The 288358-nt window shown below is 43.0% G+C and overlaps 1 protein-coding gene across 1 annotated transcript; it reads right to left on the bottom strand.

Moving 5' to 3' along the window:
• Positions 1–64796: 64796 nt before the first annotated feature.
• ZNF462 (zinc finger protein 462) lies at positions 64797–216851 on the bottom strand. The gene is made up of 13 exons (XM_052644931.1): positions 216702–216851; positions 158884–159133; positions 152104–157715; positions 151179–151343; positions 149312–149415; positions 145587–145705; positions 140381–140572; positions 105635–105902; positions 103620–103756; positions 93082–93305; positions 71005–71137; positions 66654–66777; positions 64797–65314 (listed from the first exon to the last, which is right to left on the bottom strand). The coding sequence occupies exons 2-13, from the start codon at positions 159104–159106 to the stop codon at positions 65107–65109; spliced, it is 7509 nt and encodes a 2502-aa protein (XP_052500891.1). The 5' UTR covers positions 159107–159133; positions 216702–216851; the 3' UTR covers positions 64797–65106.
• Positions 216852–288358: the final 71507 nt, after the last annotated feature.

The following is a 288358-nucleotide window of genomic DNA, read 5'->3' as shown; positions in this document are numbered from 1 at the left end:
CACCTTCCCATGAGGGTTTACAACAAATATCCTCAAGGGGCCCAAGTCACTTTTGCTTAGGCAATAATTTCATCAGTCAAATGAGGGAATTGGGTCACATTCTGGGACAAGCAGTGTAAAACTTTTCTCAGTTGCACCAGACTACTTATTATGCCTTTCCACAATAGAGACTTTCTCACCAGAATCATTGCTTTTAGTTCTGATCAACCTATGTGTGTATACATATGCATACATAGACACATATATAAGTATGTATATAATACAAAATAGGAGATCAGTCCTGGGTGTTCTTTGGAAGGAATGGTGCTAAAGCTGAAACTCCAGTACTTTGGCCACCTCACGTGAAGAGTTGACTCATTGGAAAAGACTCTGATGCTGGGAGGGATTGGGGGCAGGAGGAAAAGGGGATGACAGAGGATGAGATGGCTAGATGGCATCACCGACTCGATGGACATGAGTGTGAGTGAACTCCGGGAGTTGATGATGGACAGGGAGGCCTGGCGTGCTGCGATTCATGGGTTCGCAAAGAGTCGGACATAACTGAGCGACTGAACTGAACTGAACTGAATACAAAATAAAATTAAAACTTTGGTTTAGAACAACTCAATTATTATCCATTCATGATAAATTCCATATTTAAAAGAGCCATCGAGGGGAAGGGAAAGGAGGGTTAGTGTTTAATGGGCACAAAATTATAGTTTTGCAGAACAAGAGTTCTGAAGGTGGATGGTGGTGATGGTTACACAGCAGTGTGAATGTACTAATGCACTGACCCGTACACTAAGCATATGGTTCAGAGAGTAAATTTTATGTTATATATGTTTTACCGCAATTAAAAATAATTGTTTAAAATCATAGCTCAACTATTTTTTTTAAAGGAATCATTGTTTCTTCTTCGGGGGTTTTGGGGTTACAGTTGTCTCTGCTGGAGAGAGGAGGGAAAGAAGTTTAATCTTCTCCACAGTGTGTGGACGATGATGTTATGTGATTTTCTAGTAAGCTGTACACAGAGGGCTTTGGATGCTGTTGTGGGTTGAAGACTGTCCTCCCCCTGCCCCAAAAGAGATATTCAAGTCCTAACCCCTAGTACCTGTGAACGTGAACTTATTTGGAAATAGGGTCACTGCAGATGTAATCAAGTTAAGATGATTAGTTTTAATCCAATATGACCGGTGTCCTTATAAAAAAGAAGAGACACTGAGACAGGAGGTATGTAGGGAGCATGCCCTGTGAAGAGGGAGGGGTGCAGCCATGCATCTACAAGACGAGGAATGCTAAGGATGGCTGGCAGCCACCAAAAACCAGGCGGGGCAAGGAAGGATCCCCTACAGCCTTCACACAGAGCATGTAAACAGCTTGATTTTGGACTTTCAGCCTTCTGAACTATAAAAGAGTACATTACTATTTTTTAAAGCCACCTAGCTTGGTTAACAAAGTAATGTCTCTGCTTTTGAATATGCTGTCTAGGTTGGTCATAACTTTCCTTCCAAGGAGTAAGTGTCTTTTAATTTCTTGGCTGCAATCACCATGCACAGTGATTTTGGAGCCCAGAAAAATAAAGTCAGCCACTGTTTCCACTGTTTCCCCATCTATTTGCCATGAAGTGATGGGACCAGATGCCATGATCTTTGTTTTCTGAATGTTGAGCTTTAAGCCAACATTTTTACTCTCCTCTTTCACTTTCATCAAGAGGCTCTTTAGTTCTTCACTTTCTGCCATAAGGGCGGTGTCATCTGCATATCTGAGGTTATTGCTATTTCTCCTGGCAATCTTGATTCCAGCTTGTGCTTCATCCAGCCTAGTGTTTCTCATGATGTACTCTGCATAGAAGTTAAATAAGCAGGGTGACAATATGCACCTTGATGTACATCTTTCGCAATTTGGAGTCAGTCTGTTGGTCCATGTCCAGTTCTAACTGTTGCTTCCTGACCTGCATATAGGTTTCTCAAGAGGCAGGTCAGGTCGTCTGGCATGCCCATCTCTTGAAGAATTTTCCAGTTTATTGTGATCCACACAGTCAAAGCCTTTGGCATAGTCAATAAAGCAGAAATAGATGGTTTTCTGGAACTCTCTTGCTTTTTTGATGATCCATTGGATGTTGGCAATTTGATCTCTGGTTCCTCTGCCTTTTTTAAAACCAGCTTGAACATCTAGAAGTTCACGGTTCATGTATTGCTGAAGCCTGGCTTAGAGAATTTTAAGCATCACTTTACTAGCATGTGAGATGAGTGCAATCATGTGGTAGTTTGAGCATTCTCTGGCATTGCCTTTCTTTGGGATTGGAATGAAAACTGACTTTTCCTGTGGCCACTCTGGTGCCCACTGCTGAGTTTTCCAAATTTGCTGGCATATTGAGTGCAGCACTTTCACAGCATCATCTTTCAGTATTTGAAATAGCTCCACTGGAATTCCATCACCTCCACTAGCCTTGTTCATAATGATGCTTTCTAAGGCCCACTTGACAACAGCCACAGGAAACTAATACAGGTGCCAAGAAGGAGATTCCCCTTCCCCTTTCCTGGCTACCAAATGAATTTGCTAAGGAGGATGGGCTGATGAAGCCAGTCTTTACTGAGTGTTCCTGGGATGCACTGGTCTCATTAAGGGGTGGGGAAGAGAGGGAGGGATCTTACCACTCTGACTCACAGTCCTTCTTTAATAGATGACAGGAGACAGAATTAAGGGCTAGGTGATTGGACACCATCACCAAATCAATGGACATGAACTTGGGCAATTTGGGAGATAGTGAGAGACAGGGAGGCCTGGCATGCTGCAGTCCATGGGATCGCAAAGAGTCAGATACGACTTAGGAACTGAACGACAACAAACCCATAGACCGTACAACACCGAGAGTGAGCCCTAATGTAAACTATGCATTCTGGGTAATAATGATTCATCAGTGTAGATTCATCAGATCTGCCATTCTGGTGGGGATGTTGATAGTGGGGGCAGCCATGATGTTGGGGGCAGGAGGTAAATGAGAAATCTCTGCACCTTCTGTTCAGTTTAGTTATGAACCTAAAACTGCTCTAAAAAATAAACTCTCTCTCTGCAAGAGCAGCCTGTACCTTTACCCTGCTTGATTTTCTTTCATACCTTTCACCACTGAATGAATGGCTATTTTTATTCTTATCGTTACCATTATCTGGTTTATTTATCTCCCCTCCCTGTTATTAGGATTTAGGGGAGAGAGTTCGTCTTCTTTACTTTTCCAGCACTTTGAAAGTGTCTGGTGTTTAGTTCATGCTCCCTAAATATTTGTTGACCAAACAATATGAAGGTGATAAATATGCAGGATCCCAAATGAATGATCTTTGGTAGAATTCAGTAATGTGATTACGCATATGACCACAGCCAGATCACTTCACATTTCTGGTACTCATTTTCTATGTGTCCAAGATAGTTGTTTTTTTTTTGTTTGTTGTTAAGTCACTAAGTCATGTAAGTCACTAAGTCATGTCCGACTCTTGGCGACCACATGGATTATGGCCTGCCAAACTTCTCTGTCCATGGGATTTTCCAGGCAAGAATACTGGAGTGGTTGCCACTTCCTTCTTCAGGACATCTTCCTGATCCAGGGATCAAACCCACGTCTCGTGCATTGGCAGGAGGATTCTTTACCATTGAGCCACTAGGGAAGTCCAAGATAGCGCTCTTTCTAAGTCAGCAATGAACAACCCTCAGCCTGAAGAATGCACGTGGCTTACCTCGTTACACACAGAATCTAATTTATGTGTTAATTTATGATAAATAATATCATCTTTGATCTAATTTAAGCATGAAGTTAAAATCTAGGAAGCTGTTTCCTTGCTGCAGTTTCTCCAATATGCAAAAAATTAACATTTTAGTGACTGAAAAGCAGTGCCAAATTTTTCATTAGCATTTTTCTATTTAATAAGTAGATAAAATTATTAGAATACACATTTCTCCATATAAAAAGATAAAGCTTTTTTTCATTTTGACTTACAGAAAATTTACATGTACTTTTTTTCCCCTCAAGTGGCCCAGATGCAAAAATAAAAGGTTGCTGATACTGGGTAGATGATCTCTTTTTTAGAGAGAAATGACTAAGGTTCATCAAAGTCAACTTGTAGGTGGTATGTACACAGTTAATCTCAATGTGTCTATAGTAATTCTTTCTATAGCTAGAAATCAGGGCCTCATTCATAAGTTAATCTCCCAAATATTTGTGCCTACTACATGTTGTTAACTTTCAGTTCAGTTCAATTCAGCTCAGTCGCTCAGTTGTGTCCGACTCTTTGCAACCCCATGAATTGCAGCACGCCAGGCCTCCCTGTCCATCATCAACTCCCAGAGTTTACCCAAACTCATGTCCATCGAGTCGGTAATGCCATCCAGCCATCTCATCCTCTGTTGTCCCCTTCTCCTCCTGCTCCCAATCCCTCCCAGCATCACGGTCTTTTCCAGTGAGTCAACTGCTCACATGAGGTGGCCAAAGTATTGGAGTTTCAGCTTCAGCATCAGTTCTTCCAGTGAACACCCAGGACTGATCTCCTTTAGGATGGACTTTAAAGCAATGCAAAACATTAGTAAATAATTTTTTTTTTCAAAAGGGAAAATGGTAAAATGAATCACCAGCTTCTCTGACATTCACTGATTATTATTTAGGGTGATAGGAAGAGGGATAATGGAGGCAGTTGGCAGGGACATGCTTCTTTGTTCTAATTCCTTTTTCGAAGACTCTCTCTTGCTCTGTGAACTTAATGGATTCTGAACTTCATGTGTAATTAAATCTCCAAAGAATTGGAGACAATTTTCTAGTTGCCACTTTAGAAAATATAATTGATTTAACCACACATTTCCAATTGCTCTCCCTGCTTCCACACTTTTCCTCTTCCAACTCATAATAAACACAACCACCACGATATTCTACGCAGAGCTGAGCTCTGATTGTGTTGCTCTCCTGCTCAGAAACCTATGATGTCTCCCCAGTACCTGGAAAATCCAACCTGAAGATTCAGCACAGTGTTTAATGACTCCGGTTAGCACAGAATAAATGGCCTCTGCAGACTTTAACAGATCCTAGATTTTCCTCCCCATCTTTCCTGGGCTGAATGGATCTCTCTCTACCCACCCCATGCCCCAGAAATTCACTGCAGTGCCCCTCTTTTCTGGACCTATCATCACACAGGGGTATTTTCTATGTCTCAGATTGATGTTGCATCATTCTCCCTTTTAATAGATTTTTGAGTGAATAGCAAATTTGTATCTTATTGCTCTTTTGAGCTATAAACTTCCTAAGTCTCATTCATCCAACTCCAAAAATATATTCTTTCCACAACTCCAAACTGCTTCTTTCCTTTGAAGGAACAGCCAAACCACTTGATGATAATGCGTCTGTCTTCTTGAAATGGGAGGCATTCAATTGGTGCTGTTACAGCTTTTTAACACTGTTCGTTGTTCTTCAGTCACCAAGTCATGTCCTGCTCTTTGCAACCCCATGGACTGCAACACGCCAGGCTTACCTGTCCTTCATTATCTACTGGAGTTTGCTCAAACTCATGTCCATTGAGTCGATGATGCCATCCAACTATCTCACCCTCTGTCGTCCCCTTCTCCTTCCGCCTTCAATCTTTCCCAGCATTAGGGTCCTTTCCAAGGAGTTGGCTCTTCGCATCAGGTGGCCAAAGTATTGGAGCTTCAGCTTCAGCATCAGTCCTTCCAATGAATATTCACTGTTGCTTTCCTTTAGGATGGACTGGTTTAATCTCCTTGCTGTTCAAGGGACTCTCAATAGTCTTCTCCAGCCCCACAATTCAGAAGCATTGATTCTTCGGTGCTCAGCCTTCTTTATGGTCCAACACAAATTTACAATTTTATTTATATTTTACTTCTAACACTTTCACTGTGAAATAGATCTTTCTCTTGAGTTGCATAGGGAGGAATTTGGTGTCAGTTCTCTGTCATTCACCTCTGGAAAGCAGCACATCATTCACAATTTTTCACTCATTTGTAAGCCTGTGGATTTGGGGGCTGGTGTCACTACATGTATTGAGAATATAACCAGGACACCAGGTCTTCCTTGTTCTCTGCCATGCACCCCCCGTGGGATTAATTTGTACAGTAGCATTTGTGAGTGATGTGGACTGGAGATTGTGTAAGGAACAGAGAGGGATTGCACCCCACATTAAACAACCTTGGGCTTGGAATCCCAAGTTCACATATCTCCCTGTTCCTCAGTTCCTTGTCAATTGCCCAACCACAAGGAGTCCTACTTTTCTATCCTGCTGTACCAATGGGCTGGTCACCGTCCTTTCCCTTTCCCCATAGGTCAGCGCTGCACCACATGCTATTTCCAAACGACACCCTGGAGCTCAGTGAAAGAACAGGCTGGCCAGTTCACAGACCCACCAGCTTACAAGGCAAGTCGGGAACCCCCTTCTACACTTGAGCATGACTCCTGTTCTCTTACTCTTGAATACGTAGTGGTCACCACACATTCCCATGAAGTATGGAAATGCTCTATGGAGGAGAATTTCTGTTTTTCACTCATCATTGGGGTGATATGTAACTAAAGAAGATGATGCACCTCATATGTTCTGGATGAAAACACAGTGTTATGTAATGGGGAGTAGGAAGAAGCACCCCCAAAGTCACTGGTTGTGCTTTGGTGTACTCTTCTCTGCTCAAGGTTGACTGTTTGATTAAGACCTTCTGGCTCATTCAGCAGTAGCTAACACAAGGAAACACTTCAAGGACTGGTTTTCTGATATTAAATATAACTTTTGAAACCCAAATAGTTCTTCTTATTAAGCCTGAGATCAAAGGAGAACTTCATTAGCTTTAGGACTAGAACTGTAAATAGAAAAGGTGCTCACAAACAAACACGTTATCCTTCCTGACAGATTCGCTTACATATCATGGACCTCTTCATGATGATGGGAAAATATAATCCATTTGAGGAAAAATATTAGCATACCGCCATTAAGGGGATTTGCCCGATGTAAATGTAACATGCCTCTGTATACATTTATATATGAGAAAACTTATCTTATAACAATTTCATTTCCTCTCTCCACCTCTTTCATTATGAATCATTTTGAAGCCCTTTGCTTCGATGTTTTTTCTAAGATTTTTCTCACCACCAGACATTCAAAATTTTTTCTTGAAGGACCCCTTAGAATAAACTAATACTGCTATATTAAGACTCTTAAATCCTTTAATAATTCTTTGGATAATTCCTAAATTACTCTAAGAACTGTATCCTTGGAAATAAATCCTAAGAACAAAATGAATATGGTTTTGTTGGAAGGACCAGCGCAAGAAAATAGGCATCTTAAAATGCACTAGAAAAGTGGCAAGAGCTTTTTAGACAGTCATTAGCTATCCTCATGGAGGAATAGATTAAAATGTCTAAAAGAAATAGAAATGTTAAATGCTCTAATTTCACATCGAGTATGTAATTTCTTTTTTGTTTTGTTTTATATCCAACCAGTTGGAACCTACAAAATAATACAGCACAGATTTCTTTTTGTTGGTCCTATAATACTTCCCCTGGAACAATTGTGCGTGTGATTCTGGGACTGTCACAGCCAAACTGATGTCTTCCCTTGGGACCGCGAGGAACAATTGACCTTCCCCGTGGGGTGGCTCTAAAAGCTGAGTCTAAAAGCCTGGTGGATGAATGGCAGGGGCTCTCTGGAGTGTGCCTCCCACCCCCTTTGTGGGTGAGGCAGAGAGGCTGCCCACTTACACCAAAATACTTTCTCCTGAATGGTCAACTGCTAATTGTGTGCGACTGCTGTGGAGCCCTGTAAAACCGAAGATGAGAAACCACGATAATTTTTTTTTTAATTGGCGGAAAACATGCTCTTACTTTTTTTAAAATCCCCTAAGGGCCCTATTTTTGTTTATTTTTGGATTGTCCTAGTCTGTTTTAGTCCTCTTTAGGCTTTCATGTCATTAAATGAATGGGGCATGGACATTTTGTTTGCAAACCAAGTAACACATTCTATATTTTTATGTTCTGAATCCTACATGGTATAACTTCAGACCCATCACACATGTGGAAAATAAATATTCCGTTAATTCCATTGTTCCCTAAATATCCATTTTCTTTTCTCCCTCTGAGCTTCTTTCCCACCTCTTCCCTTTGTTTCTCTTCCTCATGGGTTTCAAAACTTCTGGAAAAGTGAACCAATTGAGCGTACTGTCTGGGGGGAAGTGGAGGCCTTAGAGACAGTGACTGAAATGCCTATTTGGCTACCATGTGATTTTTGGAAATTACTTAACCTCTCTGAAACTCACTTACTTATTTATAAAACGGGACTAGAAAAGCTCTAGGGTATCTAGGAACGTTAGATGAGAGAATGTGAAATATAGTTCTAGCAGGGGCTGTATCCAGAAGAAGGGGCGTAAGAGTCAGTAGCCTGGGGTCAATTCTCCAGGTGGGCCACTTACTATGTGCAAATTCCTTCAGTTCTTTGTGATTCACTTTTATTATATATAAATTAAAAACGAAAACAGTATGGGCTTGTCTCATTGCTGGCAGGCTTAAATGACTTCATCCCCCTTTCAAAGTGCTTAGACAGTATCTGCCATGTGGTCAATCCTTGACCAGTATTTGCCATTATTTTAAGCCAGCAGAACTTCCTGCTCTCTGCCTACACTCTTGTTAATATTGTTTCCAAGGTGAGTCCACCCCTCTGCCTTGAGCTCAAGGGCACTTGAGTGAACCTGTTCAACTGCAAAACTTAGCTTCTTTCCCACACCAAGAAGCTCTGGGAGTTAAGAGCGTGTGGTGGTATAGCTGGAAGATACCCTCAAGGATTGACTAGATTTTTGTGATGCAAGGTCTAGGATCATAGACTGGATGTTGATGGCTCTCATTCAATGGAAAGGCAAAGTTACAAAGCTCAGTGATGACCCCACTCACACAATGGACTCTTCTGCCCTGGCCAGTCGCTGGGTTGTGATCAATGTTCTAGTCTAGCAGAGCTCTTGCTTGTGACTCTCATTCAGGTTATGATCCCAAGCTAAGGCACCAAGAGCCCCCAGAAGGGGAACTAGTACCCTGCAGAGCTAAGGGTTACACAGAAAGCACAGAAGAGCTGACCCCTGGAGGACCACTCCCGAACCCTTGCATGTGTTCAAAGTACATGCAACGAGTGGCAAGTCTGTGAAATAGATTGTCCAGAGAGCTGGTTAGGAGAGCCGCCTACCCCCAGATAGCCCAACACAACTGAGTCTGCCAAGCAGAAGAAGTCTGCCACTTAGCTCATTTAGGGCACAGGAAGGGCCCATGCACAATCTCCACTTTGAAGTTTAATTGGACTTCTGCTAGGTTCAGACCTTCTCACAGTAAGTTCGTTTCAGAATTTCCCCTTCATTTGGCAAGTTCTGGTGGAGAAGCCACAAATAATGATCTCTCTCCTATAACCTAGGTGACTTTGGATGGTAAACTAAGCTTGGCACAGTGGGCAAAGAGATTGTCAACACTGATGTATTTCCTGCGTGTTGGCTTCTTGCTGCCATGGCCAGTAAATGTGCAAGCTGGAGTTTCTTGGCTCATCTTGGAACAGGTGGACCAACCTAGTCCTCACTTCAAACTGTCGTACAAGTGACACTCTACACATATTCCGCAAACTTGTGTATGATTGCTTATTTGAACTCTTATTGCTTATTGAAGAGTTCTGATCTGTGAATTGGGTACCTGGTCTCTCATATATGAAGTCCTTTGATAGAGTTGTAGACTTCCCTCTTTATTTTAAAAAAAATGTATTTGCTTTTAGAGGATAATTGCTTTATAATATTGTGTTGGTTTCTGCCACACATCAACATGAATCAGCCATAGGTATACATATGTCCCCTTCTTCTTGAACCTCCCTCCCACCTCCAGTTTCATCCCACCCCTCTAGGTTGTTACAGAGCCCTAGTTTGAGTCCCCTGAGTCATACAGCAAATTCCCATTGGGAATCTATTTTATGCATGATGGTGTGTATGCTTCCTTTCATCCCACCTTCTCCTTCCTGCCCCTCCCACTCCTCTTCATCTTTGCCCTAATGCAACATAACTCCAGGCCCTCAAAGCTGACCTCTCTGTATACAATAAGGACTTGGTAGAATTTTGTGAAGGAATACTGGAGTTGGTAGCCTATCCCTTCTCCAGTGGATCTTCCTGACCCAGGAATCAGACCGGGGTCTCCTGCATTGCAGGAGGATTCTTCACCAACTGAGCTATCAGGGAAGCCCTAATATTTTGCAAAGGCAGGTTATAATATATGGTCTAATAGGCAGAATTCAAATGCTAGGCCTTCACCAGCTCTCAGAAGGTTTGAGAGGTTGGTGGTGGTGCTGGTGGGAGTGTCTGGGTTACTGTTATTCCTGGAGCTTTCTTCTATCAGGTAGTGTCCTGGTCTTAACCGGATAATCTCAAAGTAGGTCAATAAGTGGTTTAGCAATTCAGAAATAATCCTTTACAAATGTCCTATAATACCTCTAACTCCTGGAGCCTTGTGATTCTGAGGACTACCCAAATAAACATGTCCTGTCAGCCAAGGTCCCTTCCTTAAAGATGAACAGAAGGATTCTTCCTATAGCAGAAAGTAAATGAATCCTCTACAGGTCACAAAGTAGCCAAGGGTTACTAGCTAGATAATTAGCTATAGTCACAGTGTCTTACACAGATTCCCTTTTATTCAGTCTCAATCACATTCTCCACCCCAGGATAGTCATTTTAAAGTTTGCTATTAGGATGTTAAAATATGAGGGCCTGGACTGTAAGATCCTTAGGGACTCAGCAACTTGTGATTTTTCAACTAAAATATTAGGCCACCAGAATACTGAACATGTTATTCTGAGGGAATTAGAAGTACTTCTCATGACGGCTTTCCTAAGATAATTTTAAAACTTTTGGAGTTGTCCAGTCTCAAGTTATTTGATCCATATGAGGCTTAATTCTAAATAGAACTCATAAAATCAAAAGCTGTAAATAGGTGACCTTGGGGAAGTCTGACCTATGGCCTCCATTAGTAACATCATCTGCAGAGGATTTTTGCAGAACCTAAGGAAGCCACTTTACCTGAATAAAATGTAGCGGCATGGGAGGAGCAGAGTTGTTGTACTGGAAGACTCCGCACTTAAATGACTAATTTGGTTTCATTGTAGCCTAGAGCTAACAATTTGGATCTCACACCAGCACTAAAACACATTTCCTCTCCAAGGAAATTGAGTAAGAATGTAGAACCAGAAAGACAATGGGGAAGTATACTTACCAGGAACCTCAGCTGGTCACTACAGTCAGGTTCAAGATTGCTTTCTGGGAGGGAAATGTATAGAGAAAAGTTAATATAGGCAGTAACAGTGGGTGTGGTTGCTCTAGAGGCCTGTGTTAAGATAGTGAATCACTCTGAAGGTGGCCTCCTGGGTCAAAATAGACATTCAAAAGCAAAACTCATTTAATTTGTGTATAAATTTGTAATGCCCAGTAATTGTCATTGTCTGGTTTAGCTACTAAGATCTCCCCATGGAATGCCTTCTGACTCAGTTGCCTATCTTATCCACAGACATTACAATCTTAATTTGGGCCAGTCCCTGAAGATGATGCCAACATCTTGCTTTCATTGTTGGAGAGTGATTCTTTGTTTTGATGTCTGTAGAGTGTGCTGGAACACAGACCCTGCCAAGGTTACTTCCTCTTTCAGCCTGGCTTGGCTTGTCTCTTGAGTGATTTAAGACCTGTTTTGGAACTAAGTGTGGGAGTTGGACCAATGTGGAAGTCAAGGTCAGATAAATAACCACTGTCATGAAGAAACCCAGGCAGAAATGGGTCTGCAGATCCACAGGGAATGTTCTTGGTGGGCCCTGTCCTGTTGGTTCTAAATGAGCTGATTCATTTGTCTTGGAAGGGAGGAGAAAAGTTGTCCCTGGGAATGTCCCACCTAACTCAAGGCCCCTAATTCATGCAGGAAAATATGAGATAGTAGTCTTGAGGGTGGGGGGAGGGGAAACATCTCTTTCCAGGAATTCCTCACTTGAGAAAAGAGATGGTGTTCGAGATTCATCTGAGAAGAATCTTGCATGTCAAAGTCAGAAGATGGTGACTGGCTAGGTGGGTTTGCCCGGTTGAACAGAGTCCCCTCCACTGCAGCCAATTAACCTTTATAAGACACAGATTAGATCATCTCACTCCCTTGCCTAAAACCCTTTGATGGTTCACCTTTGATTACAGAATCAAGTCCGAAATCCTCCACCTGAATATCAGGCAATCTGCCTGCCTCATCAGCCTTTCACCCACGGTGGTCCTCACCCACTTAGCTTTTGTGGCAGCGGCTGACAACTACAATCCATGAGCTAGATCTGCCACTCACAGATGAGACCACAGGCTTAGAATGGTTTTTGTATTTCTAAACAGGTGTTTATTAAAAGAGTAAAGATTAAAAGTTCTAACACACTATCTTCAGTTTTGCCTCTTGGCCTGCAAAGCCTAAAATATTTACTATCTGATCCTTTTCAGGATGTCCCCTCTTTACATTGTCACAATACTTTCTGCCATTCAGAACCCCCCAGTGCACCATTGTTGCACTCCATCATGCCGTTACGCAACCTATTTCTGCTACCTGAAATTGCCTCTCTCAATTACTAGATGGCCTCCATGTGCCAGGTGCTTGGAATTCAGAGCAAATAGACTCCTCCCTTCTAGAAGCTTACAGACTAGTGAGAAAGACATGCAGCTGGAGCACTGAGTACGGAACGGTAAGGGCTCACAGCATGTAGTGGGGATATGTCCGTCAGAGCAGCACATCAGGGAGGGCTTCCTGGAGGAGATGGGTGTCTGAGCTAAGTTTTAAAGAAAGAGTAGACGTTTGCAAGGGAAAGAAGAGGATTCCACTAATGCCTGCTTTTCCAGGCACGTGAAATGCCATAGAAGTGTCAAGATACTTCTAAAGCCATAGAAGTATCAAGACCTTCATATCAGGAAAAAGCTGTGTGAAGTCACAGGAGGATTTTTAACAGGGAAAAGCAGAGGCATATTTGCCCGATATAAAGATGGCACAGGCAGAAAGGGCAGGGAACAGATGGGGGCAGAGAGCCAGCCAGGAGGTGGTTTTACACATCTGCTTAATAAGTCGTGATATAAAAACCAAGGCAGAGCGGGACTAGGGGAGAGGTGAGGAAGCCTAGTGACTCCCCAGGGACAGGTGGGTTGCTGGAGGTGGGATGAAGGAGGAAAGTCTGGCCTTGGCCCCCTCTTCTACATGCCCAGCTCCAGGCACTAAGTGGATGATGGAGCCACTCCCCTACCCCCAGCTAGGGAAGATCAGGTGAGGGTGTGCAGGGAGAATGAGGGGCTCTTGTTCAAATGTGAACACATTTGCCTCCTCCAGGAAGCCCTCAGGCTGAGCTGGGGGTTCTCGTTCATACCCTAATGGCGTTGTTTAGTTGTATCAGAACATTTAGAGAGCGACACTGAACTGATCTATACTTTCCTGTTTTTTTTTTTAAGTAGGGTGAGCTCATTGGAGAAGGAAATGGCAATCCACTCCAGTGTTCTTGCCTGGAGAATCCCAGGGATGGGGGAGCCTGGTAGGCTGCCATCTATGGGGTCGCACAGAGTCGGATATGACTCAAGCAACTTAGCAGCAACAGCAGCAGCAGCAGCAGCAGCAGGGTGAGCTCGCTGAAAGTTGATATAGTGTCCAATCTTTGTATCACCAGGGCCTAGCCCAGTGTCCAGATGCTCAGTAAATGATCACTGAGCTGAACTGAATCGAGGTGGGACCCTTGCCCCCAGGGTGGCGTGGTTGACGCAGCACCCTTTTTGTCCTCAAGCCGACTTGGATTGGAATACTTCTGCTTTCTGGCTTGGTGAGTTTTGCTGTCACGTTATCTACCTATCACATCTGATACTTTTCCTGCCTGTGCTTTAGGGCCACGGTGAGAATAAAATGGAGGCAAAGGCAGCAGGTATAGACAGTGGAAAAAGATGGGTGTTGGAAGTGAGGAGCCCAGGGTTCCCGTTCTAGCTCTGCCATGACTGCACTTTACTGCCTGGAGTAAATTATTCCTCCTTTCTTGGCCTCAGCTCCTCCATTTATGAAATGAGGTTGAGGGACTTCCCTGGCAGTCCGGGGGTTAAAATGCCGTGCTTCCACTGCGGGGGCAGGGCGGGGGGGGGGGGGGGGTGGTGGGAGGATGGGGTGGGAGGTGGGAGGGTGGGATTGGGGGAGGGGTGCTATCTTCGTCTCCCTAGGTAGCTCCTCCCCAAGGACAGCCTCCATCCAATCACTGTTCAGTGTGGGATGCAAAGGCCCAGCCCTGCCAGCTCAGCCTTGGACCTCTCTGAAGAGTCACCTCAGCTTCAGAGCTCCCCTGGGACCCACAGGAACTGCATCCCAGGTCATATTCCCTGTGGTCTTCTACCCAATCCTGCTTCCTTCACTTCCTTCCCAAGAAAACAGAGCACACAAGCTGCCTTATCTGAATGTTGCCTGGAGAACTTGACTTTTGACTTCTTATCCCCTGGCTTCTTGTCCTCCAAGGACTTTAGTCAGGCATGGCATGACAACTCCATTGAGGGCTCGATGCAAGGGCTTGGCTCCTCCATGGTTCTTACTCAATAATTATTACAGACATGCAGGGTGGAACTGATTCCTCTAAACGCAGCATCCACTGTGTGTCCTACCACACTTCAAAACAGCAGACAAGATTTTTTTTTTTCCGCAGGGAAGCTATTCTAATGCCCAAAGTCAGAGAAAGTTGTAGGTCAGAGAAGGACTAGGTTAGTAATCACTGAAAATGATACCATGGGAAAAAATAAAAAAGACTCTTAAAAGACTAAGTCATAACTCATAAAGGTTCGTTGTTGTTGTTCAGTTGCTCAGTGGTGTCCAACTCTTTGCAACCCCAGGACTGCAGCATGCCAGGCTTTCCTGTCCTTCTCAGAGTTTGCTCAAACTCATGTCCATTGAGTCGGTGATGTCATCTGACCATCTCATCCTCTGTCATCCCCTTCTCCTGGTGACCTCAGTCTTTCCCAGCATCAGGGTCATTTTCAATGACTCAGCTCTTCGACTCAGGTAGCCAAAGTATTACAGCTTCAGCTTCAGCATCAGTCCTTCCAATGGATATTCAGGGTTGATTTGCTTTAGGATTGACTGGTTTGATCTCCTTGCTGTCCAAGGGACTCTCAAGAGTCTTCAGCACCACAGTTTGAAAACATCAATTCTTTCACGCTCAGCCTTCTTCATGGTCCAACTCTAATTCCTCTTTAAATCAACACCCAAAAGAAGGGGGCATAAGCCTCATTTTTCACAGGTCTTGCACAAACTGTCTGAGGTTCACAATTTGGTCATCCTTCAGCCAGAAGTTTTATTTCTATTCTTGAGATCTGCAGTGAAGGGGCTGAGACTTCCTTCTGCGGTCCACGTTCAGTGTACCCCAAAGAGGCAGAGAAATACGACAAAAAGGAAAAAGATAAATGATTAGTTATAACTCTTTGAATAGCTAGATAAATATTGACTAAGAGTGCCTGTGAAAAAGAAGCATTCAGATCTGCCTGGAAAAATTAGCTTTCCTCCTCGCCTCCCTCCCGCTACTGTTGAGCAGCTCTGCTGTGAGAATCTGGCTCCGTTATTTCTCTCAGTGGGAGCTGCCATTTGAATGACTCAGCACAGCACTTTTTCAGCAGGAGACTCTGCCTCAGGTGGCTGATCAGGCCTGGGAGAATGGAGGTCTCATTTAAATGAAGTCAGAAATTTCCCAACTTGTTTTAAAGTGAAATAGATTTGTAAAAATAACAATAATCATTATTTGACAGTGCTGTTACAGCTCCCAGATCGAAATTTAACCTTTAAAGTGGAATCCATCCTTTTCTTTTCCCAATGAAATGAATTTTCTTCTTCTCTGTCAGGCATTTCCAACCTGAGCTGAGAGACTCGCCAGCTCAGATAAGCCTAATGTGAGTGAAACAACAGTGGGATCATTTGTTCCGTTGAGTTTGGGTATTTCTTAAATAGTCATTATTGCTCACGTATTAGCCATTTATGTCCAATTTTATAAACATTTTAAAAATGTATTTATTTTTTTTGGCTGGGCCAGGTCTACTTATGGTGTGTGGGATCTACTTCCCTGACCAGGGATCCAGCCCGGGCCTCCTGCATTGGGAGCTCCAAGTCTTAACCCTGGACCACCAGGGAAGTCCCCATACGTCCATTTTAAAAGGTAATTTTATCTTCTTCCTACTCCATGCCTTAAAAAATGTATATGTGACACAAATCTCTTCCTTTGCCTGAGATGGTTGATATTTTTCTGTGTAATTTACATCATTTGCCCCTATGGGGTTCATTCCATTTTTTAATAAATGTGGGTATGATTTACATACTGTGAAATGCACTGATCATAACAGGGGGTTCTCTTCCCCCCTCCCCAAGGCCACGGTCCCTCTGATCAGCTGCCCTCTCCCGTTTTCTCAAAGCCCCACCCAGGTCAGCCCTGGCCCCTCTGCCCTGGGCATCTCTAGAAGACTCCTTTCCACCCTCCAGGCTTCCCTGCTGTGCGCCCTCCGCCACTTCACCTGAGCTGGGATCGGGTCGCACCAACCCTCTGTGCCCGTCAGGGCCCTCTCACACCCTCCTCCTCAGGCCCAGCCGTGGGGGTTGGCCCCTCCTCCCTCCCACTCACCTGTCCAGAAAATCATCTTTCTCTCTTTCCTTCTGCATCTCCTCCTTCCTCAAGGCAATCCTGCTTCTCTTTTCCTACCCCTGGTGATGGTACTTAACCAGCCTCCATGCCACTTCCCCTCACTCACAGAGGATTTTTGTATCTCGTTCACAGACCTCTTCTCCTCCCACATGTCTGTTGTCTTCCTCAAAGACTTAGAAATAGGCCAAAAGGAGCTAAGTAAATTCCTGGCTTTATCTCGAAGCTCGTCCTGCTGTCTGTGTGGTGGGCCTTCCCGACGGCCATTTCTGCCCAGAGCTGTCACCGCTGCCCTGGGCCTCTGCGGCCTCAGCCCCGTGTCCAGCTCACCAGCTCGTACGGATCCTGCCGGCAGCATTTCCAGAGCCAGAGCATCAGTCTCCCTCACCAGGTGGTTCCTCCCCTCTGCCTCTCGCAGAACCTTCCACGATCTGGACCTTGAAGACCCATGTCATGGCAACTGGCGAGCTGCTCAGCAAAGCTAGTGACTCCCATGCCTGCTGCTGAAGCACTGCATCCCTGCCTTCCTCACTTTTACCTGGGACCTCAGGACCAGATTCTCATCAGGGATTTCCTTCAGGGCCTGGCCCACAACAGTCTCTCACACTTGATCCCTCATGTTCTTCCCCGCTTTGCAGACTGGATGCTGAACCCCAGGGTGAGACTGAAAGGCGCCTGATGAAGATGGCAGAGCCTGTCGCCTTGAATTCCTGGAGGGAACACAAGCTGCTTTATCTTAGCTGGGGCAGCTGTAACACAGATACCGTAGACCTGTGAATTACACAACAGAAATTCACTACTCATGGTTCTGGGAAATCCAAGATGAAGGTGCTGGCCAGCTCAGTTCCTGGTGAGGGCCTTCTTCTTGGTTGGCAGACTGATGCCTCCATTGCTGTGTCCTCAAGTGATGAAGAGAGAGACCATCTCTTTTCTAATGAGCCCATGTTGGTCACTTCAGTCATGTCCAACTCTTTGTGACCCCGTGGATTGCATGTAGCCCACCAGGCTCCTCTGTCCGTGGCATTCTCCAGGCAACAGTACTGGAGAGGGTCGCCATGCCCTCCTGCAGGGGATCTTCCCCACCCAGGGATCAAACCCATATATCTTATGTCTCCTGCAGTGCAGGTGAGTTCTTTACCACTTCTTTTCTAAAGGCACTGATATGATTCTCGAGGGCTCCACCCTCATGACCTAACTGCCTCCCCAAAGTCCACCTCCCAATACATCACACTGGAGATTAGAGCTTCAGCATGTGAATCTAGGGGAGGGGGACACAAACATTGGGTCCATAGCCCTCTCTCCACACCCCCTGCCCCACTCCCCATGACTGAAGAAAAACATACACATTGATCACAAATTTTTTAAATCAACTTTTTTTCAAAGTTGAGCCTCTGAAATTTTGGAGTTCTTCTGTTACAGCAGTTAACTTCATCCTAACTAATATATAGGAGAAGGAATTCTAAAATGGATTATGTTCAAATAGTCATCAGGGACATAAAAGTGGGTCACTGGGAAGGGGTGCAGGCTTTGAGGGAGGGGATAAGGAGAATTAAAGTTCCCTCTTCTTTATGGATGCTTTCCTTTACTGTTTCACCGTTTTGGATGCTCTCCAGAATGCTTCATTCATGGGACCGGAGCTTCTCCTGTGTCTGTGTGTATTGATGGCTAGGAATAAGAAAGTGATCCAGGAAGAGGAGGTGCTGAGCAGGGTGAGAGGGGTGAATAATGCACTTACCTCTCACATTTGTAGCCCAGTCCTCACCGCCCGCCCCCCCCCCCCCCCCCCGCCCCCACCACCATCCTGTTGGTGCTGTGCTTAGTTGCTCAGTCATGTCCGACTCTTTGCGACCCCATGGACTGTAGCCCACCAGGCTCCATGGGGATTCTCCAGGCAAGAATACTGGAGTAAGTTGCCATGCCCTCCTCCAGGGGATCTTCCCAACCTAGGGACTGAACCCAGGGCTCCCACATTGTGGGAAGATTCTTTACTGTCTGTGCCATGAGGGAAGCCCAAGAATACTGGAATGGGTGGCCTATCCCTTCTCCAAGGGATCTTCCTGACCCAGAAATCGAACCAGGATCTCACTGCACTGCAGACAGATTCTTTACCAGCTGAGCTACCAGGGAAGCCCATCCTGTTGCTAGCAAAGGATGGATATTCTTTCTGTGGTGTGCGCCCATGAGGGGCCTATAAGCAGATACTCAGGAATTTGGAACTCTGGATCCTGATCCTCTTTGCCTCTGTCACAACTGGCAGTCTGAGTTAGGTTGGAAAATTGGGCAGTAGCTCAGTGAGAGAGAGAGGTTCAGGACCAAGGCTGTGTGCAGGGTCCAGAACCCACGTGGCTGGTGTGTTGTGGGTCATGGTGGGAACAGTGGGTTCTTCCCTGGTGCCGTGGAAGCCTGAGTGTCTGGATCTTACTCCCCTAACCGGCATTTCTTTGTTCCTGCTGTAATGGACGGTTCTGGCTGTGATGCTGATAAGGAAACTACTTAAGGAGCAAGTCTTTCCCCTCCATTCCTCAGTCTACCGTCTCTACTTAGAAACATTATCTCCCCGGATCTCCCAGTCCCCGAGCAGGAGCAGCAGCATATCACCCCTGGGAGACCAAAGTGCTTTATGGATATTATCTCATTAAATCCCCCAACCTTTCCCCTCGGAGTCCAGACACACCCTTCACCCCCCACCCCCGACTCAGCATCTCTGCTCCATTCAAACCAGATTGTGAATAATAAATGCTGTGATTTATTGAGAGTCATTTGAAAAGAACTGTAAACGGACCCTCAACCTCTGAGGTCCATCTGAAAGACACCATCTTAACGTGTGTATAGGAGAGATAATGGCTCTTCTGACACCCACTTACCTGGGGCGCCAGTGATTTATGGTTACTGGGCAGGGTTTCCCAGTTGCCCTGTACTCCCATTGGACAGAGAAGTTCTAGGATCCTTGTTCTTTCCCTGAATGTTGGCATTTCATACCTTTATTCTCCCAGCGCTGTCCCACCCACATGCCAGGCATCTAGACATATGTGCTGCTCTGTAAGTGTACAAGTTTTCTCTGGGTTTTCAAAGCTTTGAATAAACTGTTCCTCTGTCAGAATGCACTCCTCTTAGACTGGCTACACTGTGATCTCCTGCTCATCCCCAAGAACCGGCTCCATTCTCATCTCTTCCATCAGAACTTTTTTGACGTCTAAAGAATGAATTGGTTTTTTCCTCTGATCTTTGACAATCTCAAACAGAATTGCTACCATTTGTGCCAGGCTCTAGCTATGTGCTGTTCATATATGTTATCATTTAATTCACACAACCTCTCTATGAGGTTGGTGATGTTATTATAGCTAATTTCACTGATAAGGGAAAAAGAGGCCTGAGAAGATTAATAACACTCTTGATATTTGTATGGTAATTAAGAGGTGGAACCAGAATTCAGTGCTGGTGCCGGGTCAGACTCCAAAGCTCAGGATCTGTTTCTCCACAAGCTGCCTCCATTTTTTTTTTTAAATCACTTGTTGGTCTCTCCATAGGCTTAAGCATCTTAAGCATCTTATACCTATTTCCTAGTACATAGCACAGTATCTGATATTGAAGAGGTGCTTGAGAAATGCTTGTAGAATGAATGACTTAAAGAAAGAATGACTATATAGCTTTGCTGCTTCAGAGAAATTTGTTGTGTTTTCATTTGGAAAAAATATTGCCAGATTTCCCTTCTGGTGACAATGTTGGGAAGAAGGATCACTGTGAGGAGAAGAGGGTTATATCTCCAATTAGGCAAATCCAAGGGTCAGTAAAATTAGGCTGTAAAATAAAATCTCAGGAAAGGTTTGTTTGTTTGTTGCTGCATTAGGTCTCAGTTGCAGCACTTGGGATCTTTGTTGCATCATACGGGACCTTTTATTGTGGAACACAAACTCGCTAGTTGTGATGCCCAGGCTCCAAAGCACATGGGCTTCCCCAGCCAGGGATCAAACCTACATCCCCTGCACTGCAAGGTGGATTCTTAACCACTAGCCCACCAGGGAAGTCCCTCAGGGAAGCCTTTGAAGAGTTCATCTTTCCATTGGGCTTCCCCATAGAGTGATTGGAATAGATAATCTCAGTTCATTCACTTATTTACTCACTCATTCAACACAGTGATAGAGCATGCCCTATGTGGCAGGCATTGGACTTAGCTCCGGGGCCACACCATTCAGCACAAACAGTCATGATTGTTAGAGTGAACTTCTATGGTTTGCCCAGCTACCATCTCTTCTGCTAACAGAATCAGTCTTTTCTCTTGGGAGAAACCTCTTTCTGAAGCTCAGATTTTGTGTTTTAGGTTTAATTTTCACTTGTTGGCTCCAAGTGTGGGCACGTGCTCAGTCATTGCATCACACCCTCTCTGGCCATGGTGATTGGTTTAGGGATGGGACTGTGACCCACTTTGGGCTAATGAGAGTCAGCAGTGGGACTCCAGAACTATTAGAAAAGTGGTACTTTCTTTTTGCTGGGGCTCCTGACAGTGAGATCAATACAAAGGAAGACAGAGCTGAGATTCTGAGAGAGCAAGAGAGAGTAGGCTGATGGTACAATTTCATACCTTAGATACAAGCACATCTAAAGAAAGGAGAAACCATGAACTGCCCATTTGGGTGAGCCAGTGTATTCCCCCTGTTTGCTTAAGCCCTCTTAAGGTGGGTTTCTTTCACTTGCCATAGAGTAGGTCTTAAATGATAACAACATCAGCTTTTGGAAGTGGGGCTTTATAAGTGACATCCTAAAAACTAGAACTGGCTGAATCACAGTGGCATGCAGAGCACCAAGAATTCCTCTGTTCTTGGCTGGGAAGTTGGAAATCCCAGTAATGTCTCACATAGCAGCTGGGTTGAACTGTCACATGTACTATCTTGAGACTTGAACTGTGTTTTAGAGATAGAAAAAGGAAATATATTGGAGAGGATTGGCTGCTTCGTAAGGCCTTAAGTAACATCCTGTAAGGATGAAGCAAGCTAAGTGGGAAGGAGGCAGAGCCCACCCTGTCTCGGTCAGCTGTCCAGGCCGACAGAGAGGAGTGTGGTGGTTTGGCAAAGCTGAACTCTCTATTCCAAGCTAAGCTTAGCTGAAGTGAGGTGAGGGAAGCTCAAGACAGAGAGAGAAAAGATTGGAACCTAGAGGTAGAATGATATTCACACACTTTACAACATCTTCTTTCTTTCACAGCCTAGAAAGTTATCCTCTGGGATGCAGCCAGGAAGGAAGAGGAATTTTAGCCTTGCCCCTCCCCACACCCATCCCAGTGTACCATCAGGAAGATGGATAGAATTGGAAGGCCTGCTGCTAAGGGACTGGAGCCTTTAGACAGTGGTCTAGATTCAAGAACCCATAATTCCGACTTTGGATTTGACTGGCTGCAAATCAACCAAGAGCTTATTAAGGTTTTAGAAAATTGTAATGCCTGAAAAACACAAAGCCTGACAAATGACTATCTGCAACAAAGCGATTGAGGGCATGTCCAGCCCTATGAACTCTAGGAAGAAATGAACAGCCCTGAGGAGGGCAGACCACCCAGTGGGCCTCTTAGCAATGGCTGCAGGGTCAACAGACAAGTCTGTTTGGGGAGAACCAGGGGAGGCCAGGCTGGTCAGCCTCCATCACAGGGCGGAAGTGTCCCGGTTATCTCTGCCCACTGTCCTGTTATCCCCATCCATACATGTGTTAGTGTTAATGCTCCACCTCGTGATCAGAAGATACTGCTCCCCACTCTCTGTTTTTCTAAGAGGGAGCTCTTCATTGCAACTCTCTTGTTCTTTCTTCACGACCATGTATGATGTGTTGGGGTGGGGGTGGGGATTTAACATGTCATTTAGCCTTGAGTTTCTAGACAAAGGAAACAACTTATAATGGTATCACCGAGGGCAGCAGTGGGCTTCCCTCGTGGCTCAGCTGGTAAAGAATCTGCCTGCAATGCAGGAGACCCCAGGTTCGATTCCTGGGTCAGGAAGATCCCCTGGAGAAGGGATAGGCTACCCATTCCAGTTTTCATGGGCTTCCCTGGTGGCTCAGACAGTAAAGAATCTTCCTGCAGTGTGGGAGACCTGGGTTTGATCCCTAGGTTGGGAAGATCCCCTACAGGAGGGCGTGACAACCCACTCCAGGATTCTTGCCTGGAAAATCCCCATGGACAGAGGAGCCTGGTGGGCTGCAGTCCATGGGGTCACACAAGAATTGGACACGACTGAGCGACTAAGCATGGCATAGCACAGGGCGTCAGTCCCCAGCCTTCTTTAGAGCCAGAGACCAGCTTCATGAAAGACAGGTTTTCCAGGAGGGTGGGTGGGGGTGGAGGAGTGGAGAGTAGGTCAGGCAGTAATTCACATGGTGTGGGGGGTTGTTCAGACAGTGATGCTTAGTGATGAGGGGCTCCACCAGGAGGCTGGAGACCCCAGACCCAGAGGGCTCACGAAAGCCCCAGTGGCTGAACCCCACCTCCCAGAGTGTCTGACTCTGGGTCTGGGTCTCATTCTGGGTCTGAGTTGGTCTGGAGTTCCAAGGTGATGTGGATGCTGTCATTGTTTTGTCTTGTTTTGTTTTTAATTCCTTGGGTAATTCTAGTTTGCTAGAATTTCTCAGGGACTTCCCTGGTGGCTCAGATGGTAAAGCATCTGTCTACAGTGTGGGAGACCTGGGTTCGATCCCTGGGTCGGGAAGATTCCCTGGAGGAGGAAACAGCAACCCACTCCAGTACTCTGAGTTTGAGACCCTCTAACCTACAAGCATTTATTGAACACTTAGTATATGCCAGTCCCTGAACTAGGTCCATCTTCACGTCAATTCATATGTATATGTGTATACATCTATCTGCATGTATACACGAACAAGACAAAGTCCCTGCCCCTGAGACAATCATCACCTAATAGAGGGAAAATCATATAAATTGATAAATTTCCTACAGGATAATGTCCTACAGGGAAATTATTCACTTTGTGGTACAGCAGAAACCAACACAGCATTATAAAGCCATTATCCTCCAATTAAAAATAAATTTAAACAAATTTTAAAAATAAATCAGAAACATAATAGCAGAAAGAAAGAGAGAAAAAGAAAGAAAGAGTGTTCAGTGTGCCAAGCCTTGGTGGCAATGTTGGTCAAACTCTCAGTGCCTAGTGAAAGTGGCTACTCATAAAGAGTGTGTTAAGTCACTTCGGTTGTGTCCGCCTCTTTGCAACCCCATGGACTGCAGTCTGTCAGGCTCCTCTGTCCGTGGGATTCTCCAGGTAAGAACACTGGAGTGGGTTGCCATTTCCTCCTCCAGGGGATCTTTCCCGTCCAGGGGTAGAACCCGCGTCTCTTAGGTCGCCTGCATTGGCAGGTGGGTTCTTTACCACTAGCACCACCTGGGAAGCTATGAGGCGCAAACAGAAGGCTCCTGCAGAAGATGGAGAACCAGTGGCTGAGGTTCCAGGGGGCTCCACACACACTTTCAGGGTCCCTTGTCTTAGAGGGAGAGCTCTACCTCCAAGTGTGTAAGCACCCACAGACACACCTGGGCTGAGGGCAGCTGGCTCAGGGTTCCCCAGGAACAAACAACCAGTGTCCCCACCCCAGCTCAGAGGCTCCCTGCTCAGCCTGTGGGCCCGCCTGCCAGGGGAGGCTGGCGGAGGCCACCCTGGGCTTGCAGCCGGGGAGCCAACGTGCCGACACACAGCTGCTGACTTTCTCCCCCTCCCCTCCCGTTAAGCTGGGAACATTTTGCACTTTTCTTCTCCAACTCTTTCAAGGCAAGTCATTTTCCTCCTCTGGAAGGTTGCCCATTGTTCATTTGACATTAAAGATAGGTCTTCACTGTTTTCTCTTAAGGCACCAATTGGTGAAGTTTAGCCGTATTATGCGGACTTGTCAGAAGGATACAACATTATACAAAGGAATGATGTGAAACAAAAATTGCTCTCTCCAACCTTCCCAGCCTATGCCGCATACAGATTTCAAAGCATTTTCTGCCCTATGTGTGCTTGGCATAGCCTGGGATCTGAGCGGTGTTGGGGGTGGGGGGCGGTAATTGAATGGAGGGGTGGGGTTTGTGGTTCTTCCGGCTGCCAGGGAGGCTCGTGCTGCTGGGAATCGCTCAGTGGACTAGGGGTGGGGGGTGAGGGCGGGTGCTGAAGAGGATGGAATGGGGCAGGTAGAAAGGAAAACAAATGAGGAAAACCTCTCTCCCCTCATTTTCGTTAGGAATATGGTGACTTCAGGCCTCCAGAATTGTGGGATGGCTGGTTAGTTTCAAAGAGTTGTGAAATCAAAGTGTTAGTTGTGTCTGACTCTGCAACCCCATGGACCGTAGCCCACCAGGCTCCTCTCTCCATGGAATTCTCCAGGCAGAAATACTGGAGTGGGTTGCCATTTCCTCCTCCAGGGGATCTTTCCGACCCAGGGGTTAAACATGGATCTCCTGCATTACAGGGAGATTCTTTACTTGTAATGAGCCCTGGTGGTCTTCCAGTTCCCGTGGTGAATTCAGAGTTCATTTCCTGCAACTTTTGCTCAGAGTCACATGGTCCCTGTTGCCACTGGAATGTAGTCCCATTATAATTCTGGGTAGAAGCTTGAGTCACTCTGCCTCCTGGATTCACAGTTTCCTCATTCATTGCTTCATTCGTGAATTAGCTGTGAGCTCTATTCCCCACTGATGAAACATTTGACCCTTCACATTCCCATGCCTCAGTTTCCTTACCTGTAAAATGGGAATATGAATAAGTTACTACCTAGGGTTGTTGTATGGGTTAAATGATGTAATGTGCATACCTAGCATGGTGCCTGGCTGTCTAAGTCCTCAGTAAATGTTTGGTGTGTGTTATTACTTTTACCATATCAGTCCACAGACACTGATTAAGGACCACGGGCAGTGTTCTGGGCCCTGGAGAGTGGAAGTTGGAGGAGATGAGATGCTGCTTGTATTCTGGTAGGAGAGGAAACCAGGCAGTAATGGTCCAGGACTGGTGGTCAGTGCTGGGAAAGAGGTGGGCACGAACTGCCATGGCAGGGGCGGGGGGCACCCACCTGAAGCCAGTTGGGCGGACAGGGCTTCTGGGGGAAGTGCCTCTCAAGGGAGACTTAAAGGATAAATGTAGAGGGGATAGTCTCCCTGCCAGAGGGAAGAGCAGTGCAAAGACATGAAAACACTCAGAAGGTTTCCCAGAACTGAGTGCAGACCTAAGTGCCTGGAGCATAGATAGGGCTGCTGGGTGGGCAGCTGCAGGAGAGGAGGCTGGAAAGTGAAGTCTGGCCCTTCAAGAAGTGCTCTGGGAGGGAGATAAAAGGCTGGGATTTGGTGCTGAAGGTCAGAGGGAAATACTTAATGGGTTTTTAGTAGGGAAGTGGGACGGCCTGATTGAATGGCTCTGGGCGGAGGGTGAGTTGGGTGGATGAGAACCTGGTCAGGAAGACACCGCAGTAACGTTAACAGAGCCCTGAAGGGAGGAGAACTGGGACGTGGCCAAGCAGAGGGAGAGCTGGGTGCTTCTTGGAGATTTAGAAGCTAGAATCTCTACAGCTTGGAAAGATCAGGACCCAGGAGGAGTTGGGGAATGTAGCCCCACTCTACATACCACCAGGTTCATGCCTTCAGTGACCCATGAATGATCCCTTCCAGAGATGAAGATGCTGCGTCCTGTTATGGACCTGCTGCCATATTTGAGGTGGCACAGTCAGGTGGACGTGATCAAGAGGCATTTGGGGACTTCCCTGGCTCTGATGGTAAAGAACCTGCCTGCCAGTGCAGGAGACAGACATGGGTTCGATCCCTGGGCGGGGAAGGTACTCTGGAGGAAGGCATGGCAACCCACTCCAGTATTCTTGCCTGGAGAATCCTGCGGACAGAAGAGCCTGGCGGGCTACAGTCCGCAGGGTTGCAAAGAGTCAGACGTGACTGAAGCAACTTAGCACACATGCGCTGGTGACACAGTGGATAAGAATCCACCTGCCAGCACAGGGGCCATGGGTTTGATCCCTGGTCTGGGAAAATTCCACGTGCCTCGGAGCGACTAAGCCTGTGTGCCCCAACTATTAAACCCCTGAGCCTCGCAACAAAAGAAGCCACCGCAATGAGAAGCCGTGTGCACTGCAACTAGTGAAAGCCTGCGTGCAACAACAAAGAGCCAGCACAGCCATAAGTAAATAAACACAGCAGTGTGTACACGTCAACAATTTTTTTAATAAATTAAAAAAAAATTTTTTTTAAAGAGACATTTGGGCCTCCCCTCTCCCCGGTCACCACTCCTGTCCATACATGCTGTCCTGCTGGGCACTGAAGTGGTAGGATGGGCCCCTTTGGGATGAGAATCACGGATGAGAAACTGTCAGAGTGAGCAGTATTCACCTGGCGCTTTGCCGTTTACAGCGCACTTTCCCTGGGGTTGGAGCATTTGATTCTGCTAACTGCACAGGGCAGGAGGCCCGGCGGAGATGAGCATCCCCACTTCACAGATGGGCAAACAGCGGCACTGAGAGACCTACCCGTGCCTCTGTGGCAGGGTCTGGATTCCGGTCTAAGAACGTCTGGCTCCAAAGCCAGTGCTCTTCCCACTGGCCCAGGAGTGGCTTGACACATGGTAGCCTGGACTGAGATACGGAGACCTGGTTCCTTTTCACAACGTGGCCTCAGCTTTGCTCTGTGGTCTGAGACAAGTCACTTACCTTGCTCTGGGCTTGAGTCAGTGATTCTGACAAATACAGAGCTTGGAGTGAAGAGCCAAGGCAATCCCTTCCACGTGGACCAGCTGGGTCTTAGGGCTGAAGGCGCTCTGAGCCCACAGTTGTGCCAGGGTGAACCTTGGAAGGGTTAGTTACGGCCCTGGACCCTAGCCTCCACCCAGCACCCTAGGGAAAGATATACGATCAGAGAGCCCTTTAGTGCGCCCTGGGAAGCCAAGAGGAACCGCCTGTGGAGAGTGTGATTAAAATCCGCAGACATCGCTGCTCACCAGCAGGGCAGCACCATCCTCTCGGCTCAGCCACTACTCAGACACTACTCCCTGGGCCCTCTTTGCGCTTCCCGGGCTCTTCGGTGAGGTTTTAGGCTGAATAGATCACCCTTGTTCCACCGTTTTGCCGCAGGTCCCCAGGTATGGTACCAAAGTGGGAACGAAGTACCATTTGTGGAATGAATTGAAAACAGAATTACTGATCTCCCCTGGCTTTTATGCCCACCAGACTCCACTGAGCAGGGTCTTCACTCCCCAGAGGGACCCATTCTTTTCCTCCTGGGCATCATTTTTCCCTTGGGAGACTGACTTTGGATTCTGCAGTTTACAGTCACAGAAAATCCAAGAGAATTTTTTTATTTTTTATTTTTTTTTTAAGAGAAGAATAAAAGCCCTCTCCCAGAGGTCACCTATGTCAGGCTCTTCTCTGGGTGGATAGACAGAGCAGGGGCTCCGCCTGGCTTCCTCTGCACTTGTGGGAAGCGTGTCTGACTTTCTGGGAGCCTGGGTGGTCTTCCCAGCTCTGCCAAGCAGAAGGAAGACTGGACTTTCCCCAGGATCCATACCTGGGGCCAGAGACCACTTCTTTTCATTTCTTTTCATTCCTTCACCCTCTCAGTGTAACGCGCAGTTTAAACAGAGGAGTCTAAGGAACACAGTCTCTCCAGTGGCCACATGGATGACTCTGGAATTAGGCCGCTGCTATCAGTTTTATTTGGCGATCCCAGTTGGACCTCCAAATTACACCTGTAATTTGGTGCACTCCACGTATTGCAGAGTCTGTCAGAGAGATCCTATAATTATTTTTTAAGTGACAAAGTTTTAAGGAATAGCTAAATAAATGGAGCTAAATTAGACCACTATCTCTGTACAATGGAACGAGGCAGGAGTCAGAGATGCGGTCAGTCACTGGGAGAAGGAGAATTTTGTCACTATCCAAGAGGTGGCAGCAAAAATTACCGCAATTAACTTAACAAGAAGCCCGTCCTCCTCTGCCAGCCTGCCCAGGAGCCCTGGCACTCACCTTGCCCCTCCTCTGCCAGGATTCTGTGCCTCCCTTACCGAGCTGTCCCGGGCTCCATCTGCTGCTCCCGTCTGGGGCTGATGCCCAGGCCCCAGCCACGTCTTGCCTCCTCCCCAAGAGCCTCCAGCTTGGCATTCCAGAAGGAACAGGGTCAGGAGTTCACGCCTCAAAGAAATCTCACCACAGATCAGTGCCTCACGGGAGGCCAGAGGGAAAAGCAAGGGCCTGTTTTCATCCTGTGCAAACTCCATGAGAAACGAGATTTTTCCACAAACCCTAAAATGGAAGATCTCAGGAGAAACTGGATACATATCTTCTCTATTTGTCCAAGTTTTTTTTTTTTTTGGCTCTGCCACGGGTCATATGGGACCTTAATTCCCTGAACAAGGATCAAACTGTGCCCCCTGCATTGGAGGCACAGGGTCTTAACCACTGGGCCACCGAGGAAGTCCCTAGGCTTTTATTTTTGACTCTCCTCTGTGCTAGATGTTCATGGATGACTGAATGAAAGAACATGGATAGATAGGTGCAATAGGTGCATGAATAGATTGATAAAATACTTATTTAGCTCTTACTAGGATACATATGGGAGAAGGCAAAGACAGCCCACTCCAGTACTCTTGCCTGGAAAATTCCATGGATGGAGGAGCCTAGTAGGCTGCCGTCCACGGGGTCACTAAGGGTCGGATACGACTGAGTGACTTCACTTTCACTTTTCACTTTTCACTTTCATGCACTGGAGAAGGAAATGGCAACCCACTCCAGTGTTCTTGCCTGGAGAATCCCAGGGACGGCGGAGCCTGGTGGGCTGCCGTCTATGGGGTCGCACAGAGTCGGACACAATTGAAGCGACTTAGCAGCAGCAGCAGCAGTAATCATATCCTTCTAGGTTCTGGGCTTCCATTTGTGAACAGAACAGAAGGGCCTGCCTGCTTGTAGCTCACATTCTAATGGAGGTAAGGTAATAAACAGGATAAGTGGGGAAGGTGTGTGGTTGGATGGAGGGTAGTGAGTGCTAAGGAGAAAGACAAACCAGGATGAAGGAGGAAAGGAGTGATGAGGCTGTGACAGCTTTGTAGCTGTGACAGCCAGGGATGTGCTCACTGACAAAGCCTCGTTTGGGAAGCGACCTGAGGAAGAAGCCCTGTTGCTCTATGGAGGACGAACGTTCCAGGCCGAGGGAATACGGGTTAAAAGACCCGTGGGAAATGTCAAGAAGGCTGTTGGAGACATGGAATGACAATTATGGGACAGGAGGTATTGGAGAAGTGAAATATCTCAAGCAAATATTTACTACTGAAGTTGCAGTTGTTTAGGCCAGGGATCAGCAAACGAGGTGTTATTGTGAAGCCTGTGAGCTGGGAATGGTTTTTACATTTTTAAGTGGTTGGAAAGAAAAATCAGGAGGAGAACATTTTGTGACACGTTGAAAACTATATGAAATTCAGATTCTGGAGTCCATAAATCAAGTTGTATCTATTCATGTACGTACTGTCTGTGGCTGCTTGCTTTTGCATACAGTGGCAGGGCTAAATAGTTATGACAGAGAAGGTATGGCCCAGGGAGTTCAAAATATTGTCTATCAGTCCCTATACAGAAACATTCACCAAGTGGTGGTCTAGGCAGTATGGGAGAGTGGTTAAATCCTAGCTGCGGGGTTAGCAGCCCCAGTTCCAGGCTTGAGGTCACCTATAGTTTTGGGCACTTGGAAACTGTTTTTTTTTTTTTTTTTTCATTCCTAAAATGGGGACAAAAGTACCACCCTCTTGGTATAGTGTGAAAATTAAATGAACTAAAGAATATGAAGTCTATAGCAAGTGCTAGATATTCATAGCCATTATAATGATTACATAGTAAAACGTGCAGGTAGGGTAGGGGTGGGGCCCTCATGATGGGATTAGCTCCCTTATGAGAAGAGACCCCAGAGAGCTTGCTTTCTCCTCACCGTGTTTGGATACAGCAAAAAGGCAAGAAGCCAGGGAGAGCGTACTCACCAGAGCCTGACCATGCAGGCACCTTGATCTTTGACTTCCCGGAATTAACCCTGCACTGCTCAGGCCTCCCAGTCTCTTGCATTATTTTATGGCAGCCCAAGCAGGCTAAGACAAGAGAGGAGCAGCTGTCTGTACCTGGGGAGCTGGAGATATGGCCGTTGACCATACGACTTCTCAAGGGGGAATCAGATTTCCAGGAAAGGAAGACTGTCTTGGCAGAGGACTATAATATGAAAAGCATTGGTGGTCTTGAACAAGATGGGATGTTTGGGGAGCAAGGAAAATTCCTGGTACTGAGCACAGTGGTGGATGTGGGCGAAGAGTGTAGGATTTCGGGAGAGCTGAGGCTGCAGAAGCACAATTGTGAGGGGCCTTACATCCCATCCTCAGGGTGACAGGATTTGTAAAGTTGCGCCATTTGGCTTTTGAAGTGTTCCTCTCTCCACCCCTCAAGGGGTGAAAGGGGAAAGAGTGAACAGCCAGCTAACAGAAACGCCTTCTTGTTCTTTCGTGTCCCAGCTCAGTGGATAGTTCCTCAGCTCCTTCTCTGGGGTTGGGGTTGCTGTGCAGTCGCTAGCCATGTCTGTCTCTCTGTTGTTGGCAGCCGGATAATCATGGGGTTAATCAGCGGTGAACAAGAAAGACAACAGCTCCTGGCATCAGGGAGTAAGGAGGGTTCTGAAGAATAAGGAATTTTGTTTGAAAAAGAAGAGGAAGGAATACAAAGTGCTAAGAAAAAGGTATAAACAGGTGTAACACGGTCAGTTAAGAATTTTCCCCTGAGGACACTGGGAAGTTTTGTTTATTTATTTTGGACCGAGCAGGCTGCTTGGGCTTTTTCTCTGGCTGTGGCGAGCAGAGGCTGCTCTCTAGTCGCAGGCTGAGGGCTTCTCACTGCAGTGGCGTCTCTTGTTGCAGAGCTCAGGCTCTGGGGCCTGAAGGCTTCAGCAGTTTTGGCTCCCAGGCTCTAGAGCACAGGTCCAAACAGTTGTGGCACACGGGCTTCGATGCTCCTGGGCATGTGGGATCTTCTGGGACCAGCAATCGTTCCCGTGTCTCCTGCATTGGCAGGTGGATTCTTTGCCACTGAGCCACCAGGGAAGCCTCCTGGAAAGTTTTTGAAGGGTTTTCAATATGGCGCTGATGGTATCAGGCTTGAGTTTTTAATAGATGGCTCTGCTCCTGTGGGCTGGAGGGAGCTCAAATAGAAGAGGCTATTGCTATATCCATGGAAGAAATAATGGAAGTTTAGACCAAGAAGTGACCATGGAAATGAGGGAGCACCCACTGACAAAAAAAAAAAAAAGGAGCAGAAGGAGGAATTGATCGAGCTTGGTGATTGGGTGTAAGCATGAGGGAATTGGAGGCCACGTGGACGATGACCAGAGGCTCTGTGGCTGCCTGGATGGTGGTGTCTACTGAGATTGGGAGAGGAGAGGACAGGTCTGGGGTGTGGATGCAGTGGGGATTGGAAATTTGGTATCAGGGACGTTGGTTGGAGATGCTCATGGAGAAATCCAAGCAAAGGTGACAGCTACCTTGAGGTGTTTGGCTATCTCGTTCCGAAGTTCCCGAGACACATAGGGCTGGAGCTATAAATCAGGGAGTCATTAACAAATGGATTCTGGTACTTCCCTGGTGGGCTAGTGGATAAGACTCCACACTTCCAGTGCAGGGGACATGGGTTCCATCCCTGGCCAGGGAAGTAAGGTCCCAGATGACATGTGGTACTGTCAAAAAAAGGATGGTAATTTTGGCCCTGCAGTGATAGAGATCATGAGATCTGTTTGCCCCTGTGCTGCCCCCCAGCTGGCAGGATAGTACCCAGCCTCAGGATTAAACCCCCTGTAATATGCTGCCTTTTGCAAACTCACACACATACACACAAACAAACAAACAAATGCTTCAGTTCCTGATGACTCAAGTGGCATGTGTCTGGCCCTGATTGTGCAGACAGTTTTACAGGAAGTTGCCAACACAATGAACCATCTGAAGCCTCTAATGAAGCAATTATAGAATGTGGAATGAACAATCAATCAACTGTAAACTCAGTAGTGAGAATTTTACAGGGATCGAGGGTAAATAACGGGCTCCCTGCGGTTACGTCAGAGCAAACTGATCTCTTATTGGAGATGAAATATACATGATAGGGGAACCTCTCTGGCCCCTCCCACAACACAGCACGCAGCAAGAAAAAAAAACTTGCTGTGGAATACTTCGCCTGTCCTCCCATCAGTGCGGCGCTCTCTCCACATTTTGGGAGGTGATGATTACAAAAGCTCTCTTTACCCTGGAGGGATCTCTACAGGTAATATATTTCAGGGCTCCACTCTTGCTGTTGGATTCTTGAATCTAAAACAGCTAAGAAAGATGTCCAATCTATGGCAACCATTATCATAGTATTATTTCCATTGCTCTGTGGCAGCTCTGAATATGTATTAACCTCTAATTCTCACAAGCCTGCAGAATAGGTATTATTAAGATATTAATATATAATGAGAACGGAGACAGGAAGTGTAAATCATCTGTCCTAGGCTGCAGAGCTCAGATGTGGCAGAGTTGGACCAACCCCAGTCTGTCTGAGACCAGAGCACTTCCTCTTCCCCACGAACTGCCACCTGGATCCGAACTCCTTAGATCACCTGCTTGCTGTTGAGCCCATTGTCTTGATCACTGGTCTTAGAAGATTCTTATTGAACTCTCCACCGCTGTCCTAAGTTTACCTCCTAAAGCAGGGGTCCGCAGCCCCCAGGATCTAATGCCTGGTGATCTGAGGTGGAACTGATGTAATATTAATAGAAACAAAGTGCACAGTAACTGTAATGCGCTTGAATCATCCTGAAGCCACCTCTCACCTCCTGGTCTGTGGAAAATCTTTCTTCCACAAAACCGGTTCCTGGTGCCAAAGAGGTTGGGGACCACTGTTCTAAAGACTCAAGTGAGGGACTTGGGATGTTTGGGGAAGAGTCATCATGCCCTTTCTCCCCTCAGGAGTAAATGCTTCCAGTATCTTCAGCCTTGTCCCATGTGGCTCACTGGGGCAACCTTCCAAACGGCTATTCCCTCTCTTCTTTCAGACTTCTTTGCTGAAAGATCACCTTCCACTGTAGACACTGAAAGAGCCAGAAACTCACTTGCCCGGAAGCAAACACTGAGGGTGGATTTGGAACTACTAATAAGGGAATTGGAGAGACAGAGAGATGAGTGTAGTGGAAAGGTAACACCTGGATTCCCATCCTGACTTCCGCTAGCTGCAGGCAAATTATTTAAATACCCTGGGGCCTCAGTTTTTTCATCTCTAAAATGGGATGACTATCATTACCACAGGGTTGTTTTAACAACAGAATTGGGTCAAGCATATAACCACACAGAGCTGGACGCAGAGAAGTTACCTAGTAAGTGAATGTCATTCTTTTATTACTGTTTTACTGAACACAGGACTGCTGCTCCTCACTGAGTTTCACTTAAAAAAAAAAAAAAAAAAAAAACCTCTTTTATTTTTAGGCTGCATTATTTGGCATGTGGGATCTTAGTTCCCCAACCAGGGATCAATCCATATCCCCTGCACTGGGAGTGCGGAGTCTTAACCACTGGACCACCAGAGAAGTCTCAAATATTACCTTATGCAGTACAAGACATAGGTTTACACATGAATCAGGCAAAGGGGCATTAACATCTTAATATTCATCAACGTATATAATGCTGCCCTCCCCAAAATACTCCAAGCAGTAATATTGATGTATATGTATTCCTTACCCATCGATTCTTCATTTGTGGGTGCCAAGGAGAAACATTATCCCAACCCAGGTGCCATCATTTGTTTAAAGAAAGGAATTCCCTTATGTTACAAAGAATACTTAGATAAATTGTTTAGTCCTCCTTTCAAGAAGCATATTGGTATTGAAAGCCAAGGATATAGGATTAAAGTTTCTTAAGCTTATTTCCATAGGGTGAGTGTGATGAGTCACTGTATAAAGTTTTTGAAAAGATCTGCTTCAATGAAGCATCAACATTGGGATTTGTCAGATACCAATAGATGGGTACTCTTTAAAGCAGGGATTCTTGTGCATGTTTAGAATCATCTGGACAATATGATGCAAGTGCGGTTGTATCAATTATCTCAACACTCCAAAGACAGGCCTTGTTCTTTCACGGCGTTGCATGCAACATTCTCTCTGGTGCACCCAGCTCTCCTGATTCCTGCATTATTGGAAATGCATAAAACTGAGAGCAAACTAGCTTACACAGAAAGATTTATTGGCCAAAATAGCTGAAAGTTCCAGGAATCTTTCAGCTAATAATGCCATCAGATATCATATATGAATGCATATATATATATCCCTCTCTTTCTCTCCCCAGGATTCTTTGTATATCTATTATATCCACTTATTACATTGTGTTGTATTTTGTTTACATGTCTGATGCCCTCCCCACCTCCCATCCAAGAAAGTGAACTTCCTGAGTTCAGAAAAAAATGTCATCTCTTCCTTCGTGTCCCCAGGACCCAACACAGAGCTTGGCCCCTTCATGGGAACTCAGTAATTATGGAGTTAATAAACAAGTGAAAGAGGATGTCTAAGAGAAGACAGGGCCAGAATGAAGAAGTAAACTTTATTTCTCATTCCCTTGAAAGATCAGACATCAAATAACACGGAGTATATTGACCCAGAGGGCTTCCCAGGTGGCGCAGGGGTGGGAAATCCACTGCCAGTGCAGGAGAGGAAAGAGACTCGTGTTCCATCCCTGGGTCGGGAAGATCCCCTGGAGAAGGAAGTGGAGACCCACTCCAGGATTCTTGCCTGGGAAATCCCATGGACCGAGGAGCCTGTTGGGCTATGGGGGTCACAAACATTTGGACACAACTGAGCAACTGAGCACACATATTGACCCAGAACCTTCCAGAATAGGCCAGAAATTGTTGAATTCCAGTTCTTCCCAGAATGCCCTGTAGCAAATGCAGCTGAACACCTGGGAACGGGAAACCTGCCACTGCCTCATCCATTTGATTTCAAGACAAGAAACCCTAGACAGATTCCCTCGCCTGCAATTATCCAGGCAGAGCACAGACAAGTTAATGTCAACACTCACCTCGATGCCTACACCATCCCCAGAACCCAGAGCAAGGTGTTCTTCCCTCTAATCCTCTGTGGCAGGACAGATGGCACTTACAACCCAGTCGAGCACCTGGGAAATGTTTTTCACGCTACCAATTAAGACGCATTTCCTCCTCTGTGTCCATCACTTGTACCCGTAGGAGCTTCACCAGGAGCGTATTCCATCCAGTTGCTCCCTTTGTCCATTGCGGTGTTTTGCTACAGATTCAAAAAGTGCTTCAGAGGAAGAAAGTGAGAGTTGCATCTGAGCTGTAAGCTTCCTGGTATACTCATGGAGGCCCCAGAAAATTTTAATTTTTTTTCAGGCAACTGACAATGACTATGAACCTACTATGTACCAGTAGACATCAGAGGAAAATAAAAAGTCTAATTATTCTACCCTTGAGGAACTCATAGTCCAGTGGGATAGATTAGTAAACAGCTAATTAAAATTCATTGTGAAAATACTTTAAGCAGATATGCTTTGAGTTACTGATGAGCACAGAGAAGAAAAAGGCTCACTAATTTGGAGGAAGGGCCAAAATATAGCCTTTGTCATCGAGAGGGCATGGGTGTTAGCCCGTATTTATATAAATGTAGTAATTCACATTTTTATAATACAATATGGTTTTCAAAGCATTTTCACATATTTATTTCATTTTACTCCCCTTCTTCCTTTATGTAGAAATTACTCTTCTGTTTTCAGCTTAGGCTTCCCTGGTGGCTAGTTGGTAAAGAATCTATCTGCCAATGCAGGAGACTCAGGTTCGATCCCTGGGTCAGGAAGATGTCCGGAGAAGGAAATGGCAACTCACTTCAGTATTCTTGCCAGGGAAATTCCATCGACAAAGGAGCCTCGCGGGCTACAGTCCATGGGGTCGCAAAAGAAATGATTTATCTACTAAACAACATTTTCAGTTTAAGCGCTCATGGCTTGGAGAGGCTAAGAGATTTGTTCAAAGTGACTAAAAAATGAAACAGCAGAACTCAAAGTTAGTTTTTTTGATTTAAGAGTTTATTTGGAACATACTCTGAGTTGCACAGGGTTCTTAACTGGGAGCAAAAGTTATAAAATAAAAACAGACAAGAAGTCCCCACCCCCTGCCATCCCTCTGACACCAGGCTGCAGCCAGCAGGCACAGCACTGGCCTGGCAGAGGCACCAGTGCAGCCTTCCCTAGGCATTGGGTACCACGGTTCACATACCTGAAACCACCTGTATCCTTGTGAGGTTTCTTGGACTGCTGCCCCAGATGCTTCTAGAAACTCAGTGTTGTTGTCCTGCCTATTGGCACGTGGATTCTTGGTGATGCCTGCTTCTTGGGTCCTTAACTTCTAGGGGAGTCTGAAGTTAGTGCACACCAGGACAGAGTCTCCATTAGGTCCCGTAAATGCCAGGAAGGGCCAGGAGGCAAGTGCCTGGCAGTTTCTGTCTCTTTTGTGGGAGTTGGACTCAAGTTTATAAGTCTGGCAACTCCCAAGTATGAGAAGGAGGTTTAGAAACCAACCCTTAGCAACACTTTATAGTCCCTCACCATTACCTCTCAGTAGGGCTTGTTTCCTTCTTTAAAAATTATTTTTATTCTGTCTGGCCCAGTTTCTGACTCCCTGAAGCCCTTTTGAACCCAGCATGAACAAGCAAAACCGCTCCTAACTGCCTCCTTCACCGGGCGGCCTGACCACGGCTTCACCAGCACAATCATGCTAGAAACAGCTCATTTAATTATTGATCAAACCCATTCATTTAGATGTGTGGTTAAACCCTCTTCCCTGGACCACTGGCCAAGCCAGCTCTCAAGCTGAATCACTAACAGCCAGTGACTTTCACTTCTGACCACTGATTGGGAAAGAAGGGCGAAGGGTCCTTACTAATCTCTGAAATGCAAACTGTCTTCCTCTGCTAGCAGGGAGCAGAGCTGGTGTCTCTGCAAGAGAGGCCACGTGGGGAGCCACACCTGGCATCAGGGCTGTGATTATTTTTGATCAGTGATGATTCTCAAAGTATGGGCTCCTGAACCAAAGCAGCAGCACCTGGCAACTTGCTATCTGTGGAAATTCTTGAGCTCCACCCTGGGTACTGATTGAGAAATTCTGGAGGAGGAACGTGGCCACCTTGCTTAACCAGCCTTCCAGGTGCCTGTGAAGCCTGGTAAGCTTGAGAACCATGGCTGCTGACCCAGGAGCTGCTTCCGACATGGGCAGCAAGCTTCGTGGACTCCACCGTACTTCAGTTTTCCTCAGTAGACCTGAATGGGACCTGAAGGAACTTCCTTTAAAGCAGTGAGTAAGCCTCTCCCAGATCATCCTCCAGGGAAGTCTGCTCTTTAAAAAAAATCAGCCTTCAAGTAATCTGGAATGGTAGGACACTTACTTCCACCAAGTAATTAGTGACTAACCCTTGCAGGATTTCATATCCATTGTCTCATTCTGCCCAGACGGCTCAGGAAAGTTGATTCAAATGCCCTAGGTCACATAGCTAGGAGGGGCTGAGCTAGTGGCCCCAACGCTATGCCAGGGCTATGGGCATGACTGGGGACCATTAGGGAGACTTCTCCCACCACTGACGTATGAGAGTCATATCACAGATACATCAAGTAATCATCTCTCTCTTCTAAGGAAATGTGTCTTTTTCAGTTGGTGAAATTCTCAATTATTCTTTCTTGAGGAGCCTGTCTTTATAAATACAATTTCATACAAATTTCCCATTATCTCTATGGGTTTGTAACAAAAATGATCCAGCAGATGAATGTGCGAGCTAGGCAGTCCATCCTAGGAAAGAAAGACACCAAGCCTGAAAGGTAACCAAACCGCTACCAAACCCAGCTTTGCAGGTTTAGATGCAAATAGAATCATTAACCTTCCTGAGTCCTAGGGAAATGAGAGGCTATTTTTCAGATACTACTAAGCCTTCTCTTTACTTTGATCTCAAATTTTCTGATTCCATCTCATTTTTACTCCTTTCCTAACCTAGCCTGGAGCCCATGAACATTTAACCCCCTCATTCCATCCCCAACTCCAGACACTCACACACCCACAACCACATATCTACCCAGACCCCTTCTCTCCTCTCCCCTCCTTCCTTTTCTCATACCTGGGATAAATCCACTGCTTTTTTTCCCCTGTGTTCCTGTTCCTGAACCCCTGATGGCTCCCAAATTAAAATGCTTCCCCATGCTCTGGGTTAGCTTCATTTCACATCCATGCCTTCACCTGTAATAGGGCTTTCAATCCTCCACGCCAAGGTTTCCACTGTCCTGTCTCCTTCTTCCTTTACTCTTTTCTAAAGCTTTGTGCTTTTCCTCTGGTCTCCACTATCTCCATATCCCACTCATTATCAACAGATGATCTTGTATCCTAGGTCACAGAAAGTAAACAGCCACTAGACAGGCACTTCCTCCACTCCCTTCCCTGTTGCTTTCTAACTGATGTGTATCTTTGCCTGTTGTTATGGACTGAATGTTCCTGTCTCCCCAGAAGTTGCATGTGGAGAAGCCAGAGCCCCCAGTGTCAGCGTATCTGGAGACAGGGCCTATAAGCAGATGACTGAGATTGTAAAGGCAGGGCCCTGATCCGATAGGATTAGTGTCCTTACGAGAAGTGACATCAGAGAGCATGTGCTCTCTCTGCACGCACACATTGAGGAAAGGCCTTGCGAGGACATAGTGGGAAGTCAGCCCTCTGCAAGCCAGGAAGAAGGTTCTCACCAGTCTTGCCCTAGTGCCTTCTTTCCCTGAAGTCAGAGTGGCATGGCTGGGCAGGAGCTCAGGGTCAGGGATGGGTTGAAAAGTGGTTGGGTGATCCAGGAATTAGCGCAGAGGGAGGAAGGTGAATTGAATGGGCAATAACAACCACAGAACTTAGCAACTTAAAACAGAAGTGGTTATATGTTATGTTGTTTCTCATACATCTTCAAAATGAACTGGGCTCAGCAGGACAGTTCTTCTACTGGCCTGACCGGAGGTCACTCATGTGGCCCTTTCCAGTTGGCAGGTCAGCAAGGGATCAGCTCAGCTGGAATGCTGGGATGATTGGGCCTTCTCCCTTTCCATATAATCTCAGGCCCTCTCTCTCCATGGCTTTTCGATACAGACTCTTCAGCAGTGTTGGCAGTCTTCTAACATGGGGGCTCGGAGTTCCCAAGAGCATAAAGGTGGAAGCAGATAGGTCTTCTTAAGCCTTATGCCCCCAAACCACACAGCATCACTTCCTCTGCAGTCTGTTGGTTAATGTGTGTCAGAGGACCAGTCTGGATTCTAAGGGAGGGACTGAACAGATTGTGACTCACTGTGAGTCACCACTGTAACAGAATAAACACTGTGCATTCCTCAACCTACACAAAAGTAAGGACTTTCCAGTAGGACTGTCTGCATCAGCTTCTGGGACTCCCTTCTTTTCTTAATGTTTGTTTTTATTTATTTATTTGGCCATGCTGGGTCTTATTTGCAGCATGCAGGATCTAGTTCTTCCTGCATTGGGAAAGCAGAGTCTTAGCCACTGGATCACTGGGGAAGTCCCCTTTTTAAAAAAAAAAAAATTATTGGAGCTCTTTGTTTTGATATAGCTTGAATATTTCTAAGTCCATCTTCTGAAGGATGTATCTACTGAGCTGTAAGAGAGCGCATCTGTTTTTGAGGAGAAAAGTTATTTCCAAGTCCTCAATAGAACATCATTTAGCTTTTAAGTAATGCAATTATGATTTTAGGGAACTCTCACCTCAATAGCTTCACCTCCCATGTCTGGATTTCAGAACCAGCACAGACCAGAGCTTCAGTTGTTTTCAGTGGCATTTAAAAGGCTATGGGTATTTAGCAAATAAGCTAGCATAAGATTTTGAGTTAGCTCAAGTATTTTCCATATTCCACACACACCCACCTCCACATTTCTAATATACCATGGGAACTTTCTATCATTCCAGACAGCAGGTCTAAGCTCATTGCCTCAAGGAAGGGAGGCTACAGTCACACAAAGAGAACAAAGACATCAGTTCTCAATCTTGAGTTTCAAAGAGACTTTTCAAAGTCCTGGCAAAGAAAACAGGTTGATAGGAAAGGTTTCTGAGTTTCAAAAACTTGGCTTTTCTTGTGCCAAGAGCCATATGCTATGATGTTTATAATAGGTTTGGGGAGATTAGAAGATGATATATAAAAAATGTTAAAATATTTTTAAAAGTTCATGGTCTAGTTGAGTAGAGTCTATAGAGCTTTCACCAGCTACATGTCTGGAGACCAAGGGGCCGTAAGAGAAGCAGCAGAGTAGCAGTATCTCTCAGGGGTAGAATAATCTGAGTATCTCTGAGAGGGACCCCTAAATGTGGCTCAGCTCAGTAATGGTCCTGGATCGGTTCTCTGCAAGCAAACTCAGGTGAAGTTAGAAGTGCAAATTGCTGACGTGGAATTAGCATCGAAGAAATTAAGGATAAGAAAGCAGCACTGGGCCGAAGGGGCAGTAAACTGGGATGCGAGCCTGACAGAGCCGTGGAGCAAGCATCACTCACCCATGGACTCTGGTTCGGTGAAATGGCTGAACCTTGATATCTCCACCTTAGCCTTCAGCACGAGGTGCTCTGGGAAGGGCATGACCTTGAGAGAGGTGGCTGTTTGCATCGCAGAGGAGCTGGCAGCTGGAGGCCATCTGCTGACTCGCTCACTCCCTGCAGCTGGGCTGCAAGTCCTTCCATGACAAGGGATCCGGGCTGCAGCGTGTCTGCACGTTTACCACGCTAATCCTCTCCTCTCTGAGCTTAATCCCAGGCCGGGAGCTGATCAAATGCTTGGATAGTTTTGGAAAGCCTGCAGTAAGGGCCTGGTCAGAATTCCCCAAACACTAGCCCAGAGAGGCAGTGCGGGGACTGAAGTGGAAGTGGAATGGCAGCAGGACACAGGACTGAGCGTGGCCCCCACGGCCATGGAGGACTGTCTGCAAGCTCCCTGCATCCCCAAGAGCCCCAGTGACGCTTGACCCTCTGTTGGGGGTCAGACATGGGCTGCTTGGCATCCACTGACATCTGGCGTTTCTGGTGGGTAGGGGACATCTCAGCTGAAAAAGACTATAAAACACAAAGTTCTTAGCAGATTCCAGCCAGGACAGATGACAGCTGTAAACCATATCCCACTGCCCCTTTTCTGTCTGAGGTCATGATTCTATAAAGTCCCTCCTATCATGCTATGTCTATCAACTTAGATAAATCTCAGGTCATGAGCTGAAGGAAGGGGTAGGGAATATCCAAATTGACTGAGTTTAAACTAGAAGTAGCAGAGAAAACCCCTAAGTGATCGAGTGTATTTAGAATTAAATAGGTTTGAGTTCGGGGCTTCCCTGGTGGCTCAGTTGGTAAAGAATCTGCCTGCTGTGTAGGAGCCTCAGGTTCGATCCCTGGGTTGGGAAGCTCCCCTGGAGAAAGGAATGGCCAAGTTCACTATGCTTGCCTGGAAAATTCCAAGGACAGAGGAGCCTGGCAGGCTACAGTCCATGGGGTCACAAGAGTCAAGACACTTCAGTGACTAAACCACTAGCATTAGACAACATGGGGCTTCCAGACAGATACTAAGTTCAATTATAAGAAAATATTGTTAATTATATTTTTGATTCATTTGTGCCAAAGACTGAAAATTCATGCTGCGTATATAGATATGAAAAGATCAAAGAAGGAATCATTGCTTCAGTCAATTGCAGAGATAGGAATGTAAGCCAATGATGAAAAGATGTAGGCTTGCTCTTGTCCAAGTGTGTGGTGCAACTGGGGATGCTGTCTCAGAACCAGATGCTCAGACACTGCTGGGATGGGCTATTAGGAGACGATTTCTGGAAATCGACTTGGATACATGTACATATAATCAAGACATTAAATTATTTGTGTTTTGCAATTCTACTTTTGGGTATCTGGCTTAAGAAAATAGCCAGCTATCATTCTGACTGCTGTACAAAGAAGAGAGAAAGCCAGGAAATGGGTTAGGAAATGGTCTTATGAAATTCCAGGCAACAGGGCTTCCCTGGTGTCTCAGTGGTAAAGAATCCACCTGCCAATGCAGGAGACACAGGTTCGATCCCTGGGCTGGGAAGCTCCCACATGCCACGAAGCAACTGAGCTCTTGCACCACAGCTATTGAGCTTGTGCTCTAAAGCCCAGGAACTGCAACCACTGAGCTCACGTGTCCCAGTGGCCGTGCTCCATAAGAGAGGCCACTGCAACTAGAAGCCCCCAAACGCTGCAACTAGAGGAAAACCCACGCAGCAATGGAGACCCAGCACAGCCAAAAATAAAATTATTTTTAACAATTCCAGGCAGGATATCGGCTTCTTTCACATGGCAGTAAAGATGGAGGATGTATAGGAAACTGGGATTTTTTTGGAGGTAAGGTTAAGACTTGCTGATGGATAATGTGTGGGAAGGTTAGGTCATGATGTCTTCTAATTTTGGGTTTAGTAACTGGGTGACTAACAGCGGTGTTTATTGGGGAAGATCCAAGGGGGAAACAGTTCTGTGAGGAGAGGGTAGAAAGCAAGAGGTTTACTGTGGCCACAGTGAGTTTCTGATGCTATTAAATACCCACAGGGCTTTATCCCTTGACACCTAGTCTGGAGCTTGGTGGACAGGAGGAGGCTGGAGATACTAACGTGAGAACCATGTGCATAAAGACAACATTTAAAGCCCTGGGACTAGATGCAAGCTTTTACTGAGTGAGTTATTGACTGTAGATAGAGTGAATCAAATGGGTGATAGGATCAAGTGTGTGATAAGATTATTATAGATTTTTATTTTCTTCTTTATTGTTCTCTATACTTTCCAGGGTGTTTACAATGAAAAGATATTACTTTCATAATCAGAAAACAAGTCCTAATAAACCTGTTTCTGCCACTCAGAAACACAGCCATACCACCTCCCTGCTCCTTTTCTCAGAAAAAGTATTTCGCCCAGGTAAGGCCTTAAACACGTTAATGTGTGTTTAATTGGGAATCTTAGAGACAGTGTTTGTATGAAAATCAACATCCTCATCTCTTCCGAGTGCAAATGAGCCACTCATACCCTGGCACGCCCCCCTCACTGCATCGTGCTGCTGATTGAAACTGTGCCTAATTACGTGTCGCTGCTCGAGTTCTGGAGTGTGTAATAGCAGCGTTTATTTGCCAAGGTTGACAGTGATGACTGTGTCATTTCCCTCTTCATGGTTTTTCTTTTTTAATTTTTTAAAAATATTCATTTGGCTGTGTTGGGTCTTAGTTGCGGTATGCGGGCTTAGTTGCTCCGAGGCATATGGGGTCTTAGTTCCCCAACCAGGGATCAAACCCGAGTCTTCTGCATGGGAAGGCGGATTCTTGACCGCTGGACCACCAGGGAAGTCCCCTTTCTTTCCTTTCTGAAGCAAAGGAGTCACCCTGTTGGGCTACTAATATCATGGGTTGATGGGGTTGCCTCTGGTCAGCAAGTGCTGGGGCAGAAGCCCAGACATCTCAGGATGTTTTGTCAGAAGCCTGGGGAGATGCGAGATCTTGGTTCCCCAACCAGGGATCAAACCCGTGCCCCTTGCAGCAGAAGTGTGGAGTCCTAACCCCTGGATGGTCAGGGAAGTCCCAGAAGAAGTTTCTGTGACTCACCTGGGATGACTTCCAGGTGGTGGTAAAGAAACTCTTGACTTGAATCTTTATTCATTTAACTAGTATTCACTGTAGCCCTTCAGTGCTCCCGGCCCTACTCCGAGCACAGAGATAAATATGACCTGGCTAGGCTCTCCAGTGGACTTCCTAGGTGCCTCTAGTGGTAAAGAACCCACCTGCCAATGCAGGAGACCTAAGAGTCGAGGGTTCAATCCCTGGGTGGGAAAGATCCCCTGGAGGAGGGCATGGCAACCCACTCCAGTGTTCTTGTCTGGAGAATCCCATGGACGGAGGAGTGTTGTGGGCTGCAGCCCATAGGGTCGCAGAGAGTCGGACATGACCGAAGTGACTTAGCACGCGTGCACAGGTTCTCAAGGAATGCAGTCTAGTGATTCCACCTGAGTCCAGTATGGGAAGGGTTGTGATGAGGGAGGTGTGGGGCAGTGTGGAAGCACCTCGTCTGGGGAGTATGGTCCAGGGTCAGATCTACCTGGAGAGGATACTAGTAACTAACATTTATCCAACTGCCAGGCACAATGCTTATTGCTTTATACAGGTGAACTCATTGATTCCTTCCAACCACCTATGAGGTAGGCCCTATTATTACACTTATTTTATAAAACTGAGGCAGAGTGCTTCCATCTGAGCTGAGTATTTAAGGGCAAAGACAGGTTAGATGGGTTGGGTAGAGGGAAATGTTTCAAGCAATTGGATCCACATGTAGAAAAGCATGGGGCACCCACGGAGTGTGAGGAATACTTAGGGGACTGCAGGGTGTTCTTCATTGACTGCTGTCTATGGGGCCGGGGTCTGGGAGAGTGGAACTAGACGGTCCTGAACAGCTGGAAGAAAGGGAGCGACAGAATCCGATCTGTCTCCATGCTGGCTGCCTTGCATAGCTAGGCTGGCCTGGGAGAAGCCAGATAGATTGCAGTGGTAAGTAATGATAAGCAATGAAAGCTAAGTTATAGCACCTGGAATGAGTGTGGTCAGAGGCTGATGGACTCAGGGGTGCTGTGGTGTGGATGGACTGGGCCTGAGGAGCTCGGGTGAGGGGGGAGTCAGGGCCAGAGCCCAGATTTCTCCTCGGGTGGCTGGGGAAGTGGCTGTGTTTCCCAGAGACTGGGAGCCCCAGGGGAGGAGCAGGCCCAGTGTAGACAGATGGTGCATAGGGTTTGTTCTCAGCAGTGCCTGGCACCTGGGTCTCTGGGGAATGGGAGAAAACAATACCCAAGCAAACCAACAGAAAGACCATGAGTATATGGATGGAGCCTTGAAAGCGAGAACAAGCCAACCAACAACCTCCTCTTAATCTGCTTACCTACAGTCTGACGTTCCAGCACTTTCCTGTAAACATAAGGCAGTGGTGGGGAGGGGCAGTGGGGCATGGGGGGAGACGTTGGAAATGTTCTTACAAGCAAAGGACGGTAAATAGAAGTTAATTGGATAGCACTTGCTATTCGTGTTTTAATATGTGTTAAATGTCATGCCATTTTGTCCTTCTTTAAAACTATTTTAGGAAAACTTTTAAACATATATTCGTGAGACCTTTTATAGGCTTATTGCTGATGTTGCCCCCTCCTTTCCTCCAATTCTCTGTAATGTCTTAATTGCCTCAAATCCAGATTCTGCTACTCTGGGGACTTTCCTGGTAGTCCAGTGGTTAAGACTCCATGTCCCCAGTGCAGGGAGCATGGGCTCAACCCCTGGCCTGGGAATAAGATGCCTCATGCCACATGGCATGGCCCCCCAAACAAAACAAAAAAATAGACTAATTCTCCTACTCTGGCAGTTTGCAGAAGCTCATTCTTTAAGGTAGGGGAGATGGTACTTTATTTATAAGACCCTATTACACAGGAAAGGGAAAAAGGGCTCAGAGAGAGTAAGTGATCTTCCAGTCATCCCCTTCTGGGTTGGTGGTGGAGGTGGTGTTCCAAGACAGACCCATCAGATCCCAAAGGCCCTTATTACCAGCCGCCTCCACCTTCTCCTGAGAAGTGGATTGGGTAGGCTATAGGATACAGGCTGGGGAAGAAAGACTGTAACTCTTTGTCTCCAAAGAGCGGCTTCTGGTTCCTGAAAACTGGTGAGGCCTGAAGAGGTTGGGTCATAAGGGCAGCAGGTCTGCTAAGCACCTCACCAGAGTCAAGGGGGCGGCCTAAGATGGGGAGACGTGGATACTGCCTGCTAAACTCTTAATGCTTTTGTGCAGCTGGACAAGTTTACCAGTATTCTCTCTGAGCAAGAGGATGGCTGAGGAGTAGAAGCATCAGGCTAGAAAGGAGCCAGGAGTCATGTGTTCCTAGATCAGCAAAAGGTTCCCCAAACCAAGGACATTCCGATGCCTCAGCCACTCTGACTTTGTTCTGCCTTGGAACAACTCCTAGGAGCATCAGGCCAGGCTCTCATTTTTATTATATCAACCACCAAATTATTATTTAGCACCTGGTGGCTCAGATGGTAAAGAATCTACGTGTAATGCAGGAGACCAGGGTTCAGTCCCTGGGTTGGGAAGATCTCCTGGAGAAGGAAATGGCAACCCACTCCAGTATTCTTGTCTGGAAAATCCCATGGATGGGGGAGCCTGGTGGGCTACAGTCCGTGGGGTTATAAAGATCGGACATGACTGATCGACTAATACTTTCACTTTTTCATGGAAGGAGTACTGCTGCTTGCAGAGCCAACCTCTAGCTTCCTTTTCCTCCTTCCTAACTGAGCCCAGGTTTTCCCCCCACCCTACCCCTGCTCCAGATGGAAATCACGATTAACCTAAGACAATCAGATGATGGTGATGACCTGGCAGGGGTCCAGGACTGTATGTGTGAGCCAAGCTCCATCGACTCAATCAGATTACGAGAAACTTACAGACTATGCTCGGGAAGAGGTTTCCCTTCTACATGCGAACAAAGAAGTATACGGCACTGAAAGTCGAGCCGTGACTCAAGGGGAACCAGCTTTCAGGTGGAGCTGACATGAACGGTGGTCCGAGAAAAGAATCAGAGCTGAGCCTGATGTCATTGAGCCGTTGGTCCTCGTGCACCTGTTTCCACTGTGCGTCTGGACTCCTGATTTTGGGAAATGATACGTTTCCTCAATGTTTTCTTTACACCCATTGGAGTTTGCATTGGGATTTGCTATTACTTGCAGCACAAAGCGTCTTGACTGAATCAACCTCCTTTGTTCCAGACACAATGCCAAGCACTGGGGATGCAGCCAGTTGGTGAGGGGGAGAGGCTCACAGTGAGCAGACATTTCCATTCTGAGTCCTTAGTGCAATGAGCTCAGTGAGTTCTGAAGGCTATGGAGGACCTCACCTGACCTTGAGGACTGGAGCGTGCTTCCCAAGGAGATAGCACAAATTGGCCCCGATTTGAAGGATGAGCAGGAATTTGCTAGAAAAAGGAGATATACTGTGAGCCTGTGATGTGCTCAGATTAAAATTTCAAAAAGTTCCAGCCAGCAGGCTATGGAATAGAAAATGTTTTGCTCTCAAATGCTGATGCTTATTGGTTCCCTAAAGACTAAGGACCAGACAGCTGAGTGTGCACTTGGTTAGTAAACTGTGAGGAGAGTTGTATACACGTTATGAGGATTAAATACAATTATCCGTGGGAAGTGTTTAACTCAGTGCCTCTCCTGTAGTCTGTGTTCAGTTGATACTAACATCATTATCATCATCACTGCTGTTGCTTTCAATTCTTTAATGACCTGGAACCTTTGTTTCCAAGGGCTCTGCGTGTGTGCTGTGGAAGCCAGTCAGGATCTTCCAGCATCTTCACCAGGTCCATAAGCCAGAGTCCTGTATGGCTTATGTTTAAACCAGGACAGCAACTATATTTCTGTCTCTGCCAGACTGAATAACTGACTTAGGATAATGAATAACTGATTTAGGATAATGAATAACTGATTTAGGATAATGAATAGAAACCAGACATCGCTTCACACCGCTTCCACCAAAGCATGATGAGCTATTGTGTGAGTTCTGGGGAAGGTGCTTTTTTTCTGGCTGTGGTGGGGGTGTTGAGGTGGGTGAATGGGTAAAACTTTAAAAGAGCCCTCTGAATACCTGCAGAGGAGCATTTTGCAGAGCAATGCTTCTGTGTTTTGAAGACTCAAGAATTATGCGAAAAAAATTAAGAGATATCTACAAGAGTGATACCTGCTCCTCTGACATGAAGGCTTTGAGGACATGAGCACCAGCTTGACCCAGCTGAGCTGCTGGTGAAATCATGAGGTCCCTTTGGACCACGCCTCTTCTCAGAAGTTGATACTGAAGTTCTCCTGCCTCGTGTGTCAGGCAATCGGGTGGCAGATACTTACTGAGCATTTTTAGGATGAGCAGGCTTCCCAAGTGGTGCTAGTGGTAAAGAACCTGCCTGCCAACGCAGAAGATGTAAAAGATGTGGGTTCAATCCCTGGGTCAGGAAGACCCCCTGGAGAAGGGTATGGCAACCCACTCCAGTATTCTTACCTGGAGAACCCCATGGACCCCAGAGGAACTACAGTCCATAGGGTCACAAAGAGTCAGATACAACTGAAGCGTCTTAGCACATATCCACGCATGGTGGGCACGTGTGCTCATAGGCATGCAAACATCATAGGAAGCCAAAGAGAACCTCCCCCAGGAAGCATGCATCTCACACTCTGTGGCTCTCCTCTGGTCCACAACCTGCTGTATCTCACTGCATTTTCACAGTAGATACTATTCTCCGTTTTATGAAGAATTGAAAGGCTAAAAAGCTGTATAAGCTTGTAAGGCAAAGAAGAGGACCTGGCACTCAAACTCAAATTTCTTTGACCCCAGAGCCCATACTGGAAGCTAAATCTCTTCTGTGACTACACATTATACTTGAAGAAGCCAAGTCCTCTCCCTTTTTGCAGGGCCCAGCTCAAAGATGATCAGTAGATGTATAAGTTCAGTGACCATCTATCAAGGACCTGCCAGGGGCCAAACACATCCCATTCTCTCTTACCTGCTGTTATCAGAGGCCATTCTAAGAGCAACAAAGCATTGTCTCTTCCCTGCAGATAGGAAAACGAAGGTCCTGAGCAATTAGTGAACCACGGTGACGAGGATAAGGATGGATTACTTGAGCTGGGCACAGATCATGCAGAGGCACAGGCCTAAGTGCTTTGTGTGTTTAATCCTTACGCCAAGTATATGGTGGTTGTAGGGAAGGGAATGTCATGTCCTGGGACCCAGAGAGTCCTTAGGACTAGGTGTCAGATGAGGTCCTTGGCTTCGTGCAGGAAAGAATTCAAGAGAAGGCAAAGGAAAGGGAAAGCGAGTCTATTTAGAGAGAGACACACTTCATAGGCAGAATGTGGATGGGCTCAGAAAGTGAGAGTGGCCCCAGGGCCTGGGGTTTTCGGTTTTGATGGGCTGAGTAATTTCATACACTAACAAGTGGGAGGAATATTCTTTCTATATAGGAGAAGGGTGGGGATTTCCCAGGAATTGGGCCACTGGTCTTTTATGGTCCACCTCAGAACTGCTATGGCCTAAGGGGGAGTGAAATGGTGTATTATAATCAAGGCATACTGAGCTAAAGGTCAATGACTAGACTATCCTCAAAACCATCTTGGTTTCAGCCGGTTTTTATCACAGCCCAACAGCTGTGCCCCCTCTTCACTGATCTTGCAGCTGTATTCTGTCCCTTTCCCCCTGTCTCATGCTTCCTCAGAGATTTCACTCCTATGTTCTCATGAGAAGCAGAGGGACAATGGGTTAATCTTCTGTAGCTGCTTCAGGGCTGGGCAGAGGTGTGGACACTGCCTATCAGGGAGTGAAAATCTCTGGCTACCTGGTCTAGGGGTGCCAGGGGCAGGACAGCTTCTTGTTTTGAGTGCCGGCTGGTATAGGCTAGAATCCTTACATAGCTATCATATTGACATGGAACTGTTGTAACCTGGAAGTCATAAGCTTTACCAAGAAGTTAGAGGTCACGTCTAACTCCTTAAGAGGAGGAGGAGGAGCGTGACCATGTCTAGGCCGAGGAGGACAGGAGCCAAGTAAGGCCAGGCAGGCACTCTTAATGGAGGACCAGATGGCATTAGGGTCTGAACCCTGGTTGTAGGGTGTAACCATGGGTGCCTACTCATAAATCTTTTTGATGTCCCTCTCAGTTTGGCCCGAATTATTCACATAGGTATAATATATCTTTTTGTTTATGACTGCACAAATACCACTTTGCTAGGCCAGCAAGTAATCCAAGGCCAATCTGTTGCCCGTGATCACATTGGCCAGTGAGATTAACGAAGTGGAAGGTCTGCCTAGGGTATTTCCAGTGGTCAGGGGTAGGCTCTCTAAAGTATTGGTTAGATTTTCTAGGATTACCTCGTGGTAGGCCAAGTCTCCCCATGGAGCTGCCAACCCCCCTGCCATTCCCATTCCTGCCATTAATCTGACGGCCTTCCTGGAATGATCCTGGGCATTATTATGTACCATGAACATGAATGGTACCAAATGTTCTAATGGACAGGCTCTCTCTGGCCACACATTATTCATAGAAGGATAAGCATTTATATAGGGGCCATATGACGCTGGGGTGCACTTGTCTTTGGACCATTGTTCTAGGCAGTGCCACATATCCAGACACATTCTGAGGATGCAATAAGAGATCTGGCAACAGAAGAATTTAACAAGGAAGCAACAGTCCAGACACATGAAAGGAACAAATTAAGAATGCAATGCGGGAACAGAAGCCCGTTAATATATGCAAAATAGTTTAAGTCCAGGAGTATTCCATGCCCTCAGCTTAGATGAAATGGTGAATTCAGAGGGTTTTTATCCACCTTTTCATGTTGTTGTTTAGTTGCTAAGTTGTGTCCAACTCTTTGTGACCCCATAGACTGAAGCACATTAGGCTTCCCTGTCCTTCATCATCTCCTGGAGTTTGCTCAAACTCAAGTTCATTGAGTTGGGCATGATGCTATCTCATCCATCCTCTGTTTCCATAGGGCCCAACATTTTTTTTGCCCAATTTTTAGTGCATTCCATCCCTGTCCTGTAGGCACCCTCAACCTGGATTTCATTCTAAGCACACAGAATGGAGGTAATGATGGGAATGCCAGGTTCCAAAATACTATGGTGGTATTACCATCAGGTGGCCAGGGATTATTCCAAAGAGGCTCACAGTAGCCAAGAGAACATTAGAGCTACAGTGGCATTGGAAGCATGACTGGTTTTCTGGATGACAAAAGTCATCTGCACTGTAGCCCGCCAGGCTCCTTCATTCTTGGGATTTTCCAGGCAAGAATACTGGAGTGGGTTGCCATTTCCTTCTCCAGGGGATCTTCCCAACCCAGGGATAGAACTCAGGTCTCCTGCCTTGCAGGCAGACTCTTTACTGTGAACCACCAGGGAAGCCCTACGACAAAATTAGCCTTTATGAATGGAAAAGGCATAAGTCACATTTTAAAAAGAAACTTAGGCAAGACATTGGGCCTAACAGGAGTGTTGTCTCTCATGACTGTATGGTGAGGAGGTGGTTCTACATGTACCTATTTGTACCTGTAATGATTGTTGTAAGCCAGGGTTTTTGTGGCAGACCCAATGAGTAACTAGCTTTTCTCCCCAGGTGACTATTTTAGTTATGTTTCAGTTCACTTCAGTTGCGTCTGAGTCTCCGCGACCCCAGGAATCGCAGCACGCCAGGCCTCCCTGTCCATCACCAACTCCCAGAGTTCACTCAGACTCGCGTCCATCGAGTCCGTGATGCCATCCAACCATCTCATCCTCGGTCGTCCCCTTCTCCTCCTGCCCCCTAATCCCTCCCAGCATCAGAGTCTTTTCCAATGAGTCAACTCTTAGTGTGAGGTGGCCGAAGTACTGGAGTTTCAACTTTAGCATCATTCCTTCCAAAGAAATCCCAGGGTTGATCTCCTTGCAGTCCAAGGGACTCTCAAGAGTCTTCTCCAACACCACAGTTCAAAAGCACCAATTCTTCGGCACTCAGCCTTCTTCACAGTCCAACTCTCACATCCATACATGACCACAGGAAAAACCATAGCCTTGACTAGACGGACCTTAGTCGGCCAAGTAATGTCTCTGCTTTTGAATATACTATCTAGGTTGCTCATACCTTTCCTTCCAAGGAGTAAGCGTCTTTTAATCTCATGGCTGCAATCACCATCTGCAGTGATTTTGGAGCCCCCAAAAATAAAGTCTGACACTGTTTCCCCATCTATTTCCCATGGAGTGATGGGACCGGATGCCATGATCTTCGTTTTCTGAATGTTGAGCTTTAAGCCAACTTTTTCACTCTCCTCTTTCACTTTCATCAAGAGGCTTTTTAGTTCCTCTTCACTTTCTGCCATAGCATTATTTTCCCATTCTCCTTGAGCTGCGACCATTGTTGGAAGTCCAACTAGAAGGATCATGACTTTGGATATCATATTACTGTATTTTTTCTCTTAGACCCAGCCAGAACAAAGATGTTTACCAGGAGAAGGGGTTCTGAAAAGTGGCAGAATAAAAGCATGATAGTGAGAAACACAAGGGTGACTAGGCCAATCCATCATAGTCATATGAAGTCACTTATCTATGGCCCTGAACAGGTATCCCAGGGCTCCTTCTTCCATAGGTCTCTTCTTGTTCTTGTTGGGACTTATAAGATACAGGTTTTAGTCTAGACAGATGGGCTTCCCAGCTGGCTCAGGGGGTGAAGAATCTGACTGCAATGCAGGAGACACAGGAGATGCAGGTTCGATCCCTGGGTTGAGAAGACCCTTGGAGGAAGGGATGGCAATCCATTCCAGCATTCTTGCCTGGAGAATCCCATGGACAGAGGAGCCTGGTGGGCTACAGTCCATGGGGTCGCAAGGATTCAGGCACAATTCAAGCGACTTTGTGTGTGCGCACACACTCACTCAACTAGTAATTCCCTACAGATGAATAGCAGTTGGATACTTGGTAACACTCGATATGTCCTTTCCATTTTGGTTGTAGCTGGTCCTCAGGGGACGTGTTCTTCCAAGCTTTTAGTAGGACAAAGTCCCCTGACTGGATGGAGACCTCGACCTTTTCTTTCATAGGGGTGGGCAGCACTTTGTTTCCATATTCTTCGAGGGCCCTTTGAAATTGGCTCAGGTCCGGGAGTTGGTGATGGACAGCGAGGCCTGGCGTGCTGCGATTCATGGGGTCGCAAAGAGTGGGACACGACTGAGCAACTGAACTGAAGGGTCAGATGTGACTGAGTGACTTCACTTTCACTTTTCACTTTCACGCATTGGAGAAGGAAATGGCAACCCACTCCAGTGTTCTTGCCTGGAGAATCCCAGGGACGGCGGAGCCTGGTGGGCTGCCATCTATGGGGTCGCACAGAGTCGGACATGACTGAAGTGACTTAGCAGCAGCAGCAATGTGGGAGACCACTTTGTGGGTTTCCTTATCAGAGATCTGAAGTCAAGAAAAACCTCCTGTAGTCATTTTTTATGGGCTAAGTTTAAAATCCCCTTTAGGGTCATCCTGGTCCTTAAAAGGGCTAGAGGAAAGAGGGAGACCCAGTTTTTTGAAGTCTCTGGGCACAACCTAGCAAGTGTTCTTTTCAGAACATGATTTGCTTCTTTTAACACGCCTGGGGACTGGGCCCTCCAGGAAGAGTGGAGGCAGTAGTTAATACCCAGAGCTGGGGAAAGCTCTTGGGTGAGCTTGGCTGTGAGGGAAGGTCCATTATCACCCTGTACGTTATTTGGTAATCCATCTCAGAATTATCTCTCTAAATGCTCAACATCACTCATTATCAGAGAAATGCAAATCAAAACCACAATGAGGTAGCATCTCAAGCTGCTCAGAATGGCTGCCATCAAAAAGCCTACGAACAATAAATGCTGGAGAGGGTGTGGAGAAAGGGCACCCTCTTACACTCACTGTTGGTGGGAATGCAAAGTAGTACAGCCACTATGGAGAACAGTGTCAGTTCAGTTCAGTCGCTCAGTCGTGTCTGACTCTTTGTGAACCCGTGGACGGCACACCAGGCCTCCCTGTCCATCACCAACTCCCGGAGTTTACTTGGACTCATGCCCATTGAGTTGGTGATGCCATCCAACCATCTCATCCTCTGTCATCCCCTTCTCCTGCCTTCAATCTTTCCCAGCATCAGGATCTTTTCCAATGAGTCAGCTCTTCACATTAGGTGGCCACAGGATTGGAGTTTCAGCTTCAACATCAGTCCTTCCAATGAATATTCAAGACTGATTTTCTTTAGGATGGACTGATTGGATCTCCTTGCTGTCCAAGGGACTCTCAAGAGTGTTCTCCAACACCACATTTCAAAAGCATCAATTCTTTGGTGCTCAGCTTTCTTTATAGTCCAACTCTCACATCCCTACATGACTACCGGCCAAAACCATAGCCTTGACCAGACAGACCTTTGTTGGCAAAGTAATATCTCTGCTTTTAAATTTACTGTCTAGGTTGGTCATAACTTTTCTTCCAAGGAAAAAGCATCTTTTAATTTCATGGCAGAACAGTGTGGAGAGTCCTTTAAAAACTTGAACTAGAACTGCCATATGGCCCAGCAATCCCACTGCTGGGCCTACACACTGAGGAAATCAGAATTGAAAGAGACACGTGTACCCTAATGTTCATTGCAACACTGTTTACAATAGCTAGGGCATGGAAGCAACCTAGATGTCTATCGGCAGACAAATGGATAAGAAAGTTGTGGTACATACACACGATGGAATATTACTCAGCTATTAAAAAGAATGCATTTGAATCAGTTCTAATGAGGAGGATAAAACTGGAGCCTATTCTACAGAGTGAAGTAAGTCAGAAAGAAAAACATCAATACAGTATGTTAAGGCATTTTTTTGGAATTTAGAAAGATGGTAATGATGACCCTATATGTGAGACAGCAAAAGAGACACAGATATAAAGAACAGACTTTTGGACTCTGTGGGAGAAGGTGAGGGTGGGATGCTTTGAGAGAATAACATTGAAACATGTGTATTACCACGTATGAAACAGATGACTAGTCCCATGAAACAGGGCACTCACAGCTGGTGCACTGGGACAACCCAGAGGGATGGGATGGGGAGGGAGGTGGGACCAGGGGTCAGGATGGGGGACACATGTACACCCATGCCTGATTCATGTCAATGTATGGCAAAAACCACCACAATATTGTAAAGTAATTAGCTTTCAATTAAAATAAATTAATTAAAAAAGAATTAATTATCTCTTTAAGCAGAAATTGGGATGCTTCTGTTGCCTTTTCATTCCCAGGAAGGAAAGCTTCTCTTCACCCTGTAAAGGTGTCTATAAATCAGTTGCTAAGTCATGTCTGACTCTTTGTGACCCCATGGACTGCAGCACACCAGGCCTCCCTGTCCTTCACTATCGCCCAGAGTTTGCTCAAACTCATGTCCGTTTAGTAGGTGTTGCCAGTGGGCAATTCCCTCTGCTACACAGGGGTGTTTGTGTCAAGTCCATCTGCCAGTCTTCCCCTGGATGGGTTCCCCAGTCTTGTGTGGGCTGAGTTAGGGGTGGAGGAATGGGGTGGCTTCCTGAGTCACTGTAGGAACAAAGCTCACAAGCCCTGGTGACATTTTAAAGTTTGGGACAATCCCTTACACAGAACACCTGAGTAAACCAGTTTGAGTAGCGAGAGTCCTGCCCTTAGTGGGAGGATAAGTGGAAGTGCTTAATCGTTTTCCATTACTTGGCCTGGGGAGTGAGAAGCTTGTTATCTTTTATCAGCCACCCCGAGAGGCCTCTTCCAATCCCCATGGTTAAGTCACTTGAGTTCTTCAGGGTGTAAGATGGCATCATTGGGGAGGGTAGGCTGTTAAGTCTGAAAGCTGCAGCTTGTAAAGCTTGCTTTTTATATATATATTTATTTATTTGACAGCTCTGGGTCTTATTTTCAGCGTATAGAATTGTTTTTTTTCTTTAGTTGTGCAACATGGAGACTTTAACTGCAGCATGTGAGCTCTTAGTTGCAGCATATGGGATCTAGTTCCCTGACCAAGTATCGAACCTGGGCCCCCTGCATTGGGAGCGTGGAGTCTTAGCCACTGGGTCAAGCCCCAAGGGAAGTCCCAGCCTGGCTGTTCTTGGGCTGTTGTCTCAGCATCCTCGTTGACCAGGGTTTTTCCTCTTGTAAGGGATGTGTAGCCCCTTTGGTGACCCCTGCAGTGAATCCCTGCAACCTCCTTTGGAAGCTGAACCACTTCTAAGAGTTCTAGAATTTCCGCCTGGTGTCTTGTAGGGGGCCCTTTGTCTATTAGTAACCCCCTTCCTTTCCATATGGCAGCATGGACATGAAGCACCAGGAATCCATTCTTGGAATCAGTGTATATATTGATTTGCAATCTCTTTCCTAACTGGAGTGCTCAGGTCAAGGTGATCAATTTGGTCTTTGGGGCAGAAATGTGAGAGGGTAGAACTCCAGACTCAACAACTGTCTGCATGCTGACTGTGGCGTAGCTGGTCTTTCTTACCCCTTCTTGTATGAAACCACTTCCCTCAGTGAACCATTTTGCATTGGGATTGGTCAGGGGCTCATCCCTGAGGTTGGGTCTTCTGGAGTAAACTTGTTCAGTAGCCTTCACACAGGAGTGAACAAAGGACCCTGGGGGTGAGGGGGGTCAGGCATTAGAGGGGCTGGGTTCAGGTCTTGACAAAGCTTAAGAGTTAAGCCTGGGGCATCAAGTAGGAGGACTTGGTGATGTTGATGACAGTTACATGGAAAAAGTTATCTTCAGGTTGCGGCCTTTATGATGATTAGCATAATAGAGTTGAATCAATGGGGCAAAAATCAGCTGGGAACTCAGGGTAACACTGTCTTAGCCAAAAAGTTCATTCTGTTTTTTTCTGTACCATCTTATGGAGAAACCTCAATGAATTTTTTTTGCCAACCCAGTAGAGGTCTTGATATCCTTGTATGTGAAACAGAGATGACACCTGACCTGCTGGCAAAATTGGCAGGTGGGTTTGAGGACCAGTAGACAGCCTAACAAGTGGGGATGGGGGTGAGAAAAGGAGGAGACTCCACTCTTAACCAGCTGTGTTCTCTTTATCCACTATTTTCCATGATGAAATTCTGTGAATTTTTATGTCACAGAATAAAAATTCAGTCATGTTCATCAAGTTCCAAGTTCTATAGCCAACCTCCTGCCCCAGGATGCCTCAAACATTTTGGCACCTGGATTAGCTCCAAAAGCCCATCTGGGTGCAGTCCCCCCCCGACCTGCACCTGTAAAGGCAGCGGATGGGCACAGACCTGGACCCACGCGGTGTAGAGCAGGTTTCCCTCTTCTCTTTGCTCTTTGATGACCCCTCTCCTCTTCTGGCCTCCACAACCGTTCCTTCAGCAGCACCTCCCCTTCCAAGGTGCCCCACAGCCTTCAGGCTGATGTCCTGCAGGGGACAGAGAACACAGAGGTAGGGCTTCCTTGCTACACAGGCCCCTGAGAGCCGGAGGCCTGCAGTCTCGGAGGGGCCCAGGCCTGCAGCTGCAGTGCTCCAAACAGCCCCCTGGAGTAGGTTCTTTCAACTTCAAGGAGAGGTCAGCATTTCGATCTCATGTTTTCACACGTCTTAAATGGATTTCAGAGGCACTGGTGCGGCCTCTGCTCCACTCTTTAAACAATGTGGTGAAGCCACTGTAGCGTAGCTAGAGGCTGCATTCCTCCCACATTGTGATGTGGTTTTTGGAAGTCATGCATGCAGTTAGCTAAACCAGACTAAGCTGCTTCATTAATGGGAGCAAACTCAAGAGGGAAATTCTGAATAGAAAGGAGGCAAGTTTGCTTTCCACCCCTAATTCAAAAAGCCAGATAATTGAGTGGGCGGAGAAAGGAAGTGTCCCTTCTGATTCCAAGAGCTGACTCTCTCTCTCTCCTTTTCCTTTCTTTACGGGGGGTGTGTGTGTTGGCGGGGGCCGGGGGCAGGGGGGCTCCCTGGTGGCTCAGCAGTAAAGAATCTGCCTGCCAATGCAGGAGACGCAGGCTCGATCCCCAGATCAGGAAGATCCCCTGGAGAAGGGAATGGCAACCCACTTCAGTATTCTTGCCTTAAGAATCCCATGGACAGAGGAGCCTGGTGGGCTACAGTCCATGAGGTAGCAAAGAGCTGGACGTGACTGAGCGAGTAAACAACAACAACGTGGGGGCCGGGGGTGGGTATTCAGGGAAGTTCTTGCAGAAGGTCTAAGGATCCTCTGAGTAAGGACCTTGGATCCACTGAGTAAGCTTTTTCCCTATCATACAGAGAACATAACTGTTTCTAGTCCCGTTCAGCTTCCTTCTGTCTCAGTTCTCTTCTATCCGGTCCTCAAATACAGCTCCGAATCCTAACCTCTCTGTGGACTGGCCACCCGCACCCCCCTTCGGTATTCCGCCTCCGAGCCTAGGTTCTAGGTTCTGAACTCAGTGGCCCCTGAGCCTCCCACCTGCATGTGCAGATAGCATATTCCCGTTCCTTTCCTTCTCCTCCCAGGGATAGAAAGAGCCCCTCTTCTTTGCAAAGTCGTTTCCTCTACTGTGTCCTGGATCTCATCATGAGCTTGCTTCACAGTTCCCATGCAGCTGCCATAACTCAGGGTAACGCACTCATCCCAATCACTCGAACTCCAAAAAGAACTCTTCCCTCAAACCTCCCTCGACGGCTCCCATTCTCACTCTTGCCTGCTTGCTTCCGCCCATACGCATCTCAACACAGTCATCTACCCGGCTTGCCACAGCCACACATCGCCACCGCAGCCGCCACAACCACTGCCAATTCTTCTGGCTTCTGCTCCCCCATTCCCCAGCTGGCCAGCACGGCTGTCTAACCTTCAGACCCAGTAGACCTCCCCATCCATTTTCTACTCAGCTCTGGACAAGAGAGGAGGAGGATGGCCAAAGTGAGCTCTTAAGGAGCTGGAGGGCTGGGGTTGGTTCTCTGATGCTTTCTCCACGAGAGCCTAGAGTTTCAGACAAAGATATTTTTCATCTACCAAGCTGCATATTTTTACTTAGATATTTAAAAAAGCAATCTCAAGCTCTGAAGGAAAATGTAACATTGATGCCAAATCAGATGAGAGCTAACACTTGGTATCAACAGGAATATATTTGAATTTAAAAAGGCTAGCTGCATCTAGCATCTGACAGCAATGTGTCTCTGAGACTTTTGTCAGAGTTGGGGGTGGGGAAGAAAGGCAAAGACTCTCCAATAAATGTTTATTAAGACAGGGGACAGGTGATAAGTAGGGTGACCGTCTATGACCTGTAGGAATTCAGGGAAGAAGGCTTCACATCAGAAGTTACACTTAGGCTGAGTCATAAAGGGATAGGTAATTTCCAGTAAAGAAAAGTTCAATACTGAAGGCAGAGGGAAGGCTATGTGCTGGGCAGGATGTTTGGAGAAAAAACTGACACTTCCAGGAAATGATGAGCCCAATACTTTGAAGGGTCTCATTATTAGTCCCTGCCATCTAGTATTGTCCCCTATCAGACCCTTTGGCCCTGAAATTTGGATAGTTACAAAGAAACAGCATATCCTGTAGGAATCTTTGTTATGGCTAGGGATGAAGACTCACCAAATATATGTGTGCTTAGTCACTCAGTCATGTCTGACTTTGCGACCCCATGGACTGTAGCCCACCAGGCTCCACTCCATGGTTCTCCAGGCAAGAATACTGGAGTGGGTTGCCATTCCCGTCTCCAGGGGACCTTTCCTGGGTTCGAACCCAGCTCTGCTGCATTGCAGGCAGATTCTTTACTGTCTGAGCCAACTGAGTAACCAACTCCTTATATGCCTCCCTGAACCAAACTGTGTGCTTCTGAATATAGACAACGTATTCAGTCGAGGCTATCTTTCCCCTCAAGTTGCCAGCAGCCACAGAGGTGGGGCAAATCCTTCCCAACGGGAGCCTAACAGTCCTGCGTGTCCTAACACCGTCAGTGGCAGGCATTTCTCTCACATTGCATCTCTGTCCTCGCCATCTGTGAGCTCTTGGAAGACAAGTGCCACCTCTGTTTTGTTTGTTGCTACCCAGTGGCTAGCACCAAACATTTGCTCAAAAATACAGGTGAAGTGCATGGGTGATGGGACCAGCATCCCATGCTTTTCCTTCTTTAAAAAAAATATTTGACCACCCTTGGTCTTAGTTATCGCATGTAAACTTTAGCAACTTTCTATTCAATAAATAAGAGGGTGTCTATCTTCCCTTCTGTTTCCAAAGGAACCCTTCTGTAAGCTCTTGATTACTATAGAGGTTGCCAGCTTCAGTCTTTCCTGGGCACGTCGGTAGACAAACCACACACTTTCTAGCCCCTTTGGGTAGGTGGGCTCAGTTGTATGACCAGGGCTAGCCCAGGAAGCAAGACTGGAAGTGGGTGCTGCTTCCTGGATGAGTCATTTGAGTGGGTAGACCATCTCCAAGCTCTCAGCAATGACTCCAGGATTCATGGGTTGAGATGGCAGCAAGATCAGATGGAGGAGCTTGGATTCCTGAGACACTAGATGGAAAGGCATTCCCACTGACCCTCACCAGAAATTTGTGTTAAAAACTAACTTAACTAACTCTATAGAGCTAGGCAGTTGTCTTGTTACAGGTCCTACCATGATTAATTTTTCAGTATATTCCACTTCCTCTACATAAAACCAAGTGGGAGTATGGATTAGACATGAACTTAATAAAAACAATGTTCATTAAATATTTGATGGAGGCCACGAATGGGCTTCCCTCATAGCTCAATTGGTAAAGCATCCAATTGAGGAGACCCCGGTTTGATTCCTGGGTCAGGAAGATCCCCTGGAGAAGGGACAGGCTACCCACTCCAGTATTCTTGAGCTTCCCTTGTGGCTCAGCTGGTAAAGAACCCTCCTGCAATGTGGGAGACCTGGGTTTGATCCCTGGGTTGGGAAGATCCCCTGGAGAAGGGAAAGGTTACCCACTCCAGTATTCCAGCCTGAAGAATTCCATGGACTGTACAGTCTGTGGGGTCACAAAGAGTTGGATGTGACTTTCACTTTCACAAAATAGCTATATTTTACAATGAACAAGTCCATTAGATCACTTTCTCTCCTGTAGGAAAACACATAGAAGAAACTGAAATCCTAGAAAAGGTTGAATGTTTCTTGAACATTCAATGTTACTAAAATTGCTTCTGGATTAGCCTTTTATGCCATGCCTCCCAGGAAGCTCAGAGCCAAGTACATAGCATATGTATGGTCTCATGAAGTGCATTTTTGCCAATTCTCTACATGGTTTTGCTATTCAGTCATTTCCCCTGTGGGTCTTGATTTACCTAACTTTGTTTTCTCTAATTGGGTTTTATGCTCTCTTGTAAGTCTCCTAAAATCTTTGTGAAGATGATAAAGAAGGAAGGGTGAAAATCAGACGTTTACAATGGGCTCTGGATGTAAGCCATTCTTAACACTGATGAGGGCAGACCGTGTACAACAGCTTTGAGATTAGAAATCAGTGCTGTTGATTTTAATTTACTCTTCTAGGTTTCATGACTATTAATTTTTCCTTTGATTTATAACAGGGTAGCTCAAAGAATAAGTTAATGATGATAATTACTGGTGCGGGATGCATAGTAAGATAGTTTGTGGCAATGGTTGTGACTTGCAGTTAGATGAAAATAACTGTGCTCACGGGTTCAGGGTCCCCAGATGATGTTCAGTCACTGGCATTTCCTCCTTCTGAAGGTTCACGCTGCTGCTGCTGCTGCTAAGTCGCTTCAGTCGTGTCCGACTCTGTGCGACCCCATAGTCGGCAGCCCATCAGGCTCCTCCGTCCCTGGGATTCTCCAGGCAAGAGTACTGGAGTGGGTTGCCAGTCATACACCACTTTGATTCACACTTTTCTTTTTGGCCATGCCGTGCAGTTTGTGGGCTCTTAGCTCCTCAATCAGGGATCAAACCCATGCGCCCACGGCCCCTGCATTGGTGCTTGGAGTCTTTATCACTGGACTGCCAGGGAAGTCCCTGATTCCCATTTTTGACAGAAAACATTCCCTTCATAAAATTCCCCCAGTTGGTTATAAATATCTGATGCAAAAATCTTAACATTTAAAAATCCCAGCTCATACCTCACCTTAAAGTCACCTTTGCTTTTCATAATGGTTTCGATTCAATGGTTTGAAATAGCTCTCATGCACATGTATTGAAAAAGCAATGCTGTATAATTTCTACATTTCATATGTGTAGTCATATCTGTAAATGATTTCCAACAGATGCACATAGACACATGTGAAAAAAATTCTTTATTAATTTCTCACATTTTCATTACAAAATGTATGTTGCAAACAACTTGAATAACCTACTTGTGTGTTTTTTGTTTTTGTTTTTTTTAAACCCTTGGCTTCAAGAACTCAGGATCTCCCTATCTTTTATCAAGTTTTGGGAAACACTGATTATCGGAGTCAATAGGTTATCATTTGCTATTTATTTTCTTCTCTCAAGCTCTGAAAAAAAAATGTCCTCTGTATAAATTAAACAAAAAAAAATGTTGTAAATTCTATGTCATTACAGTCAACAGAATTATAATAATGCATCCAAAATGTGCGGCCACAAAATATCAGGTATATGTTTGAAAAAAGAAAAAAAAATGACATTCTAGCCTTGTTAAAAGGATATGGTCCCATATTTTTATTAACAGGTTAGCAAAACAAAATCCAATGGATTACAATATTTACATGTTATTTGAAAAATAAAGTAGTGATAAAAGCATGTCACAATTATTTTCTTTTTTTCCTTTTTTCTTCCCTTTTTTTTTTTTTTTTTTTTTGCTTTTTTGGTAACCATTACAAACACCCAATCCAGGTATGGAACTGTTTAGCACATTTGAAATGAGGCCAATTAAAAACAAATATGGACACAAAATGAATCTTTGTCTAGATAGTTCACACTTTCCCCATATTCTGGTTTCCACATGATGGCCCCCATCCCTAAAAAAAAAAAAATTAAAACAAACACCCACAAAGAAAAATTCTTAACAGCAAGAAAATAAAAGAAGAACATGCTTTTCAAGTAAGCACTTATTCCACAAATGCAGTATCTTTCCATGGATTTTATTTGAAGCTGTGTGGGACACTGTCATCTCAGCAATTCCCTTCCCTTTCTCCCCCCTCCCCCAACCCTTCCAAGTTAAAAAAACAAACAAAAAAAAAACCATGAAAACCAAAGGACTCACACACACACACACACACACACACACACACACACACACACACGTCCACACACACACATCCAAGCTCTCTCACACACAGGCTTCTAAAACCTAGGATTCAAGGAAAGTTCTACTTTTTTGGAACGAAACCCTTTGTTCACAATCAGAACGTATTATAAATGTAGACTGAGATTTAGTCTAAGCTGCTCCCTCCTGAAAAAGCTAATATGGGGAAACAGAGCAGCTGGCAGCTAGATTAAAAAAAAAAAAAGTAGTTCTCTAGGCTCCTTGTAGGATATAAGTATTTCTTGAACACTCTCACCAAAGGGATGGAATCTGACACATCCCCTTGTCCTGAAAAATAAATGAGAATCCTCCCTCCCACCCCCCAAAAAAACCCCACAATGCAAACAAAAATAGAACACAGATTTAGAAATCACACACAAAAGCCAGCCCATCCTAACAGAGATTATTTGTGTGAGACGGAAAATGTGTAAATTTGACAGCAACAAAAGGGTGAAGAGGACTTCCTCGTCTGGCCCACAAGCTGCATAGAGGTGCCGAAAAGTTTGGTTCTTTAGTTAAATTAAAAAAACGTTAACTTCTTTGTTATTTCCATGTTTAAAATAAAAACATTCCTATTCACAAAAAACTAAATCTCCCTTGCCCCCAAATCAAAACAACAATAACAACACACACACAAAAAACAATTTATATGAAAACTGAATTGTGCTGTGTTTGTAACACTCAAACTGATAGAAAATAAACATGTGGCAAACAAAACTCCAAAGTCACCTTAAAATTAGCTCACATGAAATCTACCAAATTCTAAATTATAGTTGAACACTAATAAACAGCTTACCTGGAATAAAGGATGACAATTCACAAACATTTATCTAATAATTAAAGTCTGTTTCTTTTTTTTTGTCTTGTTTTTTACTAAAATAATTAAAAAAATCACAGTATTTTAAGAAATAAAACCCACGTGGGGATTTTAAGCACAATTTGTGTTCCTTTCTTTAAAACTCTTTTTTTTTTTCTCCATTCACCATCTTGCCCAGCAGTTCTCTCTACATTTAACCACAATGACGACAGGTAGTACTGACAAATGCAGAGAATTCCCTTGGTTAAGTTTGAGGTACTAGGAAACAGGTGACTGTTTTATGCAAAGCAGTTTTTTTTTTTTCTGTTTTTTGTTTTTGTTTTTTTTCTGTTTGTTTTTTCCCAAAGCGGCTGCAGTTAGGTCTTGAAAAAGCTTAAGGTATTAAAACTATAAAAACGCACCAAAACTTGTGCGTCAAAAAGTTGTTCCCCTAAGAGAAGTCTTCTACCGTCACGGAGCTTCTGCTTCCACATACTGTCCAAGACCACCATAGTGCACAGGTGTGCAAGGGAGGTGCTTCCGGTGCTTCCGCAACAAACGAAACTTCCACGATGAAGATCCGGAAGGAAAGATGTAGTGATGGAAAAGGAGCCACATATTCCAACCATTTAAATAACTTTAATTTACATACTCACTCACACAGGTACCAGTGCTTTGAAAATAGATTGTTCAGTCCTAAAAAGCAGCTTTGTTCTGTCTTCTCTTTTCTGTCCCCCCCCTTCTCAGCCCAAGCTGGCCCTCCCACTTTTCTTTTTCATCATGGTTCAAGTAAGGGGTGATTAAGAATTTCACCAAATGCTTATTCTTTTTTGGCCTCTGCATTCTCCAGGAGAGATTTGTCAGCAGCTACAACACAGATGGCTACTGGTTCGTTCTTTAAGGAAAAGTCTATCCCGATTGTTCCATCATCTTCCTTTTCCTCTATAGAGGGCATCTTAATACTGTCCTCCATGTTACCCTTCAGGTGGGTTTCTTCTCGGCTCACCTGCTTGGTGTCATTCAATGCCCTGGGGAAACATTCATGGGAGTGACAGGTGAGTATATGTATTTTTCCCTAGGTAAAAAAAAATTATTATTTTTTTATATTCTTATATCTCTGATCCTAAAAAGGTCTTGGGGGTCTTACAAGTGCCACAGACAAATTGACTGGACTGTGAGTGATTTATCCCTGCTATCTGTTATACTCAGCTCATATATTTCTGGTATCTTATTAAAAATCTGAACCTATAAAAATGAAAAGAAAGTGAAAACGTTGGTCGCTTAGTCATGTCTGACTCTCTGCGACCTCGTGGACTGTAGCCTGCCAGGCTCCTCTGTCCATGGGATTCTTCAGGCAAGAATACTGGAGTGGGTTGCCATTTCCTTCTCCAGGGGATATTCCCAACGCAGGGATCAAACCTGGGTCTCCTGCATTGCAGACAGAGGATTCTTTAACATCTGAGCCAGCAGGGAAGCCCTATCCATTATTATACCAGTTTTGATTACATCATTCTTTGCTTCTAGAGCAACATAATGATCTTAAGTTCCCTCCTATACTGGGAACAATACAGTCATAAGTGGTCATAGCAAGAACTGTCTTATGCTCAGATCTATCAGAGGAACCTAGAAAATGCAGATTTGCTATACCTATCAGGACTAAAAGCGCAACTCGGGGATTAAAGAGTTAATGGAAAGACCCACAGAAATGAACAAAAAGCAAGAACCTGAAGATGAGACCCATGTCTCATCCTAGTTATATTCTGGGAAGCTTAGTTACATTCTCTGAAGTTTAGATACTACCTATTTCTGGGGCATTTTCTGCTTAAGGGACCAACTCCTAGGCTATCCCAGTGTCTGCTGGCCTGGAAGTGCCTTGTCTAGGGGACAGTGTTACGTTCAAGGGTCTTAGGAGTGTTCTGCAGGTGTGCTCCCACCTACCTGGGAGGCAGGCAGAAGCGGGCTCTGTCCCCGAGGCAGAGCATTGAAGGCACCAAGAGGTGCGTGGGAAGGTTCAAGGCCACTCGGGGAATGAGTCATCACAGAGGCAGGAACAGAAGCCAGATCTCTGGACCCCGGTCCACGCTCTACAGAGAACGTCATGCTAACGAAAGCTGAAGGGACACGGGCTGGAGAGAGCGCTATACTTCTACACGAGGGCTTGAGCAGGATCTGTCATTCGTAAAGACGATCTCTCCTCCTGTGACTCGTGTCTGCGTGACCATTTTAAAAACCAGCGGAAAGGGAGAAACCCAGTTCGTGACCAACTGCCTCTCCTCCTGGACCGGGAAGTGTGACACAGAGGGGTCTACGTATTGTCGGGAGCCACCGCCACCTCGCACGATGAGCGAAGGCCTTCACGGGACTTACATGCCGTGTCTCAGCACGTGCCTTTCCCACTCAGAGCCCTGGGAAAACGCCCGTCCACAAAATTCACACGGAAAACGCTTCTCGGTGTTGATAGCAGCCCCGTGGTCAGAAAATCTCAAGAGATCTGTGAGGAGAAAGCAGGCGTATTACCTGTAAGCTGGAGGGGCAGGAGAGACGTCAACGTTCATTAGGAGCCTCCTCCCATTTCCAGATTCCTTATTCTTTCTCCTGCTGGCCTTCCACCAAAGGATTGTTTCTTGAAACTCTCGAGAACTGTTCCCACGCCCTAGGCACCCCCACCTCTGTTCACCTCCCAACTGTTTCTGTCACCAATAACCCGAGTTTGTCTTAAGAACCCCTTCTGTTCATTGCAATGGCATCTGAGTGTTTTCTTCTATCACATCTCTCCCTCCTGTGGCGCTCTGTCTTGGTGCCTCACAGTTTAGCACCTATTCATTTCCTATTTAACACAGTTTTTCTCCACTCACTAACAAGAACATAGGCTCCTGAAAGCCCCAAGGCCAGGTCACGTTGTAGAAGACCTCAAGGTTTCCACACGTTCCAGGGAAAGCCGAGGGCTCACCACCTGTGGCCCTCTGCCACGGATATCTTAATCTGCACCTCCCAGGGTGGCTGCAAGCACTAAACGACGCCCGAAAGCAGGAACGCGGATCCCGGACGATGGGGAGACGGGAATGTGAAAGCACGTCCTCAGCTAGTAAGGGGTTCTGGCCAGCTGCCCTCCATCGGTGTATTCTTGAACATGGGGACATGCACACGCCTTTCTGGACAGGTCTGTTGTAATCAAGTGCCGACTATCATTTTACTTCCTCACGGCCCTGAGGGGCCTGCTAAATGGGGACTGGCTGGCTAATTGTTTGGAGGCCCCGCCTCCTGGCAACCTCAAAGAGGAGAGCTTATATGGCCTTTGTGTTATCCTGGGTCCCAAGCCCATATGTCTTTCATTATAGCACAGAGGGCCAGATCTTCACGTGGGTAATAAACAGCAGGACCTAGACGGCTCTGCAGCCATGCTGAAGAGTGAGGGCTCACAGACAAACGCTGCTCATCTCTGCCCCTCTGATCACCATGTGCCTGGACTCACGAGCTGTTACAGGAAGGTGTCTCCTGGTTGAAATATTCCATCTAATCGAAAAATAAAATCCTCAGGATGATGTTAACAGGCTAGGTGTCTCTGAGCTGCCTTCATCTGCAGCACAAAAAGCACTGTGAATGGGGCCAGTTCGAACAAAAGATGAAACATTTTCTCACAAATTAAGAAGATCACCACACAAGCCATTAAAAATAATTGCACAGACTATCTTCCTTGATTCTTTTCATTGGAAATGAGACAGCACCATCTGCTCTGCGCATTAATTCCTTAGCAGGGATTATCTTGGGCAAGAAATCAACAGAATGCCTTCCTGACTCCTCCCAACTGCATAATGAGAGGGGGTGGGGAGGACACTGCTTGGGCGCATTTTGATTTCTTCAGGCCTGGATTCCTCCCTTTCAAAGTCCCTCGGAGCTGCCTTCTGAGGCAGGACCTGCCGTGTGGCCTTGGTCAGGCTTGACCAGGCCTTCCTGTGTTGGGAAGGCACGCTGGCAACGGGGTAGCCCCAAGGACATGAGCCCCCGGAACGGAGCGCCTGACGAGGGTCTCTGCTGCCAACGAGGGGGCCTGCTCCTGGCACACTCACTTGCTTACCCTGAGGAAACATGAAACCAACCATCTATTGTCTCCAACGGCACATGCTGTTTCATCCTCAAAGGAGGAGGCCAATCATTACCTGTCACACATCAAATGGCTTCCATTAGCCCCAGAGCTGTGCTAACGCCACCTCCCACTCTCTCTACTCCTGGAAGACAGAACGTCTGGCAAAAACACCCCGAGGCTACTGTGCCGTTTCTTCTTGTTGGCAAGAATACACCTAGATGGTGGAAAATTGATTCCAAGGCGATGAGACAAAGGAGAGCTGTTCTTTCAAGAATCGATGAGGGGGTCGGGAAGGTTTTCCCCAGTAACGTGACTGGAAGTTACCATGTAAATCCCCCGCCCTCTGAGAGAGGAACACAGGCTTCTCCACCCCCCCCCGTCCCCCCGTCTTTTCTCCCCATGCGGTTAAGGCTCATGAATGTGGAGGCTGTGCTTTCTAGGGAGAAGCGATCAGACACCATGAAGTTCTTCTCAGGCAAACTGAGCTGAGCTGGTCTGATGCCACAGTGCCCGTGCGAGGGGGCAGCTGGGCGGTCAAGGAAACATGGCTGGTGCCGTGCACATTTAGCTGCCCTCTCTTCCTTCTCATCATCTATGCTATTATTTTGGACGTGGCACCGGGGAGGGGAGGACTAACACGGCTTCTTGCCTCTGCAATGCTTATAACCTGTAAAACCATGCATGCTTGGTTCTAGAGATTAAAAAGTCATGGTCTTCAATGAGGGATAATTCATTTCCTGGGGAGGAATGATGGGGCACAGAGCCCTGTGAAGACAAGGAGCCCATGCGCCCTCTGCCACGTGCTTCCTCTTTGAGGGAACTCCGGTAACAGTGCACAGACGATGCTAAAGAATTCATCACTAAGGACATACTTGTGAAATGCTTTTTAAGAAAGAAGAGAAAATTTAAAACCCATGCTTCTTGAATCACAGCCGTTGTAAGAAATAGATCACTGTGCCCCCTACTAATAAAAGTCATAACTTTACAAGGGCAATCAGTCTATATGGTGTGGGTGCTCTATTTATCCACTGACCACAGGCACGGGGGTTCAGAAGCCCAACTGGATCATCACTTAGCTGTGGTTTCCTGCTATAGCAGAGATAAAACATGGAGGGATGGGGTGGAAGTCAGGAAAAATCAGGAAAACGAAGAGGGAGACCCTTGGAAGAAAATGACCAAGTCGGCTTTCTAGGCTGGCAGACTAACTAGGAAGAAAAACCAAGAAATTCCACAAAAGCAAGCCTTACAATGAGGCTCCAAAGACCACTGAATTGACAGAATTCAGGGCCAGGTTCCCATCAGTGAAGAACATCCACAAAGGGTAGGGGACGTGGTATAGTATGTAAAGACATTTTCCTTTGGAGCCAGAAGACTTAAACCCAACCTCCAGTGTTTTCGTTTTAACTTTGAACACGCTCTTACATATTCTGAGCTTTTATTTCCCTACTTGTAAAATGTCAATTAATGCCATCTACACTGCAGGGTTTTATCATTAAGTGGTGACTGTGTTCCAGTAACTGGACTAATAATATTTGTGTGCTATCTCATTTAAGATTTACGTGACCCTAAGGAAGTGACCCTAGGCAGTTGTTATTATTAGGATGATGAATGTGCAGGAAATAAAACAATTTACCCAAAGTCATATAACTAAAAAGCAGCAGAACTGGGAGCCAAATCCATAGAGACCAACTGCAGAGCCCTCTAACCGTATATAAGATTAAATAAAAACCACTGACACTGGGCTTGGCCCATAATGATGTTCCGCAATGGCAACTGATATCATTCTCCTCTTCAGTGGGATGACATCGTATTTATTTCTCAGGTTTAGGTTATCCATGTGCTTTTGATAGGTCTGCAATAACTACAGTAAGATATCCCAACCTATATTCTTTATGTAGTATCTTGGTTTTTCCACAATATTCTATGTTCAACAATACAGAATACCAACTCTAGAGCATGTAAATGTATGTCTACAACTAAATATACTTCAAAAAACTTCATCTTGAAAATAATTATGGAATCACAGAAAGTTGAAAAAAGTACAAAAGTCCCTCAGAACTTTGCCTACTATCCCCTGTAAAGACAGTCAAATGCCACTGGTCTCCTCTCTCTCTCTTTACAAAGCAAAAGCAGGAAGCCAGAGGGTTAAGAGGAGGGCCATGCAAGAAGGACACATGGAGGGGTTCGGACCTCAGGCTCAAGCCCTCTGTGGCTCCCCCCCCCATCCCCAGCAAAATCCACCCCAGCAGCAGCAATTTTAAATATGCATTCAACTGGAAATTCATTTACATTCCTCGATAGCTTTTACAGGGCCATCCATCTTGCTGTCTGTCCTTACTCTGCAGATTCCCCAGATAACAGTTTTCCTGAATAAAAACAAATCATCGCCATGTATTTTTTAACAAATGTATATCTACAGTTAAAGAGAAAACGTCTGTTTTCCTTGGAGTTTCTCTAGCTGGTAATAGTTTGCAAAGACATGGCCCCTGACGTGTTGCAGCCAGTCTGTTCTGCTACTTAACGAAGAAGGATCATTCCTTCTGTTCCTCCTCCAACAACCTTCTGCCTCCCTTCTGTCTCCCCACGGCCAGGCTGGATGCCATCTGGGGCTCAGGGGGCAGGGACGGAACCAACCTCTGTCATCAGCCTTGCTGTTCATCTCTTCTTCCTTGTCTTCATCGTCACTGCTAGAGCTCTCCATCTTCTCCTTCATCTGCTCCAGCTGATCCAAGTTAACCCGTCCAACCAGCTCAAAGTTTCGGCTTACCTGAAAAAGACCCAGAAACAGTGGAATCACAAACCTCAACTGAACACCATCCTCCCTGGAGGACAGAGCTGTCCAGTGTCATTTTCCTATGGGTGTGTTTTTAGAACCAGGACCAAATTACACCAGTGCCTAAGTGGTCCTTTTCTTCATTTTGACCCTCTTACAGGCACATCTGTCTTCTGCTCCCATGTTCATTTTCACTGGCACTGTCAATACTGGACCTTCCTTACCAAATTTAGTTAGAAACGTGAACTGTAGTTAGCCGAAAATCAAGTCTCATGAAGCCTGAGGTATAGAACAGATGTCCAATAAACGTTTTTTGAGTTTAATTCAAGGATGTACCTTTCATGTGTGTGTGTTAGTTGCTCAGTCGTGTCCGACTCTTTGTGACCCCCATGGACTGTGACCTGCCAGGCTCCTCTGTCCATGGAATTCTCCAGGTCAAAATACAGGAGTGGGTTGCCATCTCCTCCTCCAGGAGATCTTCCTGACCCAGTGAGTGAACTCATGTCTCCTGCACTGGCAGGCAGATTCTTTACCATCAGAGCCACCAGGGAAGCCCAAATTTCAAATATATCTGGAGGGAAAGTGGCTCTGTAAGTAACCTGAAAACTAGCAGAGAGAGTCCCAACATTTCCACCACAACCTGGAGGGCTGTGGGGCTGTCCCAGCTTTGACCAAATGACAGTTGCTCAATTCCTAACTCCAGTTTAAGTGTCAGACAGTATTGTTATTATTTAGTGTTACTACTGTTTCTGAGGCTGACCACAGCCTGTTCATCACAGCTGGGATTATCTGAGAAAAATCTAGATGACAAATCCCTAAAAACTCTTTTAAAGTGTTAACTGTGGCTGATTTGTGTTTACATAAAATGTGGTTAGAATAATGTGGGACTCCAAACTGGCTTCAAAAATACCATCCAAGAGAAATAAAAACTCACCCCGTGAAAACTCCGTGGGAATATTCTATTTGGGGTTCTCATAACAATGGTAGCACACAAAGCCCCTCTCTTCAATTAATCTGTTTTCCAAACTTCTTCAGTTGCATGCACAGAAGCCAAGCCAACAAGATGACTCAGACCAGCACGGTGATGGGTTCCATGCTTTCCCTGGTGGGGGCCAAGGGAGGGGCCCATGAAGATAAATGAGACCCAGTTCTGGCCTCCAGAGGCATAGAGTTTTGAGTTGAAGAGGGAAGACAGACTTCATTAATTAGACTCCAAGGCAGATTTCCATAGCTGCTACAGTAGAGATAGCACGTAATGAGGGTGCAGGAGATGATAAGGAGAATTTACAAGACGGTTCCAAAATATTCCCTGGGACCAGCCTGGAACAAAGATGTGCTGAGCACCACCAATTCCATATGCCTGGCAGATGGAAACACCATCAACTGGGACAAATGCACGACAGAGAGCCTCAGTGTATAAGGGCCAGCAGACAGTCCTGTGAGAAAGCGTAATATGTGTCCCCACAACGCCATGCATGTGCGTGGGGGGTGAGGGTGGGGGTCGGGTCGGCAGCGTTGAAAACGAGGAAGAAAACTCGAGATTAAAAAGCTCTCTTAGAGAAACAATCCACTGATACAACTCTAAGAATGAAATCAGTTGACTTGGAAAACAGCTCAGCATGAGGGTGGAAAAGAGGTCTTCAATGATCACAGCACGAAACCCTGAGGGAAGGCAAATTCCTGTTTGCTCATGAAAAAAAGTTTTAAAAATGATTAGATTAAGATTGAACGGCATCACCGACTCAATGGACATGAGTTTGAGCAAACTCCAGGAGATAGTAAAGGGCAGGGAAGCCTGGCGTGCTGCAGTTCATGGGGTCACAAAGAGTCAGACACGACTGAGCAATTGAACAGACTACGGTGAAGAGTATGGTGAAGAGGTGGAAGCCCAGTTAGAATCTTTCTTCCTCTTCCTTCCCTCTAAGAGTTCACGGTACCAGTCAAGCAAAGGACTTTTGCTTAGACTGCCTTTCTAATTAGGGTTTTATCTACTGTCCTCATGCCTACAGACCTATACACATTTTAAAAATATTTATTTTTATAACAAGCAAAAAGGGAGGGCACAAGGAGCAGGAGCTTTGAAGTCAGACAGAGCTGAGTTCAAGTTTAGGGTCTGCCATGAACCACAGGACTCTGAACATACATGGCCTCAGTGTCCTTGCATAGTATCCGAAACACAACAGTTTACCAAATTGTGGTTTCCCTTTCCCTTTCTGGGAATGTGGCCTTTTCCAATTTTGGCTTTTGGAAATGTGTATAAGAAGCATCATAAATGCATATTTATGAAGTTATGTTTTACCACAAAGTCTACATTTTAATCAAATAGCATTTATGACAAATATCTGAATAAAAGTTTTCTGGGTTGCCAGGTTTTTTTTTTTAGGAAAAGGAGGCAAGGTTCCAACTGGCCTAATTCTGAATTATGCAAAGAAAAAATATTTTGAAATGATTGGTACTTAAAGGGGCAGCCTTTTCCTATCACTTTTTCCCCACTTTCAGCCAGGTTAGCTACAGGCATGTGGAATGGGCAGGAGAGGTGGGCATTGCCAGGAAACAAAAATAATGAGACTGAGAAAGGCCAAAAAACAATCGTCAAGCGCCTTCCTTAATCCAGCAGTTTTGCTCATTCATTCACTGATTCATTCATTCAGGACTTCCAGCGGCCCTGCCGTGTGCCAGGCCCTGTGCCTATCAAGGAACTCAGAGTGACAGAAGGAGATCTGTCACCAAACCAAATGTTATTTTTTCTTTTCCGCCTTCCTCTTTCTTCTCCTTTTACAGGAAAACTGTTAGCATTTTGGATTTTGCACAATTTTAGGAGTGCGTGGCATTTTCATGGTATAACATTCACCCAAGGGGCTCACCTAGGATGTATTTGTCCTAAAGATTTCTAAAATCTTTGTTTAAAAATAAAAATGATTTTTTTTTGCTATGTAATTAGAAGATTTTAAATTAAAAATTCTTTATAGGGTTGAGTTCTTACTATACCTTTAATCTCCAAACTAGCAATCTAGGATTCATCTTCATACAAAAGGAAGCCTTCCGGCTGCATTTCTGAGCCTCTGTCCCTTCCCTCCCTCCGGCCAGATTCCCTGTGTACATTCTTACCACCTCTTATATCTATCCGTCCAGTGCGGTTGAATGGAGGGAATTTTTATTTTTTTTTAATTAAATCTGCTCATGTCAATCTCTGCTTGCCCTGAGGATAAACCCCCAGTTTCTTATTGTGGTTTATGTGTCTGATTATCATCTTACATTCTGGCCCACCCTCTCCCTTAAGCTGACTCCCCTTTGCTCCCACAATCCCAAACTTATTGAGGTTCCTGGAACAGGCCAATCTCTTGATTTGGGGCCTCTTTCTGCACAGGCCGTAACTTCCGGGTGAAACTCTGTCCAGCCTGCCTCCCTGATGTGGTTCCTCCTCAGCCTATCATACCAGCCTCGCTCCAATGTCACTGCATCTGGGGGACTTTCCCTCAATTCCTCCTTGGTTAAATATCCTTGCTCGAGGCTTCCACAACAGCCTCCCCTGCCCTCCCCTTTTACATAGCCCAGGGAACTGTAGTCAGTATCCTGTAATAACCTATGATAGCAAAGAACATATATATGTGTAACTGAATCACTTTGCTGTACATCTGAAACTAACACAATGTTGTAAATTAACTACATTTCAATTAAAAATAAACTCAGTAATTAACATCTTCTGGCCTGCCTCCCCAACAGAACAAACTCCATGAAGACAGACACCCCGCAGCTGAGCCAGATCTGCACTGGCCAGCGAGGTGTCCAGACTGAAGTGGGCATGGTTCTCACCTCCTAATTACTAGGTGTCTGCATTTTCATTTAATATAGTTTTCTTTCCCATAAACATATACAATGAAAAATTAGCAAACAGAAAAAAACTCAAAGAAGCTGTTATATTTCTGGATCTCTGTTCTCTCACAGATGATGTACAATACTGCTTTTTTATGCCTGGTATGACATAAATATCAATCTCTGTATATATCTATTTAATATATGTATACATTTAATATAGGTATACATCCAATCACCACAAAATACTTTGTCAAGTGAGTATGTTATAGTTTACTTGACTCTTCCCATGTGAGTTTACCTTTGGTTATTTCTGGCTTTTCACTATTAAAAATGCAGTAGTAAGCCTTCCTATATAAGGCTTTCATGCTTAGTTTTAGCCATGGCAATCAGAAAAGAAAAAGAAATAAAAGGAATCAAAATTAGAAAAGAAGTGAAACTGTCGCTGTTTACAGCTGACATGAAAACAATATATGGATATCTTAAAGATGCCACCAGAGTACTACTAGAATCCATCAATGAGTTCAGTAAGATCGCAGAATATAAAATTAACACACAGAAATGTTTTAGACTAACATTCGAGGATCAGGAGGAGAAATTAAGGAAACAGCTCCATTTATTATCAGAAAGAATAAAATACCTAGGAATAAACCTACCTAAGGAGACAACAGACATGTACTCTGAAAATTGTAAGATGCTAATGAAAGAAACTGAAGAGACAAACAGATGGAAAGCTATACCACGTTCTTGAACGGGAAGAGTCAATATTGTCAAAATGACTATACCACCCAAAGCATTCTACACATTGAGTGCAATCCCTATCAAATTACCAATGGCATTTTTCTTCACAGAACTGGAACAAAAAAATGTTACAACTTGTATGGGAACACAAAAGACCCTGAATAGCTAAAGCAATTCTGAGAAAGAAAAATGGATCTGGAGGAATCAGGTTCCCTGACTTCAAATTATACTACAAAGCTAGACATCAAAGCAGTATGGCACTGGCACAAAAATAGAAATACAGATCAATGGAACAGGATAGAAAGCTCAGAAATAAACTCATGTACCTACGGTCAATTAAAATGAGGCAAGAACATACACTGGAGAAAAGAGAGTCTCTTTGGACAAGTCATGGTGGAGAGTTCTGACAAAAGGTGGTCCACTGGAGAGATCAATGGCAAGCCACTTCACTATTCTTGCCTTGAGAAAAGTATGAAAAGGCAAAAAGATATGATGCTGAAAGATGAACTTCCCAAGTTGGTAGGTGCCCAATATGCTACCGGAGAAGAGTGGAGAAATAAAACCAGAAAGAATGAAGCGACACAGCCAAGTGAAAATAACGCCCAGTTGCAGATGTGACTGGTGATGGAAGTAAAGTCTGATGCTGTAAAGAGCAATACTGCACAGGAACCTGGAACGTTAGGTCCATGAATCAAGGGAAATTGGAAGTGGTCAAATAGGAGACAGCAAGAGTGAACATCGGCATTTTAGGAATCAGTGAACTAAAACGGACTGGAAAGGGCGAATTTAACTCAGATGACCATTATATCGACTACTATGGGCAAGAATCCCTTAGAAGAAATGGGAGTAGCCATCATAGTTAACAAAAGAGTCTGAAATGCAGTACTTGGATACAGTCTCAAAAACGACAGAATGATCTCTGTTCATTTCCAAGGCAAATCATTCAATATCACAGTAATCCAGGTCTATGCCCCGACCAGTAGCTGAAGAAGCTGAAGTTGAACAGTTCTATGAAGATCTAGAAGACCTTCTAGAACTAACAAACACCCCAAAAAGATGTCCTTTTCATTACAGGGGACTGAAATGCAAAAGTAGCAAGTCAAGAGATACCTGAGGTAACAGGCAAATTTGGCCTTGGAGCACAAAAGAAGCAGGGCAAAGACTAACAGTTTTGCCAAGAGAATGCACTGGTTATAGGAAGCACCCTCTTCCAACAACACAAGAGAAGACTCTCCACATGGACATCACCAGACGGTCAATACTGAAATCAGACTGATTATATTCTTTGCAGCCAAAGATGGAGAAGCTCTGGATAGTCAGCAAAAACAGAGGAGCTGACTGTGGCTCAGATGATGAACTCCTTATTACCAAATTGAGACTTAAATTGAAGAAAGTAGGAAAACCACTAGAGTACTCAGGTATGACCTAAATCAAATCCCTTACAATTATGCAATGGAAGTGAAAAATAGATTCAAAGGATTAGATTTGATAGAGTGGCTGAAGAACTATGGATGGAGGTTTGTAACACTGTACAGGAGGCAGTGATCAAGACCTCCCAAGAAAAGAAATGCAAAAAGGCAAAATGGTTGTCTGAGGAGGCCTTACAAATAGCTGAAAATAGAAGAGAAGTGAAAGGCAATGGAGAAGAGGAAAGATATAATCATTTGAATGCACAGCTCCAAAGAATAGCAGGGAGAGATAACAACAGAATCAGAAAGACTAGAAATTTCTTCAAGAAAATCAGTGATACCAAGAGAACTTTTCAGGCAAAGACAGGCACAATAAAGGACAGAAAAGGTATGGACCTAACAGAAGTAAAAGATACTAACAAGAGGTGGCAAGAATACACAGAAAAACTATACAAAAAGATCTTCATGACCCAGATAACCACAACGGTGTGATCACTTTCCTAGAAACAGACATCCTGGAATCCGAAGTCAAGTGGGCCTTAGGAAGCATCACTACGAACAAAGCTTGTGGAGGTGATGGAATTCCAGTTGAGCTATTTCAAATCCTAAAAGATGATGCTGTGAAAGTGCTGCACTCAATATGCCAGCAAATTTGGAAAACTCAGCAGTGGGCACAGGACTAGAAAAGGTCAGTTTTTATTCCAATCCCAAAGAAAGGCAATGACAAAGAATGTTCAAACTATCACACAACAATTGCACTCATCTCACATGCTAGCAAAGTAATGCTCAAAATTCTCCAAGCCAGGCTTCAACAGTACATGAATTGTGAACTCCCAGATGTTAAAGCAGGATTTAGAAAAGGCAGAAGAACCAGAGATCAAATTGCCAACATCCGTTGGATCATCAAAAGAGGAAGAGAGTTCTGAAAGAAAAAGCATGAAGTAAAGCAAGTACTTCTGCTTTATTGACTACACGAAAACCTTTGATTGTGTGGATCACAACAAATTGGAAAATTTATCTGCCTCCTGAGAAACCTGTATGCAGGTAAAAAAGCAACAGTAAGAATGGGACATGGAACAACAGATTGTTTCCAAATCGGGAAAGGAGTACATCAAGGTTGTATATTTTCACCCTGATTATATAACTTATATGCAGAGTATATCATGAGAAATGCTGGGCTTGATGGAGCAGAAGCTGGAATGAAGACTGCCAGGAGAAATATCAGTAACTTCAGATACGCAGGCGATACCACTCTTAAGACAGAAAGTGAATAAGAACTGAAGAGCCTCTTGATGAAAGTGAAAGAAGAGACGAAAAAGTTGGCTTAAAACTCAACATTCAGAAAACTACGTTCACGGCATCTGGTCCCATCACTTCATGGCAAATAGATGGGAAAACAATAGAAATAGTAAGACTTTATTTGGGGGAGGAGGCTCCAAAATCACTGCAGGTGGTGAGTGCAACCATAAAATTAAAAGATGCTAGCTCCTTGGAAGAAAACCTATGACCAACCAAGACAGTGTATTAAAAATCAGAGACATTGCTTTGCTGACAAAGGTCCATCCAGTCAAAGCTATGATTTTTCCAATAGTCATGTATGGATGTGAGAGTTGGACTGTGAAGAAGGCTGAGCACAGAAGAATTGATGCTTTTGAACTGTGGTGTTGGAGAAGACTCTTGAGAGTCCCTTGGACTTGAAGGAGATCAAACCAGTCAATGCTACAGGAGATCAGTCCAGAATATTCACTGGAAGGACTGATGCTGAAGCTGAAACTCCAGTACTTTGGCCACCTGATGTGAAGAACTGACTCACTGGTAAAGACCCTGACGCTGGGAAAGATAGAAGGCAGGAGCAGAAGGGTATGACAGAGGATGAGGTGGTTGGATGGCCTCACTAACTCGACGGACATGAGTTTGAGCAAGCTCTGGGAGCTGGTGATGGACAGGGAAGCCTGGTGTGCTTGCAGTCCATGGGATCACAAAGAGCTGGACATGACTGAGGGACTGAACTGAACTGAGTCAATAAGTAGTACTGGGAAAACTGGACAACTGTACGTAAAAGAATGAAATTAGAATGTTCTCTAACATCATACACAAAAATAAACTCAGTTCAGTTCAGTCGCTCAGTTGTGTCCAACTCTTTGAGACCCCGTGAATCGCACCACGCCAGGCCTCCCTGTTCATCACCATCTCCCGGAGTTCACTCAGACTCACGTCCATCGAGTCTGTGATGCCATCCAGCCACCTCATCCTCGGTCGTCCCCTTCTCCTCCTGCTCCCAATCCCTCGCAGCATCAGAGTCTTTTCCAATGAGTCAACTCTTAAACTCAAAATGGATTAAAAACCTAAATATAAGACTGGATACTATCAAACATAGGCAAAATACTCTTCGACATAAATCACAGCAGTATTTTTCTATCCAAGGGAAATTAAAAAAAAATGGGACCTAATGAAACTCAAAATGTTTTGTACAGCAAAGGAAATCATCAATGAAATGAAAAGACAACCCACAGAATGGGAGAAAATATTTGAAAACGATGTGACCAATGAGGGAGTAATGCCTAAAATATATAAACAGCTCATACAGCTCAATATCAAAAAACCAAAAAACCCAGGTGGACAGAAGATCTAAATAGACATTTCTCCAAAGAAGACATATGGCCAATAAATATATTAGAAGATGCTCAACATTGCTAATTATTAGAGAAATGCAAATTGTAACAACAATTATATATCACTTCATACTGGTCAGAAAGGTCATCATGAAAGAGTTTACAAGTCGGGACTTCCCTGGCAGTCTGGTGGTTAAGACTCCCTAAGTTTCCACAGTAGGAGGCACAGGTTCAATCTCTGGTTGGGAAACTAAGATCTCACATGCTGCATGGTGTGGGCTCCCACAGAAAATGTCTATAAACAACATGTGCTGGAGAAGGAGTAGAGAAAAGGGAAACTTCCTACACTGCTGGTGAGGATGTAAATTGGTACAACCACTATAGAGAACAATATCAGTCAGTTCAGTTCAGTCGCTCAGTCGTGTCCAACTCTTTGCCACCCCACGGACTGCAAGCACACCAGGCTTCCCTGTCCACCACCAGCTCCTGAAGCTTGCTCAAACTCATGTCCATCGAGTTGGTGATGCCATTCAACCATCTCATCCTCTGTGGTCCCATTCTCCTCCTGCCTTCTATCTTTCCCAGCATCAGGGTCTTTGCCAATGACTCAGTTCTTCACATCAGGTGGCCAAAGTACTGGAGCTTCAGCTTCAGCAGCAGTCTTTCCAATGAATATTTAGGACTGATTTCCTTTAGGATGGACTGGTTGGATCTCCTTGTAAGTCCAAGGGACTCAGGAGTTTTCTCCAACACCACAGTTCAAAAGCATCAATTCTTCAGTGTTCAGCTTTCTTTATAGTTCACTTTCACATCCATACATGACTACTGGAAAAACCACAGCTTTGACTAGATGGACATCTGTCAGCAAAGTAATGTCTCTGCTTTTTAATATGCTGTCTAGGTCAATCACAACTTTCCTTCCAAGGAGCAAGTGTCTTTTAATCTCATGGCTGCACTCACTATCTGCAGTGATTTTGGAGCCCAAGCAAATAAAGTCTGTCACTATTTCCAGTGTTTCCCCATCTGTATGCCATGAAGTGATGGGAGCAGATGCCATGATTTTAGTTTTTTGAATGCTGAGTTTTAAGCCATCTTTTTCACTCTCCTCTGTTACTTTCATCAAGAGGCTCTCCAGTTCCTCTTCACTTTCTGCCATAAGGGTGGTGTCATCTGCATATCTGAGGTTATTGATGTTTCTCCCGGCAATCTTGATTCCATCTTGTGCTTCATCCAGCCCAGCATTTCACATGATGCACTCTGCATATAAGTTAAACAAGCAGGGTGACAATACACAGCCTTGACGTACTCCTTTCCCGATTTGGAACCAGTCTGTTGTTCCATGTCCAATTCTAACTGTTGCTTCTTGACCTGCATACAGATTTCTCAGGAGGCAGGTAAGGTGGTCTGGTATTCTGATCTCTTTCAGAATTTTCCACAGTTTGTTGTGATCTACACAGTCAAAGGCTTTGGTGTAATCAATAAAGCAGAAGTAGATGTTTTTCTGGAACTCTCTTGCTTTTTCTATGATCCAGTGGATGTTGGCAATTTGATCTCTGGTTCCTCTGTCTTTTCTAATTTCAGCTTGAACTCCTGGAAATTCATGGTTCACGTACAGTTGAAGCCTGGCTTGGAGAATTTTAAGCCTTACTTTGCTAGCATGTGAGATGAGTGCGATTGTTGTGTGATAGTTTGAACATTCTTTGTCATTGCCCTTCTTTGGGATTGGAATGAAAACTGACCTTTTCCAGTCCTGTGCCCATTGCTGAGTTTACCAAATTTGCTGGCATGTTGAATGCAGCACTTTCACAGCATCATCTTTTAGGATTTGAAAATAGCTCAACTGGAATTCCATCACCTCCACTAGCTTTGTTCATAGTGATGCTTCCTAAGGCCCACTTGACTTTGCATTCCAGGATGTCTGGTTCTAGGAAAGTGATCACACCATTGTGTTTATCTGGGTCATGAAGATCTTTTTGTATAGTTTTTCTGTGTATTTCTTAATATCTTCTGCTTCTGTTAGGTTCATACTATTAAATGGTACAGCCCTAACAGAAGAGAACACGATAGAGGTTCCTTAAAACTAAAAATGACTCAGCAACCCCACTCCTGGGCATAAATCTGAAGAAAATCATAATTTGAAAAGATACATGTACCTCAACGTTCAGTGCAGTACTGTTTACAATAACCAAGAAATGGAAGCAGGCTAAATGTCCATTGACAGAGAAATGAACACAGAATATGCGGTACATATATATACTTGGGCTTCCCTCATAGCTCAGTCGGTAAAGTATTTGCCTGCAATGATGGAGACCCAGGTTCAATTCCTGGGTCGGGAAGATCCCCTAGAGAAGGAAATGGCAACCCACTTCAGTATTCTTGCCTGGAGAATCCCATGGACAGGGGAGCCTGGCAGGCTACAGTCCATGGGGTCACTAGAGTAGGACACGACTTAGCAACTAAACCACCATGTACTACTTAGCCATAGAAAAATGAATGAAAATGACATTTGTAATAACATGGATGGACCCACAAATCATCACACTCAGTGAAGTAAGTCAGAGAAAGATATTTATCATACGGTATCGCTTATATGTGGAATCTTAAAAAAACGGCACAAATGAACATATTTACAAAACAGAAATAGGGTTATAGATGTATAATACTAACTTACAGTAATGGGGGGGAGAGGGGTAGGGATAACGGGGAGATTGGGATTGATATATACACACTACTATATAGAAAGCAGATAACTAATAAGGACCTACTGTATATCACAGGGGATATTCTGTAATATTCTGCAATAACCTATATGGGGAAATAATCTGAAAAATAATGGATATATACATATTTGAACCACTCTGCTATACACCTGGAATTAATACAACATTGTAATTCAACTAAATTTTTAAAAAATAGATTAATTAAAAAAAAACACAGTAGTAAGACTTGCAGTATATAAACGTTTCTTTCATGTTTAGATTTTATAGGCTAAATTCTTAGACATGAAATTGTGTCAAAGTCAAATGATATACAGATTTTGTATTACAGTTCCAATATATTTCTAAGTTGGCTTCTAAAATGTTCATACTGGTACATCATCAGTACTTTCTGGACCCAGAAACTAGTGGGTATCTGACCAACTTCTTAATGGGCCAGAAGACCTATGGAGGGACATTCACTTTTTTTCTTTGGAGATGAGAAGCAATTTATCACCTTGTTTCCCAAAAGGGCCACAACAGAGGGAGAAAGAGAGCAATGCTGAGTATGTGTTCTAGAACCTGGCTCCTTGGAGCCTTCTGAAGGCAGAAGAAGCCATCCACGCTTTTAAAGGGTAGACTGTTCAAATACATAATCACTCAAGACAGTAAAGGGATTTGTGAATGTCCATGAACCCAAAGTCACCTGTGAGGGCTACTCACGCAGAACTGTGTGAAAACTTGTCTAGTAAGGAAGTGAGATGAAGTGCCAATGAGCAGCAAAACCTGTTCCCCTTCACACTGAAGTGGGGACACTGCACACCCTTCCATGCTCACGCTGGATGCTCAAGCTGCAGCACTACATTTGTCCCTTTGTTAGTTGCTTGCTAGCCAGTCAGCAAAATGGTTTTGATCTGTCCTTAGCAGAGGAATTTCCATACTAATTCTTACTTCTAAGAATTCTTCTAAGAACTCGAGTTCTTACTTCTAAGAGGAGCGGAGTGTTATGTGATTTACAAATGTAACCAAGTTGCACATGCATTTTCATACTGTCCTGGGGGACAAACCAGTTTTGCAGGAAAGACTGATATAAACTTGCTTGTAAAGGGAAGAATGACACTGGGCACTCTCATCTACAGGTTGCCTAGCAGACATCAAGTGGAGGAGACGATGATGAAGAAAAATCTACTTAACCTTTCCAGAGGCCCCCTCCTAGCGACTTTTAACACTTGTACATTGAAAAAGAGACACCCGAGCAGGGTGTGCACATTACCTAACGGTGCATGCTCATGTTAAGGAGAAAGGCCAAGCAAACTTCTTACTTCTAGAAGAAGTGACAGCAGAGAACATGGAAAAACTGCCTCTTACATCAGAAATGACCATGTCAGTCACAAACTGAGAATATGTAGTTACAAAGACTTTAAAGGACTTATGGCCCAGGCCAGAAAATTTTTCTGCGAAAGGCCAGTTGAGCAAGTTTTCTTAGGCTTTCTGGACCACATAGGCTGTCGCAACTACTCAATTATCCTCTATCTTGAAAGCAGTCACAGATAATACGGAAATGGATGAGCGTGACTGTGTTCCCAGGAAACTATACTTAGGGACATTGAGATTTGAATTTCATGTAATTTCACATGTCACGAAATATTACTCTCTTGATTTTTGTGAACCTATTAAAAAATGTCAAAACCATTCTTGGCTGTCAGACCATATAAATAGGCAGTGGTTCTGATTTTGGTCCACGGGCCAGCGTTTGCCCACCCCTGACTTAGGCTTTCAGGTGGCTTCCCCAGTGGATCTTCTTTGCCTGTCTCTGAAAGTCAGAATAGGAATGAGGGAAAGGAACCAGTGGGACAAAGGTTCAGCAAAGTGTTGTCTCTACGAATCTTACCGGGAGATGGTCAAAGACGCAGGTAAAAGTCGTGAATTCTCAATGAGCCTTTCAATCAGAGCTCTTGGAAAAGCTTCTAGAAAGCAGCCCGGTGTATTAAGGTTCTATGAAAGATGAGTCATGACACACTTGCTAAGCAAGTATGCTGCCCTCCTATTTGATAGAAACTTTTATCCAGTACTTACCATGCTGGCTGTGACTCTTTGTTTAAGCTCATCTCACTTGCTTGCTTATAAACTCTTCTAGGGTAGCAACCATTTCTTATTTAGTTTTATAGGCTCAGTGCAGAGTATAAGGCCAGTCATCTAGTTGACACATGTTACTGAATTTACCAGAGGCAATCGTAAAGTATAAAGTATAAAGGACTTCATAATATTGTATGCCAAGGTATAAATTTGCTTGCTAATAAAACTGGACATTTTTCTAAAAGATTTTGTTCTCAGTTCAGTTCAGTCGCTCAGTCGTGTCTGACTCTTTGCGACCCCATGAATTGCAGCACGCCAGGCCTCCCTGTCCATCACCAACTCCCAGAGTTCACTCAGACTCACGTCCATCGAGTCGGTGATGCCATCCAGCCATCTAATCCTCTGTCGTCCCCTTCTCTTCCTGCCCCCAATCCCTCCCAGCATCAGTCTTTTCCAATGAGTCAACTCTTCGCATGAGGTGGCCAAAATACTGGAGTTTCAGCTTTAGCATCATTCCTTCCAAAGAAACCCCAGGGCTGTATTCTAATGCTTACCAAATAATTATATGCTAAAAATTAATACAGTCATTTTTACACATATCACGTAACCCTTATGATCAATCTGCAAGCTATGTGTCATCTTCCATATTTGTAGATGAGGCAAACAGAACACTAAACAAGTTAAGTGATAGGCCAGGTTTGAACTCACACCTTCAGGTGACACAGCTCCCGCTTTCCCCATTAGAATACAGATCATCTGTTGAAATGCAAAACTGCTTACAAAACATGTACAAATTATCCATGGGACACTGGCTGAACACAAGAATAAGGGAGAAAAAAGTACTGTGACAATAATGTTCATTCCAAAGTTTGATGGGATGAAGCAGGAAGAATCATTTGAGAATATTTTCTTCAAAAGTAAAAACCATTTTAAGGACAAGGACAGGAAGAATGAAGGCTGTTAAAGGACCGGAAGGGTATGGCGCATAGACGTCAAGGAGAGTACCTACTTTCTTTTGCGATCATTGAGTTAGAACAGAAAACACGCTGTTGCCAGACCTGACTTAGCAAAAGTTCAGACGAAATCAATCATTTTGAGAATCTCAGCACAACCCCAGTCACAAGCACTCAAGAAAGCCAAGTGAAAGGCATCGTTAAAAGTCAAAGAATTTTGTTGTCAGCCAACTGAGCTGTTGCCAATCTCCAGAACTCGAAATCCAGAGGCCAAGATGCTGCTGCTGCCATGTTCTGGTTATCTGGACAAACAGGATACTTAAAATTTCTCATCTGAAAAGTGATTTCACTTATTGATTTATTTAGCAACCAGCTAGTGGAGACTTAATTATATGCAGGGCACCATGGTGAGATTTGAGAAGGAAAGAGAGGTAAACATTGTGGCTTTCATTTTAAGAATGTTGCACCCAGTGGCAAGACAGAATCATGTTAAGAGTTAAATACAAGCTGAGGCTGCATGAACACATGCCTGAATAGACGAAGAAGGAAAGTTCTACGCAAATTTGGAAGCAGAGGCCATTCATTTTGGCTGGATACTTTATTTTTTATGCACGTATGTAAGTATGTTGTCCTCTGCTCATCCCCAATAGCATATTGGACACTGTCCAACCTGGGAAACTCATCTTTTGGTGCTTATCTTTTTGTGTTTTATACAGTTAATGAGGTTCTCATGGCAAGTATACTGGGGTGGTTTGCCATTCCCTTCGAACTGTGTTGCGGGAAAGACTGAGTCCCTTCGACAGCAAGGAGATCAAACCAGTCAATACGAAAGGAAATGAACCCTGAATACTCATTGGGAGGACTGAAGCTGAAGCTCCAATATTTTGGTCATCTGATGAGAACAGCTGACTCATTGGAAAAGTCCCTGATGACTGGGAAAGATTGAGGGCAGAAGGAGAAGAGGGCGTCAGAGGATGAGATGGCTGGATGGTGTCACCGAGGCAATGGACAAGAACTTGGGCAACCTTTGGGAGATGGTGAGGGACAGGGAGGTCTGGTGTGCTGCAGTCCATGGGGTTGCAAAGAGTCAGACACGACTGGGAGACTGAACAGCAACAAATGTATGCATTTTTAAGATTTTTTTTTTTGATGTGGCCCATTTTTAAAGTCTTTCTTGAATTTGTTACAATATGGTTTCTGGTGTTTATATTCTACTTTTTTGGTCATAAGGCATGTGGTATCTTAGCTCAAGGATCAAGGATCAAACCCTTACCCCTTACATTGGAAGGTCAAATCTTAACCACTGGATCATTAGGGAAGTCCCACTGGCAGGAGACTTTAGTGGACTGTTCCAAAGGTTACAGGCTAAGAACATTTCCAAATACCTATTTGAGAAATACCATCTATGGTTCTGCCAGGCACATCCCTCTGAAAAATTACCAAACCTTTTGCTCATCTACCTCTGATATTTTTGGTCTTCCAAAATACATGAAAGAAGCAGGTCTACAGTTGACAAATTCAGAAGCAACTAACACGAGGGAGAGCAGAGATGAAATGACAATCTTTTGAAAAGACTTCAGCTTGCAGGAACCCATGGAGGTGATAAAGCTAGAATGCTAGTACTTAGTTCAGAAAGTAAACCCAGTCCAAAAAAGCATGGCCTAAGGTGTATTTTATGGTTTGGAGTCGGCAAAGGTTCTTCTTTTATTTCTTATTTCCTTTGCTGGAAACAAATATTTGATGTAACTTTTTTTTGCCATCATGGATTTCACTGGTCCAGAGAGTGGAACAATTTTACTGGAATAAGTAAAACATTGGCTATTCCTCCTAAGCTGAATGATCTGCTGCTTCCTTCAAAATGACAAAAAGTAAGAGATACGAGTTCCTTAGAGTTCAGCCGCCTGAGGCTCCATTTGTATAAAAAATTAAAAACATTTCAAAGTAAATTCAATTAGTGAATGTGTATTGCCTGAATAGACTATCCTTCTAAATTTAATATAGCTAACATGACAATTTTACGAGCAAACCATGTTAGAGATAATATATTTTTATGTTCCTTAAACTAGCAAAGAGACTTCAGAATCATAAAGAACACTAACAAGGTATTGCAGATACTTAAACTTTCTTCAAAGAAAAATATATGTGTGGTTTTCCAAATGTGAGAAATGTGAGGTTTGGCTTTTTCACGACTTCAAGGTTCCCAGAAATGTTACATCTTCACCTTGCACCAGCATTCCTAATAGATGGCATTACTGACACATAATTTCATTCGTGTGTGTGTGAGAGAGAGGGAGGAACATAGAGAGAGATTAAAAGGACAGAATAGTCCACCTCGAGAAGACTTTATGAGATAGAAAAAAAAAAGGGGGGAGTTGAAGGATGAAAAACTAAAATTCCAAATAGCCTCTACTGTTTACTTTAGATTCCAAGAGATTCTAAGTAAGATTCTTTGTTCACTGGTGCAAAGAAAAAGATCGAGGAAGACAAGATTCTGTGACACCTGAAAAATGAAGGTGCTAAAACAAATAAAAAGAGAAAAAATGAAAGTACTGATGTCACTCCTTTTCTATTTCACCTTCACATTCTGAGGATAAACACAGCAGTGTAAATCCAGGGCACTTGAGAGTTTCGTTTTTCAGTGGAATGGTTTATTTGATTTCAGGGATCCTTTCTGCTGAACTAGTATTCTGTCCAGTCCATGAAATGATAACAGTCTGACGTCTTCAGAGACATTCCTGAAGTTTACAAGCTTTGAAGGCAGAATTTAGGAGTCCAGTTTTGAATGTCCAGTTCTGTTTAATGAACTTCTGTGACTGAAAATACATCCCATAGTGTCTTTTAGTTTCTTGTATATATTCTCTCCACCACACAAACTCACCTAAAGCTACTCGTGGAAGAATGTAATAGCAACACACTCAACACATCATTTTACTAGAAAAGCAAGTAAACCTCAGTTTAGACCAATTGCTACGTCTTTTGCACGTTTTATTTTTGACAGTATACACATTCATCTGGATCTCTGCATCTTTATAGATCTATCTGTTCTCAAGATGCACCTTGTAAGAAGACTGCAGAAAATTAACATGTACTGAAGGCTGACCATGTGTCAGCTCATGGGGAACTTGCATCTTTTAGGTATAATTACCATAAAATTCACCTATTTCAAGTGAACATTTCCATGAGTTTTAGTAAATGTATGCACTGGTACAACTCTCTACCATCTTCTATGACTCTAAGAAGCTCCCTCAAACCATCTGCCATCGATCTCTGCTCCAAACCTCCAGTCCCAAACAGCTTCTGATCTGCTTTGTCTCCTTAATTCTGCCTTTTCTAGAAATTGCACATCTAGTATTTTGTGTCTGGCTTTGGGCTTCCATGGTGGCTCAGATGGTAAAGAATCTGCTTGCAATGTGGGAGACCTGGATTCCTTCCCTGGGTTGGGAAGATCCCCTGGAGAAGGGAACAGCTACCCACTCCAGTATTCTGGCTTGGAGAATCCCATGGACAGAGGAGCCTGGCAGGCTACAGTTCATGGGGGTCGCAAAGAGTCAGACACGACTGAATGACTTTCACTTTGTCCGTTGAACGTGATGATTCTGAGATTTAGCCACACTGTTACACGTGTCAGTAGCTCATTTCTTTCATTGATCAGTAGTATTCCACTGTCTGGATACAGCACATTTTGTTTATGCAGCCACTTTATGTGACAGCAGACTTGCTGGATCAGATGGTAAAGTGTGGGTTTCACTTTTAAACAAATTGACAAAATGCTCCAAAGCAGATGTGCCAGATAACATGCCGTTCATCCATGTGTGAGATTTTCAGTTTCTTCACATCCTCATCAACACTTGGTGCTGTCGGTCTTCTTAGTTTTAGCCATTCTAGTGGATGGGTCTTATTAATGGTGAGTCTCATTAAGCATCTTTTCATGAGCTTATTTGCATATCCTCCAACATAGAGTGCCTATTCAGAACTTTCCCTCATTTTTAATTGAACTGTTAATCTTCTTATTACTGAGTTGCAAAAGTTCTTTATGTATATTTTGGTTGAAGTCTTTTGTTAGACAGTTATTTTGCAAATATTTGCCTCCAATCTGTTGCTTGCCTTTTCATTTGCTTAATGGTGTCTTCTGAAGAGCAACAATTTAATTTTGATGACACCTGATTTATTGATTTTTTTAATGATCACAGCTATTATATCATATCTAAGAATTTTTCCCCAAGAGAAATTTGAGCGACATTGTGTTTCTTGTTCAGTTTCTAAGTGGTGTATGACACTTTGCGACCCCATGGACTGCAGCACACCAAGCGTTCCTGTCCTTCATTATCTCCTGAAGTTTGCTCAAATTCATGTCCATTGAGTGACATAAGGGTCAACAATCTCTATTTTCCACATGGAAATCCAACTGGACAACACTACTTGTTGAAAAACTATCGTTTCCTTACTACCTTGGCACCTCTGATAAACATCAACTGTCCACATATATCAGGATTTATTACTGAACTTTTTCTTCTGTACCACTGATCATATATCTGTCCTTATATCAATACCATACTTTCTGGATCGCTGTAGCTTTACAGTAAAAGTTGCAGTCAGGAAGGATGAGTCTTCCAATTTTGTTCTTTTTTCATACTGCTTATGCTATTCTAGGTCCTTTGCATTTCTATATACATTTTGTGTGAGTTTATCAATTTCTACCAAAGAAAAAAGCCTACTGAGATTCTGATAGACCACACTGAATCTGTAGATCAGTTTGGGAAGCATTCCCAATATTGAGTCTTCTAATCCACGAGTATGGTATATATCACATTAATTTAGTTCTTTTGTTTCTCAATAGCATTTGTAGTTTTCAGCAGATAGCTTTCACAGTTTCGCTTATTCTTAAGCATTTTATTCTTTTTGACATTATAAATGAAACTGATCTTAAAATTTCATTTTCAGATTGTCCATTACTAGTGTATAGAATTTTATTATTGATTGTATCCTGCAATTTTGATAAACTCATGAATATTCTAGTATCTTTTTAAATGGATTATTTAGGATTTTCTACCTACAAAGATCACACTGTCTGTGAACAAAAACAGTTTTATTTCCTCCTTTCCAATTCTTTGGCTTTAATTCTCATTCTTACCTTATGGTTCTTGACTTTTGTATCTCAATCATTAGTAAACTTCTCTTTAGTACACTGTATATTGACACTCTTATAGCCTTTTCAGGAATGCTGAAATCAGACTTCTGTATATCCTTTACCCCAAGGAATGACCATTTTTAAGTAATGCATAATGTCACTGTCTATCAGTCAAAAATTCACTTTCAGCAGCTGTCTTTGTTTATAAAACAGTGTTTGGGTAATTATTTCAAAAATTCAAACTGCATTTTGGATTCATCATTTAGAAAAGAAGGAATCATTAATAAGCACAAGTCTCACACACTTAACAGCAACTGAGACAAAGATGGAGATCATTAGGCATGCTGAGAGTGGTGATTCTTCAGCCTCAATTAGGTGCTCATTGGACTTAATAAGCTGGTCAACCATGAGAGTAAGATTAAAGAACCAAACACAGCACAGTGAAAATACAACATATCAAAGCCCATGTCTAAAATGCAAAGTACAGTCGGTGATTTTATAGTCTATTTTAGGTCTTTAGGAACTGTAACTACCTTTCTGATGGGTGGTTCTCAAACCTGAGCACAGTTCAACTCACAGACGGACTGAGACACGGTTCTCAAAGTGTGGGAGATACCAGGACTTCGTTTAATCTTACAAAATTTCTGAGTAAAGTATGTAAGGGTATGCATTTCCCATTTACAGATCAGGAAACAGATACAGAAATTGAAGTAACTTGCTGAAGCAGTTATAGCTAAGTGGTGAAGACAGAATTCAATCCTAGGTCTGTTTGGCTCCAGAAGTTCTTAACTGGGCTCCTAGTTTCCTGAGTAACCTATCTGCCCGATGCTTATTCTAAAGCCCGCACAGTCCCACCTGCTTCCATATCTGGTATGGTTTCTAGTCTTGTCTGGAGTTCCCCAGTGACTCACAGCTACCATGCAACCACTGGGGAAGAATCTACTTTCCAGGTTTGCTCTGTCCCAAAATACTAGTCTGATGGCTTCAACACTGTAATAAAAAGACCTGAGGTGGTAACATAAATAAGACACAAGCACATAAATGTAAACAGCTTAGCTTGACATAGATGAGTGACTTTCCTTTCAGTGTGGGGGCAGAAATGCCAAGGAAGTTTGAATATGAAAGGGCATTAAATTTTTTTTTTTTTCTGGTATTAAAAGCTTTTAAGTGAGGTAATTCAGGCTTTTCTCTGCTTTCATTTTGGGGAGACACTTTAGAAAATGAATGCATTCCAAAGCAGAGAAGTTAGCAATAATGCCATTATATGGTAAGTGGGTGATAAAGTTCAGCCTTCTCTCAACACCCTACAGAAAAATTCTAACCCTTGGGTGTAGATGACTCAGACAGGAATCTTTCTAAATTGGGTTTGTAAGTCCAGAAAAGAGGAACTGTATTTCCACTGACAGTACACAGCAAGAAAAAGGAAACAATACCAAAAGTGCTTCTCATTGTGCCTTAAGTAAACACTCACTAGATGTTTGGGATTTGTTGGTTAATTACAAAACATTTGAACAGGCTCTTTTCATGAAACAAATACTATACTAATCATACGCCCCGCCCCGCTTCCACACACACACACACACACACACACACTCCCCGAACTCTGGACAATATACAAAACCAGAAACAACGGTCTTAATCTGTGCTATGCTATCCTCCGAGAAGTGAGGAAGCCGCCTGGGCTATCTTACCCTCTGATCAGGAGACTTTTGGAAGAGAATTTTTTTCATAAATCCCATATTTTGTGTCTTGTACCAATTTGTTCCCTCCCACAAATATAACACACATTTTACAGTCCTTATAATTAATGCTTAGACATGAATAGCAATGCCGTGGGAAATTTCTGTAGCCAGCAATATACTGGGAAACAACCTACACGATTGAGGCACACTTGCTGGCAGAGCCAGCAGAGAGAAGAGGGGGCCAGTAACTATGGGTCCACAGCCTGTTGCCTAATTTTATAAATAAAATTTTTTTTGAAACACAGCCATGTCCATTCATTGATGTCTTCTCTAGGGCTCCTTTCTGGCTACAAGGGCAGAGCTGAATTGTTGCCACTGAGACCATCTGGCCTGCAAAGCCTAAAATATTTTCTACCTAGCCCTTTACAGAAAAAAATTATCAAGCTTTGTGATAATACAGTTAAAATAATATGGTAAAGTACTCTAGTTAGGGTAAGATGAAAACAAGAAAGAGAAGATACACTCTTTCAAAGAAGGGATCACATATACTCAGAATGAAATAAAACAAAGCAAAGTGGGTACAGAAGAGACCAAAACCATTAAGCAGTCAGATGTGGGGGGTGGCATTACGGATGGCTTTCTTTCCCTCATCTGTGCTCCAATTTTCTAAAATGACCTTACAGTTCACTGACAATAGAATAAACTGAACCTCACTTCAAACATTATTTTAGCACGTGCGTCTGTCCTGCACAGAGCAGTACAGCTAGATTCGGCCCGGCCCCTCCCAACGCTGTGCCGAGGGTGGGAATGGGGAGGCCAGGCCCCTACCTTATGCTCATCCCGAAGGTGGCTGTCCAGTTCTTCCGTGTGCTTGGTCTCATAGTAGCAGAGCTGGCATTTGTAAGGTTTCAGTTCATTGTGCTTTTCTATGTGTTGCTGGAGGCTCTCGTCACTGGAGCAGGTGAAGGTACACTTATCACAGCGGAAAACTACTCCCTGCAAGTATTTGGACAGTTTGGATCGGCACACTTCAATGGGGACAACCCGCTCTTCTGTGGAAACAAATTGAATACAAAGATGGGAACTTTTACTGATGGAAAGCAGACGGTCTTTCTCAGGAGTATAAGGAAAAATTCCCCCATCTACTGTTGAAACTTCTCATGGCTGCAGGTCTGTGAACCGTGCACACATGCCACTGTCCCTCCTTCCCAACCCCCCAAGTCCACAGTCCACTGGGACACGTGGGTGCTCCTCAAGCCAAAAGCTCTGTGTACTTGATACCCAGAAAGACCTATAAATAGGAGTGGGCGGGCTGAAAGGTGCTGCGGATTTCTGAATGGAGGTGATTAAAGGAGGAGACAAGAATAGAAGTTTCACTAACATGAATGATTATCAACAGCAACCACCAGCGCATCTTACTTCCCCAGCAAGTGGCATTTAGGCTTACAGAGATGTCCTTAACCACTCCAGTGTTCTTGCCTGGGAAATGCCATGGACAGAGGCGCCTGGAGGGTTAAATACAGTCTGCGGGGTCATAAAAGAGTTGGACATGACTTAGCAACTAAACAACAACAACAACAAGATGTCCGTAAGGGGGAAGGATAATGACATTCTTGGAGCACCTATGTGCCACCACTGTATACCTCCCTAGCAACTGTTAGGCCGAAGTTAGTCCCATTTCTACAAAGAGGTAAAACAAGGAACTGAGCTTTAAAGGCCGTCTCCCAAGGTCACAGACGCTGAAACTGCCTAACCTGGGACCCCACCCATGTCTGCCTACCGAACCGCAAATTGGCTCTCTCCCATCATTTCTAATTCCATTCCTGTTTCCCCTTCCAAGAAGTTCTCAAGGAGACTGTTTGCCTTTTCTTGAAACCAAAAGAATCTCTAAGATCAAATCTGAAAACAAAGAATACTGGACACTTTCATTCACTGAAACTCCAACCCCAACTCTGGAAGAGCTCTGGCAGATGAAATGTCTGCAGGCAATCTTCCAGGAGAGGTGGGGTGGGGGTGGCGTGGGAGATGTGGAGGATTTGTGCCTTTTCAGACAAATCTGTAATGTGATTGTCACCAAGGGAGAAAATAAAAGAGAGAGGATTTGGGTGCTTTTCCCGTTCACATACCAAATGCTGTAGGGCTGGAAGTGTGTGTGTGTGTGTGTGTGTGTGTGTGTGTGTGTGCTTGTTTATTTTGTACTCTCTCACCCTTGTGTTTAACTGCTCAAATTAAATTTCACACCAGTCTGCCCAGAGTATCGGCACACGCGCCAGATATCCATAACTGGGATAAAATTAAAATCTGTGCTATTTATGCAAGGATCAAATATAGCATGTGTTTTCATGCTGTGTCTGGATTTCAGAAGACTCTGAAAGTTTACAAATGGACGCACACAACATACACTTATATTATTTAGAAACAGCAATGTATTATTAAGTCAGGAAGGCACGCTATATCCTCAGTCACCAGGAGCAACATTCACAGAACATCAGGATGCTGTGTGCTGAAGTCGCTCGCTCTGGGAGCCCTCCCTCTTGGGCTGGCCTGTGTCTGCCCCTTGGGGAGTTTCTCCCACCCGAAGGCCTGCCTGCCTCTTAACCAGCACATGCTCATTGCAGGGCAGTCCCTGCCTTGGGAGTCCCTGAATGCAGCGATTAATTGGCCAGCGAGAATGTGGGCAGAGGAAGCGTGGAAGGTTGGTGTCTGCACCATACTCCCGGGAGCTCTAATGCATATGTTATTTTCCCTATACAAAGAGTCAGTCGCTTATTTAGAAATATAAATATTTTTAAACCAAAGTCGCGCAGACAGCTAAGAAACACATGATTATAATGGAATCCACACATTTTCTTAGAATAGCAAATGTTGTAACAGTCTTCTAACCATTCAGTTAGTTCCATGGTTTGGTGTAAACGGGAGGAAAAAAAAAATGCTTTGGTTTAAACTAATGAGCCTGAAGGAAGCCAGGGCTATGATGGTCGTTCTGTGCCTCTAGTCCAGGATTTCTCAATCGCAACGCTACTGATGTTTTGATGCCAGATAATCCTTTCCTCTGCGAGGTTTCCTACGCATTGTAGGATGTGTATCAGCACCCCAGGCCCCTGCCCACCAAAGCCAGGAGTGGCCCCTCCTCCTCATCATGACAACAGAAGATGGCTCCAGACAGCTGCATCATGAGAAGGCAAGATAAAAGGGACCCTGGTTCAGACACTGGTCCAAGTCAAGGGCCAAGTATTCAGTCCAGCCATCCTGGACTTGTAGACAGGAGCAGGCTGGCGCCCATGGCAAGAGATGGGGGTCCAGGCTGAAGCCAGGAGATCGGCCCCCACACCCAACACCTCAGGAGGTCATGGCGAACTATTGATGTGAACTTTTCTGGCACCTTCTTTGAGACTTGCACCCCCCTCCACTGCTCTGTGTTTGTTACTGATTTATACAATTTTGGCATTTCTACTGCTTCCCCGCTCTTTCTTTGGCTCTGGCCTGTCCCGCCTGCCCTGGTTCTGTCCACCTCGGTGGAGACGGAGAACAGCTGGCTATAAGTTTCCGCGTAACGATGCCTCCAACACCTTGAAGACAGTCATTCAGTTGCTCTCCAGCCTTCCCTTCTCCGCTGTAAATAATCGCTTCTTTCAAACTTGTTTTTTCTTATAGGTCTCCTTTCTCAATTCCTTTGGTTAGTTTTTCTTCGCAGTTTCAATTTCACTATGTGTGTCTCAGTGCATTCTGCACAGTCGGGAGCGTTCAGAATAATACCTTGGAGGTGAAACTCTAACACTGAAGGGAAACAGCCACTCCCACTTATTAAGAGCTCAATAGGTTTCAAGCATGGTTATGTGTTGGACTCTCTTGGCTACTTTTTATTCGCACAACACCCTGCAAAGTCAGTTTTGACAGTCTTCAGTGGAAACTGAAAATGGCTCAGTTGAGCTACTTCCTCAAAGTCAGTGCTCTAATTCAGCACAAAGTTGTGGCCTGGGAGCCCGGGTCTGCTGACCTTTGCCTGAATGCACCCTCCTCCGTCTCTCCTATAAAGAACTCTCCAGTCACGTCCAATCTGTATGCCGTGCACTTCTCAGCCTTTTATTCCTAAGAGTTCAAAATCGCAAAAGCTCTCAGTGTCTAAGGCAACCATTTTTATCTGAATTTCTTTCAAGTATCTCCTGGATTTCATAAAAGGTCATTTCCCTGATGACTTATTCTGAAAGGTATGACTTCCTCATTTCCAAACTAAAACATTAACTGTAATAACTCCCAAGTCTCTTAGTTATATGGGTTATGGGTGTTAATTTTAGAAAACAAAGTTACCTTTTCCCCACCCCTCTTTCTACAAACCTGGCTAACAGGACCAAGATAAAAAAACAAGACAGACTCTGAAAGGCGGGCAAAGGACCGACAGCGTTTTCTGAATGAGGTTATTCATGGTGGAGGCCAGTGAAGAACATAAGCCGGGAGACTGGACTGTTTCCAGGTAGGGCCTGAGCCCTGTCTTGGCTATGGAAGCTCAGCCACTTGGGGCTTTTCCTACAGGGGGCAGCGACAACTGTGGGTCTTTTCTTGACTTCACACCTCTCAAAATTACCTTGGGTAAGAAATCAAGGCCTGAATCACACTCACTGTGACTCAGCTTCCAGCACTGACTGCAAAAATACTATGACTTCACCAGTTTTGACTACAAGATAGATCATGTCTCTCATCTGAAGTGAAGTGAAGTGAAGTCGCTCAGCTGTGTCCGACTCTTTGTGACCCCATGGACTGTAGCCTACCAGCTTCCTCCGTCCATGGGATTTTCCAGGCAAGAGGACTGGAGTGGGGTGCCATCAGAGACTCACACTTAAAAGATATTGAGTGCTGCGGTTCATCAAGAGCCCAGAAGTATTTGCCGGGTGGGAAAATAATCTGTAAAATCGCCACTACTAAAGGGGGGTCAGGGGGAGAGGGGGTCACTTCTACTCAAAACAGTGAAAAAAAATCACATCACCATGGAGCCCAGAATCACCAAGTAACAATTCTTCCTGAAAGGCAGCCCACAACACACGTGGGTTTCCTCCCCACAATGTGTCAGGCCGGGGGTAGCGGGGGGTGGGGGCTGAGGGGTGGGGTGGGTGGGGATTTGAAAGTCACTCACTCCAACCAATGCTGAACGTAGATCGCCATGGTAGAAGGCCGAGACCCCCGCTGACCCAAACCAAAGATCCATCTGTTACTCTAACTCACAAACCAGGGACAAACGCTGAGGACCAGAAAGCCACCATCCCCAAATACAACCATAAAGAGACACATGTAAACATAAGCACAACAGTTCCTGTAAAAAGTTAAGTTTTGACATAAGCCAAGCTACCCTCTTCAAGCCAGACAAGAGCTGGGAACTGTACCTTTAACAGGAAGAAGTATGTGATGAGGATGAAGGGAACATGTAATTTCACTGAGTAAGATGAAAGACTGACAATCTCACTGTAGTATCTTTTTTTTCCCCTCAAGAAAAAATGATACTGATCAGATAAATTAGGGGAGATTAGTTTTGTTCCAAAAACATACCCACCTGCAGGGTTCAGTTATATTTAGCATTTATGTGTGTATAGAGGTTAGAGGCTGCAAAACAGAAACTGTAAGTTTATAAGCCAAATGGAGACCCATCTCAATGATTACACAGCTCTGTAATTATAAATATTTGATGAAACTGTCTCATGCCTATAATTCAATTTTTGCCCAATTTCTCAGGTTTGCTATAGGTATATAAGGGACATCCAGGCCAAGCAACGCATGAGGCATCCATTGTGCTTCCAATAGTTAGAAGAACTCAGGAGAAATGCACTCTGGCTTCCCTGGTGGCTCAGATGGTAAAGAATCTGCGTACAATGCAGGAAACCTGGGTTCGATCCCTGGGCTGGGAAGATCTCCTAGAGAAGGAAATGGCAACCCACACTTGCCTGGAGAGATCCCACGGACAGAGGGGCCTGGTGGGCTACAGTCCATGGGGCTGCAAAGAGTTGGACACGACCGAGCAACCAAAAGTATTCACGTACTCTGAAACTATTTCTTCCCTTGTTCACTGTCCCTCTTCTTACTAAAGTTCACGCTCCTTCAGTACCCAAACCTTGCCTGACTCTTCCTGGCAGTATCCCTAGAGCTTAAAGCAATGCTAGCATGTGGTGCGTGTTCATTTGTAACATGAATGAAAACCCATCCAACATCATACCACTTTCTCCTTGAGCCAGAAGACTCAGGGTTTAATTTTTCCCTGGTTACACTGGTCCCATCATGGTGAACCTCATCAAATGTCGATCTGACCTAAGTGCATGGTTCCTCAAAGAGATGGGTCTATAATCCTTGGCTTTAGTCTCTGCTAAATTAGAACTCACCAGGTATCTCATCAGTACCCCGGCTTCCCATCTGTCTACAGAGTAGCATTCTACTCCTGCGATGGGATCCAAGCCCTCTTTCATTTGACCGGAATATACCTTTCTAGCCTTGCCTCCAGCTGCTGCTATTGCTGCTAAGTCACTTCAGTCATGTCCAACTCTGTGCGACCCCATAGACGGCAGCCCACCAGGCTCCCCCGTCCCTGGGATTCTCAAGGCAAGAACACTGGAGTGGGCTGCCATTGCCTTCTTCAATGCATGAGAGTGAAAAGTGAAAGTGAAGTCGCTCAGTCATGTCCAACTCTTAGCAACCCCATGGACTGTAGCCCACCAGGCTCCTCCGTCCATGGGATTTTCCAGGCAAGAGTACTGAAGTGGGGTGCCATTGCCTTCTCTAAGCCTTGCCTCCTAGTACCTTCTAATTTCACTCTGTAAACACATCTTCCCTCTACTCACCTGAGTGGTTTGTTAAAATTTTCCTTACACTCTGTAATGAGTCAAATGGAGTCCCCAGAAATTTATGTCCACCTGGCCCCTCAGAATGCAACCTTATTGAGACCTGAGGTCTTCACATGTTAGTGAAGATAAGATTGTATGGGACTGGGGTGCACCCTAAAGTCAGGGTAAGAAGGAGAGAGAACAGATACACACACACAGAGACAGACACACAGACACACACAGACACACAGACACACACACACACACACAGACACACACACGAAGGAGGGAGAGACTGGAGTGATATAGCTACAAGGCAAGGGATGCCAAGCAAAGTCGGGAGCCAGGAGAAGCTAGGAAGAATCTAGGAAGGATTCTCCCCTAGAGTCTTCAGGGGGAACACAGCCTTACAAACAACTGCATTTCAGACTTCTAGGCTCCAAAATAGAAAAGGAATCCATTTCTGTTAAGTCCCCAACATAATGAATACGCCCACCGCAAGTCCTCTCTGACTGCTGAAATGTTATCATGGATCAGTTTGAAAGCCACCCCCCTACCACCACCTCTCTCAACTCCAAACAGAAATACATCTGCCACTGTCAATCTCCTAGGTACTTATCACTCACTATCTTAAACATACTTATGCACACAGTTCATCTTTTTGAGGAGAGCAGACTGGCTCTCAGGTACCCCATCTTAACCCAAAGAACCCAGCACGGTACAGCAAGGAACAAGCAAATAATACATGTCTACTGAACGCATGGACCAACAGAATGCTCTCTTTGGTAGCAGCCAATGTGATTCCACGGTTATTTCTCATTCAGATCACCCAGGAGTGGAATGAATTCCTTTTTCCTTCCTCCCTATTCAAATACAGCAATTTGTCTGGACAAAAAGCTAAGGAGACTGTATTCCTACAAACAGCAGCTTATTCTCAGGGCCAGTTCAGAAGTTGTTTTTCTTGCCATTCATTCCAAGTATTTTAATTAACCAAAGTCTCAGAAAGATCTCTTACTGCAGGCCCCAGAGACCAAAGATGTTTATTCATCCACAGAGTAAGGAGAGCACAGGTGCACAGAAAGCCACGTCTTGTTACTCTGAGATCAGCCCCAGCTCAAAACGGCCAGGCAGACACCCACCAACCCTGTCTTCTTTGTCAAGACTAGCTCCCACTGAAACGCCATCTTGACTGAGACGGACCCCAAAGCCAGGCCAGAATGCAGATGGCAGACATGCTACCCCAAAGTGCCCTGCCTACATGCGGCTCAGTGGTCCCCATCTCTGACCCCCAACCTTCAGACGACTCTATCCCCAGACCCAGATACCACAGCCACTGGAATGCTCAACGGGGTGATGCCAACCACCTTACCAAGGGTGAGGCAGTGATGCCTGGTGGGTAAAGGTGTGGACCGGGGGTGAGGCAGGCCTGGGATCAGATCCCAGCTGGGTCACTTATTAGTCATTTGACCTTGGGTAAGATGCTCAATCTTTCTGAACCTGTTTTCTCCCTTGTTATCAGGGATAACAGTTAACACCTACCACTTAGGGTTTTGTGAAAATTCCATGAAATGACTCACTGGAGAGCACTCAGCACAACACCTGCTACCTAAAAAGTCCTCAGTAACAGTAACTATTGCTGTGGGTGTTGTCACTATTACAACAGTCCTCAAATACTCATGTTCATTCCAGATTGTACCCTTTCTGACCCCAATAAGGACGAACTCTACACATGCTGATGCTTCTTCTAACATAAATTATGTCTATAAATAAACAGAAAAGACTCTAAATAACCACTGACAGGCAATACGATGGATGGATCATGGGATCAGAAAACTGGGGTTGACACACAGCTTCCCTGCTCACTGGTTGAGTGACTCTGGTTGAACTACTTCTACCCTCACGGGTCCAGCGAGGGGCTGGGGGAGTTCACCACTGTTTTCTGGCTGGGGGCAGCATGCACTACTTCATACACAGCGGCCCCCTCAGGAGAACCCCCCCTGGAGAAACTCCTTTCAGGTTTCAGCACCTCAGATTCTTGAACATTCAAAAGTCTAATGAACACCCAAAATCAAACTGACTCTGTTATCGTCTCCCCCAAAGTGGGCTGGAGTCCCAGGGCTGATACAGTAGCCCGCTGCTAACAAGCACACAGGATCCTGCGGCAGACACTAAAACTCTAGGTGAGTGTTCTCATACCTTCACGTGAACTTTTAACTGCTTTTTCCTTATTCTGCAATTGCCCCAATCTCCTCTCTTGTTTTTAATCCTACAGTTCTGCACAACTATCTTTAACATATCTTCAATTCTTTGTGAAATGACCCTAAAACACTACACTAAAACAAAGAAAAAATTGTTTTTGCCAGCTTCAAGCCTCACATACATAAAACAGGACTACAGGTCAAAGTATCGTCCCTCCCAGTGTGGCTGGATGATGAAGTGACCATGTGTGAGAAGCACTGGGTCAGGTGTGGCATGCTCCAGGCATTAAGTGTTTCTCTCTGCCTTCTTGTTTCCTGGACTCTCAGCTCAGGGAAGTAAAGTCAGCGAGCTTGCATTAGGCATCAAGACTCTGATCCCAGCAGGCATGTGTGGGTGTAAGTCTCTGCTGCTGCTGCTAAGTCGCTTCAGTCGTGTCCGACTCTGTGCGACCCCATAGACGACAGCCCACCAGGCTCCCTCGTCCCTGGGATTCTCCAGGCAAGAACACTGGAGTGGGTTGCCATTTCCTTTTCCAATACATGAAAGTGAAAAGTGAAAGGGAAGTCGCTCAGTCGTGTCCGCAGCCACGTCCAATTCTTTGTGACCCCACAGACTGTAGCCCACCAGGCTTCTCTGTCCATGGGATTCTCCAGGCAAGAATATTGGAGTGGATTGCTATGTCCTCCTCCAGGGGATCTTTCCAACCCAGGAATCAAACTCGAGTCTCCTGCATCTCCTGCACTGGCTAACGGGTTCTTTACCACTAGCGCCACCTTGGAAGCTTGATTCCAGCAGGCAGCAAATGGAAACGATACTCCACCACTGAGGTGGGGTCTTACTGCTCCTGTCTGCTCCACAGTAGCATGACTCATGGCCTTGTTCCAAGCAATGGAGGACATAGAGCCATTGACAGATACATGGGCCCAGGGACCAAAAGCCAGGTGACTGAGGGAGCACACCACAAGGGATCCCAGGGGTTCCTGCCTAAACGTTCCTGCACGGCTTGCAGGCGGACGTCCTTGCCAGCAGGCATCTCATGTCTCGAGTCTGCCTGGCGAGAAGGGAGACCTAAGGGTGCCGAAGGTTGATCTTCCGTGAGGTCGGCAGCAAACGTGGGTGATATGCCACAAAAGGCACCGGCCAAAGGCAGTGGCTCTGGGGAAATGCTGCAAACACTGGAAATGCCCCCTGAATACCCAGCATTTCAGAGTAACATCTCCGCAGCAGCAGAAGACACAATGCATTTGAGTCGCAGCTGGCAAATACTGAAAAGCATTCCCAGGTTAGAGGCAAAGGAAGGAAGACAGGCAGGAAGAGGAAGGAAAGGAGGGAGGGAGGGAGGAGGGAGAGACAGAAAGGTCAGTAGGTGGAAATAGTAACGGGTACTCTAGTCATCTTTTTCCATCCACCTCTGGCTGGAATCTCTTCCGGACAAAGTATAGTTGTTACATATTTTTCCTTCCAATGCAGAGGGCTTGTGTTGTCTAATGGCATTTTAATTGGCCAGCAGTAAACTCAGTTCAAAGAAAAAACCAAAAAGAAGTATCCCAATACATCACTAAAAGTATCTCAATATACCAAAGGAATCAGTGTTTACAAACAGCCAAGATGCATCCACATGGAACACACCAGACACGCAACATGCCAGCTCGGAGGCATAATCATCACCTCTTTATGGGGAAGAGGTAAAACACAAGAGGGTTTAAAACCAGAATGTAAACCCACGGTCTGTGGCATTTAATATGTATCAGGCTGGAATCTCCTGGCAGTCCAGGGGTTAAGACTCTGCCCTTCCAATGTAGGGGATGTGGGTTTAGCCTCCGGCTGGGAAACAAAGATGCCACATGCTGTGCGGCACAAAATATTTAAAAAAAAATAAAAATCAACATATATCAGGCTACTTTAAGTTTTAAGAATGTTCTCCATCCACTTCAAGGGAAATCCCATGTTCTGCTTTGGAGATCATCATTTTGGTCTTCCCTCAACCACAGGGATCTTCACCTTTCACCATGAGTTCACCCACCCACTCTGCTTCTCATTCACTCCCTCCTTAGCAAGGTCGTGACAGCAGAAGACTTGGGGTGTAAAATCTCTCTCTCACGGGGAAGCCCCGCAGAAGTGCTCACTGCGGACTCCATCACCTTTGCCTCCCTCCAGGTGGAGGAAATCCTCTCTGCAGGAAGATGCTCTTACCCTGCTGACTGTCACTGGGGTGACCGCTGTGATTTCTTTTGGGGAGATAAGGGGAGGAACAAGGGACTGGGGCAAAGGTGTTGCTGCCACCTTGAGACAGCTTCCCTCTAATGCCACCCGAGCCACCCTCCCTACACCCCCTGCATCCCAAGAAAACCAAGCTCAGAAGGTTACCTCGGTGCAGCACAATGTGGTCGATCATGTTGCGTTTGTATTTGGTGTGATAGAGGCAGAGAGGACAGCGGAGATCTTTGGGGCCCTCCTCTGGGACCGCCGAATGCCCGGCTTCCACGTGCATAGTAAAAGCAGATCTGGGAGGGAGCGGGGAGAGAGGAGATGAGTGGGACCCAGAAGCATCACACTCACTCCCCTTGCCAGCAGTCCTATGGAGACACCCTGCTGCGGGGGTGGGTTACCCAAAACTACAGTGGCTCACCGTGCTTGCTGAGCATAAGTTCCTCAGTTATTCGGGCAATGACTGAGCACTCTTCTGTAGTGCTAACTTCTTTGGGGGAAATTCTGCTACTTGGCTGGGCTCAGGGCAAGTTAAAAGAAAAAAAGAAACAGACTCCCCATTTTATTTTTGAAAATGAGCAGTTGCCTGTTAAAAATATAAAACAAAATCCCTATGAGAATGGATTTCTCATCACGCTCGGAAGGAGAAGCTGGGATGATTCATCAGCTGCCTCGGTGACTCTTCCCAGGGAAGGAGGGAGGGCGGGTTGGTTGGGAAAGCAGGAAGGTTAATGACCACGTAAAGACGCTCAGAGCTGTTGTACCAGCTCGAATGTGGAGGGTACCACTGCCTCCCTCGCTCCATCCTTTTCAAAACTTCAAATTTTACAAAGCCTTAAATGTCTCATAAAAATGGATGAAACCCAAAGTTTAATGGGCAAGGTCCTCTTCTTGTTAACCCGAGTGCCTCTCTCTGGGGAAACATGTACACCTGTCAATGGGCCCTTGTTATCTGAGCCCTTCTTGACTTCTCTCAGTTCTAAGGTCACATACATATTTATCTATAAAACAACTGAACCACATTAACAGTCAGAGATGTTATACATTTTCCATCAAATCCCAGTGACTAAGATGTTGCTGGAAAAGAGACTTGTTTTCCTATCAATTCAAGTTTGGAGGGGTTATGAAGCCCACCCTCACCAGCCTCTCCTTGTGGAGTATGTATTGAAATACTGGAGTGATCTAAAGCCCAGGCCCTGACTGCAACAGGAGCAGATAATAATAGCTTCACACCTGTAATACAGCATCTAATCTCATTATAATAGCTTTCTATGATACAGTAACATTTTGCATTTCCTTTGTGTTTCCTTTGTGCCAAGCACTATGCTAAGCACTTTATGGCTTCACTTATTATTATTTTACTCCTCACAAGAGTCCTATGAAGTAGGTACTATTATTATCTTTATTTTACAGATATGGAACCAGAGACACAGACAGGTTTAGTAACTTGTCCAAAGTCACACCATCAGTAAGTGGCAAAGCTAGGGTTCAAACCCAGGCAGCCAGGCTCCATATTCTATACTCGTAACTATGAGCCTAAGTGGAATCTCTCAGGAGGAAATGAAATCACAGGAGCTTAGATTAAATGAGAGGAAGGACTCCAATCTTTGTCATACTCAGAAGCAAAAATGACTGTAGATTATCTTTTTCTATGTGGGGACAATCTTTCTGTGATTGTTCAAGTTTAGTCTTCCCAGTGTGAAGTCTCGGTTCTCTTTCAATAATATGATCTTAAGAAATAAGAATTCTTTACAAGGGTAGCAGAGTGTCACCATGGCTGGATGTTCTCTCTTGACTTTGACTTTGCTTCTGAGAAGACTATTTTTCCCCAAAGACAAAATAAAAAGTGGGGAGGTGGAGGGCATAGATTTCCAAAAGGGAAAACACTCACTGCTTCACGCACTGGATCAGGGAAATCCCTTACACTTCCTGGGCACCCATTTGCTCTGATTTTTACACTCATTTTTTCTCACATAGCTCTTCATCCCTTCCCCAAACCTAAAAGCAGTCTCTGGAATTAGCCTCCTTTTGTGAAGACTGGACCCCACCTGTTCATCATCCCTTGGGCAGGCCTCCCTTGAGCTCCAGATAGAGGAGTGTAAGGGAAGCGTGTAGTGAGGGGTGGAGCAGGAGCAGCCACCTTGTTTCTCAAGGCTGTTCTTTACATCACTTACTTAAAGCCTGTGTAAAAGGAGCAGTCTTTGCACTTGAAGAGCTTCTTCCCACCGTGCTTGTCCCTGTAATGGCGCCTGATGCTCTGGATATAGCCAGAGGAGAATTCACAGAATTCGCAGTGGAGAATGGCTTCCGTTTTCTGCTCAGCGCCCCCTGAGGTCCCAGAAAGAGGCACGGGGCTCACACGGCTGTTGTTTCTCGCCAGAGCAGCGGACTGATAGTGGTTCAACTGCTGCTGAACATCTGGAGGCTCAGAGTAGGATGAGTCTGTGGACAGACAGGGGAAAATGACACCAGACACAGAGAACACAGTGGAGTCTGATACTTGAAAACCCCTGAAAGAAGTTTTGAGTCCTTTTTCTTTTAAGGGGGCTGACTGTGATCCCAGCTTTCATCTTCATTTACATTCTACAACGCATCTCTGGGGAAAGGCAGGAAGGGAGGAAGCGCCACTTCTTTTAATCTGACTTTGAGGGTTCATGGCATTTAAAAATAAAATTCTGAGGTTAAAGGTTTCAAAGTGAAGGAAGAAAGTAAACTGTTTTTTAAAGGAAACTGCAGTGTGGCAACAGGCTGCCACAGAATACCCGTCCCTGTAGGTGAGATAAATGCACCCGCGTAATGTACACAGGCATCCTCACGAGAAAGGAAAGTAGGGGTGCAGTATCTCCAACTTTGCAGAACAGAATTATTCAAGCCAACCGGAAAAAAAGAAAAAAAAAAGGGTCTTCAACAGAAATGCTCAAGCACATGGCACTCACAAATATAAAAATGTTTTATGCCTTCACTGTCAAGCGATTTAAATTTTAAAATATAAAAATCCAATAGTGTTCTCCAGGAATGGATGTTTAAAGCTTAGTCAGCATTAAGATGGAGATTTATTCATAAATCCCATTAAAATGAAATTCCAAACAAGTCTCCCTGAAAGGTATTTGAAAGTTTTGCAATTCGGAGGAAAATGTCGGAAGTGACAGGCACAAATCTTAAGCCTGTGAAGCTCTACTGGCATGCGGTGGGGAAATCTGATGTAAAAGGAAGGTGAGAAAAATCTCAGTTTCCTCTTTAAATAATTTTTTTTTTTAAGTTTTAAAAAGAGAAAGAAAGTGAAAAATAAAAGGTCTTCAGCCTTTTCCCAACACACCGATCTGATGTTGGGGTCAGGAATTCACCGGCACCGTCATCAACATTGTCCTGTATAACTATGGCTACCCATGAATGACCAAATGGGCTCTGTGAATCCCATACAGATGAATTTCAGTGTGACTTTCCATGAAAAGGAAACAAAGGGCTCCTTTCTTAACGCTTTTCAAAAAAGCAGGGGTGAAATGGGACAGAAACTGTACCAGCCTCCTCCTGATTTGATGGACACTTAATTTTCCAAAGTGTGACTCCCCCAGGTGGGACACGTAGGGGCTCTGTAGAACCCACATTTGATGAAACTGGTACCATCCATCCCGTTGGCCTCTTTGAAAGGAAAAACAAAACCAGCAGCTTCCTGTATTGTGGGGCCACCTCCTGTCTTCAAAATACTAAAATACCTTCCCTTCTTGTTTTCTCCTCCCCCTCCTCAATTTGTATTCCTCCAGATTGAGGAAAAGAAAAAAAAAAACCCTTTGGAAATTGTAAACAAACCTGCCATACACACACACAAATAAAACAAAAGGAAACTTGAACAATATCTCTGAGCCTCCATGGGTTCATTACCAGGTGTAAACCGAAGACAAAGGAAGAAAGAAATGACACAACTGAATTCATTTCACCCGATTCTTTTTATCTCCTTTTTCTTTATTTCTCGACCCTAGCTGATGAACCCACTCAGGATCAGAATAATGCAACTGTCAACTCCTCTTTCTTTCCCTCAATAGCAGGTTTGTTTACCATTTCATGGATTGTTTGAGATGTTTTCTATTTAAGCTCTCAACACTAGTTTCTGTTTAAGACACACACACAATGAAGCAAAAGGCACTGTCTGCCCGCCTCTCTTGTTAACAGGAACATGAGCTCCTGGGTAAGCACCACCACCCCAGGACCCTGGTCAGCCCTAACATCTGGGCAGCACCAGTTCTGGCTTGCCCTCAGTTCTGTAGGAAAGAAATTCTGCAACTGACAAGGCCAAAGTCAGGTCCAACTGCCCTGAGTTGTCAACCATTCACAAATCTACCTAGAGACCAAATCAAAGGAGTCGTCCATTTCTCAGTAAGCAGCCACCACTGCCTCCAAGGTGGGCTTCCCAGGTGACTCAGTGGTAAAAGTTCTGCCTGTCAATGCAGGAGATGCAGGAGAATTGGGCTCTATCCCTGGGTGGGGAAGATCCCCTGGAGAAGGAAATGGCAACCCGCTCCAGTATTCCTGGAGAATCCCCTAGACGGAGGAGCCTGGTGAGTTCATGGGGTTACAAAGAGTTGGATACGACTGAGCGCCTAAACAATAACTGCTTCCAAGACTCAGCACCCGCTTGAGTGAGGCCCGCAAGCTAGCACGGATGCTGGCATTCACCTCGGATGCAAGACACTGGACAGCTTCAATTCCTTTATACCAAAATCACAAAGGGGCTCCTAATGTGATGATAAACCAGGTCAATCTGTCTCCCCTACCTTCCACCACCCCTAGTCTAGCACATGCAACTCTCTTGGGTAAACTTTCCCAAGGGGAAGGTATTTGACAATACATTTTTTTCTCGTTTCTAGGGTCTAAGGCATATTAACTACTCCATCGCAAAAAAGCAAATTCTTCGATTTTCACACCGGTACTTCTGTGATATGAAACTTGAAGAAATAAAAATGCAAGAAGTCGTGGAGAAAGCATTCCAAGAGAGGAAATTCATCACCTGTCTCAAATGGCGGTGTGAAAAGAACAACTCTACGTACCTGTGTCATAAAATCCTTCTTTCCTGGTTAGAATCAGGTGGACAGGTTTACTTACAAAAATACGCAGATCCCACCACTTGGGATACGTTTGAAAGAATGCCAAGGTAACAATTTTTGGGTCTCCTGAGAGCTTTATTGTCCTCTATCGTGCCAAGACACACTCTTCCCCGCTCTAACTTGGAGTTTGTGAATAATACAAACTTTAACACTTCAGGTACCAAAGTGACAAAGATGTGAGTATATCTGATTTCACTTATCCCAAAAAAGTCTACCCGCTGAGCTACATAAAATCCCAGTTTGTTTGCAAGGCCCGGCTAGAAGAGCAGAAGAGGGTGGTATTGTGCCCAGTTAGAAAGACAAACAGATTGTTAGCAGTGAAGGGTATGTCACATAAGTTAAAAATCATCATTAAGGCTATTTTCTTTCATTCCAAGTTTAAGAAAGGAAAGTAAAAAAAGAAACCCTGTGCTTGCTCGGAGGGCCCGACTTGTGGTCACGGGGACATACAGCAGGTGAAGCACAGGAGAGTGAATCCAGAGAAAAGCCCCATACTCAACTGCCGGCCACACAAGCTCCCTCTTTACCCCGGGCAGGGCCAGATGTATCTACAGTGGAACCAACAGCCAAGAGGGTGTCAGTCCATCCATCCTTAATCCAACCCTGAGATGTGCAGTTCAGCAAAGAATGTTGGTCTCTGACTTGTGACTACCTATACACAGAGTCTGTAAGGCCTCTGCAGATGACCATTTTGCCTTTTTGAGGTCTTACAAATAGCTGAGAAAAGAAAGGAAGCCAAAGGCAAAGGAGAAAAGGAAAGATAGATCCATCTGAATGCAGAGTTCCAAAGATTAGCAAGGAGAGATAAGGAAGCCTTCCTGTGTGATCAATGCAAAGACATAGAGGAAAACAATAGAATGGGAAATACTAGAGATCTCGTCAAGAAAATCAGGGATACCAAGGGAACATTTCATGCAAAGATGGGTACAATTAAGGACAGAAATGGTATGGACCTAACAGAAGCAGAAAATATTAAGAAGAGGTGGCAAGAATACACAGAAGAACTATACAAAAAGATCTTCATGACCCAGATAACCACGATGGTGTGATCACGCACCTAGAGCAAGACATCGTGGAATGCGAAGTCAAGTGGGTCTTAGGAAGCATCACTATGGACAAAGCCAGTGGAGGTGATGGAATTCCAGTAGAGCTCTTTCAAATCCTAAAAGATGATGCTGTGAAAGTGCTGCACTCAATATGCCAGCAAATTTGGAAACTTGGCAGGGGCCACAGGACTGGAAAAGGTCAATTTTCATTCTAATCCCAAAGAAAGGCAATGACAAAGAATGTTCAAACTAAGATACAACTGCACTCATCTCACAAGCCAGCGAAGTAATGCTCAAAATTCTCCAAGCCAGGCTTCATCAGTATGTGAACAGAGAACTTCCAGATGTTCAAGGTGGACTTAGAAGAGGAACCAGAGATCAAATTACCAACATCCACTGGATCACAGAAAAAACAAGAGAATTCAAGAAAACCATCTACTTCTGCTTCACTGATTACACCAAAGCCTTTGACTGTGTGGATCACAACAAACTGTGGAAAATTCTGCAAGAGATGGGAATACCAGACCACCTTACCTGCCTCCTGAGAAATCTGTATGCAGGTCAGGAAGCAACAGTTCAAACTGGATATGGAACAAAGGACTGGTTCCAAATAGGAAAAGGAGTACATCAAGGCTGCATATTATCACCCTGCTTATTTAACTTATATGCAGAGTACATCATGTGAAATGCTGGGCTGGATAAAGCACAAGCTGGAATCAAGATTGCCAGAAGAAATATCAATAACCTCAGATATGCAGATGACACCACCCTTATGGCAGAAAGAGAAGAGGAACTAAAGAGCCTCGATGAAAGTCAAAGAGAAGAGTGAAAAAGCTGGCTTAAAATTCAACATTTAAAAAACGAAGATCATGGCATCTGGTCCCAACACTTCATCGCAAATAGATGGAGAAACAATGGAAACCGTGAGACTTTATTTTTTTGGGCTCCAAAATCACTGCAGATGGTGACTGCAGCCATGAAATTAAGACGTTTGCTCCTTAGAAGAAAAGCTATGACCAACCTAGACAGCATATTAAAAATCAGAGACATTACTTTGCCAACAAAGGACCATCTAGTCAAAGCCATGGTTTTTCCAACAGTCATGTATGGATGTGACAGCTGGACTATAAAGAAAGCTGAGTGCCAAAGAATTGATGCTTTTGAACTGCTGTGTTGGAGAAGACTCTTGAAAGTCCCTTGGATTGACTGCAAAGAGATCAAACCAGTGAATCCTAAAGGAAATCAGACCTGAATATTCATTGGAAGGACTGATGCTGAAGCTGAAGCTCCAATACTTAGGGTCACCTGATGCAAAGAGCTGACTCTTTGGAAAAGACCCTGATGCTGGGAGAGGTTGAAGGCAGGAGTAGAAGGAAACGACAGAGGATGAGATGGTTGGATGGCATCACTGACTCGATGGACATGAGTTTGAGCAAGTTCTGGGAGTTGGTGATGGACAGAGAAGCCTGGTGTGCTGCAGTCCATTGGGTCGCAGAGTCAGACACAACTGAGTAACTGAACTGAACTGATACACAGAGTTTAGGAAATTAAATTATGATTTATAATTGCAGTTATAAAATAAATTTAACTAAGTTATATGCAGCTATTCATTTTGTAAGCTGTCTATAATAGGAAAATGATTTTGTAAAAGCAGGCTCACACTAGAACTTTAGCATGGACAGCTACAGCGTTTCTAGGTGTGGGTTTGGAAGTTACCAAGAGACAGCACTGGATTCCCGCAACTACTGCGTATGGCATAGGTTCTCATCCCAGTTTCACCGATGAGGTGGCTGGAGCTGAGAATGGTTGGCTACACAGCTACCGAGAGGCAGAGGTAGGATTTGAACAAAGATCTGTCTGACTTTAAAATACGAGTCTTGTCTGTTACGCATCTGTACTCAACAGGTTGACCTCTGGGGTCCCACGATGCAAGTCAGAAGAACACCAAAGAACACCTGAGTGTTCCATTAGCAACACACTCATAGCAGAGAGGAGAAAGAGGAGGCAGAAAGACAGAAAGTAACATCCAAATGGATTGAAATTAGAGAGAAAATAACATTCAACTGAATACCAAGAGAACACTAAAATGAGCATTTCAGAGCACATGGGGAAGAAAAGAATCAACAAGGTAAGATTCCTGGTTAAGAAAAAGAATATCCAACATTTCAATATGCTTTATAAAAACACAAAAACCCAGCAGGTATTTGCATACACGTGCTGCACAGGTAAGCACAGTCAAGCACCCAGAACTGGAGATGTGCTGGCCCACATGTCATGCTTCGATTAGATGCTGCATAAACTGCCCTCAAATAATAACGCTCTAACATGCCTTCGGGGGAACCTGACTGGGAAAGAAAAGTATCCGAATACCAATGGGAGACGGGTGCTTCTGTGGCTCTTGGACAGCTCAGGACTTCAAACCAGAGAAAGCGCTAAGTTCCAGATGAGACCTCCTGCCACTCTCATTCAGTCAGGTTCCTGGAGAAATGGGAAAGTTCTGACTCTCATTCCAGTTCCCCAGAATTCTGGCCAAACCAATGTTAAGTATCCATTCAAAGAGTTTTTTCCTTTTTTCTCCAAAAAACGCACCAGCACAGAAACAATCACTGGAAATCTACTGAACTCTGGAAGAACAATAAACCATGACAGAATGAAGCTCGCTTGAATATTCTGATTCTACAAACACTTGGTGGACACCCTCTTCGTGCCAGGCCATGAGCAGGCTCTAGGGACTCAAAGTCAAAGAAGGTGTGAGGTGGGACTTCCCTGGTACAGTGGTTAGGACTCCACACTTTTACTGCTGGAGTCCCAGGTTCAATCCCTGGTCAGGGGATCCCACAAACCACGTGGTCAAGGCACAGGGGGTGCGGGTTTGATATCCGGTCAGGGGATCCCACCAGTCATGAGGCACAGCCAAAAAAAAAAAAAGCACCAGAGATGCCTTCCACAAGCCCAGATCTAGAGACACAGAGTAGCTGGCTGTTATGAAAATACATGCCTGCTCCACATCTAACACACTTCCTCCACTGATTAAAGGAGTAAAAGAAGCAAAGAGAACAAATGATCAGTAACAGGGGAGTTTAACTATTGCAACATTAAGGAAGACACAGGGAAGAGTTAAGAGTCAATTGAGCAGTAAATTGTGGGAGGACAGCCCCCCAATGTGCTGAGTGACCTAAAAAGGAGGCTGTACGAGAGGATCAATTCTCAATTTTCTACGGCTCTGCAGAGAAGGTGTGAGTGAAGGTGAAAAAGTGGTAGAAGTACCTTGGTGCCTGCAACCACATTTTATTTGAGCTAGATGTTCAAGCAGTCGTAGAAGAGAGGCTCTTTCATCAGGGAGAAAGTACCAGGGGGAAATAAAAGACAAGAAGATTTCAGGCAAGCAAATGTTAGACGTGGACGTGGAGGGTGGGGGATGGTTAAATGACACCCATTCATTCAGTAAACATTTACTGAGTATCTAAGTCCATGTGAGACCCTGTTCTGGAACAGGTGGATGTGGTCGCTGCCCTCAAGCAACTCACCATCTCGGGCAGACATGTAAATAATTGATGGTGACACCCTGCATCCCCAGAAAAGTCTCAAGGGAGCACTCATCTCCATGGTCCTAGTGGAGAAGACAAAATCAGCCGTACACGGTGACTGATGGAAATGGGAGTGAGAGAGACAGAAGGAGGATGTCAAGAAAACCTTGATTGCCACTAATAAATGGAACTAGATCAGCTAGTGTGTCAATTAATGAAAGCAGCACCAAACATGGAGATACCTAAGTGTTCAACTCACCACACCTCCATCTTTAGTCATAAACAGAAATGAAAACAACTACATTCTTTTCACAACAGGGGAAAAAGGGACTTAATGCCTACAGGGAAAAGAAATAAAGATCAGAGGATGAGTCTGAGTGGGAAACTATGTACACTGGAAGCTGAAAGAGATCGCTTAGGGGAAGATTAAAAATCTTCAGATCCTAAAATAGCATAGTGTTCACAATGATGAACGGATTATGACTGTCTTCAGAGAAGCAGGTGATTTGGCAACTAAAGGTTGGCAGTATAAGAAAACAGAAACAGAATATTACCTGCAGATAATTTAACAACAAATTTTGTAAATGCCCAAAGTTAGGAGGTTGGAAAGTGTGCAAGTATTAGTCTCAGTCATGTCTGACTCTCTGTGACCCCATGCACTATAGTCCTCCAGGCTTCTCTGTCCATGGAATTCTCTAGGCAAGAATACTGGAGTGAGTTTCCATTTCCTTCTCCAGGGGATCTTCCCAACTCAGGGATTGAACCCAAGTTCCCTTCACTGCAGGCAGACTCCTTACCATCTGAGACACTAGGGAAGCCCGTGGGGGTGGGACCTAAATGTGCTGGAAATACATCCTGTTTCTGGAAAAAAAACTGACAAAGGCACACTAACAATGGCAAGAGAGCAGGCTAAAGACATACTTCAGTTAATAGCCAGGAAGCTTCTGGAACAGCATCAGCTCCCATCATACAATGGCTAAGAAACTCAGGCAAAGGACAAGAGGGTCCAAGTATTTCCATGGACATGATAGCAACCCAGGTATCTGCTGGTAATGAGATAAGAGAATCTTCTTACTTTATTGGTGAACTTAGACATGACCTAAGTCTTCGTCTAAAGCTGAAAAATGGTGTCTGGCAGACGCCTTAAACTCAGCATGCTGCACACAGCCACCATCTTTGCTCAAACATCTCCGGTGCTCTGAATGTGCGGCAGTGACTCAACGCTTCATTCAAGCCCAAAATGTGGGACTCCGCCTTCCAACTGTCAGGCATTTTCTTGCGGTAGCACATTTCCCAGAGACACAGATCACTTCTCACTTCCAATCACCTTCCTCTCCAGGCCCCTGCCTTCCTTTCTCACTGTTCGTTCAGGTCCACAGAACCCATATGGGCAGCTCTAACACCCTATGAGCTGGTCTTTCTTCCTTCTAGATCTGTGCTACTTTGGCAAATGTACATATCACAGAGATATAATGTATATCACTTTTTACAGGAATATGATAATGATGCCCCAGGGCTCAAGGATTAAGTCTGCTCCTTGGTACACATAGCTCGGTGCTTCCAGCCTCACTTTTAGCTAATTTCCAATTCCTTGCACTTTCTACATACATCATCATTGGCAATCAGTGGTCAAGGGCTATCCGAGGCTCTTCTTCTTCCTCATGCCCAGTAAACCCCTACCCATCCTTCAAAGCCCAGCCCAATGCCTTCCCTCCCAAACCCAGACAGAAACCTTCTCTCCTCTGTGCTTTGCCAACACACACTGTGATCCTCACATGGATTTTATTAGACTTCAGCTTACACTTATAAGTTCTCTTAAGCAACCTCCACCAACAAACTTGGGCATTTATCAATGCCTTGATCTTAAAGCATCCATTGCAATGGCAAACGGGCTGGTTGTTGGGACTTCCTCTAGCAGGCCTACCCATTTTTGTTGTAGCAGTTGTGTTAATGCTAACAGAAATCAGTCTTATTTTCTCTTAAAATTTTTTGTACTTGTTATATTTATATTTGTTACTGAGCTTGTTCAATTTACTTAATATTACCAAAAAGGATGAAAGATGGGTATAAAAATCGCCATTTCTATGAAAGCTATGTTAAATGCTTTGAAAAGATTTGAGAAAGTTGCTAAAAAAAATTGTCAAATTACATTTTGGCAAGATAAAAGGGAACATAAAAGTCTAGAAGGACTCTGCTCTAAGACTCTTCCATTTATTTAATTTTTTCATTTATTTAATTTTTCATAAATGTCTCAATTATCATTCAACTTAAAAAAAACTTGAAACCAGAGCTAGTATAGGTGATTGTGGTTTATGCAAGAGAGAAAAACGGGGAATGCAATCAAAAGACCCAGACATAAGTTTGATCCTACAACACAATCCAGATGAATGAATTTTTTTATTTTTTGGCTGAACCACATGTGGGATCTTAGTTCCCGACCAGTTGAATCCACGCCCCCTGCAGCGGAAGCGCAGAGTCTTAGCCACTGGACTGCCAAGGAAGTCCCTGAATGAATGCACTTTTAAATGAAAATAAAACATGTAAGGCATTTTCAAAAAGATTCCCTGCGTTATGAAATTTTCAAATATTACTGGGAAACCAGGTCTGATTATATCAAATAAGTTTCAACTGTATCTGTCCATATGTTTGACCCTATGCTTAGTTGCTCAGTAGTATCCAAGTCTTTGCGACCCCATGGACTGTAGCCCACCAGGCTCCTCGGTCCCTGGGGTTTTTCAGGCAAGAAAACTGGAGTGGGTTGCTGTTTCCTTCTCCAATGTTTGACTCTATTTTATATTAATTCAGAAAATATTTATTGAGAGGCTTTTATTTCTAAGGCACTTTCAGTGGAAAAAAAAAACAAAAACAGCAAGGATCCTTGCCCTCGTGGGACTTACATTTTAGATGGACAGGAATAGTATATGGTATGCTTTTATAGCCAGAGACTGGCCGTCCTTTCATTAAAAAAAGGTACTTAAGAAAATGTTTGTTGGATTGAATTTGTGAGCAATTTTCTTACATTCTACCCTATACCTCTGTCTATCTAAGTTACAAAAAACTATGTCACACAGAGCTGTCAAGATGATTCACAGATTCAAAAGATTTATTTAAGATTTCTTAGGTTCTATCTGAATTCGTTTAAAACTCAGTTTCGTTCTCAAGATACCTGCTGTTTGCTCCACGTTAACGGGGGACAGAACGTGGTACCCACAACACGACCAACTACAAATCACCAATTCAACTTCCCAAGTATTTCCTTGGACGATTCTCAAAAAGGCTCTCCAGATAAAAGACTGGGCCATTCTGAAGGAAAACTATTAGAAACTAAGCTTTGGAACACAAGCCACTTCAGCTCCTCCTGGATAGTATCGAAAGGGGGAACATAAATCTCTAGAGGCAGCCATGTGACTTTATTTCCTTCTTTTGATTATGCCTTGAAAATCTCCAGGCCAAGGACTCTGGCACCTCCTTCTTCTGTCATCAGGAGAGTTCTCTGGCCTGGGTGCACAAGATTATGATACAATGGCCAGGAGGACAATGGGCGCTGGATGACTATATATAGGAATTCTGGGCTTGGTTGTCATGGAGGCAAACGGAAAAACAAATGTCTAATCCTGAAAATAAAGTTGAGGCCAAACTTGAAGGAAACACACACTGAAAACTTCCTGTCATTCTGATGAGTAAAAACAAAACCTTGAAATATGATCAGGGAAAACAAAACAAAATGTTAAGTCTTCAAAATGATAAAAACAGCATTAAAAAAAAAAAAAAGAGCCACTGTCCCTTGTTGAGATTTAGTATCTCATAATCCGTAAGGTCACTGAAAGGGTCTCTCAAAGGCCTTATTGGCAAGAAGCTTCATGTTCTCATTTTCTCTATATTTTGGCAGCGAATTCAGGCAAGTCTGATCTAAGACAGAAGATTCCAGGACTTACAAGTAACTAGGTCCTATCGTGGGGGACAAGACAATCTGTCTCTGTATCATTTTTCCACAGTGGCATCACTATCCACCCAATCAAATCAAAACGAACCTTTGATTCATTTCTCTTCCATTGAAGGACTGAGAAAGCCCTATTGGTTCAACCTCCTATAAAGCCCGTATCTGTGACCCACTCACGGTTGCACAGCTCCTGCTTCTGGTTCAGGTCCCTGTGGTTGCTTGTGTAAACTTGCATTGCAGGATGTTCCTAATTGGCTTTCTATCTTCAAGCGTCTTCTCCCCCTAAGATCCCTTCATTTTCTAAAAGTAAGTATGATCAAGGTATTCATGCCTTCTTACAAGGAAAATGTCCAACCTCTGAACGTCGGTGTCCCAGCCCACCTTCATCTTCCCAGACCTACCTCAGTCCACACCCACCCTGCTCCCACTCAGTGCTACTCTCAGCCACATAGAAGGTTTCTAACACTCACTCCGTGTGCTCTTTTCAACCGTTTCCTTGAATATCCCTGCAATATCCTTCTTCCACTTCTCAGCCTGGCAAATTCATTTTTTAAGACTGAATTCAGTTCAAATTTACCATCACTATGAAGATCTTCCTTGATCTTTCTAGATACACTTATTCAATTCACCCTTTCCATGCTGCATGCAGGTTAATTTATTTTTGCCTCCAGCAGACTATGAACTCTTTGCAAGCAGGATATCTGTGCATGCACACATCCATCCATCCATCACATTTTTTTAAGTTCATTATCTCCCAGAGCTTAGTTCAGGGCCTGAGCCAAAAGAGGTGCTCAATAAACATGGTATAAAGATCCAAAAAGAGTTCAAACTGGGAAAACTGCTCTGGAAAACCAAGATTTAATAGGAAAATCCAATTAACCAAATGTCACTCTCTCTTTGAACACTGAAGTTAATAGAGCCGGCCCACTGAAACAGTGATCCACTTTTATTGAAATATGTCTGAGTCTTTTTTCTTTAATTAGCTGAAGAATGACTTCTGGAACATTTGAAAATTTGAATGGCAGGAAATTCATGATCCATGGCCATCCCAAGAAGTCACAGGCATAATTTCTGGTCTTCACCCTAAATCAGCAATAAGTCTAAACTCTGAAATAGATGGTATCAGGACATGTGGGAGCCACTTCAGATGAATCGGCATGCAGCTCTCTCTCCTTTCTTGTACCCACTGGCAGGAACAGGTCTGTGGTAGGTACAGATGTTCGCGAAATGCGCAGGTGTAAGAGGTACCATGTATTTAAATGCACCATGACTTTGCTACCATCGTCAGATCCTAAGGCCATGAGAATAGACGCCTCTGCAATCCAGGATGTGTTCATGGATGACATTCAGCAGTGCATCCTCATCGCATGAAATATTTTACCAATTCTCTTCCACCATGGATGCACTGTCCTCCCAGATACGTCGGGTAAGGTTATCTATTTTGCGGAAGGATTTCTGTTAGCTCAGAAAAGCAGAGACGGTTTCATGTCACCCAGCCAGTAAATGGAGAGACAGGAACATAACCCAGAGCTCCTGCATGCCCCAGTTTCGAAAACATGTTCTTTTTCTGCCACATCCATTAGCAAACATTGCAGGTATTCCTCTGTACTAAGTGATATTTGTAACTCAAAGTGTGTGTTCTTGAGAAACCCGCCTTGAAACCGGCTGGAAATCTGTCAGGAAGCAAATGAACACGTGGCGAAGGAGCCTCTTTCTCTTATTTTTTCGGGAGGAAGCTCTGGGTGGCATCTGCCATTGTTCACTGAGATGCTCTCACAATATCGAATGCATAATTCACCTGTGACTCTTTGGAATTGTGTGATGAGGAAGTAATGCTTCCCGCTGTTCGTTTAGATCGTATAGATGTCTTTACCACACAGAAAATCCAATGAACAACGGGGAGGACAAAAGCCTCTTTGTATCAGTGACTTGGCCGCCACTGTCCAGAGCTTGCTAGCAACTTCAGATGGTATTTAGAGCTCACAGGCTGTGGGCAAGGCCACCGTGCTTCCTCCTCAAGGTTCAACTGGAGGGAAGATACCTACTGACTTCAAGGAGGCAGTCACAGCATACAGCTTGCGACGATCAGGCCAGGGAGAGCCCGCCCAGGGAACAAGGCAGAGACTTCTCAAAAGCTCAGCGAAATCAAGAGGAAAGAACACATCTGAGGAGAAGCGTATATATTTAGATACGTGTCGAGTTCTAAGCGATGGTATGGAAATTGGGTGAGAACAACCAGAGCGGATCAAGAACAAGAGGAAGCAGCCACACTTTAAAGTGCACAGTTATTCTAAAATTGTCTCCCAGCAGCGGGCATCTCTGAACCAACAAACCCAGTGGGTTTCTTACCCTTTTCTTCTTTTCTTTTCACTTATTCCCAAGCAGGGTTCGGAAAATCCTGGCTCTAGATAAAATTATATATTTTAATCATCATTAAAGCAGTTAGTTCCTCTATTAGGACACACACTTCTCCACTCACTCCAAACTCCCCTTCAGGACAAGTGCTAGTGATGCTGGGCTCAAGTGGAGGGCATGAGCCTCCCAGATGCAGAGGGACCAGGCAGTGAGATCCAGGCTCATCTGTTACTGGCCTTGCAGCTCTCGGTCAGCAATTCTGTCAGGTGCTTCTTCACAAAGTCTCTCCTTGATCTGTACCATGACCTTGTAACATAAGCCGTGTTGTTACTTCCCACTTTACAGATGGGAAAGCCAAAGGAGCACCTGGGAAACAGGCCACCTCTCCGCTCCCTGGGGCGTGCACGCACGCCTCCTCGTAACCCTGGGGACTCTCCATTAAGCAGACTTCCGGTTCCTCATTTGTAAAATGGAGCTGGTGACACCGATGGCTGCATAGGGTGCCGTGGACAGAAGACAGCAGTGTGTGAACTATAATGCCTGGCATGGGTGAAGTGGGAGCTCTTTAAGGGCCTCAGTCCCATAGCAACTAAAGTTGACGTGGTATATTTTGCACTAAATGATTAATTGCCTCTTGCTGTTTATGGAGAGCTTTCTGTAGACAGAAGAATTTGATCTCCTTATCTGGACTGCAGGATAGAGTGGAACGGGCATCTCTTACACCGCTCTACACAGATGTAACTGACATTCACCCCAGCTCTGGGCACATGGCAGGTGTTCAGCTGCTCCTTTCTGACTGACTGATTCTGGGCAAAGCCGACTGCACTGCCCCTCCTGCATGAAGAGCTTTATTCTGTAGGTGAGGATGGCTGCCACAGGGAGGGGACTGATCAAGGAGCTTGGATCCAGCCCAGAGGCGGGGCTCAACCCGAATAACACACCAAGTCACCCCCATTTTGTTAGACAGCTCGGCACACAGGATGGTCACAATTGCTATGAAGAGGCACATCAGAGTAAATTTAATTCCCAAACTTTAGAGGCTTTCCTGGCAACCATTCTGGGGTCTATTTCATCCTAACATCACTTCCAGCTTTCTTTTTTTGATATATATAGTTATATTTATTTGATTGCACTAGGTCTTAGCTGCAGCATGCAGGATCATGAGGTGTGGCATGCAGGATCTAGTTCCCTGATCAGGGACTGAACCCAGGTACCCCGCGTTGGGAGTGTGGAGCCTTAGCCACTAGACCACCAGGGAAGTCGCTCACCTCCAGCTCTGAGCAAGGTCCTTGGGAATCCGGTAGGTGTGGTGATCATCCCCACCATCAGTGACGGTCTCATGAACGTCTCTCCCTGACACTGCTGCTCCTGTCCTCTTCTGCCTGTTAACGGTGTTTTCTTTCTCTTGATTGCACTTTTTCCCATCTGATGAATAGTACGTATGTATTGGTCGATTGGTTGGCTTACCCCACTATCTCTTGAGGGGTTTTGTCTCAAACTTCTTAACCTGCATGGACTTTGGGATTTTATTTCATTACCCATGCTCTCTGATCTTTCTTGGCAACTGCTGGCTCAGCTGGGCACAGAGTACCTGCCCAAGACCCAACATGAGAAACTCAAGGGTGTGTACCAAGAGGCAACCCTACCATCGCACCACTACGTACCTCAGCCTCCAGAGGGTTGTGGCCAGTGTGCAGCACCATGAACGTTAACGCTCAAGACTAGAGTCATTCACTTACACAGCTTATTTCCTTCCCTGCCTATGTGTGCAAGGCAATCTGCCACCTTCTGGGAACTCAAAATAAAATGATGGCCTCTGCCTTCAAGAAGCAGGTAGCCCTTATATGTGGCATCTAAAACACGATACAAATGAACTTTTCTATGAAATAGAGAATAGATTTGTGGTTGCCAAGGACACGGGGAGAGGGACGGAGTGGGAGTGCGGGATTAGCAAATGCAAACGATTACATACAGAATAGGGAAACAACAAGGCCCTACTGTACGGCACAGGGAATTATACTTATGTTGTGATAAACTATAATGGAAAAAAGTATGAAAAAGAATGCATATATACGTATAACTGGGTCACTTTACTGTACAGAAGAAATTAATACAACACTGTAAATCAACTAGACGTCAATAAAATAAATTGAGAAAAACACGTGGATGGTCTAAGGCGGTGGAAAGTCAGACATTTATTAATACAACAAGAGTATGATCAGCTCTGACACTAAAGAGTGCTCAGAGATGTGAACAGTGAGGAGGCCCTCAGTCATACAGGAAGCGTTAGCAAGGCTTCTGGAGAAGACAAGATTCAAGTTTTCAAGGATGAGTGGGAATTAGCCAAGTGAATGAAACAAAGAGGAGGTCAGGAGAAAGTAAGTGGAGAAGGACACTCCAGGAAAGGCTAGCAAGGCCTGGAGGGTGACAGCAGGATCCCATGCAGACAAGGCATTCAGAACGGCTGCAGTGAGGGACACAGCAGAGAGAATGGATGAGAGTGACTCTCAGAGAAATGGGGTCCAAATACTGGCTTTCCATGCTGAGCTTGGAATCTGTTCTAAAGGCAGAGCAGCCAGCCACTGGAGGGTTTGAAGCAGGAACCAGGTGAGATAAAGGCTTCGCCTTTTTTCACCTTTTCTGTGTCTATAAATTGCACCCAGAGTCCTGCCCCAACTCTCAGATGAGGAAAGCAGCTAGGCATAAACGCATGCCCACTGGGAGGGAAAACCAACAAGCAGCTGCTCCTCATTGATGAAGTTGCCTGTAACTCCATACTTGGTCTTTCCAAGTAGAAAACACCAATGGGCTAACTTTTCCCCTCTGGATTTCACTAGTAGCTTGGAATTGTTCATTTGAAATTCAGTTCCTACTGTTTCTACTGAACACGTTACATTTACATCTGGAATCGATTATGGCCCTACCTATGGGAAGGAAAACTGGAAACCAAGTAGGCTACCTTTTCTGCTCCTTAACAACCCATCACCTGTAAGAAAATAATAAGGCAGCAGAGGAAACCAAGCGGTATGTCCACACATTGGCAAACATCAAAAATGTGCAAGCATCAGCCAAGATCTTGTGGTCTGTTTTTCAAATACAGTGTCTCAGGGACATCCAAAATGTTTCTGTATCTGTATTTTGCTCCTTAATTTTAGCACCCAGGTATCAACCCAAGGACTCATTTAGACTCAACTCAATAGACAAAGTGCCATTTTGTAAAGTGTTTCAGTGGGCTTCCCAGGCACTAGTGGTAAACAGCAGGCCTGCCAATGCAGGAGACATAAGAGACTTGGGTTCAATCCCTGGGTCAGGAAGATCCCCTGGAGAAGGACATGGCAACCCACTCCAGTACTCTTGCCTGGAGAATCCTATGGACAGAGGAGCCTGGTGGGCTACAGTCCATAGAATCGCAAAGAGTCGGACATGACTGGTCAACTCAGCACACAGTACACAAAGTGATTTAATATTCTTCTGGGTTCATTAGCTTTTTATAAATGGTTTGTTTCTTCATAACAAATATTGTATCTATTATACGTTAGGTATTTGACAGATACCAAGACCATCAGAGCTCAAATTTCAAGCGCTCTCCAGTTGTCAGGAAGATGACTGAAATAAATGAAAATGAGTGCGGACTCAAAGAACGGGGCCAACACCCATGGGATTGCTATCTATTGTGAGCAGGGAGGCCAGAAGACGATGTGTCTCGGGTGTCAGAAAAAAAAAATCCAGATCTTGATTTACCACTTTAAACTACCGTCATGATGATTTACAGGACACAACCAACTTTCACTACTCTAGAAAGTGAGGTTTAGAATATGCTGGGTGTTTCGAATAGAAAGATGGGTAGGACACAAATAGTGTCCCTGACGAGCTCCCTTTCCTGTCCTGTCATGGAGGTGGCAGAACAGACCACTTGTCGGCAGGAGAGGCTGGCCACAGCCCCGAGGGGTTTCACAGGAGGAAGAGCCGACTCACGTAGGGCATCGTAGGAAACACCATGAAAACGAAGGTATGTGCACCTGGCTTTGAAGGACGAGCAGGGTCTGGGCTTGTGGAAGCGGAGGAGGGGGCAGCTGGGGGATGAGCATGGGGAACGCTGAGTGGGAATTTTTTTTGGTAGGCCAGGTAGAGCTGTTGGAGAATCTTGCATAGAAGATTGATCTGATCCTTGCTAAGAGTAGGCTGAAGAGAGGTGTCTGTTGGTTAGGTGGCTATGTTAACGGCTTAGGTAAGAGATGGGGACAGGAGGGAGGGGGTGGGTGTGAGAGGAGGTAAAGAGATGGAACTACACGACTGAGTAGGCAACAGACGGGACTTGGTCCAAGGAGACCTGGAGACGTGGTAGATTCTAGCTGGGTGCCAAGAGCCCTGGCAGAGGGACAGGTTTGGGTGAAAGCTCATGAGTTCCTAGAGGTTGAGCGAGATGTCCAAGTGGATAAAGTGAGGAGTGGATAGAAAAAGACAGCCTGGGGCTTAACCTGATGATGGCTGGATGCAGAGATTTTGATGGCATCCTCAGAAAAGTGAGAGTCAATCACAAGTGTCTGTGAAGGGGGAGAGGGCAGAGGAAAGGGCCGAGGACCAGACCGGGGTCCACGTGATGGCAGCTGTTGATGTAAACAGAGGAAAGAGACACTATCATCAGAGAGGCCAGCGGAGAGCCTGAAACATACAGGAGGACCCAAACCATGGGAGGAGTCTCCCGGGGAGGAAGGTCAGCAGTTTTAAATGCCACGGACACAAAAAAAGAAGGATGAGGCAGGGGCAGAGGCTGGGGACTTGTTTGTCTGGAGTCGCTGCCCATCCTTGTAAAAGCCATTTCATTAACGAGCTAGGGCCAAAGTCACATGGCAAGGGATTCCGGAGAGGCCAGGGGAGGATGGCGGGGGGTGGGGGGGGAGGCCGGTAGCGGGTGTAAACAAGGGAAGAATGACTCTTTCCCAGAGGGCCAGTCTCTGGAGCCAGCCAGCAGGAGGTCACTTCATGAGTGGCTTCAATAAAATGCTGAAGGCACAGATTCTAGCCGTTCGAGAAAAGAAGGCATGGAAAGGAAAACTAAGTTGGGAGTAATTGGTTCTTTCAAGAGATTTGGAGGCTAAGATCCCAACTGCGGGAATAAAACTGCAGAAGGTCTTATCCAAGAATGGTTTTAGGATGTAAAAGAGCCCCAGCACTTTCCTGGGGCTCAAGGGGCTCCTTTTTTCAGTCTCCCAGGGAAAATTAACACATCCGAGAACGGAGATTAGGGACACAATGTGCCACAGTAGACAGTGCTGTGGAGTCAGGCCGACCCCAACCCTTAACCCAAGCCCGCCAGGCGGAAACTGTGACCACGCTTAAGATGATTTTCCCCCTTTCAAAAACAGCAAGGAGGCGGTTATGGAAGATCCTGTTTAATGGAAATGCTGTATGCATTAAACCAATGTTCATAAAGTATTTAATAGACATGCAATAAATGATAGTCATCATTAATTTAAGAAATATATATTAATGCCAATAATAATAATAATCATGTCTAACTTAGGGTCTTCTCCGGAGAAGGCAATGGCACCCCACTCCAGTACTCTTGCCTGGAAAATCCCATGGACGGAGGAGCCTGGTAGGCTGCAGTCCATGGGGTCGCTGAGGGTTGGACACAACTGAGCAACTTCACTTTCACTTTTCACTTTCATGCATTGGAGAAGGAAATGGCAACCCACTCCAGTGTTCTTGCCTGGAGAATCCCAGGGACGGGGGAGCCTGGTGGGCTGCCGTCTATGGGGTCGCACAGAGTCGGACACGACTGAAGCAACTTAGCAGCAGCAGTAGCAGTAGGGTCTTCTCAATGCATTACATCTACCTATTAGGACATCAAGTGCCAAAAAGGTTCTTCTGTGGCTGGTTTCAGTTAAAAAATTCAAATCAATAGGACTCTCGTTTAAGCACCACTTTCCAAACTCGGGATTAAACTTCCAAGAAATAGTTCATGATGTTAAGAGATTTCATTAAGCTTCCAAGACAAGATGTGAAAGATTTTTTTCCCTTTGCCATTAAAAAAAAACAACCCTCATTCATCCCTGGTTGCTGACAAATGACCATAAATTGACAAGGAATTTACTTCTACTATGCTATTTTAATAGTGTCTAAGATTTCTACGGTAATTTAGAATGTGAAAGCATTTTCATATGTTATCTCATTTGAGCCACAAATTAACCCCATCAAATAGGCATCATTATCTTATGTATAAGAAATAAGAGAAGGTCAGTGATTTATCTCAGCCACACGTGTGAGACAGAGGCAGTCAGACCCTCTGCCCCAGGCAGAGGTGATCCGTGGCCTCCAACTCCGGTGGTACTTTCTGGATTTGGACTTTAAACTCAGGGGTCCAACAACCCTGCACAGGTTATTACAGACAGATGATCTATATGGAGAACTGGCTTTGCAAACACCATTTGCTCCTCATTTTCACTAGCTACAGTTGAGTCAAAATGGGTCCTCCTGGCATCGGCTCAATCAAAATGCACTTAGCGACACGCAGGATGAGTTGTGCTCCACGCCAGTACTGCAGCGTGACTCCAAAATTACACTGGACAAAAAATCATTCTTGTTTGAGCAAGAGGTTCTGTGGAACCCTTGGATGCTTCCCCTGAGTGGGGGTGCCCAAGGCGGGGGCCACGGCTACCAGACTCCCTAGAGCAGGACCTCTCCTGAATCACATGCTGCTGTCCATCACCTTCCACCCCTTCCAGGTACAGGAAGCCCAGGGGCCAGATGAAAGACGCTCCACCTGGTCCACACGGAGAGTTGGGGCTGTGGATGCAGCTGGCCTCAGCATCGCTTAACTTTCCACGGCTTTATGTCACCATCACTCCCTTTACTGAGTGATGATGATTAGTACAAAAACCACCAATTTATTCAGTATATAGGCAAGCTGCTTTCTCACACACTGTTGTTGCCTTCTCTCTATTGAGAAAATGGTAAATAAGTAAATAAAATATTAAACCTGCCCTTGACTTACCACAGAGCCACCATCCCTTCATCCTGTAGTTCTCAGACACTCTTTCCTGCCCTAGCAACATACAGTGGGTGGATATCTATGTACCCAACATTCTTCCCTAGGGATACTGTGATTTAGATAATATCCCAGAAAGTTAGAAGAGGGAGAAATGTAGTGAAAAGGACTATACACCTACTTGTTAAGCTACAGGGATAGACGCACAAAAGAGTGAAACCACTGGGGGAAAAACAAAACTGGAAAAAATAAATCTTTCTAGCCTATATTTTATTTATTTATGTTTGGCCACACCACACAGCATACAGGATCATAGTTCTCCATCAAGAGCTAGAACCTGTTCCCCTGGCAGTGGAAGCATGCAGTCTAAACCACTGGTCTGTGAGGGAAGTCCCTCCATTTTGTATTTTAACACTGAACTTAATTTTTTAGGGAGTTTTCCCCCTAGTCTTTCATTATGTAGATAACATAACCAAGACACAAAAGTATACTGTAGATATATTAGCAAGAATGGTCTTATTTTATTGTTAACAATATACAGAACATGAGGATTTTAATGTGTTAGCTGGGAAGCTTGTGTGCATGCTCAGCACTAACCTGTGTCTGACTCTATGTCCCCAAGGAATGTAGCCCACCAGGCTTCTCTATCCCTGGGAATCTCCAGACAAGAATACTGGTGTAGGCTGCTATTTCCTCCTCCAGGGGATCTTCCCAACCCAGGGATCGAACCCGTGTCTCCTGCATTGGCAGGCGGATTCTACCACTGAGCCACCTGGGAAGCCTCAGTTTGGAAGCTTACTTACACTTAACTATGTGCCTTTAATTGAGTTATCACAACTGTTCCTTCTAACAGACATGTTGGTGGCATTACTCTTGCTTGCATGCAAGTTAGATGTGGATTTCTTCATCTTTTTTTCTCTGTATTCCTAATTAAAAACTTACCCATGGGCAATATTTTAAAATACTATTAAATCAGAGTAACAGGAAAATCACAACTCACAAGTACAATGTAAAGATTTGTGATACCACAGCTACTAACTCTCTAGCTGCTCACTCCGTTTATTCACGTTCACTTTGGGGCAGGCTAGGTAAACAGTGCAGCTACTTGCAACTTCTATCACCTTGGTTTTGACCACAAGCCTGTCTCTTTCATTCAACAAAAGTACTCTGAAAAACTTCCAAGTAGACTGATGTTCTAACAGGAATAAATCTCAAACATTTTTAAAAGTAAATCAAGAACTCAAAAAAAGATACATGCACCCCTACACTCAAAGCAGCACTATTCACAATAGCTAAGACATGGAAGCCACCTAAATCTCCATTAACAGATGAATAAAGGACATGGTACATATATACAACAGTGGAACCGACTGGTTCCAAATAAGAAAAGGAGTACGTCAAGGCTGTATATTGTCACCCTGCTTCTTTAACTCATGCAGAGTACATCATGAGAAACGGTGGGCTGGATGAAGCACAGCTGGAACCAAGATTGCCAGAAGAAATATTAATAACCTCAGATATGCGGATGACACCACTCTTATGGCAGAAAGTGAAGAACTAAAAAGCCTCTTGATGACAGTGAAAGAGGAGAGTGAAAAAGTTGGCTTAAAACTCAACATTCAGAAAACTAAGATCATGGCATCTGGTCCCATCTGCTGCTGCTGCTGTCGCTTCAGTCATATTCGACTCTGTGCAACCCCACAGACGCCAGCCCACCAGGCTCCCCCGTCCCTAGGATTCTCCAGGCAAGAACACTGGAGCGGGTTGCCATTTCCTTCTCCAATGTACAAAAGTGAAAAGTGAAAGTGAAGTCGCTCAGTCGTGTCCGACTCTTTGCGACCCCATGGACTGCAGCCTACCAGGCTTCTCCGTCCATAGGATTTTCCAGGCAAGAGTACTGGAGTGGGGCGCCCTGGTCCCATCAGTTCATGGCAAATAGATGGGGAAACAGTGGAAACAGTGTCAGACTTTATTTTGGGGGGGCTCCAAAATCACTGCAGATGGTGATTGCAGCCATGAAATTAAAAGACGCTTATTCCTTGGAAGGAAAGTTATGACCAACCTAGATAGCATATTCAAAAGCAGAGACATTACTTTGCTAACAAAGGTCCGTCTAGTCAAGGCTATGGTTTTTCCAGTGGTCATGTATGGATGTGAGAGTTGGACTGTGAAGAAAGCTGAGCGCCAAAGAATGCTTTTGAACTGTGGTGTTGGAGAAGACTCTTAAGAGTCCCTTGGACTGTAAGGAGTTCCACCAGTGCATCCTAAAGATCAGTTCTGAGTGTTCATTGGAAGGACTGATGTTGAAGGTGAAACTCCAATATTTTGGCCACCTGATGCAAAGAACTGACTCATTGGAAAAGACCCTGATGCTGGGAAAGATTGAAGGTGGAAGAAGGGGACGACAGAGGATGAGATGGTTGGATGGCACTGCCAACTCAATGAACTGGGAGTTGCTGCAGCCCATGGGGTCGCAAAGAATTGGACACGGCTGAGCAACTGAACGGAACTGAACTGATTACCAGTCATAGAAAAGAATGGGAAAATGCCATTTGCAGCAACATGGATGCAACTGTAAATTACCATACTAAGTCAGAAAGAAAAAAACAAATACTGTATGATATCACTTATATGTGAAATCTAAAATATGACATAAATGAACTTATTTATGAAATGGACTCACAGACACAGAGAACAAACCTGCAGCTGCCAAGGGGAAGAGCGAGGGGGATGGATGGAGCAGGAGGTTGGGGTTAGTGGGTATAAACTATGGCACACAGAATGAATAAACTGGTCATATTGCATAGCACAGGGGAACTATATTCAATATCTTGTGATAAACCATAATAAAAAGAACATTAAAAAAGAATGTATATATGTGTGTGTGTATAAATCAATTTGCTGTACAGCAGAAATGAACACAACATTGTAAATCAACTATACTTCAATTTTAAAAAAGGTTAGCCAGACTTGTGCTTAACAAAGATAACCCTGAAAACTGATTTGCAAAGTGTGAGATCAGAGCCATGAGGACTGGCAGAAATCAGAGGAGTACAGGAGTGAGAGGGCTATTCAGGGTTGGGATCTGACAGGTTGGAAACCAGACAAGAACAAAGGAGGCAGAGCCACAAGGATACAGGACAAAGTCCTTTTGAGATGGCTAAGCCTAGGGTCTGGGTTGGGCAGACAAGGGGTGGGTCAGAGAGAATGGAGGAGTCTGAGATGCTGGAGGCAGAGTGTGCCTGGCGAGTCCAGACACAGATGAAGGGTGGTGGAATATAGCTGGGAAGGAAGCGAATCTCCCTATCAGCAGAGACTAAATACTCACTGGGTCATATCATTGAGTCTAGCATATTGAAATTCCAAAGCACGATGCTCATAGCTAGGATATAAAGGCAGGTTGTGAACCTGGCGCTGAGTTCACTGAGGAAGATGAAGGAACATTCCAGAAGGAGAAGGAAATAAGCAGAGAGCAGACATTCGAAAGTGAAAGAAGCAGAAATATTCTGAACGGGTAGCAGAAAGTAAGGGTTGCCCTCACTGCCCCTCTTGGCTGCTGGGAGGAAAGGGATTAGTGACTGGCTGCAGAGAACTGAAAGGGAGGTGAGGCTGCCATTTCAGGGGGCGGGCACAAAGCTAGTTAACTGGAGAAGTGTGCCCAAGGAAACCAAGTGTGACGGAGCATCACGATACTCACGCAGCCCAATACCACTGGATTTTTCCAAACATCATGTGACACAGGTGAGCCTGAAGTCACTAGAATTCCCAGGCTTTTGCACACATAAACTCTTAGTTTCATCCATTCTCCTTTTGCTGCACTAATTCAAATCAAGAAATACTTATTGAATGGCCTGCCAAATGCTAAGACTCTTGAAATAGTCCTTGACCTCAGAGAGCACACAGTTTACCTGGGGAGACAGATGTGATAACTGACAATTACAATCTGGCAAGTCTAGTAATGGAAGTGAATACAAAGGTCAGAAGCTACCCAACATGTTTTATATTTATATTGTAACAGAATCTCATTTTCAGCTCATTACTCGGAACAGTCTAGACAGTCTGTAATCTTCATATTGTCATTTAACTTATGGACCGTTTGCCAATATTTCAAATGTATTGAGTCTTAAGCAGTAGGAAAAGAGACTTGAGTAATTTTTTAGGAGACGAGTGAACCTTAAACTAGATGAATGAAGTTTTGATTGGCTAAACCTCAGAGGCTTTATATAATTCTGAGACTCCCATCTTAAACTCATATATCACATACATGGGAAAATACTTGAAGCCTTTAGGTACTCAGTATTTATTATCTGAAGGGGAATCATTTCTGTTGGTTTGTTTTGAGATAGGGATGCTCACATTTTAAAACTACAGTGAGTCAAATAGTGAATCTTTCAAGTAAAGACAAAAACATAAATAAAAGTAGTTTGTATACTGTAGTTATCAGTTTTGAAAAGAATTAAAATAACAGAACAGAGCCTGTTTGTATATGCAAAGAACCAATGTCTAAGTGATTCCACAGCTGATTGTTATTAAGACTCTTTTGGGTACAGAGAGGCTGGCATTATGGGTGACCCTCACATCTCATGCTATACATTGCCATAAGGCTGTTCTCTAATCTAGTAGGTATTACTCTTGTAATCAGAAGGAAAAAGTCTATGAAGGTGATGGCACCCCACTCTAGTACTCTTGCCTGGAAAATCCCATGGACGAAGGAGCCTAGTAGGCTGCAGTCTATGGGGTCGCGAAGAGTCGGACACAACTGAGCGACTTCACTTTCACTTTTCACTTTCATGCACTGGAGAAGGCAATGGCAACCCACTCCAGTGTTCTTGCTTGGAGAATCCCAGGGACGGGGGAGCCTGGTGGGCTGCTGTCTATCGGGTCGCACAGAGTCGGACATGACTGAAGCGACTTAGCAGCAGGCATCTTAAAAAGGGATAACTTGACTTAAAACGGGATAAACTGACTACTTTTAAAGCACACTCATTCTTGAAGATACCTACAGGTATCAGCACCCATAGTTTAAAAGTACCCTCCACTTTTGAAGGGGACAAGTACCTTTATGCTGATCTTTCTTGTTTAGCCTGTCCCTTAACATTCAAAGGCCTCTTCCTGGTGTTAATTACCCTTACAGTCTGGTTCTACCTCTCATCACCTTGCCAACTATCCACCCAACAACTTCCCTACAAGCCCCTACTCCAGCTAGACTGGTCTCCCGGCTGTCCCAGGATCCCTTCTTCTGAAAGTCTGCTTGCTTCTGATACTCCTCCTACCAGAATGGACTTCCATTTGGCTGTAAAATTCCTACTCACCCTTCAAGGCTCAGCCTGAGCCCCCACATCTGTCAAGAAGCCCTCCAGGACTTGTCAATGCCTCCTCTTCTCTATGGAGAGAGAAGGAACAGACACTTCTCTACATGTCTATTAACTTAGGCTCTAAATATCAATCAACAATAAAATCTGGCTTCATCTTCCTTTGGAAACTTCCAGTGCCCCCAGACATGTAAGTTGCATCTTCAGCGCTCTGGCTCATTTATGGCTATGTGTTTCTGCTGCAAGTCTTTGATGAAATGGCACAAAGGTTAAGGGTATGAGCTTTGGATTCAGACAAGGTCCACCACATAAGGGTTTTGTGACTTTGGGACTCATCATTTCAGCCCTCAGGGTCTCAGTTTCCTTCTCTATAAAATAAGACTAATAATTTGTACCTCTGACTCATTAGACATATTAAATCTGATGGTAAATTTAAGGCAATCAGCAGAATAAAAATTATAATAATGTTATCACTTCAAAACAAAGTAACAGGCAGAATCCTTATAAAAAACCAGAAGGGTTGACTTTAAAACTAGTCGGGGCGGGGGGGTTGTGGGGGAGGGGGCCGGGTAGTGGACAACCAGCAGGGCTAAAAATCAAGGACTACAGAGAAGGTTTAGAAGGAAGGTCCTGCCTTGCTCATTGTAGTCATCACGGAGCTATGCTGAAGAGCTCACAGAACACGAACATAAAAGATATAAGGAGGGTGGCTTATACAAGGCACCTAAGAATATTCTTTGCTCCTAAGGAGCTGGAGAGCCTCACTCTGGAATGACTTCTCCAAGAGCAGTGAACAGGTAAATAATACCTTAGCTGGGCTCTGTGCTCTTAGCCAAACACCTCCTTTGGGTTGAGTCTGATGACTCTGAAACTAGTTACAAAGTAGAAGAGCCCTCTGACAGGAACATGGCCCTTCCTGGGCGAAAACAGCAAGGGACTGACTTCAGGAAAAGGCAAGCAGAATTGTTCACACCTGAACCTCTCCCATCATTCTGGCCATGCTTTATCTCACTATTTCTAAGTACCATCACTGGGATTTTTCTATAGGATATTATTATTTAGGATTATGCATGGATGAAAAAACATGGGCAGCATTTGGACATGCTGGGCCATACAATCAAAACTCACATAGTTTAGAAGATAAATAATAGTTGTTTGGAGAAGGTTATTTCTGGCATCTTCTTCTCATCTCAGCGCTGAGAATTATTTTGCACATGCCCATCTTGGTCAGGACATACCCTCTGTTCCAGCAAAGCTGTCCCAGGATTTCTACCGCTTGAATCATGGCTCACACATACTCGTCCTCCCAGATCCAAAACTTGTGTAAAATTCTCTAGCGCAGAACAGAATTTGGAAGAGAGGAGAGGATCTATGAATCGCAAGAAGTCTCAAAAGAGTTTGAGGGATTTTATATTCAACCTAATTGCACTAAACATTTAGCTCTGGTTCCAGGGGGGAAAAAAACTGAAGTGGGCAACGATAAGACAAAGAAACATTCTTTCTTTCAAAAAAGAACTGAGATTAATAATTTCAGATGATTTGACTAACAACTGAATGCATTTTCTGCCAAAGAATAAATTTCTTCTTCCTTTTAGATATTTCCCACACTGAGGTTCTGGAGGACCTTAAGGTAATCTCCAACCAACAGTAAGCTGCGGAATTATGCAGCAAATTCTGGAGCTGCTGGGAACTAGCTCTGAATGAGTTGGGTAGTATATGCTTGTATTTCTGATGAACAAATGTTTTTCTTGGCACGGGAAGAGGGAGATGGGCAAGTTGACTGAGTTCCCAGGACATGGAAAGCTTTCACTTGAAATGTTTTTTCCATCCTTGGCACATGAAACTGTGGCTAATTCAAAAAGTCACAGAAATCTCAGGCAGGTGGGTTTCTTGGGAAGGGTCTATCACATGATATTCAACTTTAGGGCAGTGATAATTTTGGAGGCTTTCTATTTGCTGATGGGGGCAAGGTCTAATAATTTAACCACCAAAGACTGTTGGATATCAAACAGAAGATGCGGAATCACCTGTACTGCTCTGCACCCCGGGACTTACAGAGGTCTTAGGTCTTTATCGTAGAAATGCCACTCTTCATAATAAGCATTAAAGTAAACTCGAGATCACATTTTAATGTAGAAATTCTGATGTCAAAAATGGAAGGTTCGTATTCTCTGGCCAGATAATTTTGAGACCAGCAGAACCTATTAAAAATTATGGCCATGCCATTAAAATTATGTCTCATATCCCATGTGCTAAAAATGATGTAAATCTTGGTACTTCACAATTATTCACTGGAGAGTCTCCATTACATTACTGTCATTTTTAAAGAAACCACCTCTTCTTTCTTTCACCCCAAGAGAAATCTGATTGCAACTGGAACCTGTGTGGAAGGTTCTGATGTCCTAGCAACTAATTGGATCCTCTTAAAGGTTGAATTTTATGTCTTACCTATTTAGAAATGTGAAAAGCTTCTCTTCAAAAAGCAGGCATCTCAGATCTTAATTTTAAAGTGTTAAGTATTGCTGCAGTCAAGGTTAAATGAATTGATGGTTTGGCGCTAGACTCAATACAATTTTTACAGAAGATTTTATTTTGAGTTTAAGTGTAATTCACACACTAATATTTTAAAGCTCTACTTGATGTCTTACATATCATATATGAAACAAAGCATGTATTTAGGTCAAGTTATATTTTAAGCGACCTCTAGGAATAGCCTATATGTTAACTATAAAGGTCTATAATGACATTTATTAAAGATGGGATTAATTTCATGGTAGGGGTGAGTGACAAACTGCCCACAGGGCAAATCCATGTCCATGCTCATGCCTTTGCATATAAAGTTTTACTGGAACACAGCCATGTCCATTTGTTTACATATTATCTAAGGCTGCTTTCCCATTACAATGGCACTGTTGAATGGTTGTAACAGAGACTCTGTGGCCCACAAACTTGAAAGTATTTTCTATCTGGCCCTTTACAGAAAAAGTCTGCCAAATTCTTGATTTATAGCTTGTAGAAATCAAGCAAAACAAGCCTCCTCTAACTCATATATTACGTTAAAAGACTGGCAGGGAAAATTTTCAAGCAGAATAAAAATTTACTAATCTATGAGTTTTGTTGGTTAGTTTCACTCTGTAGCGTCTCTGAATTGGATTTAACTGCAACCAAACACTCTATGCTTTTGGACAAAGACACAGAAAAAAAAAAGCTACTCCATTCCAGGGTCAAATGATTATGTGTGCTTGCTCTAAGGGGCTCTGCTACCAGGGGACTACACTTGTAATGCCCATGTCCCCAGCAACACCACTCTTTCTGTCTCCTCCTGAGGACTGGAAAGGCTTACAACTTGTCTCAACCTGCAGTTTCCCACTTCTACAGAAGGTCTTGTTATCCAGTGAACAACAATAAAGTTGAAAATACTCTTTGTCAGGGAAGATTGTTTCCTCTTGGCAGACTGATGCGTCAGAAAGTTTCTGTTACAGCAATCCCTAAGGTTACATCTTTGGATCATTGATCTTTTGAACTTGCCTCTTAAATGCAAATGAAATAAACTTACCCTTGTACAGCCTGATTCTGTGGAGTCTGTCAGACATGTTACAAGTACAACTAACTGAACTGCAAACTGTGATGCCTACAAGAAATCGTTGGCCAATTAAAAGAAGTCAGTATAAGTATCTAACTATTTCCACTGGAAAATTAGGGGACAGAACCAAAAGCATATCCACAAGTACAAATGAACACCAAGAAGATCATCAATGGATGAGTAATCAGAGTACCCAATGGCTGGTAAATGTCAGTCTTTAGCAGAAGTTACAGTCAAGAGACTGGCAGACAGAAGCACACAGGAAATTCTTCCAAGCTCCCAGCAGAGCTGCTTCGAATGCACAGAAATGGAAATGATGACCTCAGGTGCTGGGGGCAGTTAGTACAGAGCTGGTTGGAAACATAAGGATTTGTTGGCGAGAACACGCAGGATGGAGAACGTGTGACCAAGTGGTAAAGTTTGTATGCAATGCAGACAACTTGGATTTTGATACGACATAAGAAGTGCCTGTGGTTTTTTGAGGAGAGATGCCCTGATAAAAATGCTGCTGATCAAATATCATTCTAGAGTTTACAACTGAAAAGCCAACTGAAACGTTGTAACAGAAAACCCTTCGCTTTATTAAAAAAAAAAAATCACGAAGCTCCTTATGTTTTTCTACCAATTCATACTAGCAAAGACGTCTCTTGTTGGGTGGACTATACCGAGATCTGTCTTACACGGAGAAGGATTTCATGACCAAAAGTTCTGGGTGTTTTCCCTAGGTTGCCATTATGGCACATGCTAAAAACTATCTTAATTTTCATATACCTTATGTATTTTGCACATGGTCTTAGTGTCTGATTTTTGTTTTAAGTGCACCGCAGTAGCTGCTTCCTAAAGCAGCCCATTCTGTGCAGCATAACTGGACGGAGCAAAGAAAGAAACTGAACGTAGGAAAAAGATGGAATGTCACCATTGGCCTGACCTCTTACAAAGGATAGAGCTGAATTTCACATTATGCATCCACCACCCAGGCCCTGGGGAACTACTCAGACCTAAACAAATCTCATCATGAAACGACACTAAGTTTCTCTCTTGTTTTATAGGTATATGGGTATGTGTGTTTTCTGTACTGAAAGCAGTCTGAGAAAAAGCCTGATACAACCCAGTCCTCTACTTTATATGGCAGAAGGAACCCAGTAAACACAAACACAGCAGAACACTTCCTCTTGTTGACAACCTTATGATTTCAACTTAATGCATTGTTTAGAATAGCAATTACATGTCATTTCCCATTATCTTACACACAGAAGCAGCACTGCTTTTCTTTCCAACCACAGATCATGGAGAATACAGAGAGACCACATGCTGGTGAGACATGTCAAGACTGACAGCCCGGAGTCTAAGAGTTCTGTATATGTCCAGAGCAAGTGTGTGGCCAGGCAGGGGGAATGAGATCAGCCCCCCGCCCCACCCCCCACCTTCTCACGTCTCCCTTCTTGGCTTCCCTCGCTCTCTTGGAGGGCTCCCTTCTCTCCCTTGTAGAGCTCCCCTCTGGATTGGGAGGCAAAGCAGCTTAGGAAGAACCTTCTTGCTCAGCCAGTTTCCTTCTGCCGGAAAAGACTGGCTCACTCTCAAGACTGCAAACATTTGACCACTGTAAAGAGCAGCGAGCATGTCAAGTCATTTTATTCACATGTCTCACTAGGGGATCAGAAAGCCAAGGACACAGGGGTGATTTCCCTGGTTTTATGGATCTCTACTCCCCCCAGGCCTGCAACACATTTTTGGTTCTTGTGTTCAGAGCGACCTGGCAGTGTGGGAAACCTTAACTGAGAGCCAACGGCCCCACAGCTTCTCCCTATTAAAATGTGCAATTGGATTTCACATGCGTGTTTCAAACACCATTCAAAGCGTGATTTACAGGCTACTGTCTAGCCCCACAGCTGTTTCTTCATCCCCCAGATGTAACCATTTCTAGGAATTCACCAGTCGGTTCCCCAGCAAATAGCCTGCCCATTTTCAACCTCTTCTGTCATTCTTAGGCATTTTGAATCACACAACACCTACATAGAAAGGATTCAAGACAATATTGATTGAATGGACAAACTGTTAATTTTTCTTTCCATATTATCCATTAATGAGAAGAGCCCATTTGAAACCTTTTTTCTGTTTACCCCACCTTAAACCTTTAGGTTCATCCCACTTAAACAATCACTCCTGACCCACTGATCCAGATTATTTACATACATTGAAATCAGCACAGATCCGATGAGTTCTGTGTAAGCCTCACTAGAGTGGCCACCCAGAGTGTTTACATTCAATATCCTTTCTTCTATAGAAAGAGAAAAACACTTTTAAATACTGCAACTTATCTCCCTGTGGCTAACAGACTACCTGTGTTACACAGAGAGTTAGCCAATATCATTTCATCATGTTTCTGCAACCACCCTTCTCCCAAGGTCCTAACCTTGTCTAGCTTCCAAGAACCAGAAATCACCCCTCAAAAAGGTGAGGCTTCAGGCTATGAGCTGCGGTTAGTTCAATACCATGCTGATAATATCTTCTAAACATTTGATTCTGAACTTCTGGGCATTCAGAATGACACTGTATTAATTTATGATTCTTCTGTGCATCACATAGCTCCTGGCAGAGAGTACAAGCTCAGGAAGTTGACTGAGCTTGACTCTTTTTTAGCTTATGTAGAGGATGGCAGGGCTTCCCAGGTGGCACTAGTGGTAAGAACCCACCCGCCCATGCAGAAAACATAATGAGACACGGGTTTGATCCCTGAGTCGGGAAGATCCCCTGAGGAGGCACGGCATCCCACTCCAGTACTCTTGCCTGAAGAATCCAATGGACAAAGGAGCCTGGTGGGCTACAGTCCATAGGGTCACAAAGAGTCAGACATGACTGCTAGCACGCGGCAGAGGAAGGTGAGCCATGCACTGAGTGGTCTGCAGGACGTCCATGTGCTGGAGACTAAGACCCACCTTCCAAGGGAGGAGGACAAAGAGGAAAGAAGGTAAAACACGGAGACAAACGTCCCAGGAAAAGCCTTTGTGAGGAATGGTGCTTGCATGGATCTATTTCACCCCAGTGTGAAAGTGTCAGTTGCTTAGTCATGTCTGACTGTTTGTGATGCCATGGATTGTAGCCCACCAGGCTCCTCAGTCCACGGAATTCTCCAGGCAAGAATACTGGAGTGGGTAGCTTTTCCTTTTTTCAGGGGATCTTCTCAACTCAGGGATTGAACCCAGGTCTCCTGCATTACAGACAGATTCTTTACCACCTGAGCCACCAGGGAAGCCCCATTTTACCCAAATGGCTACACAAACGTAGCTTCCATTTCAGACAAAAGCAACTCATTAACAATCATGTGAAGACCTTACAATTACATAAAATTCTATTTTGCCCTTTGTTGCAATATACCAATATCTTCCAAGGAACAGAATCTCAAGGTGCAAAGGGGACACTTTCTGTGGTGTTTCACATGTGTTCCCCGCACCCATCTCCCAACCCCACCCCCCTTAGCGTTGAGACTCTAAGTTTTCCTGGAAAACAACAACAACAACAAACAGGCTAAATTGCCACACATCGGCAGAGGAGGTAAGTGTGCTCACTTTATTAGGAGCCACCATCATAACAAACCTTCATTGTTAAACAGAAGTCCTCCAAGACAGGAATACCAGCAAGGAGTTACTATGTTTAACCTGGTGTTTACTGATTGGCAAAGGAAAGGCCACCAAATTCTGCAACTCAACAAAGGGAGCTTTTAGTCCCAGGACTTACCTTTCCTTTTCCTCCCAGTTTTCTCTGCTCAGACCTTGTGAATGAAGGTTCATCACTTACTCTTTTGCTAATCAGACAGTCGGACCACGTGGACATGTTGGGGCTGTCAGATCTTCAGGTAATCTAAGAAGTCTATCTTTTTAAACCCTTACATTAAACATAACCCCAAATTCATGCTTCGGCCTCAAAGACCAAAACTGCAACCCAAGGATGTAAACTGCTGAATAAAATGACCATTTATTAAATGTATATCTTTTTTTCATTAATCTCTCAAGGCCATCAAGGGATAGGTATCATCATCCAATCTGACCTTTGAGTGTAGGAAGCTAAGATTGCCCAGGAAAACACAACTGGCATTGAGCAAAGTAAGACTCAAAGCCAAGCCTTTGTTCCAAAGAGCCCATGAACTTTCTTGCCAGCCCTCTAAGCTTCTACCAAGGACGTAACAATAGGCCTTGCTTGGGAAACAGCCCGCTCCCTGACCTGCTAAGTATTCAGGCTGGCGGCAGATAACCGGTTACCAGAGATGCTGCAGAAGGCAGCCAACACCAGAAGATCACGGAAGAGAGCAGCTCCTGGGTCTCCTACGTCAACAAGAATCTACCGACTTCGTCCCCTACTAAGCATGTGACTCTGCAGTCATCTGAGGTGAGCAATCAACACCCTTCCGTTTCCTGGGCTGATCAAAACAAACCATCCTTTGCTCGGCTCTGCCACATCGGCCATCTCCCTCTCCTCTCTGGCCTACAGCTTTGATTACACCGCCAATGAGGAGACTCCCTCCAGGGCTTCCGGGATGTAGCCTGAAGCTCCGAAAGTGGGCAGTTACTCCCTCCCTTCAACTGATGGTTCCTCATTATTCTTCAGCCATAAGAAAAAAAAAAAAAATCACAAGGTGACCCCGAAATGACACATCCCCTTCATTCACCCTTTCCATTCCCACTCTGAACTGTGTTAACGTATACATCTGGTACCCCCAAACACTTCATAGCATACATACCAATAAGTAAACAAAGAAATACGCCCAGCATTCCTCACCTTCCTGCGCTCAACCACCGCGGAAGAACTCAACATGAACCCAGCACACACGCGCTCTCTCCACAAGCTGCGCACACACAGCCGTGCAGACAGGTCTGCAGCAAACAGACGCTCACCCAGTTCACTTCACCCTCCACCTCCAGCGTCTATACTGTTCCAACCTTTGCACGTTTCTTCCTTCACCTGAACCATCACGTGTTCATGTACGATTTTCTTCTAAAAAGAAGGCCTGGCTGTTAATCCCCGTCCATCCCCACCCCAATGGTCGATGCCCGCTTGGAAGCCCGGTTTTACCATTGGAATCTTCCACTTCTTCGGCCGGGGTGGCTTTTTGGGAGGAGTGGTGGGCATGCGAGGAGAGGAGACTGACAATCCGTGGCCTGGGGAGGGTCAGGGCTTTTCCGTGGACCTTGAGGGAGTGTTCCTTCAGCTGGCTGATTGTCATGGTGGAAAAGGAGCACCAAGAACACTTGTAGGCATGCTCACCTGGAGGAAGACAGCGGGGGCAGCAGAGGAGAAGCAGGGGAGAAGCGGGGAGGCGGGGGGAAACAACGCGGTTAGTTCACGCCAGAGAGCACGCCTCAAGCTGCCTGGTCTGAGAACCTCTCAGACCAACCCCTCGGCAACACCCCCCCACCCCCACCCTCCGGCATCAAGTGACCTGGTCCCTCTTCACCCCATGCTCAGTTTACAGCAAGGAGCCCATAATTGATTCTCCAGCAGAGCCTGAAATCAAATGTCTAGCTAGCTCCCTCAGAAAGTCTTCCCCTCTCTCTCCCTCTGTCTGTACAACAGCAGTGACTGTTTCAGTTTTCATTTCAGCCTTTGCACCATCCACAGAAAATAATACACTTCATTCTTATTCCAAGGGTGGCTTATTGATGGGTGGCTTTCCCAGCACCAAGTCACTCAGTGCAAACTACTGTGCCATCCTCATAACTCACTTCCTCGATGACTCTAGGCCTCCTGGATTTTACACATCCTATGTGTGGGGTTTTCTTTGGACCAGTTCACAAACTTGAGAACAAAACTCTATTTCCCTAGCTGATCAACAGTACAGAAATGGGTCAAAGTGATTTCTTAAACAACAGAGGCATATAAATATATAAATATGTGTGCATCTGTGTGCAGCTCATATATTTTTATATTTATTTTATATTTTTATAAAATAAATATTGTATATTTTCAATATAAAGGGCATTTAAATAGAAATAGCTCAGTTGGTAAAGAATCCGCCTGCCATGTGCAGGAGACCCCGGTTCAATTCCTGGGTCAGGAAGACCCACTGGAGAAGGGATAGGCTACCCACTTCAGTATTCTTAGGCTTCCCTTGTGGCTCAACTGGTAAAGAATCTGCCTGTAATAAGGGAGATCTGGGTTCAATCCCTGGGTTGGGAAGATCCCTTGGAGAAGGGAAAGGCGACCCACTCCAGTATTCTGGCCTGGAGAATTCTATGGACTGTACAGTCCTTGGAGTTACAAACAGTCAGACACAACTGGAGCGACTTTCACTTCCCTAAGTAGAAATAAGTATTTTTGCTTTATTCAAATTAATTCTAATTGGAATATAGTTGATTTACAATGTTGTGTTTCTGTTGTACAGTGAAGTGAATCAGTTATACATATACATATATCCACTCTTTCTTAGATTCTCTTCCCACATAGGTCATTATAGGGTACTGAGTAGGGTTCCCTGCACTAAACAGTAGGAGGCTCTTATTAGTTATCTAATATAGTAGTGTGTATGTCAACCCCAATCTCCAATTTATCCCCCCTCTTTCCTTGGTAACCATAAGTTTGTTTTCTAAAAGTACTTTCCTTTTAATTGTTTTTAATACCACTGAAATACAGCACAGATCACTATGATCAAGTTAAATGAGAATATGATTTATTTTTGCCCTAAGCCAGCTTTTAAACGAACTGCAGGGTGTAAAATGGCCATGCATACGTCACTGGACAGAAAAACACTGGTACAATCAACTCAGAAAGCAATTTTGCTTTTAACAACAATAAATTTAGAAAGCTCAGGCTTGAAATTCAATAATTCCACTTCTGAGAGTTTATATTAAGGAAATATCCTTTAATACTTAGAAATCTCTATTTAGAAATATACATTATTTATGCTTAAAAAAGGGATGAAACAACCTAAGTCTCCAACCCCAGGGAAATGATTAAGTAAATGTGGGTATATCTTCTTGATAAATTACTATTCATTAAAATTAATTCTTAAAGTGTTGGTCATACATAGGAAAATAAAATTCTGATACTCAGAAAAATAAATAGAAAGGCTTAATACATTAAATTATAATCACAAGTATGAGATAATTACAGAGGAAATGGCTGAAAGGAAATATTGTCAAATATTAATAACAGTGTCTTTACATAATAGGTTGTGAATGGCTACTGCATTTCTTCTTTCACTTTCAAATTTTCTCTAATGAACATGTATTTTTAAAATTTATTTTTAAGGTAAAATGTAAAATCCAGAGGAAAGAACCAGTGAATGAGAACTGAGGACGATGCTGCTGATGTGCTACAGACAAACGCTCACTGTAGCAAGGCAAGGAAGAGCAGGTAAACCTCCATCCTCGCTTTCACCCTGTTGTGATGGTTACCTTCCTGCCACCTAATTACTAAGTGGAAAATTACTGAGTGGTTTCATGTAAGGCGAGCCCAGCATCCGAAGTCCTGCATTCAGCCTCCATTTTACAACTGATGACCCCACAGCATGCATTTCCAAGAAAGCCTTGAAGAGACCCACACAAAACCTTGAATGATGCAACATGCTATAGCCCAAAGCAGAAGGGAAGCTCAAAGAAGTCAGAGGACCCAAACAATTCCACGCTCCTCAAACCATGACCTGGGAGCTACAGGATAATGCTCGGCATGAACAATGATATTTACTAACATAAGAAATACAGGGACCTCCCTGGTAGGGCCCAAGTTTGATCCCTGGTCAGAGAACTAGATCCCACAGGCTGCAACTAAAGATCCCTCATGCTGCAACTAAGACCAGGCACTGCCAAATAAATAAACATTTTAATAAACAGTTAAAATAGTAAGTATATATGTCATTTTATATACTACTGCTCTTCTTATTTCACTTCTCAATTTTTCAGTGCAAAGATGGCTACATGAACCTTGGTGGGTGGTCATAAGTGGCATAACTTGAGAGAGAATTCCAATCCAGGTATCTAGTTAGTACACACTACTTTTTACCCTTTAAAATAAAATAGTCTACTGAGTAGAACAGACAAGTCAAGAGTCTTTTTGGAAAATGATTTGACTTGAGCCGTGTCATAGATACCAGTGGTCCAAGGTGTGCAGAGAACCAGATAACATTGCTCCCACTCTCTCTGGACGCTTTCTTCTTGCCAACAAGTGAGCACAGAAGGCCAGTCTGCTTGGTCAGCTCCAAGAATATACGCTTCAGCTCTGTGCTCTAGAGTCAGTGTGTAGCCTGTGGCACTTTATTTTTAAGTCCTTCCCACAGGCCAAATCACTTACCCAACTCCCATTGGTAAAGTGTTTTTGACAAGGCTGAGATCTATAGGAAAAACTTCTGAGGATAGTGTCCCAGCTGAATAATTTACAATATACACCAGTTAGAAAAGAGTGGTTTGATCCCCAAAGCCTCTTACTCCTTGGACTTTAGTAAAATGTTCTGGGAGATATAAAAATACTAACAGAGAAGAGCCTATACAGCTGATCTGCTGACCACCCCCCGACCCCACCCCGCAACTGCTGTGAACTTAAGGCTTCAGTAGACTTACTCCATTAAGACAGTTCAACAGAACCCAACATTCAGGAAATAACGGAGAGATGGTCTTATTTCCACAAGGGATGAAGAGAAGAGTTTTTATAACCATACAACGGAATTTAATAAATGAGACGGAAAAGTTCTAGCTGATTGAAAAATTTAAAGCTAGAATTCGTGGTGGGGAGGGGTGGAAGGGAGGTTCAAAAGGGAAGAGATATATGTTTATATACGGCTGGTTCACTTCATTGTACAGCAGAAACTAATGCAACATTGTCAAGCAATTATACGCCAGTAAAAAAGTGAAAAATATAAAACTAGAATTCAACAACCTCATGGACTGCAGCCTACCAGGCTCCTCCGTCCATGGGATTTTCCAGGCAAGAGTACTGGAGTGGGTTGCCATTGCCTTCTCCGAGAATTCAACTAGTATTCTAAATACCTTAGCTGAAGAAACTCATGGAGGAGTCTTGATCTCTAGAAGAATCTCTGATAGTATCGGTAGCTCTTCTAAAGTGTTTTGATTCCCCAATTTCCCTCTGTGTTTGAAGCAAGTTCCTGAAGGGCTGTCAACACCTCTGGGAGGGCGCCACAGGCCACTGTACAGTCGGGCTCCTCAGAGGACTAAGGAATCATGGGAAATGCCCCCGGGCCCCCTCGCCACTGCCTTTCTTACTCAGGCCTCTTTCCTCTCTCGGCTGAGTTCTGATTAGCTATCTGTGGGCATCTCCATCGTATGCCAAGTAGAGAAGAGCAAAACAGAAAGGTAGCACCATGTGAGTGCAAGGATGCTTGGTTTTTGTTCTGCAGTCAAATTCTTAGTGAATGGGCTCTGTGGCTGACAAAGTGTTAAGTGTCAGTCGCTCAGTCGTGTCTGACTCTTTGCAACCCCATGGACCATATAGCCCACCAGGTTCCTCTGGCCATGGAATTCTTCAGGCAAGAATAATGGAGTGGCTAGCCATTCCCTTCTCCAGGGTATCTTCCTGACCCAGGGATCAAACCAGGGGCTCCTGCACTGCAGGTGGATTCTTTACCATCTGAGTCACGAGGGTGGACATGAGCAGGACACTTAATTTTGAGTCTCTGTAGCGTCTCCTGAAGAGTGAAGAGTGACACAGCATCCACCCTTTAGGGCTGTTTTGAGGATTAAATCAGATGATGAATATCACATCTTATTAGAGCAGATCCTAGTAGTTAAGGGATGTTCATGAAACCAGCATGATGAGAAGACAGAGTAACAGAGATCAGCACAGCTCCTGGACACTCAGGACCCAAAGTCTCTTCTTATCTGGGGCATGGAAATGCATCTAAGGGCATCTCAGGAGAAATCTCAGATATCCTGATTTCTCTCTGCCCCTTTCAACATTTCTAAGATTATAACTTTATTTTAGTTGGAAATTACTTTTAGTAGATGTACCAATTCTTGCACTTCCATTAGAAAGTCTATATAATTTAGAAATTTCTCTTAAAAAAAAACAGAACCCGTGAGTAGCAAAAATCTGTTAGTGGATACCTATTAGTTGAATGAATTGACTATGACATGGGTGACATGGGGCTCGGTATTATTTTGCCTTTGGGCCATTCTTTAATTTTTATTAGATTGAGATAAAACTGAATACATGACGATTTCAAAGAAAACTTATTCTCATGTGTACGGGAGCAAGAGACTTAAAACTTCCCTCACTAAAGACTACTGGGTTTCAAATTCAGAGAACTAGTGTACAGCGAACAACAACTCACCGGCATGAGCTTTGAGGATGTGTGTCTTCAGCCGGCTGTTGTAGGAGGACTTGAAGGAGCAGAGCTTGCATCGGAATGGTTTATGGTGTCCGTGGTGGGTTTGCATATGGCGATCCAAACTTGATGTAGAAGAAAAAAAAAAAAGGAAATGACAGGATTAAAAACAGCATCCAACATTTTCTCATTGCCCTTTTCCAGAAATCCCATTTCTTAGCTGTTCAAAGTAATTTTGTTACTTTCCAAGGATGGCACTTAACCGGAAAAAAAGATTGGCAAGAGTTGGGGAAGCTAAAGGAAGGAAGAAATCAAAAATATTTTTGGATTGAGAGACATGGCAGGGGAAACAGGTCTTGGTAGACTTATTTTCCCTTCTCTAAAGCATTGCAAAGTAGAAGAGGACATCCAAAAACAAAAGGTAAAATACAGACAAATTTAAGTTTTCTGCAGTCAGTGAGGAGTGTCTATCAAAGACGCCTTGAACTTATTCCCCACCTCCTCCCAAAAATTGAGATTTAGAGAAATTTTGTACGTAAAAAGGGCTGACTTTCTTTTTAAATCTTAATTCCACCATGAACACCTGTGCAGGCCAAGCAGTTTTCAAAGTAGCTGAACTATTTGCAATGGGCTGTCTGTTTCCAAAGCCTTTATAAATATGGAGGCCCAGGGCAGGTATGTTTACAGGAAGCTGTGTGATCCAAAGGCTGGTCTTGCCTTCTGATAAAACCATGTTTGCTGTATACCAGTCTTTCAGAAGCAACTTATACAGAAATTATTATAATGAACTCCCAGTATTTCATAATAATTACTACTGTTAAAAAAATAATAAATCTACCAAACAAGGTATGGGAAGACATTGTAATTTGTATCAGTGCCCCAGAGAACTAGATTCCATTCTAAATGACTCATATGGGAATGGTGCTTCCTAGCATTTAAATATATAATGTTCTCCCAAGCTCCCAAGCAGCACTTTCCCTTGCCTCAGGACACCTCCTTCTGGATGTCCTTCAGCTATCTTAAACTCAACCAACCCGAAACAGAAGTGTCGGGTTTTTTTTTTTTTTAATCCAAAACACATTCTCTTCATTTCCTTGTTTTTAGAAAGAACACTTCCATGCTGTCAGTCCACCAGACTGGAAACCTTCATGTCATTTGTACTGTACTCTGTCCCATCTTCCCTCCAAGAAGTCAATTTTTCCAAGCCATCAAGATCGTCCTTCCCTTAACTGTTTCCAAAGTTCCATTCTAACCCGGTGGCTCAGCTATCTATCATGACCCTCCTAATTGGTCTCCCCCATTTTTTTTTCCCAACTCCAAAGCGCCTGGGATCAAACACCAGCTATTACTCATAAGCTGAGTGGCCTTGGGCAAGTTACACAACTTTTCTACATTAAAAGGCCTCGCTTCTCTTGTCCATAAATGGAGATAATAATGGGACCATACTTCATAGGCTGTTCTGAGAATAAAATGAGATAATGCTTGAAGGCACTTAGCACAATGCCTGGCACACAGTGAGGCTTGATAAATGTCAGTGATTAAGATGTTCTACTCATTACAGTCTTCCTTTTACCAGTAATGTAAATTACAAAGCACGCACTCCGCATTCAAAGACCCCAAATATGGTCTCAAGTATTCACACTTTACCTTCCACTGTATCACTTGAAAGTTAGTCCAACCAAGGACTTCCCTGGCGGTCCAGTGGTTAGGACTCCATGCTTCTACTGCAGGAGGCATGGGTTTGATACCTGATCAGGGAACTAAGATCCTACGCATCTTGTGGCCTCCACCCAAGAAAGTCCAACAGCTGAGTGCCTCTGAACATCATCTTCTTCCTCAGGACCCTGGCCTCTCATTTCCTTTCATACTGTATGTTCTTTCCAAACTCTTCAAGTCCCACCTTCCTATGTGAAGACTTGACTCCCAAACTCCCTGTTCCATAAAATCTTCCTGATTCTTCAAAAGTGGATGTACCATCTCTCTTCCTTGAAACTTTGTACATTTTATTGATACATTTTTTAAAGACATGTGCCTTATGTTGCCAAGTCATTTGTATGCTTGCTTTACTTATAACCCAACTAGACCCTGAGTTCCCTTAGACCACCGACCATGTCCTATTCATCTTTATATTCCCCCCAAAGCATTTACAACAGAGCATATTCATTTATTCACAACAACTTACTGAGGTTCTGTGTGTCAGAAAAGGGAGTCACTGTTCAACAAACATTTATTGAACAGGTGAGAACTACACTAGTTTGAGGCCAGGGCATGAATCTGATGACAAAGACTAGATACTACTAGGTCCTATATAATCATCAAAGTCATTGCAACCCTCCCTAACCTCCGTAGAAGCATCGCCTCTTCTTGCCTTTCAACAACCACTAACTAGCACTTTATCTTTTTGAAGAAGCAAACAGCCCATCAGTTATTTTCAATTATGATAAAAATAAACAGCATGTCAGCCTCACAATCAGCCACCTTCATCCAAGACTGTAGAACATGTTATTGAATATTTCTCTTTCATACAGTTGTGAGAGAAAGGCAACAAAAGGTTGTTGCATCTCAGAACCATCCCTCTTCCTGTCACTCTGAACGGCCTCACACAAAAACCCAATGTGCAATTTCAAAGCTGTGCCAAGGAGTGGAAAGCTCCCTCTCCCAACCCCACTGCATTTCAAGCATCTCTCCAGCATCGATAAACTTCTTTACCATTCCAGGTTTGGTTTGTTTTTAAATGCCAAGCAATGACTCTCTGGTCACATGGGTTACCAGTCCTAATTTTACCTCCCTAGCCACTTAATTTCCCAAATGGCAACTTACTTCCCCTCATGATGACTAGGTCCTGGATGAATGTTTGACAGATGCACCAGTAAATTCATGTACTCTCTGGTCTTTCCTGGTGCAGATCATAGCAATTCCTCCCAAACCGTCATTTTTTTTTTTTTTAAGTGCCCAATTTAGAAAACTCCGATTAGAAATGATACATGCACCCCAATGATCACAACAGCCAAGACACAGAAGCAACCTAGACTTCCACTGACAGATAAATGGATACAGCAGATGTGGCATATGCCATAAAAAAGAATGAAATGACGACACTGGCAGCAACATGGATGCAACCAGAGATGGCCATACGAAGAGAAGTCAGACAAAAACATCATATGATATTACTTATATGTGGAATATTAAAAAATGGTATAAATGAATTTTTTATAAAACAGAAATAGATTCATGGACTTAGAAAACAAACTTATGGTTACCAAAGGGGATAGTTGGGGGTGGGGTAGGGAGATTAACAAGTACACACTATTATATATAAAATACGTAAACGAGGACCTATTGCATAGCACAAGAAACTATACTCAATATCTTATATTAATAATAACCTATACTGGAAAAGAATCTGAAAAAGAATATGCGTACATATTTGTGTGTGTGTGTGTGTGTGTGTAACGGAATCATTTTGCTATATACCTGAAACTTAACACAAACTTGTAAATTAAGTACACTCCAGTTTTTTAAAAAATGCTTGATTTTGCCAAGTCTGGTATCAAGTGAACACCTTCCTGTTCTCAGCCCCATTTGACAGATGACGTGACTGAGGCTCAAGGTAACACAGCCAACTAAACAGTGGGCGTGAATCACGAAAGGGGTCTTGAGACTCCTCCAACCCCTCGGGCCTTCCGCGCCCCTCCCCAGTTGCCACTTGCGGACCCTCGGTGAGCACTTACTTGTGCCTGAAAGCAGAGACAAAGGAGCAATACTGGCAGCTGTACTTGTCCTCGCGGGTGAACATGGCCAGGGCCAGATGGCTCCTCTCGTGAGAACGCAGCCCCTGCATGGACATCAGCACTCTGTCACATTGACTACAATGGTATCCCCCCGGCCGGGTTTCATCCTCCAACATTCCATCAAGCAAGCAGTGTTCACCATCCACCCGGTCCACCAGGGCGCCAGCGGCATCTGTGGCTGCTTCCAGTCCATCCAGGAACAAGTGGGAAGGGTCTTCAGCCTCCTGCTAAGAGAACCACACACACACACATGCCCCACCAACAAAATAAATATCCAACATCATTGCCCCCAGCTCTCCTCCTCTCCCTTCATTCTCCCAAACTCATCGGCATTTCCTGGTGAGGGTTCCTCCCCTGCCTCTCTGGCTCCCCCTAGAGGAAGGGCACAGCCACATGCCATCCTCATGCAGTGGTGGTGATATGAGGGCAACATCTGGACATAGGTTGCTACTGTCTGAGACCTGTGAGGAAGGGGCTTGTGAAGACAGTTCACTCCCTTATCTCCCATCTGACAAAGAAAATTCTAATTGGGATCCTACTGAAACTGATACAAAGCAGGTTAGGGTTATGGCTCTGAGGAAGGAAGAGAGGCAGGAAGAAGGAAAAACAGAATGGTTTGGGCATTTAGGAGGCTTGGAACACCCTCAGGAGAGGAAGGAAACTGAAAGATCCAGCTCTTTGCCACCATGCTCATCTCCAGCCCACAGACGGTGATGTCATCCCTTGACCAAAGGCTGCTATATAGTCAACACAAAAATTAAGGAGAAGCCTGGGTTTAAGTTGCTTATGTTTTGAGGTGGTTCCTTGGATTACTGATTACCCAGGAAGAGGTGCTTTGTCTCCCTTGAGCGATTCGGGGACGCAAGGCTGGGACACACCACGATGGCGGTGTCCTATCCTGGGACACATCGGGATGGCCTGGCCACTGCTGGTCCCTGCACCACTCACGGCTGTGTCGCCAGCAGGAAGGCTCCAAGTCTTCAATGAGAAAAGCGGAAGCTTTACCTCCAGGCCACGATGGCAAAACAGGACGCAAGATCGAGAAGGGCCGATGACAAAAACACATTCATGTATCCAAAGAGATAGGGCAGAGCCCCGAACTAACTTCTCTGCTTGAAACTGATCGGTGGCTAACAATATCCTAGAAAGCAGGGATGGCGGCTTGGTTATTACAACAGTGGCTAGTATTTAAGATTGTGATGTTCAAAACAGGTGGCCTGATAACACGTTGGAGGCAGAGGGGAGGCGCTTGTCAGCAACATATAGGGAAAGGGGACAAATCAGGCCAAAGGGCTCACAGGGCCACCTGTGACTTGAAGGCTTTCAGTTTTAGGTTTAACGTTTCTTAATGCTCCTCCGAGGACCCAGAATAAGAAGTTAAAAGACAGATTCTCCTGGGCTCTCCGCACCATTACCATGGGAGAAAGACAGACAAGAAGTTAGGCAGTGGGAGGAGCAGAAGAGGATGGGGAGAGAACCCACGGGGCTCCTCTCAAGAGCTCGAAACACTTGGAAGCGCAGACAAACACAGCACAGAAAGGTGACCCAAAGCCTCCTGTATCCTGAGGCCCGGATCTTCTGTTTCCACTGAACTATCCGCGTGGAAGGGAACCAGATCGAAACGCAACCACAGATGAGGAAGATCCATCCTGTAAAGAAATCAAAACAAGCCAGACCGACCCCAGTGTAACTCAGGAATGCCCAAGTCTGGGACACCCTTTCCTGAGTGTCTCTGAGCAGCAGCGTGGATTAGGAATGCAAATGGCTCACACACAAGACTTCTCATCCAGACCTTCCCAGTGCTCACCTTCACGGCGGCGGACACGGCGGGGACACTGCCGTACTGGACGTGCTTGCGGAGGTGGTTGCAGATGGCTCGGAGCGTCGGATGCACTTCCACACAGAATTTACACTTGTAGCCCACCACCTTCCTCTCCTTGATCTTTGGCACCTCTTCTAAGTGACCAAAAGGCTGGTAAAATACAGTGGTAGCCATCAGTACTCCAAGCCCTCCCTCAATGGCCGGCATTTATTCTTGCAGCTTACTAGATTTTACGTTACAGCAGATTAGCAGGTTAAAAACCAAGGGAGATATATGCGAGCATTTTTACATAATGAATTCATCAGAGGCGAGGCGCGCTGCCGACTACGCAAAGTCTCCGGAACCCCAATAGGTGATGACTTGTAAGGAGAGAAGTTCTCGGTGCAGAAGCCTCATCGTCACTGCCACCCAGTTATCTGGCTTTCAAACCCATTGTTCAACTATGCAGGTGAAACGTTGCATGAGCTATGCCATGAGTGAACTTCTTGACCAAAAAAAATTAAAGAAAAACAAAAATCTACTCCTGGAGATGTCTGGTTCGTGGAGCCGACATTGCAAACCAAGGCGTGGCTGAGAAGCACTAAGGACACGAGAGAGGGCCCACAACTGCCTTGGTTAAGAGAGCGAGCCGTTGTCCTGAACTAGGCCTCGGATAATACAGGAAAACCACCCGACCCTCCCCTGGGGAGCCTTGGGAGGGACCACAGGGAGGGGGACCGGGGCCGTGGAGAAGGGTGAGCAGAGAATGGGGGAGATAATCAAGCTCGAAATGTTTAATTGACTTATTGAGCTCTCTGGCAAGCTAAGTCACTAGGAAGCCCGGAGCGGTTTGGCTGGCAGCGAAGAAGTGCATGTGGGCACCAGTGATGAGAGGCCTCCTGGGGGAAGGGAAATCAAAACATATCCTTACCCTCTCTTGTTTGAAATCTGCAAAAGCACCATCTGCATATTTCTGCTTGCTCAAAAGCTGTTTCCTCCTCTCCTGACGTTTGGCACGCTTCTGGAATTCCTCATTGTGAATGTTCAAGTGCGAGGTCAGCTCGGCGGTGCTCTGCAGTTTGCTTTCGCAGTGCTTGCACTGGTAGGCGGAGCCCTGCAGCCGGGGGCCGCCGGCCAGGATGACGAAGTCCCTCTTGAGGTCCCGGCTATGGTGGTCCGTGTAGTGCATGCTCAGCAGCTCAGCCGTGCTAAAGGACAGCTTGAAGCACTTGATGCAGCGGAACGGGAGCCACTCGATGTCCTGCCCTTCGTTTCCCTCCACCTCGGCTTTCTCGAAGCCACCTCTCTCTTCCGAATCTTCCAGCAGCATCGGCTTCTCGTGCTCGTCGGCGTAGACCGCGGTGAAGTAGCCCCCCAGCTTGCTGGCGTGCTGCTTCTTCGGAAAGACCCCCGGGTGGCGCTTCATGTAATGGGACACGATGCCCTTCTTGCTGAAGGACTGGAAGGCGCACAGGGAGCACTTCTTCTTCTCCACGGCGCGCCGCAGCTCTTCACTGAGTGGCGGGGAGTCATCCTTGGGTGGCGACGGGATGATCACCTTGTTGGGCTTGTCGCTGATGGTTCTGGAGGCCGCCAGGCAATGGGTGTAGTAGGCGTCGATGTCGTGGCGCTTCTGGTAGTGGGCAGCCAGCCCTTTGCGGATGGGGTTGGTGTAGGCACACAGGGCGCACTTGAAGAGGTTGTTCTTGCCCTCGGGCTGGGCGCGCACGTTGTTGTGCTTGATACGGTAGTGCCGGGCGATGCCCTTCCGCGTGGAGCAGAAGTACTTGCAGAGCTGGCACCGGAACACAGTGTGGGACACGAGGTGTGAGGTAGCGAAGTGAGACGTGGACACGGGCTCCTCTCCCACCTCGTCCTCCATCACCGAGACCTGGGAGGGGCTCACTTCAGTGGTTATCTCGGGCTCAAGGGACATGGGCAGCTTCGGGGGCGACTGGGAAAAGACATCGAACTCCGGCTGGTTGTGGTACTTCTCATAGTGGATTTTGAGTTTCTCCAAAGTGCCATGTGTGTAGGGACACAGTTTGCAGCGGTAGGCGCCGTACCCTTGCTTGAAGATCCTGCTCGTCTCCTCTACGTCGTTCTGGGCTATGTCGGTGGACTGCTCCACGTCGTGCACGAAGTCCTCTGCGGTCACCTTGATGGACGGATGTCGCTTCTGGTAGTGGGTCAGGACCCCGTGGATGCGGGTGTTGATATAAGGGCAGTGCCTGCATTTGTAGACAGCGCCGGGGTTGATATCGATGTCCTGGGCAAAGTCGGCAGCCTTCACCTTCATGCCTGGGTGCTTCTTCCCATAGTGGGTCAGAAGGCCGTGCAGGTTGTTATATTCAGACTGACACACTGTACACTGGTATGGGGTGGAGGAGATGGCGGGGTTTGCTGAGGCAAGCTGGATCGTCTTCTCAGGGGAAAGCCTGGCATCCTCGGGGCATTCGGCTTCCTGCTCAGGGAGCGGGCCGGGCATACTGTTTTCACAACTCACAGGGCCCACCAGGTCTTCAGAGGAAGACATGGGATTCTCCACGGCATCTTTCTCCTTGATGATATCCAGCAGCACCGACTCATCCCCGTTCATGGCCCAAGGGTGGAATGCTTGGTAGTGATTGGTGATGTCCCAGATGGAGAGGGCTTCGAAAACACAGTCTCTGCATCTGTATGTTTTGGCTTCAGCTGGCATAGTGAGAGAGGGAGGGGACGGGTCTGGCCCTGCCCAGAGCTTGGTGGCCATGTAGGTATAATCCACGTAATGCTCGGGGTGCCTCCTTTGGTAATGCAGGAGCAAGCCACTTGGCTCTGTGTGGGAATAGATGCACCACTCGCAGTGGTAGCCAGCTTCTATCAAGCCATCTAGAAATGCCCATCGCATGATGGACGTGACCGTGGCCTTCAGGGCAGGGTGGTCTTTCTTGATATGCTTCCTTAGGGCATAGAAGTAAGGGGAGGTATACGAGCACTGCCTACACTTGAGCGCTCGCAGTTTTGTTTTGTCCCGCTCCACACCCGAGGGGGAGATCAGCATGCAGCTGGCAGGCTTCTTCTGGTTGCGGTCGCAGAGGCTTCGGATGGTGGCTGTGTGCTGCCGGATCACGTCCGCGTTGGCCTTGAAGTCTCGGTGCTTCTTCTGATAATGAATGAGGACACCTTTGACCGTCCGGTTCCCATAATCACAGTGCTGGCAAAAAAACATCTCATTTTCCACGGGAGGGCCATCTCTCTCGGAGCTGCTCCGGTTGAGCTGTTGCATAGGGGCGGGTGGCCGGGGGGAGCCATGGGGCCCCTCCGGCCCTCTCATCATTGCAGCTGTGGGAGGAGCCTGTCTGATATATTTGGCAGTAACCTTTATTTCTGGGTGTCTTTTCTGGTAGTGGACAAGGACTCCCACAACTGACCGATTGCTGTAGGAACAGTGTTTGCAGTAGTAAAGCTCAGTACTGAGGTCTGGTGGCGGGGGTTGTGGGGGGGGTGGGGAACCCATGGTGGACATTTTGGGAGACATTGGAGCACCCACCTCAAATGATAACTGAGAAAGGGCAGAGCCCCTGTCCACAGACACCATTCGCATGGTTTTCTGGATCCTAAAGTAGGAAGCCTTTTCTTCTGGGTGTTTCTTCTGATAATGAACCAACACAGAGTGCATGTTGGGGCTCGCGAAGGAGCAAACGTCACAGTCGTACACGACAACGGTGTTGACTGAGGGGTCCTTCTGATTTTCACATTCTGGAGGAAAGGTCTTGGAAGGAGTGTTTTTGGGGAACGGAGCTGGCATACCGCCACCACGGGCCACGGGAGTGGACGTGGCCATGTTCTTCGGAGCCGAATTCAGGATCTCCCGCAGCGTCTGGGATTCTGTGCCTAGCCCCTCCTGCTGCTCCACCACGTAGCTCGAAAATATCATGGCATTGTTAATCTTCACGGTGGGATGCATTCTTTGGTAATGTGGCATCAGGCTTCGGACATTCGGGCTTGTGTAGGAACAAAACCGACACCGGTAGATCAGGTCCGAGTGGTCAAAGTTGAGGACATTCATGGCTTCTGGGTGGTGTTCGCCGTAATGCTGCTGCAGGTCTTCAAAGTTGGTGTAATCGATGTAGCATTCCAGGCACCGGTACACTGCACTGTGATCATTGGGGTCCAAGATGTACCTGAAGCTGAACTTAATGTATGGGTGCATGCGCTGGTAGTGGGTGCTGACACTCCGGGCAGATTTGTTGTTAAAGTCACAGTGTTTGCAATAATAAAGCCTTCCCGAGTCACTAAAGTCGGTATTTTCATTATTGTGCTCAGTTGCGTAGATCGGAGTCTGGGTGTTGAGCAGAGTCGTATTGGAAACCTGGTGATCTTTCATGTTGGTGGAGGAGCCGTAATAATCCTCTTCATCTTCAGAAAGGGTGAGCTCTATTTCAGCCCCATTGGTGGCATTGTAGTCATGAGCAACAGTTCTGAAGTTGGGCTCCTTCGGGGGCTCAGGGGCATCTCTCGCCCAGATCTGCTGGGCAGAAAAGGGCGTGGGCACCTCCAGGACGGGCTCCGGTGGGTCTTCCTCCCTGTCCAGCTCCACCTCGATCTCCACTTCATTGTCCTCCTCTTCCTCCTCGTCATCTTCCACGTTGATCACCGCATCTTCCTGCTGTTTTGTTTGGTTAATTTTGCTCTGCAGGTTGCTTGCTATCTCGTCGATTCTGGTCCTCTTCTTCACGGGCGATAAGTCGAGTGGAAAGTCGTTAGCGAGCTTCCTAGAGGCCTTGGCGACAAAATTGTTCTTGGAGGACAACCCAAGAATTGAGGTCTGACTTTTCTTCACAGTGTTGCTGGAAGAGGGGTGGCTGTCCGTCTCGCTGTCCAATGGCAGGCTTGAGGTCTGCCCCTCAAATTTTGGCAAGTTGTCGCAGAAAGAGTGTTTGTGCTGCTGATGGACTCGCAGCCCTTTCAGAGTCGTGGTGGAGTAATTACACATGGTGCACTTGTAGGGGTGCAGGGGTGGGGCTTGCGCGGGTGGCGGGGGAGGCGGCGGGGGCAGCTGGGGCTGGGGTGGCACCTGATGGGGCGACTGTAGCTGCGGCGGCTGCGGCTGTGACGGAGGTGGTGGTGGCGGTGGAGGCGGAGGCGGGGGCGGCTGTTGCTGCTGCAAGGGATCCAACAGGACCCCCGACTTTCTGCCATTGATGCTTGAGCTCTCGTAAGACACGACACCTTCATTCAGCGAGGAGGAAATGCTTTCACTCTGGGAATTCACAGCATCCCAATCTGATGTGGTACCCGTGTGACACTGTTTGTGAGCCCCAAGTTTTAATGAGCTCTTGCAAGTAAACGGACACTCATCACATTTGTAGACGGCTGTCTTTCCAGATAAGTGGATGTTTTCTATGTGACGGGAAATACTACGTCGATGCATGGTGAGGAAAGGACAAAAGGGGCACTGGAACCTATTCATGAATCTTCTAAATGGGATCCCCTTGGTCTCCAATAATTTGTTGCCATCTGAGCCCATCAGCTGTTCTGCAGACATGCCTACTGTCTGGTGATCCATAGCATTTAAGCCATTTTCACTGTCTATTTCATTTAACTCTTCATCAGAACTGGAGTCATTCAACATGCTGTTAGTTTCCAGGTCAGCAGAAGAATTGGTCATCTCGGGCATTCCGTAACGGGATCTCTCCGCCAAGTTAACGAGGCCAGAATTGTGAGGTGACTTCGGCTTCATCTGAGAGTAAGACATGGGCGAAAACTTGGAAGTGGAAGAAGAATTGGGTCTCATGATGGAGTTGCCGATGGAGCCCCTGAAGTTGGAGACGTTAGTGTTGGGTAACTCCCGGCTGGCAGCATTCATGGACAAATAGGTGGAGTTAGAAGTGGGGCTGAGGTCATTCTTATTCTGCGCCTCAGGCACATTTGTCCCTTCTTGCTGCTGCCTGAGACTGGACAGGATCTTGACCATGCTGCGGTGCTTCTTCATCATGTGGTCACACCAGCGTTCTCGGCGGGGGGTCTGATAGCTGCACCACTCACAGCAAAAGTTGCCTCGAGACTTGGTCAGTGGCTTGACCATTGATTCTAAGATGCTGCGCTCCACAACCTCTGCTGGCAGTTCTTTGCAGGGGTCCTGCAGGGACATGGGTGGGACCACCGGGTCTGGCATTGGAGCAGGGGCAGGGGGGGGAACAGTGGTCTCCTTCAAATTGTTTTTGTGATACATCTTCTGATGCTTAATTATTCTTGCCCTCCTTGGTGACTTGTATGTGCAAAACTGGCAAGAGAAGACCTTTCCAAATCCCTCATGCATCATGATATTATAATTTAAGGATCCTGGAATAGGGGGTCCGGCTGAACTCCCTTCAGCTTGAGCTCCGTGGACCTTCCTAGTGTGTTCAATGAGGAGGTTTTTTGACCTGAAGTAGCGTACACAGAACTTGCATTGAAAAAACTTGTTTGTTGGTTTGGGATTAGGGGCAATATGCTGACTGTAATATCCTGGACTATGGCCATAGTAACTTCCAGTCCCCAGTGCGGCTGCATTTTGACCTAAAGAGAAAGCATAAGGTAAGTGGGAAGAGAAGAGCAAAGCAAAAGCAAATCAAGAAACTCAATCATGCAAATCCAGTTTGCTTTTCAATTATTCTTCATTAATAAACATCACATTCAAAAGGCCTAACATCTCAAGATGAGGCCCTGAAGAGTAGTAACGAAGTGTTAATGAACATACACATGTTGCCTCTCATGGATAGAAGGCAGTGCTCGGCTTCAGGTGCAAGACTCCCCTCATCTCTATCTATGCACCACAGAGCTGTGCAAGTTTCACAAACTGCGATATTCATTCTAGAACTTTCCAAGATACTACCTTATGCTCCAAGTTGAAAGGAAGCGAAGAGACATAAGGAAGCTGAAAGGACTATTGCCTGGGCTACTCAATAAGAGAAACATGATGCCCAAATCACAAACATGGCTCACAAAGGGGGATTCCAGGGCTTAGGACTCTATACTTTCCCTGCCATGGCCCAGGTTCAACCTCCGGTCAGGGAACCAAGATCCCTCAAGTTGCATGGTGCAGCGAAAGAAAAAAGAAAAATGGCTCACAAGGAGCAAGAAACTTTGTAGGAGCTGTGCATGTCAAGAACCATGGCTACAGCTGCCTCAGTAGGGTACACAGCCTTTGCCTATACAGGTTGCTCTAAGGAACCTGAGGACAGTCCCCTCCAGGGGACATTCCTGACTGGCATGCCAACCCCAAGCCAGGCTCCAGACAGGGTATGTGCTTTAGAAAGCCCCAAGACACTGGCCAGGGTTCACATTAGCCAAGTCATAATATCCATTCATACCAAGTTGTAGAACAAGGAGTATGTGATTGAGGCCCTCCACAGGGCCAAGTTCAAGTTCCCAGGCCACTAGAAGAGCCACTCCTCCAGGAAGTGGGGGTTTACTAAGTTTCCTGCAGATGAATCTGGAAATATGGTGCAGAAAAGTGGCTCATCCCAGATGGTGGTGGGGTCAAATACACCCCTTATTGTGGCCCTCTGGACAAATGGCGGGCTCTGCACTCATTAGAGTCTTGATGCTGTCGCCTCCTTACTCATGCCCACCAGTAAACCCTACTTTCCTGTCAAAACATTTTAAAAAAGAACTACAGCTATAGGCTCAAAATAGATGAGGGTAGTGAAATACACCAGACGCATCAATCCTAGGACAGATTTACCTGTTAAGTCCTCTGCAATTGCAAATTCATCCTTTATAGATGAAAACTCCACCTCTGTCTGGTTACTGGCATTCATGGACCCAGATCGTGACTCATTCGCATTGTCTTCAGCAACGTCCGTCGGCTGCAGAAATGCCGTATGGACATCCTGGATGTGCGCTTTGAGATCTTCATAAGATGGGGCTCTGAAGTCACAGCCATCACACTGAAGCACCTCCATCATCTGGGTCTACTCTCTCACATTAGGAACCTGGGGCAGAAGGCAGAACAAAACGTCTTAAGGCCTGCACTCATTGCATACCCCCAAGCTGGTGGGGCTACGATGCTAATGGAAGAATTCCAATATCAGCCAATTTCTCTCACTGGACCTTGCCAGATGCAACAGTGGTCAAAGAAAGGAAATCAGACATAATAGGAATGGTGTCCTTGACATCATAACTTCAAAGAAAGGAGGAAAAAAAAATAAGATAAATTTTTTCTAGCTTGATATATCTTCAAATGCCATTTGTCACGAAAACTCTTAATACTTCAAAAGTTGTTGTAGTTTCTCAATGTCTTGACTGATTTCAGATTTCTTGGTAAGTTAATACTGACTTTGATTCTGGCTGAGACCTATTTTCTTTCTGAACCGGAATCTTCTCAGAAGTAAAGAGACTGCCCATATAGAAGAAAGAGTAAACTTCAATCTTCATTAGCAGTTTTAATACAAGAACATCAATGTTTTACTAGCAAATGGTGAAACAGTGTGGAACCTCAGAGTAGCAGTGGAAAAAGCTTTTACTGTACTTTTTATTCTTCTACTATCTTAACTGATATTAAGATACACCTCCTTCTTCCTTCCCTTTCTTACACAGGGTTTTTTTTTTTTCTCATGAGCTAAATGGTTATTTGCTTTTTACTACCTACCAATTATAACCTAACAGCTTCTCCAATCTAATTAGGTCATAAAATATTTCTCATGAGATTCTCAAACAACCAACTCTAGATGACAATCCAGTTTCTAGTTTCAAGTTGCACCTTGGTACCTCAATTCACACTAAGGCAACAGAAACACATGTGGTTTGGAAGAAGGGCTTCTAAGGCAGGACCTCCTCTTTTTCCACTTTTCCCCTTTATGAATGTGAAGTACATACTTTGGCATAAAAAGCTGGGAAGCTGATTTCGAATAAGGCAAAACTTGCCCTGGCCACTTTTGCCCTGCTATTTACTGTGTGACTGAAAGATACACATAGCTTCCCATAAACTCAATGGAGAGACTCACCATTAAGAAGTTAAAAATGTATTAGAAAGCATGCCCTTCCTATCTTCATGTATATCCTGAATTGAGATACCCAGTTATTATCCTAATGACGGAGTTACTTCACTGAGCTCATGGCAGACTCTACGAAGCCAATGAAATCTAGAACCAGATGTCCAAGCACAAAAGCCACAGCCAAACCTTTCACTACTTTGATCGTATTTAGCACCTTCCTATACTTTTATTGTAAAAGATCAATTATTTCTGCAAGGGGAATAAAGTTGAGGAATCTGTCAATGTAGTGAAAGGAGCTATGACAGGAGGATTTTCTCTGAAAGAATGCTCCTGCTGATAGCCTGTGAAAATAACTCCTGGCAAGTCCAGCTCTGGACAGCCTGAGCTTGTAGGGCGAGAGGCACTTATTTACCTTCTCTCCTTTCACCCAGCAGTTTCTCCTTTTTCAATAAACCCTGAACTGTGCACCAGACTTCTTTTCAGCTAACTCAGCCTCCATGTTCCGGGCCACACCAGCTTTTTTCTGTCTCAGCACCAACCCAAATTGTGTGGAAGAGGTTGCTATCAGCTCTGGATCAAATTACAGCCGACACGGACGCCCCACCCCACTTCTCCTTTTCGCACAGCCCATTAGACCTGAAAACAAATTTTTCCATAGTGCAGACGACTCCTGCATTTAGAACACTTCACAGCAAAAAGGCGGATCATCCAGGGTGCGCTCCCCATCCCCCCAGCTTAGTCCTTTCATCTCAGCCAAACAAGCCACAGCTCTGCTGAATGTGTTTATCACACTTTCAAGAGATAGGAGCTCCTGCGTCACTGAAGCTCTAAGACTCACTAAGCTGCCCTAGTCCTCTGAGCTTTAGGAGCGGCCATTTTAGCTCAGAGCTTCCCCTCCGAGCACAACATGGCTTCTCTGGGATGGATGCTGCCAGGCTGACAGGCAGAGGAAACAGGAGAGGAGCAGTCTGGGCCCCTCCTCTGCCCTCCTCCTCTCAACAAAGAAGGAACTGTTTTCACTCCTTCCCGAAAAAGCAGCACCTTTCTCCTCCTCACATGTCATTCACCAAGGATCTCCCGAAGGTTCTTTTATCCCATGATTGATGGGCTGGTACGTTCATCCCAGCACAGCCCTGGTTACTGCAGGACGTTCCTGGACATGACCCTGTTCTCCAGCAGCCTTTGGGGGTGTGCTGGAGGGGGGGAACCTCCAGAATGCCTTGGCTTCTTGGGAGTCGTCCTTCCACACACAGAAGACATACCATCCGACTCTGCTTGCCGGATTCCAAAGTCTAATGACCTTTGTTAATCACCAGCCAGTCTGTCTGCATCAGCAGACCCTGCCAACAGGCACACCCTTCAACACAAAGGCTGTAGCTATTCCTTTTAAAAGAGGTTCTCTGAAAGCTCCATTGTGTAGCCGAGAGGAAAACAAAATCTCTTCCCTTCAAAACTTCAAGCCTTTAGACATACTGTAACAGAACGCTTTCTGCTGTGTGTCCTTCGGAAAGTTTGAGCCTCATTCTCACTACATCCACCCAAAAAATGACAGTTCTGCTCAAGGAAAGCAGGACACCTTTGGCATTAAGTCCTCCACCCAGAGATGAAACTCATCTCTCCACACGGGTCTCTAATATCTTGGTGTCTTCCAAAGCTGTTATCAAGGATTCAGACTTCACTGGATGCAAACACAAATCAACAGCCTTCTTGTTCTGCTACAAAGAAGATTAAAGGGTTAGGAGATCAGGGAAAAAAAAAAAAAAAAAGGCCCTGATTTGGAAAAAGAAGAGATGATGAAAGTGATTTCCTAATGGGTTCTAGCTTTAATGTTGTTGCAGACTCTACCTCAAAAATAGCGCAGAGCCTTGGAAGAGGTTAATCTCCAGGCTGCCGAGAGAACCAGCGTCAGGTACGGCTGAACGGCCTTCAATTTGATGTCCTGAAATGAGGATGTAGCCTCCTCTGAAAGGCATTTTGTCTTTGTGCACATATTGCTCCTGGAGACGTTGACAGAAGAAGAAAACAGAAATTGCCAGCATGGCCTCAACAATCAAAGACACAGAGACTTGATGTGTTTATGAGACTGAGGACGGACACATGGGCAAGAAGCGAGAGGAGTAGGAGGAGGCGGAAGAGGGGAGGAGAGAGACAAGGAAAGCTGGACCTGAGGATGACCCATTCATCAACCCAAGGATGTTTTTGCAGCAGATGGTAATCCTCTGAGAAGCCAACAACAAAGATGGGAACAAAGATGAGAAATACGCTCCTGCATATTTGACTGCTTCATCAACCCAGAAAGAACAGCAACCCTAAAAGGCTAAACCAGACACTGATAGCTACCAAATGATGATTTAAAGTTAACAGCCTTGATCTCCTATCTACTTTATTTAAAAATACAGCTGCAATAGTGAGATTATTAGCAATATTTTTTTTCCCCACTGACCAAATCAGCAAAGTCAAAAGCAGAAGAGAAAGCTTCGGAACTAACTAGAAAGAAATGCCATTTCAAAAGGTCATGAGATAAATCTACAAATCAAACAAGTACCCCCCACCCCCGTCTCCTACTCCCAACACAACATCTCCAGACCATTCAAGGTCAGAGGCATTGGAAGACTAGACTCTCAACACACCCAGGATGATGCCTTGGCAAGCAGATGAATATGGGTTTGTTCCCAAATAAGCTAACACCTAATGTGATTAGTCCTCCTAACGTGAAACCTCTCAGTTCAGTCAGTCAGTTCAGTCGCTCAGTCGTGTCTGACTCTTTGCAACCCCATGAATTGCAGCACGCCAGGCCTTCCTGTCCATCACCAACTCCCAGAGTTCACTCAAACTCAGGTCTATAGAGTCGGCGATGCCATCCAGCCATCTCATCCTCTGTCATCCCCTTCTCCTCCTGCCCCCAATCCCTCCCAGCATCAGAGTCTTTTCCAATGAGTCAACTCTTTGCATGAGGTGGCCTAAGTACTGGAGTTTCAGCTTTAGCATCAGTCCTTCCAAAGAACACCCAGGACTGATCTCCTTTAGAATGGACTGGTTGGATCTCCTTGCAGTCTAAGGGACTCGCTAGAGTCTTCTCTAACACCACAGTTCAAAAGCATCTATTCTTCGGCACTCAGCTTTCTTCACAGTCCAACTCTCATAACCATACATGACTCCTGGAAAAACCGGAGCTTTGACTAGACAGACCTTTGTTGGCAAAGTAATGTCTCTGCTTTTGAATATGCTATCTAGGTTGGTCATAACTTTCCTTCCAAGGAGTAAGCGTCTTTTAATTTCATGGCTGCAGTCACCATCTGCAGTGATTTTGGAGCCCAAAAAATAAAGTCTGACACTGTTTCCACTGTTTCCCCATCTATTTCCCATGAACTGATGAGACCAGATGCCATGATCTTAGTTTTCTGAATGTTGAGCTTTAAGCCAACTTTTTCACTCTCCTCTTTCACTTTCATCAACAGGCTTTTTAAGGTCCTCTTCACTTTCTGCCATAAGGGTGGTGTCATCTGCATATCTGAGGTTATTGATATTTCTCCCGGCAATCTTGATTCCAGCTTGTGCTTCTTCCAGCCCAGTGTTTCTCATGATGTACTCTGCATAGAAGTTAAATAAGCAGGGTGACAATATACAGCCTTGACGTACTCCTTTTCCTATTTGGAACCAGTCTGTTGTTCCATGTCCAGTTCTATCTGTTGCTTCCTGACCTGCATACAAATTTCTCAAGAGGCAGGTCAGATGGTCTGATATTCCCATCTCTTTCAGAATTTTCCAGTTTATTGTAATCCACACAGTCAAAGGCTTTGGCATAGTCAATAAAGCAGAAATAGATGTTTTTCTGGAACTCTCTTGCTTTTTCCATGATCCAGCGGATGTTGGCAATTTGATCTCTGGTTCCTCTGCCTTTTCTAAAACCCACTTGAACATCTGGAAGTTCACGGTTTACGTATTGCTGAAGTTGGGCTTGGAGAATTTTGAGCATTACTTTACTAGTGTGTGAGACGAGTGCAGTTGTGCAGTAGTCTGAGCATTCTTTGGCACTGCCCTTCTTTAGGATTGGAATGAAAACTGACCTTTTCCAGTCCCATGGCCACTGCTGAGTTTTCCAAATTTGCTGGCATATTGAGTGCAGCACTTTCACAGCATCACCTTTCAGGATTTGAAATAGCTCAACTGGAATTCCATCACCTCCACTAGCTTTGTTTGTAGTGATGCTTTCTAAGGCCCACTTGACTTCACACTCCAGGATGTCTGGCTCTAGATGAGTGATCACACCATCGTGATTATCTTGGTCATGAAGATCTTTTTTGTACAGTTCTTGTGTGTATTCTTGCCACCTCTTCTTAATATCTTCTCCTTCTGTTAGGTCCATCCATACCATTTCTGTCCTTTATCAAGCCCATCTTTGCATGAAATGTTCCCTTGGTATCTCTAATTTTCTTGAAGAGATCTCTGCTGCTGCTGCTGCTGCTGCTAAGTCACTTCAGTCATGTCCGACTCTGTGCGACCCCATAGATGGCAGCCCACCAGGCTCCCCCATCCCTGGGATTCTCCAGGCAAGAACATTGGAGTAGGTTGCCGTTTCCTTCTCCAACGCATGAAAGTGAAAGGTGAAAGGGAAGTTGCTCAGTCGTGTCCGACTCTTAGTGACCCCATGGACTACAGCCTACCAGGCTCCTCCATCTATGGGATTTTCCAGGGAAGAGTACTGGAGTGGGGTGCCATTACCTTCTCCTTTCCCATTCTGCTGTTTTCCTCTATTTCTTTGCATTGATCGCTGAGGAAGGCTTTCTTATCTCTTCTTGCTATTCTCTGGAACTCTGCATTCAGATGCTTATATCTTTCCTCTTCTCCTTTGCTTTTCGCTTCTCTTCTTTTCACAGCTATTTGTAAGGCCTTCCTAGACAGCCATTTTGCTTTTTTGCCTTTCTTTTCCATGGGGATGGTCTTGATCCCTGTCTCCTGTACAATGTCACGAACCTCCGTTCATAGTTCATCAGGCACTCTATCTATCAGATCTAGTCCCTTAAATCTATTTCTCACTTCCACTGTATAATCATAAGGGATTTGATTTAGGTCATACCTGAATGATCTAGGCTCTAGACTATTCCAGTTTTCCAGGACTCAGCAGTACTACTGATTACCACTGATTGGTTTGTTCACTTTACATTTATAGGCTGGGTGTTTCACGAGGTGGGGTTTTGATGGAAAACCCAAAACCCAACTTTCATGTTACATAAACTCTTGAAGACATTTTTAAGGAAAATCCAGAGATCTTGTGAAAGGTTGGGAATATACACTTGAGAACAGGGAAATGGAAAGAATGGCCACTGGCTGCTCTTTCTCAATCTTAAAAACAGCAATTGTCAATTTATTCACCAAACAAACTGACTCAAAGACATAGTAAATAAAGTTATGGTTACCAAAAGGGAAAGGGGAGTGGGGGGAAGGATAAATTAGGAGTTTGAGATTAGCAAATTACTATATATGAAATAACAAGGTCCTACTGTATAGCACAAGGAAATATGTTCAATATCTTATAATAAACTCTAACGGAAAAGAATCTGAAAAGGAATATATTATACATATATATGTATAACTGAATCACTTTCTGTATATCAGAAAGTAACACAACATTGTAAATCAACTATACTTCAATTCTTTAAAATCACCAATTTTAATTTCTACCATCTGCCCACCATGTTCTGTGTTTAGAATTTCCAGGGGCCCATTATGCCTCTGTTTTCCTCCTGTGAAAGTGAAAGGTTACATTCCAGGGATTCATGCTGTGTCTTCTCCACTCACTGCCCAGACCCAACAGGAGAAGGGAGGCACCCTGGGTTGCTGGAGGGTGCTTCCACAATCCTGCCACCAGCAACCTGCACCCAGGTCAGCCTGGGGAGCACTGTTCTCCAAGCTTGCATGCAGCATGAGTATTTTCAATCAAAATCCCAACTGTCTCCAGGAAGTGTCCACGTGAAAACGTGCAGGCCTTGTCTGGACCTACACTGTTCCCTGACTGAAGGACTGCAGACCAGAAATAAAGCCGTGAAGCACTGCAGCCACAGGGATTCAGGAGCAACTAATTATATGCTTCAAAGCCTTTGAGAAATAGAACCAGAAACACCGTAAGATGCCTTTCCTCTGTCCACTCCAGAAACCCAGTTTCATTTATAAGACACTGAACTTCCCAGTTCTCCTGAATCATAACTCTGAGAAAAGGCTTTAGTGACCACCTGTTGTCTGTGCTTTTACTTTCTCCTTTTCTATGAATGGAAAAACCAATTACCCAAGGTCAGGTAGTGGAATGCATAAACTGTGGAACTGTTCAGCTGGGAAGACAGAAAAATCAGAAACTTAAAAGATCATTCTACAATGCAAATGTATTTGAGATCAGAAACTGTTGCTATGATGAGGTCAAAGAGCTGCGGGATGTTTTGGGAGGTTAGCATCTTTCACGTCAAGCCCCAGGAACGTGATTTGGGAAAAAAGAAGAATTTTCATGCTTAGGCTGAAAAATGCGGGGAAAAAAATCACGAATCCACTTGCATGTGTGGGTTGCTACTTTCAGCAACAAGGTGTGTTGTGTATCACTACTTATCATTTACTCTTGTCATAGTCCAAGTGGCAGTGCTAATAACTTAAAAATCATTTAAAGCATGTTTCCAACCAGGAGTGTTCCAAGAAATGGAGGTAAAACCTCCTTTCGGGAAAAGGAACAGTTGTTATAGAATCATACTTACAAATGTAAATACAGAATATGCATACACACACACACACACACACACACACACGCACCCCAGACCGCATGCATGCCCATATACACACACATGTATCATAGGGTGCTTGTTCTCTACACACACATATATACATATGTGTGTAGATATAAAATAACTTTCTTGATTTAATTTGAACTCAGACATGGGCATGTGCCCTCCAAATTTAGCAGGAGTTCTGTTATAACACTTCCGAATAATTACCAATGACATACATATTCTTCCTATGGTATAGTGATTTAACAAAATAATAAGCCAGCAAAATAAACCAACAAAGAACTTTCAACAAGCTACCTCCATCAATCCCACATTTGGTACAACTATAGATCCTGGCTCACCATGTGGTGTCTTCAAATGTCCTATCCAATGTTTATACTGCTTGCTACATGATCTAAGCAGTTCTGTGTACTCTTGGCAATTCACCACACTAATGAAAGGTTTAACATATCAGGAAGGATAAATAATTAAGGAATTCAGAAGGGAGACACAGCTGTTCCTCAAAACCAAATTTTCAGAAGAGAAAGGATTAATTTGCAATCACATATGTAACCCTCAAGATGAGACAGAATTTAAATAGCAGCAAAGAAATACCAGGTGACCCTGAGTGCTGCCAATGCCCACGGCTGGCCTCTGTTTCATGTGGTTGGCCTGGTGTATCTCCAGGACAGAGTCTGAAGCAGACAGTCTGCAGGTTAATAACCCCAGCCCCCTTCCCACCAAGGATGCTAGTCTTCAGGTTCTCTCTTATTGTAGCTTTGTTCTCCTGAATCAAGTTTTCAAGTTTTACAGAGCATGCTGGAGGAATATTTCATAACAGGTACCTTGGGGATCATTATTCAAATGAGATGATTTAATCCAAGTGACACCCCCCCCCAAAAGTATCACATAGGTAAACAAGAAGCCATTCTGAGTGATCTATTATGAAAGCAGGTAGTGAGTGTCCAATACGGAAGAGATAATACATACCTTCTGGAGAATTCATGCATTCCTTTGCAATGATATAACGCTAATTGAGGCCAACAGGCCAATAGGCAGCCTGCCAGCTCTCCTGTCCTTAGAAAAGGAAGCGTGTGATTTGAACAAGGAGATAAAAGAGGAGAGAAGGGACTAGAAAAGAAAGGGAGGAAGCAGGGTGGTATCTCAGGAGCTTTAGACTTCATTGTCTGGGAAGGGGAACCTGCAGTTCGCCAGATAAATCCTGTTCTGAGAAGCGTCTCAACAATATTCTCCTTGAGAAACAAAACAAATGAAGATGCCTCCACATGCTAAAATTCTCAAAAGGCAACCATGACAAATGAGATCCCAGCTCATTTTGTTCTTCCAAATGACAGAAAACTATTCTCTGGATTGAATGAATTCTCTGAAATGTCATGGGTCCATCTGGAAGTTCCCTTGGAAACTCTGAAGAGATTCTTGTCTGAGCCTGGAGACCAAGAAAGACCCGATTTCTCTCCTCTAAAGCCAAACCTCGCCCCAATGGCGGAGACAGAGAATCACGGTGTTCCTTCATAGACTCTTCAGAATGCTGGCTGCATTTCCACAGGCACTTTGCACACTACAAGAACTCTCATTATAAAAATTGTAAAATTAAAGGGAAGTTGCAGATATGCTGCTGGGTCTTCATTACAGAACTGATTAAGACGCAGAGTAAGCACAAGCTGCATTCAAAGACATCTTCCACAACGTGAAAGACCAAACCACGCTCTGAGCAGCTCCTCTGTGGGTTTGAAGGTCTCCGTGACCGCAGGCCTTGGGCCTGTCTTCAGGGCCAGATCTGTGCCTGGCCCAGGAAGTCTGGCCAACTCCACCAAGTCTAAATTCTACAGTTTCAGTGAGTGAAATGGAAAGGGAAATGGCAACCCATTCCAGTGTTCTTGCTGGGAAAATTCCATGGACAGAGGAGCCTGGCAGGTTACAGTCCATGGGGTCACAAAGAGTCAGACACGACTGAGAGATGAGCACACACACAGAGTGAATGAATCCAGAAACCATTTGAACAACTTGCCTTGCTCCCTATTACTTTTGGAGAAAAATAAAACAAAATGAAAGGATCTATGGCTTTTTAAAGTATACGGAAGTATAAGGAAGAACCTCTTGTATTTGAGGAAAAGCCCACAAAAATCCCAATTTAATCCCTGCAAGACTTATTCACGGCTTTGTGCTCATGGTTCGCTCAGAAGATTGAGACAAGTCACTTCCTTTAAATGAGAATTGCCCCAAGAATGCCTCTATCTGTGGTACACAAAGCCCTGACTCAGGCAAGGCAATGACCTTTCCAGTCTTTCTTATATTTGACAAAATATAATCACACCATAGTTCCTGATCTAACTACCCTGTCAGGATGAAAGCCTTAAGCAGATTGCTTTCTAGAAAGGTAAACAGTGGCTGGGCTTGTGTGAATCGTGAACTGTGAACACTCTGAAGTCCTCCTGTTCATGAAGATTGTGACTTTTTATTTTCTCCCCTTGGTTTCCACCTCAATCAGAAATCATTGGAAGGCTATCTTCCCTCTTATTAAACTAACCAACTAGCCCATTCAGATCCACTGGTTCTCCCACCCCTATTCCAGGAAAATAGGAAAAACACACTATGTGTTTATGTACGGATTTGGCAGATACCCAAGAATTAGGAATATATATTTTTTTAATGATAGCTAAGGAATTTAAATAGATAGGGAAACAATGGAAACAGTGAGACACTTTATATTTTGGGGCTCGAAAATCACTGCAGATGGTGACTGCAGCCATGAATTTAAAAGACGCTTGCTCCTTGGAAGGAAAGCTATGATCAACCTAGACAGCATATTAAAAAGCAGAGACATTACTTTACCAACAAAGGTCCATCTAGTCAAGGCTATGGTTTTTCCAGTAGTCATGTATGGATGTGAGAGTTGGACTATAAAGAAAGCTGAGCACCAAAGAATTGATGCTTTTGAACTGTGGTGTTGGAAAAAACTTCTGAGAGTCCCTTGGACTGCAAGGAGATCCAACCAGTCTATCCTAAAGGAAATCAGTCCTGAATATTCATTGTAAGGACTGATGCTGAACCTGAAACTCTAATACTTTGGTCACCCTGATGCAAAGAACTGACTCATTGGCAAAGACCCTGATGCTGGGAAAGACTGAAGGTGGGAGGAGAAGGGGACGACAGAGGATGAGATGGTTGGATGGCATCACCAACTTAATGGACATGAGTTCAAGTAAGCTCCAGGAGTTGGTGATGGACAGAGAAGCCTGGCGTGCTGCAGTCCATGGGGATGCAAAGAGTCAGACACAACTAAGCGACTGAACTAAACTGAAGGAATTTCTTTTCTCTTGCAGTCTTCAATCTACTCTCAGCAACTAAGTTTACTTGCTGCACCTCAAGAACATCTAAGCAGAAAGTTAAGACATTTGTCTGCCAACACAACAGAGTTTTCTTTTTTATCACCATGTGAAAACACTACAGTGGCTCAGGTACTTGACCAAGCCCCACATTCCATAAATCCTTAATGACAAATCTCACTTTGCAACAAACTTTTCAGCTTATTCACTATCGAGCTGCTTAAAAAAAAAAAATGACAAGGATACAGAAATGCCTCTCCAACAAGGAAAAGAATTTGTTCTCAGCAGGTGTGACAACCTCTCCTGCCACCTTCACCTTGAACAAGTCTTTGGAAGCCTTTACTTGGACTATTCGCTAAATGAAGAGATTAGATTATGATAGTCAACCTTTTTGTAAAATGGGAGGGTTTTATGAAATGTTCTTCTCACAGTTTGAAAGATTTTTTTTTTCTGACTTAATTCATCCTTCACTTTTTATTATACTCAGAGACAAATAAATGCCCTGTTTTATACGGCTGCCCGCTCCTCATGCAGTTCTGGGCTCAAAGTGCTAGGAGCTTCCTCGCAACTCCATCTAACTCGCCTGCTTTCCCTACTCCCATGAAACTGAGTCCCCATACACAACCCTGACTGCACTCACATCCTCTCTACCATGGTAAGTACCTTGTAAGTTGCTTCACTGCAGCTAGGACACCTGTGGGTGTCTCCCTCTGCGAGAACAGAGGCACCCTGAGACCAGGCCTGTCTATTTACATGGGTGTTTTCAGCACTGGAGACAATTCACACCACGGGTACTCTGCAAATGTGTTGAATGAATGAACAAATGAATGAATGAATCAGACCTTAGGAATGACTGGATTCCAAATGAACATAAAAAGATTGGTCATGAGAGTTAGATTCTTCTACTATCCTACGCTGTCATAGAGCAGTGGTCGCAAGAAGGGGCAATCTTGCCCCCACAGACTCCAGCCCAGGATTATTTCGAGACATTTTTGGTTCTCACAACTGGTTGAGGAGGTGGTGTTACTGGCATCTAATGGTGAGAGGCCAGGGATGTTGCTAAACATCCTACAATGCACAGGACAAAGCCCGTAAGAAAGAATGATCTGGTCCAAAATGACAAAAATGGGGAGGCTGGAAACCCTGTCATGAGTGGTCTTGAGGTATTTTCAGTTTCTGAATATAAGCCACCTGCCTTCATAAGCCTTTCATATGGTCCTGGCCTGGGAAACTCTGGACTAGATGATCAGCAAGCTCAAATATTCTATGATTCAAAATGATCTTAGCAGCCTTCCTGTCCTATGATATCATGAGTTTTTTAGTTTTATTTTTCTGATTTGGGCATTTTACTATAAATGTTTCAAGAAAAATCCAACATTAAGGCATGCTACTGGTCCATCTTTCTTTAGTGATAAGCCCCTTGCACTGATGATGACCCTATGGGCTTTGTGGATAAGGGCTTAACATCATTAAAAATTGTCAAGTCCTACAGTTAGCACATGGCCTCCAACTAAAATTTCTGTGAAAAATGTCATGCACACTTTCTTTTCTCCAACATAAAAAATTATCTTCCCTCAAAGTGACGGGGCCCCAGGCTAATCAAAATCACTCTTCAAAGGATGAGTACTGTGTTCCTTCTGGTTCTTATATCCTCAGGGTCCAGCATAGATCTGGCCCTCCCTGACATGACCTGTGGGATGAATGAGTGTATGCAAGCCTGCATTACAGGAGGAAATTAAACCAGTGGTACTAACACAAACTAAACATTTAGGAACCTAAGCAATTCCAGAGAGCTTCCATGACCAAAAAAGCAAAATAAAACTTAGCATCATATGATCCTGCCCCTAGTCAACTAATAAAGTTCATGTAGCCACATCACAGTGCTTGGCTGACGCCTGAGATAGTAAGACTTCTAAGTTCCCATTTGTTCGTCATATGTGAAGTGGCCAACTTACTTTTCCTCACTATCTGAGGGGAAAGGGACTTCCCTGGTGGTCCAGTGGTTAAGAATCCACCTGCCAATGCAGGGGACACAGGTTCTATCCCTGGAAAGATTCCACATGCCTTAGGGCAGCTAAGCCCATGTGCCACAACTACTGAGCTCACACTCTAGAGTCTGCTCTGCAACAAGAGAGGCCACTGCAACCAGAAGCCTGCGGACCACAACTAGAGCGTAGGCCCTGCTCACCGCAACTGGAGAAAGCCCACATGCAGCAACGAAGACCCCGTGCAGCCAAATAAGGAAACAAAAGGGATCGAAAGGGAAAAGGTACTCTGGTGACACCATTCCACCACATTAGTTCTAACTGCTCAGCTCCCCTGAATCATCTGGAATCATCACCTGGGTCTCCACTAGACTGTCTGGTTGCCTGCTGCTGCTGCTGCTAAGTTGCTTCAGTCATGTCCGACTCTGTGCAACCCCATGGACTGCAGCCTACCAGGCTCCCCCATCCATGGGATTTTCCAGGCAAGAGTACTGGAGTGGGTTGCCATTTCCTTCTCCAGTCTTGTTGCCTACACTCCACCAAAAAACCTTTCAATTCTTGTTTGCAAAGATTCTGGAAACCCGGAGGAATGATTCTCCCCTGTAGCTCAAAACTGTATAAACCTTTTCAGTAGAGGGAACTATCGTGTTGGTCAAAACAATCATTCAGGATTTTTCTGTAAGGCGGTACAGAAAAATCCGAATGAACTTTTTGGCCAAAACAATGTAACAACATTAGACAGAAGCAGAGTTTTCTCAAGCTCTTCCCTGGTGGCTCAGAGGGTAAAGAATCTGCCTGCAATGCAGGAGACCCAGGTTTGATTACTGGTTCAGGAAGATCCCCTGGGAGGAAGGAAAGGGCAACCCACTCCAGTATTCTTGCCTGGATAATTTCATGAACAGAGGAGCCTGGTGGGGGATAGTCCCTGGCGTCCCAAAGAGTTGGACATGACTGAGTGGACTAAAACTTTAGAGTTTTCTCTCCTTGCCTTCCCTAAAAATATTGAAACAATAAATTATGAGAGGAGATCTCAAAGACCATTTAGTCCAACATGGCCCAATATTTTCATTTTTCAGCTTGTGAAACTGAAGGTCTCAGGAAAATTAGTCTGCCTAAGGTTTCTGGAACATATTCTCTGGAGCAGATGAAAAAAAAAATCTGTTGAATTCTATAATTTGGGAAAGGAAATCAGCAGTGAAAATACTCTATAAATGTTATTCAGTTCATTAATGGCTATTCACACTTGAAGTCCATGCTCCATATATTCTCACTAACAGGAGTGTTTCTTCACTGAGGAGGCAGATTCCAGCATAACCCCCAGTGTCTCCTCCACTCTGAATTCTATACTCAGGAGCTTAACTGAAAAGGTGCAAAATCCATCTTCTGCAGTTTGACTGTTCAGAGATCTTCTTAGGCATGCAAGCAGTGTGCCCCTGCTTTGGAAACACATTTGGAAGACTGAAAGTTGCTGACAAAGGTATACACAGAAGGACGTGAGCTATAACACTGAATTATCTTCCCTCAGAATCCAACCTCGTGGAATCAGAACAAGGTTATGTAGTAGCTTTATGCCCGCCAAATCTACCCCATGAGAAACATCGTCTTGTTTCTTATGGAAAATGTGCTCTGCCAACAAAGTCACTGAAGAGGCTGGCTGAATGAGTCTTATGGGTATCTGGAAATATCAGGGTCAGTTCATTTAAACAAAGGGGAAGAGCAGTCCGTCCTCCAAACGACTGGCAGGAAAGCTTTCTCCTTGTGGCACAATGAGTAAGTGTCTCAGACCAATAATTCCAGAGTATTGGTGAAGCCATCACTTCAAAATTACATTATCATGTCCTAGAACCAACCACAACTTAGAATATTTCACCATGTTTACTAATACTATATATATTAAGTATGCAGATTTAGCTATATTCCTAATAGATCTCTCTATCCATTTGTTGGATATGAACACCTAAATGTGGGCTTCCCTGTTGGCTCAGTGGTAAAGAATCTGCCTGCCAACGCAGGAGACACAGATTCGATCCCTGATCCAGTAAAGATCCCACATGCCATGGAGCAACTAAGCCCAGGAGCCACAACTACTGAGCCCACACGCTACAAATACAGACGCCCCTGGGCTTCTGTCTAAAGCCCATGTTCCACAACAAGAGAAGCCACTGCAATGAGAGGTCCACGCACCGCAACTAGAGAGTGGCCCCCATTCGCCGCAAATAGAGAAAGTCCATGTGCAGCAACAAAGACTCAGAACAGCCAAAAATAAATAATTTTTTTTTAAAAAGCTAAATGTATCCAAAAGGCCAGAAATCATCTTTAACTTTTCAAATATTCCCTGTAAAATCTCTTAGGAAAGGGTCCCTTATCATAATGAAAAGAATGACTTAGAAATCAGGAAGATGCTGAGATGGAAAAGAGATCTCTATGTTTGTCCATGTTTTTCTTCCCATAGAATACTTGCACTGACATTTTGAAGATCCACATAATTTTCATCCTTTAAGTAACTGATTCTCAAAGAGAGGTCCCTAGACCAGCAATATCATCATCCGCCAAGAATTCATTAAGAATGGAATTTCTCATGTTCCACTCCAGACTCAGTGAATCAGAAACTCTGGGGTAGGGCCCACAATCCATATTTTTAACAAGCCCTCAGGGTGATTTTGATGCTCACTCCAGTTTTAAGATCAAGCTCAGCTTTTCCTTCCAGTCCCTGAGACCACCAGCTAAAATGCTGAGTTTCCTTCTCTTCGCACTGGGAATCCTACTTACAAGGGCTGTTGATTGAGTAAATATGATAATAGCTATGCAGTTTTTAAAGAGCCTAGGAGAGGACTAATGTTTGCAAATATTTCACTTCTTATTTAGCAATAACTGGGAAAATACTAAGTTGTAGACTCTAGCATCAGAAGTTAGGAAGAGCACACCCATAAAAGACAGTGTTAATATCTGTGAAAGAGTGAACACTGTGGCCAAGACGATGCTGATACTGATATTCATCTCACTTAATAATTTCAAACTGTTCATGACATGCTGTCCTTGATATTTCTAAAGTGGAATGTGGCAATCCACAAAGGAAAGAATTAGAGTATTTCATCCAAAAAATACAAAAAGTTGGGTAAATCCGGAGGACCCTAGACTCTTCCATAACAGAAAGCTTTCTTAGTAAACAAATCTTATTAGAAAACACTTTCAAACTTGGAGTGGTTATTTGATTATCACACTAAAGCTGCAGTTCTGAGTTAAATCCGTTGTAAGAATCAACATTTGAAAACATAAATGTGTTTGGAAATCCTTCAAAAGAAGGGTATGTGCTTTCAGCTGACCAAGGGACTTCCAGAAAAAAATGGTGGCTAACTGTCTCAAATTACAAACAAAGGCTAGAGTAAAGGAAAAGAAAGAGGAAAATATAAACAAAGAAAAAAAATTGCCCACCCCAAACCAGTAGATTTATGGGACCCTCAAATCAAAAGCAGGATTTAAAACTTAGAATCACAGAGTCCATCAACTGTGTCGTACCAACGCATCTAACCAGGACCTTTGTAGATTGCTGAAGGCTACAGAAGAAAGACAAGCCATCAACACCCAGATTCAGGTTGTGAAAGCAGAATTAAGCAGGACTTCAGGAGGAAATTTAAGATATTACTCTCCTTACTTGGAAGGCAAAAGAAGGTTCTCAGAGGTATATCCTAATTAAAGATGAGTTAGGAAAAAATGAACTGAGGTCAAAAAAAGTGAAAGAAACATGGCATGGAAAAGACCAATGAACAATCTATTTTGAAAGAACAGGACACAGAAGAATATTATATAAAACAACAGATAATATAAAAGAAGATATCAAAGATAGGGTGATAAAACATCAGAATGAGATAAAAGAGAAGCTGGCGGTTGAAGAAAGAAACTGACAACAAAAATAATATCACTGCAGAACCAACAAATACATTAAAGTAATAAGAGGCAAAATCCACAAACCAAAAACAGAGTTGATGATATGGAAAACAGTCTTCAAAACGCTGCACAAAATGCAGAGGAAAAGGACAAGTAGATGAAAGCAAACAGAGAAGATGACAGATAAGAGGGCTTGAAAACAGAGATCCAACATACAGATAAAAGGTATTCTCGAAGTAGACAGAAAAACAAAATATGCTCAAATCCATGATGGAAACTACCTTCCTTGAAATAAAGGAATATCTGACGTTCCAAAGAAAAGTAACAGAATCATCAAAATTGAGACATTCTGATAAAGTTACAGTTTTCTAGGATAAACACTGATTTCCATAAAGTCAAGATTTTTAGTCAATTGCAGGGAGAAAAGTCAAGACAGCCACAGAGTTCTTCCCAGTAACTTTCAATGATGGAAAGAAGTGAGTGGATGTCTACAGAGAAAGAGCATGATCAGAGTATTCATTTCCCAGCTGAATTCACAACCATGTATAAAAGTAATAATAAAAAAAAAAACCCCACATTTTCCAATCAGCGTGGTAAGAGAATGCAGCACTTGGTGAGGTTTCTTCAGAATCTATTTCTATTCAATGATGTAACATATCAAGGGAAAGTTCAAAATCAAGATTTCAAGAACGGGGAATTTAGAAGTAAGGAAAGGATGTGAACACTGAATCCACTTACATTTAAAACAAAGACTGTTCAATTTATAACAATTACAAAACAAAATTACAGTCCCTTCAGGGGAACAATTATAATAACAATAGATTATTCCATATAATAATAACAATAAAATTATATAGAATTGGGAATCCTAAAGCATAACAAAAATAAAGATGTGGGGGTGAAGAGGCATTAGAAGATAAACAGAAGTGGGAGAACATTCTCAAATCTCACATTAGCATATACACAAATATGTGATAGTATTCTTTCTAGAGTTTATAAACAGAGGTATTAAAGTTAAAAATTTAATTAATAATAAAAATAAAAATTGACTAGATAGCTTTTAATTTCTTTTTGATAAAAGAAAACACAGCCCATGGAGTTAAAAACTGCAAAGAAAGTGCATAGAAATACACAAGTACATGCAAAAAATTAATTAGAATCAAGTACAGAAGATAAACCATAAATGTGAACTGGACAACTACTATGGAAAATACTCCAAGACTAGATTCAAAAACAAACTCCAAATGCATTTTGTCTACAAAGGACACATATACAGCAAAATGACACAAATGCTTTAAAATTATGGTCAAAGTATATCAAGAAAAGTAGGGATATTGATAAATATTAATCATGGTTAAATTCAAGATAAAAAAGCCTATAGCTTAGCTTCAAATTTTTGTAAAAGTAGAAAGAGAAAATAACAACAAATGTAAAGGAAAATGAATTTTATTTTTAAAAGTTTAAAAGTGGACATTTAGGGAATTCCCTGGCTGTCTCATGGTTAGAACTTCACCCTTTCACTGTAGGGGGTACAAGTTCGATCCCTGGTCAGGGAACATAAGATCCCACATACCACATGGCGTGACCAAAAAAAAAACCCCCAAATGTGAATATTTAATAATGTAAAAAATTATGTAAAAAACTCACAATGAAGATTGATCATGAATATTTATGCCTCCAACAGCACCAACTGGAGAAAGAAAAAAAGGTGATACAAGAAGAAACAGATATAAGTTCTTAATATGTTAAATGGAGAAAGAGAACTAAGGATACAATTAACAGAATTAATAAAATTGAATTGCGATACATTTCAAATTCTGTATCGTGGAAACAGGAAGCACATCTTCATTTCAAACAAGTATGACACATTTACCCCACTCCAGTACTCTTGCCTGGAAAATCCATGGATGGAGGGAGGAGCCTGGTAGGCTGCAGTCCATGGGGTTGCTAAGAGTTGGACACGACTGAGCGACTTCACTTTCACTTTTCTCTTTCATGCATTGGAGAAGGAAATGGCAACCCACTCCAGTGTTCTTGCCTGCAGAATCCCAGGGACAGGGAAGCTTGGTGGGCTGCCGTCTATGGGGTCGCACAGAGTTGGACACAAATGAAGCGACTTAGCAGCAGCAGCAGCATGACACATTTACAAAGGTTTTCAAATGCCCGTGGAGGCTTACAAGTGTCTATAATGCCAGAATTAAGAGATAATAAATTACAAATAGAAAAAAAATAGTCTATCATTTCTGTTTACACTGCAGCAAAACCTGGGGAAAAAAGAAAACTAGAAATTTTTGCCTGGAGAATCCCAGGGATGGGGGAGCCTGGTGGGCGTGCTGTCTATGGGGTCACACAGAGTCGGAAACGACTGAAGCGACTTAGCAGCAGCAGCAGAAATTCCAAACACTTGGGAAAAAATCGTTAACATTCTTTTAAACAATCAGGAGAACCAGAAACAAAAACTCAACTACAGAATGTGACTTTAAAAATCTTATTATGTAAAGTGTGGAATTTAGAAAAGCTGTACTTAGAGGAAATTTCATAGCTCTATGAAAATTATGAAGAAATAATAATATTTCTTGTAAATCAAGAAATAAGACTAAATGAATTAAACACCTAACTCAAGAAAAAGAAAAAGAGCAAGAAGAATTTAATTAAGATAAAGATAAAAAATCAGGAGTCAAAGAAAAACCCAATAAAACTGAGTAACCACTTATTTTTTAAAAATGCAATTCTGTGCAACATTAAATAAAAACCACTATCTAGCCTAATAAGAGGAGGTAAGGCAAAACACAGATATAAAAAAATTAATAATAAGCAGAAAACATCCATGAATGTAAATGAAAATAAAATATAATTTAAAAATTACTATGTACAACTCATAATAATATCTGTAAACCTAAGTGTCGGAGGTGATTGTCTAGAAACACATACACTACCAAAATTAATCCAAGAAAAGAAACCCAATCAAGAGAGGGGTTTTCAAAAATTCAGTATATCAGATGATTTTTAAATTGGTCCAAAATCTAAAGCATAGGAGTTTCACCAATTTACTTCCAAACACACTGCAGTGTAGCATAAATATCAAAGCTCACTGCCAGAACAATAAATAGTAATATAAAAATAATAAAAGTAGACCAATGCACTTATACACATCGGGGAAAAAATTCACAATAAAATCCAGGTGCACATTAGAGGAATATCACTCCATGATCCAGTGGGGTTCACTACAGGAAGGCAATATTTCAGTACAAGAAAATCTAGGGAACTCTCCGGTGGTCTAGTGGTTAAGACTGTTACTGCTGAGGGCACAGTTCAACCCCTGGCTGGGGAACTAAGATCCCGGAAGCCACGCACAGCCAAAAAAGAAAATCTATATTCTACCATATTAGGAAGTCAAAGAAGAAAAAAACGATTTCATCAACAAAGAGAGACTAGACAGCATTTAATGAAATTCCAAAACTATTTATTATTAAAATGTTTTAATAAGATATATATAAACATTTTAATGTATATATATAAAACTCAGCAGCATGCTTAATAATAATATATTATAAAAATTCAAATAAAAAATCAGACAAGGATCATCACTATTACTTAGCATCGTGGAAATCCTAGCCAATGCACTTGTACAAGAAAACAGAGAGACATAACAATTGGAAAAAATGAGATAAAGTCTCTAATATTTACCGGATAATTCACCTGAGTGTGGGCCCAAGTGAACGACACTTTCTACTTAATAATTTAAGATATTTTTCTTTCAACAAGACGTTATTACTTTAACATTTAAAACCACCATGAAATGTCAAGCACTAGCATGAGCTGGCAAGGTATTGTTAGTTATCAGTGGTTTGTACCTCAGTTCACCAAGAATATTGACTCTTCTGCCAACCCTGGCATCCCACTGTCTACCCAATTGGACTCTTTAATGCCTCTTCAAGTCAATAATGTCAGATGATCCCTATCCAGTAATTTCAGGAACTCCAGCTTTAAGGTCAGAAAGACAATTTTTCATGGATTAGATCTGCATACAATCAAGTCTGAAGCAACAGGTTTCTCCACCCATGTATTGAAGCTATACTCTATCTCCTCCTTAAATGAATTTTAAGCAAGTGGGTGGAAAACTGTAAGGATGACCTCTTGAAATCAAATTAAGAGGCCCAAACCAATGCTTTTCCCTCATAGCCCTCTAGAAGAATCTCAGCCTTGGATCTGTGTGAATCAGTGTTGTCTCCTTACTCTGCAGTGGTATCCCTGCAAACTCATGGTTTCAAACTTACCCACAGTCTACAGTCTGAGAAGTGGAAGAGCTTCCAGCTTCTGTTTCCCTTCCCTTTCTCTTGCCCATGGGTACCTATCCTCTCCGTCCTCTCTTGCCACAAAGGCAGGCTCCACTCCCCTTCTATCTAAGACTTGGGCTCTGACCAACCCTTTCCTGCCTCACCTGGGAGCCCACCTGGTCTGCATTTTCAGTTTCTCTCTGATTACAGCTAAGTCATTCCCATCTTCCAGTCTCCTATCCAGGAAGAACTCTGCTGCTGCTGCTGCTAAGTTGCTTCAGTCGTGTCCGACTCTGTGCGACCCCACAGATGGCAGCCCACCAGGCTCCCTCGTCCCTGGGATTCTCCAGGCAAGAACACTGGAGTGGGTTGCCATTTCCTTCTCCAATGCCATGAAAGAGAAAAGTGAAAGTGAAGTCGCTCAGTCGTGCCCAACTTCGCAACCCTATGGACTGCAGCCTACCAGGCTCCTCCATCCATGGGATTTTCCAGGCAAGAGTACTGGAGTGGGTTGCCATTGCCTTCTCCGAGGAGGAACTCACCCCTCCTCAAAACACATACAAACACACTTACACATTCCACGTCCCTCTGACCTATATTCTCCCCTGGGAAAACAACACAAGTACAGTCAAAACCACCTAGGGTTGAATCTCAACTCTATGCCTTATGAGCTATATGAATTCTTGACAAATATATAAATTCTCCAAACCTTTATTTCCTCATCCACACACAGAAATCCACATTTCATAGAGTTGGTGTGTGGAATAATCCGGATAATGACCACAAAGCATTTGGCATAGTAGCTGGCATATAGGAAGATGTAACTGTAATTGCCATAATTACCAAGAATTCCCCCTTTTCACAGACAAGCTGCTTTCATGCTCCTTACTTCTCCCTCAGTCCTCTCCATCTGGTATTTGTAACTACCATTCTGCAGAAACAAATGCACCATGGTCAGGAATGACCTTCTTTGGACCAATGAAAGAACACTTCTACTCCTTATGTAACTTAACCGTGACTTCTGCACCATTCTCCACCATAACCTGCTTTCTCCTTTAAAATAACTCTTTCCCCTGCATACAGAAGAACTGTCTCTCCCAGAACTACCTGTCTCCCCCAGAACTGAATTCATCTTTCAGTCTCACTTGGGACCAGGGCCTCTCAACCTCAGCATCACTGACATCTGGGGCCAGATTTTGTTGTTGGAGGGCTGGCCTGGGCACTGAAGGATGCTTGGCATCACCCCTGGCCTGCACCCAATAGATTCCAGTGGCATCTCCTTCCCTTCCCCCATTCACCCCCAGTAGTGACAACCAAAGCATTTCTGCTGGTCTCACCGGAGACACTTGGGGGAAATCATCCCCACTGAGAACCACTCTCCCCAGAAAACCCTGTCCAGCATGCAGGGCTGAGCTGAGACCCTTCCTAGGTGTTCCGAACCCTCCCAAGCATTTCCCACACAGCACTGTCTGCCTAACTGCCTGTCTCCTCACACTGCAGTATAAATTCCTTGGCAGCCAGGACTGTTTGGTTCAACCTCAGCCCATGCCAGTGTCTGGAACCCACATACTATTCTTCCTACCGCTGAAAACAAACTGATTATAAGATACACTCTAATAGGCTTCCCTGGGGGCTCAGTGGTAAAGAATCTGCCTACCAACACAGAAGACATGGATTTGAACTCTGGGTTGGGAAGATCCCCTGGAGAAGGCAACCCACTCCAGTATTCCTGGAGAATTCCATGGACAGAGGAGCCTGGCAGGCTACAGTCCAGCTGGTCCCAAAAGAAGTGGATGTGATTTAGCGACTAAACAACACCCCAACACTTTAACATAGATTTTCAAGGTTAGAAAACCCCATGCAAAAAATGTAAACTTGGATTGTAACATGCATCCTTCTTGTACAAATGTGGGGGTAAGTGTCTCAGTAGCTAGAAAATAAGGCGTCAGGCTGGACTGAAGGGCGGCATGTGTCTGGCGGGGGCAGGTGGAATGTTAATGCATGAGCTGAGCATCAGAATGAGAGATGGGCTTTAGCCTCAGTCCTCCATGGCCATGAATTAGGGGCCTGTTCTACCAGGAGATCAGCAGGACCCTTCTGCTGGTTTCCCTCTGTATTCTCAAGTTTAAGTCATCTCCTTCCTAATCTTAATGCTGTCCTTGTCTTAAGACTTCCTGGCTGATTTGGCAATTTTGAAACTTACTGATACGTTTCTACCTTCATCCTCCTCCCTGTCCCTGCCTCTGGCAATGAAATTTCAGACAAAGAAGAGTGTCCTTACAAAATACCATTTTCACTCATAAAACATTGCTGTATTCCAGGAAGTTGATGTATTGGAGGGATGGGAAATGTCAGGATTGAAAAGAACTAACTGGTCTGCAAACAGTTTATTTCTATGGAATTTCTCAAAAAAAAAAATGTCTTTGAAGACCCACATACTAAACAGAAATGAGGTCACTGATGGTCAAGGTTCAGTACAGAGTAGGCAAAGCTCTCTTGTCTCCAAAGCTAAGTACCCCAGGCATCCAGCTCCTTGGCCTGCGTTACAAAGCCAGTGCTTCTCCTTAAGGAATTCTTAGGGGGAAAGTCTAAGGAATTTTCACAGGTGTAAATCAATGAAAAAATTAGCTGCACAACAGAATGCACTGTCTCTTGCTAGTTACGTAATGATGGTAATAACAATGATGTTAGTATATAAATACAGGAAAACAATGAGAAAATATATTCCCCAAAGCCTCCACGGTGAAGTTTTCGTTGGGAGTGGAGTTAAAAAGGACTTTCACTTTCCCTGAATTCCAGCTTCTCGAATGTTTGTATATTTGTTATTAGTATGTCGGTTTTACGAGCTGCAGATGATTTTTTAAAAGGTTGAGTGTTTTCAGAGAAATAAACAAGCAAAACAGTCCCCCTTAAAAAAAAAATCCCCAGGTCCAACAAGTCAGCCTACATATTAGGGAACATGTGGGTTTGTCATCACTTTGGTGTGTAAATACTTAATATGTGTCCACATAATAATGTGGGCACGTTAACAAAAGCAGCACAGCCAAGACTGACCACAGAATGTTAACTGCCTATTAGCAGATGGGCCTAGTGGCAATGCTTAGCTAGCTCTCTACAGGAGCCTCACACAGGAGCAGGTGCATCCCCTACTACTTGAGAAAGCAAGGTTCGGCTGGAACACAAACTTTAATCAATCAGCGAACCCAGTTAACAAACCACTCCATCTAATGTTCAGTTTTGTTCCATGAGGCCCAAGAAAGACAAAAGACTGTTCGCCAGGGACTGCACCCTTTATCTTATACCTCAAAACAGGTAGATCTTAAATGTCCCTCCAGGAAATATTAGAGGCAACATAATCCATCAGCCCCCTGGAGACACATGGGACACCAGTCATGACCACTTCATCCCACAACTGAGATAAGGTGAGAAATCTGAGCCTCAGTGAAGTAAAGTCTGGCTTAGAAGTATCTTCTCATTGCCAAGACCATTACATCACACATCTAGGCGGGTGAAAAGGGAGTCGTTGACCTGGAGCTCTCTGCCCTCATTTAAAAGAAAAATCATTTTCAACTGAGTCCAAAACACATTTATTGACCAGCTACCATGTGCCAACACCAAACATTTATTGAACACTTGAGTGCCTCCTAGATAGCTAGTACGGCTCTAGACCTGGGGAGAAAAAAGAAAGAAACGTGGGGGGTGGGGTATGAAAGGCGGTATATGGGGAGACAAAAGGTAGGTGTAAGCCATGCTCCATCTCATGGAAATTAAAATACAGTTGGGACAAGACTAACAGAAAAGAAATTAGAGAATAAAGAATTCTAAACACTTGATAATGAGCCGTGGATTGTTATGGTACAGTTTCCAAGTACAAAGATGATGAGAACAGCTGGGAAAGCAAAGGACACAGTGGGTCCATGGGTTTGATAATGAATGTTCTTGAAAGCTAAGCAGCCAGCTGGGTCAGTAGAACTCACCCAGGTATGAGCAAAGAGAGAGAAAAGGATCTCGCCCTAGAAGTTAGGATCTAGCTTGACTGCCTACCACCTGACCTCAGGCAAGATATTCAACTGCTTCCTTGCCTGTATAATGGGACTAAAAATATCCATCTCATAGGGATGAAATAAGATAATGTCCATGGAGTCTCAAATGTCAGGTTCCTTCCTCCCTCGCTCCCTTCAGTGGGAGAGCATCAGGGAACTCTTACCATCCTTCATCAGGGGAATGTGATATAATGAAAGCTACATCCTCTCAAGATTATTTTGGCAGCACTAGGAAGGACTTCTAGGGGAGCGAGGAGGGGACGAAGAGAGGATGGTGAGACACACGCTGCTAAAGCAGCTGCTGAGATGGTCCAGGGATGAGACAAAGTAGGACTGGCCAGGAAGATGTACTGGAGGTGAGGAGAAGGTGGTCAAACCTACACAATATTTAGAAGGGAGAGATGACAAAAGCTAACGCTCTGAGGGCTGATCTAACCACCTGGTCAACACTTTGTGACCCAGCTGGAGTAACTATCGAGATGTGGTCCCAGTTGATTTTTATTCAACATTGTCAAGAAGAGTTAGTTCTTCAATGATTGATGAAAAATCGTATTTTTAAACTGCATTTTTTAAAAGAGCAGTTCCAGTGAAGGTGTAGATTATCATCCAAGAACTTTAAGAAGCAACCGTCTTCAGGGTGGAATGCTTAACTGGATGGTTCTCAGAGATACTTCATCAGGCTATAATACTTCCATCAACATATGATAATGGCATTTTCATGTATTTTCCAAGATAGCAAGGAAATTACCTAGACTAGCACTGTCAGAAAGAAATAAATGCAAGCCACGGATATAGAAATTTTAAATTTTTTGGCAGCCAGGAACAGGTGTCATTAGTTTCAGTAATACAGTCTATTTAACCTAATACATCCAAACGTATTATTTCAACATATAACAAAAACACATTCGTGAGATATTTTACATTTTTCTTCCATTAAGTCTCAAAAATTTAGTCTATTTGAGACTTGCAGCAACATCTCCATTCAGACCAGGCACATTTCAAATGCTCAAAATAGCTCAGGGCTACTGTATTGGACAATGGGGGGTCCAAAAACAAAGCACTTACTCAATTGGGTTTTCACTGTAATTCACCTTGAGGTAGCCTCTACTGCAGCTGAACATCTGGAGTATAAAAGATTTTTAAATGTTAATCTAATCACATCACTTCCGTGACTTACAGCCCTACAATATCTTTACATTTTCCTGAAGACTAACCAGTTAGGGATCTCTTCCATTCAAGGAGAGTCTGTCATATTAAGTTTTATGGATTACCGAAATAACATCTTGACATCTTCTATAAGAATAGAGATACAAAGATCTGCCTTAAAGCACACTCTTCTCTACCTATATAGTCAAGCTGGCTTTGTAATGCACCAACCCCAGCGCTGATGCAGCTGAAAAACACCTTGGGCCAACGAGGGCTGTTCTGAACCTAGCAAATGGCCTACCCAGCAGCATCCAGCTTGGCAGTTAATAGCATGGGCTCAGAGCACACTTGCCTGAGTTTGTACCCACTTGCTTATTGTCTGGTCTTAGTAAATTGTATAATCTCTCTATGCCTCCATTTCCTCACCTGCAAAAATAAATGTTTTAAAAAAGACAGTACTATTCATAGAATTACAGTATTAAATGAGGATCAAGTGAGGTAATACATAAAAACTACTTGGGCACGTAGTCTGTCGCCAGGAATTCTTAGCCATTATTTTCAAGGACTCCTTGATCCTCCAGAAACACCAGAACCATGTTTTTCAACAATCTCAGAGGTCTGTACCAGCACTGCCCAAGGGCAAGAGCACAGCTGACCTTCGTTCACATCCCTGCATTGACACCTAACACAGATGTGGCCACGTGACAATTACTTAACCTCTCCGAGCCTCCGTTTTCTCACCTGCTAAATAGGATCCACTGAATAATAATAGTGAAGATTACACAACAGAGTGGGTCATCTGGCCCTTAGAAGCGATAGGGCCTCTCTTGAGTACCACTTACATTTCCCTTCCCCTCCTCCATCAGAGCCTAACTAACAAAACGCATTAATTTGGGAATGAATTAGGGTGCACCTCTTCTGAGTGAAGGCAAAGGGAAACCGTTATGACAGGACTGTTTACTATTTCAGTGGGCATCTGCTGTCTTACCAAATCTTTACCGTGTCTTTAATCATCACCAAAATCCATTCCACATAAGCCACAGTAAGCCATCAGAGAGAGTCACTGGCTGCAAGAAGGACTATTCTATGAAGAGCATGGCAATTTCCTTCCACAATGATACATTCTCACAAGGTTAGAGGATGTCTCCTGAATATCCTCAACTTCCTTTAAAAGCCTACAAAGCATTTGTCATTCATGGGTGAGTCATCCATGGTGTCCTGGAAAGGACTGGTCAGAAGGCAAGGTTTGGGACTTTGTCCTGGCTTTCCACCAACTGTGACTTTGGGCAAGTCACTTGACCTTTGTGGGTAAGAGAGCACATGTGCTTCACAGCGTTGTGGTGGAGAACAAATGTACATAGTGTGTACTGAAAGCCCTCAGTCTCACTGACGAAGGGTTCAGCAAATCAACACACAAGGCAACATGAACTTGACTTCCATACCTCACTGCCTTGGTAGCGTATTTTGGAAATTTGTTCTAAGATAAGGAATAGCCTTATGTCAGCTGTATCATCTTCTACCTCTTTTCCCAGTTCCAGAGTTAAGAACTGGAGATCCAGACCTCTGACTCTGAGAACAGGAATAGGATGAGGCCAACAGGCAAGAAGCCTGAGGCCAGGGTGACTCACGGCTGTGGAATTCCTAAGCCGGTGGAATGCTCTCTGTATTTCTCTTCCCTGTCAAGTCTCTGGGTTAGCAAGGTACAGATGACACAGTGGGGAAACAGGTGTTATTTCTCTGCAGACCAAATTTTTATATAGGCACACATACATGAATGCATGTGTGTACACCTGCCTGCAGCTACAAAGGTCAAGATCTACTCGGTGGTATAAAACCAGAAATCAACACTGTGTTTTAAGAGAAGGGTTGTAGAAAGTATAGCGTCTCTTCAGGTGTCTTCTTCACTGCCTCGGAGTTTGGCAAATTAAACACCATAAATCCTTTTACACAAATTAAATATTTTTAATAAAAAATGTTAGGTAAAAAGGAAGAGAACTCCTCTGACAAGCCATTACAATTCTCAAATGTTGTGAGCCTCTGAAGTCATGGTTTCATGTGTGGGACACAGGGATATATGGGGTTGTGTGAGAGCCTTAATAATGCCATTATTTTTTTTTCCAGTTAAAATTAAAAAAATACAAAGATGGTCCAAAATCTAAAGCAAATAAAGCCTGTATTACATACTCATGCATAAAGCTACTTAATCTTCTATTGAAGCTGCGCTTTTGTTAAATGGATGCCAGGATCATTCTAGAACAATAGGAAAGGACCTCAAAAGGGATATTCCAGATAGCTTGTGCGTGGATTTTCTCACACAGCTGTAGTTATTACAACTCTATTAAACCAGCTGCTAATAATTTTCAAATGGTCCATTCGTTCTACCAATGACCTTGGGCCACCACCAATTTCAGACCTTATCTTCATGTCTTAATCAACAGCCTCAAATGGAATCCCCTCCTCTTTCAACAGAGAAATGCATTCTGAAGAAAGACTGTTGATCGCATGGTTTCTTTGTCATCAGGGAATTTGTGTAATGTGGAATTTAACCTACAAACCCCAATTTTCCTGAAAGGAAAATGATTCCTCTGAGATTGCCTTCTCTACAGCAAGGTGAAAATGAAAACTTTTTTTTCCCCCTTTTTCTTCCTTGTTTAACACAACAAAATTCACGGATGGGTCTCTCAGGGCTCTGGAAAACTCTGAATGTGCTTGATCAACAATGGGAACTGATCCAGGGTTTAAAAAAAAAAAGAGGCCAGGAAAATATATCTTAAGCAACTTCAGATAAATCTAAGAAAACATCACCTTGTCTATAATCAAGGGTGTGGTGAGGAAAAGAACTTACACAAGTGATTTCATTTTCAGATGTGATGTATTAACGGGACCAAAGATGATTCGCAGAGAAATCAACACCATGAAAACAAGAGTGCCAAGACGGAAAGGAATGTCCTTTTCTTAGGCTTGGAACCGAAAATATTTTTCTCTCTCGTGACCATCTTAACTTCAAAAGCAGAAGCAAGGAATGTCAATCCGTATGGAGCTCCGCTGGCGGCTGACTCTGTTTCCATTCTTACACAGAGAAGAGGAAAGGCAGCCCATTGTGTGTCTCCGCCAAGAGAGAAGAGAAAGAAAAAAAAAAAAATACCACTTGTTTTTAAACTTTCCAAGGACACAGATAACTCAGGGAGGATGAAAACACAGAGATGAAGAAAGATGATTTGGGAATTCAATGTTGGAATTAAAAAATCAAGAAAGTGGGAGAAGTCAAGAAATGTCAGAATTTCCAGTACCAAAAAGGATGGGTTTCATAGTTTGTGTGCTAGAAAAAAATGCTTTCTTTTGCCTCTTTTTGTTACTTCTTCAGTACTCTTATTCCAGCAAGAACTCTTCTTCAATATGGTAATTATCTCCATCTCCCATTTCCTAGAAATCCATCATCTCCTTTTCGAGCCAGTGAATTCTCTGTCCCACCTTTTTTACTTTTTAAACTAATTCTCATCAAATTAGCTTAAAAAAAAATCTTGATTTCCTGCACTAGCCTCATTCTTTGTCCCCCGACCCCCACCCCCCCAAAAAAGGCCTCATTCTTCTACTTAACTAGAAAGGTACAGAGGATATTAGGAATGCCATTTAGTCTTCAGGAATAAAGATGAGAAAGTGGCTTGGGGCATCTCTCTGTTCACTCTTGCTGGCAAGTTTCCAGGCAAAAGTATTTGGTAATCTCATGATAATTGGACAACACAGCCCCATTATGCACTCCCTACGATGCAATATTGTTTCATGTCACAGCATGATGCAAGTGACATGAGCTTTGGTGTCGAGGACAAAGGCAGAGAGTGACCTCTGGAATTCCATAGCAAAGCACATGCCCTCTGACCTGGACACATTGGGCCAGCCTGAGACACTCACCCATACAATGAAGGTAAGCCAAAATGTAGCCCCGTGAGCGGAGGCAAGTCTCGACTATTTCTCATAATCACATAATAAAACAATGTATACCCATTGTGGTTGTGGACACAGAGATCTGTGGGATATAGATCGAGACTATTGAACTCCACTGTTTCATGCGCTATACAGTGTGCCAGCTTTTTCTACGCCTGCAAAGGGACTCTAGATGGACAAATTTTCCTAAAGATGTTTGGGAAACTCTTTCAGAGCAAGAAACCAGAAAAACCTCCACTGTTCCTGAAAGAGGTACTTCAGGGGTTGCTGGGGTGATGACTGGAATTTCTGAGGTACATACATGCAAATAAGGCTGGAACACAGACTGACAACAAACTTGAAGAGGAAGGTCATCCACAGCCTACTCAGAGCCAGGGAAGCCTTATATATGGCTTTAATTGCCTAAAGAACTGCATGCCGTCACCAGATTTCTATCAACTTTTAGCACAATGTCAAGCAATGACACGTACATGGGTTGCCCTCTACAGAAAGAGCCTAGCCTAAGATTACTGGTGGACTACAGTCCATGGGGGGCGAAAGATTCAGACACGACTCAGCAACTTAACAACAAAGAGTCCTAGAGGCATATGAGAAGAGGGCAGAAGGAACACAGTCAATGCAGAAATCAGTCATTCAAGGAGAGAATGATGTCCACACACTGGTAGGGATATACCTCTACATCAATACCACATGCAGCTTCTTAATAAAGCGATCCTGCATTCTGATCACCTGGCTGTCCTGACATATCTGAAAGAACAGATCACAAGAAAGACATCCAATCTCTTTATTGAGGGGGCTGATCTTCAGCAAGGACAGAGAGCACAGAAGCCCAAGAAAATTCATGACAGTGCACCCTACGAGGTGTGGCGATGCGTTATACCTGCTGACTATGGGAGATAGCAACACTAGATTATGAGCTTCTAGAAGACAGGAGCTGGTCTTTCTGTCCATCTCCAACGTTTAGCACAAACGTTCAGTAAATGCTTGAATGAATGACAAAATGAATCAGTAAAATACAAGTAAGTCTGGTGTCTGGCCTTCAAAGTCAGGTTACCAGGCTTTCTTTCTTCAACAAACCAAGAGTCTGAGCCAGGAAAGACTATGCTAGCACCAAGGGTGGAGAAGGCAATGGCACCCCACTCCAGTACTTTTGCCTGGAAAATCCCATGGACAGAGGAGCCTGGTGGGCTGCAGTCCATGGGGTCGCTAGAGCCGGGCACGACTGAGCGACTTCACTTTCACTTTTCACTTTCATGCATTGGAGAAGGAAATGGCAACCCACTCCAGTGTTCTTGCCTGGAGAATCCCAGGGACGGGGGAGCCTGGTGGGCAGCCATCTATGGGGTCGCACAGAGTTGGACACGACTGAAGCGACTTAGCAGCAGCAGCAGCACCAAGGGCAACCCCAAATCAAAGAGCAGGGCAGGGGCTGCACAAGCTGACGAAGAAGCGCTCACCAGCCCTGTTCCCTTTTAACTAGACTGTCCTCTCCACATACCATATCCCATCATGGGCATGACTTTCAAATCCAAAAGACAGAAGCGGGGATGGCAGCAACCTGAGCTTGTTAACAATCCCAACAGGGGAGCAAAGAGACAGGCAAGTTTTACAAGACAAATGGCAGGGAGGCTCAATTTCTGAGCCCTCTCTTTTAAAGGGGGTGCGGAGGAAGGGTGTGTATGGAGGGAGGGGAAGTACTGACTTCCACCTAGGTGCCCCATTAGGCCAATATTTTGCAAAACCAGGTGTGTGCAATTTGCTTATTAAAGTTCTCACCCTGGGGCAACTGACAAGACTCATCAGTCCTGGAAGACAAGTGCTATGACCCCAAGGCAAGTTAAAGCATATCCGGAATATTTTAAGCTAGAAAGGGAATCTTTTTGTTAAAGTGAAAGGGGATCATTTTGCTGAAACAACTGACTGGGAGGGAAAGAAATTAAGAGTGGTTTGTTTCCCGGGTTTGTGCAGAAATTAGACCATTATCTTCCAAAACAAAGGCTCAAGGTTAGATGGCTGTTCCAGAAGGAGCTAAAGAAACGTTTTTTTATTGATGATTCTAAAAGCGGCAAGGCTTCTAAAGGAAATGTTACAGCGGAGGGCAAAAGCACCAAGGTGGGCTACCTCATCTACTTGCCAAGAGGTCTGGGAGTCAACATTCTTTTGAATATCAAGATCTGGATGACTTTCCCTATTCACTGGCTAGCACGGTAGGAACAGGGATAGATGTGAGATGGCCAATGGGAACAGCTGGCAGCGGCATTGCTTAAGAGGAGCTACTGGCCGCTGAAGATGCTGAAATATAGGAACGCCTCAATTCTGTTTTCCGGACCAGCCAAGAGGGGCCAATGGAGGCACCTGCATGAGAAATCACAGAGCCCTTACTATGCTGTTATCAATAGCAGTGATCTCAAATTACACTTTAACAGATTGCTCTGCCTGTGAAACAGAGCTCCCTCCCTGCCAAATCCTGACCCGGTTCCAGGCAAAGAATTATCACACTTTGTTCATACATAGGAAAACGATGGCAGAGTTCTGGTGGTCGATGATCCACACCCTGCAGATAAACAAAGCTGCATCCATACACCACCACTCCCCTGCCTGCCTAGAGTTGGGCTTGACAGCCACAAACTCACAATGCTCTTGAAATTCCCAGGCACATGTATACCTACCACTGGTCCTAATGACAGCTCATCTTTGGCAGCAGAAAGGCTTCTAAACTTACATCTAAAACCTCATGAGGGGTCACATCACAAGAAAATTTATGACCCAAGTTTTTCCTTCCAAATTTACTACGTCAATTACCGAAGAATAACTTCTAAAAGTCCTCTTTAACCACAGTTTGGTCATTCTAATGGTATAACATCTACAGGTTCCAATATGAGGCAAGGCAATCACACCCCCAGTGGATTCTGTGATAAACAGTTCATTTTTCTCATTAAAATAAAGGAAAGAGAGAAACAAAGTGTACACTGTGGGTTTGGCTTTGTTCCTCAAGATCTAGAGGGTTTTTGTGCTTCTCAACAACTTAGTTATTACATTGGGCAAGTGCTCAATCTTGGATTCACTTTCTCTGGCATAAAATGAGATTAAATAAATGATCTCCACAGTTCCACCTACTTTCAAAATCTCATGTAACAGGTAGGAAGACTATCAGGTAATATCTTGGCGCCATGATGGTCAGGACCCAGGGATCTTAGCTTGGCTGTCTTCTGCAACTTAACTGTTTGACCCTGGACAAGTTTACAACTTTCCTGAACCATCTACAGAGGGAAGGGATTTAATGTAGATGTTCTGGGAGGTCCCTTCCAGCAGGTTGGCAATGAAAGGCAAGCTGTGGACAACATGTCAGAACAAAGAAGAAGACAGCATTGATGCACAGGTATATGGAATCTGGGGCTTTTCTGGTGCCACAATGGTAAAGAAATCCATCTGCCAATTCAACAGACACAACACACTCAGGTTCTACCCCTGGGTTGGAAGATCCTATGCAGTAGGAAATGGCAACCCATTCTAACATTCCTGGCTGGAAAATTCCATGGACAGAGGAGTCTGGCGGGCTACAGTTCATGGGGTCACAAAGAGTCAGACAAGACTGAACACAAGTATGATATAGAATCTAGAAAAATGGGACTCATGAACCTACATGCGGGGGCAGGAATAGAGACACAGACACAGAAAAAGGACTAAGGGGAGGGTGGGATGAATTGAGAGAGTAGGCATTTGGGAGGGAGTGAGTCTGTGACTTTAAAACACATACGTGCAACTATGGGGAAGTGCCCCCACCAAGGATTTCCCCTCTCCTGCAAGCTTCTCCTTCTCTGCTTCATCTCCACACTCTTTCCCAACAAGCCTAGACAAGGCACAGACTCCTCCAAGTGGGGCTCCAGGCGGTCTCCACCAATCATTTAAAATTGGCACAAGAACTAGAAGCTCTTTGGCAGCACTATGGTAGGGGAATATGCACAGATGGTCTAGACAGCAAAGTGAAATTCCATCTCAGGCTTCTTAACTAACCTTACATTGTGGACTTTGGACAAATCACCGTAGCCTTTCCAGAAATGCACAATAAAGGGGTTGGCCACAACGATTTCATGGGCCTCTTCTAGCCTGAGATGTTGTCCCTTTGAATATAACCAGTGACTTGACATTCAAGGCAGAAAGACTGGAACTCCTTTTCCCTTTTGGACCCTATCGTCTCCTGTTTTTTGTAGTTGACACCTGCTGTGTACCCATGGGTCAAGATTTAGAATGTGCTCACAGACTATGTCTGGATCCTGCAGGCGGCACCCCAGCATTTTATTTATAAAACTGGGATCCAATGTCACTGCCAACATGCAGTGGCTTGAATTCTGAGAGCTGGAAACCCTTGAGTCATTATCAACTTTCGAAACAGACACACATTTACTCGGCTCAACAGAAAGATGTTTCAAGCTTCAAAATAATTTCAGATTTACACACACATACTGGAGTCATCATGAAAAGGCAGAGAAAGTTTCAAGGGTGGTCTGGTGAGTAAACCACCTCAGCTACCTTCTTGCCACCCCACCCCCCATTTTGTCTTTTGTACAAAATCGAAGACATTCCATGAGTCATCTCTCCTGAGAAGACCAACACGCCAGCACCTTGGGTATGAGTTGATTAGTATTTAGTAAAAGCCAAACGGTTCAAGGCTGTTATCTGATTCCAAACAGGCATCGCACATTTGCCAGGCGACCTTGAACATGCTTTACCTTCTCCGGGGCAAACACAAGCCTCCGTCTAGCTAGATGAGGAGACATCCAAAGAGCAAAGCACTGTGAGGAGTCCTGACTCTGCCTGGCATCTTCCCTGTGTCTTCAGGTGGTGTGTGTGAGGGGAGAGGGTCAGGGATGGAGGAAGGAACTGGAAACACTGAGGAATCAGATGGATCCCAAGCACCAAGCAGTCCTCAACAGCAGTCCCTCGTGCAGAAGAGCCAATTCAGGTTGTCTTGGTTCTAAAGTCCTGATGGGGGCATGAGCTCTGTACCATATGCCTGAAGGGTGACCTCATGCTGATTTCTGCTGGGGCAGCTGGAATGGGCCAGGATCGCTTGCCACAGTGATCTGAGTCACTGCTCAGCAACATCTCGGGGTTAACAAGATCACATGTTCAGCTGCTACTTAAAGCCTTGGAGGCACTTCAACCTCTTAACTTGGGTAAGCGTTAGAAGCCTGGTAGGTAGTGTCCAACTCCTCAAAATAACTTTGAAGAGACTCTCTTCCATTCTTGGAGCTTCTGAGCATGCCAAGGACACGACCATGAGTTCTGAGGCCACGATCACTGTTCTCGGTTCCTAACAAACGACCGTCAAGAAGAGACATTCAACTTTCTCTTTCTGCTCAATTGTTTCTTCTCTGTTGCTTCTAAAACAACCTGCTTCTCACTCCCTATGAGAAGACCTTCAAAGTTCAGAGGAAGAATGGAGAAAGAACACCAAACATCTTTAAAATATTTGTTCTGTAGCCACTCTTTTAAGTGTGGGGGGATTTTCTGCCATAATGTTGATGGTTATTTGGGGGACAAACACTATAAAGAAAAAAATAATTTTCTTGAACAATAAGGTCCTACTGTTTAGCACAGGGAACTATATTTAATAGCCTGTTATAAGCCATGATGCAAAAGAACATGAAAAAGAATATGCATATATGTATACTTGAGTCACTTTGCTGTACAGCAGAAATTAACGCAACATTGTAAATCAACTACTCTTCAATAAAATTTTGAAAAAGAAAAATAATTGCCTTGCTTTTTCTCAGGAAGCCAAAGTGTCTGATCAGTCAAATTCTGCAACAGGAGCATCTTCCTTTTTGTTGAAATTAATGAAGAAACACCCTGAAAGGGTTACACTGACCAAACACATTGCTTTGAAGCAGAATCTTCTCTCCAAGCTACCTCTTCTCTGCTGGGGGCAATGTTTACTTAACTGGTTCATTCATTCATTTGTCCACCAACCAACCACTGAAGATCTATCACTTATCAGGCACATTACTAGAGGGTGATCCTGTAGTCAAGGTCATTCGGATTCACAAATGGGTCAGTGAGCTGTGGCCCAATATCAGAGGGAACAGGACAGGCAGGCAGTCATATGGAGCAAATCCTTGGTCAACAGGTGCATCTCTTTATTGTTAACAGAAACACACACAGCTAATTGGATGGCTCAGCAGCAATCTCTTTGTATACAGAAATCAGCACAATGTAACTTCCGTTTGTTTCTGCCAAAGACACTAATATGAAAAAAAAAACTGCATCCAATTTAATTGATGAATGACAGATATTCTGCTAACATGGCCTCCATGGCGAAGGGAGGGGAAGGGGGATGGGGGATAACAGTGGTGGTAAAGCATAGTAAGTAGCCTGCCACTAAGATGACATTTCCCCAAACCTAAAGCACTTGGTATACTGTGCCCTTAAGGTGCCCTGGAGGTACTGAATTCCTGGGGAAGGAAAGACGAAAGCGTATTCCATAGCTCAAATTATCGGCAGCTACAAATACCAAGTTCTGACAGCATCTCTTTTCCTTTTCCTACATCCTGCATGTGAGATTGTAAAGCACCAGGGGCTGCTTCTCTCCTCCGTGCCAACCTAATGATTTCTGAGACCAGTGGTTCCTAAACCTGACTTCAAAGAACACACATTCCGGGGTCCCACCCCAGACCTATAAATCCCTCTCCGATGGTAGAAACTGAAAATCTATTTTTAATAATCTTTTTTGTTTCCAAGTTCTTCAAATGATTCTGAAGATCAGCCCAGTTTGTAGGAATCACCGCTCTATACAATTTATGGTGACTCAAAAACCAAAAAACAAATTTAAAAGGACCTGTCCACCCCCTCCCACCTGATTTCCCACGTTTGTGGTTCCTCAAACATTTGCTTTCTGAGCAACGAGGAGAACAGCAGTCGCCTCCACCACCACCCAAATATCCAGCACTCAGCACATGAGACCCACAGATTCTTCACATTCTGAAGCTGTTAAAACAAACACTGTGTCTGGTGCAAAGTTTGCTCAGCAGCCCCCGGGGTTGTGTGGGCTCCCTTATCCATCTAAATGAACCAACCAAGGCTGCTGAGTCCAGGTAAAATGAAAAAACAAAACAAAAAAAAAAAAAAACAAAGGAGTCTCAGACTTAGACTGGATTCCAACCAAATTTCAGACCAAAAGATGGACTAATCCCTTGCTGGCCATACAGAAACAGAAATAAGAATACAAGAATAAAATCAACTGTCCTTAGGCACATCAAATCGCATCTTCCCTTGAAGTAACAACTTTTCTCAGGGTACTTCAACGTCAAACTTGCATGGGAAATAACTAAGGACACAGATGCAGAGCTTCTGTACGAGGTACCCTGGTAAAATGCAACTCCTGAGAACAGACTGGGATGCAACAGGGGGATTAAAATCAGAATCAGAAAATAAGACCATGAAGAGAAGTCTTTTCATTTTCTGTTCATACACTCTTCTGCCTTCACTGGGCCAACATTCACAGGGTCTCTGCTTCAGAAAGGCTTTGACTTTCCTGCTATTATCCTAGTCTTGCTTTAACACATACTTTATATTAGAATGCGTTCCAGGAAGCATATGGCAATAGAACTAGGTCAACCATTAACCAAATAACAGGAAACTGCTCTGCAGCGCACACCCTTCAAAAGCTTGCTTAATGAGCTGGCTCTTCAGAATATGTCCTTCAGTGAGGTTGGAACTAACAGGATCCATGGGTTTCTCTAATGGTGCAAGGTCATCTCATACCTAGAAGGCTTCTGCACATCCTAGACTTCCAGTGGTTTAAACATTCTACTGAAATGTCCAGGAACCAAAGACAAAGGTGAGGAAACATGTTTTCTGAACCTGCTTGACCATCTTCAAGGGGCATGACTACTATCCTGGTTCCCCTGCTTCATTCTTCCAATTCTGTTAAACAATAGGAAACCCTGCATGCTCATCTTTTCTCTATATAACTTTTCTATATTCCTTGAGCTTCCATGAAATACATGCCATGATCCACTTAGGCTTGATAAGCCAAAGAGTCTTGGGAAAATTTCTGTCTTCTTTTTTCATATAAAACAACAAATGAATTTCCTCTAGAACCACTGGCCTTGAATCATTGAGTACTCCTGAGTTTGAACGTTTCGTCTCCAATGTTTCAGGCTCAACTCTAAGAAATCTAACTTTACAATGGCCTGCAGAGTCATTTAAGACCCTACCAGTAAACCGTCATGCTCAAATTAGCAGCCTTCAGAAACTACCAACAATCAAACTCTCTTTGGCTTCTTTGACCTAGACTGCAATCTACACATTCTTACTTCCAAAACATATTTAATACAGATCGTAGAGTTGGGCAGTTTCCCTTGATTAAGCATTTATATTAATTCTCACTTTTCAATTAAAATGTCAGTGCCAAATCTCCATTTAAAAAAAACTCCAGTTACTAAAATTGAATGCTGGATGTCTAGGAGGTTTTCAGTAGCCACCACGGCTTAAAAGCAACTAAGAGAAAATGATTATTTTCAGAAAGCTAGATGTGTTTGGGGAACAAGACATTTAGGAGCAATACAACCTTTTGAAAAGTGCTAGACTTGGTTAACAACTTAGTTAAACTCAACCCATACTCACTAATTATATCTGGCCAGGCCCTCTGCAAGGCACTGACATACAGAGATGAAACCCTGCACCTACCCTTCTGCAGCTTCTGGCTGGTTCCATTCAGTAACTGACCATGAGACAAACCAGTGGTTGGCCTTCCGAACTGATACAGCTAAATTTTAACTAAGTAAGGTTTTTTTCCCTGGAAACAGTCAATAAGGCTTCCTTGAGCACCAACCTAAGGAATGACACTCTAGGCTGCAGATCAAAGAAAAGAAGCCCGTAACAGTCACCCGTGTTGGGCCATCTTTTGAATTCTGGATACCCAAATCTCTTCCATCAGTGCTCTTCTTAGGAAATGTCAGGTTTATCTTTTCAGGGACTCAGTCAAAATGAAAACACCAGAACCTCATCAAAGGAATTTAATAAATAATCTATTACATAAAATGCTCAAGATAGTGCAAACAAAGGTTAAGGTTACTTTTCTTCCCCTTTACCAGATTTTGGAGTCCTGTTTCACTGAGGGGCACTCTGGCTCTTCAAAGTCACCATGTAATAAAAGATACTGCTCAGCTCCTATATCCAAGAAGCTAAATGTTTATCAGTCCCACCAGGACAAGCTTCAAGGAGCCCCTTCACAGGGATCTCATGTGGATTCAAGTGTGTTCTGACTCCTAATCAAACAACTCACTGTTCAACAGTGCCCGACCTACGATCAGTGTTCTATAGAAACTTGAGGGTAGGAGCAGAGGGAATTAGTATTTTTATGTGCCCACAATGTATCAGGCTGTGCAGAGGCTGACATTTGTGATCTTATTTATTCCCCAGAAAAAGCTTACAAAATGAGTTTTTCTTTCTAGATCAGGAAGCTGAGGATCAGAGATTACATCATTCACTCAAGGTCACACAGCTACTCACTGGCTCTGTGGCCTAAGTTCTTCCCACTACATATCATGGCCCTCACTGCCAAGGTCTTCAGGGGCCTCCAAACACTGATAGCAAAGGGTTCCCTTCTGCTGGATCTCTGCATTAGAGTCAGATGTTCCTTCCCAGGATGAGAGCACACTGCTCCCAACACAATCTCCAGGACTCTTCAAAGAGGGTCCAGTGTTTCTCAAAGTACCCAAACACTGATGATGGAACAAGGTCAGGCCAGTTCCTAAGATATGAAGCAAGATGAACTCAGCAGGTCCTCCTGCCAATTGCCTTCGTCCTTACTCATCTGCTGGAGCATGCCAAGGCCTGCCAGGAATGACGCAGACGAGGGTCACCACGGGTGATTCTATACCCTTCCAGACTACTACAAAATAAAAGCTCGGCGCTGCAACAGGCTGGCTCCTTGAAAACCCACCAGCATCATTTCACAGGGTTCAAACCTCTGAGAGAAACTCTTTGCATCCGTCAACCTCAGCATTCAACCCGGGGGGTACAGAGTCAAGCAGCAGTCTAAAGGTAAAAGGTCTAGGAATCTATGGACCTAAACCATGTTGGAAGTCCAAGTCCTTATACTGCTTGCTGGCTATTCTTTAATTCACAAAGGAGTTGCAATGTACAATTTTCCCTTACACTGAAGTTCTAACTATAAACACACTGAAATAGAAAACTACAGATGAGTATCACAGTTATGAAAGGCCTAGCTTCTGCCATTAATAAAAATGTGCCCCAACAACCACGCTTTCTACTCTACCAGACCCACAAAACTGACCCCAGAAAGGCGGGTTTGGTGAAATTTAGAGCTACTTAACATAAACAAACATGAAACCCACACTTGGGTTAGGAGGTGTGGCTAATTTTAGGTGACTGCTCTATGTATCTGATGAAATCTGGAGCCTGGGCTTTCTGACTGGTTTAATGCAACCCTCAAGCCTACATCTAAGTAACCCCACCTCAGTATTTTCTCCACAGGGGAAAACAAGTGGTAAGGTGGCTGAAAGAAGGAATTCATTTCTGACTGTGAGGTCTTCCCAGGCAAACTGTCGGGTCTGCTCCAGCCCCCAGGCTGCCGAGCGCTGTACCAGGAGTTGACACCCAAGAGGGCTGCAGCATTTAGGAACAGCTGATGAGAGGCAGTTGCTGATCTGCATCTGGGAGTATTCATTCAAGAAAGGCTTTGAGATCCTTCTGAGAAGCAGGCAGCAGAAATTGAGAGGGCTCTTGGTGATCAAGTGCAACTCCGCTGGTTCCATTCCTAGGAACGGGAGCTTGGAATATACTTCAAATGCATACAGAAGGGAGTCCCAGGTATGAGAAGCGAGTTCAGCTGATATGAGAATCCACTTTTCAAAGCGTCAGTGACTTCACCCCCTCTCTCTCTCCTTTAACACAGCTGCGAAGTCCACTGAGTGTCCAGCCAAGTGCACTTGTGCGTTTCATGCCCTCTCATGCCCATGAGAGGACCCCGTTCCAGCCTGGTGGCTTGCTGTACTTGCTCATCAGCTTTCAGGTTTCACAAGGGAAAACAATCTCCCCCTCGAACTGTAGAAGCTTTCTTCTCCAGAAGAACTCGACAACCCTGATGGCTCTCTCCAGTTACATAGCAATTATGTAATTGCCGAGCTTCTGCAGAATCATTCTGGAACCATTCTGCAGCCTTCTCCTGACTACAGCTGCAGCACGATGCTCCGAGATGATTGCAGCCTTTGAACGGATGGCCGGTCTCAAAGCTGAGCACAAAGGGATGTACAATGGGATTCCATCTCAAGCGCAAAGATGCTCTGGCCTCATGAAGCCCTTTCTCCTCCTCCCGGGCTGTGTGGCGAACTCCTGCCTCTGCCCGCCCTACATGTGTGTGGAATGCGCTTCACGCCGTTTATGCTGACAGATTCCAAAGGAGGCAGAAAATCAGCTGAAGTTGTGCCATGGACCATACACAAGGTAGTCATTTAACACATCATAGGAAAGCTCCAGAAGAGGACAAGATGCAAAGGCAAGGTGGGGGTGGGAGCGGGAAGCATCTCTCTAGGCTTCCTGCACTGGCATGAAATGAGTGCTTCCCTTCCTTCTGCCAGCTCCAATCCTTCATGTTGACATTACACATCCTGTACTGTAGATCCACCCCCATGCTGCCGCTTGCCCAGCTGAATTATCTCCTGCGTCACAGCGGTGGTAACAGAACTGCTGGCTCGGCAGACTTGAAAGCACCATTTCAATGCTTTATGCGTTCAGCAACTGGACATATTACCAGTGCGTCGGTCAGGGCTGCTTTGTGGCCCTCTCAGCAGCCATGCAATACTCAACCTAACCCTTCTGCTAACCAGATGGTCTGTTCGCCTCTTGGGACCAAACCATTCAACTTTACTTTATTAAATTCTACCAAAATGTGGGGACAGTTTACAGCAGTCTGTCTGGTTCATCTCCAACAGGGTTGCTAAGATGAAAATGACCTAAAAATAACTGGAAACTCGACTTCACACCAACAGAGAACAAGATATTTTGGAGTAAATATTTAAATGATCTGCCAGATTCCACACCCCAGCAGCATTAACGACAAGGTTAGCAAATTATATTGTAAATACATACACACAAAGATTCAGAAATACACACATCTAAATAGGAATCCAGCCTCCAGCCAAGGGTTCACCACCCTCTGGTGCAGTTAAATGTGGTTAAGGACAGCCATCTCCACCATAATCACCAATTACCAAAACAAAGAAGCTAACACAACTGGTTAAGAGATCCCACCTCCCCTGGGTTTGACCACCTAGGCACTCTTGCAGGCATGCCAGGTACTCCCAGGGCCCTCAGTAAATGGCTGATGAATGAATAGAGATGAATGGGCACGTAGTTCTTAAATATAACAGCATCAATAAAACACATTTTATGAGAGTGAAGACACTAAATTCTTTCCAGCTCTATCATCATCCCACAACTACTAACTAGGAGCGCAAAGCCAGGCAGCGGATAAATGGCAAGAAGCAAGCCATCTGTGCCAGAGGCAGTGGATGGCCAGTAATTGATCACTGCAAATGAACTGCAGAGGTGGCTGGCCGTCCACTGAGTACCTGGCAGGATGTTGGGTATTTTACATACATTATGCCTCTGAGCCTTCACCAGAGAGGGAATTCCACTCTAAAGATAAACTAGAGGCCAGGAGCAAATGAGGAACCTGACCCAAGTGAAGTACATCACTTTTCTACTACTTGGTTGTCACAGATGAGTAAGGCTCTTACAACTTGGAAAGAACTGGCACAGATGAAGGTGGCAAACCGCAACCCCCGCCCCACCCCCGCCCCCCCCCAAACTATCCCTGCCTGAGGTCTCCAGGAAAATGGAAAGATCTTTCCAGTCCCAGAGCTTTTCTGCCAGCCCAGGAAGGCCTAGTTACAACCCCTCCTGTGTCTTCCCACATTTCTTACTTTCCTGAGGGCATTCCACATTATTACAACCCAAGATTACACCCACAGAGTCACCACTACTTCTTTAATTTGGGGGTCCAGCCCTTGAGACCAAAAAGCTCTCATTTGAGATCATCCTAAAGATCTGAACACCAGTAAATAGTAATGAATGGTCACTTTTTTTTTTTCCCTCCTCCTCAAAAGTCTCTGCACACAATTTTAAAGCAGCAACTATAATTTTTTTAAAAGAATTAAACATTTCTTTATGTCTCTGTAAATGCTGAAAATGTAAAAGTAAATACATAAGGCTCCATGGGTAATCCACTTTGAAAGGTGAAGAATCACAAGTGACCTACCCAAGAACCACTTACATGTTCTCCATCTCTGCCACCATCACCACCAGGAGCCACCAATGAATGTTCTTGTGACTTGGAGCAGACCAGGTTAGGTAAGTCCTGTTAGGCCCTACCAACACCCTTCCACATTTTGAAATATCATCTACCCTGAAGGCACTCTAAAATTAGCCTCCTTACCCCTGAGATCTCTAAGCATCTGATATTACAGGACGTAAGTAAGACAAAGTGGACATGGGCTATTAAAATAAACATTTGCACAGAGAGGACCAAAGCAATTCAAAGCAAGGCCACAGGATAGCCCTCCAGCCGGATCAGAGCTACCTACCCCAGCGAAGCCATACAGAAACAATCAACATTTATAAAAGACAGCATGGCCCAGTATTCTCATTGAACAAATATGGTATTCTTAGATCATTTTTGCAAGAATGATGCCAAAAAAGAGGAATGACACCTTTCTCCTAAAAAGCTCGAAGAAGTTCACATTGATTAAAAATTGTTCCCACAACTCTGCAGGGAATATTTCTGTAAGGTGAGACAGTAAGTACACTTTTCCAAGAGGACGTGGAGTCATCCTCGGGTGGTTGACAAAATCCCTACTGAGCACATGGGCACATGTGGAGTGTGGCAGGGTCCACAGCCAGGCAGACCAGAGGTTCACAATCTGGAAAAGTCTACCTGTGAATGGACCACGGCAATGAGGACCACTCATCACATAAGACAGAAATGGTGCAAAATTAATCCAAACATGGAGTCTAAGACCAAGGACAAAACAATTCACACCTGAAAAACCCTCAGAGCAGACCTCTACCTCCGTTTCTCTATCCATGAGGAAGACACTATCATTTTCCTAGGGCCCATTATAAACGAGAATCCTTACACACATAATACTTTTTAGCCCTTATGTCAGTTCTACAGATTCATAATATTATCCCCATTTTACTGGATAGGCAATTGCAGGAACAGAGAGGTTAAGTGATTATTAAAGGTCACACAGCTAGGAAGGAACATAGACACATTTTATCCTGCAACTGTGCAAGAGTCAAAGAGCATGTTCCACCCACTACACACCACTTTTCATAACGAAGATGCCAGCACAAAGAACTGCATGTTCACACAGAAAACCTGAGAAATTTGCATTCCTGATGCTTCAGCAAAAAATAAGCACCTTATCCCAAAAAGAATATCCTATCTATGTAAAATATATCTACATACTTACACATATTTATATATTAATACACACACACACACACCCCCAAATACCCATAGACATGGTAGCCAAGTTCCTACTTGTTCTTCAGACAGTTCAATGCAATGAAGTTCAGACATAGTGTGCAAATTTTAATTGCATGACTTCCCCATAAAACTGCATGTCAGAAAGGGAAGGCTGCCAAGTGACAATCTGGCCCAGTGATTCACAGTGTCACACTGACATACCCACTTCAGATACAGGTTGTTGTTTGTATTTCCTAGAAATCATTGACTTCATGTAAGAGGTAACAGTAAAGGATGTCCCCTAGCAATGACATGTTCTTTTTCTCTTGGAATACACTGGCAGCAAATGTCATGAATTTGCAAAAAAGGAGGGGGAGGATCCTGTAAAGTTAAAAGCCCTTGCTCTATACTCCTCAGACTTTCATGATCCTGTGGATAAGGCAGCATCTTAAACACAGATAACTCTCTTCTTCACTTTAAGACTATGCCCTATAAAATAAAAGATCTATTCAAATGAATCACTTCAAATCTACTGAAAAGGTATCATGGCCTGAGGGGAAAATCTAGCCAGTTTTTTTATTTTTTTATGCTTCAAGAGTCCCATGTGCTGACTTATTAATGTTTTTCAGCCATGTTTGACTCTTAAAAACTGAAGAGTTTAGTTTTCTGTAGACATCAGTTCAAACCATATAATGTATGCACGGGCACACAGACAAGATGATGTTGCCACCAACTTCTTTACTAAAGTAGGGGAAAAGATGATGGGAAGTTGGCAAGAAGGGAAAAAGGACCAGGAGGAAAATACTGGAAACATCCGAAATTCACCCTTCAGAAGCTGCTTCAGAGAAGACTGCTAACACCTGAGCTGGGGTCAATTTTGATAACTGTAGTTGACGTCTAGAAACGGGGTTATGAATATAATTATCATGAAGCAGTAATTGGGCAATCACAACCTAATTAAGCTCACTGACTATATTATCTTGTTTTTCCCCTAATAATCACATAACATTTAACACTTGCTCATTTTAGGACCTATGGGTGATGTTCATTCACTATTAACAAGCAATAGCCACTGGTCAGAGAGACTGGATGAGGGATTCAAACATGAGAAGCAACCAAGCGGTGGGGACTAAATTCTGGGACAGCTGAAATCTGTTCTTCAATTCCACTTCACTGCTCAGCACACCCAAAATTACTGAGAGGCAAGACCATGGGAGAAGATGGAATGAATGATGGGAACTTCACACCAGTGGAAGGATGCAGGTCTGTTCTCTTAAGCACATGCTATTTTATGTGATCTATACAACGTGTTTTTTTTTTTTTTCACATTATAATGCAATCTGTGTTAAGATGAGTGATTTTTGTCTTATTTTTCAGGATAATGGAAGATTTCTCCACCAGCCCTAAATACATAAACTTTATACGTTTACTTCCTCAAACACATTCTAAAGCTCCCTTTCCTCCCTAGCTCTTGGGTATTCTCAAATGCAATGTCCTGTTCCCAAGTGGATGTCACTGCACCCATAAAAGAGACCTTGACTCAATTTACCTACACTTTCTGCAATGCTCCTGAGGGTAGCCTAGGGAGATGACTTTAAAGAATTAAGAGGAAGATTGAAGAAATATTTGAAGGTCTGGTCCTTGAGACAGGCTGGTGTGAGGGAGCATCTTAGATGTCTAGGCACTATGGTGAAGGCTAAAGAGAGTCTTTGTGGTTCTTACGTTAGAAATTCCACCCAAAGAATCCCATGCTTTGGTACAGGTCAATTTTACTCTCTTCAACTTTGTGATCTGTTGGGGTTTTGTTTGGGGTTTGTTGTTGTTGTTGTTGTTTTTGAGCCTTTTTCCCATTACAAGCTTTTATCTAAGAAAACAATGGTTCTGATAAGTTTGGTAGATAACGATACAGATGACAGGTTAAAAACGAATGGCTCTGTGACTCCTCTGGGACACTTTATAAACAGGACACATGCTTATCCTCCTAGCCAGGTTTTGGGTCGAAGTCTGTCTAAGGACAGACGATCACCTGAAAAGATCCATGGCAAAGTTAAAAATGTTTTAGAAAACCACCATGAGCTGCCTGGAGGTTAAAGAGTCTACTCAGCAATTAATGCCCAACTGTCTGTCCTACAGAAAAGCTACTGTCCTAGATATCTGAGGGATTTTTGGACCTGCTCCATGGCCCTTAGCACAGCTTGTTACTCTATTAAGGGCATTTGTGGTCATCCCTGAACAACAGCTTCCTTACTGTACTGTGATGTTTCAGGGAGAGGCAAATAAAACCAAAACACCCATCATGTCTCCAGGATCTAAGCAGAGCACATGGTGATCACTAAAGGCTTGGAGGATACTAGCACCCATGCTTTGAAGAGTACCGGCATTATTTTCCAAAAATCACTCTTAGACAGTGGAACTAATTTTCAAATATGTCTGTGTGGCTTTTGAAAAACATTTCTTGTGCTTCCAGTAAACAGAGCCAACATAGGGCACTGAGACTTTCAAAGGGGGCCTTCACAAAGAAAAACCATCATCTCTTCCTTAAAAAAAAAAAAAAAGTCACACAGCATTATCCTTCTGCTTGTAACAGGGAGGGGCACCTTTTAAACAGCCAGGTGTATAATTACATTATAATACTGAGTTCAATACAGTACAATTTTTAAATATTTATTCTCTAAATTTCCACCCACATGGTCTCTTGGGTTTTTTGGTGTTTTGTTTTTTTTTTCCACCATCTCCTCTGTAACTCAGAAGAACAAAGAGAGGGCACTCTAGTTAAACACACTTTGTCAAGCTATTACAATAAGTTATATCTCTCATATCAACTAATATATTACAATTAATTTTCCATTAAGCTCAGATTTCCTTCCAGAACACCAGGATATACTCCTGGCATAAGCAACTGTAAGAAATAAACCATCAGAAACATAAGCTATTAGCATACTAAGTAATAACCAAGGCCAGTTCCCAGCAGCTGAGAGTCAGGAGGTGGTCCCCCTGTGTGTGCATCCTGGCTCCCCCTATCTCCATGAAACTTGCGTAAATTACTTTACTTCCCCAAACCTCAGACTTCTCTACCATTCGAACAGCTCCTGGTTCATATTCAATGTTAAACAAATGTTACCTCGTATTAAATATTAACTGTGAGCGTTTTGTTAACGGTTGATGTGATATTCCCACTCTACAGAGAAGTTGGCCGAAATTTTTGATGAAGCAATCATATTTAATCTCCTTTTGGAAGGTCTTCTTGCCCAGCATCAGAAGGAACAATATTCAGTTGACAGCAGAAGGGGGATAAATTTGTTTTCCAATGGAAGTATAGTAATTGTATTAATTTCTGCTTTAGAGCAAAGTGACTCAGTTGTACACACATTTGCTTTCTTTTTTTATATTCTTTTCCATTATGGTTTCTCCCAGGAGATTGGGTATAGCTCCCCATGCTATACTGTAGGACCTTGTTGTTTATCCATTCTAAATAGAATAGTTTACATCTGCTAACCCCTGACTGCCCATCCACCTCCGCTTCCTCCCTCCCCCCACCCACCCCCAACCCCCGCCGGCCCAGAAGTTCTTGTAGCTGAACTCTGACATTCAAATGAAAACGGTCTCTTCCATTCAGACCCCTTCCCCAGTTATCATTATGAAATACTAATTAACAGTCTTCAAAGAAGACCACTTAAGATAGAAACCATTGAAGAGAAAAATTTCTGGGTGACAAGTACTTTATTATAGAAATCTTTACATAATCTCTAGCTGGTTATCTACATTTTGGCCATCTTCAGCCTACGACTCAGTGTTCAGTTTTTACCCCACAGGTAGGACCCCCAGATCGGGTACAGTCTGGGTTGGTTGATCTGACGCTCGGCTGCAAACTTACTAGTCATGACACAGAGGATGATGTAATTAAGGATTAGAATAGCTGAACATTCTGGACCATGGTGGCCTTATTTTGGACATTAAAATACCACGATTGGATTGACAGACCAGCCTGTGATGCCTGGCTCCAGCAAACAGCTTAATCCCAAGCTGGACACAGGTAGTCATCATGCTCCATGCCCTTCGCCTCTGAAATAAGCACTTCTTTGTTCCTCACTTCTTCTCACATCCAGAATGCAGGTAGAGAAGCTCTATGGATAACCTTAGCGAGGACTATCACATGTTCTGCCCATTAATAATGCAGCTACTTTCTGCTGTGCTCTATTCTCGACTTCACTCCTTTTCCAGGAAAATCTCCACCAACATCTACTTAACCAGCTCCCTCAACCTTCCATCTGTCCTTTACCAGCAACGCCGTATTTTTAACCCCAACGTCATAAATTGTCTCCCAAGACCAATTCTATTTTTTTACAATAAGGACTGATCAAAGAATGTGGATCTGAGCCCTGGTCTTCATATTTCACATGCAATAGGTACCAAATTACAAGGTCTTTTTCCACTTGCTTTATTGTTTTCTTAAAAGCAATGTCTTTCTTCCTGTAGGCTCTTCCCAGTGGACAGTCCTGTCTCCTCTGACTTGTCAATCATTCTCCCACCTCTCTTCTTCTCCTCCTCTTATCCAAGCAGTCTCTCCTCCCCAGCAACTTTCCACCACGTAATTATGGCAATGCTTTAGCCTACTTTTCTGTTAGCTTAACAACCCTGTCTATTTTCTACTTGTGCTGATGCCACTGTTTGCTTTTCTGACGGGCTAATCCGTGTATCCTTTCAAGGCCTAACTTCCCCTACCATGAAAGCAGCTGGAGTTCTGATTCACAGGTGCTTTCCAAAGCTTTTCATTAGCAAGAGAAATGAGATGGTTTAGAAACCCATTTCTTAATCTGCAGGTGAGTATGGGAACCTTTGTGCAGCAAACATCTTTCAAGTATCCCACATTGTGCCACCGCACAATTATTGTCTGACTAATAAGTACAACGTTAGAGGCACATTTGTCACGTTAAAAAGGGAGAATGTTCCCTCAGAGCAGATCACTACCGCTGCCCTCCCTGACCCCCCCCACCCCCGCCCCAGCCTCTGGTATTTCCCAGTTCAAGAGAAAAGCGCTCAGCTGATGGGGACCAAAACTGAAGGACTTTCCTAGTCTTAAGTCTGAACAGGGAAGAGAAGAATTCCAAAATATGAAGGCTTTAGCTCGTGTTCTGGTTCAACTGGCCAGACGAGGGCTTAGGGAGCGAGTTTGGCCTTCCCCAGCTGGGCTCTGCAGCAGCTAAGCCTCTCCACAGATCCTGGGCTTAATTACTTCTGACACAGTTGTCTCGCCTGGGCTTCCAGCTCCTTTTGTGTTCAAACCAATCTCAATCCAAAGGTAAGTCTTGGCCTTCTCATCTTAGACAAATGCTTCATTTCCCACTAAGTGATCCTAAAACATTTTCATCAGGACCCATGGGTTTGCTAGTAGAATGTTCATCTTTTCTTGCACAGTCTTGGTGAAAAACCTACTAGAAAGCCTGGCAAGTCACTTTTTGAATTAAGAAGCCTTCAAAGATTTTTTTTTTTTGACAAATAAGTACTCTCCCTCCCCTCATTTTCCTTTTACCCTCTGGAGTAGGCTCTGCTCTCTGAATGAAGTTGGAGGGGGATAAGCTGTGGTCAGACCCAACAGAAGTGCTTTCTTAATATTCAGAAGCAACATGCAGTGAACTACACAAGCAAATACATGAAAGCAAGGAAATCAATACCAAAATACCCATGACCTGGCACAAAAAGAAACCTTCTCTCCAAGAATAACCCAAGAAGATAAAAAACTGTCTCCAGCTAGGAATTAGGCAAGAATGCTTTGAAGACACCAAGTCATCTGCTCACCAGAATTAAAAAACAGAATGCTTTTGCAGGTGAACCATACGAGGAACCTCTCACCCCAAACTACTCTACCTCCTGTTCTTCCAAGCCCTGAAAAATCCAATCTGGTGTTGGAGCCACGCAGCCCAAGGCTACAAATCCTAGGCGTGGGTCAACTGATAAGGACAGGATCCCTTAGAAAATAGATACATTTGACAACAGCATTTCAGAGCAGAAAACATCAATCCAGATTCCCAGTGTGTGCAGCTCTCCCGATACAAAGTTCAAGGGGACAAAAGATTCCGAAGAGCTTCCTAATAAACTGTCAATGCAACCTAAATTCATAAAAATGCCTTTTCCCCTCACTTGGAAACTTCTCCTCCTTTTATAAATCCCAGAGACAGTTCCACTTAGAATTATCTTCTCTCCAATCCCCCCCCTCCCCACAACCAACCCAACCCCACACTTTTTTTCTTCCTTCAGTACTGGCATGCAAACCATGCTGTTTTAACTTCTTTCCTGTTCTCCCAGTTCTTCTGGAACATTTTATTTTCGACAGTCAACTCATCTGGAGGAGTGCCACACTGAGGTCCAACTGTTTATAGCGTTAACTGTGTTTCTGCCAGAAGTCCACATACAGCCCTACCTTCTCCAGACTGCCTCCTGGATTAAGAATTTATGCTTTCGTTTGGAAGAAGCTTAGAAAATGTGGAAACTTCCAAACATCCCTCTTCTTCTTTACAAAGTTACTCTCACTTGTCCAAGTGGAATGGGGAATGGAAACCCATGGTCACCCTTCAAGCACTATCCCATCCCTCTCTCATGGTTAAATGTGGCACGTGCCTTTCAAACAGCATTTTAAGGAAGACACTGTGTCTACTGGGGCACAGGAAATAGCTAGTCACAGGTCTGCAGGAGAGAACTGGGTCTCGACAAGATACATGGAGGACACATTTTTAGATGAGTCTGGAACTCTGGGAAGCCACCAGTCATCACTAAAGACCGGATTTCACCCTCCTGGCCATTCATCAGTATTACAAAATGGCATCTCAGCAAGAAGCCAGTTGAAATCTGTACCAGGTTGCAAAACAGATCCTCAGAGTCCAATTGTGGGCACTTCGGGAAGTTGCAATAGACCCAGACAAACTTCCAAAGAAGGGCATTTGAAAAGGACTCCCCATCCCTGGATGACAGAAGTACAGGGAGGAGGACAATCAGAAGAAAGGCACAGCTTCAAACCCAAGAGTTACAAGTCCCATGAACAAAACAAAACAGGCCTCTGGAGCGTATTACTCCTGTGAATGACCACGCTCGGCCTCAGGCTCCCCAACATGCTAGACCAACTACAAAAAAAAAAATCAATACTCCTGCCCCACTAGCATATGGTTTCAGAGTTTCTGAGACAGCCTTGCACTCTGGAGAGGAGAGCTGGTGTTTCACAAACTGCTACACTCACAGGCAGTAGAAAGGGCACTGGGGTGGGAGTCAGCAGACCTGAGTTCTAGGCCTGGCTTTGTTACAAATGAACTTTCTGACCTGTGCAAGGTCTCTGTGCCAGTTTCCTCCTCCTTACAATGCAGGGGGAGGGGCAGAGGTGAAGGAGAAGATCTCTCTAAGGCACAAAGCAACTCAATGAGAAGTTCTGACTTCATATTCATTGTTTAGGGTGTTATCAAGCAGTCAGCTTTGACATGGTTTTTAGTGTTAATTTCTACTTGGGAAATAATGCATTTGTCCACCACCCCCAAAATCTCAGTTTAATCCCCATGTTCACCAGCCTTCTTTTATCTTTATAAATGCCTCTTTTCCTTTCTTTTTTTAAGCAACCTTCCCCAAACTAAGACTTGTGCTATTAAAAGAGCTTAGAACTTCCCATTTCCTTGCTAGCGCTAAAATTAAACTGTCCATTCCTTAGGGTCCAACATAACATCTGCCAGATGTCTTGGCATATCACACAAAAAGAGGAATTTTCTTCTAACATTATCTACTTTCCTCTGTTTTCTCATAATCAATTAACAGGTCACCAACACCCACCTAATGTTTCTCTCAAAGCCACCAACTTCCTAAGTATGTGAACTTCACAAGATACTTGCTCACACACACACATACTCATGGATAATAACTTTTTTTTTCAGTTCACTAGATTTTAGTAATAGACACTGGAAATATTTCCCCCCATTTCCTCTGAATTTCCTTAGTTTCCATATACCAACCATCCAATCATCCACCCATGTCAGATCCTTTGCAATTTGAGTTCATTCTTATTTCCTAATTTATGAGTATGGCATTGAGAAATAGCTTGTTTCCTAGCCTTCAACTCGAAACACTCAATGCAGCTTTGTCAATGTTCTGTCCCAAGAGACAGTAAACTGTAAGACTGATAAAGGCACATACCAGAGAAGATAAGTAAGGTTACCTTAACCAAGAAATCTCAACACTGGGTAGAATCCAGGACAGACTAGACCTTATTAAACTCCATCACACAGAAAATGGGACTCTTTCCCAAGGCAACGTTACCATTCTTTCCTTTCAGGAAAACTACCACAAGTTCTTTAAAGTCCACTAATAGAGCTGGATTTCTTTTTCCCCTATTGTCTTTCAGAAGACTCATTGGAAAAAAAGAATATATATATATTATATTACCATATATATGTATATATATATAATGTTTTCATCTAAAAGTTATCTCCAAAAAAAATAAATAAATAAAAGTTATCTCCAATTCCAAAGGTTAAGGGAAAAAACCAAGTCCTGGGAGAATGTAATCAATGAATTAGGCGGACATAAATCAAATATGAGGACATTATGGAATCCGAAGACCCAGCAAGAATATTTTTTATGGCAGGTACATCACAGTTCACACAGTCTCCAGAATGACTTCTCTCTGTGATTATATCAGAGCAAATTAGGTAACAGCTTGCCTACCAAGCCTCATCAACTTGGTGTCTCAAAAACAAAAAGGATCTCTGAGTTTTGACATCAAATGAGAAGGTTCCATTGGACACTTTCTTTCTTTCTCTCATGGTGGTTTATCCAAAGTAACTGTCCCATTTCGAACGTACATATCTAGAAAGAAGCAAGATACCATGTCTTGAATATAATGGTGCTTCTCTTGCTGATGAGCATCAGAGATGGATGAGTCTCAGGTTGGAACACATTCGGAAACTCCAAAATGCCTCTTAGATACCTAATTTTTCCCCCCCAGAAAAGCTTAGCTCTAAGGCTGTCTACATACAAAAACACCAAAATATTTGGTTGCAAAGTAAAAAATAAGAGTCAAACTGCTAGACTGGCAAACCAGTTTGTCAGATTCTTCCCCCCACTGAGAGAAGTAATTAACTGGTTGTCCTGGTATCAACAACAACAACAAAGATATCATAGAAGTTTGCTTCAAGATCAACAAATAATTTATTTATGTTTACATAATCATATATGGTTAATTAGGTGCAAAATTATCTGGTAATTACTTCCCCAAATAACTCTCTTTATCCCATCGCATTTGAACTTGAGTTTGAACATGTAGCATGCCTATTATATACATATATACATTAGCAAATTTAAATATAACATTGATGACATTCTACTTAAGAGCGAAAGTTATGATATCAAAAATAACATTCAAAAATGAGTAATTAAAGGTATAATTGCAAGTAAGATTTTTTTTAAGTGCTCTTGGAGAGCCCTAGGTTATTAATAAAGAAGCAGAGTTCTGAAGAGTATTTTTAAGTGAGTACACACATCAACTGAGAATCCTGAAAACCATACATCTATGTCTGCAAAAGCAGGATTTTACTTCATTGGCCATGGACAATTATCAGCTAAAGAACCATGTATTTCTTCTCTCCTTTCACACCTCTCAGAAGAACAATAACCCTCAATTAATGACACAACAGTTTGGTTAGAAAAATGTGATGTTGTCATATACAGCACGGTGCATTTACTGAATGACACTGCTCCCAGTTACTCAACAGAATATAATTACATCTGGAATCTAAAACCACCTCGATCTGTACAAAAATACTGTAGACATAAAGAACTTAATATACACACACAAATCTGACATATAATGAGAAAGCAAAGCCAGAAAAAAGCTGGTATAAGTCGCTCACCAATGTGTTCCTTATTTCTGTTGAAGCTTGTACCTTTCTATATTCCTCCTTAGTTGAAAACAAGGTCCAATCAGCCTCCTTCCAATAAATTAACTGGTTCTGAATCTCCTCCATTCCACTGTGGAGCATTTCTCGCCTATCTTCAAGAGTCCATCTAATATTCTTCCAACATCTTCCCTCATCCTCAAGATGGCTACCTTACCTAATGGAAAAGCAACATCTTCATGGTTGGCTTTTATAAATTCCTCAAGCATTTCAGGATTTAGTTCTTTACTGCGATTGATTACATACATTCTCTAGAACTAATCCGTGAAGAACTCCAATCAGTGTGTGTGTGGACTGGGTAGGTTTGGGTCCTTTCTTCAAATCATCCTCACAAAATGTCTTCCTCTAAGACTAATAAATTCCTCCCAATTAGAAAGGTGAAGCTACCTGGACAGAAGGTTTTCTCAACTGACATAATATTTTAAAATTTTGTTTCCATAGTGACATTGTTAAGAAGACATCTGATATTCCTGAAGACTTACAGTACTTGAGAACACAGAAAAGGGAAGAGAAAAAAAAAAAACAAAAAACAGCAGAATGGAAGGGAAGAGGGAAAACAAAGGAACTAAAAGAAGGCCTAATACACAAATGGAGCATCCTGAAAAGAAATGTAGACCTTCCAGAAACTGGTGTCAGCCAGTCTTAAAGAGTTCCTCTGAGATCTTGCAAGATTTGCTGTTGCTGCTGTTGTTTTGCAGAAATCAACCCCAACCAGACAATAAAGTCTTGCAGTGCATCAAAACATGATGATAATCAAGCCTCAGAACTCCAAAAATCTCAGCTCAGGGCCACCACCATCTTCACAATGAGGAAATCACATTTCCTGGTGAATTGCAGGAGACCTGGAGCAGCTTAAAAGTTCTGTGAAGGACCTCAGTGGAAAAATGTTTAAGGTTTTGCCTTGCCTTTCCCAAAGGAGGTCAAAACCCTACAGGTCCACTCAAAAGGAGAAATAAATTCCAAAAGTTTACTTTAAAATGGAAACATGCCTCCATAACTTGTGAAAGTACTCCTTGGGTGGGAGAAATATCTGAGAAGCCCTTCCAAGCCCCTCATTTCCTTGCATAATGAACAGATAGCGAGGAACCACCACAAGATTCGCCCCCTAGAAAGGGAGAAGGAGAAGGCAGGCAAGCCTCCTCTACCAGCCATCACCAACAGAGCTTCAAAATGGAGACATCCATAATTTTATAAACACTTCTCAGCTTTGTCTCCTGGAAACCCGCTCTCCTCCATTTTCTGGTGGAGTTACAACATGACACAGGCTTACCTGACTCAGTTCCCAGCTCTCAACCAAACTAGTTACTTCCTCAAAAATCCTGCAAGCCACCTCCAGAAACAAAACCAAAGCAAACCAAACGGCCAACACAGACACTCAGACACAGCCCCCGGGAGCCCTGGGAGAAAGCCCCAACTGGTTGGTCTTTTCCCATCCCAGACGCGTGCTTAAAAATGAAACTTTTTTTTTTTTTAAAGTAGGGGAGGAATATAAAAGGAACTCCAGGCAGCTTCCCTCCCTCTCTGTAGGTTAGAAGCTACAATGAAAAGAAAATGAGGGTTCCTCCAGGAATGGTGAAAAGCCTGGAGAATGAACGTGAGAAGAAGCTTTGTGTTTTGGAGTCTGGACTGGAACCAAAGCAGACAGCTTGCAAATGGAGGACAGGGAGATAAAGAAAGGGAAAGAGAGGGGCTGCTCCAATGGGGGGGCGGCTGCGGCTTCCCCTCGCGCCTGGAAGGAGGGCAGACCCCTGGGAACTGCACCAGGAGTCAGGCGACCCCCGGGCCTCTGCCTGGGGGTCCTTTCTCCCTTCCTCAGAGGAGAGCCAAGCGTGTGTAATGGCTTCTCCTCTCCAGAAACCGTTGTCTCCTCCACCAGACGCTTCTGAACCCCCAGCCTGGAGACAGCTCCTCAGTGGCTCCTGAACCTGCGCCCACCCCCCCAACTCCCACCGCCCCGCCACCCGGCCGGCGCCCCCCGCTCCTCGCCTCTCTGCTCACCACCGCCGCCGCCACCCCCCGGCACATCCCGACCCCGCATCCCAACTTCGGGGAGAGAGAGAGAGAGAGAGAGACAGAGAGAGAGAGCCAAATACCTGAGGAAGAGGGGGGGTGCCAATCCGCACGGCTTTGCCATCGGGCTGGGGACAGGCAGACAGAGAGGGGGAAAGGAGAGGGACAGAAAGAAAGAGGTCAACCCGCTCAGGTCGGGGCGGCCGGGAGCGCTCCCTCCTCTGCCCCTCGCTCGCTGCCTCTGGCTCTCTCGGCTCAGGTCTCCTCGACTCCCGCCCTCCGCCCCCCTCTCTGTCCCTACTCCTGTCCCCACACCCGGAGCATCCGTCCTAAGCCTCCGGCTCTCTTCTCACTCATCTTTCATTTTCTCTTCTCTCCCTAGAACTACACGAAATTAATTCAGCCACAGCGCTCCGCTCCCCGCCCGCCCCCCAGCAGAAGGAGCAGCCAGCAGGAAAAGCACAGCCACCTCCACTGCCACCACCGCCACCTTCTCCTCCTCTTCCTCCCTCGCTTCTCCTCCTCCTCCTCCTCTTCCTCCTCCCCCTCCAGCTCTCTCTCCCTCCTCCTCCTCCCCCTCTTCTCTTGCTTCTTCTCTTCTTCCAACAGCCAGTCCATGCAGGGGGACTTCCTCTCCTCCCGGCTCCACCAACCCTCCTCGGCCGAATGAATGAGCGCGTTTGTGCCTCCACCACCCCGCGCTCTCCTCCCCGCAGCACTCGGACCACCCCGAGGTGCTGGTTAATTGCAGTAACTTACAGAAGAAGCGTCCCGGCGCCGGGAGGTGTTTCGGGTTCTCCAGCCCCACCGCCTCCTTATCCTCTTTCTCTTTCTCCTCTTCCTGCTCGGGTTATTGTTGTGGAAGTTGTTTGGGAGTCTCATGTGCTTCTGCCGGGTCTCAGCAATGGAGGATCGCCATCTTCCCTGCCTTCCTCGGCTCCTCAGACTCGCTGCAGCGGCAGATGACCCGAGATATCCGTCTCTCTCTCTCCCTCTCTCTCCCTCCCTCCCTCTCCCTCTCACTCTCTCCCTCTCTCTCTCCTCTTCTCTCTCCTCTCCCTTTCCCTCGCGCGCTCTCTCTCTCTCTCCCTCCCTCTGTGTCTCTCTCTGAATAATGAGCAACCAGAGGGAGAGAGAAAGCAAGACAGAAAGAGAGAAGGCAGACAATCTTCTGCCACACAAAACGCCGGAGCACCAGGGGGTGCGCGAAGCCTTTCTAATAACAACAACAACGTGCGGGAGAGAAGGAAAAAAAAAGAAAGAAATGAGGAAAGGGCTGGAGGTGGGGGGGAACGGGAAGAATTATCCAAGAGCTGGAGAAGAGGAGAAGGAGAAGGTGGAGGAGATGCTGAGGCTGCGGCTGCTGTCCCCCCCCCTCCCCCTCGCCGAACCCCAGAAGGAGGCAAGGTGGTTGCAAAGTTAAGGCTGGGACATTGTCTTTGTCACTCAGAGCAACACAGAGCCAGGCCAGTGAGATGCAAGAGGAGGCGGTGGCGGCGGCGGAGGAGGAGGTGGTGGAGGAGGAGGAGGAAGAGGAGGAGAAGGAGGCAGAGGAGGAGGAGAAGGGGAAGAGGCAGATGAGATGAATAAAGACCTGCGGAGAAGGCGGTGCGAGGAGCGCGGCGGCCGGACTGAGGCGTGCGCGCTCGCGTCCCGGAGGCACCCGGCCGCCCCGGCCAGCAGAGGAAGCCCCCAGTGAGGACCCTGCCCGGCCGCTCATAGCGCTCCCACCATCAGCCCTGCCCGAGGAGCCGAGTCTTGGCCCCAGAGAGTCCCTCACACGCATCCATCTAGAGGCCAATCTTTGCAAAAGAACATACACGGGGAACTAGAGGTTGCAAGTCTAAACCCAGATCAACCACGTGGGGCTTTTTAATCCCTTTCCAGCTTGCGGTGTGAGTATCTCCAGTGAAAAGCTCAAATTGTCCATTACTGGCACGTATTTTGAAGTCTTCTCCTCCGAAATAAAGACTCATTGTGCATTTTATTTCTTTTCTGATATGGGAGGGGGGCTGGGGGAGCGAAAGAACCCATCATTCTGAGCCTCGGAACCACCACTTTCTTTTCCTAACTTGTTAAGTGTTTTGACGGCGCACCAAAAGGGGGGGAAAGCCTACTCAAATAACTTTACACCCTCCAGCCCGGCGTTGTTTGCACTTTCTGGCTGATCATCTAAAAGCTCAGAAAGTAACAATCAGAGCTCCTAATGATAAGGTGTCATGGTGTTGAAGACAAGAGAACCAAGATGAAGCTTTCACACCTTGAATTTTTATTTGGTGTATTTTCCCACAAATCGTTCTGAACTATTTATTTTGCAAAGGAGTGCGTTTACCCTCCTCTCTAAGTCCAATGTCTCCTAAGGCTTTAATTTGATGGCGGGAGGGGGCGGGAGGTGGTGCCTACAGTATAAAAAAATCAATACAGCAAGTCAGAAGCAATTGAAGTTCAAGGGCATGGGCTGCTTGTACCATTTCTATTCCTCGCATCCTCGAGTTGGACATCAACAGTCTCGAGAGAGAGAGAAACACGCAGCGCGAGGGGCAGAGACCTTAATTAAAGTTTCTTTTGTCCGCGTCTGAATTGGGGGATGTTGCTGGATTCCTTTGCATTGGGGAGCGCGCATCCGGTGGAGAAGGCGCGGCGTAGAGGATCCAAGGCAAGACTGTCCTCTGTAATACTACTTCCCCCCGACCCCACCCACCCCCCAACAACAGTCCGAGCAGACATCCCCATAAGCCCATACAATAAAGGGGAGGAGGAGACGCGCGCGGAGTTGGTTCCCACCAGATAGCGGGGTTTTATAAACAGATCTGACTCCTTTTCCCAGCTTTTCCCCAGTCGTTTATTCCGGGGCAGAATCTCTCACCCAGAGGCACGATTTCAACCCCTTCCAGTCAACACTTCCTGCCCTTTTCTCCTCCCACTCACATTGAAGAGCTTGGGAGCCCTAACAGGGTGTTGATGGCGGGGGTGATAAATAAATAAATAAATGACACTCTACGCGTGCGGTGGAGAAGAAAGGAGGGGGGAGGGAGAGGGAAGAGAAAAAGTAAGGAGAGGAAAACCTGGAGGAGAAAGCTCCGAGGCTAAAGGGAAACGGGAATCCGAGAAAGAAGAAAGGAGACAGGAGGACGGGAAGACTCGGCAGGACTGAAGTGACCCTGGCTTTGTACAGACTTGGGAGGACTCCCCCTTCCAGGTGCCTGGAGGGACCTGGGGAAGTCCTTCTGCCCCGAGCTCCTCCCCCACAGGACCCCAGGGATGTCTGAGCGTTGGCCGCCGCTCCCCCATAAATTCCTCGTGGCACCGAGAGGAAGCGCGCCAGATCTCCATCGTCCCTCCACTGCCCCGGCTGATAATTTACCTCTTTGTCTTTAATAAAAAGCTGACTCTTTCTGTCAAGCTCTGCACCGGGAAAATAACAATCGTATTTCAGGTTGAAAGCTCCTATCACTGTCGGGTTTTGCAGGCTATGATAAAATCTTCATCGACGTGAAGGTACCTTCTGGGATGGCTTGGGTCGGAAGTCCTAAGATGGGGGCCGCTCTTCCCTGGGGGCAGGGGGGCAGGGGCGCGGGGAACCCGGCGGTGCGGAGAGAGGAGGAAGCGACGAGGTCAGAGGAAACGCAGGGCTCCTGGGGCACCAAAGGGCTTCCCGCAGTCGGGGAATGAGCCCTGGGGAGGAGCCTTTCGCGAGAACGTGAGCGCGCCCCAACACGCCTCAGACCTCATAAACCCACTTGGCAAAGCCCGGGGAAGCGGCTGGCGGACCGACTGCGGTGAACTCAAGAAATTAACCTGCGCTGCAATTAAACGGGCTGCCGCCCTTTCAGACTCACCTCGAGCGACCGAGATAGCTCCCGAACCGGCCGCGGGGGGACCTGGCTCCTCCCTCCCGTCCCAGGAGAAGAGGACAAAAAGGGGAGATGGACTTGGAGATGGCCCCGCCCTTCAAACGCTCCAATCCTTGGAAACTAAACCTCCTCTCCAAGCCTCCACGTCTAGAAGGGACAAAGGCAGCGAGGAGATCCAGAGACCGATGGAGAGATAGGTGGCTTTCGGGCTTCTCAAATGGGCGCTTTGGGCGAAAGGGACAATGGCTCAGTTTCCATTCCAAATACAGGATACTCTTGAGAAGACCATCTTCTGGTTTAGAAGCAAATTGACTTCCCAAAGCCGTGAAGCAAGCTACTAGAAAACTCTTGCATACCCTGGTTTTTGAATGTGAGAAGGCTAAAGATTCAATTCATGACACCATACACAAATTATTCGACATTTTTTGAAGTCACGAGTGCCTGAACTATCCATCTAAAAATAGTCGAAAGAAATTAACATGAAAGAAAGAAACACGGTGGGGGAATGTGCTTTTTGTTGCTTGCTTGTTTTTATTGGGGGTGGTTTTCTTTCAAATGATAAGAAAGTTATTTGGATAAATAAAAGCTAGGTCACTCAAGTAAAGTGTTGAAGCTGAAGGTTTTAGTGAAAACCTTGACAGACTTGGCGCTTAAGTAACTGTAATTATGCTTTGCCATTAGCGGACCATTAAGAGAAACAGGAGAAAGTTCACACCTCCTGCTATTTCATTCCCTAAGAATATTCACAAAGATAATAGAAGCCTCATTGGTGGGCTCTCTCCTCCACCAGGAGGGTTAATTTATAAAATTCTTAATTAAAATGGAAAAGCTTAGATTTTGTACACAGGCAACAATGTGAAGCAAGTCTCCTGAGGACATGTTGACTCCGTGAAATTTGCCTTTTGTTACTGTACCCTATGCCATTATTCCCCTGGAGTCATATGGTATTTCAGGACTCTGTTTATGTTCCAAGAAATAGGAATATGTGGGAAGCCCGGACCTTCTTCTCCCTTGTCATGGGTGACTAGCATACACACTCCTCATAAAGGGAAATTATGGCTCATCAGAAGAGTGCCTTTATGAGCATTAATAGAATAATAAATCTTGCAATTTTAGTTCAAGAAATAGTAGAGTCCTATAATCAAAGTGACCCATGCAAATATGATCCACTTACTTGCCCGACCCTAGCAGGATAGAGATAATCTATAAATCATTTTGGTTTTTAAAGGTTAGGAAAGGAAAGCACCCAAACCTCCCAAAGAAAAGTGTTTATGAAGGGAAAGGGGATGTCTATCCCCTGTAGGAAGGAATCATGGTAAGAAGGAAGAGTTGGTCCAGAAGCTCCATTAAAAAGATAGAATTTCAACTGAAACAAGAGTGAATAAATGTTTTAATGTCATTGGTTCAATACTGACATTATATCGTAAAAAAAAAAAAAAAAAAAAAGCCCTGCTTCCTGAAAACTATGCAAAAAAAATTCCAGTTTATAAATCCCACTTCTAAATTTCAGCTGGAAAACTGTTCAAGCTGATGATTTTAGCAAAACAATATTTCATCTTTAAACGTTTGACCACACACCTCTTGAACTTGGAGGTATTTTCTTTCCTGCCCTATGTAAAACTACTTTTCCATTCAATTCAATATAGTCATTTTACTATTTGCATTTATTATTTTCAATGGGCTATTTATTTTGAATTTTCAAAATCTTTTACTCTTGTTGAAAATTAGTCTTGAAAAAGTTTTTTTTCTAAGACTTCAAATTGGATAACTATGGACTTCAGATATCAAATAAGTGAAGTCACTAACACATCTTTCTGATCTCTTACAGAAAAATCAGTATTTTCTCATAAACCCAAATCTAAACACATGTAACTAGTTGACTGGTGTCCATGCCTAGCAAGAAGTGACTGGAAGAAGACAAACACAGATAATTCATGATTCTGAATATCTCTCAAAGGAAAAGAAATTGCAATAACTAATATTAAACTTACCCTATGTGAATCTTTGCATATATACCTGTAGATAACAAAGATGTTTCAATACCAATGTTCTAATTTTTCTTTTTTTTAAAGTCTTTTCCCCAAATGGTAGAAGTTAAATTTACAGTCCTACCAAACTAGGTTCTGTAGTATGAAACATGCGGTGGAATACCCATCAACAATTGAATATTTGTTTAGCATTTACGATATGCCATACTCAACTGAATACTAGTGGTACAAAGATGAATAAGAGACAATAAGTCAAAGTCTAAATGCATGATGTTCTTCAGGAACCATTGGCTTTAAAATCCCATTATGAGGACTTATACAGAACTTTAGATTTTTACTCACTCGAAAACAATACAGGACATTGGCCAACAAGGAAACATTAATTTAAACATTTTTGTTTATACTACAGATTTATTAGGCAGTAATATTCTGTTAAAATTTGGGGATTTTATTTTAAAACCAATGTCTTGCCTTAACTTATAATTTAACATGAAATTCTAACTAGAGAAGATCTTTTTAGGAAGAAGGAGCTGTGTTAGACCATCTATGATTGTATTAACCGAAATTCATAAGAAAAAGACACAGCTGAAAGACTGGCCATTTTTTGAGGCATCCCATCCAGTAGACACACCAGTATTTCCAGCTTCCTACCACTCACACTCAAACTGAAGCTCAGAGAAGGGATGTAACCTGGTCAGGAACACAGCATCCTAAAAGTTATCATTTTGATTTCTTTCTTTCTTTTGTTTTGACATGCTTCCATACTACTTGTACTGTTATTTACTTAACATATATCATTTTAAAATAAACTTTAAATAATACAAAAATAATAATACTCATGAAATCACAGATCTGGTGGGCTATTTATATATAAAATGTCAATACACATCAAAAGAAATTTATTATTAAAACTAGAATAAAGAAAAAAAGATTTTGGATTAAAAAATTAGTCTAAAAGTATACCTGCCGAACTCTTATTAATCGTAAGGAATGAGAAAGGTGTAAGGAAAGTGTTTCAATTACTTTTTGGTGTACAAACAGGAATCATTTTTATAATTTAAAAAATAAGAAAAATGTTGCATGGTCTAGTGGTCGCTAGTATGACCCCAAAGTAAGCCTTTGCATTATACATTCTCAGAGGAGTTAAACATTAGCACAAGGCTTTTCAGTACAATTTTAACAATACATATTTAAAGTCTTAAAATGTTCACATTTTTTATTCCCTTAATTCCATCTCTTAGAACCTACCCTAAGGAAACAGTCAAAAATGTAGAAAAGATTTATGTTAAAAACAATGATAGCAGTAAAATAAACAATTGAGAATAACTTGTGATTAAGAGAAGAGGAATCATTAGTCAATAAATCCTCACTATGATGTATTAAGCAGCTTAAAATTATTTATGAAGATTTTGTAATTAAACAGAAAAATGGTCTCATGTTAAAAAACTAGATATAAAGTTAAGATCACTGAATATTTTTTCATAACGCATACACTCAGAAATCACCTGGAAAGGATGTCAATAGAAAATTGACTTATAAAAATTTTAGAAACTGTAGAAATTCTAAATGATCTCTATAAGTTCTATAAATACACAAACCATATATACATATATATGTGTATATATACATATACATGCATGGTATTACTGTTTGAATTATCAATTATCTGTTCAAATATTTCAAAACATTTTAAAGTTAAATGGTGGAACCCACTTTCGTGTATCTAGTAATATTAATGTGTCTAATTAATACTGCTAATAGAACAGTGTTGCTGTATCTGGTTTTCACAAAGATAATTTAATTTGCTTTTTACAGGGACAATAGGAACATTTGAGTGAGTATTCTGAGTACATTTTATATATAAAAGGAAATTTAGGACCAGTGATTTAACTTAAGATCTTCTCAACCCTAATAATGTCAGTTCAGTTCAGTTCAGTCGCTCAGTCATTTCCGACTCTTTGCGACCCCGTGAATTGCAGCACGCCAGGCCTCCCTGTCCATCACCAACTCCTAGAGTTCACCCAGACTCACGGCCATCGAGTCAGTGATGCCATCCAGCCATCTCATCCTCTGTTGTCCCCTTCTCCTCCTGCCCCCAATCCCTCCCAGCATCAGGGTCTTTCCCAACAAGTCAGCTCTTCGCGTGAGGTGGCCAAAGTACTGGAGCTTCAGCTTTAGCATCATTCCTTCCAAAGAAATTCCAGGGCTGATCTCCTTCAGAATGGACTGGTTGGATCTCTTTGCAGTTCAAGGGACTCTCAAGAGTCTTCTCCAACACCACAGTTCAAAAGCATCAATTCTTCGGCGCTCAGCTTTCTTCATAGTCCAACTCTCATTTCCATACATGACCACTGGAAAAACCATAGCCTTGACTAGATGGACCTATGTTGGCAAAGTAATGTCTCTGCTTTTGAATATGCTATTTAGGTTGGTCATAACTTTTCTTCCAAGGAGTAAGTGTCTTTTGATTTCATGGCTGCAGTCACCATCTGCAGTGATTTTGGAGCCCCCCAAAATAAAGTCTGACACTATTTCCACTGTTTCTCCTGATGGGACCAGATGCCATGATCTTCGTCTTCTGAATGTTGAGCTTTAAGCCAACCTTTTCACTCTCCACTTTCACTTACGTCAAGAGGCTTTTTAGATCCTCTTCACTTTCTGTCATAAGGGTGGTGTCATCTGCATATCTGAGGTTATTGATATTTCTCCTGGCAATCTTGGTTCTAGCTTGTGTTTCTTCCAGTCCAGCGTTTCTCATGATGTACACTGCATATAAGTTAAATAAGCAGTGTGACAATATACAGCCCTTTTCCTATTTGGAACCACTCTGTTGTTCCCTGTCCAGTTCTAACTGTTGCTTCCTGACTTGCATATAGGTTTCTCAATAGAGTTTTGCCAAGAAAATGCACTGGTCATAGCAAACACCCTCTTCCAACAACACAAGAGAAGACTCTACACTTCGACATCACCAGATGGTCAACACCAAAATCAGATTGATTATATTCTTTGCAGCCAGAGATGGAAAAGGTCTATACAGTCAACAAAAACAAGACCAGGAGCTGACTGTGGCTCAGATCATGAACTCCTTATTGCCAAATTCAGACTTAAATTGAAGAAAGTAGGGGAAACCACTAGATCATTCAGGTATGACCTAAATCAAATCCCTTATGATTATACAGTGGAAGTGAGAAGTAGATTTAAGGGACTAGATCTGATACAGTGCCTGATGAACTATGGACTGAGGTTCGTGACATTGTACAGGAGAGAGGAATCAAGACCATCCCTATGGAAAAGAAATGCAAAAAAGCAAAATGGCTGTCTGGGGAGGCCTTACAAATTGCTGTGAAAGGAAGAGAAGGAAAAAGCAAAGGAGAAAAGGAAAGATATAAGCATCTGAATGCAGAGTTCCAGAGAATAGCAAGAAGAGATAAGAAAGCCTTCCTCAGCGATCAATGCAAAGAAATAGTGGAAAACAACAGAATGGGGAAGACTAGAGATCTCTTCAAGAAAATTAGAGATACCAAGGTAACATTTCATGCAAAGATGGGCTCGATAAAGGACAGAAATGGTATGGACCTAACAGAGCAGAAAATATTAAGAAGAGGTGGCAAGAATACACAGAAGAACTGTACAAAAAAGATCTTCATGACCAAGATAATCACGATGGTATGATCACTCACTTAGAGCCAAACATCCTGGAATGTGAAGTCAAGAGGGCCTTAGAAAGCATCACTACGAACAAAGCTAGTGGAAGTGGTGGAATTCCAGTTGAGTTATTTCAAATCCTGAAAGATGATGCTGTGAAAGTGCTGCACTCAATATGCCAGCAAATTTGGAAAACTCAGCAGTGGCCACAGGACTGGAAAAGGTCAGTTTTCATTCCAATCCCAAAGAAAGGCAATGCCAAAGAATGCTCAAACTACTGCACAACTGCACTCATCTCACACACTAGTAAAGTAATGCTCAAAATTCTCCAAGCCCGACTTCAGCAATACGTGAACCGTGAAATTCCTGATGTTCAAGCTGGTTTTAGAAAAGGCAGAGGAACCAGAGATCAAATTGCCAACATCCACTGGATCAAGGAAAAAGCAAGAGAGTTCCAGAAAAACATCTATTTCTGCTTTATTGACTTTGCCAAAGCCTTTGACTTTGTGGATCACAATAAACTGTGGAAAATTCTGAAAGAGATGGGAATAGCAGACCACCTGACCTGCCTCTTGAGAAACCTAATAACGTAAAGAAAACTAAAATCCAGTTCTCCCAATTTCTACTCTTATATTTTGAAATCTAGACTTCCATATAATCTCAAAAGTATTACCAAATATTATCAAAGGAAATTTTCTAATGACCTATATGATAAAAGATTAACTTTATCAGTTGTGTGAATGAAAGCTCTGATGCTCTTTTATACCTAAAAATTGGAATATATACTGTGTGTATATATATATATATATGTCTATTTACATTTTCCATTTGTTAAGCATGTATATAATTCCCAGTTCCAGAAGATATGGAAAAATAGATCCTCTAGTTCACTGTTAGTAGGAATATGAAAAATTTCAATCTTTCTTGATGTATTCAGTTCAGTTCAGTTCAGTTCAGGTGCTCAGTCGTGTCTGACTCTTTGCGACCCCATGAATTGCAGCACGCCAGGCCTCCCTGTCCATCACCAACTCCCAGAGTTCACCCAAACTCATGTCCATCGAGTCAGTGATGCCATCCAGCCATCTCATCCTCTGTCGTCCCCTTCTCCTCCTGCCCCCAATCCCTCCCAGCATCAGAGTCTTTTCTAATGAGTTAACTCTTCGCATGAGGTGGCCAAAGTACTGGAGTTTCAGCTTTAGCATCATTCCTTCCAAAGAAATCTCAGGGCTGATCTCCTTCAGAATGGACTGGTTGGATCTCCTTGCAGTCCAAGAGTCTTCTCAGACACCACAGTTCAAAACCATCAATTCTTCGGCGCTCAGCTTTCTTCACAGTCCAACTCTCACATCCATACATGACTACTGGAAAAACCATAGACCTGACTAGATGGACCTTTGTTGGCAAAGTAGTCTCTGCTTTTGAATATGCTATCTAGGTTGGTCATAACTTTTCTTCCAAGGAGTAAGTGTCTTTTAATTTCATGGCTGCAATCACCATCTGCAGTGATTTTGGAGCCCCCAAAAATAAAGTCTGACACTATTTCCACTGTTTCCCCATCTATTTGCCATGAAGTGATGGGACCGGATGCCCATGATCTTCGTCTTCTGAATGTTGAGCTTTAAGCCAACTTTTTCACTCTCCTCTTTCACTTTCATCAAGAGGCTTTTTAGTTCTTCTTCACTTTCTGCCATAAGGGTGGTGTCATCTGCATATCTGATGTTATGATATTTCTCCCGGCAATCTTGATTCCAGCTTGTGTTTTTTCCAGTCTAGCATTTCTCATGATGTACACTGCATATAAGTTAAATAAGCGGGGTGACAATATACAGCCTTGACGTACTCCTTTTCCTATTTGGAACCAGTCTGTTGTTCCATGTCCAGTTCTAACTGTTGCTTCCTGACCTGCATACAGATTTCTCAAGAGGCAGGTCAGGTGGTCTGGTATTCCCATCTCTTTCAGAATTTTCCACAGTTTATTGTGATCCACATAGTCAAAGGCTTTGGCATGGTCAATAAAGCAGAAATAGATGTTTTTCTGGAACTCCCTTGCTTTTTCCATGATCCAGCGGATGTTTGCAATTTGATCTCTGGTTCCTCTGCCTTTTCTAAAAGCAGCTTGAGCATCAGGAAGTTCACGGTTCACGTATTGCTGAAGCCTGGCTTGGAGAATTTTGAGCACTACTTTACTAGCATATGAGTTTATTAATCATTAATTAAAATGCACACACCTAGAAATTTTTGCATCCATTCATTTAGCTTCCCAAACAGCCTTTACCCAGAGTCCCATGCTTCTAGAACAGATTTTGGATAACTGTCAGCACCAAGGTAACTTGACCTTGCATCTACCACCCACCACTTGGTGACTGACCCTTGTAGATTTCATACACATTGCTATTTCAGGATAAAGTGGAATCTGCACACATTCTCTCCTGTCTACTATGTTGAGGTTTAATTTCCAGCAAGCGCTAAAAACAGTATTTCACAAAAGTTAGTCATTGGATACACGTTCTTTTAAGTGTCTCGAATGCAGAACAAGTTTATTTTTTAGTATCTTTCTGATGTTTTTCAAGGTGCAGATTTTAAGTGAGTGTTTATTGATTTAATGTTTATACTAAAGACAGATCCAGCTCTGACAATGAACATCTACTCACTGGTTTCCAACTCCTGGTCTTACAAGTGTTAACCCTGGGCTCTGTGTGTCAGTTTCCACATCTGTAAAAGAAGTATAATTAAATACTTATAGAATTGCTATGAGGATTTTTTTTAAATTAATTTCATTGGTGTTGATTTACAATGTTATAGTTATGAGGATTTTTTCTAATGCATGTAAAGAATATGAAGATCTGTAACTGGAAGCTAATATGAACTGTGTTATCAAAGTTTTAATGTGAGATGGCATAGGTGAATAGCCTTAAATTTGGAGTCAAGAGTTAGGTATCTAGCCCAGGAAATCAAAAGCAGAATATGAACACATAATGAAAGAAATTCATTACTATGTAAACAAATCTTAAAAATCAACAGCAGTCATTTGAAATAAAAAACCTAAGTATAATTAACTGTATCTAAGTTCTTCTCTCATTATTAATTTCTCTTCATTAGGTTACTTTGTCATTTGCTAAAGCTCAGCCACCAGGCATGTGGCAGTAGGGTCACAGTTTTTTTGAAAGTGGAAAAGAAAAATCTTAAAATCATGAAAAATATTTTTTTATTGATATCTCAAATCCAAGAAATGGTTGTGTATGCTCAGAAAAGTCCACACAATGCAGGTATTGTTATAATAAATGTAAATAAGTAAACTATAGCAGATGGGGAGCATTTTCTTTTACTTCACTTTTCTGTGAGTTGTATAGAGATCACCACTGTTCATTAGTCTAGCTTCTGGATCAGCACTGTTTTGTGGGAGCACATTGAAAACCACTGATCTATTGCAGATGAGAAAATGGTTTCAAGGAAAAGTGATTTGCCCATGATTACAGACCAAGTGATTAAAGATCCAGACCTACCCAGATCCTCTTCATGGCAATTTCCATCACATCTAATTTATCTCTCCTAGCAAAAGAGACTTCCTGGAGCTTATTGAACTTTTCCATCCCTTCTTCCCACCCTTCTCCTTCTCTCTCTTCCTTTCTAAGGTTTCCCAGACATGAGAAACTGTATACCAGCAGTAATTAACAGCTTAGTCAACCAATAAATAATTTAATGCTTTCTGTAAATTATTTTGATGACTTTCAATTCATTTCATCCTTTTTTTCTAACCTCACAGGATTAGCAGAACAGCTAATTGTGTTCTCCATAGATCACATCTGCTGTTCCTTCGTGATGTTTAGGGATTTCCCTTCACCTTTTTCTTTTCATCTTTCACTCTTAAAGTGTTCTTATAGGCTTCGGACCAAGAGGGGGAAAAAAAAAAAAGACAAAGGTGGTGTAAGGTTTTTCACCGGGACAATTATAATTCTGCTTTTATTTCTCATAGAGATATAAATGTAGAAAGATAGCACTGTTCTGCTTATTGAGGATCATGGGAAAGAAGAAAAGTTGATTGTTCTGGCCGTTTTGTGCTCAGGCGATGTCATGCAGCATTCACAAAGGAATTGTGAATTATTTCTACCATTGGAAAAGGAGATCTGCCGGTGGTCTCATTTGACTTACAACAGTGCCCTGAATTTGAAATTAGTATGGACTTTTTAAACGCCATGAACTTGGAATTATAGTATCAACTTGGTTGTCAGATTAATTCTGTGGATACCAGAGCTGAATGGTAAAGCATATAACATGGAAGAAGAACAGCAACAGTGATTGTTATTACAGCTTCCTTTGACTATAGTGAAGATCTCGTGGATGCTCCTGTCCCATCCACTGAGATGACTACAGAATCCAGGACATCTCAGGTGAGCTGTCACCTGAAACATAAGCCCTCATCCAGCAAAGGGACACGGTATTTATGAGAAGATGCACAGATTTTGCCCAAAGCTGGGAAAAGCCCCAGTGCACTAGATCAGAAATAGCAATCTTTGACATCTCTAAATGATCTCACAAAGCATTTCCCACATACATTTTAAAAATCTGTTCTTCACAACAATTCATGACATGAAGATTATTTCTTCTGTTTTCTGTTTGGAGAAACCAAGGCTCAAATCAGTCTAGTGACTTTGCCCAAGATCATTCAACGAACACTTGGACTTGAGCTCAGGACTTCTGATTCCAGATAGCATCATCTTTCCACACTGTCAAGTGTTAAACTCCCAACATGACATAGTAGTATGTTTTTTCTATCTATTTATAGATGTATTTCCTGATTATAAAAGTAACATATATTTTAGCAAATGTAGGAAACACAGAAAAAATTTTAAAATCTAGTTCCAAAACCTAGAGAGAATTATTATTATTTTCTGTGTTTCTCTATGTTTCTCCTGTTGCAGTTTCTGTTCTTGCTTTTTTTTAATGTGGTTTTTTTTGTTTATGTATATTTTGTGTATGTATCTTTCATTGACTTGTGATGTTCACTTTATAGATTACAAATGTTAATTTGTTCTAATATGTAGTAAAATATTTTTCTTAGTTTTTATTTACTTTTAATTTTAATAATGCTTTTAGATAACTAAAAGTTTAAAAATGTGTGCTTAAGTTTATTGATCATTTTCTTTATGGTGTCTCTAGTTGATATAGTATAAGAAAGGTTTTCACTCCCAGTAATAGGACAATTCTTTTACATGATTTGTTGTGTTTTCACTAATTCCAAGATTTTTATTTTCCAATTTAATTCTACAATTGATATAGAATTTAATTTTTAAAATGTGATGTGAGGTAGATATTAAATGTAATTGTTTTCCAAATCATTAACTAAATTGTCTCAGAACTATTTCAAAAAATATTCTTTCTTTACCCAATTAATTGGAAGGTCACCTTTGTTGCTCACTATAATTTTGTATGTAGTGACATTAGGTTTTAGATTATCCATCTGTTTCCATTTATCCATCTACTTTAGGAGATGTTGTTGGCAATTTGATCTCTGGTTCTTCTGCCTTTTCTAAAAAAAGCAAGAGAGTTCCAGAAAAATCATCTATTTCTGCTTTATTGACCATGCCAAAGCCTTTGACTGTGTGGATCACAATAAACTGTGGAAAATTCTGAAAGAGATGGGCATACCAGACCACCTCACCTGCCTCTTGAGAAATCTGTATGCAGGTCAGGAAGCAATAGTTAGAACTGGACATGGAACGACAGACTAGTTCCAAATAGGAAATGGAGTGTGTCAAGGTTGTATATTGTCACCCTGTTTATTTAACTTACATGCAGAGCACATCATGAGAAATGCTGGGCTGGAGGAAGCACAAGCTGGAATCAAGATTGCCGGGAGAAATATTAATAACCTCAGATATGCAAATGACACCACCCTTATGGCAGAAAGTGAAGAACTAAAGAGCCTCTTGATGAAAGTGAAAGAGGAGAATGAAAAAGTTGGCTTAAAACTCAACATTCAGAAAACTAATATCATGGCATCTGGTCCCATCACTTCATGGGAAATAGATGGGGAAACAGTGGAAACAGTGTCAGATTTTATTTTGGGGGGCTCCAAAATCACTGAAGTTGGTGACTGCAGCCATGAAATTAAAAGACGCTTACTCCTTGGAAGGAAAGTTATGACCAACCTAGACAGCATATTCAAAAGCAGAGACATTACTTTGCCAACAAAGGTCCGTCTAGTCAAGGCTATGGTTTTTCCAGTGGTCATGTATGGATGTGAGAATTGGACTATAAAGAAAGCTGAGCACTGAAGAATTGATGCTTTTGAACTGTGGTGTTGGAGAAGACTCTTGAGAGCCCCTTGGACTGCAAGGAGGTCCAACCAGTCCATCCTAAAGGAGCTCAGTCCTGGGTGTTCATTGGAAGGACTCATGTTAAAGCTGAAACTCCAATACTTTGGCCACCTGATGCGAAGAGCTGACTGATTGGAAAAGACCCTGATGCTGGGAAAGATTGAGGGCAGGAAGAGAAGGGGACGACAGAGGATGAGATGGTTGGATGGCATCATCGACTCAATGGACATGGGTTTGGGTGGACTCTAGGAGTTGGTGATGGACAGGGAGGCCTGGCGTGCTGCGATTCATGGGGTCGCAAAGAGTCGGACACGACTGAGCGACTGAACTGAACTGAACTTAGGAGATGTGTGTCAGTTTTATTCCTGGCTTTTATTTACTCTTTTATTTTCAGATTTATTCCTTTAAACTGAACGATCACAGTATTCTCTAGATATTATTAATTTCTTGAGCAAAATTTCCCTCTGTATAACTCAGTCCGAATTCCCTCAAGAAGAACATAGGTTTTTGTTTAGCTCATGCCCCTAAATGGTGGCTTTATCATTTCACAAAATTATAGGCACATTAGTGGCACATTATAGGCACATTCAAACTTGACATCAGTTTTTTTTTTCTTTTCCTTTTTTTTTGGGCCGTGTCCCAAAGCATGTGGAATCTTAGTTTTCCAAACAGGGATCGAACCTGTGCTTGTTGCAATTATCACAGAGTCCCACCTACTGGACCACCAGAGAATTCTCAGCTTTTGCTTAATATAGTTAGGTTCAGGACTCTGGATCTAATACCTTACCCTGCCCTTCACTGTTCCACTTTATTTCATCTCAATATGAAGTCAGCTTAAGTAATAGAGAATCAAAATTCATAAAGGAAAAAGGAATAAGAAAATTCAATCAATGCAGTAAAAGAAAAAAGATGTAAACAAACAAGAAGAAATTAAAAGAGAAAACACAAATACAATGTCAGAATAAGAATAAGATGTCAGAAATAAAACTGGTTAATATGCTCACGTCAATTTTCAGAATAAATCTTAATGGATGAAATTTCTCTATTAAGATATAGAAACTCTCATACCAATAAATCAAAGTAACCTTGAACTTTAATCTAATTTATTAAATGGATTGTATAATTCTTCTATATCCGTTTTTAAATCTGAAGTTCACCGAATCTGTGAGTTTTTAGATGTTAAACAACATGGTAGTCCTAGAAATAGAATGGTAAACAGCTATTTAAATAGGTCATAAATAAAAGTAAATGACCAGAAATTTTTGAAGATAAAAGGTAGTAATCAGAAATCAGGTAAGTTTTACCACAAAGAAAGCAGGAGAAAATATGATAACAGACAAAATAGAATTCAAAACCAAAAACATCAGGCTAAAAAAACATTTTAGTTGATAAAAGGAATAACTACCATTTTTGTATCTAATAATATAACTTTAAAATATATGCAGTCTGTTATATCCACCAGAAAGTTTACAAAACTATAAGAATAATTGTAAACCTTTGACATGTCTCAACAAGTGGCCCCCAAATATGAAAGGATATAGAAGAATTGAATAACAAAATCATTAAAATTCATCATAGATATATGTATAGAACAATGTGCCTGATAATCTTTTTCTAATACTCATGGAACATTTACAAAAATTGGCTATTCATTCAGCCACAAAAATAAAAGCTCTAAAAACTCAATAAATATTGAAATCAGGAATTACCTGGTTTCCCAGTGGTTAGGACTCTACACTTCCACGGCCAGAGAGGCCTGGGTTCCATCCTTGGTTGGGGAACTAATATCTTACAAGCTGAGTGGTGTAGCCAAAAAAAACTATTGCAAGCAGAACACATATATCAGCAATAAAACTATAAACAACTGCCAAAGGATGGAAACATCACCATACACAAACTATATAGTAGGACACTTCAAAATAACCTTTAGTCAAAGGGAAAAGCAAACTGAAGCATTAACTATTTAAATATGAACAATAGAGAGAATACTAAATATTGAAGCTTATGTGATACTACCTGCTGCTGCTACTGCTAAGTCGCTTCAGTCATGCCCGACTCTGTGCGACCTCATAGACGCCAGCCCACCAGGCTCCCCCGTCCCTGGGATTCTCCAGGCAAGAACACTGGAGTGGGTTGCCATTTCCTTCTCCAATGCATGAAAGCGAAAAGTGAAAGTGAAGTCACTCAGTCATGTCCGACTCTTAGCGACCTCATGGACTGCAGCCTACCAGGCTCCTCTGTCCATGGGATTTTCCAGGCAAGAGTACTGGAGTGGGTTGCCATTGCCTTCTCCGATTGCCTTCCCCTAGTTGTAGTCAAATAAAAGTTAATATCATTAACTGTAGTAGTTGGAAAGCAAAATATTTAAAATATACTCCTTTCAACTGAAGGAGTTAAAAATTATTTTGACAAGTAGAAAACATTGATGTTCAAGCAGAATTCTATGAAAACTAACAAGTAAACATCCATTAAACTCTCAACAAAAATGAGATGTGTCAAAAAAAGAAAACACAAATATATAATATTAAGGGAAGGAAGGAGACATAACTACTGATATAGAGGATATTTTAAAGCTATAAAATATTGTATCAATAAAATTAAAATTCTCAAGTGAAAAGGATAATTTTCCAAATATCTACAAAATATGAAAATTGACTCAAGAGGAAGAAAGTAAGAAAAATGAACCAATTATCAAAGGAAAAGAGAAAACATAAATAAATCCCAACCCCACACCAGAGATGCTGCTGCTGCTAAGTCGCTTCAGTCATGTCCGACTCTGTGCAACCCCATAGACGGCAGCCCACCAGGCTCCCCCGTCCCTGAGATTCTCCAGGCAAGAACACTGGAGTGGGTTGCCATTTCCTTCTCCAATGCATGAAAGTGAAAAGTGAAAAGTGAAATTGAAGTCGCTCAGTTGTATCTGACTCTTAGCAGCCCCATGGACTGCAGCCTACCAGGCTCCTCTGTCCATGGGATTTTCCAGGCAAGAGTACTGGAGTGGGGTGCCATTGCCTTCTCCACCACATCACAGGGTAGGTAAATTCTAGTATACATTATAGAAACTGATAATTCCTCTTTATAAATATATGCATATATTTATGTATTTATTTTTTAACTCTTATTGTAAAGTAATAGATATTCACAGAAAATTTTTTTAAAATACAGAAACTTTTAAATAGAAGTCCTATGCTACTGAAGCAGTTTATGCTCATTCTTTATGTTGTTATTCTGTCATCCCACCATCCAACAAAGAAAACCAAATACATCAAACTTAATAAGAATGCGACCTGTAAATATAGATACAAAAGTCACTATAAATTATTTTATATAAAAATCCAACAGCGTATGAATGAAAATAAATAAGGTTATCCCCAGAAAGCAAGGATGTTCAAAACCAGGATATCTATAGTTCATCACATTAACTGAACACTGTAGAATTACTATGTGATAAACTTGATAGACATTAAACAAGTAGTTGATAAAATTTAATACCTATTTCTGATTAAAAAAAAAACAAAATTGAATTTTTAGTGCTCCATGACTTGAAGAATATTTTTTAAAATTATTACCAGGATATTTTTCAAAAATGATAGCAATATCTTATTACTGAAGTATGAGAAGCATTCCCATTAAAGTCAGGAACTAAAAAGGAAAATATCTGTTATCCATAGATACAATTGAACATTTCAGTAAAGTCTCAACCTTCAAAATAATTCAAGAAATGTAAGAATAAGTATCAGAAATATTGGGGCCAAACTGTCATTATTTGCAAAAGCAAATTAGAAACTCTCAAACAAACCTCTTAAAAATTAGCAGAACTCAGAATTTTGTAAGAATACTGAAGACAAGGGAAACACACAAAAATCAATAAAATTCCCATGTTCCAGTAATATTTAAATAGGTTTGGTTGCATTCAGCTTCAGTTAGAGGATGCTGAAATACTTGAGGTTTAACTTTTGCTTACAAGAGTCAGACATGACTTAGCAACTAAGCACCCACTAGAACTGAAGAGGGAATGTGGAAGAAGGCGGTTGACTGGTATGTTCAGCGGCCCCATAGCGTCTTCAAGAGCCTAGGCAGTTTGCATCTTTCTGCCCATCATCTCAAGTTGTTGCCTTTCTTTCTTCGTGTTTGGGGCCTCATGGTCACATTACGGCTATCCCAGTCAGGTGTCATGCCTGCTCATTGGCAGTGAGAGTAGGAAGACAGGAGGGCAGAAGCAAAGGGGTTTTACTTAGGTCAAGGAGGAATAAGTATCATAATTTGCAAAATGCTAGGTAATATGGCCAGCCTTGGTAGCAAGTGTGCCAGGAAATGTGAGCAAGTAGCAGAAGTCACAATCATTTGGATTGCCATGACTGGCTTAGACCAAAGCTGGATGATTCATCCTCTGGGAATGGGCCCATTGCTGACCTCAAATAGAATTAAGATTTCGTTAGCAACAGACAAGTAATCAGAGAACTACTTGGTAGATGACTCCCACAGTATGTCACTATGCCAAGCAGAAAATATGATAAGAATAGATGATCCCAATCACTTATATGAAAATCATAACAGGGGACAGATAGGGAGTTTAGGATTAGCAAATGAAAACTATTATATATAGAATGGATAAACAACAAGGTCCTACTGTATAGCACAGGGGAAAATATTCACTATCCTTTGATAAATCATAATAAAAAAGAGTATGAAAAAAGAACATATATATATGCATAACTGAATCACTTTGCTGTATAGTAGAATTAACAACATTATAAAGCAACAATGCTTCAATAAAGTTTTAAAATTCATAACATTTCTAAAATAAATAAGCAGTGAAATATGTAAAACCTATGTGATGATATAAAGAAATTTTACTGAAATACTTTATAAGACTTGGAAAAAATGGAGACACATCACGCTCTCATACAAAAATCCTCAATATGGTAAAATTTTATTCTCTATATAATAATCTACAAACTAGTAGTGGTCCAAATCAAAATGGCCTTTTCTTTTTTAACTGGATAACTGATTCTAAAGTTTAATTTTTTAAAGATAAGAATAGTGTGAAGCCTAACTCCTCATCATATATCAAAACTATTATACAGATACAGTGACAAATATAGTGTGGTACTGGCACAAGAATAGAATATAAATAGCAAAGTAAGAGTGGAGCACAATGAAGAATACAAACTCAAAGCCACCTAAGTACACATGAAGATTAGTGTATAGTGAATTTAGTATTTCAAATCAGTTGGAAATAATTGATTATTTTAGATTTAATTTTGGAAAAATGTCTCCACTTGGGAAGAAATAATTATATTCCTTTCTCACACCATGTACAAAAATAAATTCCAGATGGATTAAAATTATAAGAACAGAAAAACAAAACTGTAGCATACTGGAGTCATTGAGAAATATTTTTATAATCTTGGGTGTGAAAAGATTTTCTAAAATGACATAGCTTGACCAATTAATCTACATAATAAATTTTATAGGTGAAGAAATTGAAAAGCCAGATGATAGACCTGGAGAAGATATTTACCACATATTTAACAAAGGGTAAATATTATTATTCTTATTCAATAAGAAAAAGACAATCTACAATTTTTAAATGAACATAGGGTATCATCAAGCCCAGGAGGCCTTCGAAAAGGGCAAAATATGTATTAGGAAGATATCTTATCTATAATAATTGTGGAAGTGAAAGTTATAATAATGGTAAAATATGATGATAAAATAATATAAATAAAATAATGTAATAAAATATAATTGAATAATATAAAGTGAATAAAATCATTCATCAGATCATCAATATTTTTTGAAAATTGATACTATTTAGTGTTGATGTGGATATACAAGTTTTAGGTTTATGGAAATGTAAACCTGTGTAGTGGTTTGGTGGACAATAGGATGGTATCTATCAAAATTAAAAATATTCAGGGACTTTGCTGATGATCTGGTGGTCGGGACTCCACAGGGGTATGATCTTTGGTTAGAGAACTAGAATCGTGCTTGTTCTATGGCTAAAAAACAAGTTAAAAAATACTTCTAATAATTTAAAATATTCGTTGTTTTCTGACCCAAAAACTATACTTCTAAGAATCCAACTTATAGAAATATTTACATTTGTGCACAAAATTATTTATTGTAGTATTGTTTCTAATAGAAGAAAATCTGAAGCTACTTAAATACCCAACAATAGTAGAACTATTTCATAAATTATAGCATGTAAATTTATGCTATTAACAAATTTTTATGTTTCCATTACAATTTAGATGGATCTGTTTGTATTGACATAGCAAGATCTTCAAGATATACCATGTCATGAAATGAAAAAAATTACCATATATTTTTTTAAAGCTACACTTTAATATTGTATATTTATTATATTATAAATTTAATATTATATTTATCTTAAAAATTTTATGTTTATATATTATATCATGTAAGTATTCAAATGCATACAATCGTATCTAATAGGATGCCTTCACAAATGATTTCTTATAGATTGGAGGATATTAATATTAATATAATGCGTGGGGTTGGGGAAAATTATCTATAAGGGGGCTTTAATATTGTAGTCTGTGCATTTCTAACTGCTCCAATTTTTCAAAATAAGCATGCATCATGTTGCCTTTGCAATTAAAAATATTTAAAAAGGGACAGCTGATTATTTGGATTAAACAGACTGCAGTTCAAATCCCATATTTATCACCTCATAGTTGTGTGACTTGAATATTTTTAAGTTCTCAGAGACTCACCTTCTTTATCTACAAAGTAGGTAAAATAATATTTCCGTCATAACTTCATGAACAGATTAAATGAAACTACATATGAAAAACACCTGATTCGTAGTGGGTGCTCAACAAGTACGTGTTGGTTTCTTAAATGGCTGAGGTTCGAGTTAAGTCATTGGAAAAGACCCTGATGCTGAGAAAGATTGAAGGCAGGAGGAGAAGGGGATGACAGAGGATGAGATGGTTGGATGAAGATGAACAAGAGGTAGCCTTTTCTATTGAGGAACTTGAGGTTAGCTTTAATTTAGTGCTTTCAGTTTAGTGAGATGAGTTCAATTCTAGAGGCATTTGTAAGGATGTAATAAAAAATAGTGGGATTTCCCTGGCAGTTCAGTCGCTAAGTCTGCGCTCCCAATGCAGGGGGCCCAGGATCGATCCTTGGTCAGAGAACTAGATCCCATATGCCACAGCTAAGAGTTCACATGCTGCAACTAAAAAATCCCACATCCTGAGTGCTGTAACTAAGACCTGGTAAAGCCAAAAAAAATAAATATTAAAAGAAGAATCGTGCTGAGAAATCACAGAACTAGAGAATCTCTGAATTGAGCAAGACCAAGACATTATTTATTCAACTTACCATCCAATGCAAGAATCCCTTCCACAACATTCTTGGAAGACTGTAAAATAGTTTCTGCCAGTATAATAATTATGATTTATTAAATGTTTACTATTGTTGCTGACACTGCCTGACTTTTCACATAGATTTTCTCAACTTAAGCATCACAACAAAACTGAAAGCTAGTTACCACTATTCATGATTTATGGGCAGAAACCAAGACTCTGAGAGGTTAAGTAATTTTATGAGGTCACACAGCTAATTCACAGGGCTAAAATTCAAACTCACGTCGGCCTCATCCCAGAGCCTAGGTTCTTAATCTGAACTCACCTTTCTGACGATATGAAACTCAATATATTGGAAGACTGTTGCTTCACATCTTGCACAGGTGTTTCCTATACAGTGCGGGCATCTGCCTTTTTGGAGCATCAGTTCCATACCTCAGTGAGCATCAGAAAACACCTCCAATGTAACTGGACTTACCACGAGTACAACAATGTTGAAGACATGGTTTCCACCCTCAAATAGTTTATACTCTTGCTTTTTCTCCTTGGAAGAGCGCAGAATGTCACCTGCTTTTCTATCAGAGAGCTCTCCAATAGTCTGAAAAAAAAAAAAGAAATCCATCCTCCACCCCTTTCAAAAAACCCTCTACCTTTGGCTGAAATTTTTGTTCTTTCACGTTGGCTAGCCTCAGTTCTTTCATCTGGTGCTATATTTCAAGAGCTCCACAATCTCAGTTTTCTTTTTCCAGATGTGTACCTGATGCTGTCCTTAAGAGACAGGGTTTTGAACTAAAACAATGAAGTTAATAACTGACTTTCATTTAAATGTCAACTTCAATTAATATTTGCACGAGTGGCTCTAGCTTTTGATTGCAGTCATGTTATTTACTTATATTAAGTCAACAGAATGCCACTCAGAGCCCCCTCATTTTTTTTTTCAGTTCCCCAACCAGGGATCCATCCCATATCCCTTGCATTTGAAGCCCATGTCCTAACCACTGGACCACCAGGGAGTCCCACCTCACTTTTTTTTTTTTTTTTTAACAAATATTAGTCTGTCTCATATGTCTTGATTTTCTCCTCCACTTTACTTGGGAGACCAAGTTCTTAATTCTTAAACTGAGACTATATTATTATTTTTATTAAATACAATCTTTTAAATTGGCTTAGCATTTCAGACTGCCTAATGTTTTTTCAGTCTTGATATTGTTTTCCATTTTATTAAGTATCTCTCCCAGCTTTACAGAATCCTCAATCCACAAAACCCAATGTTTTTGTGACTCTTCAAAAGACCAAGGCAAAGGAGTTTTGAACTGTGCTATCAATGACCTCTTCCAAGCTGGAATAGATTCGTTAATCAATCCTCCTTTATTATTATTGTTCAATCAGAGATGCAGTCACATAGCTAAGTTAGTATCTGACCTACATAGTATGAGAAACAGATGGTTATATATGCTCAGATAGCATACACACATGCCTGGTATAGGCTCCTGTGTCTAGGAAAGGTCCATACAGGTAGGACACATGATTAGTGACATAACATTCAGCAGATAAAGGCAAAACAAGCCTTTGTTTGTTTTTATTTTCAAAACACTTAAGAGAACCATTGCATCTGTGGATTCATCTGCAGCCTCTGACTAGGCTGGTGGGACAACGCCAAATCTAGATTAGTTGACAGTGGTTCTAGAAGAGCAAAAGTAATGTCCCTATATGGACATGTTTCTCACGGTCTGACCTCCTCCAGGACAACCCAGAGAACAGGATATACTGCTTGTGCTTCAGTCAATCCTCTATTAATATCATTGCTTGCCACTATAGGATTTTTTTTTTGGGGGGGCTGTGCCTTGCAGTGTGTGGGATCGAACCCAGGGCCACAGCACTGAGGACACCAAGTCCTAATCATTGGACTGGAAGGGAATTCTGCCACCGTGTGTTTTGTTTGTTTCAAATAGCTGAGCTCCTGAATAAGAAACGGAACTTTAGACGATCTGTGTTGCCAATTACAGGAATATCTGTGGGGATAAGCTCCCTGTGGAAAGTAAAGAAACATTACAAAGACTTGGATCTAGCATCTATTTAATAAAGACATGTTGGTTATCAGGGGGAAATATAGCTCCTTGAGATAATGGTAGTAGTTCACTGGACAAATATATGTATAATTTCACTTTAGTGATACTCACACAGACATCTGCACCATAAAAACATTAAAAAGTATTAATATTTTTTTAGTTGGACCATAAAGAAGGCTGAACACCGAAGAACTGATGCTTTCAAATTGTGGTGCTGGAGAAGGCTCTTGAGAGTCCGTTGGACTGCAAGAAGATCAAACCAGTCAATCATAAAGGAAATCAACCCTGAATATTCATTGGAAAGACTGATGCTGAAGCTGAAGCTCCAATGCTTTGGCCACCTGATGCGAAGAGCTGATTCGTTGAAAAAGACCCTAATGCTAGGAAGATTGAAGGCAAAAGAAGAAGGGGACAGCAAAGGATGAGATGGTTAGGTAGCATCACCAACTCAATGGACATGAATTTGAGCAACCTCAGGGAGGTAGTGAAGCACAGGGAAGCCTGGCATACCGCAGTCCATGTGTTGCCAAGAGTTGGACACAACTGAGCGACTGAACGACATTTATTTTAGCTGGATGAAATCTTTTTTGGTACTAGGTGAAATGAAATAATAAATTTTAAAATGAAAAGAAGAAAAGAATGCTATTTATAGTATTCATATTACAGCAAATTTTCTGTCATTTTCTACACAGCAGAAACTTGAAGATTTTCCAGATGTTTCTAGATACAAACAGAGTGTTATACCTTCTTATATTAATCAAGCCACATTTTATTACTCAAAAGATGTGTTACCTATTGTTGAAGAATAATCTCCCACTCAGTGTATATTTGTGGGATGTTAGTTCAGTGACAAGGGATGGAATCTCTGCCCCTTGCAGTGAAAGCATGCAGTCCTAACCACTGGACGGACTACCAGGGAATTCCCTTGAGTGGCTCTTTTAAAACATTGTCAGATCTAGTGACTGATAAGCTAAGGTATCCCAGCTCATACAAAATAAAATCCAAAGTGCATTGGATTATCTTGGACTCTAGGGTCTGAGTCTACCCTTTCAGCTGTATTTTTACTACCCTCTTTCTTGCTCAGGCTGCTTCAACCATACTGGCCTACTTTCTCTTACTTGATTCTTGGTGTTTGCTATTAAACCTGGGCCCCATGCGTTAGGAACTTGGATTCTTGGCCACTGGACCACCAAGGAACTCCCAATATATACCTGTCTAAAAGGACTTTAGGCCAACACAGTGGGGTTTTTTCCTTCCCACTTTGATTATATTTTCTATAAGCATCCCATTTTCCCCCAGGTGTATTGTATTTCCAACAGGATTTGGATTTCAAAGTAAAAAGGACTAAGAATTCCCCTTCCAGTCATGAACTGGCTCTCTTCCTAAACATTTTCACTCACCCATATGCTATGTTTAGAAAATCAAGAGAAAAAGAGGAAAGGACAGTAATACCAATTCTGCATTTATCCAATTAGTCCAAGGCATGGAATCTCATTCTTTCTTCTTTTCTATCTAAATTGATATGTGTTCATTGCCTTGTATTTTCTCCACCTATCTTCACTAATTGTTGTGCCATTTCTGAGAAATGGTTTAGAAAATTATAAAACATCTATCTAAAGATTATAGACATGTAGTTGTCTTCTTTTAATTCTTTGTCTAAAGCTGAAATCCAGTTGTTTTTTTCATATTTATCAAATCAGTGAAATCTGATATTTCTTTGCAATCTGCCAAGATTAAGACTAGATTTCAGGGAATTCCCTAGCAGTTACAGTTACAGTTACAAGTTCCAGTTTTAGGACTTTGTGCAGGGAACACGGGTTTGATCCCTGGTCAGGGAACTAAGATCCTGCATGTTTTGAGGCCAAAAAAAACGGGGCAGAGGGACTGGATTTGAGCCTTCTACAAATCCTAGTCAATCTTAAGTACAACTGGTGACTGGTAAATCTTACTTTTTAGGTTCTTCCCTTCCTCAGTGTGATTTTGACCTAGTCATTTCTGTTGTCATCTTCCTCATTCCTTTTTTGTTAGTTCAGAAATGCTTTAAAATTATTTGCCAAACTAGACTGAAACCTTCTTTTTTTTTTTTTTGGCCATGCCTCGGGGCATGAGGGAGCTTAGTTCCCCAACCAGGGGTTGAACCCATGCCCCTGTAGTGGAAGCGTGAAATCCTAACCCCTGGACCACCAGGCAAGTTCATCCTTACATTTTCTAAATATTTCTCTCTTTGTTGACCATTTAAAATGCAGATAGGTGAAGGACAGGGAAGCCTGGCGTGCTGCAGTCCATGGGATAGCAGAGAGTTGGACACTACTGAGCAACTGAACAAAAACGACAATGCAAATTAAATATGTGTTAAAAATGATGAAACGCTGAATAATGACAATGCGTGTTGTGGATCTCTTGTGGAAATGGTGGTTTCCTTTTTTTTTTTTTTCTTTTGAGGCTCTTAAGTGATTCCTATTCCCAGTGTAATTTTGGTGTAAAAAGTCAATTTTGAGGGCTTCTTGGTAGGTTTAAGTAGTCTTTGTGTGTGGACTATCAGCAGTGGAAAGGGCGAGAGAATAATAACAATGACAAAAAGGAAGATTAGACTCCTTCATTGATTTGTAAATACTTATTAAGTGGTTGTTCTGAGCTAGGCACTGTGTGAGACAATGGGAATACGATGGTAAGCAAATCCAGACAAGGTCACTGACCTTCTGAAATTTACAGATTCTAGGGAGTAGACTAGAAGAGGCTGGGCCAGTAAAATGAAAAGTGACTTTTACTGGGCCAGTAAAAGTGAAAACTGTGATACTTGTTAAATAAGGACAGGTTGGGCCTCACCTGGAAGCTGCAGACCAATGGGTGAGTGATGCCTGAACATCAGCCAGAGCTCTGTCTGCTATTTCCAGCTATCATCTGGAAGAGGGACAAATTTCTGAATTCCCACAAATGTGGGACCACAAGGGCCCTGACAGAAAGGTTAGGAGAGCCTGGAATATTTGGGGAGGTCATGGAAGGTTCCTTTGAGGAGAAAACAACAGCAAAGTGAGATTTGAAATGAAAGATTAAAAAAAATGTAAGGAGGAGGGAGATGATGGTGGTTGGGGAGACAGGGAGAAGTCCATTCACTGCGCTGGGAGCAGCTTCTGCAAACAGCATGTGCCTTGTGAGCTGGAGAAGCTGAAGGAAGGGTGCCAGGCTCAAGCTAGAGGTGGGGAAACTCACAGAGGCGTTGAGCGACCAACCTTGTACACTTGAACATGGAGGCCGTATTAAGGGCTGAGTAAGAGTGCTGAGAGTCTGGTGCTGCACCACGGAGGGGCAAGGGAAACAGAACAATGAGAAGGCTACTGAAGTGATGCACAAGAGATAAAATAGTACAATATGGGGTCATGGCAATATCTATAGAAACTTTGAACAAAAACACATTAAAAGGGTGACGAATTTAATTTTTATTGGAAATGTACAAGGAAAGACTGTATATGGTGTGAAGAAATAGAATTCAGAACCAAAGAGCATGATCTGGGGCCTTAGTAAACAGAGGAACACTGTTAGAATTTGCTTTGTTTTTGATAATGAAGGCTGTTAGTTCTACGGTCATGCCACTCAAGACAATTGTTCTAGGAACTTCCCTGGTGGTCCAGTGGTTAAGAATCTGCCTTGCAATGCAGGGGATGCAGGTTTGATCCTTCATTGGGGAACCAAGATCCCGCCTGCCACAGAGCAACGAAGCCAGAGAACGGCTACAACTGAACGCGAGTGATTGCTCTGGAGCCCAGAGTCCCTGCGCTGCAAGGAAAGATCTCTCCAATGGCAATTAAAATCCAACGCAGCCAAATAAATACATATTTTAAACCAACAACAAAAAAAGGATGACTGTTCTCTTGCTCTTTGTGCATCCCCTGCCAGACCAGTGTCTGCTTCACCTACACCCTACTCACTTCACAGACCTGCTAGTGACTGTCCTTTTCAAGAGGGGCTGTGAGGGGCGTGCCCCTCCGCTGGTTTCCCTGGTAACTGAGTCCACCTAATATTAATTCCCCTAAAACTGGCGACCCCTCCCCCTACACCCCCCAGGGAAGGAGAGCCCACGCCATATTCTGCCCTGCCCGCCGCTGACCCTGGAGCGTCGCTCTAGGACATTGCTTCAGACCTGTAAGCATCCCCAAACCCCTGATGTCTCTTTTGCTGACTTTGAGCTCTTTCTTTGGTCTTAAAACTGGGCAAGAACAGGCCCTGTAGGCTTTCAGGGTGCAACCCAATGATAGTTAAAATGCATAATATTAATTTTTAGGTGTATGAAGATTTCAGTTGTGCCCCTAACTTTGTTCCCTAAAAGTCTTGCCATCAGACTTATTACTTGACCTTTACCTTGTTTGCTTAAATGTGAAATGCTGTATGAAACGACCAATGCAATGTAGCTGCTTTAACAGAAAATTAATAATCTAATTTACTTTAGCAATCTAATACTGTTGAATAATTAGTTTTTTTCAAAACTCTGGTTATTCTCTTAGGATAAAGTACTGGAGAGAGGATTTCTGAGGGTTTTGATACACTGTTAATTTCTCCAGAAAATTTTAAGTTCTCACTAGCAGTATAGGAATGTTTGTTTTTCTGTACTTGCACCAACATTGGATGTTTTTATTAAGAAATTAAGCTTTGCCAATCTTATAGATAAAAGAAATCTTAGTTTTTAAAATATTTGCCTATCATGATATGTAAATTTTTTTCAAAATTAGTATCTGTATTACTTTTCTTACTGATTTTCAAGGATTCTTGACATTGTAAATCTCCTTTAAATTTTTTTTAAGTTAGAATTTAAAAACAATTTATTTGTTGGGCTGCAGCTGGCCTTAGTTTGTAGCACGAGAGGTCTCTGTTGCTGCGTGTGGGATCTTCAGCTGCAGCATGGGAACTCTTACAGCTGAGTCACGCGAGATCTAGTTTCCAGACAAGAGGTCGAACCCAGGCCCCTGCACTGGGAGTGTGGAGTTTTAGCCATTGGACCACCAGCTAAGCACCACCTTTAATCTTTTCAATAGCATTTAAAACATTGTCCTTTCAGCATGTAGAATTGTTCTGCTCACATTTAGTGAGGCAACTTTTTTGTTTTAAAATTTTAGAAAATGGTTATTAATGATAATTAATGGGGCTTCCCAGGCAGCTCAGTGGTAAGAATCCACCTGCCTATGCAGGAGACGCAGGAGACTCAGGTTCGATCCCTAGGTCAGGAAGATCCCCTGGAGAAGGAAATGGCAACCTACTCCAGTATTGTTGCCTGGAAAATTTCATGGACAGGGGAGCTTGGCAGATTGCAGTCCAGGGGGTTGCAGAGTCAGACAAGACTGAATGAGCATGCAATGATCGTTAAAATTACGCTACATTTTTGCAACTTTCAGCATGAGCAAAACTTGCAGACTTTGGTTACTTATTTAGTCTCTATTCTACTTTTTTGCAGCACAGCTGAGGGTATAGATTTTTGAATTAGAATTTTATAGGTATTTGGTCATTATATTTGTTTCAGTGACCGAGAAGCCCAATGGTACATTACTAACTATTTAACAACTGGGTCTTTCTGTAGAAGAATTTACTGCTTACTGTGACGGAGAATCCCAGGGACAGAGGAGCCTGGTGGGCTGCCGTCTATGGGGTTGCACAGAGTCAGACACAACTGAAGTGACTTAGCAGCAGCAGTGATGTAAATACTCCCGTCAAGACTGGTTTCAGGTTACCAACGTAAGTTACATAATGGACTCTCAAAAACTGTTTTTGAAGTAATTTAGGATTTGTAAATGCCATCTGAATCATCAGAGTGGTTAAATTCTGTTGTATATAATTTTAGACTTAGGTGAAAGTGAAAAGTGAAAGTGAAGTCACTCAGTCGTGTCCTACTCTTTGTGACCCCATGGACTGTAGCCTACCAGGCTCCTTCCTCCATGGGATTCTCCAGGCAAGAATACTGGAGTGGGTTGCCATTTCCTTCTCCAGGGTATCTTCCCAACCCAGGGATCGAACCGGGGTCTCCCGCATTGCGGGCAGACGCTTTAACCTCTGAGCCACCAGGGAAGCCCTAGACTTAGGTATATTTCAACATTTTTGAATATTGATATATGGAGAATATTTGATTAATCAAAAAAACCCATTCACAAAATTAGTCCATCAAATTAAATTTACTTGTCATTTCTCTATTTAAACCAACATATCATGGGACATTCTAGGAGTCTTTGAATTAACTAAGAAATAATAAAATATTTTAGTTTAAAGTTATTTTCTAACATATCAAGCAAGATGGGGGGAAGGTGAAATTATCAGAATTTGGAGTAATTCATCTAGAAAAGAAGAAGTTAAGGATTGTATGAATAGTTGTCTTCAAATGCCTGAATGATGATGGCTAAAATAAAACCGCCACACACACACCTCTGCAGAAAAGAAGAGGTTAAGGATTGTATGAATAGTTGTCTTCAAATGCCTGAGTGATGATGGTTAAAATAAAACTGCCACACACACACACACCTCTGCACATGTGCACACATGTCCTTTCTCTCTCTCTCTTCCCTATTTCCATAGAGTTAAGAACAAGAGAATTTAAATTCTAAAAGAAGAAGGTTTTAGCTTGAGGAAAGAAGACTCACCTAGTTCCAAAGATTATCAAGAATGACCTAGTTTGGTATTCTCTTTTTCTATATATCTATTGAAATAATGTTATTTTTGTCTCTCAAATCATTTCAGTGTGATTTTACAAAAGCTCTAATGAGTTTTCTACACTGATTATACTACTTTTGTTTTTTTCAGTAAGATAAAGGGAATGTATTAAGCAGAAGCAACTTAGAATCTTGAGCAACATGGAGCTCAAGAAATCCAAAAGTTTCAAGTGATTCTGAGCCATGATCACCCTTGTAAGGGGGAGAACTCTGATTCAGGGAAGAAAGCCTCCAGACTGAGGGGTGGGGCAGATAGTAACTGGAAAATTCATTTGGTTGCTTTAAAAGATCAGCTTTACCCTGGCTCAAGATTCACATTTCCCACTTGTGTCTTGTCTTCAAAAATAAAAAAGAGGAAACCACCAATGAGAACATGTGGTATTATAAATCATCCTGGCTGTTGTTAGCAAAATGAGTAAGGGTTCTAAACAGTTTCAAAAGGTCCTGACTAGCCCTTTTCACTCACCTTGAGAAGAACCATAAAAGTAAGGAAACAAAAGTAATTCTTTTTCTTTCCATACACCAGTCACCAGCAGTGTTCTCTCTGGGCTCCTGGCATCTGGGCCCAGTTGCCGGGTTACAGGCAAATATAATCAAAACAAATACTAAAAGGTACTCTTTGGCTCTTCACATGTTGGAAAGGTCTTCTGCCTTCCAGCCTCCAGGCTGGCCAGTTCTCAGTGCAAAAGTGACTTTCCCCCGTGCTGTTGCCCTTTCCTTTTCTTCCTGTGGGACAATTCCTGATTACAAACTTGTTGTGGACTAGAAGTCCTTAATTAGGAGGCCATTAGACCCTTAGACCTTTCTCCAACTTCCTGTTCAATAGCCCCAGGAATTCCAGTCCCTACCACCCTTCCCTGTCCTCTGAGAGCTAGTAAGCTGGAAAGACTTCCAATGGCAGCGTTAACCCTTTGCTCCCCGATTGGCCAGTTACCAAGGATAGATTTTCAAGGAAACAAATGGTATTTTCCACTCAGGACTACAGTGCCAGATCCAGTGATGGACTTCCTGCTTCTCAGCACTTGTGATGTGTTATACTATATTTGAACTTGGACAGGAAAGCTACAGGCATGTTTAGAAGTTTGGGAAATAAGATCTATGGCAAAAGTCAACCCATTAGCCAGTCTGTCCAGAGTTGTTTTATTAAGGTTCACGGGGTGCCACACACTTGAATAGACTCAGGGCATTCCAGCAAGCACTGCAGAGGTTAAAGACACTCAGATGACTTGTCCTGGAGAAGAGTGAGAGGAAGCTATTATAAATCCTCCAATATTTAAAGAGGTATTCTTGAGAAGGTGGCAACCAATTGTACATGAAGTCTGCTAAGGCTGAACCTTAGGAAATACATTTGAGACGTAGATATTTTGTTCATTTTCAAGGAAAATTTTCCCAATAGTGTAAATTGATAAATATCTTGATGGGTTCCCTAGAAAGGAAATAATAGCCACGTTTCCTTTCTGAAAACCTAGACCCAAAAGGCTTATCTGTCTGAAATGGTTTCGTTTTGTATACCTGATGATAAAAGTGTATGTGTTTATCTGAAGACAAGCGCTGGACTGGCTTCTGTTAGAGGAAACTTCTAACCCTGTCTGATCTTTCAAAAGCAAATATTCACTGTTTCTAGAAAGGTCAGAAGTAAGTGGTTTTATCCTGGTGTTTTGCAAAATCTGAGCCAAAGAAGATAAGGTGTCTTTTTCATGCTTACCCAAAATATGAGTGTTAGAACCAAACATATATTCACAAGTATTGGTTGTGTTTTATTAAAAGATGGAAACTTCTAGCAAGAATTTTGTTGTAGTGACCTAAAAATTACTACTTGTTTTTTTTTTTTTTAAAAGCTGGTGTATGCAGTTGGTTTTTTCTTCATTCTTTTTCATCATCATAGTGACTGTTCCTTGAGCTTCTGGTATGTCAGGCATTGGACTCAGGGCTTTATATACATTCATATCTCTTTTAATCCTTACATCCATATGTAGGGTGAGTATTGTTATTTTTATTTACCAGATGAAACTGAGGCCCAGATAAATTATGCTATAACTTGTCCAACTGCAGTCAGCACACTAGTAGGTGATAAACCCAGAATTAAAATCCTAGCTTCCTTGAATCCAAAGTTCTTCTTTCTCCACAGCACTGGTTACCAGGAAAGTCTGACTCAGCTGTTTTTACATCAAAAGGATTAAGCAAATTGTTAATACAAACATCATTCATACATACTAACCTATCTGAAATGGCTAAAACATATATGGCTTAGGTCAATTAGCATGCTTGCAAAATGGTTGAAAACTTTTTTCTGCCTAAGAAAATACAAGAGTATTCAAAGCAAAAAAAAAAAAAAATTAATTCCCTTTCTAGTCTTTTTCTGAAATGATTTTTCTGAGTGATTCTAAAGCTGTAAGGTGGATTTCACTGGGTCTGAATTTCATAACTAGCATCAAATTATGAAGATGTTTCTAATGGCCTAGATTTTATGTTCAACAATTTTATTCTATCTTACAGTCTGAATAAGGCATGTCTTTTAATTCTGACTTCTGGAATATTCCAAATTCCTTTTAGAGATGACTTTGGCACTTGGACCTCTTCAGCTGGTACTTCCCCCTCTCTTCTTATGGTCAAATTCACGCACTCCCTGTTTAAAAAGAGGGGGCTGCAGGATAGAGCAGGCAGTGGTAAAAAATGCCAGAACTACATGTGATTTCAGACAAGCCTCTTAAAATCTTTGTGTCTAGGCTTTTCATCTACAAATTGCAAGTAATAACCCCTGAATTTCCCAGTTGTTGGGAGCTTTGTAAGTGAACAGGTAACAAGAAAACTTGGTTAAGTGTCAAAGTATTGCTGTTTGCATCTGACATGTGCAGTAGGTAATATCTTAGCTCACTCTAAGTCCAGAAATGTGTAATAATAATAAATTGATTTATTATCTGCTTCCTTCCATAAAAATAGGGATACTTCAAGAGAGGAGAATATAATACCTTTGTTCCTTTGCTTTGAATTTTCCTTGACATGAAACTCTACCCAAAACAACTTTCTCCATAAAGCCTCCTCCTCTTCCCATATTTCTATCCTTGTTAATGTCAGAATACACCCAGTTTCCATCTCAGTCTCCCAAACTGAAAACCTTGGAGCTAATCCCTGGCAAATCTGTACCCTCACCACCACTTTCTCTTTCCTCTCTTCTGTCATTCCTCCCCTCCCTCAATCCAACTTGCCTTGCAATCTAGCCGATTCTTTTACAGAGAAGTTTTGATTTTCCTTCTACTTGCCATCCCCACAGACTCTGTTCCTGGGTAAGGCCTGAATCACCTTTCACTAAGACAATTGAATCCTCTGTCAGGATAGATGAAAACCCAACTTCTATCCATAGTCACTGCCTATGAATTTGTGTCCAAAGGAAAGTGATACCAACAGCAGCCTACCGATTTACCATATTTTTCTGGTGGCTTGGGCTTTTGTTCCAAATTCCTATGTTAGAAATTGGGTTGGATGACAGGCCAGCTGGAAGGACTGCTTGTGTCTGTGTTTGATGCTTATTTGCCAGGCTTCTTTCTTCTGGGCTAAGCTGAGTTTGCTGATGGACTTCTGTGGAGTAGGTTGGCAAAGAGTGAAGACAAGGACCAAGGCTGCTTAATCTCACTGGCTATAGGGGAACTGATTTACAGGCCAGAGCACCATTTCAAAGAAGAAGGGGAGGCCAAGGAACAAGATCCCTTTGAGTATTTCTCAACTTGGGGTCAAAAACGGTTTCTCCCTTGGCTCTTTCTCTGGAAAGCTCCAGCTCCTGTATCACGGGCCGGCAGTGGCTTCTTGGTCTTAACCCACGACTGGAGCTTGCTCTGCTCCCCAGGAGTGGGACTGGGGAGAGGGGAGGGGGACTGAGATTTCTCCCAGAGTAGTGTTGTCACATCGTAAGTCATGAAATCATTTTTGGGTGTTAAGATCAGCATTAAAAAAAAAATAAAACGCAGTGGTATAGAGTAGAAAGGAATAATACCCAACAGAAGAGAAAGCAGTAGAATAGATTTCACAAGATAAGGGTATGACTTTTTCATGAAACTTTTGTTTTAGTCATATTTAAGGATAATTGTATGTGTGTGTGTGTGTGTGTGTGTGTGTGTGTGTGTGTGTATGAATGTACTAGTCTCAGGATGAAACATATTGCTTACTGTGTGGGTTATGGTCTAAAAACTTTGGAAGCCACTGCTAGGTTAGAATAGAAACAATCTCTTTGACTCTAGTTTTCTCCTTTTGATCCATCCTGTATCCCCCAATTTGTCATTTAAATAACCTCCCTACAAACCAACATGATCACACAATCGCTCGTATCTTCACTACATATAGGCCTGATTCATGAGCATAGCAGTCAAGGTCTTAGTAATCCAATTCCGGCTGTTTTTCCAGTGTCACTTTACTGCTATATTCCTTTTTGGTTTATTCTATCTTTTCCAAAAGCGTCTTTCACATTTGTCTTTTTGTCTTTACTCACATTGTTCTTTGACATGGCCTAAAATGTCATTTTCACTTCTCTACTTCTCTAAATCTGAGTCATTAAAAACTTGTTTTTAAATAGTGTTATTTTTCTGATTAAAACTTTGGATTATTATGGAAGTTATTAAGTATAAAATCAAATCACATAATTTTATAATCCAGAAGTAGAATTATATCTTTGTATATACTTCTAGTCTTTACTTAAAAGCATACACATATTTCATTTATACATACATTTATTTAGAACTCTTTTTTTACTTACTGTGTATAGAAAAATTTCTAATATCATTAAATATAATTCTAAAATATACTTAATGGATACATCATATTATACAAATATTATTGAACATTTAAGGGTTTTCTGGAGAAGGAAATAGCAACCCACTCCAGTACTCTTGCCTGGAAAATCCCATGGACGGAGGAGCCTGGCTGGCTACAGTCCATGGGGTCGCAACGAGTCGGACATGACTGAGTGACTTCACTTCAAGTGTTTTCTAATATTTTCTTTTTATAAATAATGCCTTGATACTTGTCTTTACATGTCTCACTGATTTCTTTTGCCCCTCTGAATATTAGATTTGGATTTACTGGGTTAAATTGTATTTGCACATTTAAGGACTTCAATATATATTGCTTGATGTCTCATAAAAATTACACACATCATATCCCTATTTGTGCCAATACTGAGTATTATCATTTACGAAATGTTTGCCAATCAGATAGATGAAAAAGAATTTGGCATTATTTTCATGTGCATTTTTGAGCATAAGTCTTTTTTTTTTTCATGTTTATTGGTTATTTACATTGCATTTTGGAGAAAATTGCTTGTCCCTGGCCTTTGTCCTTTTTTTTTTTTTAATTAGGGAGGTTATTTTTGTGTGTTTTTCCTCCTTATTATAAATCCCGCTTATTCTTCAAAACTTAAAACTCACTTTCTCCATGGAACTGTCTTCTAGTTTCTTAGTTTGAAAACTTTGTTTTCCCATAGTACATTATTTGTACCTCTGTTTAGTGATCAGTTTACTCTGCCATGATGGTTGCTATCTTCCTCCACTTGGTTACAAAATATTTGGGGATAGAAACCTTTTCTTATTTGTTTTTTGTATCTCTCTAGTAAAAGACACAGATCAGATATTCAGTACGCTGCTAATGTTCTTTGTCAGGCTAGAGAGCAGAGCCTTCTCTTTTCGATGTGAAATTTGATAGGTTATTTTTCCTGTATGCTTTTAGAATAGTCTATCTGAGGCTGCACTCACATGTATTTAGGAACACTCAGTGAGCCCAGAAAGCCTTCCTCGGGTGCTGGGGAGAGGGAGAGCACAGTGCCCTTTCTGAAGTCGGTTTGGCTCTGCTTCCTAGTTCCATTCAAAACCGTTTAATCAGCTTTAGAGCTTCTGCACTCTGGGTGACATAAATTTTCTCTTTTCATCTCTTTCCCTCAACATCAGGGTGTTCTGCCTTGATACACTTATAAGCCATTTGAGATCACTTAAATTACTTTTGCAAATTGGTCAGAAGTTAGAGTATGTACCTACTGGATTGAATCTCAAAGCCGTCCAGTCCCATGTCTTGAACCCTCTACCAGCTTCTACTCCAGAGACTTCCCCTACCAGAGATGACACTGACCTCTGACCACAGAGCTCAGGCCCTGTGTCAGGGGGCAATTCTCCCTTTCCACGCTTCATACTGAGCATCTTTCCTGGAGAAGAGTATACATTCGTGATTATTGTTCAGTTGTTCAGTCCTGTCTGGCTCTGGGACCCCACGGGCTGCAGCACACCAGGCTTCCCTGTCCTTCACTATCTCCTGGAGTTGCTCAAACTCATGTCCATTGAGTCAGTGGTGCCATCCAACTATCTCATCCTCTGTCACCCCCTTCTCCTCCTGCCCTCAGTCTTTCCCAGCGTCGGGGTCTTTTCATTTGGCTGTCAGTCGACCAGGGCCTGCCACAGAGTTGCCCAGGCTAACTCTCCTGCCTGCCTCCTTGGTGGTGTTCTCCAGAAGGGGCATAACCACTACACATTAGTGTTTTCATCTGCTCCTGGTTGTTCCAGTGGTTTGTATCCTTTTAACGTGTTCTCCGAAGGAATCTGATATTTATTGAGCATCTCATATGTCATACTGTACTAGGAACTTGGCAGATACTCTATCACCATTTCCTCTAATTGTTCCCATTTTAGGTTTGAAGAGTTGAGCCTTGCATAGTCAAACTAAGAAGGTCACGCAGCTGGTAAAGTAATGGGGTGAGGAGGACTTGAGCCCAGATTGGCCTTACCGGGTGCTTGAGTTCCTTTTACTACATTAGATATCAATACACAGAGGAGTGATTTGAGTTACTGAAAACATACGTGCATCCCTGTGTGGCTCTCTGCTTTTTGGGGATGCAAATGTTGAATTTGGGCGTGGAAGGGAGAAGACTTGTTTTAAGATACATTTATTTTGAAAGTTAATTATAGGTGCTCTGCATAAAGTCTGACTTAGTGTTTATAGTGGGATGGGATGAAAAAAGTAAGAACCATAGTAGGTAATCAAATCGATTTATCAAATGAAAGAGAATTGTATGCTTGTTTTAATCAAGAGTATGTTTACATTTCCTTGGAAGGAAAATTATGACAAACCTAGACAGCATATTAAAAAGCAGGGACATCATTTTGCCAACAAAGGTCCATATAGTCAAAACTATGTTTTTTTTTAGTAGTCATGTGCGGATGTGAGAGTTGGACCATAAATATGGTTGAACATTGAAGAACTGATGCTTCAGAATTGTGGTGCTGGAGAAGACTCTTGAGAGTCCCTTGGACTGCAGGTAGATCAAACCAGTCAATCCTAAAGGAAATCAACCCTGAATATTCACTGAAAGCACTAATGCGGAAGCTCCAATACTTTGGCCAACTGATGCAAAAAGCCAACTAATTAGAAAAGACCCTGATGCTGGGAAAGATTGAAGGCAAAAGGAGAAGGGGGTGGCAGAGTATAAGGTGGTTAGGTAGTACCACTGACTCAATGGACAAGAATTTGAGCAAACTCCGGGAGATAGTAAGGACAGGAAAACCTGGAGTTTTATAGTCCATAGGGTCATAAAGAGTCACACAGAACTTAGTGACTGAACAATAACAACAACAAAATGTTTAATTCAATGAAAAAGTGAGAATTATGGGTCCTAATAATTTTGCATAGTAGTTATGATCACAGGTCTTGGAGTCCCTTAGAAGTGGAGTTAAGGGAGTTCCCTGGCAATCCAGTGGTTAAGACTCTGGTCTTTCAGTTCAGGAGGCACGAGTTTGATCCCTGGGCAGGGAACCAAGATCCCACATGCTGCACAGCACTGCCAAAACCAAACACCCGAAGAACTGGAGTTAAATTCTAATTTTGCCATGCATACTTCGGCTCTGTCATATGTACCTAAGTTTACTCATCTGTAAAGATAGGTAATAATACGTATCGCTCAGGCATTTAATGAAGTAATAGATTCATTCATTCATCTATTCACTCTTTTGACAAAAGTACTTTTTGAATATTTACAATTTGCCTGACAGTGGAGATGTAGCCATGAACAAAACACGTATTTCCTGCCCTAAGAGAACTGACTGTCTAGTGGTTAAATGTAAAGTGTTTGTCATGGTGTCAAGCACGTGTGAAGCACTAATAAGTGGTAGATGTTACTATTATTATCATATTATTCCTATCATTATTATTAGGAGTGTGCATTTCTACAACTACTTGTGATTTTGACATATCTTACATTTGATAATAGGTGCGAGACCTAGTTAACATTTTCCTGTATTGGCATTTCTAATTAAAGGATAGCATTGTAAGGTAACAAGCAATTATTGTTAACAAAGGAGGTACTGTATAATCAGTGCCTTGCTTCAAGAATGAAGGATTTCTTCTGTGTTCTTTACTTGACTGTTATTCTGTCTTTAGCCACATGAAACACTCAGAACAGTGTCTGGCACAATGAGTACCTATTAGCTGAAAAAAGGATATATGAATGAATGAGGGTTGCACAAGCTCTGAACATGGCATCTGGCTGGTACCCTACAGAAAAGGATGCTATCTGTTTATAAACTGTACAATGAGAGTCTCCATGTCATAGGACCCTAGGACTTTCTTTTTGTAAATGCAAGCACCTAGGGGAAAAATCCAAGGTGGGAGACTCTAAGCAAGAAAGTTATTTTTTATGTCCCTAGACTACAAAGGGAGAAAGAAAAACAAAACAACCGAATAGGCAATACTCATCTTCTGCAACTGAAGGATTCTAAGCTTAATTAGAGTGAAATGCTGAAATAGTTATTCAGGGATTTTTCCATGCACCTGTATATTTCACAATGACTGTCTATAAACGTAATAGTTTGAGTTAGTATTTTATGATTTACCACCTTTTGAGATTCATATAGTATTTAATGCTTTATTTAATGGAAATAACTTTTACATGCACTTAGAATACATCCTTAAAGGTCCTTAACAATGGAAAGAACATGTGACATGGAACTTTGAAAAGGTTTCTGCCATATCGGATTCACATCCATAAAGATAAGTTTGTTCTTGTGGGTCACATTCCATTTCAACAAATACCTGTTTGCAGAAGATAAGAAAGCCTCAGGTAATAATCTATTCATTTTATATCATAAAATCTGTTCATTTAGTAGTATATTTAATCTATTCATGTAATATAAGAAATAGCATAACAAAAAATACACTTTTACTGAATTTAAGATTATGGAATTTGACCCATATGTTATTTAACTTTGATTTAACAGGCATAATTTCTAGACCATCTGGAGAAATCTTCTATTCTTAATAACCTTGCAAGAGTATTAGTGGTTATTTAGTTTCAATATTTTTACCTTGTCATTCAAACTGATTACCACCATAAGAAAATTAATGTGATCAGTATAAGCATACTTTTACCTTTAAAGACATAATCATCATTATTTTAATAGGTAGGCCAAGTGATGTTGATAATAAAGTCTCAAGAAAGTTACAGCTTTCTCTTCCCGCTGGCCTCTTTTCCCCAACAGACACTATCATTTTTGATAAACATTGCACATTACAAGTATAATACTCAAGTATAATACTGAAATATTCAGGGAATTAATATTTGACCCATAAATTCTGAACTACATCAGCTACCTTTTTAAAATTTCCCTTCTAAAAGAAATATGCTTTCATTCTGAATGTATTGAATGTAAAAACAGAGAACCAAAGCATCAGGGATGAACATTACCTTTCAAAATCTATCTGTACACAAATGCTCATGTAGTCAAAGCTATAATTGTATGCATGTGTGTATGAGGATTACACACAGTGTGTAAAAACATGGTTATGGTGGGTGAGCACTTATGAAAATAGCAGTCAGTCAGCACTAGTTTAAGCCAGACATGGTGTGGGTTGGTAATATAAAAGTTTCTTTCTGCAGACCTGAGTTGGCTATAGCATTCCAATTTTGAGCTAACACCTTCATTGCTATTCTAGTCATTGAATTCAAAGATGGAAAACACCTATTAGGTTACTTACTTTATCCTCCCAGGGCCAGTACCGAAGATGACTTTGATTGCATATTTTATTTTTGATTCTACTTCTTTAGTATTTGGTCCATTCTCTTCTCAAATGTCTGTATTAAGAGACATTCAGTTTGTTTCCTTGGGTAAGTATATTCTCTTGGCTTTCCTTACATTTCTTCAACATTTAGAACACAATTTCTAGTTTGCAAATACTCTTGTGTGCTGATAACCGGATCTAAGCTAATGCTTTTTCCCTTTTCAGAGCATCAATCATCTGCTCACGGATCATAGCCTCCAAAGCCATGTGGGGATAATAATAATAATAGTTGTGATGCATTTTTTACTTCTATGCATATATGTATGTATGTACCTCATTGGCTACCAATTTCTTTCTCAGATTGCTCATCAATAGAGGCTGAAGAAAAGACAAGCAGATCATCTGAGTTATGTAAAACTCTGCAGGCTGAATGAACCACAAAATAGAATCACTCCAAATCTCATTATTGGACCAAATAGGGTTTGCAAGGAGTCCTTGATTCAGTTCAGCTGAAGATATCTGGACCTTGAGAGCTTTCTAAGTTGCTAGTACTTCTCAAACCCAGGAATCCCAATGGGATATACCAAGACAGTGATGCCGCATTTAAGTTGTATTAGGGATTTTTCTAAGCACTTTACATATTTAAACCCACTTAATCCTTCTAACATTTTAGAGATAGTTAGATAGCATCACTGACTCAATGGATGAATTTGAGCAAATGCTGGGAGATAGTAAAGGACGGGGAAGCCTGGCGTGCTGCAGTCCATGGGGTCTCAAAGATTTGGGCATGACTTAGCCACTGAACAACAATGAGAGAATCCTTTTAACAGCCTTTGGAATAGGTTCTAAATAACTCATTTTACTGAGGAATCTGAAGCACAGATTCACTTGCTTCCATCACAGGACCAGCCAAGGATAGATGGAGGTGGGTAGGAATTTAGCAGTTTAGTTTCAGAGTTCATGTCCATTACCACTATGCTGATTCAAGTAAGGGAGGGAAATGAATGAGCATGTCCTTTGAAGTCAGATGAATCCCGATTTGAGTACTGGCTCTACACAGGTTTTGAACTTTCTGTGAGGTGGTTGTCTGAGTCTCAGTTCCTTTGTCTGGATAGAGGGGTTAATAATAGCCTCCTCTTAGGATTTTTTGTGATTAAATTAGAAAATGCCTGTCCAGCCCTTGGTATGGTCTCTGGTATATGACTGACATCAAACAAAGGTTAGGTTCCTTCTTTTGAAGTTCTCACTAATGTCTTGGAGGAAGCATGGCCATCTTACCTTCTCAGCACTCATCTGCCATTCAAAAGTAAATTCTTTTTTTTTTTTTAAGTAAATTCTTTTCTAAGTGATTAGTTTTTGTTCTCCGCATAAAGGTAGAGGTTTCTGCTCCAGAGTGTTAAAGATTTTGTGGTGTGAAGGAATGTCTTTGTTGAATCAAGATGAAACACAGTCTGACCAATGCCTTCATTTCATGTCCTGTTTAGTTGGTAGACATTGTATAGAAATGGCCCCCAAATTAAAAATATATTTCCCCAAAACACTGTTGCAATTTGGAACTTGAGTATATTTTCTTTAAAACATTATGTTATAGATGATAAGTAATTAAGTTAGTCCATGTAATCTTCTTTAGCCCATAAGATGTCTAAGTTATAGTAAAAGCTGGTAGCAAAGACAGTAATTGACTTGCTTGTCATAGCTAAATTTTTCTTCTGGCTTAACTTATTCCACTCATAGAAGAGCCAGAATTAGATACTCCATGTTTTATTGACCTCTAATAATTAGAGGAGAATTTATGAATTGATCAGCTGGCCAGTGGTCAATCAGAGGCTCTCCTTAAAATTTGAAATGAGTCTTCAAAACTGTATCCTAAGTGTTGGACACTGAGATGCTACACTGATCAGTTAGAGAGAACCCATGCTACGGTCCTGGGGTGAATGGGACAAGAATAACCAAGGTGGTGTGCAGAAAGAAGAGAGTGAAGTTTGATGCATAGCAAAGAAACCATATGGCTCAGAGAGTGAGAAGGAATAAGCAGATGCCTGATGACATTCTAGATCATGTAACACCTGATTATTAAGTTCTACAATTAGATCCCATAGCATCCTTCTGTATTATTTCAATAAATCCTTCCCTACTTTAACTAGTTTGAACTAGTTTCTGTCATAAGCAACAGAGTGGTTCCGACAAAGCTAAAGTCCTCAGAACAGTCTAGGTGGTTGTTGAGGTATGGCTGGGTTCTTATTTCTAGGTCTGCTAGTATTAAGGGGCTTCCCTGGTGGCTCAGATGGTAAAGAATCTGCCTGTAGTGCAGGAGACTTAGGTTCGATCCCTGGATTAGGAAGAAACCCCTGGAGGAGGGAATGGTTACCCACTCCAGTATTCTTGCCTGGAGAATCCCATGGACAGAGGAGCCTGGCAGGCTACAGTTCATGGGGTCACAAAGAGTTGGACATGGCTGAGAGGCTAACATACTGGCTTGGGAGAGGAGAGCAAATGGGAGGCCTGGCCTGACAATAGTCTATTTTTGTTTACTCTCAATCCAGAAGGCACCACTGTCATTGCCTTACGGTCTTCCCTGCTGTACACAATCCATCACTCTCTTGGATCACATTGTTCCCATCCTGAATGCCCTTTTGTTCCTCTCTACTTATACAATGTTTATTTCACCTTCATTGTAACTCAAGATGAGTCATGGAAAGTTGTAGAGTTTTATGGCAGGAAAAGGACAAAGCCATCTAGTTCAAAGGCTCAACCAAGTTGCCCAAGGTCACTCAACTAGAAAGTAGTGCTGCCAGGACTTGAACTTAGGTTCTGACTTCAGTATGTTTTCCATTAGATGGCTCTGCCTATAGCCCTCAGGGTCTTATCTTCCTCTAGTACATCAACGTAACCACCTCACCACGTAGTGTTTAATTGTATATTCCTCTGATATATATCTGGCTGTTGTGTTATTTATACCTATCTTAACAGGCTGCAAACTTGTCGAGAGCAGAAAGAATAAACTTTAAGTTTCTTGTTCCTCCTGGCACTTCATACTAAGCTTGGTGTATATGGGATCGATACATTTCTGCATATTCTGTAAGTAATTGAAAATACCATGCAGGGATAAATGACAATCCTCAGAGGTTTCCAAACCTGACATCTACGAAAGATGAACACTGTTCCCAACACAGACAAATCCCATGAAAAATAGTTTTTTGATTTTTATAACCACTGGTGAGAGAGAAGTTTAGCTGTGAAGGGTAGAGATTGGCTCCTTTACTTATTATGAATGGGAACAAGATCCTGGAGCTGAAAGCTTCATTAACTGTCAAAGTAATGCCTAGTGGTAGCAGAAGCACAGAGATGGGGCATGTGTAATAATCCTTTCCATCCAGGCATAATGGGGGGCATTGTATTTCCAGCTGGGGTAGCTGAGATGATTCATGGTTAACTTGTTTATTTCAAATGGTAATCATGTTCTTTTCAGAATGTTATTTTGGGTGATCCTTGCTTAAGGTTTTGTCTTTTACAGGAAGCACGGATGAGGAGGCAAGTTAGTTTTTCTCTTTTCTGATCCTAAGAATGTTCTTCTGGTCTGTGACTTCCCTACTGGCCACTATCTTAGGGCTGAGAACCAGCTTCACAGTTCTAGAGCTCATTGTTCATGTTTGTATCTTAACATGTTTTGACCCTATGTTTTTGGCAATGTAGGTTAGCATTCAGATTGGGACATGGGGACCAGCAAGTAGTAGCGATGCCTTTTGGGTCTTAGATTCATGAAATGAGTCCATCCTTTCTGGGCCCACAGAGCTGTGATTTTCCTATTAGAACATATCTCAAAGTGACATCCTTTCTATTCACTCTGGTATGTCCAGTTGGGGTTTCTGGGTTTGAACAATATAAATATGCTCTCAAGGTTCAGATATCTTCTGTTGAACTGGGTCAACACTTCCCTGCTATATTCTTGTATTTGCTCCAATAGCGAGACTTAGAGAAATCCTGGCAATCCTATTTTGGGACTTGTTCAGCATGAAGTGTTTTACATAATTCAGATAGTCTGCCTGTCTTCTCTTCCACCTCTGTAGATGAGCAATCTGAGAAATAAACTGGTGGCCCGTGAGGTACATGTATACAGCAAACATCGATACATAGAAACAAAAAATGCTTCAAAATATTAACAGATGATTTGATTAAAGTGAGATTTTCTTCCTCAAATTTTATAAAATGAGTACAAATTATTTTGTAGTCAAGAAAGCAATACTCTTAAATATAAAATGAATAATTTGAAATTTAGAGAAATGTTACCATTTCCATTCAAGGTACACTCACAATGTTTCTGTTTTTTCCTTGGAAAAGTATAATTTTGGAGAATATAAGCTAAAAAAAAGAAGAAGTTCTATTACCCCAATTTCTTGATTTACTCAGTAATTGTCTTGTGTTCATTGGCATTAGCATAAACATGCAAGTTAATTTCCCCATGATGGTTAGTTTATGAGATGCTCAAGGGGAGATGCTCTGCTTTTGCTAAAGGAGAGATGGAAAGAGCATTTTATGTAAAGTTTAAGCTGAGTATTTGCTGTGTGGTTATCAGCAAGATATTTAACCTTTCTGAAGTATAGAATAAATAATGAGTCATTGTAAATGCCAACTTAGATAATATATGCAAAATTTCTTTTGAAGTATGGAGTGTATTATGTATCTCAGGATAATAATTATCAGATAGTCTGCCTGTCTTCTCTTCCACCTCTGTAGATGTATTTCTATCTTAAAGTTCATAGATAATCTTACAAGGCTCTCTTCTCCTTGTTGTTGGGCGTGGTCTGGCTGACACGTTCTCTTAGTACAAGCAGTGCTCACAATCACAGGTCCACCCCCTCTTCTGTGACTGCAAGAGGAAATGTCATGCCACCGTGACTGCCCAGTTTATTCCCGTCACTTCTGCTCCACATTCCTCCAAACTTGCCTTCTCAGGCAGGCATAACTCTACTCATCTCTCAAGGTCCAGCTGGAAATCTCACATCTCTGTGAAGCATGCTCTGGTAACCCCTTAAGGAGACTGAACTGTTCCTTCCTCTGCACTGGCCTCTCTTTCTGGAATCCCTTAGACTATGCTGTAGTTAGTTGTTTACAAATCTGTCTCTTGAAACAGGTCAGTGATTCTTGGCTGTTGTGTTAAGATTGACAGCTAGATCCTGGATCTCCCCCAGATGTACTACCAACATTGGGTTCAAGTGTGAGGCTAATTTTTGCTACAACCGAGTACACACATTTATTATGGTGACTTCTGTCAGAAGGTATGATGAGCTGAGCAAGCTGTGCAATGTGGTATAAAACAGGATGGTGTTTGCTGCAGGGAAAGGTAAGAGTTGTCAATGGAAGGCTGGGGATGAATAGAGATCAGAAATTTATATGAAGCCAGTCCACAGTTACTCCAACCATGAAACAGTGCTTTGTAATTGATGAGGGAAAGTTAAACCCTTCAAATTCACACCCAAATTCTAGTATTTAAAAGTGTATTACAGAGGATTCCCTGGTGGTCTAGTGGTTAGGACCCCATGCTTCCAGGGCTACAGGGTCCGGGTTCCATCTCTGGCTGAGGAACTAAGATCCCACAAGCTGTGCAATGGGGCTTACAGATACAAAAAGACTCGGGCACCACTGTACTCAATATTGAGTTCCTTGAGGATATGAATCTGTATTTGAATGAAAAAAAAAAAAAGAGTAATAATAAGAAACAGAACCGGAAGTTCTAAAAAAGAACTTGGTCAAGTAATTTATTGATAACTGTTAGGTAAGTCACTTTTCTAATGTGAAGTAAAGAGATTTTTGGTAAAGTGATTGTCAATGCCCAAGTCACTTGAGCAAATGAGTCCAGTTTGTTTTGTGGTTAAGGTCTTGAGCTTTGACATCAAATGGTTATGTGTTCAAACCCCAAGTTTGCTACTTATTGTCTGTGTGATTTCATTGCTTAACATCTCCAAGCCCCAGTCTTCTTGCTTTTAAATGAGGTTAATAGATTATATCAGTTGGGATAATTTTGGCTACAAGTAATAGACATTTTAATAGTAAGATAATTGACTATTTCACATTTCCAGAAGTTCAAAGGCACAGTGGATTCCATTGTGAGATTCAACGACTCAGTAATGTCCTTTCATCTTTCAGCATTATCATCTTCAGGTGCACTACTTTCTGAGAACTGGAGCCTACATATTCCAATGTCTCTGGCTGAAGAGCAAGGGAAATTTTATCTGAAGATGATTGTGTTAGCAGCTTATTCCCAAAGTAATGACTGGTAGCAAGGATGGAATTATTATGACTGGCACAGACCAATCATCTCAGGACAAATAATACTGAAGAGTCAATTGCAGTCAGTACAATTTGGACTTTTTTTTTTTTTAAAGCAAGCTGTTTGTAAAACTCTTAGCTCATTGTTTGAAATATGGTAATAGGGTAGCACTACTTACCAACCAGCCACAAATTCAGACCTAAAATGATTAACTTAAAGTTTAGATTTGTAACAATATTTCTTGCCCCTTTATTCTTCCTATTACTTAAAAGTCTTTTTTTTTTTTTTCCTAAATCTCTCTCCTTAATGCTCATCAAAATTTGCCAGGGCTGTGTCCCACATACAATGGACTCAGCAGTGAGCATCTTAATGTCTTGGTGCTTCTTTGCTCACCTGCTAGTTAGATATTGTAGTCTGAAAATTCTCTTTTGGCCTGATGAGTTTGGATTTTCTTATGCGTATGTGTTTTCAAGGAAGGCGGGATGCAGTTTCTAAGGCCAAGAGTCAGACCTTGGGTTAGGTGCTTTCGTATAGGATATGGCTGAAGGAAACCTGGGCTACCCTTCTCTTCTACTCACAAGCTGAATAACCTTGTGCAGACTACCCTCTGTTGTGAATCTCAATTGTCTCTTCTGCAAAATAAGGATGATCTAGTGATTAAGGAAATAAAGGTTTAGAAAGGTTTCCTAAATAATTTTACTCTGTGAAGATATTAGTTATTTTTCCTCCACTTGGTAGCTTTTTTGTACAACACATAACTGTAATTGTCAATGGGGATAGCCTCTTCAAGGGGAAGGTAGAAAACAAACAGTGCAAATGACTTGATCTGGGAGCAGCTTCCTATGTTTAAAAAAAAAAGAAAGCATGTTTCTTCTTGTTTTTCTGCAGGAACTTCCCCACCCGTGATATTTTTAGTGACCTCTATGGACTCTATGGGGAGACTCTACCAGTGTTCAGAAAATGTCTATGACAGAACCGGAACAATGTGGGCTGGTTTGTTTAGCCTCAGTTTGAACCTATGGTCTAGATGGAGAGTTCCTCATCTCACCAATGAGAAGCAAAGTCATCTGCTTTTCTAGATTGATGGACAAAGTGCTACAAACATTTACATATTTGGTAAATCAGTGAAGTACGCTCAAGGATAAGTGTCATCTTCTGAAGTGTTCTTTTCTGGGATTTAAGGTTGAATTCGTCAGAGTTTTCCTTCAGATAATGAAAGCTATCATTTCTTGGGAAGTAGTATCAAATAAAGTGACTTTTGGGGATATTCCTTGGCCCAATATAAACTGAAACAGACACTGCACATGGCTTTATTTAGGAGCCTGGAAGTTGAACATGGAAGACGTTCTTAGCTCAACATTCTTCCAGATTGTAGAAACTAGTTGATATTTCCTGACAAGGCCTTTTGCCAATCTAACCTCTCCTAGCTAAGCTATTTTAACTCTGGTCTTAGGCTGATATATCTCCTAGCAACACATCTTCTCCTAAATAAAAACAGATCTCCCAGATGGTCTCATTCACTCTTTCTTTCTGTTGACCAACGTTGTTATCCATTCACATCACTTTCTCAACCTTCATCATTATCTTTCTCTTCTTTTATTTCCACCTCATTCTTTTATTGCTTTCTCTTCATCCTTCTAAGATGGTGATCTAGATTAGCACTGCCCAATGTGGGAGCCATTAGTCACATGTATCTATTTTAGAATTTTAATTAGAATTAAAGAAAATTTTAAAAATTCAGTTTCTCTTCAGTTGTATTAGCCACATTGTGAGTCTATAGTCACCAGGTGTGGCTAGTGGCCACCATATTGATTGGACAGTGCAGATACGGAAGATTTCCATCCTCATGGAAGATCCTGTAGATAGTACTGATCTAGGTTTTCAATCTTTCTACTTCCTTTAGTGCTCTTCCCCCCTACTTCTGGCTAATTTCTACCAATTTTTACCCTAATTCCTACAAAACAGTCAAAGATACTCATTTGAAGCAAAAGAAATACTTTTTTTTTTTCTTTTTGCCTCGAGACATGTGGGATCTTAGTTCCTCCACTAGCTATCAAACTTGCATCCCTTACATTGGAATACAGATTCTTAATCCCTGGACCACCAGGGAAGCCCCCTTGCCCTTTGCTTTTTGTCAGTCTTTTGGTTAGGGTTTTCTTTTTCACTGGAGTCAGATTCTGATCTCAGCCTGTTCTCTTTCCTTTTTTTTCCCCCCCGCTAATCTTGCGAAGTTTGATGACCCATCTGCACTGTTGCTCATATGTAATCTCCCCGCAGCCAGATTTTGCCTTGCCCTTTAAAATTTGAGGGCACACTTGAAGCCTGAGGACACTCTACCTAGTTCTCCATTAACAAGCATGAGTTTTGACTTCTATTTGCTTTGCACTCAGCTTGGAGAGATTGAAAAGAGGAGTAAGGATTGTTTAGCTTCAAGGAATGCACATATTTGCTGGGAATGAGACAAGGAATAAGAGCAGATGATTAGCAGAGCTCATGAGTGGTGTAGATGCAAGAACTGTTAGAATTAAGAGAAAGGCTTAGATCATTTTATTAAAGAGGTAGAACCTAGCTGTCCAAGAAAGTCTGGGCAAGATTTGGATTGGCCAAAGGATGGCATCACAGTTGGTGGACTAGGGCAGATGACATGGGGTGAGACTCACTAAGGACTTGACTTTCCTCTACATCATTTGCTTTCCTTCTTCATTTTCTGTTGACATCCACGTCCACATCTGGGTGCTTCGGGTCATCATCCTTCATTCTGATGCTTTCTTTAATGTGGTTTCCTTCGACTGCCTGTGCTAGCGACTATCCCAGGGAGCTTAAAATTCATTTACCTTTCGTTCTTATTTGTTGGCCACATATTAAGACAGTTTAGATATTTCACTGGGGATCATAGTCACTCATTCTAAGAGCTAAGATTTAGTCTGTGGTGACTGTGCCTGCATCTTCCACCAAGATGAGAAAAAGAAAACTGTTTGTGGGTTTCTTTTCTGGGGGTTTCTGAGATCTTAACTATTTGAAACCCTTCTATTGAACTCATATTTTCATGCATCTTTTTGGGCATAGGTAGGTATCAAGAGTTTATAAACCTTATTTTTCAGATGGGAAATCTGAATTGCCATGATAGGAAAAGAGGAACTCAGGGTGTGAGCTCCTTTAGGGGTTCAGGCTGTTCCTTTTGAGTCTCCAGTGCCTGTTGTTGTGCCTGGAACATATCAAGTTCTCAGTAAATGTTTTCTGGGTGAATATTTAATGAATGTCTCAAAAAACAATCTACAATAATAATGCAGGGTGTGAGCAGAGCACAGCTAAGCTGAGTGTGCAGAACTTTATCCTTTTGCAATGATTTCAAGTTCTTTTACTTTTTTAAAATTTTCTCAAGTTTGTATTTTTCCATTTTATTTATTTATTTTTGGCTGCCCTGGGTCTTTGTTGCTTTGTGTGGGCTTTTTCAAATTGCGGCGAGTAGGAGCTACTCTTTGTTGTGGTCCGTGGTCTTCTCATTGCAGTGTCTTCTCTTGTTGTAGAGCGCAGGTTCTAGGTATGTGGCACCCAGGCTCAGCAGTTGTGGTTCACAGGCCCTAGAGGCTTCCATAGTTGTAGCACATGGACTCATTAGTTGCAACATGTAGGCCCCAAAAGCGTGGGCTCAGTAGTTGTGGGGCATGGGCTTAGTTGCTCCTTGGCACGTGAAATCTTCCCAGACCAGAAATTGAACACATGTCCCCTGTGATGGCAGGTGGATTCTTATCCATTGGGTCACCAAGGAGGTCCTCAAGTTCTTCTACTTGTTTGAAATGTTTAAAATTACGTCCTCCCTGAAGTTTTGCAGTGATATCTCCCTTGACTGTTAGGCACTGATTCATTGTGGTTTCATAGCACTTTTATCCTTGAAAGCACCAAACACATGATACTTTGTGACCTCTTCCCCTGCCCATTCCTCTAGCTGTTGAACTTTCTCAGGAGATCACTTCTTCTTTATGTTTCTAAGTCCAATACCTAGCACACTGAGGGCACTCAGTGATTGCTTTGAGAATAAGTAAATGGTGCCCTTGGATACCACCCTTGAGCTACTGTGTGTTTTGCTGCTAGCAGTTCCACACCATAAACTTTCTTGAGAGGACTAGCCCTGGGCCATTGGACACTGTGTGCTCTGACCTCCCAAGATCCATAAGTGCTTGGTAGTTTACATTCCTCAGGGGCATCCTGGAGCTAATGGTTTACTGGCTCCAGAGTCTGAAATTCCAGTTGCCTTGCCTCAAAGTGGAAAAACCTCTGTAGCATTACTTATCCTCCAGAGCTCCCCATAGTTTCAGATCAACGTTGGGACTCCACTGCAGCCCACACCATGCTTGGTTGCTTTCCCTGTATTGTCCTATTTCCTTGCCCTTCCCCATTTCTCCTGAGCTCACGTCTTCAGTAAGTCTCCCCTGCAAGAATCCTCGTCTCAAGTTTTTGCTTTGGAGAACCTCAAACTAAGACTTATGCTGACTTTTGAACGTTGGGATTATGCGTGCCAGTTTCTCTGCAACTGATCCCAAATTAAGAAACACATTTCAAACACTCCAGCAACTTCAAGAAGTATTTGAGATAGACTCCATGTAACAATTTCCAATATAATTTTTATGATGTAAAATACCTTTCACAGGGAAGCAGGCCCATTGATAAACCTATTGCTAAAGAGGATTGGCTTTCTTCCTCACTGAGTGTGTATTTCTAAGAAGAAAAAATAACTAGGAAGCCAGCCCTGATGTTAATTGGACCACTTACGTATTAGAGCTGAAAAGATGAGACCCTATTGTATGAGTCACAGATAAAATACAGCTGTAATGAGGCAAGGCATAGCAGCACATTCAAGAATGTCACTAATTCATTGCCGAATATGGGGTGGTGGTGAGGGTTTGGTGAGAAATGTAGTCACCTGTGTAACACTCACCTCTCTGTTTGCTGTTCCCCATTGAACCTCTTCGTGTCTCCTTTTCTGCAGCTTTCCAGGTCTGTTTCACTCACTGTGCCCACATAACTGGTCAAATTTCCTTCCATCATCTGGTGAGTTGCTGCTGTAGGACCCCAGGTGCCAATGGAAAGAGCAACGTGGCTGAAAACTCTGGCTTTCTTAATGGTTGTATGTATATTTCCAAGAAGAGTAGATCACTGGGATTTTAAAGGGATCATAAATATGCCATTAATGAAACTGGAAGCCATCGCTTCAGCAGGCAGATTAGTGTCAGGAGTTGACACTGTTCCTAGGAGGGGAAAGCACTGAAATGAAATTCCCCGAGTCCAAATGCCTGCACACTGCACAGGCGTTGGGTGAATGACACTTGGAGAAACATGTGCATCAGTATCTTTTAAGTGCAAACTGCCCCTCCTTAAACCCTTGGGCTGGTGACAACTTGACACACAGGACGTGTCACTCTGCATAGGGTATTTACCCAAGGAAAGATGACTGTCAGTTTTCTCCAGCGTTCGTTAATAGTCTATAAACAGGGATGCTCCTATTAGACACAGCTCCTTTTCTTGATTTGAAATCGCCATTCAACTACTCTCCAAAAATACTGTAGCACAGCCACAGACCTCACTGAACATAAACTTTATAAGCTCGTCCTCTCTCTCTTGAGCTTTTCCCCGCTTAGCTGCCCGTCCTCCGGCTCCGAGTGTGTCATCAGCCCGTTCTCCTGCTGAGCGTCGTCAGTAAAACGGCAGCTCCCACGGAGAGACAGCAGAGCCATCCACAGTCATGGAGCTATTGAAACACTGACAGATATGACAGACATTTCCAAAGCTGTGCGAAGCATTAATTTTAATGTATGCTGTGTGTCCTTACTTAGTAAATATTTATTTGGCTGTGAAAGATAGGCGAGGTAATCACTGCTTTCCTTCAAATACCATTCCTGGAGGAGTGCTATCCCCCTTTTCTTGAGGGAGCTCAGAACTCAGTGGTAGAGTCTGGAAACAGAACATGGTTAAAGGAAAAATCTCCAGAGTCAGACTTGAACAGTCTTCTGTGTTTTGTCCAGAGTGTTCCTTTTGGCCACATGGACAAAGCCTAACCATGTTGTTTTACAACCAATCAGAATCTTGTTTAGCTAGAAAATAATTTCTAGGAGGTCTCAGTTGCCGATGAGATCTTATCTGAAGACATTCTAAAGCTACCTAACACTCTCTTTCACTCCATGTTTCCCGTCTGAATCTCCTATTACAGACTTTTCAGTTAACCTCTATAGTCATTGGTTATCAAATCTACACAGATGTCTGTTTGGGGTCCATCTCTTCAGAGGTGCAGTGGACCATTTAAGCTAAACGGATGGAGAAGCTGGAAGGCAGTAGATTTGGTTATAATGATAATCACTGAGCACCTGCAAAGGCATATTTACTTTCACTTGTGCTATCTCAGTTAATCCAAACAACTTCCCACCATGCAGGCATTTCATAGTAGAGGAAACTGAGACACAAAGAGGACCGAAAGCTTCTCCCAATGTCACCTTGTGGCCGAATTGTAATTTAGACTCGGGAGTTCCAAACCCAAGGTCTGGTGCTCTGTCAGCTATAATGCCACAGAGAACACTGCATACATAAAAACATTTTGTAAACCATGAATCTTTATGAAAATGTTAGTTACTGCTACTGTGGATGGTTAGCAAAATGTGCTTGTTAGTTTTGTGTCAGCCATCTAGGGCTTTTCTAATGAGGCAATGAAGCCAACAGGGGTAAAGGGATGAGCTGCCAAGCCTTTCACATCAGCTTTGTGTGGATTAATTAAATATCATGCCTGGATAAATGGCCCAGGATGACAAAGTCCACAGCTTCTCACAGATGGTTCCAGGAAGTCGCATGGTTGGCTGGAGAGAATTTGGTCATGAGTAAGATGCAATTTCAAACCCTCCTCCACTGGCCCTGTATGAACAAAAACATAAATCTTTCTTTGTATCAGTAGCAAGCTATGGGGTGAATGGCAGGTGGGTTCCTGAAGTCAATTTTCCTGTTGATGACTATCTGCTAAGTATATGCTGATTTTCAGTATAATATATAAGGAGAGTGACATATATTGGGCTTTGAGATTGAGCTCTAAAATACTAATTCATTATAAGTGCTTTGTTTTCTTTGAGCCTATGTTGTTTATCTTGGCAACTTTCCTTAAGTGCCCTTTCACCTTTTACAAGCTGGTTTATTTGTCAAGTTTGCTGTCTTCGTTTCTTTGTGTTCAGTGGAACTTCTTTGGAATTTTCCTCTAACAAAAATTTACACGGGAGAGGGAAATACAGATAGTCTAATTCCCTAGGGAACAGACACAAATTTACAACTTATGCAAGATAATAGTTATGCATGCCGTGTTTTAAAACATATTAATTAAGACAACTCTACTTTGAAGTCTCAGAGGCAGCTAGCTATCTGAAACTTTACCGAATCTGAGATATGCTCTGCCCTTTCTGTTTCAAGCTCTACAAGCATAGAAAAAAGTTTTTCTTTACTTCAATAGTTGTGTGACCAGTTGATTATAGCTTTTGTGTGTGCGTGTTGTGGGAAAGATAGGTTTTCTTGTGGAGTACCCAAAAAATCAGTCAGAGAAACTACTTAAGAGTCTTGAATCTTTTTGTCGCCCAAATGGGCATGAACTTGCTGGTGGTTAGTATAAAGATGGGTCATCTACACCCTCCATCTAATGTTATCCAAGATCTGTGACTTCAATAGTTCCACCCCACTGAGTTACTGAAGCAGAGATTCAGCGCTTGATGGAAGCAGACCATAATCTTATTTAGACCCCAAGCCTCTTATCCAGATCCAGTACTGATACTTGGGGCAAGTTTGACACCATGCTATTTTTTTTTTTTTGGCTGTATCAGGTCTTAGTTGTGGCATGCAAGCCTAGTTGCTCCATAGCATGTGGGATCTTCAGCTTCCTGACTGGGGATCAAATCTATGATCCCAACATTGAAGGTGGATTCTTAACCACTGGACTACCACCAGGGAAGTCCCTGGTTCTTACAAAATATTTATTATTATGCTTAAAAAATACTCCAAAGATGGTTCATTTGTTTTCCAAATAGCGATCTGCTAGAAAATTTAGTTGATTTGTTTGAGATGGGAGTTGGGATGTGAATCCATCATTTCTAAATTTTAATTCTATGTTCTTTCATTGGTGATTTGGTGTAACAGGCTCTTATTGTTAACAAGATACGGTCTGTTGAGCAATGGGGAGACCACCAAGCCACTCTGGTTGATCTTACCCATCAGTCAGCTGGCAGGCATCCTTGGTAGTCTGCACCCTGATTTTTTGCCCAACATTTAGCTTGAGGGTGATGAGGCATGGTGGTTCTCTAATAATTCTCCTGCCCATAAATTCTCTACACTCAACCAGGGTTAATGGTGAACTATTTTACAAAATGATAGTGTTTGGTCATTGATTTGCTTCAAATAACTGGCCTAGGGCTGTTGCCTGAGGTGGAACTAGGCACCACTCCAGTTTGTAAGCCCTTTAGAGACATCTATAATCAAAATTTCTTGTCCTAGAGGAGTCATACAAAGTCATATGGAACTAGAACACAACAAAGAATTTAGACTTATCCTTAGAGAAGAATCTCCCCCAAAGCCTTAAGAGGCAGACGAAGGTAAAGGGGTGGTAACCTTGATTTCTGTAATAAAAAGATGAGCTTTCTGGTCAATGTGTATTCAGCTAATTTCTGAAGATCAGTTTATTCTTGCCTTGTTAAAAAAAAAAATGAGCAGTTTACTTTTCCTGACATTTTGTGGCTGAGCAAAGTTGAGGCGAATTATTCACGGTAAGAAGCCAGTTTCTGTCCATCATCAAGAAGTAAGAAAGCCTCAAAAATCCAAGATGTGTGGTTTTTGGTTAAATCAGTGCCATCGGTCACTTCCTCTGCATTAGAAAGGGAGGTGTTCTTACCATGGTTGCATTTTGGGAATACAAATGTGGTAAAAGTTGAATAGCTCTAGGATGGCTTGAAGACCTTGCTTTTGGAGACCACGTGGCCTAGATTATGCTTCACTTCATTTCAGGAGAGTGAACACCAGGGAAGGTAATATAGTAGACAAAGAAGATAGCACGCTGAACCCCTCTTCCTGGCATCATTCCCAGAGCTTTCACTGCTTAGTATTTTCTGATGATCCCCAAATTTATATCTCTAGCTCAAGTCTTTGCGAAAGAACTCCAGACCCAGTTTTCAACTGCCTGTTCAGCACTCTACTAGCACATCTTGCATACACACATATTAATTTCTCTGACCAACACAATCACCGTGCCTCTGTCTTCTTGTCTTCCTGAATTCTAGCAAGAGTCATCATAGACTTTTTCTTTCCTCTTGTTCCCCACATTTGATGAATCACTATGTTATGTTAATCCTACATTAATAATAGCCCTCAAATTCAATTCTACTTCATTTACCATTCATTCCCACCATCCTGGATTTTTCTTGCCAGGATTATTGCAGACATTTCCTACCCATATCCCTGCCTCCATCTCTCCTCTTTCCAATCTCTTATCTGCTTTGTTGCCAGTTTTCATCCTAAAAAAAAAAAAAAGCCAACGTGTTGCTTCCGTGCTTAAAGATCTCCATTGTCTTCTCCTTGGCAGCAGGATAAAGTTCAAACTCATATGGTTCGTATGGTTTACAAGGTCTTTCACAATCTGCACCCAACTTATCTTTCCAATCTCATCACTCGGCACTCCCCTCAATCACACCCGGTTCATACTCACCAAACTGAACTGTCTTGTTCCCTTAACACATGGTGTGCTTTCTTCATTGTGTTTGTTTGCATGAGTTTTCCCCTTGGCTTCAAATCCCCTCTGCTTTTTCCCAGAGATCCCCTGCAGCTGCTGCTGCTGCTGCTAAGTTGCTTCAGTTGTGTCTGACTCTGTGTGACCCCATAGACGGCAGCCCACCAGACTCCCCCGTCCCTGGGATTCTCCAGGCAAGAACACTGGAGTGGGTTGCCATTTCCTTCTCCAATGCATGAAAATGAAAAGTAAAAATGAAGTCGCTCAGTCATGTCCGACTCTTAGCGACCCCATGGACTGCAGCCTACCAGGCTCCTCCGTCCATGGGATTTTCCAGGCAAGAGTACTGGAGTGGTGCCATTGCCTTCTCCAAGAGAGCCCCTAGTCATCTTTAAAATCAGCACAGTCACTGATAACAGGCATATTTATGGACCATATATTCTGATCTAGGGACTATGTTAAGGATTTTGCATGTATCATCTCAATTAACTTTTTTAAAGAAATCCCAAGATGTGGGAACTATTCACATTTTAAAGAGGATGTAATGAGATTTAGAGAGCTTGGGTAATTGCCAAATCTATACACAATATCCAGGCTGAGAGACTTCAGAACCCACCTTCTAATCTCTGCAGCATAGTGCTTGAAAATTTAAGAGATTGAATATATGAACAGATGAACTAATAATAGGAAGATTGCAAACTTTGTTTTGGGAGAAAACATGGTATGAATAATATATTCTTTTATCTTTAGAGTAGGAGCTACGAGCCCCACTTTTTGCATTGAGAATTGTAAATGTATCATCAATGAGCCTCTTTTCTGAAGTTGCTATGATTTCTATCATAACTCATTCCAGGCAAAGTTCATAAGACTTCCCACTACACTCCCATAAATTCATACTGGTGTTTTATTATCAGAATTGATAAATGAGTCAGTTTTGATTAAAATTGATCAGTTATCAATATCAGCTCAAGTGTTTGTCTCTCACCAGACAGTGAGCTCCTAGAGAATCAAGAAAATGTGTCTTTGGTACCCAACTGCTCTGTTAACTTCTTTATTAACTGCTTTGGCACCCAACACAATAATTGGTACAGAGTAGGCATATGGTATGTGTTTCTGGAATAAATGAATGAATCAATATTTTAGGAGTTAATACTGAAGACTTATACCTAAGTCTGGGAGTAGATATAACTACTCTGATGCATAGATATTTCTGTTTATATTTCTACTCAGTGATCTTATATCAGAATGACTGTGAATTGGAAGCTATAATTCTGGTGTTCCTAAGTGTCTCTCTGAGTTGCCATGTGCCTCTTCTGGTGGGAGCATCTTGCCATGCTGATTCTATATCTAGAGTTTAAGACATAGTTTATGTTTTTCTCTGTAAGCTGGCCTCTAAACACATGCCAACGATTTTCTTTGGTGCTCAAGTGAAACACTGATGATCCATTCTTATCCTAGAAGAAAAACTGGGTATTTTTGGCTTCTACAATTGGCTTCTACAATAAAGCCCATACTAGGAAGAATTATATGAAAAAATGAAGGAAAAAAAAAACCCAAAACAGATGACTTAAGGAGTTTTCAAGAGTAGTATTTATTTTCTTCTGTATTGAATTTTTACCTAAAATGAACACTAGAACCTAACCCTCAAATAACATGTGACTCTTCTCCTATTGAGTGGTAGGTAGAATATTAATGTAAAACTTAAGAAGATGATATTGAAGTTCCAACTTGACTTCTAGATTTCTGCCTCTGATGTGTAATTTGTCAAAATGATATATGACAACCAGAAGTCTTTTCATGAATTTATCTTCCCTTGTTTGTGTGGTTGGTAAGCTTTTCTTGCTGTGTAGACTATTGATAGCTGCCTAGGCCAAGTGAAACTATGGAGTTAAATACTAGCAATCAGGCCGGGGGGAAATGCCATGGGAGTGCATGTAGGGTAGATAGGATAGTAAAGCCCATACTAGGAAGAGACATGAAAATGGGGGTGAAAGTTGGGAGCTGTGGTCAAGGCTGAAATCAACAGCAGGGGGTTGAAAGAGAGATTAGAAGTTTCACAAGTGAAATTCATAACCTTGGGGTTAATAATGGGAAGAGAGAGGTGCATGTTGACAGGAGCAAATCAGCTTATAAAGTATTAATATGTGAACTTTGGTGAAGGCCCAGCTCATATAGAGTGGTTTTCTTGAGAAACAGTCATTTAACTTAAATACAGGTGAGTCACCAGGAGACCTGCTCTTGCCAGGTGACACATAAAACAGCCCAATAAATTCAACTCACTGCCAACACCCCAGTTCAGTTCAGTTCAGTCACTCAGTCATGTTTGACTCTTTGTGACCCCGTGGACTGCAGCACGCCAGGCCTCCTGTCCATCATCAACTCCCAGAGTTTACTCAAACTCATGTCCATTGAGTCAGTAATGCAATCCAACCATCTCATCCTCTGTCATCCCCTTCTCCTCCCGACTTCAGTCTTCCCAGCTTCCGGGTCTTTTCAAATGAGTCAGTTCTTCACCTCAGGTGGCCAAATTATTGGAGTTTCAGCTTCAGAATCAGTCCTTCCAATGAGTATTCAGAACTGATTTCCTTTGGGATGGACTGGTTGGATCTCCTTGCAGACCAAGGGACTCTCAAGAGTCTTCTCCAACACCACAGTTCAAAAGCATCAGTTCTTCGGTGCTCAGCCTTATTTATAGTCCAACACTCATATCCATACATGACCACTGGAAAAACCAAAGCTTTGACTAGATAGACCTTTGTTGGCAAAGTAATGTCTCTGCTTTTTAATAAGCTGTGTAAGTTGGTCATAACTTCTCTTCCAAGGAACAAGCATCTTTTAATTTCATGGCTGTAATCACCATCTGCAGTGATTTTGGAGACCCCAAAAATAAAGTCTGACACTGTTTCCACTGTTTCCCCATCTATTTGCCATGAAGTAATGGGACAAGTTGCTATGATCTTAGTTTTCTGAATGTTGAGTTTTAAGCCAACTTTTTCACTCTCCTCTTTCACTTTCATCAAGAGGCTCTTTAGTTCTTCACTTTCTGCCATAAGGGTGGTGATGCTGTCTGCATATGAGGTTATTGGTATTTCTCCCAGCAATCTTGATTCTAGTTTGTGTTTCATCCAGTCCAGCATTTCTCATGATGAACTACTCTGCATGTAAGTTAAATAAGCAGGGTGACAGTATACAGCCTTGATGTACTCCTTTCCCTATTTGGAACCAGTCTGTTCTGGTTCCAACTGTTCAATGTCCAGTTCTAACTGTTGCTTCTTGACCTGCATAGAGGTTTCTCAAGAGGCATGCCAGGTGCTCTGGTATTCCCATCTCTTGAAGAATTTTCCGCAGTTCGTTGTGATCCACACAGTCAAAGGCTTTGGCATAGTCAATAAAGCAGATGTTTTTCTGGAACTCTCTTGCTTTTTCAATGATCCAACGGATTTTGGCAATTTGATCTCTGGTTCCTTTGCCATTTCTAAATCCAGCTTGAACATCTGGAAGTTCACGGTTCACATACTGTTGAAGCCTGGCTTAGAAGATTTTGAGCATTACTTTGCTAGCGTGTGAGACGAGTGCAATTTGCAGTAGTTTGAGCATCCTTTGGCACTGCCTTTCTTCAGGATTAGAATGAAAACTGACCTTTTCCAGTCCTGTGGCCACTGCTGAGTTTTCCAAATTTGCTGGCATATTGAGTGCAGCACTTTTAGGATTTGGAATAGCTCAACAGGAATTCCATCACCTCCACTACCTTTGTTTGTAGTGATGTTTCCTAAGGCCCACTTGACTTCACATTCCAGGATGTCTGGCTCTAAGTGAGTGATCACACCATCATGATTATCTGGGTTGTGAAGATCTTTTATGCATAGTTCTCCTGTGTATTCTTGCCACCTCTTCTTAATATCTTCTGCTTCTGTTAGGTCCATGCCATTTCTGTCCTTTATTGCGCCCATCTTTGCATGAAAAGTTCTCATGTTATCTCTAATTTTCTTGAAGAGATCTCTAATCTTTCCCATTCTGTTGTTTTCCTCTATTTCTTTGCATCGATCACTGAGGAATGCTTTCTTATCTCTCCTTGCTATTCTTTGGAATTCTGCATTCAAGTGGGTATATATTTTCTTTTCTCCTTTGCCTTTCACTTCTCTTTTCACAGCTATTTGTAAGGCTTCCGCAGACAACCATTTTGCCTTTTTGCATTTCTTTTTCACCACCCCAAACCACTATCAATTTAATTCTAAAGACTGGCAAGTGATGTGGATGTTTAATATCTTTTCTTGAAGGACTACCCCAGGGGTTTACACTATATATCATTTAGCAAAATATGTTATTTTTTTCTTCATTCATCATCCAATAATATAAAAATTTCCCCTTCTTTCCATTTCCAATTCAATCTACCATTCTCAGTCTCTGGCCCTCTCTCTGTATTCCTCGCCCCTTCATCTTTCCATTCCTCTTTCTTTGTCCTGGGATTATTCCTCCAACTCCCCAGCCCAGAGCAGGATTCTGGCGAATAAAGTTTTCTATCCTTTCAGAGATCAGTCCTCCTTTTTGAAGACTCACTGTAGCCCCAACTCATTTCTTTTAAGGTATAGTTCCCTGGTGGCTCAGACGGTAAAGCTTCTGCCTGCAATGCAGGAGACCCAGGTTTGATTCCTGGGTCGGGAAGATCCCCTGGAGAAGAAAATGGCAATCCACTCCAGCACTCTTGCCTGGAAAACCCCATGGACAGAGAAGCCTGATAGGCTACAGTCCATGGGGTTGCAAAGAGTTGGACACGACTGAGCGACTTCACTTTCCCTTTCTTCCAAGATATCCTGACATTGGAAAATTTTATGGGGAAAAGAAATTCCAAAGTGAAGGCTTGTAACCTGAAATGACCTTTCCTGAGTGACAGGTGCTTCATGGAAGATCAGATGTTGATCCACTTGGACAAGGCAAGGCTTTGCAACATCCCCACCACCAGCAAGAACACACAGAACCAGAATGTCAAAAAATATTGTATCTGGTTTTATGCTTAAGAGTTTGTAGATACAGCTGCATTTTCCACAGTGCCAACTATTAGGCAATAATGAAGGGAAGGACATGGCCAAAAGGGTAGCACCGCTTTGAGAACACATTGGAAAGTCTGTTGGAAAGTCTTCAGTTTTTTTCTTTGGGGCCATAGATGATTTCTAGTACAAGAATTAATTGGTGCAACGGCTAAATTCATAATGAGTAAGATAGGCTGATAGTTTTGCAGAGGATATTTTGGGAAATTTTCTGTCAACTTGTTTTAATTGGGATATTCAAAAGATATGACATTGCACGTGGGAAATACATTTAGAGAAAATTTTTTTCTATTTTTTAAATTGTAAAAATATAATACATTAATGGGGAGCTTGGAAAATACAGAACAAAGTTACATATAGTTCTACTATATATTATAATTATTTTCTAAGTAGATAAACTAAGATTTTTAGTTGGAGTTTCAATATCAAACCCTCAAAAATTAATAGAATGAATAAACAGAGAAGTAGAAGGATATAGTACACTTGAAAAGCTCTATGAACCTATTCAACATAATTAAGATTTATACAATTTTCACACACCAGTAGGATACAAATTCTATTCAAGTTCCCATAAACTATAAACTAGGAAACATATCCACGGACATCAGACCAGGTGTAAAAATTTCATGGTCTAAAGGTACTGAAATCATACGAAGTGTTCATTTAGAGAAATGATTTGACAACATCTACTAAGAGTCTTAAAACTGATCATTAATTCCATTTCTGAGTTTGCAATGAAATAAGCCTACATATTGAAAAAATAAAACTCTGTGCATAAAGATGCCCATTGCAATAGCCTTTTTTAATTTTTCAGTTTTAATTTTTATTGAAGAATAATTGACTTACAATGTTTTGTTAATTTATACTATACAGCAAAGTGATTCATTTATACATATATGTATTTATCTACATTCTTTTAAATCTTTTTTTCTATTAAATTTTATCACAGGATATTGAATATAGTTCTCTGTACTGTACAGTGGGACCTTGTAGTTTATTCATTCTATATATGAAAGCTTGCATCTGTTAACCTCAACCTTCCACTTAACATACCCCCTCCCCAAGCTCCTTCCCTTTGGCAATCGCCAGTCAGCTGTTCTCTGAGTTCATGATTTTCTTTTCACTTCATAGATTCATCTGTGTCACTTTTTAGATTCCACATATAAGTTACACATAGTATTTATTTTTCTGACTTACTTCCCTTAGTATGATCATCTCTAGTTGCATCCATTTTGCTGCACATGGCATTGTCTTGATCTTCTTTATGGCTGAGTAGAATTTCATTGTATATGTGTACCCCATCTTTCTTATCCATTCATCTGTTGATGGACATTTATGTTGTTTCCGTGTCTCGGCTATTTTGAGTAGTGCTGCTAGAACAGAGGGATACATGTATCTTTTTGAATTACAGTTTTATCTGGATTAGAGAAGGCAATGGCACCCTACTCCAGTACTCTTGCCTGGAAAATCCCACGGACGGAGGAGCCTGATGGGCTGCAGTCCCTGGGGTCGCTAGGAGTCAGACACGACTGAGCAACTTCACTTTCACTTTTCACTTTCATGCATTGGAGAAGGAAATGGCAACCCACTCCAGTGTTCTTGCCTGGAGAACCCCAGGGACGGGGGAGCCTGGTGGGCTGCCATCTGTGGGGTCGCACAGAGTCGGACACGACTGAAGCAACTTAGCAGCAGCAGCAGCAGCAGCAGCAGCAGAGAAGGGAATGGCAATCCACTCCAGTGTTTTTGCCTGGAGAATTCCATGGACAGAGAAGCCTGGTGGGCTATAATCCGTGGGGGTTGCAAAGAGTTGAATACAACTGAACGACTAACACACACACACACACACACACACACACACTTGTCTGGATACATGTCCAGGAGTGGGCTTGCCTTACCATACAGTAATTCTATTTTTATATTCTGAGGAACCTCCATGTAGCTTTCCACAGTGATTGTACCTACTGACATTCCCACAAACAGTACAGGAGGGTTCCCTTTTCTCCACACTCTCTACAGCATTTGTTATTTGTAGAGTTTTTAATGATGGCCATTCTGACCAGTGTGTGGTGGTACCTCACTGCAGTTTTGATTTGCATTTCTCTAAAAACTAGTACTGTTGAGCATCTTTTCATGTGCCTATTGGCCATTTGTATTTCTTCTTTGGAGAAACGTCTGCTTAGGTCTTCTGCCCAGTTTTTGATTGAGTGCTTTGTTTTTTGCTGTTAAGTTGTATAAGCTATTTATATATTTTGGAGATTAAGCTCTTGTCAGAGGAATTGTTTGCAAAAATTTTCTCCTGCTCTATAGGTTGTCATTTCTCTTTGATTATGGTTTCCTTTGGTGTGCAAAACTTGTAAGTTTGATTAGGCTGTGATATATTTTAAAATCACTCCAGAGTCATAGCTAATGGCAGCAATAGGAGTTGCCCCAAATGCTCTTTATAACAGAGACCAGTTGGTAAAAGCTGAAAGACTATTCTGTTGAGAAAAATATTACGCAAATCATGGTAACCATGCTCAATGGATACTTAATCAGCCATTAACCTTGCATGGTTTATGCCCATGTTATAATGTAAGATGTCAGGTTATAAGTCCAGTATAATCACATTTATAAGATATATAAAATTATATATACATATTAAAAAGAGCATAAAAAAGAAAACCCAACCCTAAATTGATATTGTAGGTGACTTGGGATGCTGGAACTATGAGCTTCCTGCATTTTTTCTACTCTTTTATATTTCTTTCTATAAAGACCATGCACTTTTAAAATAATAATAATAATAATAGTAAAGATTGGTAAAAATATTTGTTTTTTAAATGTATTTTTATTGATGTAGAGTTGATTTATTATAATACAATTCAATGCTGTGTTAGTTTCAGGTATACAGTAAAGTGATTCAGTTATACATATATATGTATTTCTATCTTTCTATTTGTATTGTCTTTTTCAAATTCTTTTCCCACATAGGTTATTATAAAAGGTAAAAACATTTAAACGCAATTCCAAATGGAACAGTGGCCTTGAGTGCTAAAGCTTATTGGTAAACTAAATTTTCTTTTTCTTTTTTTTTGGTTTCACTCCCCGTGTAATGACACCTCACAATGCAATTTCTAGCATTGTCAGCTGTGAGATTGTTGTAATCTCAAGGAATGCATGCTAGTCTTAACAACCATGGCAACAGACTTTGAAAAAAGTTAAATGGAATGTGTCTGATTAAGGATCTACCACAACTCAGTTCTATTTGAATCTTACTCTCTTGGTTGGTGATGGAGTTCTGTTGGTAATTCTAGCACAGGTACACTGTGGTACCTTTGGAAGACAATTGCCACTTACTATCTATGCGACATTTAGGGGTCCCTCATCTTCTTGAACCTTAGCTTCCCTCTTTGAAACAAAGACATTAATACTTACATCAGAGAACTATTGACTGAGGTCAAGGAGGCAATTGCTATACAGACAAACACCATGCAAACACTGGGGAAGTGGTTCAGTAGGTAGAAAAGTAAGCACGGTTTGGCATGGAACACACCTGAGTTTTCCTGGTTCTGCCAGCTGCTATGTCTTAGGCCTTCAGAGGATGACCCAATACCCCTAACCTTTACTTGTTCCACTTGGAGATAATGGCACTCACTTTGCAAAGTTATCATGAGGTTGGATATAATATCTGTCTTTAAAAAGGCCTGATATGAAGCCTTTAGAATTAGTAACCACTATTTTTAAGTATTTATCAAAAGCAACTTGACCTATATTCTCTGAATATCTTCCAACCTAACACATTCACTGTTTCTGATAATCAAGAACTCTTGATGACAGGTTATGGGCACTGGATTCCAGTCTAATGGATTCTGAAAAGCATGCGTGGCTAATAATGTCCTTTCTTTTGGAGAATTTGCACTTCACGTTGCTTGATTTGTGAGCACAGTTTTAATGTGAGTCTCTGCAGTTTGCTTGGATTTGTTATATCTGAAATTAATTATGGAGATCCTGGTCCCAGTACTTTTCTTGATCTGGCAAGTCAGTTATTGAAAGGTTTTTGTCTGTGCACTGTAGGAAGTACTGCTTGTGGAGGCTGTGCCCTTGTTTTCTGGGATACTTAATCATGCAGCCATATTGATGATGTAGAGATTTTTTCCTTGGGCCATCAAAAATGACCTCATTGTTTCAATTCAGTGAGACCTTACAGAAGTGAATTCACTGCAGTCTTTTGCAAAAGGAGAGTCTTGAAATGTACACATCATGTGTGTGCTAAGTTGCTTCATTCGTGTCCGACTCTTTGAGACCCTATAGAACTTAGCCCACCAGGCTCCTCTGTCCATGGGATTCTCCAGGCAAGAATACTGGAGTGGGTTGCCATTCCCTCTTCCAGAGGATCTTCCCAACCCAGGGATCAAACCAATGTCTCTTATGTCTCCTGCATTGACAGGCAGGTTCTTTACCACTAGCGCCACCACAGAAGCCCAAAATATCTACATCAGTAAATCCCCAAATCTGCAGTCATGAGACAAAAGAGACACTTCTGCAGTGCAAATAGCTATGCTCTCGGCAAGGTATTCACTGGATTTGTAATACGTCCGTCTCTAAACAAGGACTCGTAATCAGAAGATAAGTGTTGCTTTAATAATTTGGCCATTTAATTTCATACCCTTGCCTTAGGTAAAAGAGAATCTGTGAGAATCCTTACCATCTGGTTAATGGGGGATTGACTGGAAGCCTCCTAGCACATGAGTTCTCCAAAGAAGCATGGTGGTTAAGGACTTTTAAGTATCGCCCAGAGTAATCATTTAAGCACAGAATGTACTCAGTTTCAGGGCGATGTCAGGATTAATTTGCTTACTGAGAGAATCTTTAAATGGAATTGCAATGCATCTTGTTCCATTTTCTTCATTTTAATAAGAACTCCTGAGGAGTGACAGGATTCAAAGCCATAGAAAGAAGCTCTGACCATGATTCCAGCATTAAAATATATTACTTTGGAGAACTACATAACTACACATAATTGCACCCTTCTGAAACAAATGCATAAAGGACCCCCAGATAGCAGCAACAGTAGAAAATCTTAAGCATTTTCCTCTAGGGTTTCTCCTCCTTATCTAGCATACACTGGAACAGTCCATGAGTTCTGGATGCCTTGCTGGCTTCAAAACAGGGATTTTCATCCAACTAGAAGCAAATGTTCTATTTTGAAATGTGGATGAAAAGTTGCTGGTATGAAAGTGTTCGGAAAGGAAGAATGACATCAGCCTCCTTGATGAGCAATGCAAGGCTTCTGAATGTTTTTAAGGTGGCAGAGAAGATGACGGTCATGGAGATGGTTTGAGAGCACTATAGAATAATGATGCCTTTCTTTCCATTATTTGCATTAGGAACAATGCTATAATAAAACAACAACACGAATGATGATAATAATAGTAATTGTTGTTGTTGTTTAGTTGCTAACTTGTGTCCAGCTCTTTGCAAACCTATGGACTGTAGCCAGCCAGGTTCTTCCATCCATGGAATTTTTTTCAGGCAAGAATACTGGAGTGGGTTGCCATTTCCTGCTCCAGGAGATCTTCACGACCCAGAGACTGAACCCACATCTGCATTGTGGGCGGATTCTTTATCACTGACTCACCAGGGAAGCCCAATAATAATAATAGCTAACGTTTATTAATAAATTAGTTAGTGCCTGACAATGGCTGATATGGGCTTCCCTGGTGGCTCAGCGGTAAAGAAACTGCCTGCCAGTGCAGGGGACGTGGATTTGATCCCTGGGTTGGGAGGATCCCCTGGAGAAGAAAATGGCAGCCTCCTCTTGCATTCCTGCCTGGGAAATCCCATGGACAGAGGAGTCTGGTGGGCTATAGTCCGTGGAGTTTCAAGAGTCAGATAAGATATGGTGACTAAGCAACAACAACAACAATGCCTGATACATACTGAAAGCAGAAGTGAAGGGAAATGTTAGTCGCTCAGTCCTGTCCAGCTTTTTGTGACCCCATGGACTGTAGCTCACCAGGCTCCTCCTGTGGAATTCTCCAGGCATGAATACTGCAGTGGGTAGCCATTCCCTTCTCCAAGGGATCTTCCCAACCAAGGGATTGAACCTGGGTCTCCTGCATTGCAGGCAGATTTTTTCCTATCTGAGCTACTAGGGAAGCATGTTAGTTGTTATTAATATTAGTATTATTTCATTGTCATAAATGTTCCTGACGATAGAGCTATTCCTAATGCTTATAATATATAATGTGTTTATTTGTGTGTGTATATGTACTCATTTAATTCTCAAATCCAACCCCATGAAATCGTGCTATAAGCATCCCAGTTTTACAGGTGAGAAAACTCAGGAACTGAGAGGTTAAATAACTTTCTCAAGGAAGAACACAGTTTATGAGTAGTGAAACAGAAGTGTGAACCCAAGCAAAATGGCTCCAAAGCCTGAATCCCTACCTCCATGACTACTTGTTCATGAAAGAACAAATGTAAACAAAGAAAAGCTAAGTGCAGACTATTGCTTATTTTCTCTATTAACATTTACTTGCAACTTATGATTTTGTTGGTAATATTTGAGTGGATACGTGAGTAAAAGGACTAAAATGTAGAGAAGAAAACTCAAAAGGGAAAGAAAGTTTATTCACTAATGTTTTTCCTCAACAATTAGAAAAAGACCAGGCTTTAGATGCAGAACTCATTAGTCCAACTCATGATAGATGATCATTTTGTGGGATCACCATTTGAGAACTACTGGGGTATAATAAAGTCTAATCAAGGCTATGGTTTTCCAGTAGTCATGTATGGATGTGAGACTTGGACTGTGAAGAAAGCTGAGCGCTGAAGAATTGATGCTTTCTAACTGTGGTGTTGGAGAAGACTCTTGAGAGTCCCTTGGACTGCAAGCAGATCCAACCAGTCCATTCTAAAGGAGATCAGTCCTCGGTATTCTTTGGAAGGAATGATGCTGAAGCTGAAACTCCAGTACTTTGGCCACCTCATGCGAAGAGTTGACTCATTGGAAAAGACTCTGATGCTGGGAGGGATTGAGGGCAGGAGGAGAAGGGGATGACAGAGGATGAGATGGCTGGATGGCATCACTGACTCAATGGACGTGAGTCTGAGTGAACTCCGGGAGTTGGTGATGGATAGGGAGGCCTGGCGTGCTGCGATTCATGGGGTCGCAAAGAGTCAGACACGACTAAGCAACTGAACTGAACTGATAAGGACTCTTGAGCTTGAGGTAGAAACATGTGGTCCGATACATGTTTTCTGGGATTTTCTAGGGTTCTCAGCGTGGTGCACTAGAAAGACGGAAAATGTGGCAAAGTGTCACCAGTGTACAGCAATATTTCTTCCAGCAGCTTGTCTTGACTTAGATGTTCTATCACTTACATGCTCCCCAATGCCTGATGGAAGCTTCCGTCTTGTGTATCTTTCAACCCTTGTACACCCACTGAATCCTTCCTCAAGTCCCAACTTCTCTTGAGACCTTTCTTGACCACATCAGCTCTTCACTGAACTCAGAATTGCTACCTTTCCAGTAACAACATGAGAGGTTTTCGAGATGTTCTATGTGATAATTACCATAGAGCTTCAGCTTGAAAGTACACATCTTGAAGTCAGGGGCTGGATATTTTTCTCCTCTTACCTTCCCTGGCACAGATCTCAAGACATGTCTGCTGGTGGATGGTGTTGAGTGAGGGAATTGAATAGCATCACTTTAAAGCTGTTCTATGTTGGTATCTGAAATGGCTATCCATAACATCAAAAAAGATAGAAAACAAGGACTTTTACAGTTTGTATAATAGAAAAAGTACTTTTAAAAATAGCCACAGTGGACTGTTGGAGAGAGGAGTTTCTGTCAAATGGAATACTGAAACTCTTGCTGATTTTGACCATCCAAGTTGGGAAATGAAAACAAGGGAAAGCTGACTTGTTCTGAAGGGCAGAGGGAGAGGAAGGTGGGAGGAGGGGGAGGAAAAAGGAGCCAGGAGCAGGTGGGGGCACAGGTCACAAAAGGAACTCTCCTGGAGGTGGGGTGGCCTGAAAGGACTTTTAAAGACCAGAAACATCTAAAATGAGATATTCAATTGTCTGATCTAAGTATGTTGTCAGGCCTCTTCACCTGGTCTCTCTCTCTCTCTCTGTGTGTGTGTGTGTGTGTGTGTGTGTGTGTGTGTGTGAATGTGTATGCTGTTGGTAGATTTTGTCTTTTTAGAAATTGGCAAAGGGGCTTGGTTTCACATTTTGTAAATGTGGAATAAGGAGTCAGGATTGTAGGAAGCTGACACAGGTTTGGGCTCAGAAGACCTCTGAGAATTTGTAAAACTCTCAGAGAAGGATTTGACTTTCTATAAAGCATTGAAATGGGATTCAAGTCAAGCATCTAGGTCTTGAGGTCCAAGCCTCAGGTGATAGCTGAGTTACATTTGGCAGGAAAACATCTTGCCCTAGAAATAACTAATAGAAGTGACAGTGAAAGTATTAGTTGCTCAGTTGTGTCTAACTCTTTTTGACCCCAAAGTAGACCGCCAGGCTCCTCTGTCCATGGGATTCTCCAAACAAGACTACTAGAGTGGGTAGCTGTTCTCTTCTCCAGGGGATCTTCCTGATCAAGGGATCAAACCTGGGTGTTCTGCATTGCAGACAGGTTCTTTACCATCTGAGCCACCAGGGAAGCCTGAAGTATAGTGAAAGGGAGGTCAAACTTGGACTAGGAGGACAGAGTTTGTATTGTGACTCTGTGACTTACTGTTTGGAGCCTCAATTTCATCATTTTCAAAAGACACCTACCTAGATTATGGTAGATAAGGCTAGATTATACCTAGTAACAAACAATCCCCAATTTTTATTGGTTTTGCACAATGAAGTTTATTTCTCACTTGCTGTGTATATATGTCACAAAGTGGCTTGAGATCTGCTTCTGGATATTCCATTCCAGAGCCAGGCTGATGAAACAGCTGTGATCATTGGCCATCATGAGAGTGGAAAAAGGTTTGGAAAATATACAATAAGTTCTTTTCAGAAAAAAATTAAATTTTATATTGGAGAACAGTTGATTTACAATGTTATGTTAATTCAGGTGTACAGCAAAGTGATTCAGTTATATCTATTGTTTTCAGATTCTTTTCACATTTAGGTTATTATAGAGTGTTGAGTAGAGTTCTGTGCTATACAGTAAGTCCTTGTTGGTTATCTATTTATATATCTATAGTAGCGTATATATGTCAGGCTCCCCCAGTATCTCAGCAATAAGAATCCGCCTGCAATGCAGGAGATGCCTCTTGTGTAGGAGACGTGGGTTCAATCCTTGGGTCAGGAAAATCCAGTGGAGAAGGAAATGGCAATCGACTCCAGAATTCTTCCCTGGGAAATTCCATGGATAGAGAAGCCTGGAGGGCTTCAGTCCATGGGGTCGCAAAAGAGTCAGACGTTGCTTAGCTACTAAACAACAGCAACAACACTGTGTATA

Source organism: Budorcas taxicolor, chromosome 8 (assembly GCF_023091745.1).
Source record: "Budorcas taxicolor isolate Tak-1 chromosome 8, Takin1.1, whole genome shotgun sequence".
Lineage (NCBI taxonomy): Eukaryota > Metazoa > Chordata > Mammalia > Artiodactyla > Bovidae > Budorcas > Budorcas taxicolor.
Note: the sequence above shows the minus strand (reverse complement) of the source record. Positions and strands in the feature narration are given on the sequence as shown.

Bases quoted from the DNA above. Each gene is read 5' to 3' on its own strand.
- ZNF462 (XM_052644931.1), bottom strand. From the start codon at position 159,106: ATGATGGAGGTGCTTCAGTGTGATGGCTGTGACTTCAGAGCCCCATCT. The intron at 157,716-158,883 runs GTAAATCTGTCC...CTTTCTCTTTAG, and splicing joins AATTGCAGAGGACTTAACAG to GTCAAAATGCAGCCGCACTG. The intron at 93,306-103,619 runs GTAACCTTCTGA...TTGTTTCCACAG, and splicing joins CCACATTGTGCTGCACCGAG to AAGAGCGGGTTGTCCCCATT.